Consider the following 288,358-nt stretch of genomic DNA (forward strand, 5'->3'; position numbering starts at 1 on the left):
CACCACTCTGCCCTGTTTGTTTCAATACCACATGGCAGTGGTGTTGTCCATGAACACCTGCACTACTCTTCCCCGGACAGAGGGAAGCAATGCTTTCAGTGCAAGACGAATCGCCCGGAGCTCCAGAAGGTTGATGTGAAGCCCAGACTCCTACAGAGACCAGAGGCCTCTGATCTCTGCCTCTCCCATGTGGCCGCCCCATCCCAGAAGGTATGTGTCCGTCACCACAGTGTGGTCTGGTTGGGGAAGGGAGAGGGATCTGCCATTCACCCAATCCTGGTTTGTGAGCCACCACGGCAGTTCTCGAGCAGTACCCTTCGAGATCTGGACGCAATCAGACAGATTTCCACTGCAGAGCCTACATATGCCACCTGGCATGATCGACCAGCAGGATGCAGAAGGCCATGAGACCCAGCAGCCTCAGTCATTCTGACTGACACCCGGGATAGAGGCTGAAAGATCGGAATCATAGCCTGAATATTCCGGACTCGATCTTCAGGAGGATAAACCCGAAACCTTGTTGTGTCCAGACCTGCTCCGATGAAGAGGAGCTTCTGAGAGGGAGTCAGGTGTGACTTTGGCACATTGATGGAGAACCCCAGTGTATGCAGGAGGTCATCCGTAGTCTGGAGGTGGGAGATGACTTCCTGGGGCGAGCCCGCCTTCAACAGCCAGTTGTCAAGATAGAGGAAGACTGAACCCCCTGATCTGCGCAGATGAGCTGCAACCACCGCCATCACTTTTGTGAACACTCGAGGGGCGCTGGTAAGGCCAAAGGGGAGCACAGTAAATTGAAATGGCTTGTGGCCTACCGTGAACCGTAGGTAACGCCGGTGGGCTGGCAGGACGGGGATGTGAAAATAAGCGTCCTGCAGTTCAACGCTACTATCCAGTCTTCCGGGTCGAGGGCAGACAAGACCTGACCAAGTGTCAACATCTTGAACTTCTCCTTCTGGATGAAGCGGTTGACGCCCCTGAGATCCAAGATAGGACGCAGGCCCTTGTCCTTCTTGGGAACCAGAAAGTAGTGGGAGTAACAACCCCGACCTACTTTTGGGACAGGAACACGCTCGATGGCTCTCTTGGGCAAGAGAGCCAAAACTTCCTGCTGAAGAAGGGTCAGATTATCCTCCGACATGTGATGGTATCTCGGTGGCAGGGCTGGAGGGGTAGTCTCAAAGGGGAATGACTATTTGCAAATCCCACCTGTCCGACGTGATGGTGAGCCAGTAGGGGCGTTGATGGCAAATCCTGCCACCCACTGGCATATGATGGGCCTGAAAGGTTGGACTAGGAGTGTTTGGAGGCTGCTGCAGAGGGGGGGGGTTGGTGGACTGGCCCGCCCGCTGGCCCCCGAAACCACGACGGTTGTCCCCACGTCCCCCTGCAGCACGAAGGTTGGGTAACTTGCTGCGGCCTGGGGCTCTGGGCGTAACGTAATGGGGCATCGCTTCGGTAGCCACGAAAGGGGCGAAAAGCAGACTGCGCAGGGCGGGTGGAGAGGCCCAAGGACTTGGCTGTAGCCCGTGAGTCCTTGAAAGGATATAGGCGTTGTCTACTTTGTCGCCAAAAGGTGACGGCCATCAAAGGGCATGTCCATCAAGGTTTTGTCGATATCCCCTGAAAAGCCAGTCGACCTCATCCAGGCGTAGCGATGAAGTGCTACTGACGTTGAAATGGTCCTGCCGGCGTCGGCGGTGTCCATCCCACAATGCATGGTAAACTTCGCTGCATCCCTCCCGGTGGCAACAGCCTGGGAGAGCACTGCCAGGACCTCTTCCGGACACTGAGGTAGCACCTGCGCAACTGTATCCCACACCGAGTGGGAATAACGGCCCAAGAGACATGCAGTGTTTACCGATCGCAGGCCTAAGCTGCCGGAAGAGAACATTTTCTTTCCAAGATGGTCCAGCTTCTTGGATTCCCTCTGAAGAGCTCACAGCCGGTTGAAGCACCTCTGTCAGGAGGTTAGTCCTGACTGCCACCGTAGGAAGCTAAGGGTTGAGAGCCTCGGCCACCCTAAGTAACACCACTGCGTATGACGCTCCCTCCTCCGTAGCCACGGTAGGAGGAGACAACATGCCAAGGTCAGGGGAGGTGTCCAAACCACAGGCATCCCCCAGTTCCTCTCTCCAGTCCTGTTCACTGTCCAACTGGTCAGTCAGAGGGTCACCTGACCCCCTCCCAGTCCTCCTCCTCCTCCTCATCCTCTGGGTGCCATTCTGGTCGAAAAGGGACCCCAGGAGTGAACAGCGGCACCAAAACTCCACTCGGCCTTGGATCCGGCGGTCCGGCTCTGGGTCCACATCGGGATGGAGGCCGGGGTTGATGCTAGCCGGGGGGCCAACCAGCGTCAGCCCCCGCGATAGTGGTGCCAGAGGAAGCAGCGTCGGTGGAGGCGTAATCAGGTCAACGAGCACCGATCTGGATCCAGGCCTGGATCCAAGGGGGGCCTGCGGCGTCGGGCCGGAGCCACTGCTGGTGAAGGCCTAGGCCCCCCAACCGAGTCCGCAGGGCCCAAAGGCCACGGGCCACTTAAAGATGGCATGCATCGCCTCGTAGAATGTACAAAGCTGGTCGGGAGTCGCTCCGGGTCCCGAAAAGGGAGGGAAACGCAGAGTTGACTCTTCGGGCTCCACGCACGGAGCCGTGGGTTGGGGTACCACCCGTGTTCCCCATCGAGTCAGCTGACCGACGAGGAGAAGTCTAAGAGCGACGATGCTTCTTCGACTTCTTCTTAAGCTTCGACTTACCCGATCCCGAGTGCAAAGACTCCGAAGACTTGGATGAATGGTGGTGGCTCCGCGACCGGTCCCTTGACCTCCCTCGTGACCCGAACCTCGAACGGCAGGGAACCGACTGCCGGTGCTCAAGCAGCTTTCGGGAGCGCTCCTGCAAAGCCTCCGGCGCCATCAACCGACAGTCGGAGCACGACTTGGGGTCGTGGTCGCTCTCCAGGCAAAAGAGACACACGCGGTGCGGATTCGTCACCGACATCATCCGATGACAGGAACCGCATGGCTTGAAACTGGGCATCCCTCGTGCACCAGGAGTCGAAGACTCAAAAAAGAAGTCGACAAAAGTCGTGAAAAAAGTCAGTCAAAAAGTGACTGGAGGTACCACTCTTCCCGGATCTGCGCCGGCTGGGGCGGAAAAAGAAAGAACTGATGTCAGTGCGTGAGGGCGGTAGCTGCAGTGACATCATCCCGGCGACCACGATGTCAACGACGAACGCGGAGCCGACCAATGCCACCTTCCGACGTGCAGAGGTACTGCTGATGAAAAAAACTTTCCGGATCCAGTCTGACGCCTGGGGTAATTCTAAGGTAAGGAATCTATAACTAACGTGTTTCTTTCAGATAAGAGAAGTGCAAAAGAAGCAAGAGAGGTGCAGAAAGAGGTTAAAATGTTCAGAAAGAGGCAAGAGAGGTGCAGAAAGAGGCAAGAGAAGTGCTGAAAGAGGCAAGAGAAGGGCTGAAAGAGGCAAGAGAAGTACAGAAAGAAGGAAGAGAGGTGATGGAAGAAGCAAGAAAGGTGCAGAAAGAAGCAAGAGAGGTGTAGAAACATGTTGAGACTTACAACAGTGACATGGTAAGGGTTGCTTTATTATATTGGGCTAGGCTTAACATTCTTAGCTGTCTGTGAATTGTGAAGCTGCCAGAGAAAAGTAAGTGCAAGGATAGTGTTTGAATGATTGGATGAGTGTATGGGTTGTGCCTCAGTGAATGCATGGATGCAAAGGTAGTGCCTAGGTCATTACATAAGTGCATGGGTAGTTCCTCATACAAAGTAACCTAATCCCTAATCCCTCTGCCAACATGTCTTAAACCTCACCTTTCTCTGGCAGCTTCACTATTCACCGACTGCTCAGAATGTTGGGCCTAGCTAGCCTGTTCCCATACAACCATTCACAAAGCCATTCAGAAAGCCAAACCAGTACTTACACACCCACTCACTGCTTCATTGATCTATACACACATCCACTCGCTTACCCATACTGCCACTCATAGACCCACTCACTCACTAATACAGCCATTGACACATCCGCTCATACAGGCGCTGACATACTGAGTGAATCACCCATAAAACTACTCACACACCTAGACACTCACCCACATAGTCAATCATACAGCCACTTACTCACCCAGTTACACACCCACCCACTTACTTACTCATAGAAATAGGAACACATACTCACTCAGCTATACAATCACTGACAGAAGCATGTACTCATTTATATAGCCACTCTCACATTTACTCACTCACTCACACATACAGTCACTCATATACCCCGTCACTCATGTATACTGTCTTTCACATACTCAGTTACTTACCCATACTGACACATGCACTCAATCACCGACACAGCCATATAGACACTCACTCACTCATACAACTTTTCACACACAAAACAGTACCCCATACAGCCACGGACTCACCACTCACTGATCCATACAGGCAGTCACACACCTACTCACTGACACACACAGGCACCCAGACAACCATAAACATAGTCAAACAACCAATCACCCATATACCCATTCACATACCCACTAACACACTCATTCATCCACTTAGACATTAACTGACAGACAGATACAAACATTCATACAACTAGTCACTCATCCATACATTCACTGAGACACCTAATCACTCACTTATACAGTCAGTCACACACACACTGAGTCATCCTTACAGTCACTCATAAACCCACTGATTTACCAATACACCTTGGTGTATATATATTTAACACTCATAAACTTTTAAAAAACGCTCACAGTCACTGAAACCAGTGCTCAGGAATTCAGCTGCGTAGGACTTACAGGGGATACCAGGAGGACTTTTTGGCCCCCAAGGTCCCTCAGGAGTAAAGTGGACTTCCTTCCCTAACCAGAAGTGTGCCATGAGGGGCATTTGCAGAGTAATGGAGAAAAGGGGGGTGACCTCCAAAAACCTTCTTGCAATCCCATTGTGTGGGACTTACTGGAGATAACAGGAGGGGTAGTTGGCCCCAAGGACATCCTTGGGGGCCAACTACCCATCCTATTACCTCAGGTAAGTCCACACAGCACGACTGGTGAGCTGTGATACCAGGCCAAACCCCCTTTGTCCACCCCTCCACAAACATACCTCCTGGCACACTCTTGGTTGGGGGATGAAGTCCCCTTCGCTGCTGGGGTCCATAGGGCCAACTAGCCTACCTGTTACCTCCAGTAAGCCCCACGCAGTGGGATTGCTGAGAGGTGGTCGCAGGCCACACCCCCTTTCCCCACCACTCTGCAAACATACTTCCTGGTGCACTCTTTGTTGAGGGAATGCAATGTCCTGGAGGTGGGCACCCCGGGACATTGCTGGAGCCAGCCCTGGGTGGATGGCGGTCTCTAGGGCCATGGAGGGCTCCAGGAGGGGGCCACACAGCCCCCCTCCCATCTTTTCTACAGCCCCGGGGAGGTGGTGGTCCCCAGGCCGGGGGTCCACAACAAACCCCTGCATTTAAATAATTTGTGCCCTGGGTTGGTGGTGGGCCCCAAGGCAGTTTGGGGGGGCTTGAGTCCCCCCAAACTTCATTTTTTTAAACATAGCCCCAGGGAGGTGATAGGCTCTGGGGCTGCGTGAGAGGGGCATGATCCCCCCATGCATTTTCTTTTTTTTAAATAAAGCCCGTGAATGTAGCACAAGGGATGTGGTGCTCACCGGGGCTGCAGGGGCGCCGCTGGCCATTGCATATATTTTCATCATTGCCCCGGGACCTGGCCTCCCGCCCTTCATTTAAAAAAAAATTCGGCCAGATTCGTGGATCAAATGCGAATCCAGCCAAAAGTGTTTTTTTAAAAAAATGCTTTTTTTGGCCCGGGGGTCCCTGTGCGACCCCCTGAGCAGGCCGTGTGGATCAGGGTGTGTCTACCCTGACCCCTTTTCTTGTTTTTCATTGTTTTTTCACCTTTTTTCCTGTGACTTTGTTCAAACGAGTCACAAGATGGCTACCAACACTTCCTGGTTAGAGCTGTTGGCAGCCAATCAGATTGCAGGCTCGAGATTGGGAGGGTTCTCTGATCCTTTGCAGTGAAATATGGATATCTGTAAATATTTACATTTCTCAGAAACTGTAGAACAGATTTACACCATTTAACAAAAAGAGTGCACTCTTGACCAAGAGCTACCTTTTTGCCTAATTTGATGTAATTTCATTCAGCAGTTCAGGCTGTAGCTGCGTCAACAGTTTCCTATAGAAATCAACTTGGAGAAAAAGTGTTTTGGTACCCCCCCTTATTCGCAGGCCCCACGAGACGAATAACCCCGAAACTTTCAACACAGCAGCTGAATTGAGCAGGCCATTAGTTTTGAAGGTTTGTCAAACGGCGCCAAAGATAGTGGCAAAAGAAAAAAACACTGGAATAGAAACAAGGTCCTGACTATACCTACCTACTGATGACCGTCAGTAGGTTGCATATATATATATATATATATATATTCACTGAAAAAACCATAGGTTTCAGGCACGTTATAGTTAGGAATTAGCGTTTAAAAAACCTTAGAAATTCACTGAAAAAACCATAGGTTTCAGGGGTGTTATAGTTAGCTGGACATTTCCCTCGTACAAAACACTAGAAATTACCCTGTTATAGTTAGTTCAGCTAACTATAACTCGCGCCCCCGCAATGCACTGCTGATGACGTCACATATTACATCACTCATGACATGGTCAGTAACATCACTGATGACATCACTGATAACATCTCAAATGACATCACTGATGACATCACTGATTACATCATCCATGTGATAAATTACTGCAACTTCTCACACCCTAATTTAACCATTGATACACCAACTCAAAATTTCAGACGGCCATTTTGACAACCATAGATACTCCAATACCAATAACTACTCACCCACTCATTGACTTTCAGGTCTACATACATATCCACTCACTCACCTCTACAGTCACTCATACTTACAGTCACTCTATGCATTTATACACCTATAAAGATACTCACACACCGCCAATCATCCATTGAGTTACTGACACATCTAGTCAGTCATGCAAATAATTAATCACAGTCTAATTTACTCACCTATACAGTTAAACACACTCAAGTTCACTTACTCATAAAAATACTAACAAATTCTGACGCTCTTATACAATTACTGATACAAGCACACACTCATCAATACAGCCACTCCCACAATCACACACTCTCACATATAGATAGTTATATACTCTTACACACATTTACACTGCGTTTCACATATGTAGTTACTGACACATGAACAACTGAGATATATATTCAATCACTAACACACCCATACATACACTAACCCAACCATATAGTCCATCACAGTTGCACTCTTATAACGTTGCATCCATAGAATCATACACTCACACATCTATGCACAGAGTCACACACACCCTACCCACACAAACACTCAGGCACCCATACAGATCCTCAGACAACCAATCAATAACCCATATAGACACTCGTATAGCTATTCACAAAACCATGCAGCCACTTATACACCAACACACAGACACATACAGACATTCACACAGTTTAGTCACTAGTCTGCAGTAAGATACATTTAATGACTCACTTATAGAGTCAGTTACGCACCTAGAAAATGATCCATTCACACACTTGTACACCCAATTATTCTTCAACAGGCCTTTCCCTATATATATATAACATAATAAAACTGTTCAGAAACACATACTCCACTGACCATGTCATGAGTGATGTAATATGTGACGTCATCAGCAGTGCATTGCGGGGGCGCGAGTTATAGTTAGCTGAACTAACTATAACAGGGGAATTTCTAGGGTTTTGTACGAGGGAAATGTCCAGCTAACTATAACACCCCTGAAACCTATGGTTTTTTCAGTGAATTTCTAAGGTTTTTTTAAATGCTAATTCCTAACTATAACGTGCCTGAAACCTATGGTTTTTCAGTGAATTTCAAAGGTTTTTTAAATGCCAATTCCTAACTATAACGTGCATGAAACCTATGGTTTTTTCAGTGAATTTCAAAGGTTTTTTAAATGCTAAATCCGATCTATAACTTATCTCTAAAGATATCATGAAAAGCATTCTTTTTTAAAAGTAGGGTGCACATTAGTTTTGTGGAAAAGCATCTTTGTGATTGGTTAAGAAAAAGCAGTTTCAACGTGGAGTACATATCATAGGATAAAATTTGCTCAGCTCAACCACACCTGCTACTTGCATTTGGAAGGCACTGTTCGAACTTAAAACAATCGTCAAATTTTAACCTGCATGTGTCATTAAATGTTCAAGAAAATGTTACAAAAAAATATCGTAAAGTTTAAAAAAATGTATGAACTTTTAACCTGCACGTATGTTTTAGAAAGTGTGTTGATAGAACACATTGCACTTCTGACTTCTATGTGTTGTTGAATATTAAAAAAACGGTTCATATGCAAAATTAAAAAGAAACCAATAGAGAAGTTTTGAAACCTAAAAGAATCAAGGAACTATTCTAATTTATTCTTTACATGTATTTATGTGTGCAGCAACAAAAGTTTAGACACAACAGCACTAGGAAGAGGAAGAAGCAGAGAGTGGGGGGAGGGGGAGAGATGGGCAGAATGGCACACATGCACAATTAAGTACAACACACATATAGACTAACAATGGCCAAAATGAAACACACCAACAAGGAGCACAAGTCACACAACCCGCGAACATCACACCACTGAACGAGCATAGAAGTGAAAACCATGCTGCATTCATACAGGATGTGTACAAAGGCCAGTCGTTGGTGTTGTGGGATGTCTGCGACCGTGGTCATGATGGATGAGATGCCCAGCACGTGGCATATGGGCGAGTTCACTGTCTGTTACGTTGCCAAACAGCTGCTCCTCCCTCACACGAGCCCCCACACTTATGTACGGTACGCTGTTGTATCTCGTGCACTCGTACGGCACACCATTGTAATGCCTATTCGCGCATGTCCTGCTGCATTCCAACTACACCATCACAGTGTCGTTTGGAGGTGGTGCATGCCACTTTACAACATCGACTGCTGCGGCCCTTGTGGCAGGCCACACCAGAACACAGAGACACACTTACCGCACTTTCTGCACATGGACATGTCCGAGACACCCCGTTCCCCTTGCCGAATAGGCACACCCCTGCGCTGACCTGTGTACCCCGGACCAACACACGCCGGTTGTACATGCAGGAGGATGCGTGCGTAGCTACATGTCCAGGCTCACTGCAAAAGCTGAGGTGACAGCACACTGTGATATTGCAGGGCTCGTGCCTATCATGCTAACACAATGACCACAGGGACACACTTGCTCAGATACGGGTTTGGGGGGCATTGGCGGTCCTGAAGTTGTTGCGATGAGTCTTGTGGCCCTCATGGGTATCCCTGTGTCATGCTCATTGACTCTATAGCACCTGTGGGTGTTCTGGTGTGGCTCTTGGCTGTGTTCCCTTTCATGGTGCAGGTAGTTGTCCTGCTTAACACCAGCAGAAAGCAGGTGTAAAATCCCTGGTGCTAACGTGTCTTATCGCCGGAATTTGTTTCGCATTGCAATTGGTGTGAAAGTTGTGATGTGATATTTTTCGTGTGCAGAACAATATACAAACTGAGCAGTGTATCTCGTCAAGATCCAGCACCTGACGCACTATTCCCAATCAATATAAATACAATTAAATTTCTTAATAGATTTTGTGTGTACACTGTAAGTGCAGCCAATACCTCAGTGCAATTCAATACAGGATTTTAGTATTTAGAATAAATCGGAAAGGTGCACCTCGTGTCTTTTTGCACGGGAACGGCTACTCTCCATTTCATTATCAGCACTTTAACGGAAGTAAAGTTGAGATAAATCTAACACACTATTCAGAAGTTGGTGCAAACTGCAGATATCACCAGTATTCCAGCGATAAGTGCCCCAAAATTTAACACCATGGTGGACTCCATCAAATAACAGTAATAACAACAAGAAAGAGTCACACAGCAGTTAAGAGAACAACCAAAAACGTTAATAATTTCTTTTTCAAAATTTATTTTTTATAATAATAAATATATAAACGATAAACTATTTTCAAACTACTAAGGCCTGGGTCACTGGATGAGTACTTGGGTACTGACTGAATGATTAGAGTACAGCAAGGAGAGTGCCTGGGTGAATTTGTTAGGGTTTGGCGAAGTGAATGGATTAGTACATGATGCTGAATGGGTCACTAGAAGAGTGCAACGGCAGTGACAGAGTGTTTGCTGGAAGTGAACTGATGCTGACTGGGGAATTGAAGGTGTGAAAGACAAGTGTGTAGATGGTTAGAGGACTGCATGCATAGTGGATAGGGGTTTGAAGAAGTCCATGTGCTAAGACCTGGCTCAGTGCATAAATACTTAGGCAGTGACTGAATCATTAGAGTACTGGAAAGAGAGTGTTTTGGTGAATTTATAAGTGTTTGGGCTTTATCAAAGTGAATGGATTAGTACATGCTGTTGAATGGGTCTCTAGAGGACTGCACAGGAAGTGACAGGATGTTTCTTGGAAGTGTATGGATACTGACTAGGGAATTGAAGGTGTAAAAGACAAGTGTATAGTATGTTAGAACACTACATGCATACTGCATAGACATTTGAAGCAATCTATTTGGTACTTAGAAACTGACTAAATAATCAGACTACTTTTAGGACAGTGCTTAGGTAAAACTTTTAAATTTTCAGTTCTGCCACAGTGAACAGAATAGTACATGGTACTGCCCCTTAGTGTCAAACCCTGACTCATTTTATCAATGCATAAGCAAAGACTAGCTTCTAATGCTACTAAAACTTGACAACATGAGAGGTTTTAGATTAGTTATCTGTCAGCAAATACACAATGTTACCAAACGCTTCTTTCACAGTGGTTCCCAAATGCACACAGACTCACAGTGTGATTCTAGACAAACAACACTATCCCTAGCAGCTTACCAAAACTCATTCACTACTGTGGAAGTGGTAAGGGAACTGCACACAATCTACATATTTCAGGACTGCACTTTTGTGTCAAACCCTGACTCATTTATTCAAAGCATAAGGTTTTAAAACAGTTATCTGTCAGCAAATACACAATGTTACCAAACGCTTCTTTCACAGTGGTTCCCAAATGCAGACAGACTCACAGTGTGATTCTAGACAAACAACACTATCCTTAGCAGCTTACCAAAACTCATTCACTACTGTGGAAGCGGTAAGGGAACTGCACACAATCTACATATTTCTGGACTGCACTTTTGTGTCAAACCCTGACTCATTTAATCAAAGCATAAGCAAAGACTGGCTTCTAATGCTACTAAAACTTGACAACATGACCGGTTTTAAAACAGTTATCTGTCAGTAAATACACAATGTTACCAAATGCTTCTCTCACAATGGTTCCCAAATGCACACAGACTCAGTGTGATTCTAGACAAACAACACTATCCTAGGAGTTTACCAAAACTCATTCACTAGTCTAGGAGAGTTAATGGTACTGAACACAATCTACATATTTAAGTACAGCACATCAGTGTCAAAGCATGACTCATTTAATCAACGCATAAGCAAAGACTGGATTCTAATGCTACTAAAACTTCACAACATGACAGGTTTTAAAACAGTTATCTGTCAGCAAATACATGATGTTACCAAATGCTTCTCTCACACTGATCCCAAATACACAATAACTCACAGTGTGATTCTAGACAAGCACCACTATCCCTAGGAGTTTACCAAAACTCATTCACTACAGTGCAAGTGGTAAGGGAACTCCACACAATCTACATATTTCACGACTGCAATTTACTGTCAATGCCTGACTCATTTAATGAAAGCATAAGCCATAACTGTCTTCTAATGCTACTAAAACTTGACAACATGACCGGTTTTAACCCCTTCAGTGCCCGCCCCTTTCCCCGCCCTGTGCCGGCCGTTGCATTAGCGGGCGGGGTCTATGACGAGCTGGACTCGTCATGGGCACAGCGCAACCGCGGCCCATGACGAGTCCAGCTCGTCATGGGCACTGAAGGGGTTAAAACAGTTATCTGTCAGCAAATACACGATGTTACCAAATGCTTCTCTCAGAATCCTTACCCAAATGCACACAGACTCACAGTGTGATTTTAGACAAGCAACACTATCCTAGGAGTTTACCAAAACTCATTCACTAGTCTGGAAGAGTTAATGGTACTGCACATAATCTACATATTTAAGTACAGCACATCAGTGTCAAAGCATGACTCATTTAATCAACGCATAAGCAAAGACTGGATTCTAATGCTACTAAAACTTCACAACATGACAGGTTTTAAAACAGTTATCTGTCAGCAAATACATGATGTCACCAAATGCGTCTCTCACACTGATCCCAAATACACACTAACTCACAGTGTGATTCTAGACAAACAACACTATCCCTTGCACTATACCAACACACATTTCTTCATCTAGAAGTAGTACTACATTTTAGTATAGAAACATAACATAACTCATTGCACAAATTCATAAACAATGACTGGTTTCTAATTCTACCAAAATATAAAAACAGCACAGTTATCTGTCTACAAACACATGAAAAACACAAATGCTTATCACAGAATGGTTTCTACATGCACACACATTGTAGAGAAAAAAAGTACTCCCTACACTTTAGCATGAGAAATACATTAGTCTGATTAAAATCAAAATAGTCTACATACATCCCCTCACAATTAAATAACTCATCTTTCAAGTTCTTTTGTAGATTAAGAAGTATATCAATCACTCACCATATTTTCTTTTACAGAATCTCTGCACTGTGCACCTCTCAGCAAAAACAAAGAATGGAAAAGTTTCCCTTTCATTTTCCACACATATACATGTAAACATCAATTCACAATCCCTCACACATAAACTCAAAAGCAAATACACAGTTCTATTGGTTTAACATTTCAACCCTTTCCAACTGAAATACATTTCAACCCTTCCCCCAATCTGCCTTCTGCCTGTTACCATAGAAACAGGTCATGGAACACTGCACTGAGCTCACAGGTCACAAGTTCAGCACACAATGTTCCTACACAAGACAGGAAGTGTGCTTGACTTTTCAACATATCAGCTTATCATATATAATGTTCCTTACAATCTGTTTTTGTTAACCAATAAGAATCATACCTTTAAAAAACAGAAATATACACCCTACCTTTCAGTGTAGAAAGTAGTCATACAACCAATGATTTCTTGTCTTTTTTCAAAAAACATTGCCGTGGATCCGCGCACCCAACGCGTGAGAATCCGTGCACCCAACGCGTTAGGATGCGCGCACCGTGCGCGTATTTCGCCGTTTTTTTTTTTAAAAAGGGGGCCCCAGGGGGTCCTTCTGGGACCTCCTAAGCACCTCTAGAGGGTCAGAGTATTTCCGCTCTGCCCCCTTTATATGTTTTACACACTTATTCCCCTTGCTTCTTCAGCCTCGCTTCTACCGAGGCAGAAAATGGCCACCAACAGTTCCTGGTTTCGAATGTAGAGAGACACTCGACAGCCAATTAGCATTCAGCGCGCGATCGGGAGGGTGCGCGCTCGGTTCGGGGAGGGTGCGCTTACGGTGCGGGTACGGTCCGTGGATCCTCCGCGGCCATAGATATCACTAACTTTTTTACCCTAATTTTCTCAGGAACTACTGAACGGATTCACACCATATATGCAAAAGGCACAAGTCCGAACTTAGGATTACCTCTTTGCCAAATTTGGTGTCATTCCGTTCAGCGGTTCGGGCTGTAGCTGCGACAACAGATCCTATGGAAAATTGCATGGGGTAAACGCGTTTTGGGACCCCCCTTTTTCCTCGGCCCCCGCTTGACGGATCACCACAAAACTTTCAGGGTAGGAGCGGAGCAGAGCTGGCCAAAAGTATGGAAAATTTCGCGAAGATTCGTCAATCGGCGCCAGACTTATTGGGAATAGAATGTTGCGGATTTCCTATGGAAAAAAGGTCCTAATTATAACTATCTACTGGCGACCGCCAGTAGATAATATATATATATATATTTGGCATTGACAGGATCGAAAGGAGTGTCAGAGGTGGCAACAGGGAGAGACAGCTAAGACAGAAAGAGTCTGAATATATTTATTTAGCTTGGCAGTAACTGCCCAGGAGGACTTAACGAGAGTGAGGAATTGCATATTCACATAGGCTGATGGGGAAGTACCTCATTTTCATTGATGTACATGAATAGGTCAAGAGTGGATTTAATGCACAAAACAACGTTGAATATGATCGATTTTTGCTGATTTTGCTATTGTGTAACAATCTTCCCCCTTTTCCTATTTCTTCTTCTCTCTTTCTTTCTCTTTTCTGTCTCAAAATGCTGCCTCCAGCGTCTGTCATGAACCTCAAAAAACTAAAAGGTATCAAAATCTGTATGGATTAGCATTTTAAGTCAAGTGGAACATGATAACACTTGAGTGTGGTTGGGGGATCACATAAGATCTCTGATACGTAATATTCCTTGACGGTTTGTAGCACCCGTGTGTTATGACTTTCTGGGCTCTGTATGCAGAGAAATGTGCGATTTTCTGTAATTTTAAACTTGTGTGTTCTTATTTTCACAAGGGATAGCACACACTCTGACGTTTATTAGAGCTCGGTGTTATTAATTTGTAGAAGTGGGATAATTCGCTCTGTCTAGGCTTTTAGACTTTTTCTTTTAGGGAAACTCCTGGGTTGACCAGTGAACGGGGCTACAAGAGGTGTTAGGTACCCTGTTTTGGATTTACCAACCTGAGCGAAAAAGCGTTCTTTTAGCCACTGGGCTCCTATTGTAGTACATGTGATTCAACATGGGCTAATCAGAGTTATATATGGATGCACTGTTTATTTTCAGCCACTTGGCTGGTATCGTTTGCACGCCATGTAGTCTGCTGACACCACATATTTGTTGCACTAGCAGGATTCATCATGAAATAACATGTTAAAAATGTATATGTCATCTAATTTGTGATTTATATTTTGCCTATGTTTCCAAATATATAAGCCAGCACTGACAGAGCTATTGTATATCATGCACTTCCTTCCACCATTCACGTTTATTATTTTTTCTATGTCTAGCACAGGATGTATTCTTTAAGGGAGATTGAGCACAATGTTGTTGTAATGAGGCCGTGACGAAGACCAGGCAGGCTTGAAACTAGTTGCCATTAAAACTTCATGTTGTGTGCAGACTTTTGAATCTTGCGTATTTTCCAAGATTTACTATATATATATATGTGGAACTCTTACCTGTGCAATCCTTGGATCCTGGCCGGGCTTGGCTATGCCGTCCCTTCTGTGGCTTTCTCCCCAGCCGGGCTTCCCTCCGCTGCGGTGTGTGACACCGCCTACAATCCCCAGCAGCCCCGCTCTCCCGGAGGTCGCCGCTGACGCTGCTTTTGCGCGCCAGGTGGCGCTAAAGCCTCGAGTGGGGCCAAGGCTCTCTGTGGAACTCTTGCCTGTGCAATCCTTGGATCCTGGCCGGGCTTGGCTACGCCATCCCTTCTGTGGCTTTCTCCCCAGCCGGGCTTCCCTCCGCTGCGGCGTGTGACACCGCCTACAATCCCCAGAAGCCCCGCTCTCCCGGAGGTCGCAGCTGACGCTGCTTTCGCGCGCCAGGAGGCGCTAAAACCTCGAGTGGACCTTCGTCCCGCGGGACGCGCCGGGCGAAGCCCGGGACAAGGGCGGGACCGTCTTAGGCCGTCGTAGGCCGAAGGAGGCCGGGTCGGGCACTCCCCCTTGATGGTTGCATCCTATATTTGGGACCTTGCCCCGGTATTGTCCTAACTATTTCACTGCACTGCTATTATATGCAATGTTTTTCTAGAGCAGGGTTTGGAGAACTGCACTAGTATTTCCCTGTTATTGAGTTCTAAGTCTGGGTCAGTTTTCTTGCTCATTGTTATCTCTGGGCTATCCAGACCTTGTCTATCTTATTTTAATCCACTAGCTCCCCCAATCTGGGTTTCTCATCTTTTTATTGATCTACAAACTCACATTGAACAGCTTGTCAACTCACAGTTTAAAACTTTATTTAGCAGAATCGACAAAGTTATCTCTTTGATTAATACCAAGTGTAAGGGGGGTGATAGTGTGCTACCACTAGGTTAAATGGCTCATCAACCATTGGTAGCTGGTAACCCTGATCATCAGGCTTTTAATCCTAGTTATGACCAAGGTCTAAGCATTGTTAATCATACTTTGAGTTTGATGCCAACGTCTTACCCGGGCTGCCCACCTAACACTTTACATTTTGGTCCTGATACCAGCACTAAGGGAACTGTGGAAAATGTTGCTCTACCTACTCTGGTCCCCCTCCCATCATGCAACCCCGACAGCAATCTGCTGAGGGAAGGGGGCCGGGTACCCTTAAGAACGCACACCATTCCTTTAGATGATGGTGTATCTCGACCAACATTATACCCACAGTTGCCCCCTGAGGCTTCCCCCTATGTGGTAGTATTAACTGGTGTCCCCCCGTTGATGGGAGACCGCAGTGAATCTCACACTGAGCTAAAAAATAAAACAATTCACTGGTTAAACCGCCATAGACCATTAAGGAGAACATGCCAAGGTGAACTTCTTACAGTTAGAAGAGTCACCTGGGTGGGAACTAGAGCGAAAGATATTGGAGGGGAATGCTTGATCGTCAACTTCAGGGATCCTGGAGTGGTTAAGCATATCCTTGATTGGGGTGACTTAGGCGACAAGGGTGTGATTATGCCACTACCCCTGGGCTATTTTTATATCAGGGATATTACATCTGGGGGCTCAAGATCAAACCGCCAACATAAGGATACCTCGGTGGGCGATTTTCATGTTCCTCTGGCCAATCGTTTTACTTGTCTAAGCTGTGTAGATTGACTTCCGCAATCCCCTAGGCGTAACTCACCTGTCTTTTCAGCCTTGGGGGGCACCGAGGAGGCCTTGGTGGACCCTGAACTAGGTATGGGACTTGTATCCTCCCCTACTACCAACGCATTTTCATCTTCTAGCTCAACCCTGGAGGGACCCTCTCCTACCCTTCTTAGTGAGCTCCCGCCAATCCCTATGCCCCTTTCCCTCCCCCCTAGTCCTCAAGCCGCGGCTTCTTTAGGCCCCTTAGTGGGTTCCTGGAATGTCGCAGGCCTGTTGCAAAAACTAGCTGATCCTGATTGGGGGGAACTGGTGGACCAATATGATCTATGTCTGTTTCAAGAAACCTGGTTGATCCACCCCCCCAATAGGGTTGGTCTTGCAACCTTTTCTTTACCAGCAGCTCAGGGCCCACGTGGTATACCGTCTGGGGGCTTGTGTATCTGGGTATCCTCGTCTCTGGGGTGTTTGGCGAAAATCGTCGATTCTCATTCTCTAGATCTCCTTTCTGTTAGCCTTAAATTTATGGACGGCTCTTCTATGCTGATCGCTAATCTATATTCATGCCGTCCCCCTATCGAGCTGGGGTTATCCATGCTAGAAACCCTTGATGAACTCCAAGCAGCCACTCTTCTAACTTCTCACAGAATCATAGGGGGCGATTTTAATTGCCATTTTGAACCTTTGGCAGGAATTCCCTCAGCCTCCCTGGACGAAGACTCCACCTGGCAGATTCAGGAGTGTCAGGCGTACCCAGTCAGGAGCTTACCCCCATTAACATTGCAGCTAAATAAGCTTTTGACAGCTCATTCTCTTAGGGCCTGCAATGGTAGAATTTCCCCTGACGTCCCTGGGCACTTTACATTTAACCGAATTGGGAAGAGCTCTATTATTAACTATATATTAGTCAATGTCGAACTCTGGTCCCAAATAAGGGCTTTCCGGGTCATACAGAGGGTTGATAGCGACCACAACCTCCTCTCTTGAACTAAAACACAAACTCGGCCATTCCTTCGGCAGGGAGAAGCTGGACACCCCTGCTGCTACGAATCTGGTCTCTGTGGCGGGTGGCAGACGTATTAGATGGGCGAGGTTTGTGGCAAATCCTAGTAAGGTGGCTGAGCTTTACTCTTGTGTAGTCCCCAAATTGGGGGAGGCCTTTGATCTTTTCACTGGGAATTATGACATATCCTTCTTCCAGGATCTGGAACATATCCACTCTAGCATAACCAGTAATCTGGCAGAATATTTCTACACCTCTGCAACCAACAGGCCACAAACAAAGAAAGAGAGCCATTGGTTTAATAAAGCTTGTAGACTGGCCAAAAGAGAGCTCGTCAGAGTGGTTAAAACCGGCTCTGTTTCGAGTGTAAGAGTGGCTAGAACTGCCTACAAAGCTTTGATAGTGTCAGCTAAGACTGAGTGGGAAGAGCTCAAATGGGCAAATATAAAAGATGCTCTAGATAGGCGTGATTATTCTGAGTTTTGGAACTTGGTCAGATCAGGTTCACTAGAGGGTCCACCCGCTTTTTCACCAAACTTGAGTGAAGAGGTTTGGCTAGCTCATTTTAAGCCTTTATATTCTCTTACGAAAGCCGACCTGGCGGTGAACTCAGCCTCTCTACTTGGGAGCCCGCCACCTCTAACATCCTCGGCTCCGGATGAGTGCCCACCTCTATCTATTCAAGAAATTAAAGCGGCCCTTAAAAATTTGGCTCCAGGGAAAGCTCCAGGGCTGGATAGAATACTGGTGATTTATTTTTGGGTGAGCAGGAAGTTTGGGTCCCCTATATCTGGCTATTCTTTAATGCAATTTTGAATGGCATGGAAATTCCTGGAACTTGGCTGGGGGCCGAGATTATTCCCATTCACAAAAAGGCCTCCCCCCTCGATCCGGCCAATTATCGACCCATTAGCCTGATTGATGTGTTGCAGAAATTGTTTTCTCGCATTCTCCTAACAAGGCTACAGAGTTGGATCGATGATCACCAAATTCTGACCTCCCTTCAAGCGGGGTTTCGCTGCAAGGTCTCCACCATTGATCAACTGTTTAGACTCCAGTTGATCTTTTGGAAAACGGTAACACTGGGGGCTGGTAGCCTGTATCTGATCTTTGTTGACCTTAGATCTGCTTTTGACTTGGCGCAGAGGGATAAGCGTTGGGCCATTTTGAGGGAGATGGGGGCTCCCACATATTTATACAACCTATTTAAACGGCTTCACCAAGGTACCTATGCGAGGGTAAGGTATGGGCGCTCAGGGGAGCTCTCGGCCCCCTTTCCGGTTGAACGGGGTGTGAGACAGGGGTGTGTGTTGGCTCCCACTCTCTTCTCCCCGTTCCTCAACGGATTAATTGACCATCTTTCGGAGGCCAGGGATCTGGATTCCCCCAGCCTGGCTGCCCGGAAGATCCCAGCCCTGATGTTCGCTGATGACACCCTATTATTATCAAAAACCTCTATGGGCTTGCAGCGAACACTGGAGGCTTTTTGTCTTTTTTGCAAGTCAAGGAACCTGGAGATTAATTTGGCTAAAACCAAATTCATGGTTTTCAATGCCAAAATCTCCAGTTGTTCACATCCACACCTGGACGGTATGGCGCTAGAAAGGGTTTCTAATTTTGATTACCTAGGTGTTACCTTGAGTGACAGGATGGGGTGGGGGCCCCAGGTAGCCAAAGCAAATTTGAGGCTGGCCCAATCTTCTGGTGGCATTCTTAAAGCTCATACTGGGTCCCCTTTTAAATCAGTGGGTCCGCCCTTAGAAATTTATAAGACCCAGGCGAGAGGAGGGGCGCTCTACGGGGCGGAGTTATGGGGACATGCGCCTGCTACTCCCCTGTCAATTACTGAGAATACCTTTATCAGACGTCTGTTGGGCTTACCTCAGAGTACACCATTGCTTCCCCTTCGCCTTGATCTGGGTTTGCCCCCCATACAGGCGGTCATCTCGTATCGGCCAGTGTTATATTGGAGGCGGCTCTGGTCTACACCAGAGCTGCTAAGCTATAGAGATGACCTAAGGGACCTCTTGTCTCTCAGGGGGGTTGGGAAAATCACTTGGCTACAGTTTGTCAAAAATACATGTAAAACCTTTGGCAGGGTTGACTTATGGGATGCCCCTGAGTTGACATGCCACTACCTCTCTAAGAGAGAGTTGGCCACCCTACTCAATAATCACCGTTTGGAACTTGCTCTTAGTAATCCATCGTTGGGCACGCTCTCTGAAAGGTTCTTGGAGGCCAAGGATCTTTATCATTTTGAGAAATGTCTGGACAACATCCAACCTGCATTGGCTAAGAAGCTGTATGTCCAACTGAGACACGGGACACTCCCCTTTCGGGCAGTGACTACCAATTGGTCTGTCATCCCTGTGGTCTCTAGTCTTTGTGTTGGTTGTGAAAGGTGTGACGAAACGGATCTACATGTATTGCTTTTTTGCCCGTATTATTCTAGGAGCAGGGCTAAGTGGATTATCCCTCTTTGTAAAGTGTTGGGTCTCAGAAACTATAGGGAGGCTTTTAGACTATTTAAATATGACACCACCCCCCTAATTGTCTTTGCGATCTCGAGATTTCTATGGGCTATGTGGAATGCTCGACGTGCTAAAATTAATCTGCACTTTTGTATCTGTGACTCCATAGGCCTATCCTTTCTGGATAGATCTTCCCGTGTAGCCTATGTTTTTTAGCCCATTGGGAGATTTGGTTTTTAACCATTTTTAATTATATTACGTGTGTTTTATTTATTTATGAATTTTTGTCTGGTGCGCTCAGGAAACTTTGTATTGTCTTGTTTGTATTGCTTTTATGGTTTTTAACCGATAATAAAGCTTATTGATTGTGATTGTTGATATATATATCCTACTGACAGTCACAAGTATGTAGTTATAGATAGTACTATGTTTCCCTAGGAAAAGCATTTTTTTGACATTCTTATATCTTTGGTGTCACTTGTTGAATCCTCATGAAAATTTCCTCCAAAAATACCCCAGTGGATCTTGTTATGCATGGATGGTTTCGGGGTGATCAGGCAAGCAGGGGCCAAGCAAAGTGTGTTTCCCATGGCAATTCCACAGAGTCTTTAGACATGCCTGCAGCCCGAACCACTGGACTGAATTTGCAGATCACGCTTTTACTTATTTGATGTAAATCCGTTCAGTAGTTGTTGAGAAATTAAAGGAAATCCAAATTTGTATATCTACAATCGTAGCTAATTTGTGAATAATAATGAGCTTGTGCAGAGATCTGCATTGGCTGCCAACACTTCATCCAGGAAGTTTTGGCAGCCATCTTGGGACTCTGCTTCATCCGAGTCCCCCATAAAAATGGAAAAAAAAGAAAAGGGGACATGGTAGGAATACCCTGACCCCTTAGCTCTGGTCTAGGCCACCAGGGCAAAGAAGCACTTGGAAAAAAAAATCATTAGCAGCAAAATCATGACTAGTTTGCAGCAAAAAAATGTGCAGTCTCTCATGCTTGTTTATACTAAAGCCCCCAGGTGGGCCAGGTCCTGGGAGCATGTAAATACATAAAAAAATATAAAAGAAGGGGGTGCACTGGCCCCCCACCTAGGGCTTTTTATGCCCCGGGGACCACCACCTCTGCTGGGCGTATGTAGTTATCATTGCCTGGGGAGCTTGGACCCACTGAGACCACCAACTCCCCGGGGCTTTAATGTAAACAATTGTGCAACATACCCCCCTTCCTCTCCCCAGTCCCTGGGGAACACCACCTCCCTGGGGCCAAATATTTATTAGTAATGAAGGAAGGGGCCATGCAGCCCCCCTCCTGGACTGAATACGGCCCCGGGGACCACCACCTCCCAGGTAAAAGCCTGTGCAAAAAGAATGAAGGGGGCTGTGCGGCCCACCTCCTGGAGCCATTATTGGCCCCTGGGGACCACCCCCACCCAAGGCTGGCTCTTACTGTGTCCCTGGGTACCCACCCTGGGACATAGCTGTTTGCTTTTGCTTGGCTGGAGCTGACACTTCCTGCCAAGCAAAAGCAAACACTCCGGTTCCAGCGGGTGGGTGCTGTCAAAGTACTCCCGCCGGCTGGAAGTGGAGGTTTCATCTCTTTTGGGCAGGGGAAGAAATTAAATTATTTCTCTTCCAGACAGGGTGCTGCATTTCCAGCAGATCTCTATGTGTAATAGCAGAGCCTGCACCCGCTGGAGGCAGGGAGCCAGCTGGGACCGTGCGGGCCCATAAAACACTGGGTGCCCTGGGTAGCCTCCAGGGCACCCAGGGTAGGCTTCAGGGCACCCAGGGACACCGGCCAGTCCCCGGGGATGGGGTCCCCAGGGCTGAAAATGACCTGGGAGGAGGGCTGCGCAGCTCCCCTCCCCCATTGAGTAAAGGCCAGGCTCTGGGGGATGGGGTCCCCAGGGCTGAACTTGACCCGGGAAGGAGGGTTGCATGGCCCCCCACCCCCATTCAAATGTGGCCAGGGATAGCATCCCAGGGGGCGAAATTGGCCCAGAAAAGGGGGCAGTGTGACCCTTCTTCCTCATTAAGTTAAGCCCGGGCCCTGGGGGATGGGGTAGCTGGGGGCCGCATTCGGCCCGGAAAGTAGGGCTGCGTGGCCCTCCTCCCCCATTCAATTGTGGCGGGGTTCCCGGGGTCGAAATTATAGAGGAAGAAAATAAACAAACAAAAATTGTAGGAAAATGATCGGAAAAGGCAAAACAGGGGGCAGAAAAATGAGCAGGAAAGGCAGAACAGAGGGCAGAAGAAGCAGAAAAGGCAAAACAAAGGAGAAGAGGGCAAAACAGAGAGCACACACCCACTCACTGACCTACTCATAGACTCACGCACCCACTCAAAGACCCAATGAGACATGAATGCACACACTGATAAACACACACAGACTCATGCACCCACTCACAGACCCACTCAAACCCTCACACACCCACTCCCTGACCCGTTTAGACACTCATACACCCACTCACAGACCTACTGAGACACGCATGCACTCACTCACTATCAAAGGTTAGTGGTTACAGTTGGGTAATGAAGTTAAAGAAACTTTAGAAATTCACTTAAAAACAGAGTTTACATGGACGTTATAGTTAGGAAACAACATTGAAATAACTTAGAAATTCACTGAAAAAACTAAAGATACAGAGACGTTATAGTTAGGAAATGAAATTTAAAAAACTCAGAAATTTCACTGAAAAAGCCAAAGATTACCAGGAGTTTATAGTTAGGCTCATATTTCACTCAGACAAATCCAGTGAAATTCAGCAGTTATAGTTAGCTGAGCTAACTATAGCTTACGCCCCCACAATACACTGCCTATGACCTCACATACATAACTCATGACATGGTCAGTGACATCATTGATGACATATCAAATTACATCACTGATGACTTCATCCAGTGAGTGAGTTTTTTCTAAAAGTGTATGAGTGTTAAGCACATATCATACAGTTTTTTTGGGATCGTGCACAGACCGAAGGTTGAGCAGTTTGCAATGTTGTCAGGTGCCACAGAGGTATCACTCTCAAAACCCAAAGAGTGTAAGAAATCAGAGAACACATGCGCTGACTGACAACAGTCAGCGTCCCTCTGGGCGCGCCGTAAATGCTTCGCTAGGAGCGAATAAGGAAGTTGTTCGGAAAGAGTAAAGCCAAAAGGTTTATCTTCAATTCCACATTTTAATTCATGGATGTTCAGATCAGTTCATGTGATCGAGTGATGAAAACATTGCATTCATGAAATAACATCACTGTGTTAAATCTTCACTCAGGTGTTAAACTCTATCCCAATGCATTTCGGGCCCCTCTGGCCCTTCATCAGGGGAATCTATATTACAAAGAAAACAAGTTCAAATCAGTCATTTGCGGAAAAAATGAGGAATTAACCAAAAATCACAAAAGAAGAAAGGACTACGCCTATCAACAGGTAAGTTTACGCTCAACGAAACAAATATCTCAATGTTGGCTGAATGAAACAATTCCGATCCTTAGGGGTATATTGACATTGTTTCATTCAGCCAACATTGAGATATTTGTTTCGTTGAGCGTAAACTTACCTGTTGATAGGCGTAGTCCTTTCTTCTTTTGTGATTTTTGGTTAATTCCTCATTTTTTCCGCAAATGACTGATTTGAACTTGTTTTCTTTGTAATATAGATTCCCCTGATGAAGGGCCAGAGGGGCCCGAAATGCATTGGGATAGAGTTTAACACCTGAGTGAAGATTTAACACAGTGATGTTATTTCATGAATGCAATGTTTTCATCACTCGATCACATGAACTGATCTGAACATCCATGAATTAAAATGTGGAATTGAAGATAAACCTTTTGGCTTTACTCTTTCCGAACAACTTCCTTATTCGCTCCTAGCGAAGCATTTACGGCGCGCCCAGAGGGACGCTGACTGTTGTCAGTCAGCGCATGTGTTTTCTGTTAAGCACATATACCAAGGTACTACAAAAGTTAAAATAGTATACTTTCTCTACTAATGAGTGATACTAGTTCTAACTTATATCATGTGATTGGCTTTGTGTATCTGTGTGTGAGTGGGTATCTGAGTGGCTGTATGGGTGTATAAGTAGGGGTGTGAGTAGCTGTGTGGGTGACTGAGTAGCTGTTTGAGTGACTGTATTGGTGAGTGAATGGGTGTGTCAGTGGCTGTATGGGTGAGTAAGTGGGTATGTACGTGACTATGGGTGAGTGAGAGCGTGTCTGAATGGCTGTATGAATGGGTGACTGGCTATGAAAGTGGCTGTATGGGTGGTAAGTCAGTGGTTGTTTGAATGGGTGTTTAGTTAAGTGAGTGGCTATATTGTAGAGTAAGTGTCTATGTGAATGAATGTATTGGTGAGTGAGTGCTTGTATGGATGTATGAATGAGTATGTAAGCGGGTGGGTGTGTGAGTGAGTGTTTGTATGGTTGAGTGAGTGGCTGTTTTGAGAGGCTATATGGGTGAGTAGGTGTGTGAAGGGCAGCACAGGTGAATAAGTGGTTATATGGGTGAGTGTGGCTGTGTGAGTGGCTATATGGGTAAGTAACTGGTTGCATGAGTAGATGAATGGGTGAGGGAGTGATTTTGTGAGTGGCTGTATGACGGTGTGTGCGTGACTATGGCTGAGTGAGTGGTTGTGTGAGTACTTTTATGGATCTGTGAGTTGCTGTATGGGGTTGTAGAGAAGTGTGAGTAGTCTTGTGAGTGCTTCTGTTGATGATGTCATCAGTGATGGCTCTGACCATGTCATAATATGTTAGGTCAGAAGCAGTGTATTGCGGGGGCATAAGTCATAGTTAGCTCACTATTGGTGCTGCATTTATATATCATTTATATAATATATATATATGTGTGTGTCTTAGATGTAGCTGAGATTGACACCTCATTCAATAGGAAATCTGTTTTTTATATCCTTAGTAACTATGGCCCCTTTGACCAATCTGCACCAAACTTGGAGAGCATAGGGCTTTGTGACTTCTAAACAGCGAATTTGTAGAAATCGCTAATCGGGAATCACAAAACGGTGTGTGTGTAACCACTGATTCCACAAATTCCTACGGATTCGCATTCACAATTAGGAAACTGTAAATTAGGAAACTGAGCTGTCTGGATGCAGAATGATGATGTCAGACCAGGACGTTTACAAATATAGGGTGTGGCCACAACCTAGAGGCCTAGGAAGGTGCTGGAAGAAAGTAGTGCTTCTGCATCACCACCACCAGTGCATCACACCATTCCTGGATAACACCAAGCCTACAGAAGATGGGACTAGGGATTGTGGGAGCAGAAAGAGGAAGCCACAATTCTCTAATAAGAAGCAGGAGCTCCTTATAGATGAATGTGTCTCCTATAGGGACCAACTGTTTGGGAAGGCCTCCTTCACAGTCTCAAAGAGCCAAAAAACAGGGATCTGGACCAGCATTAGGGGGAATGTTATCTCCCTAGGAGTCACCAAGAGGACCATCCCTGAGATCAGCGAAAGGTGGTGTGTCCTGAGGTCTTGCGTGAAGGAGAAGGTTGCCAGCAGGATGGCTGAGGGATGTGGTACAGGTAGAGGACTCTCAAAACACCCTTCTCTGACTCCCATGGAGACAGTCACAGAGGGGACCCTGCAACCGGAGAATTTGGTCGGAGTAGTTCACATAGACACCTCCAATCCAGCAGGCACCAGCCAGGGTAAGTCATCTTCACTTAACTTACCAATCAAAACATAATGTTAGCAAATCCATATATTATACATCACAGCACAAATAACTCCATTGAAATGCTCGCCCCACCCTGGCAATGCATCATGGTAGTTGTAGTAGACAAAAGTTGCTTGCTGTACTGTGTGCTGATGACTACACCAAACATATCTGCACTACTTAAACATGTCACAAACACATGAATCAGAGTCACAACATCATTGTGGGCAAACATTAGCCATTTACTTACACAAACTGTTTACATTCATTTTTACAGGTCACATCCGGGTGAGTCAGGAACCGTTGCAGCCGAAGGGGCTTCTTACACTTATGTGGTCACTGAGGGCCCAACACCACCAACCCCTCAACCTATTGCCACTTCTCCAACTGCCAGGAGAGCAGCCATCTCACAATCGGCAGAGTTTGTCGACAGTGATGAGGGACAGTCGCATGGCAGGGACCCCACAAAATTGGAGGGTAGGACACACATACAGCGCAGAGGATAAATGTCAGCAGTCCGTACTGATAACGTGTCAGACTACATGTCAGATAGTTCCTCTGTGTATGGTGGATTGGAGAGGTCCATCATCTCTGCCGGCGCCTGCAGACAAAACAGATATGGACTGTTAGTAGGCATCTGCTACGAATGTCTAGGTCACTGCAAAAATTGGAGAAAGGGTAGGACTGGTGGCTAACAGCAATGGAGAAGGACCACTGTGTGCAGGGACAGAGGCACAGGCAGTACCTGGCAAGGTTTGATTAATTCACCCTGTCCATCAAGTACTTGACAGTAGCCACAACAACGCTAGCAAGGCAGACTGTGAACATTCAGACTGACCTGGGGCACTGCTGTCGGGACGTTGCACGTGGGCTATTGCAAGTGACCACAGCCCTTGAGAATATCCAGACCCACACCTCTTGTATTCCCAACATTCTGCCCCACCAGAGAGCGAAAAGTGCTCTAGCCTCAGAGGTACGTCCATTCAGGAGGCATGCAGTTCTGGACGCTCACACCGACACACTTTTGAGACTGACATGGCACCCAATCCCAGAGATCGAAAGAAGTGATCCACTGTACACTCAGAAGATGAGACACTTTACTTTTGTTTGGCAGTCCTTACTTTATTGTTACTTTTTAACAATGTTACATCCACAAGGATACAGCTGATCATTGAGTGAAACACTGTTGTTTCTACCTGAATAAAAGGTGGTCTCTCAGTTATGAACTAAGAATTACCATCATGTGTGATGTCTCATTATTTGATGTTTTAATTACTCTTACCTCAGAAATAGTTGTTGGGGATCTCTTTACGACGTGCACAGCCCTCTGCTGCACGTGTACCCTCCCGCTGTACCTGTAATGGTGGTAACTCATCTTCAGAATCAGTCTCTAAGTGGATGTCTTGCAGACCCTTCTTCATTGCAATATTGTGCTGTATGGCGCATGAGACAGTGAGTCAGGTACGGTGTGAGTATCCAGGGACGTAAGGCATGTGAAATGTCACCTTAAAAGAATGAGAAGAAACACCATTAGGTCCCATTATACACACTGTCCTGGCCACTGTATTCATTGAGTATTTGATTCTCTTACCTAGTAGTAAACCATTGACAAATGCACCCTGTGATAGTTGGTTATGTATTCCACAGTGATGGAAAATGAATGAGTCGTGGGTGCTGCCTGATAATCTGGCCACAAGGTCTGTTATGATACAGGAGGCATCACACACTGCCTACACATTGAGTGACTGTGAGATTACCCTGTTCCTGTATATGTATTCAGTTGCTGAGGGGTGGCATATGGCAATATGTGTGCCATCAACTCAACCAATGACATGGGGGATCTGTGCTACCCTGCAGAACATTAATTTGGTTTGTTGCAATAATTGAGGGTTTTTGGGGAATGATATATATATACCTCATCCGATCGTCTCCTTGGCTATCCCGGCGGGGTATAAAATCTGCAGGTTGGACCGGTTGACAGGGAGAGGCGGGGGGTTGGCTGTCATTTTCAAAGAGAGGTGGGAGCTGGTTAAGTGTTCTCTCAGCACGTGGGGCGGCTGTGAAGTTTTGGATTTTAGTATCCGCTGCTCTGCCCACTTTTCTCTTGGCGGTTCTTTGATTTATCACTCGCCGGGAGTGGCTCATGCCTTCCTTCAGGCCTGTGTGGAGGCGATCTCCATGAGAGCTCTGCAGTTTTCCCACTATGTGATTTTAGGCGACCTCAATATCCATCTTGACCAAAAGAACTCAAGGGACACATGCGAGCTTCTCGATATCTGCCATTCTGCACAGCTCTCACAATGGGTCAACCAGGCTACACATCTGGGGGGCCATACTCTTGATCCTATTTTTTCTAAATTTCCTATTTCTATCAAGGCACCACTTCCGGTCTCCTGGTCCGATCATTATTTAATTGGTTTTTCATGGGTAGTGTCTTCTCCCAGTGCTAGACCTATGGTCTGTCACAAACCGGTGTTCAAGAAGGTCGACCCCATCCTCTACGCCAAGGTGCTGGAGGACAACAGGCCGTCCCTGCCTCACGACCTGGATCGGTGTCTTGTTGCCTTTTCCAATTGGCTCCAGGGCTCTCTGGAGGCAATTGCCACACCGACCTCGGCCAGACAGACAAGGGATTCGCCCTCCAAACCGTGGTTCTCGGAGGACCTGCGTCGTCTCAAGCAGGGCTGCAAGAAATTGGAGCGCTCTTGGCGCCTCAGCAATTACTGCTCGGCTGCTAAGGCTCAGCTCAGGCAGGGCCAGAAATCTTATTATAAAGCTGTCTACTCTGCAAAAAGGGCGTTCTTTGCTTCCCGGATCGATCAAGCCCAAAACAACTCCAAGGAGATTTTCTCAATTGTCCAGAGCTTTTTGTCCCCTGTAGCACAGAGTAGCATCCTACCGGTGACTGTTGATTGGTGCGAGACGCTCTCTACATTCTTCCGGGACAAGATTCTAAAGATTCAAGGCAGCTTCTCTTGCCCGGTTGTCCCTGATGGGCTCACAGCTCCTTTGGACTTAGCAGCTATCGCTCCTGTAGCGTTGCCCTCCAATTACTCCCTGTCTAATTTTTCCCCTGTGGATTTGGCCTGCACTCTGCGAATCCTTCAAGGTCTGAAGTCCGGCTCTCCGGACGACCCGTGCTCGGCAAGACTTTTAGCCTCTGTGGCATTGACGGTGAATGTGGAAGTCAACTACATCATTAACTTGTCCTTGCAGCAAGCCAGGGTCCCTAGTTGTTGGAAGCAGGCCAAAATCCTCCCTCTACTGAAGAAACCTACTCTCGACCCTTGACTCCGGGGAACTACAGGCCTATTTCTCTCCTCCCTAGCTTGGCTAAGGTTTGTGAGAAAATTGTGAATAGGCAGTTGTCGGAGTTCGTCGAGAGTGCGGGTCTTCTTCATCCAGCCCAATCTCGATTCCGCCCCTCCTTTAGCATGGAAGGTGCTCTTTTGGAAGTTTCAGAGGCAATTCGGGAGTGTCTTGATGCCGGCGGGAAGGCAGCCCGTGTGCTGCTCGACCTGTCGGCGGCCTTTGACACTGTCCCCCACTCACTGCTGCCTGAGAGACTGACGGAGATTGGGGTGTCGGGCGTGGTCTGGGCTTGGATTAAGTCCTTCTTGGATGGCCGGCTCCAGCAAGTCTGGATACCCCCGGTGGCTTTGTCTCCTCTTCGGGTGGGCACGGGGGTCCCTCAGGGGTCTTCCCTTAGCCCCCTCCTGTTTAATATCTATCTTACTCCACTGGTTGTTCTAGCGGAAGGGCTGGGGGCTAAGGTCATTGCCTATGCCGATGACACACAACTTCTGTTTACCTGGGATAAGCAGGGGTCCTCGGTGGCCCTTGTGCAGAGGTGCCTTTCCTCGGTTTTTAAGTGGCTGGCGACGGCCCAATTAAAATGTAACGAGGATAAATCCGAGGTCCTGATGTTCGGCGACTTCCCCCTTGAGTTTAGAGAGTCAATCTGGCCTCCCGAGTTCCCTTTGCCTGCTTCCAATAGTCAGACCGTGAAGAACTTGGGAGTTTACTTTGACTGTAATCTCTCTTTTTCCAGTCAGGTTAAGCGTCTGACAGGCTGCTGTTTTGGTCTCCTCAGAATTCTGAGAAGATTCCTTCCGCTTCTCCCTCAAGCGGCTAGGGAATCGGTGGTTCGGGCACTTATTCTGTCCCATCTGGACTATGCCAATGCTCTCTATGCTGGGATCCCAGCCTATGCTCTCAACAAGCTGCAAGTGACCCAGAATGTGGCTGCCCGCTTGCTGGGTGGGCTGGGTCCCAGGCAGAGCGTGCATGGCTACCGTCGCTTCTTTCATTGGCTCCCGGTCAAAGCACGTGTGGCATTCAAATCTCTTACCATAGCCCATCGCGCTCTACACGGGCAAGGCCCCAGCTATTTGCAGAAACGCTATGTGCCGGGCAGATTCCTGCGGTCCTCATCCCTTAGGCTGATGAAGATTCCTGACTTCCAGCGTCATCGGTTAGGGAGCGCTTCTCTGGCCGTTTTTGCGAGCCGCGCTTGGAATGCGCTCCCCCTTTCGCTCCGTACTGTGGAAGACATTGGTGTCTTTAAAAAAACTGCTTAAAACGCACCTCTTCTCTTAAGGCTTGGTTATAGTTTGTCTTCTCTTGGGCCGCGCCGGGACACTCCTCGGAGTATCTGTGCGCGTAATAAATGCACTTAACATAACATAACATAACATAACATATATATATATATATATATATTGGTTAACTTTGCTCACCATGATGCCCAGAAACCTACAGAACAACCTGGAAAAGCACTTTGTGAGCCCACTGCCTTTGCTATGACCCCCTAGTAACTGCCAGAAGCTAAGAGGTGTAGGCGACACAATACCTGCACATGTGCACCTCGTCTTTTTTAGAGGAGGTTCTCCGTTTACGAATTGGGAACAAAAAACCAAGAGACAAACCAGGAGAGGGGGGAGGAGAAAAAACCGTAGGAAAGGATAGCGTCTTGAAAAGGTATCAGAAAAGCCAAATGAACAAACGATAGATTTGAACAATCATGGCACTGTGATAGACATGATGGAAACTAGGGACAATAATGACCAGTTAGACTCTAATCACTATGACATGTTGCCAAACTTGGTGCAAACTTCTAACGTTGATAACTTGGTTATAAATGTATCTGACTACAACCTGAATGTACATGAAGTCAATGTATTGAATAAAGGTCTTGGATTCTGTCCAGTGTATGGGGGTTTGTTCACTGATTTACATGTTGACTTGTTTAAGTTTGTCAGACATGCGAAACTTAAATGTCACTTTTCTCTTAACAACTATGAGTGTTCTATACTTCCAATACCCGTATTATGTACTGATGTCACCGTCTCACATGTCAAGAATCTAGCTACGTTGCTTTCATTAGACACTGACAATGAATCCTCTTATAAACATGTGTTAGCAAGTATGAATATTGCCCAAGACTACACTTGTGACAGTGGCCTTCATAACAACAGTAAATATATGCTTCAGGGTGCACACCTAAATACCTTGGACTTATTTCACGAGCTAGTCACCAAGGAATTGTACAACCTAGAGGACAAGCACACTAGTAGATTTAAAAAACATACGCTAGATAATTTATCATCACTGGAGAGAGCAGTAATGCAGAATCCACGTTAGAATGGTATCCTAATATTACGAGAGGCTGACCAAGCAGGGAATGTTGTCATTATGAACAGGATTGACTATGAGAAGGAGGTAGAAAGACAACTTAATAACACCGTACATTAAACCAAGCTCGCTAAAAACCCCTGCACTGCCTCTACTATTAAAATCAATTTTCAATTAACACATTGGAAAGAGTTGGGTCTTTTATCTGATACGGAATACAGATTTTTGTCTATAAGTAACCCCAGGTATCCTTGTATCTACCTGCTCCCGAAGGTACATAAAAAAAAATGCCATTTCCACCGGGACGACCTATTATCTCGGGTATTGGTTCAATGACAGAGGCATTGGCTAAGTTTGTTGACACGTTCTTGCAGCCGCTTGTAACAAATTTGCTTTCGTATATTAGGGCTAGTACTGACCTACTCAACAAATTTTCAGATCTGGAATGGGATGACATGTGGTTTGCCACTTTGGATGTAGAATCCTTATATACATGTATCAAACGAGAATTTGGGGAAAGAGCTGTAGACTTCTATCTTTCTACAAGACATGCCAGTCTAGTTAATCACAATTTGATGCTACTAGGGATGATAGACCTGATCCTTGATAATAACTTTTTCATGTTCAACACCACATGGTTTAAACAAGAGCAGGGTACCGCCATGGGTTCTAAATTCACGCCTTCGTATGCCAACTTCTTTATGGGGTGGGTGGAGCGCACCCATGAGTGGTCAGCGTCGGCCTCAGATTGGACTAAACATATCCAATTCTGGGGCCGCTATATTGATGATATTATTATCATCTGGACTGGTACTGGCATTGAATTGAAGGAATACCACAATTTCCTCCACGACAATGCATTGAATGTCTCTTTTACTCTTGAAATGTCCCAAACGAAAATCAATTTTTAAGATCTGGAATTGTATGTTGAAGGGGGGACCATTCATAGTACATTACATAGGAAAGAAACAGCTGTCAATAGCATTATGCATTTTACCAGCTCACATCCTCCCTCCACAAAGAAAGCAATCCCCTATGGGGAACTTCTGCGCATTCGCAGAAACTGTAGTGAGGAGGTTAACTTTGCTGAACACTCTAGAAAGGCCACAGATATACTTAAGAGAAGAGGTTATCATGCACATTTACTTGACACAGCAGCCAATAAAGTTCTGACCATCAAAAGAGAGGACATGTTAAACTGCAACAAAAAGAAAAGTAATCATGAAACCCAGAGACTGTCTTACATCACTACCTACTCAACATTAAATAATGAGGTCTTCAAGTCCCTGGGTAAACATTGGGCGTTACTTAAAGGAGTACCAGGAATTGGTAATATGATCACAGAAAGACCTTCCATGACATTCAGAAGAAGCAAAACGATTAGGGTTGTTCTATGCCCCAGTTACATCTTACAGAATACACCTAAACATGATTCATGGCTGAGCAAACCGACTGGATTCTATACATGTAGTACCTGTAACATCTGCCATCTGAGAAGTAAGAAAACATTAACGTTCAGCTACAACACTAATGCTAAACACAAGATTGAACATGTTATCAATTGTCTTACCACCTTTGTTGTTTATGTCATTATCTGTGGTTGTGGTAAAATCTATGTAGGCAGTACTACTAGACAATTGAAGGTTCGAATACAAGAACATCGAAGAGCTGCCCTGAATGGGGACAACTCGTATGCCCTTGTCTCACATGAATGTAGAGTGGGCATTGACCGGGCTCGGTTTAAGTTTCATGGCATAGACACCATTACCAGTAATATTAGGGGTGGGGACAGAGCACTAATGTTGAGGCAATTGGAGGCTAGATGGATTTGTACGCTACGTTCCTCAACTCAGGGCCTTAATGTAGATAGGGAACTACACTACTTTCTTTAAATAGTGTGGCCATTATTTATCAGAACCTAATGTCTCCATCAGATGTGCAACACAAGGCAAAAGAATGTCATTATTCTTGCATAATCTATGTGTTCTTGCTTTCTGTTTTCCACTTACAGTAATGTCAACATAAAGGTTGTGGCTTTTAATACAATTTGTTTAAAATCTGTGTCACCATTTTAGAATAGGAAGAAAATAACAGATGTACCCTTTGATTTTCTCTCTGAATTTCTTCTATTGGTTGCACATCATGGCCTCTTTTCTACGGTGTCTCGCTCTAAGTGTACAATGCATTTCTTTGTGGACTGTATTATATGTGACTTGTGTCTCATTATAGTTACCTGTGCATCTTGTCAAATGTCAGATTACTGTTTTAGGGGCATTGTGTGTATATTTTCGTGTGTGTACCTTGGTGAATGTTATAAAATTGCTCAAGTGGCATTGTAACTAGACTGCCAACTATGTGGAACGCAATGTTCACTTTATCTGTGTTCTTGATTTAAAGTGTTTTCTCGTTTCCACCTTTGGAATTAACACATAAACAGTGGGTTTTAGTTGCAATCCTCTTTGAGCATTGGCTATAATTTTGATTAACCATGCTTCAAAGACGGAATTTATAGAGATCTCTCGGCTGTTTCACTCTGTCTCTCCTCTTAAACCATACCTCTGTATACCATCACTTTGGTTTTCATCTACAAATATGTTATTATTAGTTTTTTGTTCTGTTTCTGTTCTCTTATTATTTATGCATGTTGCTTTCTGCTTAATGGATTTCTTGTAGTGTGGCTTAAATTTGCTACCAGAATTGTTAACTAATTAAGGAGGTAGGTATTCACTGTACCGCTCCATGTAGTTTGTTTATTCTGCAGCCCCTTTTTTATCTTTAGGTCTAAGTTATCTAAACGCTTCGTGAGCTTTATTATTTACCATCTACTTGTTTCATTTTGAACTAGTTATTTGATTGGAAGATCGTGACCATTTAGGACGGAGGTTCTGAGACGAAAGTGAGTTTCTTTTAGACTTTCTGTTCACGGTCTAGTTGTTATCTTTCCATAGTATGACCCCTGAAGTGAGCCGCAATACTCACTTCCTGTGGGGCGGCCCAGTGCTTGGAGTCTGTTTTTGATTGGTTGACGCCTTTAAATTGGTTCAACATGCTCCGTTTACTTCCTTGTTTATCGTGCTGGCATAAGGACGCCGACTACGGATACGGCTCCTATATACTTTTTTCGGATGCGGCTAATACTGACATCAAGTAAGTTGACTACAAGCTTTCGTTGAAGCTTGTGATCTTTTTGATAGCCTTTTGATACAATTGACCTGGCTATCGTGACCATGCAGTGATAATCTATTTCTTTAACATTTAATATAGGTCGTACCGTCATATTGAGGTCGGGCTATAGATTCTAATATTAACACCAAATAATTATTCTTTTTACGATTAGCATTTTATATTTTTTGTCTACATATGAATTAGGATGATTAGACTGTCATATGTCACTGTTGCGATTGCTAATAAACAAAACTTACGATTATGGTACCTTTTCCTCGTCGGAAGTTATTCGCTACAGTGTTTCCCGACATTTACAGATACAGCGGGTTCTCTACATCGTTTGTCTTGGTTAGTACCATCTCGTTTTAGATGCAATGCAACATAGATTTTTTGTTCTGTAAACGGGGGGTTGCTATTTTCTCTTGTCAGATGGTATTGGTTACAGTGTTTCCCGAAATTTATAGATACAGCTCGTTTTTACATCGTGTGTCTTGGTTAGTACCATCTTGCTTCAGATGCAAGGTAATACAGAATCTTTGTTCTGTAAACGGGGGTTATTCTTACTCTGCATGTGGTTTAGACCTCTTGTACTCATGCCTCACATCAGGGGGTTGCAGTCTGTTCACATTTTTTGAAATATTCAATTATTATTGCTTTATTCACTTATTAAGTGTCATGATTTTTGTAGCCTTTTATCTTCTTCTTTATGTATATGATCTTCTTAGATACGTGTCTGTGCCATTGTAGCATCTTGAGTTTTATACTATTGGAGTTTTAATTGACTATGCATAAATACAGATAATTGATGGGAAATGATGACCATAGAAATTTTTGGTACTTTTGGAATCTTTTATGCTCTCTCGTAATGCTAAGGGCACATCTTTTTACTTGGAATTGTTTCTCCTTACAGATAACTCTACCAATATACATTTATTGATGATCTATGCTTTACTGTGAGCTACATCATTGTGCTTTAGGTATGTTTGAATCCTACTTAGTTTTAGTCTGTGCTCTTATTTCTACAACTGGTTACAGACACGCTTATATTAATATGGAGTTTTTCTGGCTAACACATTTTTGTAGACTTCGTGTCCAGTTGTCCTTTGACTCACTTGCCAGAAGACACGCTGTGTACTTACATGATCTTGGTAAGCTAGTTCTACTGGCTACTTTTGATTTTCTTACCCACTTTTGCTTTGGGTTTTAAGGCAGTTTTTCTCTCTTATTTTCTTTACCTTTTTTGCTTTTTTCTATTATGACGTTTGTAATTTTGGTTCATGTTCTTCAGGTATCTTTCTTTTCACGGGTGCAAAATTTTAGTTTATTAGATTTCTAGTCTCTTTGGATTTACTTTTAGTTTTTTGATGTGTTTTTTCACACAATCTTGGGCTTGACGCAATTTGGGTTTTCTTTATCTCTCTATCTTTTCTTACTTTTCCTTAGTGTAAGTTTATAGTTACTGTTATAAAATGGTATTTTCTTTGCCTTTTTCTAAAATAGTTTCATATTGTATGCCATTACAGCCCTGAAGATGCCCATGTTTGGGCGAAACGCGTTGGCTGGCGGTTTTTTATATGAAGTGCAACAAGAAAATAAAAGACTGGAAAAACACTCATATGCGAAATGCTTTATGTTGAAATATTACTGCTTATTTGATTACCTTCTCTATTATATTGCCTCTCATTCAAACAATTGTTATGTCGTGGGATTGCGTTGCATCTGAGTGTTGGGGCCTGTAGCTGAGTTTGTAACTCAGCAATTAAATTGAGTATTACCTGACTACTGAGGCTGTACCTCTCATAAATCAAACCGTCACCCTGAATATCCTCTCCTGCTTCTCCTCTTTCTCGGTCTCCCAGTCAAAATCCTCATCCTCCTTGCCAGAACATACAAAGCCCCCATTGTGAAAGAACCAGATGCATTTTCGGTTACTTTTTATAGTTTATCACCTGATACGAATCAATGGAAATAGCATTTCCTGAATGGCCATTTTGTGGCTAGTCGCATTTAGGAAATGTGTTGTACTTGCGGGTAGCAATTTACAATTTGGTAATTCCTATTTGCGATTTCCTATTTTGCAATTTCCAAAATATGATTTCGACAAGGTAGAAATCACATTTTGTACCATCGCAAATGCCTTTCGTACATTCTAAAATGTAAGTTAGCATTTCCTAACAGCCTGAAATTGTGATCCTCACCGTTAGGAAATGCAAAATGCCTTTGTACATATGGCCTCAATGTATTTGGGATCTCTTACACCTGATGCTCCATGTTTCGTAAGTGAGTGAGTAAGCAGAATATCTCTGTTTGACAGGCCAAGGAGAGAAATAAGAAAAGGAAAGGGCTTAACTCCAACACCCATGTCCTGCCCAAGACTAAAGGGGCTAATCACACACTCCACTGGCTTGCCTGAGGGCAGGAGGAAGTAATATACCTGCCCTGCAATCTTGCTTAAGGGACAGGTAAGAGGATAGCACCCATGCCCTGCAGCCATGCCCAGAGGTGAGAGTGCGCTCTACATTTGTATAGGAGAACCTTCATACTGCCCCGGTGTATCCCCCCCTCATTCTCTCGACACTGTCAAAGTGGGGGGGGGGGTGACCAAACCTTAACCCCTTAAGTGCTGGGCCTTCCCCCCCCCCCAGTGCTTAGCCCTTTTTTGGCTATTCGGGTATTTTGCACTTAGGGCTCCATAAGTTTTTTTCCACGTAAGGTATCCACTCCAAACTTTTTTTTTTTTTTTTTTTTTTTTTAAACTTTATTTATTGGATTTTGCATCAAAACAATACAATCACACAGTTATCATAATCAAACTTCGGTGGCATTTCAAGGTCTGAATCATTACATCAGTATATCCAGTGCATGTCCGGGGGGGGCGGGAACAGCAAAATAGACATTATCATGAGTCTTAGCACAGGGACCCTGGGCAGGAAAAACCGGCAACAGAGCCACACACAAGAAAAGCGAACAGTGTAGTCCTGAGGGGTTCTTCAGCGGACCTTCCCCATACAGTATACCTCTCCCAGGGCATGACCGCAATCCTTAAGACACGTGTAACAGATATGCAACCCGATCATCCCAGCCTGGCAATCGTGGAAGAACTCCCGCCCCCACAGCACCGCAACAGCTCAACCGATCCCTTGCGTAGTTTGTGAATCATGAGCAGCAGAAGCAACGCCATCAAGGGCCGGGGGAGGGGCATCCCCGGTCAGGGCCTCTGGGTATTGCAATAGGTAACATTGTAGTGGGCCCCATATATCGGCGGGGCGGGATCGAGCCGGGAGCAGGTCGGAGTATGCCAGGATCTGTTCTTGGCAGTAGACAAGATCTTTAAGCCATTCCTTAAATTTCGGAGCCCTCCCCCGCCCCCAACGGCACGCTATCCTCCGCTTCGCCAACAACAGCGCCGCCGTGACAAACCTGCGGCTCGCCCGCGGAATGTGTTTGGTGTACCCCAATAGGGCCTGCACCGGGTCGGGCTCAAGGAGTAAGTCCACCATCTGTGAGACAGCGGAGAACACTTGGGTCCAGTAGGTCTGAATTGCGGGGCAGCCCCAGGACAAGTGCAGGAAGTCCGCATGTGGGGCATGACATCTCTCGCAATTATCCGAGTTTTGCAGTTTGAATTTGTGTTTGGTGACCGGTGTGCAGTACAGACGATTTAGGAACTTAAAGTGTATGATACGATGTCTGCTGCTTGCAGAGATTTGCTCTGTCTGTATGCAACAGTATGACCACCTGTCATCTCCCAGCTCTAGCCCCAACTCCCGCTCCCACTCCCCACGAGCCCGCGAGGCGTCAAGTGCAGTGTCAGATCGGATTGTGTGGTATAGTATGGAGACCAGGTGGGAGGGCGAGGACGCCTGTAAGACTCTGTGCAATGGGTCAGTGATTTCGGGTTCCTCCGGGAATGTCTGTAATATGGACCGCATGCCGTGCCTCAGTCTCATGTAGGTGAATAGCTCCAAGGGGGTAGGCGCGTACCCATCAAAGAAGTGTTCCCGATCTCGAAAGCGCCCAGCCGAGAATAGATCACCCCACCTTTGAATCCCCAGTTTGTGGATCAAGTCTTGAAACAGTCTTTCCTGTAGAAGAGGCAGCTGCGGGTGGTAGGCAATGGGGAGAAGGGGCGAGTACAAGAACGAGCTTGCAACTCGCTTGGATATCTCCAGCCATGCCCGTATCGTTCCCTGCAACGCATTATAGTCCGAGGTATTATAAGGGAGAGTACTATGCAGCAGACCGTGCAGAGGCAGGGGAGCCGCCAGCCAGTCCTCCGCAGCGAGTTGGGGCATAAATGCAATGGGGTGGAACCAGTAATATGCATAGTGTGCTTGAGCGCAATAGTAGTACAACTCCAGGTCCGGTATGTCCAAACCCCCCCGGGAGTAGGGGGAGGTCATCACCTCCCACTTCAGCCGAGGTCTCTTCCCGCCCCAAACTAGCCGAATCAGTTCCGAGCGCAGTCGATTGAAAAAGTGCCGACCCGGTGGGAAGGGAATGTTCATGAACAGATACAAAAGTCGGGGGAGCACCACCATCTTAATCAAGGCAGCACGTCCTGCCATCGAGAGGGGGAGCGCTATCCAGCGGTCTACGCAGGAGGAGACCTGTGTCAGTGCCGTACCATAGTTAGAGCGCATCAGTTCGTCCCTGTCGCGAGATATCCTGACGCCTAGATATTTTACGTCAGACTCACACCATTCTATGGGATAGTCAAGTGAGAACCTCCGACATCCATCCGTCAAATGGAGGATCTGAGACTTGGCCCAATTGATTCGCACGCCTGACATTTCCCCATACGTGATGAATTCCCTGAGTAGCGGGTTCAGGTTGTTTTGGGGGTCTCGCACATACAAAGTTATGTCATCTGCATAGAGCGACAGCAGAAGCTGCCTCTGCTCGCAGATCAGCGCCCTATGTTGATGACGCTGTCGCAACCGCGAAGCAAGGGGCTCCACCGCCAGTGCGAACAAGAGAGGGGATAAGGGGCACCCCTGCCTGGTCCCCCGGGCGATTCCAAAGGGCTCCGACGTCCTACCGTTGATCAATACCCTGGCACGGGGGCCACCGTAAAGGATAGCTATCCAGCCCAGGAAAACTAGGGGGAAACCCATACTAGTCAGCACCGCCACAAGGTAATCCCACTCCAGGGAGTCGAACGCTTTCGTCGCGTCCAAAAAGACGGCCACCATCTGGAGGCTGGGGTCAACGTTCTGCAGAGTGGCGAATAGCGTGCGCAGGTTGTGCGACGTCGCCCTGCCCGGTATGAAACCCGACTGATCCGGGAGTACGAGCCCCTGCATAAGGAGCGACAGCCGGTTAGCCAGAGTTTTAGAGAGGATCTTTACGTCACAGTTAAGGAGGGACAGAGGCCGGTAGGAGTCAGGGGAGGCCGCCGGTTTACCCGGCTTCAAAAGGGAAGTAATCAATGCCTCTCTCATGGTAGGGGGGAGCTTTCCCAGCGTGTGGGCCTCCTCAAACACCTCTTTCAAGATCGGGGCAAGGATATCTATGTATGACTTATAAAACTCGATCGGGAGCCCGTCGAGGCCAGGGGCTTTCCCCGAGGCCATTTGCATGATGGCCTCACGAATTTCGTCAATCCCGAGCGGTGCCATGAGGAACTTCCTCTGCTTATCAGATAGCCATCCCAATGTGGTCTCCCCTAAATAGGGAGCCAGCTCCGGCGGTGCCGTGTGAGCGGAGGAGTACAGGTCAGTATAATGAGTGACGAATGTTTGCATAATAGACCGGGTGTCTCTGTGGAGCTCCCCCGACCCATCCTGAATCTCGAGGATTTGGTTGTTAAAGCGGGGCGGTCGGATTGCCCAAGCGAGGTATTTACCCGGGCGCTCCCCCTCCCCGTATCTACGAGCTTGAAAGTGTTTCCCCCTGAATCGGACCTCTCTGTCCGCTGTGTCTTTATATTCTGTCAGCAGTTCCCGAAAGCGGGCTTGAGCCCCAGCATCAGTATGAAACGTGGGGGCACTCTCCAAGTCTTTCAAGTCAGTTTCAAGTTTACAAAGGGTGCTACGTAAAACCTTGAGGACCCCCACCCCCTTAGAGATGCATAGTCCTCTAATCGTGACTTTAAAGGCCTCCCACACCACGGCAACACTATCCACCGTGCCACCGTTGCGTTGGAAGAAGCTCTCAATTTCCTGCGCTATTTCTGATCTGAAGACGTCATCCAGCAGGGCAGTGGGCTGCAATCTCCACGCCATTGGAGACCCGGCGAGGTCAGTCATGACAAAGTTCAGCAGGACCGGGGCGTGATCGGAGTACGTGCGAGCGAGGTGTTTTACCCAGCCTATCGCGGGGGCAAGCCCCGGTGAAACCAGGATATAGTCCAGTCTCGCCCATGTGGAGTGCGCGGCAGTCCAGTGCGTGCCCTCCCTTGTCACCGGGTGCCTAGAGCGCCACGTGTCTAATAGATGACGCTCAGTAAGAAGGTCATGCACATATGCTTGCGAGCGGGAGTAGTGGTGTGGGTTCGGTTTCGACCTATCACTCCCGGGGTCAACAGCTATGTTAAAATCACCCCCCCACACTAGGTGGGTGGAACCGATACGCAGAATCTCTCCCCACAGCGCCTGAAGACAAGACGGATCATCAGTGTTAGGACCATAATAGCACGCTAAAGTGAGCGTATCCGTGCCCATGCGCCCCCAAACAATACAATACCTGCCCTCCCGGTCTATACGCTCGCCCATGTGCACAAACGGGGTATGTTTCCTAATGAGGATGGCCACCCCACGTGAGTAGGTGGAGTAGGAGGAGAAGGTACGGTGCACCGCCCAGCGCGAGGCAAATAGCACCGGCCTGGAGGGATCTAAGTGCGTCTCCTGAAGAAAGGCCACACCCACGTGATGCCTGTCCAGGTATGCTAGGACGTGCCTGCGTTTCCTGTGGTCCCCCAAGCCCCTCACATTCCAGGATAAAAAGTTAAGCTGCCCAGTAGAGACCCTATGTGTTTGCGGATCACTCATGGAAGACCAAAAGACTCACACCCAGCAATATAGTACAAACGCCACCCCCGACCCGTATGTAGAAGACCATGCCAACAGCACCACATCCCATACAAACTTAACCAACAGTACAAATCCCCAACCCCCCCCCCTCCCCCCTCCCACAGCAGCATCCCAAACATGCTATCTGGACGGCCCCCCTCCCCCCCCCCCCCTAACGAACTCCGTCCATAGCAAAGGCCACAGTGGAGCAACATGAAAACTTAAAGTCAATTGGGTAATACCCTTGGGAGGACAGTCTAGGTGAATACACAATAAACCCCTCGATCCAGGAGAGAGTTTCCCGCCCTTGGGCCGGGCTCACCCCATGATCAAAGAGGGTGCCCAGCGAGGCGATAATTTCCTGAGAGTCTAGTGCAAGAAAAAGAGTTTCTACACCCCGCTATCAGCCCCTCACAGTGAATAAAGCCGGGCCCATGGGTCACTATATCAAGTCCCTTGATAGCAGATATTCGCACCGCCTTACCAGCCGACAGGCCTCAGTCTCAAAATCGACAGGTCAACACTCCAGGCCCATCAGTCTGATGCCAGCGGTGAGGAGCAGTCCTGGTCACGTTTCTTGAGTCGTTTCAAAAACTCCTCCGCCTGTTGGGGTTTAGTGCAAAAGATTTGTTTCCCTTGATGCGTGATGCGCAGGCGGGCAGGGTAAAGAAGCGCATAGTCAACTTGTGCAGCGCGTAGTTTATGCTTGACCTGGACAAATTTCTTTCGCTCCTCCTGAACCACCGGGGTGAAGTCCGGAAAAATGGTGAAGGCGTTGCCGCCATAGGATAGGCTCTTCTTCTCCCTCGCCGTCCGAAGCGCGACATCTCGGTCACGGAAGTTCAACAGGCGTGCTATAATAGGGCGAGGGGGAGCCCCCGGCGGTGGCCTCAGGGCCAGAGATCTGTGCGCCCTTTCCACTATGAACTGGGGGGATAGGGAGTCCGTGCCCACCACCTCGCGCAGGAGACCCTCCACATAGTCCTCCATCTTGCCCGTGTGGGTCGATTCTGGTATGCCAATTATACGGATATTGTTCCTCCGACTACGCGCTTCCAAGTCTTCGTTTTTGGCTGCTATTACATGGAGGATTTTGTCCATGCGCGCCATAGCGGCGGACAGTTCCGTTGTGCGATCCTCGGTGTCTGAGATACGTCTCTCCGTTTCCGTGATGCGTTCGCCATGGCTGTCAACCTTATGTACGATCGAGTCCATGCGGGATTGCATGGAATCCATTTTGTCGACTATGGTCGCAAGACTTTGCCGCATGTCCAGCAAGATGGACTTGACATCATCCCCCGGCGGGGCCTCCACCGGCTCCGACCCCGCCGCAGTAGCCTCCGTCTGCGGCCTGGTCTGCTTTTTGGACTCAAAAGTAAGGCGAGGCTGTCGGCTGTCCGGCTTCCCCATGGCGGCGCCACCAGGCCACCCGCGGCGGGATCAGGGGGGGACGCCCGGGTGGGCCCCGGGGGCAAGCGGCCAAGGAGGGGGGGAGTGGCAGCCCAGGGAAGAGGGAGATCGGCCAGATCGTGTAGCAGGTCACTGGCTCAACCACCAGCACCTCGTGCAGCCCCCTCCACCTGCCACGCAGGATCTCGCTGGGGACCAGCCGCCCCCCCGGGGCCAACCGCGACCCCACAAGCACACCGCTCACCTCCACGGCCAGTAGCGACTCTCCGTGAGTGAACGGGATGAGCTCCGCGCGGAGCGTCAGCAGAAGAGAGTCCGGTATATGGGGGCAAAAAGGATCCAAGTCGGGGCCCCACACGCCGGCCTCGCGATCGTGAGGCACGCTCCGCCGTCTGTTCGATGGCTACCTCCTCTGTGTCGTCTCTCCCCAGCGTAGGCACCACCTCGAAGGCCCCAGCGCAGGAGGGTCAGCGGTCAGCGCAGCAGGTAACTGTCTCTCCGGGCCTCGCACCTCTTCCGATCTGTCCCTCCGGCGTACGTGTAATCGCCCCCAGTGGGCTAGCAGTAGGGCAGCAGCCGGGGGGGGGGTCCGCGCAGGCCGGTACGAGCGGGACGGCACCGCGCCGCAGTAAGGATCCGGCGCGGGCAGGGAAGGCGGCGACCCCAGCCGGGGATTCAGCCGGGCGCGCCACTCACCAACGCCCGCGCCTGTTGTGCATCACGCCGTAGTCCAGTCCGTCCTCTTGCCCCCGGCCGGGGGGATCTAACGCGGGTCCCAGCGAGCCCCCAGCTGACACGTCGCAGGGCCGCCGCCCGCAGCCGTGGATCCGGAGGTGGGGCCTGTCACCCACGTGAGACGCACCGGACTCGCGTCGCAGCAGCCTCCCGGACACAGCTCCAGCAAGACGTCCTCCACAGCCGGCACAACTCGTGGCGGCTTCGCAGTCCGATATCTCCGGGTCGCCAGGGATGAGACAGCTCTCCAACTGCGGTGGGGATGTTGGTCCACCCACACAGGCCCGCGTGGGCTATCAAATGCGACTTTCAGGAAGGATTATTAAGGATTTCTTCGCTGGGCTGCGGGAGCTTCACCCGAAGGCAGCCATTCCGCTGTGCGCCACCTAGCGCCCCCCGTATCCACTCCAAACTTCCTGGGGATTCTAAAGGTAACCAGGGTTTGTGGATTCCCCTGGAGGGGACCGGCACAAATGCTGAGTACAGCAATAATGTGGGTTTTTTTAGAAAAATTGGGAGACACTGCTCTGGATAAAAGTGTCTGATTTTTTCCTCAAAATAACATCAACAAACAGTTGTACATTCATACACTGGTTAGTTTTAGCACCTTGTGATATGCTAGCTTTCAAAGCTCAAATACTTATCAAGTATCTGAATATTGAAACCAAGACTATTGAAGGTGAGCCATGAGGTCACGTCAGGGCACCAACCGCTTTATGGTCCATTCATACGCCATTCACGCACTACACACAAGGCTTTCATACTGCCGGCCACGGGTGCAATCCAACAGATCAGTACACTCACATCAACATACCGCCTCCATGCAAGGGCCCATCACATTCATATTCCACAGGACGGAATCCCCATTCAAGACAACCTCTCAACCAATCATCAACCAAATTGCACACAAACACACCACACAAACAACCTCTATAAACACATATGTCCGGACATGTTTAACTACGTTTTTACCATCTGCCAAGTGACCACCTCCATTCTGAACATTACTGAAAGCATGCTTAATGAACCTTTGCGAATGGCTCCCATGACAGCCACATGTGGCTCAGAAAGATGTCTTACATGTGTGTTTAGCGCACTCACTGTAGTAAATCCAACTCCTTCCAGTTTGTGGATGCAATTTGGGGGTGTCCAAAAATGGCTTCCTTATCCTATGTTGCTTGAACTGAATAAGCCTATTTACTTTTGAAACTAAGGCAAACATGCTAGGGAATACTGCCTAAGTTCCCTCATGAGAAAGTCATAAACTATGAAGAACGTTAGTGTGTGACACACAGGTTAGTTAGTGAGAATGTAGCATATGTCATGTCAACTGTTATAATCAGTGCTGTTACTGTAATACACTTGTAATACAGTAAACTGAACATACACTAAGTTCTGATGTAGGATGAACATGGCAAGCAGAACAAACATATTACCCATATGCATAGCGTTCGGTGCAGACTTTTCTGGAATGTTATGAGAGGGTATCCTGTCTCTAACGCAAGAGCAGCCCGGGCTGATCCATGGAGTAACCTAGATGAAGATCAAAGTTTTCAGCTTCTTGTGGAATGTACTAATTTTAGAGATGGTTCATATGTGTAGAGGCAAGCCATTCCGCCCTTTTGGAGACAAATAGGGGAAGTCTGTTCTCCTTGTTCTGGTGCTGCCTATGCTGAGAAAATGTGTCTGGAAGGTTTCTGAAATCTGAAGCAGTATTGAGGTATTCTGGACCAGTGCTGTGTAAGAATTTGTGTATTTCAGGAGGTAGAGAAGAGCTGTGGATGGGGAGTCAGTGAAGCTGTTTGAGGTGCATGTTGTGATGTTGAAAGAGGAGGCTGCCTGCTGCATTCTGCATGGTTTGGAGTCATCTGCTTAGTTGAGTGAGGGCGTAATTCAGTATCGGGGTGAGTGCAGCACCAATGGGTTAGAATCCGTGGGTGAAGATGAAGTGATGGCTTTTGTAAATGAAGTGGGTCCCTTGTAGGTTATCAGTCCAGTAGCCAGTAGTGTAGATTATGTAGGTTTATTCAGCTACATGTAAGATGGTACAGCCCCACAGGGAACAGCATACTGCTGCTCAGCCCCACTCATTCCAACTGACCACTCTTCCAAACCATGCACTTATGAATATTCTATTACATCACACTCACACAGGCTGAGCAGCAAGGAACTAGGAGATCACAGAATACAACACATCCCCATCCTTCAGAATACAAAATAAACAACAGAACGCTGAGTGGAAGGAAATGAATGTCCTGTAAAAATAACCAATCCTAAATTATAAGGAAGATCACACAAAATAAATTATGCCTCTCCTTAGATTGTAAAGAAAGATCACATAAAACAATTAAATCATGTCGATCACATTGCATGAATAAGTACAGTCCTTGAATTGTAAAATATGATCACATTACATGAATCATTGCATTCCTAGAGTTGTAAAGGAAGTTGACTAAGATTACGTCATATTGTATGAATCCTTACATTCCTTGAATTGAAAAAGGAAATGATGACATAAGATTACATTACATAGAGATCACTTACCATATGTTTTCTGCTCCCGCAAGAGAACAGCAGATATATATACATATATACAGGATAAAAGTAGTACACACATCACTTCACACCTCACAGGACAGTGGAACTCATGCTCCCCTACTACTACCACACTGCAGGACACAGGAGCAGTGCTCTCCTACTACTGCACACCTAGCTGGACAAAGAAACGTAAATGTCCCCACTACATCACTCATTTCACTGGACAAAGGAACACACATGTTCCCACTACAGCACACATCTTGCTGGACAAGGGAACACAAATGTCCCCACCACAGCACACATCTCGCTGGACAAAGGAACGCACATGTTCTCACTACAGCACGCATCTCGCTGGACAAAGGAACGCAAATGTCCCCACTACAGCACACATCTCGCTGGACAAAGGAACGCACATGTTCCCACTACAGCACACATCTCACTGGATAAAGGAATGCACATGTTCCCACTACAGCACACATCTCGCTGGACAAAGGAACGCACATGTTCCCACTACAGCACACATCTCTCTGGACAAAGGAACACAATTGTCCCCACTACAGCACACATCTCGCTGGACAAAGGAACGCAAATATCCCTACTACAGCATCCATCTTGCTGGAAAAAAGGAACGCAAATGTCCCCCCCACAGCACACATCTCACTGGACAAAGGAACGTAAATGTTCCCACTATTGCACACTAAGGTATCTTCCAACCAAAGACATTCCTACTAAAGGAAAATACATTGATCGGAGTATTATCCCGACGATCAGGGTATTATCTAACCCCAAACCATCTCCACACACAGGGAATCATGCAATGGGTATTTTCCAACACAGTAGTAGTCACACACAGTCACAACAAACTAGACCTAACTTCAACACACCCCTTTGCCTGAAGGTAATTCACTGTGCAACTCAAAGCTCAATACACACTCAAACTGCCAAAAAACAAACCACATACACTCATCCAAAAATGTAACTACATCCACATACTGTCATTAACAGTAGCTACTAAAACATTCAAATGACCGGTGAGAGACTTCTCACCCAAGGCCATCCTCGAAATAGCATCAGTATGAATCCACCCTTGACCACAGATCAGTTCTTCTGCGACAACTCCTCCTGACGACAGACCCTGAGCATCTGCGTGCAGCTGTATGATAGACACCAGGACACATACCTCTAACGCCGCCTGACACCAATGTGCTATAAATTGCAGAAAGTGCTGACGGGAAGCAACTGGTAAGTCAGTACAGGTATTACAACACATAAATGCCATCTCATAAAGTTCAGTGTGCACCAGTACTTGTATACTTGTAGCAATAATTCTCTTGTCGACGATCCCTCAAAACATCAGCGCCAAAACCAGTAGCTAATGAACTCTTCCTCATACTGATATCCCCAGCGTTGATAAGATATGACGCTGGAATCACTACATTGGGCGTGGCTTCCACAACCAATGAAGTGCTGTTAGAGGATGCCCTGATGTCTCAATTGGATTTCATTGACGAATCTACATCCAGCAGGGCCGCACACGTCACACGAGCTGCCTCATGTAAGAGCCGGATCATGCAGCTAGGTTACGCCAACAGTGCTGCTTCCAGGAGGGCATGACTAGGCCTGGGCGGTAAATTCCGTTCCTCTCGCGGAATTTGCGGACTTTGGGTAATTTTGCATTCCGCGGATAACGTGGAATTGTTCATGCGTTCCGTGGCTTCGTGAAATTTTTTGCTTGTTCGCGTTCTCAAAATGCGTGTTTCCGCATGTTCGCGAATTTCTGCGTGTTCGCTGAGATTTTTTTACCATTTCACAGAGCTTTGCATAGCGCAACTACGCAAATTCCGCCCACCCCTAGGTGTGACACGTCACAGCACGGTCTTGCAGCTGCGAAGTTGCAGCTATAAGACCCAACAGGTGCGTCCTTCAAATTTTCAAACGTCCACAATATGGTTTCCTCCAGCGCAGTGGATGGTGCACCCAGCCAAACACTCTCAGAGGCCTTATCAAGCCCCCGAATACCTTGTTATTGTTAACGCACAAAGCAGGCAATGTCCCAAACTACGGCGACTTGATCTTTCATGATATTTCCATTGTTTTTCGCAGATGGCTTCACTTCACATATTGCCGGTTCACTGTAGATGCACAGTCCAAGCACAAATAATGGTGTGCTGCACAAATTACACGCTGCCCAAGTTACTGGTTCCTCTCCTGAGTTGCACTGCCACATGCACTGCCAATTAGTCATAGCCAAACATGAAGCAAGTGGAAGTCAAAGAAGCCAGGTCACTTCAATGCTGTAGGCTGACTGTCTTCAAGCCCCACAGGTCAAATATCAAATCTTCAATTCTGTAGGCTGGCTGGTTTCAAGTCACACAATGTCAAATGCCCAAAACGTACAATTTGTAGGCTGCCTGTTGTGTAAGACACCCGTGGGGCATAAGGCGTTGCTCAGGCTTATTTTCAGGCTTCTTTTCAGACTCTGGCAATCTTTTTTAGTTTCTTGCGTAATTTCTTAGCCCTTCGCGCGTGGTTCTTTTCAAAATCGTTGCCACTTTTGTTAACGAAGTGGGTACTTTGTAGGTAATAAGTCCAGTAGACAGTAGTGTGGATTATGTAAGTTTATTCAGTTACAGTTAAGATGGTAAAGCCACACAGGGAACAGCATCCTGCTCCTCAGCCCCACTCATTCCAGCTGACCACTTATCCAAACCATGCACTCATGAACATTCTATTACATCACACTCACACAGGCTGAGCACCATGGAAATAAATCACAGAATACAATGGCATATGTATCTGTACTGCTTTGACTATCTGCCTTCTACATATGCAATATCCGTGTGAAAGCACACCTAGCCTAAGCTGCCCTTCTCAAAGTCCTGACTTCTCCTGTATACTTGCCAAGTTAACCTATACTAATGCCTTCCCTTGCTAGCTACTAGACATTCAAGAAAACGTGTCTTTCATGCTCCTTCAGTGCACTCACTGTACTTATTACAACTCCTTACAATTTGTGTATTGGGGGTGTCCAAGAATGCCTCTGAGGCCTACATTCCTCAAACTGAGTGAGCATATCTACCTTTAAAATTGAGGCAAATAGGCTGGAGAATACTGCTTAAGTTACCGCAAGTAATAAGCCAAACAGATGTCCTGTCATTGACACTTCTACATTTGCTTTGAAAGTGTGAAAACTCAATTTGTAACTTGTATCGTAACCAATGTTATTGAAGATTATGTGACACAATATCCTGCATGATGATTGTTTTCTTCACATTTTTAGTATAAGGGCAAACTATATTTCACTATGTCTCCAAATTAGTGCAGACGACACCGTGCTAAAACAGTGAACAAATATGCATACAACAACAAAGAACAAGACAGTGAACAAATTCCAAGGTTGTATATGATTTTATATCAAACAAACATAAGATGAGGTCCTGCCTGTTAATGTATGGTATCTCCTGCTGAATCATAACATGTTTTGAAAGAAACTTAGGGACAGGATGTCGACGATTTGACTTGAAGTTAGTCTTCAGGTCTCATCAATTCAAAAGTAGTCTGACTAAAGTACCCTAGAAACAATGGAATTGGGGGGGGGCGGAGCTTGCCTGGCTGGAAAATGGCCGCCTTGACCTAGAGCTCCGCCACACACCGCTGATATCCGGCAGGCATTCGTGCTTTTACCTACCTCTCCTGCCGTGGTTGTACCGGATTTGACTCCCTGAAGCCCTGCTCCGCCTGGGACTTCTTTTGCCTGCCGCTAACCCCTGTTGTGGGCCATCTTGCTCCGGATCGCCGATCGCGGCGTGGCGGGGCCTGCTGCTTGCGTTCCTGGTGGTGGTGCTGGCCGGGCCTCCTTGTTTCCAGGCCGGGGGTGCTGTGCCTGCGACAGCGGATCACCGGCTGCGCCCACCACTGACATTCTGCGCTGCTGGCGCATGGTGAGGTGCGGCTCGGTGTTGCGGAGCCCTCTACGCTGCTGTTGCTGTGGTATTGCCCTGCCCTGGCGGCTCTTGAGCCGGGGTCTGCGCGACAAGATTGGGAGCGTAGCTGTGGTGCCTGGGCCTCGCTGCGTTATCCTGTGGCAGCGGCCGCCCGGTGCTGCCATCTGCCGAGCTGTCTTCATGATGTGAGGCTGCCATCTGTGTGGACTGAGGGGGACCTCCTCATACAGTGGCCTCTTCCTGCCGGCCTTCCTGCCCTCTGTTGTGGGCCAGGCACGTGGGGATCCCGACGGAGGGGTCTCTGCCCCTCATAGTTGCTGTCTTGGGATGCCCTTGGGATCTCTTTGTGCCCCTGCATTGACTACTGTGGTGCACCCTTGCGGCCTCCTATTTTTTGTCTCCAGGGCTGGTGGTGCGTGCGGCCTGCTCTGGTCGATGCTTCTTGGCTGGGGCCTGCTGTTTGCCCCATATCGTGTGCCCCCTACGCCCGTTACGCTGCTATGAGCCCCGGGCAGCCCCCCCCCACTTTGGCTGGCTTTGTTGGGCAGGTGATTGGGTGCCATCTCCCTTTGGATCTCCGTTGTATCTGCTGTTTTGGCCCTATTGACTTGGCTCTCCTCCGCCCCTGTTGGCCACCTTGCAGCCACATCTGCCAAGTGTTGGTCCAGGCTGCCCACTGTGCGGAGGAATTGAAGATGGTGAAGCCTGATAAGTCCCAACCCAAGCTCTAATTCGAGCAGCGCAAGTCCCGGCGCAACGAGGAAGGGCGGATGGGGTGCCCCATGAGCTGGAGGCTCCTGCTGACTACCCAGTCGGTGACATTAAGCAGATCATTGCATCCATGCAGAAAGGCCTCACTGCCATTGATTCGAAGATAGACACGCTGGCCGACAGAATGTCCGAGAGAGTTGATAAACACTCAGAACACATAGATATGTCAGAGCACCGCATAACTGAAGTGGAGGAGGCCCAGACTGATGCTGGGGACACGCAGAAACGAGTAGAGCGCACTCTCTCCACTCTACAGGATAAGGCGGAGAATCTGGAGGCCCGGTCATGACGCTGCAACCTCCGTATTACTGGCCTAGCGGAGTCAACGGCAACGGGCAATATAGAGACATTTGTGGAGCACTTACTGACCTCTTTATTAGGTGCAGACACTTTTTCTCATTTATTTGTAGTAGAAAGGGCGCATCGTTACCTTGGCCCTCGCCCCCAGCCTGGTGCCCCTCCTCGACCTATTATAGCGAAACTCTTAAACTATCGAGACAGAGACGCTGCACTGCGCAAAGCGAGAGAACTGGGAACCTTGCGCTATGAAGGCTCTGACATCTCACTGTTCCCGGACTTCACTCTTAAGGTACAGGAGGCCAGGTGGCAGTTCAATCCCTTGAAACGTAAACTGCGTGACCACCATATAGAGTATGCGATGTTATATCCGGCACGCTTTAAGGTCCTCTTTGATGATAAGCCCAGAATATACCCAGACCCCGAGGCTCTACAAATGGCGCTCTGGGACTGGGAAAAGGTTGGCAAATGCACGAAAAATCAAAATGACTCTCCTGCGCAGAATGAAACCCCTGGAAGCCTGGACAAAAATGACTGAATTGCTATGGTCTATATGATGCATAACATGTTCTCTTGTTAATCTCTCTGTAATAGTGTTTTGCCTTTTTTACATTGTACGGTATATACTGTTGTCCCGGATTTCGGGTCGGGCTTCAGATTTCACTGGCAGTCATGTTTTGCTATTGCGCATGCTCTACTTCTTCCTCACAATGTTTTATTTACCCCTTCTAGGCTGCTCTCTGTTCAGAGGTGCCCGGTTGCTATATTGTCACTGCTGGTGGTACACCTTTAATGTATCATTGGGTTCCACGTGGCATGCCTTTCCTTGCTGTTTGCCATTCTTTTAGTGGTACATGTCATGGTTTCCGTGGGTCTGTAATTAGCAGGCAGTGTTGTGGTGATGGGTTGCATAAGTTTGTGCTGCTGGGTAACATCTGCCCCACTGCGTTAACCGGTGTTTCACTGTTTGTTGTTGGTTTCTATGGTATGGCACACGGTATGATTGTGCCATGGAAGGTTTTTTTCTTCAAGATGTATGGGTGGGTTGCTGTTCGCCTATGCAAAGTTGGGGTATGCAGGGTGTGGGTGGCGGGAGGTATGTTCATCCGGGTTTTCTTTTTCTTTTTTCCTTGGTTTGGATCACAGAAATTCCTTCTGCATGCGTGGCGGGGGAGAGGGTGGCGGGGCCCCGAGCGAAAGTCATTTATTACATATTTGTGTGCACCATGCCAGACACTCAGTCTAGGGCACACTTGCCTAGTCAAATAACTTTCATAACATGGAACATCTGGGGTTTAAATGACCACCGCAAGGTGCGGAAAATCGTTGCTTACCTGAAGCGTAAGGCGATTGACGTGTCGTTGCTTCAGGAGACGCATTTACAACCAGGTAGCACGCTCCTTATAGGTAACAGATTGGCTGAGATCTCTCATGCTGCTTGTTTCACTTCTCACTCCAGGGGCGTACTGACATTGATAAACCTCAAGACAGTTCTCAAATTAGAACCCCTGTCGACTGACCCGGCAGGTAGATATGTGGTATCTCGTTGCTACAGCCCGGAGTGTGATTTTCTGATAGTCAACTCCTACGGCCCGAACTATGACGATCCGGAGTTTTATCGTTCCCTGTTTCCGTTGCTCCAGGCTTGTTGCTCCCTTCCAATTTTTTTGGGGGGGTGATTTTAATTGTATATTGGACACGACCCTCGATCGCTCAAAAGGCCCAGCTTGTCCACATTCTGCCTCAGTGAAGTTGGTGTCGGTCATGGCAGTACAGCTGCAACTGGCTGATGTGTGGCGATCTCCTTTGCAGGTCAAGGGGAGTTATACGCATTATTCTGCACCGCATGATGTCCACACCCGCATTGACTACTGGTTTATCTCACAATCTATGCTGGCTAAGGTGCTGGATTGCGCTGTTCTGGCCCGTTCCTTTTTGGACCATTCACCGGTCACGCTCACTATTGCTGCTCCCTCACGTGTCCCTCCCCCTTTTTAGTGGCTTTTCCCTCCTTATTCATTATTAGACTCTGTTTTCCGCTCCGAGATGTGTGACACAATCTCTGAATTTTTTTACAATTAATGTGGGAGCGGTCGACTCCTTCACCACGGTGTGGGTGGCGTTTAAGGTCTTTATTCGGGGGGTGGCCATTAGTAAGCATGTGGGTGTCCTTCGGGCCATTCGCGGTCACCTTGCTCTTCTCGAAACACGCTTGTCGGATCTCGAGGCGCGTCAGTCTCACTCCAATGACCCTGAGCTGTGCAAACAGATCACGGCCACTCTAGCCGAATTCCATGAGGAGGCCGATCGTGAGGTCAAACATATGGGCAAATATGCGTCCGCCAGAGCCTATGGGGAGTCCGAACGGCCGGGTTCGGTGTTGGCGGCAATGGCTCGCCACAGAATGGGTTCGGGACTCATCGCGGAGCTAGTGGGAGAGGACGGCTCGATCCTGTCGGAGTGCTCGGCAATTAATGCTCAATTCCGCTCATATTATCAAGAGCTGTACAGCTCCAAACTTTCCCCTAGCGATGAGGATATTTCTGACTATTTGGAAAACATACAACTCCCCTGGTTACAGAACTGGCATCGTGAGTTTCGAATGCGTCCCATTGAGGTAGCGGAGGTCTGGCTCGCCCTGGGATCGATGCGTGAGGGCAGTGCCCCCGGGCTGGATGGCCTAACAGTTGCATTCTATAAGGGCTTTAGTGATCTCCTTGTCCCGCATCTCATAACTTCGTTTCATGAGGTAGCTGCAGATGGTATAATGCCCCCTTCCATGCAAGAGGTGTTGATTATCACTTTGCTGAAACCCAACAAGGACTCCCTTAGGTGCCCCTCTTATCATCCACTTTCACTCCTTAATGTGGACACTAAGTTGTACGCCAAAATGTTGGCAAACCGTTTGTTGACTTTGCTCCCTCAGCTGATAGGCCCTGAACAAGCTGGGTTTATCCCCGGTCGCACACTGTCACATAATCTTCGCACGGTTTTCGGTGCTATGCAGTATGTGCGGCCTGAGGTCAAGGCCGCTGCGGTTTTTTTAGATGCCGAAAAGGCTTTCGATTTGATTGAATGGAAGTTCATGCATTCTGTGCTGCGGCGAATGGGGGTTGGCGAGATTTATTTGCAGCTGATTTCTGTTTTGTATAATACACATGTGGCTCGCATGCGGACGGGTGATGTGGTCTCGGCCCCTTTTTTAATATCGTGGTGTACTCGCCAGGGGTGCCCACTGTCCCCGTTGTTTTATGCAGTGGCGGCTGAGCCCCTGCTGCGTGCACTGCGTGAATATCATGGGCACAGGGAGCTTCGTTTCCCCCAGTACAATCTCATTACGTCGGCTTATGCTGATGATACCCTTCTGTATGTTAGGGACCCAGAGGTTCATCTCTCTCCCGTCATCTGCGAGGTCCTGCGCTTTGGGCGTCTCTCTGGCCTAAAGAATAACTGGGATAAATCCATACTTTTCCCACTGACGCCTTCAACAGCGCAGTTCTCGCTCAATTTCCCGCTAAATGGACCAAGGAACCAGTACGCTATCTCGGCATTCAGGTCCATTCGGACGTGGATGTGGTGATAAAAGCTAACTATGGCAAAGCGTTTGATAAGCTTGCTGACGACATAGACAGGTGGCTACGACTCCCTTTGTCTCTGGCTGGCAGAGTTGCTTTGATGAAAATGGTTGTGTTCCCACGTCTGCTCTTTCTCATTGTTAATATTCCAATAGTTCTTCCGCAGCATCTGTTTCGTGAACTTCGATCTCTGATGACCAAATTAGCATAGGCTGATAAGTCCCCTAGAATAGCATTTGACACGCATATGCTGCCATATGCCGTTGGGGGGTTGAATGCCCCAAATTTCGAACTGTATTACAGAGTTGTGCAGGCCTCCCATGCATATAGTCGGGTTCATGGACCCCACGATTTACCTCATCTCCATATACAGAAGGTTGCTGCTGCCCCGTTCTCCCTGCCTCGCTTCCTTACGCAAGCCCCATCGAGACGCTGCGGCATACTGGATTCGATCAATCCTGTTGTTCACGCATGGAATGCTCTGCTCGGAATGTATGCTGGGGCACAGCTCTATTCGCCTTGCATGTGTGTGGAGTGGTGCCGTTGGTTCGTGCTCAGCTCGGAAAAGGGGGTCCTGGACTCCTTTCACAAACTGCGCATACAGACCATGGGAGACCTCTTCAGGAATGGGCGGGTGGGTTCCTGGGAGGAGGTGGCGGGTATAGACGCTGGGCAGTCGGCACTGATGAGATTCCATTTTGTTTAGGACCCGGCATGCTTTGCGGGCGACACTGGGTGAAGAGTTGCAGGAGCCTTTGGAAATTCCCCCTTTGACTTCCCTTTTAAGCACTCCTACCCAGTGCAAATAGATTTCCAAGCTATACACCTCCGCCCTGGCCACGAAAACTCCCTCCCTCAGTAGGGTTAGGCAGGCCTGGCAGCTAGATATAGGCATTCCTATCACAGATGAAATAAGGCACTACTGTTGTGAAGCCACTCGGAAGGTTTCTTTTAATGGTCGCCATAGGCTTGCCCATTTTACATTTTTGAACAGAGTTTATCATTCCCCTTTGCACCTCTTCAGATTTGGCCTACGAGACACTGACAACTGCGAGCGCTGTTATACATCCCAAGCCGGCTTTTTTCATCAGGCATGGCAGTGCCCTCAGGTCGAGCGTTATTGGGGAGCGATATTTCACAGGTTGAATGACATACTTGGGCTCTCCTTGGTTCTAGATTCTTTGATGGTGCTCTTGGGTTACACCAAACTGCTTAAGAAAAATGTGCGCAAATTGGTGGCTTTTGGTCTCCTACTGGCCAAGCGTAGACTGGCGATGAGGTGGATGAGGGGCCCGGTGCCTACTGTGGCAGAATGGGAACATGATATGGTATATTGCAATACTCACCCTGATGTTTACAATGAAATGTTTCCTCCCTGTAACCGTCCGAAGAGTTTTTGGGGCTTGTTTGCTCAATATCGGACTGCTAGACAGACTGATATGGATGTCCCTGATGGCTAACCAATGTTTCTGATTATACTCTGTAAATCCAGGCCTTAAAATGTTACCATAGCTGCATTTGTCTTCCCCTGTGCTGTTCAATTGTGTGTCAGCGCTCCTGAAGTCACGATTGTGCCCGCAATATCAAATGATAGAGCATGGTCCTTTTACTTTCTCAACTGCTATCTCACTCGTGCCTCGTCTTCCTTCCCCTGCACCCCATTGTGCTTTGTACTGATATTATTCAATGCCATATTTGTTTTCAATGTAAGTGATCCATATTTGTGTTACCTTTTTGCTCTTAATTTTCTTTTGCAGTATGATATGTATACGATTCTTTATCATTTTTGTCGCTGTATGCTTTGAAATACTTACATTTTTTTTTTTTTTTTAATTAAAAAAGAAACAGTGGAATCTTGGGACCTTCAATAAGTCATCCTGTAGGCAATATGTGCAAGTATACTTCAAGTCAGTGTCTATAATGTATATCAGGCCGCACAATTAGTAGGACAGTTCCGGTGAGGTAAACAAATTATTCAGAAGTACACCTTTTTATTGTATGAAAAGAAAGTCATCACCACTACACATACAGGAGTACTCCTAGACGAAGTCAACAATGCAAAATGGACCTCTTGGTTCCTTAGACGGTCCCGTAGAGGTAAATGCATTACTAACCAAGCAGCTTGATATACATTATAGACTCTGACTTGAAGTATTCTTGCATGTATTGCTAACAGGATGCCTTGTTGAAGCTCCCAAGATTCCACTGTTTGTGAGGAACTTTAGTCAGACGACTTTTGTACTGATGAGACCCTAATACTGACTACAAGTCGAATCATCAATATCCCCTCGCTAAGTTGCTTTCAAAACATGTTATGGTTTGCCAGGCGATGCCATAAATGAACATACAGGACCTCAACTTCTGTTTGTTTGATATAAAATCATATACAACCTTGGAATCTGTTCACTGTCTTGTACTATGTTGTATACATATTAGTTACCTGTCTGAGCACTGCGTCTTTTGCACTAATTTTGATACATACTGAAACGTATATTGTCCTGATAGTGAGCATGTGGAAAATCATCATGCAACAAATTGTGTCCTGTATCCTTTTTTAATAATGTTAATTATGATACAAGTTACTAATTGAGTTTGAACACTGTCAAAGCAAGTAGAACTGTTGGTGAATGAGTCCCACAGGACATTTGTTTCACTTAGTCTGGTTCTTGTGGGCAATCACGGTGGTCCTTGTCTTATATACTAAGTTTGCTAAAAAGCAACTCAAAATCTAGTTAAGACTTTACAATTTTGCCACACAGGGTACTCCGTGTCAATGTGGCTTATGTTCCGTCCATCATTGTGTGCAGTGTGAGGATTAAAATGCACTTGTCAATCAGCAAACAGAACACCTACCATGTTTTGACGGAGGATAAACGTGGTCAGCAGGCCATAAGCAAGTTCATGATTTCTTCAAGTAAAGGAACAACAATTCTATGCCCGCTTGCTTAGTGATGTAGAGGTCCATGGAAGGTAGGTGTCCATGCACAGCCATTGAAAGGTTTACCTCATGGCAGCTCCACCTCGGTCAATTTCCCAATACTTCGCTTTTGTGTGGTACAAAATAAAGCTGGTAGGAAAACACAGAACTGGCTGAGATGGGCGCTAGGGACAGTACACATGACTTCCCTGTCTCATTCCTTTGCTTAGAGCAGACTGCCAAGATGACATGATCAGGTCTTTTTAGCTGTTTCAGGAATGCGATCCTGCAGCCTTGCCACATCCTCCAGAGTATATGAAATGGAGGCTGCTGCTTCTGTAGCAGTAAGACTTTCAGTGACAGTCAACTGAAAGGTAAGGAAAGACATGAGTCTTCAAGTGGTGATTTGACAGTACACAACATATGCATTGTATGCTGCCATCTGGTGGGTAAACAGTTTACTATACCAAGTGCAAGTTTTACGACTTGCATTGTATGGCTGAAGAACCTTGTCATTCTTATCCTCTCTACCCATGTACTTGTTGTAATCAAGTATCCAGATGGGTTTGTGAAGTTCGACCATCAGACCCCAAACCGTGACAGAGGAAGTGCTCTTGTCATGAATTGTAGTGAGCATGTACACATCTCGCCTATCAGACAACATGAATGCAAGCAGATCGTTGGAATGCAACCCAGTGCATTGGAGCTTCATACAAACAAGCTCCTACAGGAATCCTTTGCGGCGACAATGAACTGTACCGCATGCCACAGTGCGATCTTTGTACAGCTCACCGAACAGCTCTACTCCCATATAGAAATTGTCCACATAAGGGTTATAACCTTTGTGAAGGAGTGGCTGGACAAATTACCATACAACTTTTCCTGTGACTCCTAGCTTGGGAGGGCAACCTACAGGAGTGGAGTCTTCCCTGTAAACCCTCTCAAGCTGTACACGTAGCCAGTAGAGCTCTCACACAGCATGTACAACTTGATGCCATAGTGAGCTCTTTTGCTCACAATGTACTGCCTGAACAGCAGCACTTTGTACAGAACCAATGACTCATCAATAGCTATATTCTTTACAGAAGTATAAAACTCTGGAAACCTGGCAGACAAATGTTCTAGCACAAGCTGAATTTTGAACAACCTGTCATGGTATGGATAGTCCCAGGGCAATGCAACAGAATTGTCATTGAAATTCAGCATGCGCTGCAATAGCAAAAAACCACGTCTGCACTAGAATGGTGCGGAGATTGTGGTAACTCAAACCATGCGAGTAGACGGTAGGACTGCAAGCTTTGTTTGTGCACAAACTCCATTTTGAGCATAAGCCCCAAAAATGTATTCAACTCCTCAAGTGAAGTGGAATTCCACTGGTGTTCCCTAGAATGACGCCTTCCAGTGCCTTTATGCGCCCTCAGAAAGTGTTTGGCACACAAATTTGTTTGCTGCACAATTTTCTCGAAGAAGTCAACATCCAAAAAGAGATGGATGTAGTCATGTTGGCAAAAAATTGGATATATGGAATTTACATCCAGTGTCGCCAGTGAAAGGCGGAATTTGGGACTGAACTCAATTGAGGGGCTGCCGAAGTAGCTCTTAGTCTGTGATTGCCGCCGCACATGCCAGTTCTCTAGGTTGGTCTAACCTGCTACGGTTTCCTGCTGCGCAGATTGTGCTTGCAAAGGGACAGTACGACTGCCATCATCATGTCCCTCAGAATCGCTGGAAGAGGAGTCATCAGATGCAACTCTGCCAACTGGAATATTACTTCAAGATTCTTTTCCATTTTCCTTTCCCTCAGATGCTGTCTCAGTTTCTGCTGTCTCAGTCTCTGATCCTGCCTCAGAGCTGTCCTCCATAACTCAAGTTAGGGTCTGGGCACCAGTCATCCATGGAGATGCCACCTCTGCTGACTGGCTAAAACTGTCCTTCTAAAACACTGTCTACGTAGAAGGCAGAAGTATTGTTCATAATCAGTCGGTGTGTGACTCTGTGTGTGAGATGTGCAACAGTAAATAAACACAAAGTTACTTATCTTTGTTTGCTGAATCTGCAGGTTCTCCAAAGACACAAAAAAGTACAAGAAAAGGCACAGTATTACTTCACCATTGCCAAATACCCAATATCATAGCATACTTTTTTGATGGCTTATGCAAAACTTTATTGTTAGGGGAACTGCTGGGCATTTGTCAGTATAAAATAGATTTCCAGAAGCCACAAATCAACATTTGATTTCAAGAAGCATACATTCACATAGTAGCCCCTGCAACCTTGTGATAGGCATGCTCCTTTGTGTGCAGGCGTGCTCCTCGTGAAAACACACAGTGCTTTTATCACGGTCACTGGAATTATGCGGCTGGACAGCACCTAATTATACGACGGGTTTAACTAAATTATGTGGCAAGAAAAGACAAATTATGCAGCACATTGTCTGGTAGTATTACCTCATTATTTTATTACTTGAAAACATATTACTGCCTGGACAAAGATTTCACCTCATTATCATCAATATAGCCACCAAATACAGAAATAAACCACTGAAAAATGACCAGTCCACCTCTGTGCAAGGCCCTCCACTTCATCCGAACATGTCACCACATCGTTATCTTTCTAATAAATATTGCCACATATGGTGTGGCCCTATTTATTATATGTGTGTTTTTCCCACGGAGAGCGCAATCGCCCAATCAGAGGAAACACATTTATAAAATAAAAACCTCAGGGGGTGGTCAAACCTTGCTTACAGGGCCAACCCCCTCCTACATTTCTCTTCTGTTTATTTTGGGAATGTGTGTTATGCCTGGGTGAAGGGGGGCACAATGCTCCCCCAAGGGGAAACCACACTTTCCCAGAAAAAAATGAGGGGCAACAGAGGATCATCATGTATGTCAGGAGGGCCGGCCCCTGACAATTTTGCTTTCTTTTTTTACATTTTGTTACCTCCCCCAGGGGCAAAATCACACCACCCCAGTAGGAAAAATCCCATAAAAAAAATAATGCTCCCCTTGGGTGTCAGCCCTTTCACCACTAGGGCGGACCCCCCCAAACACTGGTCCCTGGTGGCCTAGTGAGGTTTCCCGGCTGTGGATCCCAGCACAATCATGATCCACAGCCAGGAAATAGTGTCAGGCAGGCCGCATTGGAAAGTGGATAATATCCACTTTCCAATGAACCCTACTGAATCCCGGGGAGGCCTTTTTAGTCATTTTTACCCACCGGAGCCAGACAGAGCACGTACATTCTCTTGTTAACCACTCTAGTGGGAAATCTGTGATGTCAGCGTGCCAATGTCACAGAGAGGTGGGAGAGGGGGTTGTAGGTTGATGTAGAAGCGATTCCACATCACAGCAGCCCTTTCAAAAAAAAAAAAGAAAGGAATCCTCTGGTGCTTGTGGTACTTGAACATGAAATACCTTGAAAAACAAGAGGCTTTTGGCAAAACAGGAGCAGTTAATTTAATTAAACAGTGTGGCCAGTAGAACAGTTACATGCATAGGGTCTGGGGACTGTCTCAATTTACAATTGGTGTAACATAGACTTTTATGCAATAGAACGGTTCCGCTAATCCTTTTTTGGAATAGATTGCGCACCGCTGCCTTTGGAGCCATAAGTTAATGTTTTGGATGAGGAATCCAGGTGGGCATCGACATTGCATGGATGCAATGCGGCCAGTAGATAATGTGTCCAGATGTCATGCATGCAGAGCATGAGATCACTGCGTGTACTGTGTGTGCTGTGTCTTGATTGACTAAGTATTCCTAACTTTATGTGTTATCTGACTTTATGGTGTTTTGGAAGCGCGCACACCCGTCACGCCATGTGTGCTTTATTGGGGCCAATGCCCCTGGACCATTGTGTTGTCCCTGCCTATCTGTGGGATTGATCTGGGATTTCCTGTTTGTGCATTTGTCTGCTGGCTATGTGCTACCCCACCTGTGGCCTGTCAATCAGTGACCTCGAGTCTGGGTCATAGAGCCACCCTGACTACATATTTATGAGTCAAGTTTGACGTGGAGTTTTTAACGAATGAATGAGTCAATAAAGATGTGATTTCGCTTTCATACATGAATGTATTGTTATTCACATTGACATCAACTTTTTCAATATTAACATTCTCCCCTCTAGTTGAATTTTCAACAACACTATCTAACTCTTACTTCATGACAGTTACATTATTGGGGGACTGGTTAATTACTACTTTCCTAGTTACTTGCATTCTACCCAATTTGAGGACTGCGTTTTTACAGCAGGAAATTCCCAATTGCATGGATCAACACACAAACAAGAACACTAAGAAAACAGGTAGCAACAACGTTTACAATCTGGAAAGCCACCTGGGGAACCAGGAGAACCATTTCGAGAGCCACTCCTGTTCAGGGGCACCTCCCTCCTCACACATGCCTCTTTGTAAATGGTGCAGTGCTTGGATGGCACGAGTCTGAGTCCCATTATCCAAGTCATTCCATGGGATAAATGTGCAACACGACGCACCAGTCTTGGCACACACTGCTCTCTCCATCGCCGTCATTATGTCTAACACATACTGATGTTACATCACCATGAGACGGATTGCTCTCAGGTGTTCCTTGATTTGATTTTTAATTTATAAAGCGCTGCGTATTTCCAAAAGCGTCTTGGCGCTGCTTGCAAGTAGCAAGGAGAGATAGAAACAGGGATTAGAGGAGGAGAGTAAAAAGCCAGGTTTTGAGAAGCTTTCTAAAGGCCAAGAAGTTGGTAGAATTCCTCAGAGAGATGGACATTGTGTTCCAAATGCGTGATGTGGAGAGAGAAACTTCTCCCTCCCCAATTAACTATAAGAAAGTGGTCAACTGAAAAGGTATGGAATTCATAGACCACAATATTCTGTTCAGAATATACCATGTCAGTTTTTTCCTGAGGAGTTTAGGACCGTGTGTGTGCACAGCTTTATGAGCTATGCACAGGGCTTTGATAGCTATTCTTTTTTTAATTGGCAACCAGTGAAGCTCATTTCCGGCTTTAGTCACTGATTCCGATTTTTTGATATTTGTCAAAACCCTGACAGCTGCATTTTGTATTCTCTGAAGTCTACTTAGAATGCCTTGATGGGCACCTGCCAGAAGGGCATTACAATAGTCCAGTTTCGATAGGACTAAGGAGGAGAGCTCCACTAGTAGAAAGAGGATAATGTTTTGCAGAATTTTCATTGTATAAAAACAAGATCATATAAGTTGGTTGACATGATCCCTAAAAGACAACTGATTTAGCCACTGGGCTAGGAACAGAACCCAAATCCTCAGGCCACCAGGATTGGTTCAAATAAGAAATATCCGATCCGAAGAGAAGAACTTTGGTCTTTGCTGCTTTCAGTTTCAGACAATGGCTTCCCATCCATTGAACTACAGTGCTCATGCATTTTTTGAAGCGCATGGCTTGATGGAATTAAGGCAGAGCTCAGTGCTGTTAAATCATTATAAGCAGCTCCCACCTGGTGACCTGTAACCCACAGGCAGTATGTTTTGTCTATTTGATGAAGAAGAGTATGGACCCTCCTGCCGATACTTTTGTATCTGAGAACAGTCTAAATTCTTCTGGAATGTTCTTGTACTGATCCAAGCCAAAATACTCCACAGTTTTTTTTTCACGAGCCTGATGCAGCAAGGCTGTCTTCTTCCTTAGCGGGTGCTGGTACAAATCAGATAGTGCTTCTCTGGGAATGACCAGAGTCAAGGTGTGTATGGTTACGACGTACCAAAGTCTGCGCCATCCAGGGCAAGCCGAGTGTAGGCACACTCGCTTCACTGCCAGTACATATCCATCAGCCTGGAAGTGCCCCATTGCACATCTGGAATGTGCAGGATTGTGCCACAGGTTTCATTCTTGCCCAGCGGAAGCGTTCCTTTACTTTTGAAACACAATGATTACAGTGCAAGTTTCAGTACAATTAGGGGTTGTTCCTTCCCTTCTAGACAAGTATATCTACCCACCTCGGTGTCTCAGATTTCCTGACATGGGGTATCTATGCTTTTTTTCAAGCCTCCTGTGTGTGACTCATTCCCTTTCATACCATCGAGCTGGACAGCTCTACATAGGAGCTCCATGTCTGGGGTCCACTTGTTAAAGAAGGCTGCCCCAGATATGCTAAGAGCCACCCTTAGACCACAAATGGACTTAGGAGCGGAGGATACGATTGTGCATTCAATTGGGGGTTTTGCTACCTCCAAGAATCTCTTCTTTGGGAAGTATCAAGGCCAAACAGTATCCTCCCCCATGGTGCTCTTTCTGCACATCCTGTCTAGCTCAGTCTGAATATCGCTAGGCTTGGTGAAAAGGTATAGAGCCATTAAGTTGGTCTCAGAATGGGTCAGATTCACTATCACTCTTTGGGGTTCTACTTTGTTGGGCAGGATTTTGGCCCTGATTCTGCATAGGTAAAAGTAAAGAAGGCATTTTGCTTTTTCGGTAGCTACCTCTCGGGACAAGTAAAATCTTTCTGCGCCTACTGCATATGGCATCGCGAACAGATTTAAAGCGACCTGGCTGATGTTTTGGAGCCTACAGTGGTCATATCATGTGTTGTGTAAAAAGGCGCTCTGTAGTGCATGTGGAATACTAGTGTTTGAGTTGGTGTAATTAATTATAGGTGAGATGGGAGAGATCCCTAAGCAAGTGCTGTGATAGTTTGTGAACAGACTATCACCTAGAGATATGCAGTTCCTCTATTATAGTGCCAATGAGACCAAGGTCTTAGAGACGGAGGGGGAGGAATGGAATCCTTCCTGTCGGAACAGCCAGCTAGGTGTCATGCTTCATCATATGGACCTGCTCCTCGTTGTGTCGGCGCTGCAAGACCTGACGGGCACCCATAAAGGGGCACTTTAACGGAGATCTTTTGTTCCTTGCCATATGGTGCAGTGGTTGAGAGGTCTCTAGACTATATGAGGTGTAGATGTAATGAAAAAGTGACAAAAAAAGGTAGGATAGTCCAAATAAGACTTTTATTCAGGCTGGCTATCCACCTCATTGAAAACAAAAAGAGTGGCAGCTTCCTGACGTGATGGTTCAGTTAAGCTATGCTTGACTCTAAACGGTCAACATGTTTCATGCCTGCTGGTCAGTATGATCCCTGGCAATTCTTCAGGACCTAGTAAGTGAATCTATCTACACACAAGTGGTGGGTGTGGGTACTACCTACTACGTGTTCGAACTACAAGTATTTTTCCGCAGTGTCAAGAAGTGACCTAAGAAAAAGGGATACAGAATGGGATTTACACCTGTATCAAGAGTATCACGGTCACAGTACATTCATAACGCCCCCTAATTGTCCTACCTTGCTCGTAAGCATATGATAGGGTGTAGTGATATCATTGGCACGTAAATTTACAGTGAGTGCTAATGTTATCACCCACCAAGGAACTAAATAGGCAAATCAGTTAAAAACAGTTAGACAACAGTTAAAAACAGAAGACTTGTGATGAACGGGTTTCATGCCAGGGTATCGATGAATCACTCCCTAACGATCGTCCTAAACAGGATCATGCAAATATATCAAGAGATAACTCATTAAAACCACCCCTCTAGTGTGGGTGGAAACGACTGTCAAACCACTCACCTATCCTTGGTGAGAGTATCACTTCACCGGTGTCCGGTAAAGTATCAGGACACATTAGTCATGGTGTTCTAAATGCGTGGAAGGCAAACCAGTGAGAAAAACAAGAGAGCAAGGGCAATGAAGTCATTGTTACCCCCGCTAACATAGCCTGGTTCGGTGTCGGCTGACAGTGAACAAGCTTGTTATTCAGAAGCCCCCCATTTTCATCTCACAGTTGCACTTGGTAGGTAAATCTCAGTGGATAATGGTACCAAAAACAAGCAACCGAACCACGAAGGGCCCCCACTCTCAGGTGGTCCGCCTCCCCGTTGTCAGCGTGTGTCTTATCAACCAAGACCTCCAAGTTCGCCTATGCGCTCGCTGTTAGGTGGAACTGTATAGCGATTTGACAATGGCATAAGAAACCTGGAAAATTGCCATTATATCGCACTTGTGGATCAAACAAGACTCAGGAGAAAAGACTGTGTAAGCTAGTGATTACATGTAAAACAAAATGATTAATTGGTTGCTATATTAATTGAGGATTGAAGGACTGAACGCTGTGCCTTTGGCTTGGGGCGTATGTCGCCCCAAATTGTTGGTGAGTTATACATGCCTCCACCCCACTTAGTACAGACATGCTGTTGCACGATTCAGACTTAGCCCACCATCTGTTTATACTCACCCATCCGCTTAAGGAAGTCGGCCGAGTAACCTACCCCTCTACCGCCGGCACCGGAAAAATAGAAAGCTACCTAATACTGGCTCTAAAGTACTCTCCGGCGTCCGGTGTGGAAAGGGGGGCGTGTACTAGGTCGTGTTGAGAACACGTGACCGGATCAGGGTATCATTGTTCAATAATTAGTGTTGAACACAGCGGCCATCTTGCAGTGTAGTACAGGGCGTACACTAGCACCAAAAAGTTAATTCACTCTTAATACAAGTATTTATGTGAGCTATATTGTTACACATGACTGGCTATTTTCGTGTATATAAGAATGTGAGTGTCCTGGTTACTGGTGTTTGTGTGAATGCCATAGGGTTCGCGTTGTAATACAGCTCAGACCCCCACTATAATGTGGGAGCTGGTGTCATGTGAACAATAGTCTCCCTGTGTTTTGATCAACACCTTGGATTGCGTGTAATATTCTGTCACCCCCGTGTCAATCATACAAATTACATCATGTGGGGCAGGTATACTCCAAGGGGGGGCATTTGTCCAAAAGCCCATTGATTAATGCTGGTGAAAATGGCCTCGGAATTGCTTCATGAGTACCTGATCAGGGTAGCATTTATCTGTTTGCTAGGGATGCCCAGGGTATGTCATCATTGAGGCCATGCTGAGCAGTGGACAGATGGTTTACCCAGCGTTGTTCTAATCTAATTAGTGCCTGGTATGTGATTTTAGGATGCGCTTCAAGAACCAACCATTGCAAGGATTCTGGATTGTGCTTTAGTTCTTTATAGAGGGTGTACATCTTTGTGGTTATTCTCTGACATCTTATGTTACTCTTATGTTCAGTAATGCGTGTTTTTACTGCTCTCATGGTCACCCCTACATATGTTTTATTGCAGGGGTACACCACCATGTATATGCAATGGGATGTATTGCAGTTAGTATGTCGTTTCAAAATCCACGGGAATGTATCTGAGGGCGTAATCTTTCTCGTCACTCTTGTCTGTTCACAAATTGCACAGGTTCCACATGGATAGTGCCCAGTGACTGGAGGAAGTCCCAGAGAGTTCTCTGGACCCTGTTGTTCTCAGTATTGGGTCTTGTGTGTATTAGGATGTCTTTCAAGTTTCTAGTTTGTTTGAAGGCGAAGCTTGGTGTGGGTACGTCCAGGTCTCCAGTATTCAAGATACCCCAGTGCTTCTTGATAATACCTTTAATACGTGTGGAGTCTGGTGTGAACGATGTGACTCATGTCAAGGTGTTGGTATGTTCTTTAGGTGTTATCTGTAATAGTGACTCCTGGGGATTATTCATTGTCCTTTTGGAGGAGTTCCTGACATGACGTTCAGGGTACCCCCTTTGTCCCAGATTATGTTCCAATCCTTTGGCCTCAGTTTTGTAATCTGTGAGGGTACTGCAGTTTCTCCTAATGCGGAGGAACTGCCCAAAGGATAAGATATCTTTTAGAGCCCTGGGGTGGTGACTAATATACAGTAGCAGACTGTTCCTGTCCGTTGGTTTCTTGTATAAGGTTGTACTAAGACCTGGGTTCTCAAGTCTCACCATCAAGTCTAAAAAGGGTATGTTGGTATCTGAGTTTGTCGGTGTGAACTTCAGAAATTAATTTTGTGTGTTCACCCACCGGCAGAATTCCTCAAAAGTGGCAAGATTTATTAATGACAAAATGTCATTAATAAACCTTTTCCACAAGGTTAGGTTATTGATGGAGGGGTTGCTTGGGTGCAGGATAACTTCTTCTTCAAAAGTAGACATGTAGAGGCAGGCCACACTCGTGGCAAAGGTACTCCCCATGGAAGTAATTTGGGATTGATGGAACAGTTGTTTCCGGTATTCGAAGAAGTTTTCAGTTAGTGCCAGTGTGGCACATCCCGTGATGAAAGAAACTGGAGTTGGTGAGGTCCAGTTTTCTTTCATGAGTGATGATTCAATTGCAGTTAGGGTTGCCCGTTGAGGAATGTTCGTGTATAACTACGTCAAGCGTGACCGGAAGGTTGATCTCGTCAGGGCCCTGTATTTCATCAAGGATCCGTAGTATGTCAGTTGTGTCACGTACATAGGATGGAATTTTTTTCACTAAAGGTTGTAAGAAGTGATCACAAAATCTAGACAGGGGTTCGAGGAGTGAGCCTATCCCTGATACTATAGGCCTCCCTGGGACAGGTGTTGTGCCCTTATGAATCTTTGGGAGTGTGTAAAAGTACGGCACTCTTGGATCCTTCGTTGTAAGGAAATCAGCCTCTTTTTTAGAGTCCAACCATTAGTGTCAGCCTCAAACACCATACAAGCAATCTCTGATGTGAGTCTGGCAGTGGGATCTTCAGAAATGGGAGTATAGTATCTAGTGTTATAAAGCTGATGTTTGCACTCAGGGTCATAGTCAATGGTTGACTGAATCACCGTGGCACCTCCCTTTTAGGCTTGCTTTATAGTGATGCTAGTGTCTTCGGCTAAGGATCGTGCTGCTGTTCATTCGGTATTGGAAAGGTTATGGAAAGGATTGCCTCTTGGGATCATAGCCAATTCCTTCAGTACTGCCATTTCAAAAGTTAGTATGTCAGGGGGGACCATGCTGTTGTTTGGGGTGAAAGTGGAAAGGTTTCGTAGACCAGAGTCTCTTGTGTCGGTATGGGGTATATCTTGGAAGTATGCTTTCAGACAAATTTTTCTAAAAAATTGCTGAATTTCACAATTGTCTTTGAACCTGTCAGGTCTAGGATTTGGTACAAATCCTAGTCCTTGCTCAAGTACTGATTTTTCAGTGTCATTTAAGGTCCTATGTGACAGGTTAACCACTAGTTCTTTTTGCCCCTGGTCCTGCTGCTAGTCTCTACTGTATATGGCATTTGGTCTTGCCATTGCACTCCTTTCTGCATCCCTCTTTTTCGCCCTCTTCCTCTGCCCCAGCCTCTGCCTAAAAAAGGTGGGTTTCCCATGGGAAAGTACTGTGGCTGGCCTTGTGGGCACACGGGGAATTGCCAAAAAGAGGGCGGTGGTCCTTGATAAGTAGGTGCATTGTTGTAGTTGAGGTAGGGAGGGTAATTACCCCTTGTCTGGTTGTTGCTTCCCAAACTATTAGTACTGGAGTAGAGAATCCCCTGTTACTACGTCAGCTTGATAACACTAGATACTATACTCCCATTTCTGAAGATCCCACTGCCAGACTCACATCAGAGATTGCTTGTATGTTGTTTGAGGCTGAAACTAATGGTTGGATTTCTAAAAAAGAGGCTGATTTCCTTACAACTAAGGATCTGAGAGTGCCGTACTTTACACACTCCCAAAGATTCATAAGGGCACAACACCTGTCCCAGGGAGGCTTATAGTATCTGGGATAGGCTCACTCCTCGAACCCCTATCTAGATTTTGTGATCACTTCTTACAACCTTTAGTGAAAAGAATTCCATCCTATGTACATGACACAACCAACATACTATAGATCATTGATGAAATACAGGGCCCTGACGAGATCAACCTTCTGGTCACGCTTGACTTAGAAGCGTTATACACGAACATTCCTCAACGGGCAACCCTAACTGCATTTGAATCATTACTCATGAAAGAAAACTGGGCCTCACCAACTCCAGTTTCTTTCATCATGGGATGTGCCATACTGGCACTAACTGAAAACTTCTTCAAATACCGAAAACAACTGTTCTATCAATCCCAAGGTACTTCCATGGGGAGTACCTTCGCCCCGAGTGTGGCCTGCCTCTACATGGCTACTTTTGAAGAAGAAGTTATCCTGCACACAAGCAACCCCTACATCAATAACTTGCCTTGTGGAAAAGGTTTATTGATGACATTTTAATCATCTGGAAAGGGGATCTTGTCACTTGTGAAGAATTCTGCCGGTGGGTGAACACACAAAATGAATTTCTGAAGTTCACACATACAATCTCAGATACCAACATACCCTTCTTAGATCTGATGGTGAGACTTGAGAACACAGGTCTTAGTACAACCTTATACAAGAAACCAACAGACAGGAACAGTCTGCTACTGTATAGTAGTCACCACCTCAGGGCACTCAAAGATAACTTACCCTTTGGGCAGTTCCTCCGCATTAGGAGAAACTGCAGTACCCTCACAGATTACAAAACTGAGGCCAAAGGATTAGAACTTAATCTGGGACAAAGGGGCTACCCTGAACGCCATGTCAGGAACTCCTCCAAAAGAGCAATGAATAATTCCCAGGAGTCACTATTATAGATAACACCTAAAGAACATACTGACACCTTGAAATGCGTCACATCGTTCACACCAGACTCCACACGTATTAAAGGTATTATCAAGAAGCACTGGGGTATCTTGAATATGGGAGACCTCGATGTACCCACACCAAGGTTCGCTTTCAAACGAACTAGAAACTTGAAAGACATCCTAATGCACACAAGACCCAAGACTGAGAACAACAGGGTCCAGAGAACTCTCTGGGAACTTCCTCCAGTCATTGGGCAATATCCATGTGGAACCTGTGCGGATTGTGAACAGACAAGAGTGACAAGAGAGATTACGCTCTTAGATACATTCATGTGGATTTTGAAACGACATACTAACTGCAACACATCCCATTGCATATACATGGTGGTGTGCCCCTGCAATAACAATTATGTAGGGATGACCATGAGAGCAGTAAAAACATGCATTACTGAACATAAGAGTAGCATAAGATGTCAGAGAATAACCACAAAGATGTACACCCACTATAAAGAACTAAAGCACAATCCAGAATCCTTGCAATGGATGGTTCTTGAAGTGCATCCTAAAATCACACACCAGGCACTATTCAGATTAGAACAACGCTGGGTGCACCGTCTGTCCACTGCTCAACATGGCCTCAATGATGACATACCCTGGGCATCCCTAGCGAACAGATAAATGCTACCCTGATCAGGTATTCCTGAAGCAATTCCCAGGCCATTTTCACCAGCATGAATCAATGGGCTTTTGGACAAAGGCCCCCCTTGGAGTATACCTGCCCCACATGATGTAATTTGTATGATTGACACGGGGGTAACAGAATATTACAAGCAATCCAAGGTGCATGATCAAAACTTTGGGAGACTACGGTTCACATAACACCAGCTCCCACATTATTACGGGGTCTGAGCTGTATTATAACGCGGACCCTATGGCATTCACACAAACGCCAGTAACCAGGGCACTCACATTCTTATTTATGAGAAAATAGCCAGTCATGTGTAACGAGATAGCCCACATAAATACTTGTATTAAGAGTGAATGAACTTTTTGGTACTAATGGACGCCCCATACTACACTACAAGATGACCGCTGTGTTCAACACTAATTATTGGACAATGATACCCCGATCCAGTCACCTGGTCCCAACATGACCTATGACACGCCCCCTTTCCACACCGGACGCCGGAGAGTACTTTAGCGCCAGTACTAGGCAGCTTTCTACTTTTCCAGTCTCGGCGGTAGAAGGGTAGGTGACTCGGTCGACTTCCTTAAGCGGATGGGTGAGTATAAACAGATGGCGGGCTAAGACTGAATCCTGCGACAGCACGTCCGTACTAAGTGGTGTGGAGGCATGTGTAACTCGCCATAAGTCAAATCACTATACAGTTCCACCTAACAGTGAGCGCATAGGCAAACGTTGAGGTCTTGGTTGATAAGCGACACGCTGACAACGGGGAGGTGGACCACCTACCTGAGAGTGAGGGCCCTCCGTGGTGCGATTGCTTGTTTTTGGTACCATTATCCACTGAGATTTACCTACCAAATACAACTGTGAGATGAAAATGGGGGGCTTCTGACTAACGAGCTTGCTCACCGTCAGCCGACACTGAACCAGGCAATGTGAGCGGGGGTAACAATGACTACATTGCCCTTGCTCTCTTGTTTTTCTCACTGGTTTGCCTTCCACGCCTTTAGGACACCATGACTAATGTGTCCTGATACTCTTCCGGACACCGATGAAGTGATACTCTCACCAAGGATAGGTCAGTGGTTTGACAGTCGTTTCCACCCACACTAGAGGAGTGGTTTTAATGAGTGATCTCTTGATACATTTGCATGATCCTGTTTAGGACGATCGTTAGGGAGTGATTCATCGATACCCTGGCATGAAACCCGTTCATCACAAGTCTTCTGTTTTTAACTGTTGTCTAACTGTTTTTAACTGATTTGCCTTTAGCACTCACTGTAAATTTACGTGCCAATTATATCACTACACACTATCACACGCTTACGAGCAAGGTAGGACAAGTAGAGGGAGGTATGAATGTACTGTGACCGTGATACTATTGATACAGGTGTAAATCCCATTCTGTATCCCCTTTTCTTAGGTCACTTCTTGACACTGCGTAAAAATACTCGTAGTGCGAACACGTGGTAGGTAGTACCCACACCCACCACTTGTATGTAGATAGATTCATTTACTAGGTCCTGAAGAATTGCCAGGGATCATGCTGACCAGCAGGCATGAAACATGTTGATCGTTGACAGTCGAGCATATCTTAACTGAACCATCACGTCAGGAAGCTGCCACTCTTTTTGTTTTTAATGAGGTGGATAGCCAGCCTGAATACAAGTCTTATTTGGACTATCCTACCTTTTTAGTCATTTTCATTACATCTACACCTCATATAGTCTAGAGCCCTCTCACCCACTGCACCATACGGAAAGGAACAAAAGATCTCCATTAAAGTGCCCCTTTATGGGTGCCCGTCAGGTATTGCAGCGCCGACCCAACGAGGAGCAGGTCCATATGATGAAGCATGACACCTAGCTGGCTGGGTGTGTGAGGACCCTAGTTCTAGTTCCGACAGGAAGGATTTCCTTCCTCCCCCTCCCTCTCTAAGACCTTGGTCTCATTGGCACTATAATAGAGGAACTGCATATCTCTAGGTGATAGTGCTGTGATGGAGCTAGCACAAAAGTTTGCAAAATCCTTTTCAAATGTAATTACACCTGCCCGTTCACCGCTTTTTTCTGGGCAGATAAAGGAATGTCGAGGGAGTGCAGGCTTTCTGCCTTGATCTCCAAGCTACCAATTGTCTAACCAAGCCCGGTTTTCTTGGGGGAGCTCTCCTCCTCAAAAATCTTCCTCAGTTGGATTTTGAGTGAATCTTCTGGGGCTCACAAGACTCTGATGAAAACCTTTATTAGGTCCCCTTGGCTCGCCAAGTCTGGCCTCCAAAGGCCAGGCTCCAACCTCAGCCCCACTCTTCTGGCATGCCGCAGGGATAACAACACTGCCTGTATACCTTAGTCTGTGCAATATTTAAAAGCCTGTCCAGGGCACCTGGAAAGGCCAGATGTCCATAGTTGATGGACAGAATCAATTTTGCTTTCAGGACTGAGCATGGGCTCAGCAGTTGTACTTAACAAGCAGTTGCTTAGTCGCTTCAATGTGTGGATAACATGGTTAGACTTTATACTGAGATACCTTAAGGGAGCGGCCGGTGTGGCTCTCTCAGAAAGTCAAACCTCAAGGTAGTTGTAAGCTGACACTGTTCCTATTAGCAGATCTCCCAATTGCCAGCGAGTTTGCCTTTTATGTGGGTATTTTCCAAACACTACAACCTTGGTTTTGCGCTTATTAACCTATAGATTATTCTCATGGAGTGTGTTGAGGGCTCTCTATAGACCCGATCTGGTGCGGTCCACGATTGCTGTGTCGTCCGCATATTGCAGGATGGGAAGTCACAACCTGCTTAGCCTTAGAGTAACTAGACTAGCGCCTTTCAGGGCGGCTCCAGGTCAGCAGTATAGAGATTAAAGAGAAATGTGGCCCAAACACAGCCCTGTTTAAGCCTGTTGTTTGGGGCAACTCTTGAGGTTACTGTGGTGGGGCATGTTTTGACCTGGACCCATGTCCCCTAGTATAAAGATATAATCGCCTTGAGGTGCATGGGTTGAATCACGATGGAAGCAATTTCCCCCATATTCTTCCATCATCCACCCTGTCGAAAGCAGTGCTGTATTCTATGAAACAGCAAAACAAGGGTGTATGCTTCCTCTTAACCTCTTGTGTGGATAAATATTCCATCTCTATGATATTGTCCATGGTTGAACAGTCTGGCCTGAATTCTGACTGAAAAAATGGGAGGATTCCTTTTTCATTTACCCATGACTCCAACTCCTTCAAGAGAACTCGGGCGTAAGCCTTGGCTTCTAGGTCAATCAGGGCAACCAGCCTGTAGTTTGCCGGATTTGAACGATCACTTTTTTTTGTGGATGGGAAAGAGTGTTGAACTTCTCCTGGAACTTGGCATTGTTGTGGTGGGGAAGGCATTATTAAAAAGAGGGGTTAAATTGACACCCACGGAGAGGTACACCCCGACTCTCCCAGACTGACATTGTGAAGATGGGGTATTTGGGGATCCATTGGACGGATCCTATGTCTGCCTCCTGTTGGGGCCAGTGTGGGGTACCCTCTGTGACCGATACTTCAGTGGATTTTGAGGTAATGGGGTGAGGAGAGGGGGAAGGTGGATGGTTGCATAGTTGTTCAGTTCTCAAACTGGTTGCCCAGTCTGTGTACTCCTAGGGTGGTGACCCTGTGTCCCTACTATGTGCGTTGTGACACTCCCGCATAGCAATGACCGATCATGACACTGACGCCACCTCGGGTAGGATGTGTATAGTAAGCTGGAATGTCAGGAGAGTGCCAGATAAAGTGAAAGGTGGCGCAGTACTCCGCCGGGCAAAATTCGTTGGGGCAGGTATTCTACTCCTGCAAGAGACACATCTCATGGCTACCAAGACTCCCTGTCTGGCCCGCTTTGGACACACACATTCCATGCCGGTTTGGTAAGGGGCTCCAGGGAAGTGGCTGTCATGATGGACTGTAGGATTCCTTTCACCCTGGTGCAGTTGTGGACAGGTCCGAAGGGCAGGAATATCTTGGTACTTGGGATCATATATAGGGAACATGTACTTGGCTGTATTTATGCCCCCACCCCTTAGCCAGAGCTATGTGGACCGTTTGGTGGATTTATGGGGACTCATACCGGAGGGTCTAGCGATCATTGATGGGGCCTGGAATTATGTTCTTCATTCTAACAGGGACAGATGGGGGACCTCCAGGGCAGTGGGGGGGTGGGGTACAGAAATCCTGGTTGCTGCCTTTAGTGGACTTAGTGGAACAAATGAAAACATGGAGGGCTCATCACCCCAAAATTGCAGGCTACACTTTCTGTTTCCCAGTCCATGAGTCCTACTCCAGGCTCGAGTACACTTTCTTCTCACGGAGTATCGCACACAGAGTGTCAGAGACTGCAATTTTACCCCGCGGGCTCTCAGATCATTCTCCGGCAGCCATTTGGCTCTTCATTGGCCCATGCTGGCCCCCGTTCCAGTGGAGGCTTTCCTCATGGCATCTACAGAATCAGTCTTATAGGACCCATATCCACATGGCCTTGAATGAATACTCCACTCTCAATGTGGTGACGGCCTCCTCCGTAGACATGCTGTGGGAGGCTAGGAAGCCCACCATTTGAGGAGTCAATACTAGTGTCTGCGCAGCGGAGTGCAAGCGATGCAGGCACTATTTAATACAAATGGAAGCCCGCATCATGGAATTGGAGAGGAGGGTGATGAGGGAGTAGCACGCAATTGAGTCTTACACAAAAGCAATACCACGGGGGAATTGATAGAAGAGGCGCAGTGCGCATGGCTGGCCTCCCAGAGTAGAATTTACCACTGGGGTGACTAGTCGGGAAGGCTCCTACATAGGCTGTGTCAGCAGGTTGCAATACCGGCCCAACTTTCCATGGTTTGGGATACTAAGGGCGCAGTGCTCACTGACCCGGCTGCAATGGCGAGCAGCTTCGCTAATTGTGATCAGACTATACACTCAGAGGGAGGTGTTAAATGCCTCACAGATTGAGAAATTCTTTGAGGATATGCCCCCTGATGGCCCTGTCTGTTGAGGCTCAGGAGTCCCTGGAAACCACCCTTGCGATTGAGGAATTGATGGCTGTGTTGTTTGAGTTATTGCAGGGGATGGGGCCTAGCCCTAACGGGTTCCCTTTTGAATTCTTTAAGGTATACTTGTCTCAACTAGGCCCGCATTATCTCACAACTGTCCAGGCAGCGGTTAAGGCTTGGAGAAATGCTGATATAGTAGTATTTCTGAATCTGGGTCTCCCCCTTAGGAATACCATGCCTCATACCGACCGATATTCCTCTTAAACAGAGCGGTAAAACTGCTAGACTAATCCCTTGCCAATAGTTTGATGTCCCATATGTCCGACTTGGTTAATCCAGACCAGGCAGGCTTCATTCCCCGCCGGGCAACGTGCCACAATATCAGACAAGCACATAATGCAATTGCCGCTGTCAATCGCCTGGTCCGCCCACTGGCCATGCTATTGGCAGATATAGACAAGGCGTTTGATTTGGTCAGCTGGACCTACTTATTCATACTCCTACGATGCCTGAATTTGAGTCCGCGCTTCCTGGCATATATTCAACTGCTATATACAGATTTGACATCTTCTCTGCGGGTGGCTGGCTGTGTCCCCCCAATGTTCCCCATTGGATGCGGTACTAGATAGGGTTGCCCCCTGTCTCCTCTTCTATTTGCTCTGACGATTGGGCCATTGGCCTCTTGGGTTCGCATAGATGCTTTTTATACAGGGCTTAGAGTGGACAATGGAAATCTCTGACAGCAATGCCTTATATGCAGACAATGTCCTATTCTTCCTCACTGTCCCCCATAGATCACGTCCCAGGATCCTACAGATCATGCGGATCTTTGGAGAGACGTCGGGCCAATATATGAATGTCAGCAAATCTACCGTACGGCTATTGAGGGGGACGCTTGGTGATGGCCGGTGGGCGACGAACTTGTCACTGGCCATGTGGTATTTGGGTGTTTTCTTGTTGGATAACCGGACAGTCTCTTGGGAACGTAACTTGGGCCCTACGAATGGACAGGGTAAAGGTTGAGATTAGATCATGGGCGGGACTGCCGCTGTCCATTTATGGGTGCTCCGCCATATTCAGGATTGTGTCTCTTCCTTGCCTATTATACCATCTAACAAATCCCCCCTACCTCATCCCTATGTCGTGGTTCTGGCAGGTTAATGCCTTGCGGGGCCAGTTCTTGTTGGAGCGTCTCGGGTGGCGCTGCGGAAATGCTTTCAATCTACATATTGTGGGAGCATTGCAGCTGCTGATATTCAGTCCCATCACACGGCTCCACACCTCCACATGCTCAACAACTGGCGGTTCAGCAGATGAAGGGATTGGGAACTAAGCTTCAGGCGTTTTATAAGTTGAGGCTAGATGGCAGGTGAGGTAATGGATATTTCAGTAGCAGCAATTTTTCGGCCGTGTTTAAAAAACTGAGACCTCCATATGGTCGTCCAAATATATTCCGTTTGGAGGCAACTTGAAATTCATTATAGCTTGCTAGTGGTGTGGTATTCATTGCCCAGTACTCCTGGAGTCACACAATGTCACAGTTGGATAGATAGTCCTGAACAGACTTGTCCTTGTTGCTTTTCATAATGCCTGCTATATTCTAAGAGATAATTGACAGTTGTTGGCTGGTGTTCCCCTCTTTCCCTGTCCCTAAACGACTTACTATGCCTGTTGTTAGGAGTACTACCTCTGTGCTTGTTGAACCTCTGTGGTTATTGTGATAAGTAATCCTGATGTCAGTGGGAGCGCTAAAACAAGTTTGACTGATGCTGCCACCTTTGATGTTGTTGTCATTGTCCCTCAGAACTGAGGAAACCCCCTTCGCACCATTGATGGGGTTGAAGACGTGGATATTTCTCCGGCAGAGAGGATTAGACATCTATACCCTAATTGGCTGGCTGTGGCGTTTCCCCAAGTACTACGAGTTTAAGTTGTTGTTGGCAGAGTTCCATCAGATTTGAGTCGCCATGAGTGTCCCCAGGATGGTTAAGGAACTTACCCACTCCAGGTTATCTGAATGGATTTGTGCAAGAGATGTTACATGATTGAATAAGTGAAGGATGTTTCTCTGTTTAGGATATCATGGGTGCCTTTGATATGAATTCTGGTAGTTCACACAATGTTATAGATGTGGGAGGTTTTGTTGGCAGCTGGTCATTCTACTGTTCCTGGGCCCCCGTCCTTGATTGATAATTGGAGAGCCAGGGCAGATGGGTCCGTTAGGGCTTTTCCGGTTTGGCGGCTGGTTACGCTTTCTGAAGTAGGAGCCTGACTCTCTATTGTCATCGGTCTCTACTGTGAAAGTATGCGGGACCTAACCGGGCACAATAGCACTTCAACGCTTGATGGATTAGCTGCAAAGAACTGAGTGCTAGCATTCGACTTCGTAAGGTTTCGCACCAGTACTTCTTTAAGCACAGGTCTGATTTTGCCCTGTCAGGAGCCTGGGGGTCCTGTGTGTTACAGGGATGAAGTGAGGTATTCTACCCTGGAATCACTTTTGTCTTTTGTTGCGCCAAATTTTAACCCCTGTATAACAGTGAAAATTGGGCAAAGTGGCTTTTCTTTGATGTTGTTGTCTGGGGTGTGCCTGTTCAAGGTAGGTGGCAATATCGACCTTCTTTTAACTTTAGCCTTTTTTTTGCTCCTTACTTAGCCTTTTCTTAGCTCTCCTAGATAGAGGGGTGTCTGGCGGCACAGGGTGACTGGTACCACTGTGGTGTGGCTGTTCCTTTTGAGCTCAACCACTTCACTGAGACTGGCCCCCATTTGAGTGGTTGCCACTTCAAGCCGTGTCGCTGGGCTCAAAGGACCCTGAGTAGACTTGGGACTGGTACAAGCATTTATTTTTGGGCTTGAGAAGGGCCCATCTTCACCTGTTGGAACCTATGTAAAGTCATATGGTGCTGTTGATCTGATAGCTGCTCAAATGCCTTCTGCCCCTAGATATCACTAAGATTTCCCCGAGGATCTCCAGGAGAGTGGCACACTAATCAATAATTGCTGAACAGGAACAGGACTTTGTGGTCAGGTTACTAAAAATTGTTTCTTTCATTGACTCCATCCTGGAACTTAGGTTCATCAGGCACTGTGAAATCGATTGTGAAAGGTCTACTTGAACCTCCATTTTTGTGGACTGCCATATTAAGGCTCTTTCTATGGTGTTTTGATCTGCGCTTGTGGCTATTGAGTGCAGGTTGTCCTTGCCAAATGAAAATTGTGTCCCGAGGGTGATTCCCTTGCCCTCTCCAGCGTCCTGAACCTTGGGGTTAGCTCTAAGGTTCTTTCTATTTTTTGACATTACGTTTTGTAAAAAGGAGGCTGCGAGATCGCCCACTTCGATGGAATCAGCTGCCTGGCCAGTTATAGGTGGAAAGGGCCCTGGAGGGGCTAACAGAATTTCCTGCTTCAAATCTTCAGAACCAAATGCGCTGTGACAATAAATTTGCGCAGAAATAACTTGGAGTCCACCCTCTTTATTTAAGGCCTCGGTGGCACTCACTGAGTTGTGTTGGGGAACAACCTTTACAACGCACTACCATTACAACGAAACTGTTACAACGCAAGTGGATTTACAACGCATGCCATTACAACGCAAGTCTTTACATCGACTTGCGCTAGATGGCGTGCTAACATTACAAATAGTGTAGTTTACTATCCCAACACCTTCCCTACTGTTAAGTGGACTGGAGTTGGAATAGTAAATTACACTTTTCTAATGTTAGCACGCCATCTAGCGCAAGTCGATGTAAAGACTTGCGTTGTAATGGCATGCGTTGTAAATCCACTTGCGTTGTAACAGTTTCGTTGTAACAGCATGCGTTGTAACAGCACGCGTTGTAACGTCATACATCCAGTTGTGTATGTTAGTTGAAATTGGCGTCCCCATATGGGGAAGATATTAAGATCATTAGGGTCTTGGTGGGATTTTATTGTGGCCAGTTCCGGCATCCCCCTCTCCCCAGAGCATGAATGTGTTCTACACTTCAAGTTGGCCTTAATAATATAGGGAATATTGATCATACACAGGCTTGAACAGCCCTTTGAGATGATTGCATCTGGCCCTTCTGTTTCCATCATGCTGTGGCGAAAAATCCTTGGGAAAGCTGCAGGGGGATTGTAATGCAATTGGTAGTAGGGGCAAGCACTGACTTGCCAGATGTGACACTCTTAAAACTTATAAATGCCCCCTGTTGGACTAATAGGCCGCTCCTACAGGGTCAGGAAACCTACTCTTTTCAGGAGCCCACCCCGGCCACTGCACTGACTTGTGCACTTGCTGTGATGAGGAACCCCTGATTCCAATGGGGTAATTTCTGTACCACTGGGTTCCCCAGCTGTTCTTTGACTGCTGCTCCTGCTTTAACAGGGAGGGTGTAGGTGAAAGTGGGCTCTGCCCGAACCCACTATCTCCTCTCAGCTGCGGTAATTCCCTGGTGGAGGCACTGCTGCTGGGCAGAGCGGGGCTCTCCGAGAATCCACAAGCCACGCCTAGACCTAGCTGGGCCACTTCCATGAGTCCTCAGGGCACACTCGCTTCAGCAGTTTACTAAAGCCGCTGTGGTCACACCACATGCCATGGAGGCTGGAGAGGCCAGATCCGAGCCCAGTAGAGCCCCAAAACAAGCAGTGAGCTGCTACGCCCCCAGGTGCTTGCTCCCCAAATGTCTGGTCTGCTGTGTGTTGGACTTGGCCCTTTTTGGCAGGTTCACTCCTAAACCTTTTGCCTTTTCTCTGACATGGTATTGGTGGTTTTAGGCCTCTGGGCACTTTAGTACTGTGGTTCAGTATAAAGTGCGTGCACTCTCTGTGTTACATTTGTAAGGTTGGCCTGCCCTCCCATAGGAATGCATTGGGGATTCCCTGATCAGTGTGTGTAGTGGTAATTCCTGTTATGAGAAGAGCAGTGTGGTCAAGTCTGGTATGTATGAAATTGTGTGAATAAATGCTGCGCAATAGTGTGCGCAGATTTATTGTGGTTATTTTAGAAATGCCACTTTTAGAAGTTGGCATTTCTGTGTGCTATGTGTCTGCCTGCCTGATGTGAATTGCATGTCTGGCTTGTGAGTGACAGGGGCTGAGAGGTGTGTGTGGCTCCAGGAGGGGCAGGGTGAGTCAGCGCTGGGCTGAATAGGACATCTGGGCTGAGAGTAGTGGGAGGGGTAATCCCCCTGACTCTGAATAGGATGGTGCCTTCCCTAGTGAATGCTGGCTCTGAGGTAATTCAGTTTTCCGATCCCGTTCGTATTTAGCCACCATTTTGTGTCCCGCCGCCATTTTGTGTTGCCCTCACTCAGGCAGCACGGTGAACGAGGTGTTGTTTTCCCTCTTCCTACTGCAAAGTGTCAAATAACCTCCTGCCTCTGTTTAGAGCTGGTGTCAGGGCCTGGCCGACTCCACTAATCCTCGTCTGGTTTAACTGATCCCTGTCTCGACTATCTATTGGTTCGCACCATTCTTTCCTGGGGTGCCGCTCGTAGGCTTGCTGCTGCACTCACCCTACCTGGGCTGCTGTCGCTGATTTCTGCGGTCATTGTGGGCTTTGCCTGAGGACGCTGTGCTGCTTGGGGGGCGATATCAACTTGGACTATTCTTCACCGGGACTGCGAGGACCAGGCTGCTTGGCGGCGCTCGCAGCTGTCTCCTCTTCCCGGCCCCTCCCTCCACAGGCTCTTAACGCCTCGCGGCCCCCGCTTCGCGGGAGCCGCTCGTAGGCTTGCTGCTGCACTCACCCTACCTGGGCTGCTGTCACTGATTTCTGCGGTCATTGTGGGCTTTGCCTGAGGACGCTGTGCTGCTTGGGGGGCGATATCAACTTGGACTATTCTTCACCGGGACTGCGAGGACCAGGCTGCTTGGCGGCGCTCGCAGCTGTCTCCTCTTCCCGGCCCCTCCCTCCACAGGCTCTTAACGCCTCGCGGCCCCCACTTCGCGGGAGCCGCTCGTAGGCTTGCTGCTGCACTCACCCTACCTGGGCTGCTGTCGCTGATTTCTGCGGTCATTGTGGGCTTTGCCTGAGGACGCTGTGCTGCTTGGGGGGCGATATCAATTGGACCGTTCTTCACCGGGACTGCGAGGATCAGGCTGCTTGGCGGCGCTCGCAGCTGTCTCCTCTTCCCGGCCCCTCCCTCCACAGGCTCTTAACGCCTCGCGGCCCCCGCTTCGCGGGGGCCGCTCGTAGGCTTGCTGCTGCACTCACCCGACCTGGGCTGCTGTCGCTGATTTCTGCGGTCATTGTGGGCTTTGCCTAAGGACGCTGTGCTGCTTGGGGGGCGATATCAACTTGGACTATTCTTCACCGGGACTGCAAGGACCAGGCTGCTTGGCGGCGCTCGCAGCTGTCTCCTCTTCCCGGCCCCTCCCTCCACAGGCTCTTAACGCCTCGCGGCCCCCGCTTCGCGGGAGCCGCTCGTAGGCTTGCTGCTGCACTCACCCTACCTGGGCTGCTGTCGCTGATTTCTGCGGTCATTGTGGGCTTTGCCTGAGGACGCTGTGCTGCTTGGGGGGCGATATCAACTTGGACTATTCTTCACCGGGACTGCGAGGACCAGGCTGCTTGGCGGCGCTCGCAGCTGTCTCCTCTTCCCGGCTCCTCCCTTTCCGTCCCCCGGCCTTCATAGCGCAGCCCTGTTCCCGCGCGCAAGCGGGACGCGCGCGGGGCGTAGCCCGGGGCGAAGAACGGGCAAAGAGCGGGCCGTTTGATGCCGTTCGAGCACGGGCGAGCCAGGCCCAGGGCCCCACCACTGTTATTGATTGCACCAAGTTAGGGGCCCCTGGGAAGAGGTACCAGGCAGGGTTGTCCCCTCTCGCCGCTGTTGTTCGCTCTCGCCCTTGAGCCGCTAGCGGCATGGATACGGTGGCACCCAGACGTGAGGGGGATTCGCTGGTCCCCCGACCACGAGGACCGCATTTCCCTCTATGCCGACGACATTCTGCTCTATCTTACCTCACCCCGGAAGTCCCTTATAGTTGTCTGCGACATCTTGACTTCCTTCGGGAGGAACTCGGGGCTCACCATCAACTGGGGCAAGTCATATCTGTATGCCCTGTGTGGAGACGCTCCGATTCCCCCGCGGAATTGCCCGATCCAGATCGCCCGGGAGGGGTTTCTGTATCTTGGGATCTATATTTCAGCCGACCCCACGGTACGATATGAGCGAAACCTGCTCCCTCCGCTGGCGCGCCTGCGGCGGGACGTGGCGGGCTGGAGGCGGCTGCCGCTTTCCCTCCTCGGTCGTGCGGCGCTATTTAAAATGATGTCGCTTCCCCGCTTCCTCTATGCCCTGCAGAACACCCAGGAGCTGGTTCCGGCCAGTTACTTTCGGGAGGTCGAGAGTCTACAGCGTTCGCTGCTGTGGGACGGCCGCCCGCGTATAGCGATAGCAAAATTAACTCTCCCTTGGTACGACGGGGGTATCGCGCTCCCCGACATCCGGAGATACTATTGGGCCTCCCAACTGAGCGCGATCAATCACGGAGTCTATGGTCCTGCGCTTAGCCCCGGCTTTGCTATGGACCGGTGGCTGCTGCGGGGTGGTGGCTACCATAGAGCACTTTATTCAAGGGCCCCGGCTGGGTCCCTCACGGGGCCGACCGGGGTGGCGGTGCACGTGTGGAAGGCAGTCACGAACTCCCTGGGGTGGAAGGATAGACTCACACTGGCCACTCCGTTGTTTGACTCGGACATGCTGGGGAAACTCTGGCATTCTAAGGGTTTCGACAAATGGGACCTGATTGGTATCTCCAGGGTGGGGGACATGCTGGCCAAGGGGCGGATTAAGTCATTTACAGAACTGCAGACGGAATATGCGCTAGAGGGCACGGAATACTTCCGGTACGCGCAGATACGCCATGCTCTGCGGTCGGTCCTCGTTGAGGGGGAGAAGGTGCCCGAATCCTCTCCGTTGGAGGACCGGATCTTGGACGGCCATGTGCCGGAGAGCACAATCTCCCTCATATACAAAAAGCTGGTGAACGTCCGTACCGATCTCCTCCTGGGGTTGCGGGACCAGTGGACTAGAGACGGTCTTGAGCTGGACGATGAGGACTGGCAGTACGCTGTCTCCTCCCTGAAAGAGGTTGCCATCCCCGCCAGGTTGCGGCTGGTCCAGCTTAAGATACTTCACAGAGTCTACGTCACTGGCCCCCGGTTGGTCCACATGGGTTTCTCCGAGGATGGGCTGTGTAAGAGGGGCTGCGGGATGGTGGGCACCTTTCTGCACATTATATGGGAGTGTGGTGTGATTGCGGAATTGTGGAAGCAGATTCACGTTGTGATGCAGGAGGTCACGGGTATTGTGTTGCACTCAGAGGCGCGGCGCTGTCTCTTGAACGTGTGGGGCCCCGCTGACTACGATGCTGCGCAGACTCAATGGGTGACCCTTGGTAATATGGTGGCTAAGCGGGATATTGCACGATTGTGGGGATCCCCTAGCCCGCCCGCCCACCCTGGCTGCATGGAAGGATAACATGGACTGGTGCATGTTTCGGGAGAAAACTGTGTATTGTGCACGGGGGAGGCCCAAGAAATGGCATAAGGTGTGGGGGGGTTGGAACCAGTATAGGGGGTACATCTGCCTGCCTCCTGCCACTGACCCACCAGAGGAGCACCTTTCCCCCTAGCCCCACTTCCGACTTGAGATTTGCTGGTGACATCCGATAGAAAGTTAGTGCCTCTGCCTCTCCCTCCCCTCCGCACTTGAGGGTTGCTCTGATGTTGGATATGGGGCCGCTTCACCGGTGGGACCTGACGCGAACGCATGATGCATATTGCCTTGCCTGTTATGTTTTATTTAAAAAACTGAAACCTTCTTTCCTCTCCTGATTGAAAGCTATAGCAGACTGCACATGTTGACTGACGAGCTGCCGAACCTCCGGGTTGTCGGCTGAATAGCTGCGTATCTGAAATATCCGAATAAAGGTTTTAAAAAAAAAAAAAGTTAGGGGCCCCTGAGGTTCTGTACCTGATCATACCCATGTCTGCCAGGGAAACTAGAAGCAAATCTGCGCTCGCTGCCGGAGCTGTCTCTGGCACTTTAGATATGTACTTTGCCAAGGCTGGCTCTTTGCTGATTGATGAGATTACTGTCCTGGAAAGACGCATTTCCCAGGAGATTGACTGGGTAAGAAGATCCTCATTGGGTCCTCTCGCTCAGGCTATCTCTCCAGCTCACGCGCAGGATCCCAAGGCAGTTTCTGTTGTTTCTGACTCTGGCGTCCCTGAGCCAGTTATCCCGTATATTTCTGTCATTGATTCTGATATTTCAGCTTCAATTGAACTTAGCATTTCTTCCCTCCCACCACCAAGGCCCCATCCAATTCTTGACCAGACTAACACTCACTGTAGTAATTCCCCAATTAAATTATCTAGACAGGGAGAGCGGGAGGGCGCAATCCCGAAGAGGAAAAGAAAGGCACAAACCACCAAAGGGCAAACGTCTAAGATCTCTAAGCCCAATTCGAGGAGTATACTCAATCATCTAAGACTAACTGAAACAGGGTCAGACCCTATAGACATACCCGCCCACACACCTTTGGGTCACAATTCAATATTGTGTGGGGCTGGCCCTCTTCTTTCTGATCTTAGTTCTCTCCTGAAGAACTCACTCTTGCCATTAATGGACCGTTTGGCTTCAGTTGAAACTTCTCTAGTGAATCTCCAGAAGGGAATTCAATCACTTCTAGAAGCACCCAGACTAGTGAAGCAACATACAAACAATCCCCAAATTCCCCGCGAGAAGGAAGGCCGCTTACCGCTCATGCCCATACAGCTATGCACCCAAACTGCACCCATTCTGCACACATCTGAACCTTTGCCCACATCCTGTCCCACTGATTCCAACTCCTATGGGCTGATATCTGAACCCACTTCAGGGACACGAGGTACTGACACTGGATGTGGGCCAATTCACTTGCCCCCAGAGGCTGCTCCATATACTGTTGTTTTAACTGGTATTCCGGAACTCCGCCCTTTTGTAAAGGAGCCAGTTGATGCCCTAAAAAATAAGGTCATCCACTGGCTCTCTCAAAATAGGCCTCTACCCCAGGGCACTACAGTGAGGTTCTCATGGTGAGGAGGGTTTCGTGGTTGGGGTCTACTACCAAACTTACCAAGGGAGACTGTGTATTGATCAACTTTCGAGACCCCCGGACGGTGGCACACATATGTAGGTGGCCTCAAAACACTCAGGGATCCCTGATCCAACCCCAACCACTTACATTTTTCTATCCGAATATATTGTCGGCCCAGGAGCAAGAACGATGGTCATTGGTTGGTAGGGGAGGGAAGTGGGGTGGTCAAGGGTTCAGAAGGGACCCCCCTTCTCTGGCTCCTCCTTGTCACGACTACCTACGCACATACAACAGGTTTAGCCCTTTAGACATGGTGGATTGACCACTCACTTTGGGGGGTGGAGTAGCCTTGTATCAAACTTCTCCTTGCATCTCCCCTCTGCCTACCGATACTCTAATTGTACAGGAGCACCACTCCAATTATCCAAATGTAGACGGTCTCACGGCGACCACTTGTTCTTTGCCTATTCTGGCCATGGCCACCATTGCTCAAATTCCTAATTCTTCTTCTGATCTGTATTTGGAGCCATGTTCAGACCAGGCCTGTAGCCCAGATCCTCAACAAGTGATCGCTGCTGTGTCCCCTCTCAAGATTTTATCCTGGAATGTCGCGGGCCTAGCCAACAAATGGACCAACCCGGCCTGGAGCTCCTTTATAGGGGGCAAAGATATCTGCCTCCTTCAGGAGACCTGGGCAAGGGAAGATGTCCTACACACTGGCTTCGCTACATTCTCAGCACATGCGACCTGGGGGGGGAGAGGTCGGCCGTCCGGAGGTCTAGCCATATGGGTGGCTATTGATTTGGGCTGTAAGGCCTCTATTTTTCCAACCGATTCAGAAGACATTCTAGCTGTATTGCTGGAATGGCCCAACTCTTATAACCTCCTCCTGGTCAATATCTATGCACGGCCAGTGAATATTGCACAGGAATCGCTCACTATCGCAAAGCTAGTAACGGTCCTGAAAGCAATTCCCGAGGATACCCCTTTCATTATCGTTGGCGATCTAAATTGCCAGTTTGAGCCCCTCCCAGGTATATTAGAGGGGCTGACCTCGGAAGAAGATCTCCTGTGGTCTATTCCCCCTACACAGGCTCCGGCCGCAAGAGCTTGTTCCCCTCTAGCGTTACAAATTACCTCCCTGTCCCTGAAATTTGGCCTCAGAGCTTGCAACGGGAGGCTAAAGTCGGACATCCCCTCTAGATGCACATTCAATCGAAAGGGCAGTGAATCCCGCATAGATTATGTCATGGTCCCCCTGTCTTCTTGGATACGTATAAGGGATTTTAGCGTTTTATCCAGGGAGGACAGTGACCACAATGCCCTCGAACTAGTCTACGACCATCCCGGGCTGGACCCGAGAGGTATTTCAGGGACTTTTGAGGAGAACCTTTTGGCTTTCGCTAACAACAGGCGCAGAGTAAAATGGGAACATCTAGCCTCACACCAAGTGAAGGTCCCTCTACTATACGCACAGGTCATTCCTATTTTTGAAAAGCTTGAGGCACTCAGAACAGAAGAAGTTTCCCAGATTACCTTTATGCAACTGGGACAGATCCATGTTGATCTGGTTAAACACCTCTCAGAATGCCTAACTCAAAAAGTAAACAGGCTTGGTAGGAAAAGCCCCCTTCCCATATGGTATAACAACGTTTGCCGGAAGGCAAAAACCGATCTTTTACTCTCTATTAAAGTGGGCAAGGATAAAGAAGACATCAGGGCAAGAAGAGCAGCCTACAAAACCCTGACTACTAATGCCAAAGGGGAATGGGAGCATGACAAGTGGGAAAGACTGACTACGTTTTTAGCCAGAGGAGATTCACGCAAATTTTGGTGCTGTGTCAACTCCGGCTTAGAGGAGCTGGCTCCGGCCACACTTTCCAATATATCACCGAAGGTCTGGCAAGACCATTTCCAGTCCCTCTATCAGTCACCACAGGATGCCTCAAACAGCACCATCTCCACTTTACACCAAGGAGGGCTGGTGGCTCCTCTCAAAGTTGATGAGGTCCGTGTGGTTGTAGTAGGTCTGGCATCAGGAAAGGCACCTGGGTTGGACGGCATCCCAGGTGACCTATTTAAACAGGAGCCGGATGTTTGGGCGCCTTATCTCACGATCCTTTTTAACGCTATCCTTGAAGGCATGGCTATTCCTGGTACTTGGCTGGGTGCAGAGATTGTCCCAATTTTCAAAAAGGGCTCTCCTCTGCTCCCGGCCAACTACAGACCTATTAGCTTAATTGATGTCTCCCAAAAGATCTTCGGCAGACTCATGCTAAATCGCCTTCAGGACTGGATCGAAGCCAATGAGATTATGAGCCCATACCAGGCAGGGTTCCAAAGGGGGATCTCGACTACCGACCAAATTTTCCGTTTGCACCTCATCTACTGGAAAACGGTTCTTCTCGAGGGCGGCAGTTTATTCACGATTTTCGTGGATTTACGGGCCGCCTTTGATTTGGTTCCAAGGGACAAACTGTGGGCAGTCCTATTGGACCTAGGGGTCCCGGCCGACATATTATCTATTCTGAAGAGACTTCACCAGGGGAATTTTGCCAGGGTAAGGTGTGGCAGGGATGGTTCCCTGTCTGATGCCTTCCCCGTTGACAGGGGGGTTCGCCAGGGGTGCGTTCTCGCACCCACTCTCTTTTGCCTCTTTGTCAACGGGGTTATAAGTCTCCTCAACCAGCTGAGTAACACCGACGCCCCCAAGCTTGATGGCAGCAGGGTTCCCGCAATTATGTTTGCGGATGATACCCTGCTGCTCTCTAAATCTCCCATGGGTCTCCAGAGAGTCCTGGATGGGTTTGTGCGTTTTTGCTCAGACCGTGGATTGGAGATCAATGCCGCAAAAACGAAATACATGATCTTCAATCCACCCTCGAGGACTCGAGCACCGCCCTCTATTGGGTCAGTCAGGCTAGAACGGGTATTCACGTTTGAATACCTAGGGGTGGTACTAAACCAGTCCATGTCATGGAACCCCCATCTGACCAAGATGAATATGAAGCTTGCCCAGCTTGTGGGGGGCATTGCAAGGATGTCGAGGGGTCTAACGTATAGGCCGTTTGCGCCCCGCTTGCAGATTTATAAAACCCAAGCAAGCGCATCGGTGATATATGGAGCAGAACTGTGGGGTCACACTATGGGGCAGAAGCTCCAGACTACGGAGAATGATTTTCTCAGACGACTGACTGCTCTACCGACCAGTACTCCACTTACGCCGCTTAGACTGGACCTGGGCCTTAGACCAATTTCAGAGGTCCTCGGTCTTAAACCCTTGACCTTCTGGCGTAAAATGTGGTCGTCTCAGGATCTCTGGAAATATAGAGCCGAATTGGTGGAGATTTTGCGTTTGTGCAAAAGTACTCCAATTCCATGGCTCACCTACATCAAACGCACCTGCGAAGCACTCGGTAGACCGGAATTGTGGTTAGATCCGGCATTGGCGTGTCCAAAGATTTCACGAAGGTCTCTCTCTAAGGCCTACTACGAGCATCACCTGAGTCTTGTTATTTCAAGCACCCGTGAGGGCTCTCAAACAGCATACTTTTTGGGCTTCAAAGATTTTTACCAATTAGAGCTTACTTACGATGATATGGGCCCGCCCTTAACGAGGAAACTTTTTATGCAATGGCGCTATAACACACTGTCACTAAGGGCCAACACAGCACGTTGGGCACACTCAAACCACTCTGCTCAATGCCCTATATGTTTACTCTCTGTGGAAACGGATCTCCATATCATGTTTTTCTGCCCGATCTACCGAAGAGCAAGGAACTACTGGCTTCGGCCCCTCCATAGCAACATGGGTTTTAGACACTGTGCCCCCGCCTTTAGAATATTAAAAACGGACCTTTCCCCCCCAATAGTATTTGCGGTGGCAACATTTTTAACTTCCATGTAGTTTACCCGTATGCGTTACATCAAGTCTTTATAACTGATCTTAATGCTGGACGATTTTAAAAATTTATTTTTTATGCAATTCGCACTGTTCGTATTGTTTTGTAATGTTCTATTTTGTACTCTTTTATGGCCCTGGTGGCCGAAATAAAGATTTGATGATGATGATGATGATTAAGGCGTACCCTGCGCCGCCAGGCCCATAAGGTCCAGGTTCTTCAAATTGGCACCCGAACGTGGGCCGGCTTCAGAGGTAGCAGTTCTGCCCGAGGATCGTGAGGAGCCCCGCAAGAAAATTCTGGAGGAATCGCGAACCACGTCAAGCGACCCCTGTATGTCGAAGTGGTCCGAAGGTCTTTTGCAGCGCGGTTTCTCCTTTCTGACGGCTGCTGACGACTGCTGCCCTGACTACCGCCCTGCTTTGGTCCCTTTGATGATGTTTGGTATCACGAGACATTAGACGGGCCTCTGTTGGCGTAAGAAGACACTTAGTTAAGTATTGGTGGGTAGTTCCAACTATTTTGTTTTGATTTGGATCTTTGATTCGGCTATTGCAAAAGCCGAAGCAGAGGGGTGAGTACGTTTGTGCTGTATTATTTGATTTAACCCCTTGATGTTTGTGAACAGTCCAGTCGAATAACGATGCCTGGTCTGAGTAAGTTGAAGTTCTGTTGCCTTGGTTGTAATAGGGATTCCCGGCCGGAGGACTCTTGTCCGATTACTCCAGTTGGAACTCCCACCTATGAGCTTTATTCAAAACATGGTGTCGGCCCCATTGCCTTTAATAAGGCATGGATCCGATACACAAAGAACGATGGCGTTCTACAGTGGCCACAGAATGGTAGTTTTGAGCCTGACATATTAGACAATTTGGAAGCGATATTGTTCAAAAGACAAGCCCGGCCGGCAATGTTTGACTCTTTCCGCCTCTGGCGTAAGGAAGCCAAACAGAAAGAAATTAAGCAGGCAAAACGAGATAAGGAAGCACAAAATATGACGATTATACAGGCTGCCCAGCAGTTTAAAGATAATGAGATTGATAATGCAATGGAAATTTCAGAGAGACAGCATCGTATGGCAATAGATCGATGCTATCCGGTGTTGCCCAATTCCCCTTCTGATAAAAGTAAGGATCTGGAGGAAGACCCTTTGATGTCTCACCTATTGAGATTGCCTCCACCCTATATACAAGGTGCTAATGCACCCCCGTTGTTACAACCTGTTCAGTTGCCTGTTGTCCCCCCACCTGTTCCGGTTCTTCCACATTTGCCCCTTCTGGTATTGCCACTCCCACCTCCCGTGCCACCGATTCCTTTGTCTCCATCTCCTGAACATCAATCTCCTTTGCCTTCGGCTCCCCTTATAACTGCCAGTTCCTCTCCTGTATCGCCTAAAACCTTGTCCCCTGTCCTTATGTCTAATTCTCCTACTGTGCGCAAATGAATAACAGAGACTGTCTCTGGTTTTTTGTCCCCTTTCTTTGGGACTCTGAACATGGCTCCGGCTTTTTCTCGAAGACAGTCTCGTAGTCAACTTCCAGGTTCCAACGAACGGGTGGCGTTGGACTCTCTCGCTCGCAAATGGATCGAGAAGGGTCCCCAGTATAGTGTGAAAGATATCATGATCACCTTTCATCAGTGGAATGCGCCGACGCAGAGATATGTATTTAATGTTATGTGGGACACTCTTGCTAAAGGATGGGAGGATATGGATTTGGGTTTACTTCCCCAGGGTCTGTTGGATGTTCAGGCTAATTTTGATTAAGGACTCATTGTGGGTTCTAAGGTTGAGGACGCCGTAAGGACACTTGTTACTTTTAGGTCCTTATTTTCTTCACAAACTTTTCTTGATTCTGATCCTGCTGTTCGGCATTCATTGAAACATTACCCAATGAGAGAGGTTCCTCCGATATGGAGGGAAGAGGTTGCGCAAGCAGGTAATAATCCAGCTATTCCCGCTCACTTCCAGCGTATATGGGTACATGACCCCTGGAAGAGATCTGATGTTTTGGCCCTCAAACAATCTTTACCGGATCCTCGTAAAAACCCTGCTGGTTACTATAAAGAATTGTCCCAGACTGTTGATGCCTGTATTATGAATTTAGCCGATATTGACATGTTGATGGGAAATGTAGTCCCACAAGCGTTATGGGCTCGGATTCGTAGAGAGGATCACGTTCAAGAATTGGGTGGTACATGGGCTGCTATAACTGCCTCGGATAGAGCACAAGTGGGTGGTGCTAAGCCTGATGTTTTGATCACAGAACTCCCTGGTAGGATTATTACTTTAATGAAAACAATGATGCCCGCCTTACGAGTTAATTGGGATAAATTAGCTGCGGGTAGACAGAAGAAAGATGAGAGTGTCTACGATTTCTTCACTCGTTTTGAGGAGACGTTTATTGATCACAGTGATCAGGATATGACTACGGAGGGTGGACAGCGATTATTTGTAGATAAATTCGTATTTAATTTGCTCCCCGAGTTGTCATATAAATTAAAAGACTCTGAAAGTTCATGGGCTGTTTCTTCTTCTGCTCAGATATTGGCTACTGCTCAATATTACGAAAACAGGGACAAAGAGGAAAAAGATAAGCAAGAAAAAAAGACTAAAAAATTAAAAACAAATGGTTCTTCTGCAACAAGCTTATCCTCCTCGCTCTGCTCAGCGCCAGTTTCAACAGCCTCCCCAGTTTCAGAGGGTGTTTCAAAAGCCTGAGCCCTATATTTCGCGGCCTTTGTTAGGTCCTAACCAATGCGCCTATTGTAGGGAGGAAGGTCATTTTAAGAATGGCTGCCTGGTTTTATTACAGCGTAATGGAGGACTATCTACTCCACGAGGTCGTGGTGGTTCCCAGCTAGCGCCCAGGGGTAGAGGTCGAGGTATGTCGCCCCAGACACAGCGTTCCCTTCCACCTCCACATTCTATGAACTACTTTGATCAGCAAAATACTCAGTCTACACAGTACTACAATGATGATTACTATGTTGAAGGTGAGAATGACGGTCTTCACGCTAACTAGGACATAGTGAGGGAGTTGTATCAATTCCAGTAGATCAGAATGGGCCTTATGTTAATGTCACTACAATGGGTGTTTCAGAGCCATTTCGTTTAGATACTGGTGCGATGAGAAGTTCTATTATTCACTCCAAACTCCCTGGGGCACCTTTGTCTGGCTTAACAAACGTATCCGTAGGATTTTCTGGCGCCCCAGTTCATAGCCCGGTCTCTTGTCCTCTGCCTATTTCAATTGGTTCTTATGATTTGGAAGCTCCGCTTCTTTTAACGCCTGGTTGCGGCGAAAATCTGTTGGGTTTGGATTTATTGAAAAGATTGCATGCAACGATATATTGTTCTCCTTCTGGTGTACATCTGGCTTTGGGGAAGAAACTGACTTCTCCAATGTATTTGTCTAAAGATCAATTTCCACCTGAATTGCTCTCTCTCCCCGCAACACTTTGGGCTACGGGTCCAAATGATGTTGGTTGTCTTGAGATCCCACCCTATGTCGTTACCCTCAAGCCCAATGCTAAATTGCCACGCATCCCTCAATACAAAATTCCCAATGATGGTGAAAGAGCGCTTTTTGCTATTATTTATGATTTGGTTCAGAAGGGTGTGGTTGAGGAGACGAGGGGAAATGTATGCAATAGTCCTGTTCTCCCGGTTCTTAAACGCACTGATCCTTCTCAGCCTCCTGTTTATCGCTTTATTATTGATCTCCGGGAGGTTAATAAAATTGTTGTACCACAGTTTCCTGTTGTTCCAGATATCACTGCCCTGTTAACTATGATACCTGCCTCGGCAGCTTGGTTTTCTGTTATTGATCTGAAAAATGCTTTCTTCAGCATCCCCATTGCTGAAGAGAGTAGGGATATTTTTGGCTTCTCTTTAGGAGGCCGAAGTTTCCGGTTCAAGCGCGCACCCCAAGGCTATTGTGAAAGTCCCTAGATCTATAGCCAAGCTCTGAAGTGCCAGCTTGATGCTTTTCCTTTGCCGCCAGGTGCTACCCTTATTCAGTATGTGGATGATTTATTGATTGCTGCTGATTCAGAGGATATTTGCAAGAACATGACTATTGCACTATTGCGTCACTTGTCTGACCTTCACCATAAGGTTTCACCTTCTAAATTACAATATGCCCGCCAAGAGGTTACCTATTTAGGTCATCTCTTGTCGAAGGAGGGAAGGTGACTGACCCCAGAACGTATTCATGCAATTGCACAAATGTCTGTGCCATCCACAGAAAGAGAAGTGCGTGCCTTTCTGGGCATTACCTCTTATTGTAGACAGTGGATTCCAAATTTTTCTTTGTTGGCACTCACTTTGAAAGACACACCCCAACCCCTTCCTTGGACTGACAAATGTCAGAAGAGTTTTTCTGATTTACGTACTGCTCTGTACTCTGCTCCTGTGTTGGGTACTCCGGATTACAGTAAGCCCTTCACGCTCTATGTCCATGAAAGAGAGGGTTGTGCGTTGTCAGTCTTAACACAACGATTTGGAGACAAGCAGCGGCCATGTGCCTACTTTTCGGATACATTAGATCCAGTAGCCAAGGCATTGCCTAGTTGTCTTAAAGCTACAGCAGCAGCAACAATTTCTATTCGTCAGTCTGCTGGAGGGGTGCTGGATAACACTCTTATTGTTATGGTACCACATGCAGTGGATACAGAGGCGTGGCTAGAGCTTGTGGTGCCCGGGGCTATCCCTCAGATTGCCACCCCTGGAGAGCGGGATGAGGGGTGCTGGGAAAAAAGGACCGAGAGACACATAGTATCGCCGCTAATAGTTACCTCGATCATGCAAGTTACATGCACATACATGACACCGTCCAAGGCTACACAGTTAAATACACCGGTGACCGTCAGTACAAAGGAGAACACACAGACTGGCACCCCGCAGGATTTCAGGAAGGGCCTAAAAACATGGTTATTCAATTAACGTCCCTAATCAGCAGCACCGCCCCCACCCTCCAGCGCCTTGATACCCTCACAGGTGATAAGTAGCGCTATGTAAATCCTGTTTGTTTGATTGATTTACACCCGATTTCCACACATCATTTGTGCGCTACATTAGTTTTATCTGTAAAATTGTATGTCTTTGCAAGTTAAGCGATCACTTCAATGGAGATTGTGCTGTCTAAAAATGACACTGCGCGAACACACCATCCTTTAATGATATATGTTCAACATTGTGAGTTCAGTGATGAAGCACTGATGGCAGCGACGCCACTCTGAAAATTGTTCGAGCACCACTGGGTGTTCCCAATCCTGTTTCTCTTGGTTATTACCTTCTCTGACTCAACGAAATTCTAGTCCCCCTCCCATATGAATGTGTCACAAGCCCTCTGGACATTATTAAGGCAGGTATTGGCCTGATAATGTGGTAACCAGATATTTTACTCATTTGCATTTTTAAAGAAGGGCGCATGTTGTGTGTGTTTTTAGTGTCTCACCAGAGTGACCAAAAAAAGAAACCTGCCGTGGTAAGCCCTTTATAGTTTTCAGAGCTTGATACAGTCTGACAATTCTAGGTTTATTTGTAAATTGCTGGCCTCTGTGCTAAGGCTGGGTGTTAAACAGTCTGGATTCCTCCTTGCACAATTGTTGGCTCAATTACTTTAACTGTAACTCTAAACCTAGAACACAAATCCTAACCACAAACCTGCGGTAAGACCCAATCGAAACACTTGTGTTCATCCAAACCTTAAAACTAACCCGCAATCTAAGCATAATCATACATATATCTCAAAACCTATAGTTAATCCAAGCGATGCTAATAATTCCAGTCCTCGTTCCACCCCTAGCCCATTCATCTAACCATCACCCTCATCCTAGTTGTAACCTAATTCTTTCTAACACTAATATTGACTGTCACTCCAACTCAAACACTAATACCAGCTTTAAGGCAACCCCTATCTCGTGCCCTAACTCAAGAATAGCAGATCTTGTTTCAGTGCAAGATGTGTGCATGCTGTGGTGCCTTATGTTAAAAACAAGATCTGCAAACTTTAGTCCATTGTCTAGATGTCACCAGGTAGGTACGTGAAACTGCCTTACTCACTGGCCTATCGAGCCTGGCTTCCCCAACATTATTATTAATCTCAGCAGCACGGCTTACTGCAAACATGGAAAAGGGCAGACCACAGCTCATCAGTTAGAGAATGTCTGAGCTCGCTCCCAGTAGAGAAACACTGCATACTCAGGACAGTGTGCATAACCTTCAAAGCCCTTCACCAACCTACCTAGCATCAGCAATTACACGTCACTGGGCAAAACAGAAACCCCAGAAACAAAGAAGCACTGATGCTTGTAGCTCTGAAATACAACATAAAAAAATCGTATGGCCTTATTTAGAGATTGGTGAATGGAATATTCTGCCACACAGTGGCACATATCCTGTGCTCTGAATACAAAGGCTATAGGCTACAATGCACCTGTAATGCATTTGTGTCTGAGCATCCCATCGGCCAAACTCCAAAGTAGGCCCTTACTCCATCTCAATAACAGCACCCAGAATATGGATTTTTTATTTATCCAATAAAACTCCATATTCATGCCTCATAACACCCAACACTTACGTTTGTGACATTTAATTGCAGCTCTCTCCAGCACCTGCACCGCCACATATGCAGTGTCATTCTTAAATCAAATATTGTAGCGTGAAGAACAAACTGACTACTTAACGTTCACTATAAGACAACACGTCTTTGCTAACATGGATTTATAGGACTTGGATGCATTTCTCAAAATATGTATCTACAAATTGCAAAATGCTCTGACATCATCCTGAACATTTCTTTGTAAATATGTATGTTTATTATTTGGAATCATTTCTCACATTTTTTTGTAAAAATAAAAAACTGTTGAGTACTTTACCATCGTCTGCGTGTGGTATAAAATTTCAAATAAAGAAATAAAAACGTAGAAATTACCAGCATTCGCAGGGTTCTATACTTTATGGAATGCTCTCCGACACCCCACTATACAACCGGCGGCCATGTGTGTACGTTTCTACAGGGCAATGCCTGCACTGTTCAGCTCATGGTTTGTGCACGTGGAGGGGCGCAGCTGGCACCGGAAGTACAGCTAACAGCAGCAGGCCGGACATAAAGGAAGCATAGCTGCCAAGGTTTCAGATTGCTAAGTGTGACATTTTTATAATGTCAGCGTAATTATGAGTGACATTTCAACAACTATGAGTGACACTTTTTTCGCAAGGAAAATCAAGCAATAAAAACAAAGGCAACATAAATATCAGAAATTACACCCATTTGAGCAACGAGAAACTGTAAGAAGATTTTAAAACGGCTGCAAAGCACTGGAAATGGAAGGGTACACGCGTAGCTTAGAGGTCACAACCCCTCTGCAGACTGTAATTTATCTCAGATGGACACACTGAGCAATTTGATAAAAATCAATTTGTTGATAACAGCAGGGTGTGCGTCACCGCCCGTTATTTATTAACAATCTGAAGCTACTTTGCATTGCTAGTCTAAGCAATTAACATTGAGACACAATTAAGCATGGGGGTGCATGCAAGCCTCAGGAGAAAAGTTTGATTAAAGTACACATAGCCTAGGGGTCACAATTCAGCTGTAGGCAGTTTTATTTCAAATATATACTTATTGTGAGAGTGAGCATTAAAAAGCCCGCACTATCTAAGAGTACTTGCACCAGTGCGTGTTATGCAGCAGACTGTAAAAGTAGTCTAAAAAATACATATGGCACTGCACAGAAGTGTTTGCTTTAAAACATACCTGCACTCGTACTGACTCCTGAAGATGAATGACTTCTTGTGGCAGCTGTGCATCGGATCCCATGCGCAGGTGCCGACATGAGAAGCATAGACAGCTCCTATACTTCAGCACAGGTTCGCCGGCGACTCAGAAGGCCTGCCTCACTCGAGTAAGCCATAGGTAGGCCTGAGGTCATGGGTCGAGTCGCCAAGCGGGATCTCATCATGCTGCTTTGAGCCGCTCTCAGCGGCCTTGCCTAGCACTTAGTAGGCTGTTGACCAACTTAATTTAGCCGCGGCCGGTGTTGCCTGGGCCCGCCTGTCCTGGATGGCGTGTGTCGGTGGTGGGAATCAATCCATTTAGGGGAGGGGATGTGGTCCGTCGGCTGCGCTGCCGACTTTGGTGCAGGAAACAAGGGTTCGAGCCTCGAGGTCACGTCCACATCCTGTGATTCTGGGCAATCACTTAATCTCCCCGTGCCTGAATACAGACATGCCAACCCTCCCGATTCAGGCGGGAGACTACCGATTTCAAGGCTAGTCTCCCGCCTCCCGATTCCTGCAAGCAAAAAACCCGATTCCTCGGGGTTTCACCTGACAGGGCTTGGTATTGTGTAAAGGTGCTAATTCTTCCAGCAATAGTCAGAGTGGTAGGGGCTCTAGAAGGGGTGAAAAACCAACAAAGCCTCATTCACATGCAAATGGTCTTTTAAACACCTGAGAAGGACTCGGGGGCGGCTGTGTGCGTGCCCGGGAAGCTGTTTCAGCCCGGGCTGCCAGGGGGTGGAGGGGGGGTGTATGCACTGCCAGGCCAGGGCAGGGCACAAAGTTTGCATCACCCTCTCTTGTCCTGCCATTGCGCTCCATGCTTCTGCAAGGTAAGAAAAAAATGTTCGATCCTGCAGCAGCACACTTCCAAAGCCCATACATGACAGTAACCCGATTCAAGGCCCCATTCTCCCGATTCTTTTTATAAAATCTCCCACTTTGCGCTTCTGAAATGTTGGCATGTATGTGAATATGTAATGTAAATACGGTGCTCATGTACAGTGCTCCAATACCTTCGGGTCGAGTTCGCGCTATATAAAAGATGCAACAAAAAAAAAAAATCCCTACCAGGACAGGGTCGAGTAGGTCGAAGCTGGCTCCCACGCTATCGCGTTGTGCAGAATTATGGCGCCGCCTAAACGTGCAGCAAGAATAAATGCCGCCTGCTCGATGTGCACCGCGGGTGGCAGCTGAGCTCAGCACGACTGCGGGACCTGTGACTCGTCCCTGCCTTAGCCCGTGTCTGTGCGCTGGAGTTTGGCATTGCCCAGGAGAGACTGGTGACCCGGTCGCGACTCGCGCACGCACCACACCACCACCACTATGCGGTGCGTGCAGCGTGCGTGCGCTTGTGCAGGCGGTAGTTGCAAGCAGCTCACGTGAGCTTGCTTGCACTTCAAACAGGGCCGCGAGGCACTGGCGGCCCGTTGCGGCGGCCTTTATTATTTATTTGGGGACTGGGGACACTGACTGACAAAGTGTTAGACAGTGAGTGTGTCCCCAAATAAATTATAAAGGCCGCCACAACGGGCCGCCAGTGCCACGCGGCCGCCGCCTCCAAAACAGTGCCGCCTGGGGCGGTCCGCCCCCCTCGCCCCCCCTAGCTACGCCACTGATCTCAGACATAGAGAGGTCCCATGTACATGTACATTAATCAGGACACTTTCGTTCAGAACACTCCAGTCACACAATACCATGGGTACTACTCACACCCTCAACCAAGAAACCAGCACCGACCTCTCACCCTGAGGTATGTAAAATCCTGAGTGAACCCTTGTTGCAACCCTAACAGGCATGATGCCAAGGGGGGATCCTGAGGGCATCTTTTCAACCAGTCATGCGCGATGTAAACAACACAAAACTTGGAACATTGTATTGCTCAGAATGAAATGACCACCTCGAGAAGACTGAAGATAGAATTCTGAGATGTGTAAAAGGACATACACGTCATGGCGCATGCAGTACGAGATAAGAAACTTCAATGTGCACAATCGACTCTAGAATCAACCAATGTGCATAAAAGTGATAGCCAAAACCACTCATTTCTATTAAAAAAAACAAGACGTTTACTACTCAAAAAAAAAAATCTGTTTGAATTCTCTGACAGCAAACAAAGAACCACGAAAATAAACGAGGCACATAAACCAATGGGCACTTGTTCTATGCTACAACACTATGTGAAACCTTAAATGTCGAAATACGATTGCATAAAGCATATAATCTTCGGGTTAAACCACTCTAAGGTAAGAAAAAAATGTCCGATCCTGCAGCAGCACACTTCCAAAGCCCATACATGACAGTAACCCGATTCAAGGCCCCATTCTCCCGATTCTTTTTATAAAATCTCCCACTTTGCGCTTCTGAAATGTTGGCATGTATGTGAATATGTAATGTAAATACGGTGCTCATGTTCAGTGCTCCAATACCTTCGGGTCGAGTTCGCGCTATATAAAAGATGCAACAAAAAAAAAAAATCCCTACCAGGACAGGGTCGAGTAGGTCGAAGCTGGCTCCCACACTATCGCGTTGTGCAGAATTATGGCGCCGCCTAAACGTGCAGCACAAATAAATGTCGCCTGCTCGATGTGCACTGCGGGTGGCAGCTGAGCTCAGCACGACTGCGGGACCTGTGACTCGTCCCCGCCTTAGCCCGTGTCTGTGTGCTGGAGTTTGGCATTGCCCAGGAGAGACTGGTGACCCGGTCGCGACTCGCGCACGCACCACACCACCACCACTATGTGGTGCGTGCAGCGTGCGTGCGTGCGCTTGTGCAGGCAGTAGTTGCAAGCAGCTCACGCGAGGTTGCTTGCACTTCAAACAGGGCCACGAGGCACTGGCGGCCCGTTGCGGCGGCCTTTATTATTTATTTGGGGACTGGGGACACTGACTGACAAAGTGTTAGACAGTGAGTGTGTCCCCAAATAAATGATAAAGGTCGCCGTAACGGGCCGCCAGTGCCACGCAGCCGCCTCCAAAACAGTGCCGCCTGGGGCGGTCTGCCCCCCTGGCCCCCCCTAGCTACGCCAGTGAGTGGATACCTTGCTAAATAGAACGAAAACGCAGCATCTTACAAGTGCTCGCTTGTCTGGGTATGAGCTGACGCTCTTGGCTAGTCATGTGCACATCAAACGATGTAACACTTTAAATCCAGCCACATTGTTACCTCTTCCAGAGGAAAAAGGTATTCAGGAACAACATGATTGTTTTCTCCGTACTGAGGAGGAGACAAAAGGTAGGATTGATTTGAAAGATACACCACTAATGGACCCGGATGGGATCCTATGGGTGGATGGTTCTGGTTTTAAACTCCCTAATGGTGAAACAACTTCAGCTTATACTGTTACCACCTTGCATACAATCGTGGAGACAGCACACATCAGACATAATTCAGCTCAGGCAGCTGAACTGATAGCTTTGACCAGAGCGTGTGTGTTATCTAAGGGGAAGAGAGTGAATGTATATACCGACAGCCAGTATGCGTTTGGTGTGGCACATAGTTTTGGTCGTTTGTGGAAGGAAAGAGGATTCTTTACCTCCCACGGTACTAAAATACAGCATGGTCAGTTGGTAACTGATCTTCTTGAGTCACTTGCTTTGCCTACCCAGATAGCAATCATAAAGTGTAGTGCGCATAAGAGGATTACTGATGATGTTGGTCGCTGGAATGCTTTTGCGGATGAGGTAGCGAAAGAAACAGCCAGAGATGCTATAAGTCGCATGTATGTTGCGGGCCCTGCAAATTGGGTCAAGGAAAAAGGAATGTGTGAGGATACAATAGAAAGTGTGAGATCGATTCAAGGAGAGGCTACAGAGAAAGAGTTGAGTAAGTGGAAAGAGAGTACAGGAATGTTAGACGCGAAGGGATGTTGGATAGAATTGTCAGAACATCAGCGTTGGCTGTTACCAGATGCCTATGTACTGCCTGTAGTTGCTATGGCACATGGTCCAGCCCACATCAGTGCGAAAGGAATATGTAAGCTTCTGGCTCCAGTGTGGCTGAACGAAGGGATTCCAAAATGTGCAGATAATTTAGTGAAGCATTGTATCGTTTGCTTGATGCATAATCCAGGAAAGGGAACCCCAACTCCACCAGGTCACTTTACTCCCCCAACATGTCCTTTTCAGGTGTTGCAAATTGACTATATTCACATGGAACGATGCAACAATCTAAAATATGTTTTGGTGGTGGTGTGTGCCTTCTCCAGATGGATAGAGGCCACCCCCTAAAAGACAACACTGCTTTGTCCACTGCCAAAGTTCTTCTAAAAGAGTTCTTCCCTAGGTTTGGTTTGCCACACATTGTCTGGAGTGACAATGGAAGTGAATTTGTGAGCCAAATTATGAAAAAGGTGTGTGCCGGTCTTGGTATCAGGCAGAAATTCCATGCGGCGAACCACCCCCAATCAGCGGGTTTGGTAGAGTGCTATAACGGCACTCTCAAACTTAAGCTTGCAAAGGTACAGGCTAGCACGGGACTTGCCTGGCCCGATGCTTTACCTTTGGCTCTCCTATCCACTAGAACAGCTGTACATTCTCGTTTGGGACTCAGCCCATACGAGGTTGTTTTTGGGCGCCCGGCTAATGTTTGGGGAGTCGCTCGCCCTAAAAAGTATTCTGACATAGAGCATCCAATGCTGATTGACTACTTACATGACCTCACCACTAAATTACGTGTTCTCCACCAACAGGTTCAAAACGCTTTTCCAGAGGCCTCCACAGACCCAGGTCATTTTATCCAACCGGGAGACTGGGTCCGTGTGAAAAATTTTCAGAGGACAAGGAATTTGGAACCTCGTTGGAAGGCGCCTCAACAAGTTCTTCTGGTGACACGTACAGCAGTGAAAGTCGAAGGGAAAAAGAACTGGATCCATGGCGTGCACTGCAAAAAGGTGCCCTTGCCCTTGCCTTTTGACCAGTGGGTCCGTAAGGGTGTAGGTGATTTTGAAGGTGAAAGGTTCCCCCGGTTTGTACATTTCAGTAGTGCACACCTAGATGGAGCTCGGTCAGAGAAAGAAGATGAGGACGTTTTACAAGAAGCCGTACCGCCACATCTCCGATTGAACACTACAGATCCACAGACACTATTTCAGGACCAAACTGTACTGAACAGAACTCGATATAATTTAAGGCCTAGACTGGTCAAGGACACCTGAGATTTTCATCTCTTTCATCTCTTTCGTGACATGTATCATCTGTCCAGGTTGCAGGGTCACAGTAGGAGTCTTGGTTCGTGACCTGTATAGTGGCTAGGCCCCCAGGACTTGCAGTGTCATAGGATGGCTAATAATCACAGCCAAGTGAGTAAGGAAGATTGCCGTGAGCAACAATTTTAGAGGATGGGTGTCAAATCGGGAAAGAATAATAAGAAGGAAGAGATGAGAAAGAAATATTGTAAATTAGTGTACAGTCAATGTGGCATAACATTGTGTGTTCTTATGTTTTTAGTACCTTATTGGCTTGTGTAGGTTGGATTGTTCATGCTATGCAGCACAAATCTGTCCCAACTTCTATTTCCTTGCCTCTTCATTCTACTATCTCCCCACATCAATTACATATGCTTCCCCAACATGAACTAATCAGGAGAACAGAATATTTTAACAATTCATTTGTCCAGTTGTTGCATGAACACCAATTGGTAGTCAACACAACCGACTGCTGGGTGTGTGGACTTATGCCTCATACCACAGACAAAGGGATGCCATATTTAGCCCTTCCATTTTCTTATGAAGGTTCCGCTTGGGCCTATTTTGTGATGTTTTCAAATGCATATCAGAACCGATTTAGACGTCCAGTTGGTTCATATGGTAGTGGACAATATTTTAGTCATAGTTCTCTGATAAAAGGAATAGTGGCTATGGCTAGAATTGTGGAGAATAGTAGGGTTCCTGTTGATGAGAAACGGGCATACGATGGTTGGAACGTGACTCGTTACGTTACTAGCCTTACAGATAGAGTTAAACAGGGAAAATCTCCACCAATTTGGACTGTGCCTCATCGAGGTAACTTTTGTTTACAAATGAATGGCCAGACTAATGACACTGGACAAGTAAAAAGTTTTTGTTCCCATACATACATTTACACATCTCAGAATTCACCACCGTTAGTGCCATCCCAGGGCACGTATTTTGTCTGCCACGATAGAGCCTACACGTGGCTACCGACTGATTTTTCAGGAACGTGCTATATAGCCTTTCTTCTCCCTCCTACATACACTGCTCCTTCGGGACATCACAGAAACAGATATGGCAGAGGGATTATTGATTCTAAAGACACGGCAGGACAAGAGGGAGGTGATTTCCTTAAAGGATTTCTCCCTTTTTGGGGCCCAATGGCCAACAGTAGAAACATGAGACGATTGGTTCGTGTTGTTGAGACTACCATAGATGTCACTGTGGGAGCCTTGAGTAATTTCACAGCTGAACTTCAGGCGGATCGTCTCATGACATTGCAGAACCGGATTGCTCTGGATGTTATTCTTGCGGATCGCGGTGGAGTTTGTAAATTGATTGGATCTAGCTGTTGCATTTATATACCTGACGATGCCCCTACGGTATACCAAGCCATCTCCAAATTACATGTGATCTCCGAGTCGATTCATCAGGACGAAGGAGATTGGTCTTTATTAGAATGGTTTTGGGGATTACTGTCCAAATGGGGATGGAAGGTATTAACCTTCCTAGGAGTGGTTTTGGCCATAATTTTTTCCTGTTGTCTCTGTATGCAGTGTGGCCCCGCCATCTGTGGTCTTTGTGCCACTATGTGTGTCCCAAGGCCTGTGTCACGGAAGACGGAGAGCATTAAAATGATGTTGCAGCAACAGCTTGATGACCTCATGGCCACTGACGTCGACTCAGATTAAAATGAGTCCGTGCGTTTTGCCTGAGTAATGGCAAAAGGAGGGTCTGAGGTAATTCAGGTTTCCGATCCCGTTCGTATTTAGCCACCATTTTGTGTCCTGCCGCCATTTTGTGTTGCCCTCACTCAGGCACCACGGTGAACGAGGTGTTGTTTTCCCTCTTCCTACTGCAAAGTGTCAAATAACCTCCTGCCTCTGTTTAGAGCTGGTGTCAGGGTCTGGCCGACTCCACTAATCCTCGTCTGGTTTGACTGATCCCTGTCTCGACTATCTGTTGGTTCGCACCATTCTTTCCTGACTTTATCTTATCCTCAGGCCTTCGCTATTCTTTACTCGTATTCTCTCATTTCACAACTGTCCTCCGGGGCATACAAATGTGTCCTGCCACCTGCAAGTCGTTTTATAAACACTAACACTGATTAACTTGTGGGGAAGGGTGACAAACACAGTTGGGAGAGAGGCTTATTTGAGTTACTTAATATCTTGTTTTCACATGCTTCTCATTGGTTAACCCTGTATGCATTGGGAGTGTTCTTTGTGAATATGTGTGTTATAAAAGATTGTGCGCCACAAAGTAAAGTGGCAGTTTCCTAAGAACATACAGAGTGTACTTCTGGGACAACTGTACTTAGCTGCAGCTAATAAACCTTATCTTCTACGCCTAACGGAGTGTCCCGTGTCTCTGTTCGACAAAGCAAGTGAACTCAGGAGATTAAGGCATACCCTGCGCCGCCAGGCTCATAAGGTCCAGGTTCTTCAGCCCCACCCCCTGTGGTGTGTCTGATCACCTAGCCCCCACCTGACAAAAGGGAAGAGGAGCTTGCAAAACAAAGTGCTCCAAATCCCCCCTGAACCAGTTGCATCTGGTCCCCCCATGCCCTTCACTTTAGACAAAGGATTTGGTGATATAAATATAGGGGCTGTGACCCCATGATGTTGTTTCCTGAATTCGGCCATGGCATGCTGCTGCTGGGGCGCAGGGGGGGCTGCCATGAGGGCTTGCCTTTCTGGGCCCTGCATTGCCCCTTCATCTCTGAGAACTTTTTGGGACCCTTCTGCTTTTTTTGTGTGTCTTCAGGACTTTTTGCAGCATCCTGCACCCTGTGCGTGCTTTATTTCACATTTTCCCCAGAGGAGAGGGAGAGCGTGGGCTTCGCAGCGCGGAGCTGCTGTTCGAGGGAATCGTGGCATGGAGATTCCCCCGCCTCATGATTATTTAAAACAGCGGGAGCCTACTCCGCTTTATGGTGCTCTTGTTGGCGGGTGCCCACCCGCTTGTTTTTATATTTAAATCGTTGGTACCCACCCCACATGGCCGCTTTATATTTATTTTTACCTGCAGGTGTCTACCCCACGTTCTCTGCCTTCGCGGGAGCCCACCCCGCGTTCTACTTTGAGAAATCACCGCTGCGGCCTGAGCCACGGCAGGAAAGGAAGTCAGGCGGCGTGATGCCTGACGTGATGCCTGACTTCCAGCTTCCCGAGGGAAGCGCCGAAGAAGTCCGGAACCTCGCGGTCTCCATGTTGCAGTCCCAGGAGAGGGCCCGGGTGAAGAGGAGAGGCGTTCCCTGAGGACAGTGCCTGCCTGCGTGGGGCTCCCGTGAGTGAGGGAGAGCCTTGCGGGCGCCAGCAAGCTAAAGGAGTCCGGAGCAAGGAGTCCGGTGAGTGGAGCTGGGGGGAGGGGGTATGTCGAGGCACACTATCAGTGCCTGCCCCCATTGTGCTTCCCCAAGGCACCGTATCGGTGCCTGAGCGGCCCCAGTAGAGAGCCGGTCGCCCCCACGATGTTGGGCATGTTTAGGTTTTAGAGCCCATGTGGTTCCAACGGTTTGGCATAAGTATTGTTAAAGGGCCCAGAGGAGCCCGTGCTTCCCCCCCATGTGGCCTTTTTCACAGTTGCCCCGTGGCAGTGGGCAACTACAACGATGGGGACAAGTATTGGGAGAGCACCAGTGAGGCCCCGAGGGCACAGGGGTGCCAGGGCCTATTTGCCTATTCACAGTTGCGCCGCACCAGCGCAGGCAGCTGCAACGTTTCACGCAATTGTTCAGAGGGCACAGGGAGTGTCAGGCCCATGTTTGCATCACAGCTGCGTAGCAATTAGTGTGGTACTTTGAAATTTGGGACTGCGTAGGAGGCTGGGCCCTACCCCTGTCTATTCCGGAATTAGCGAACCGCGAATGGCCAATGCGGTATGTACAAGTGCTTTGCATAACATTTCATTGATAAATGCACTATGTATACGATGTTACACATTGACTTCGTGGGCTCCATCTTGGAGCGGTGACCATCTTATGGTTGCCCTCACATAGGCTACACATTACGAACAAATACGGGCCTTTAGAACACATGTGCCTTCCTTTGACTTCTCTGTGACCTGGGCAGCTTGGCTCCGCTGCCCCAGGTCAGTCCGGTCCCACGAGCTCCCCGTCCTACGGCCACCTGTGATTAGCATCAGGGTTTGACACACCATAAAGCCTTTTCATCCCACACAAGCCTCCCGCTAATCTCTTTCACACCTGACTCTTCCTGCTTTATGGCTTGTTTTACAAACAGGAGATGCCCGTGTTTATTGGGGCCTGTTGATATCTGATGTGGGATCTGAGCCTCGCTGGGTAAATAATTGTGGGCTGGCTAAACTGGAATGTGGGATGGTCATCATGACTCTGCCTTTTCGTTTGTAATGAATACATGTAAATGACCATATCGTAAAACAAGGAATGTGTGCCTGAAGCATGATATTTTGTATTTAAGGAGAAGCCCGTTTCTGTAGTTTTAAGCAGTCTCCTGAGAACATACATTGTGTTGTACTTCTCGGATACCTGTAATTGGTCTGCAGCCAATAAATCGATCTTTGACTTCACCTAGAAGACTCTGTGTTTCTGTAGGTCTGAAACATTAAGCACCCGAAGTCTTAGGGTGTGTTCCCCTGCACCGCTGGGCTTTAAATTCCCAGTACTTCAGTTGGCGCCCAACTCGGGGCGATTTCAGCGGTACCGGTCCAAGCCAGAGGTTCGTGACGAGCTTCGTGTGGAAATTCCGGAGGAAGGCCGCCACTTCATCGACCGCTGCATGTCGACGTGGTCCGAAAGTCTTTTCTGCGAGGTTCTCCGCGTCCCGACGGCTACGAAGGACTGCTGCCCTGATTAATCGCCCTGTTTTGGACCCTTGACGATTTGGTAGAGCGAAACAATCGAGAGAGTCTTCTGGTGACGCCATCTATCATCGATATTCAGTTAAGTATAAGTGGAGCATCTCCCAGTTTGTTTGGTATCCTTCGGGATTTTTGGTATCCTTCGGGATCGTTTTGATTTGGAGCTTGCAAGTGCCAAAGCCAGAGGACTCGTGTATTCACGAGACTATCGTAATCGATAATCCTTTGAAGTTTGAAACTAGACTAGTGAGCGAAGATGCCTGGTTCTAGTGTATTTGGAAGATTGTTTTGTTTGGGTTGTAGAAGGGATTCCCAGTTAGAGGATTCGTGTCCGGTTCCTCCAATTGGAACTCCAACTTATGAGCTTTATGTAAAACATGGCGTGGGCCCCATTGCATATAATGAAGTATGGATCCGATACACCAGAAAGGACGGTGTTTTAAAATGGCCCCAAAATGGTAGTTTCGATACAGATATTTTAGATAATTTGGAAGTTAAGTTGTTTAAAAAGAAAGCCCGGCCGGCGATGTTTGATTCTTTCCGCCTATGGCGAAAGGAAGCCAAACAGAAGGAAATTAAGCTAGCGAAAAGGAATAAGAGAGAAAGAGGTATGTCAATGATGCAAGCAGCTGTGCAATTAAAAGATAATGAGGAGGAACAAATGAATGAGCAGTTACATAGACAGCGCAAACTAGGGATCGATAAATGTTACCCTGTTTTGTCACCCCTTGTGCAAGATGAAACAAAAGAGAAAGAGAAAGATTCCCTAATGTCCCATTTGCTAAGTTCGCCACCCCCGTATGCGCAAAATGCCACAGCGCCTCCACAGCTCGTGAATGTGCAGCCTCCAGTTAATATGCCGCAAGCCTTCCCACAGCCGCCAGCTCCTCCTCAGCTGGCTCCTATCCCTACAGTACAGCCCTCTCAAGGGCCGCCAGTTGTGTTACCTGTTGCCCCCGCGCTTCCTGTGACTTTGCCTAGCACATCGGCTGCCTCCCCTGGCGCTTTTCCTTACACTACCCAGGTACCTGTATCTGCATCCGCTTTTCTTCCCTCTGTCTATCCCCCCGTTTTCGCCTCAACTTCTCATTCAGCACGACAACGTCTAGCTAATGTAGTTACTAGTTTAATGTCGCCTCTCTTTGGGTCATCTAGTGTGACCCCTGGTTTACAACGTAAGCAATTGCGTAGTCAGCTGCCTGGTCCTGAAGAGAAGGAGGTGTTAGATCATCTGGCGCGTAGGTGGATTGGTTTCCCTTCACTCTATAATGTGGAATCAGTTGTTAACGTTTTCCACCAATGGGATGCCCCAAAACAGAGGTATGTGTTTGACAAAATGTGTGAATGCCTCTGTGAGGAATTGGAGGATCATGGTTCAAACACAATCCCGCAGGAATTGTGGCGAGTGCGATTTGATTTTGAAACAGGTACAATTGTGGGTCCCGATGTAGATAGAGCAGTTGCGACTTTACTGTCCTTCAGGAATGGCGATTGTCAACAATCATTGTTCGAACAGGAATTCCCTGTGGGGAAGAAGGTAAAAGTGCGCCAATATCCGATGCGTGAGGTTCCCCCAGTTTGGAGACCTGCTGATCCAAATGCTGCTCCACCTGTCTTAGCACATTTTCAGCGTGTTTGGGTACATGTCCCATGGAAGCGTTCTGAGGTGTTAGCGCTTAGACATTGCCTGACCCCCGTAAAAACCCGCCATGATATTATAAGGAGTTATCACAAACTGCAGAATCGTGTGTCATGAATCTAGCTGACATAGATATGTTGTTCGGGAATGTTGTTCCGCAGCCTTTATGGGGATCCATTCGTAATATGGACCATGATGCAGAACTAGGGGACACATGGGCTAACATCGTTGCCGCAGACACTAGACAAGTTGGTGGTGCAAAACCTGAGCCCCTCGTAGCAGAACTCCCTGGTAGAATTATTACATACATGAAAACTTTAATGCCCGCGATGCGCGTGAATTGGGATAAACTATCCGCATGCAAGCAGAAGAAAGATGAGACAGTGTCTGATTTCTTTACAAGGTTTGAAGAAACGTTTATCGACCACAGTGGTCAAGACATGAGTACTGAAGGTGGCCAACGGTTATTTGTAGATAAATTTGTGCAGAATCTACTTCCCGAGTTGTGTAAGAAATTAAAAGATTCAGAGAGTTCTTGCGCTGTTTCCTCTTCAGCGCAAATACTGGCTACTGCACAGTATTATGAAAATAGAGGTAAAGACGAGAAGGATAGAACAGATAAGAAAACAAAGGAATTGAAAACGAAGGTCCTTTTACAGCAGGCCTATCAGCCACGTGGAGGACAGAATAATTATAGGCAAACCCAAGGTATCTATCAGCAGCCCCAACAATTTCAGAATAATCAGCAAATGAATGGGTATTATCAACCACGTATCCCTGTAGGTCCCAATCAATGTTCATATTGCAGAGAGGAAGGTCATTTTAAGTATAGTTGGCTGCTTGAGAGGACTCTGCACGCCGCACTTTACTCCCTGTCCCTGCCCTGTTGCTGGCGCACGAAGCACTTTGGCCACGGTCCCTGGAGGGACGATAAATCAACGGACGCGGTCCCGCTCCTGCGGGAGACCGCTTGAGAGGACTCTGCACGCCGCACTTTACTCCCTGTCCCTGCCCTGTTGCTGGCGCACGAAGCACTTTGGCCACGGTCCCTGGAGGGACGATAAATCAACGGACGCGGTCCCGCTCCTGCGGGAGACCGCTTGAGAGGACTCTGCACGCCGCACTTTATTCCCTGTCCCTGCCCTGTTGCTGGCGCACGAAGCACTTTGGCCACGGTCCCTGGAGGGACGATAAATCAACGGACGCGGTCCCGCTCCTGCGGGAGACCGCTTGAGAGGACTCTGCACGCCGCACTTTACTCCCTGTCCCTGCCCTGTTGCTGGCGCACGAAGCACTTTGGCCACGGTCCCTGGAGGGACGATAAATCAACGGACGCGGTCCCGCTCCTGCGGGAGACCGCTTGAGAGGACTCTGCACGCCGCACTTTACTCCCTGTCCCTGTCCTGTTGCTGGCGCACGAAGCACTTTGGCCACGGTCCCTGGAGGGACGATAAATCAACGGACGCGGTCCCGCTCCTGCGGGAGACCGCTTGAGAGGACTCTGCACGCCGCATTTTACTCCCTGTCCCTGCCCTGTTGCTGGCGCACGAAGCACTTTGGCCACGGTCCCTGGAGGGACGATAAATCAACGGACGCGGTCCCGCATCGCGGGACGCGCGCGGGCGAATAGCCAGGAGTAGGCTGGGCTGGGCCACACCTGTTGGTTTTCAATTTTCACACACCCTCTGCAACAGATAAGTCCCTGTTGTCCGTCAGATAACATATGACTATAACTTGTCGTTGACTGTGTGTTTCTCTGATTTGTCTTCCAAGCTGTACGTCCATTGGATTGACGATAGTACTCTAAGCCACTTGGCCTGGTATTGTTATCTATTATCACGTGACCTCCTTATTCCGCATAGTTTTTCTTTTTTGTTTGTTTTATTGGTTTTTTTTTTTTTTTTTTTTTTTTTTCTTAGTTCATCTCTATTTTTAACCACCCCCTCACAATGGTGAAAAGGAAGGCTGCAAGTTCACAACCTAGGAAGCAGCCAAAATCTGGGGAGGGTCCGCATGTTTCCATCTTAAACTACTTAACGGGCGCTATGGGAGCTCTGGAGGAACAGATCGTCTCCGTAGAGGAAGCAATCTCCCGTGACAGCACGGCTGCCACAACCTGTTCGGGAGACCTTCTAACAACCCATAGGAGCCAAGTGGTAGAGAAACCTGGTGTTACCCGTAACGGATGCATATTAGATACTTCAGATCACATCTCCCTTTCTGATCAAGATGCCGAGCTTCAGCCACCCACTAAACGCCCAAAAAACCCAAAAAACCCTGCCCCTAACGTTGAGATATCGACTGAATCAACATCCAGTGCTATGGCTAATCCACAGAAACCTAGCAGTAAGGGTATCTATAAATCCCTCCCTAAACTGAAAAAAGCGCCCCGTGGGGCTACGCCAACCCCTACTCATGTTCCCACACATTCTAACCTATTGGCTATGCAGACTAAGATTGAGGCAATGGATCTCTTTATTAGAGATTCTTTGACTAATATCATTACAAGACTTGGAGTGATAGAAGATACACTATTGAAACACTCGAAAGCCCCGACACCTATCGACGCACCAACATCCATTTCTAGCACCTCCCAACCTACGACAAACAACGATCAGGGTAACTCCTTATCAAAGCCGGGGAGTACTCAATCTAATTTGAGACACTTTGACGTCCATGTATCCTCTTCCAAAGGTAACGCCATAACACCCCCTAAACACAGGCCTATGCTGGCTGACTCTCATGTTGACGTTGGCAATCGGCATAATGATACATCGGTTCTAAATCCTCCTTATGCTTTGACAGCCCCTATATTGGATTTACCACCAGCCGCAACACCTTATACAGTTATATTAACCAACGTACCTAAGCTGAGAGATGACTCACCTGAATCATGGCAGGTATTAAGAAACAAGTCTCTGGCCTGGCTGGGATCTAGGGTGGGAGAAACTGATAGGTTGTTTATGGAATTCAAAATGGTAAGAAGGGTTAGTTGGTTGGGTAAAGATCCTAAACTTTATCCTGGCGACTGCGTGGTTTTGAATTTTAAGACCCCCCATTTTGTTCGCTGGATACTGCGTAATATGGATCATCAAGCTTTAGCTCCAGGTAACATTGGTGTGGTTCCCTTAGGGTTCTTTTATAAGCCTTGCGTCCCGCAGTTAAAACCCTTGACTATAGATCATGGTTATAAATATTCCATCCCAACACACAACCGCTTCCAGCATTTACCTTCTCTGGAAGAGGTTGACTGACTGAAGAGCCCGGTGAAATCTGGTGATAAGATGGACGCAGTCTCTGGTGTTGGTCCATTTAATCTTACTCATAATGGAGGTCTGATTTCACCTGCAGCTAACCCCACACATAACGGTGTGAATAACGTGACAAGGGTGAAGAGTACTTGCAAGGCTCGTGTTGGGCTTGGCCTCCCGATTGGTATTGATAGCTTTAGTCCTGATCCCATGACCCCTATAATTCCTCCTACAGATAATAACACGACCCAGGGCCAAGGGCCCATTACTGATATTCATACCCCCCCACATTTAATGACACAGTTAGTAAACCCGGGCCCTGGAAGTCGGGGGTACAACAATATATCCAGAGTGGGTCATGAGGGTCTTCATATTTTGTACTGGAATGTTGCAGGGCTAAATTCGAAGTCTAATAATGATTTGTGGTTGGAGTTTACAAGGAATTACGATATCCTCTGCTTACAAGAAACCTGGCTATTAGAGCCTGTTCATTTAGCTGGTTACCGAACTTTTTTTACCTCAGCTGTCCCATCTTCTAGCGGAAGAGCAAGGGGAGGTCTTTGTACTTATATTTCTAATCTTGTGAACTATGACAAATGTAGTTTTTTGGATGACCCTCACTACCAAATCATTGGCCTAACCTGTGTCCAACATGTGAAGATGATCATTGTTAATTTTTATAACAACTCTCCACAGCATCTCCTCGCAAGCATTCTGAAATCTTTGTTAGATGGTTTGGAGAGCTCCCAAGATCCAATGGACAAGGATGTAATTACGTTATGGGGGGGTGATTTTAATTGCTCCCTATGTAAACACACAGGTAAAGGGACTTGTGGCCTAATGTTTGATTATGATGACGAAGATTGCCTTTCACATTTCGCACATACGGTTCAAGGGGATTTATTTAATGATATACTGCTAACTACCGATCTGGGTTTTTGTAACATGTTAACTAACCCCATGATTGACTTTTCCCCAACCTTCAATGGCCGTGGTGTCCTATCCACAATAGATTTTATTCTGATGTCCAATCGGCATTCCTCTAGACTAAAGAATTTTAGTACTCACGACATGGCCTTAAGTGACCACTTTCCTATAAGCATTAATATTCTGACACAATGTCAAATTGTAAGACCAAGGGGTCCGAACATTAATAATATTGATAATATTAATCTTAGTAGGCAGAATGGCTATGCCTTAAGTTGGGATCGTGTGAACCACGAAGATCTTTCGAATAAAGTACTCACTGTGTGTCGTTCAAATTTCCTGCTTTGCCTAAACGAGGAGGCCGATAAAAGTGCTATAGTGGATAATTTCTCTATAATCACTGCAACCATTAAGACCGCTCTCTTTGTTGAAACCAACAAAAGTAAACCTGTGAAGCACGGTTGGTTTGACCAGTTATGCACTCAAGCCCATGCAAAGTTGAAGTCTGTCCTACATACTAAACCTAAAAACAATATTAATATCAGGAATGCCAGAAGGGAGTATAAAATAGCTCTGAATAACAGGAAACTAGAGCTAAAAAAGTTAATGTGGTCGGCACTACATGAGGCAGCTTTGTTGAAGGACTCGGCGGCCTTCTGGAAGGCTGTCAACGCTCCCTTTTTACTTAATTCAGATAGAGCCAATATCGAGATCGCAATCCCTGAAAGTGATTGGATTAGTCACTTTACCAAACTTTACGACTGTCCTGTTGTTGCTTTGGGTTCCTCAGGGCATCAACCACACGTGCCCTTGCCCCAGGGACCTCATATCGAGAAACACCGGGTTTTCGACGTACAGGAAGTAATTGAGGCCATAAGGTCGACTCAATGGGGCAAGGCACCAGGCCCAGACGGCGTACCTGCTGATCTTTTTAAAACAAGCATGGACCTATGGGGACCACTCTTAACTTTACTCTTCAATGCTTCCGTAGAAAATTCTCTACCTTCAACGTGGCTGGTTTCAATTTTAGTCCCAATTTTTAAAAAAGGAGATAGAGATAACCCGGCCTGTTATAGACCGATTTCTCTGCTAGACTCCTCAATGAAAATAGCTGGCAGAGTCATTTTAAACAAATTACAGGATTGGGCTGAGGACAGGGGAATTTTATGTGATATTCAATATGGCTTTCGTAAGGGCATGGGAACTGTGGACCAGAGTATTAATTTAAACCTTTTAATGGCTAAGTATTCGGAGGCGAAAAGGGCTAATTTTTACCTAACGTTTGTTGATTTATCATCAGCTTTCGATTGTGTTGTACATGCCAAGCTTTGGGAAATTTTAGATGGGCTTGGGGTGGATACTGTTTTAGTTAACTTCCTCAGACAGCTATACGCAGGGGCCAAGGCGAGGGTTCGATATGGGATGGCGGGTCAATGTACAACCGATTTTAACATAGGAAAAGGAGTGAGACAGGGATGCGTCCTTGCTCCCTTCCTTTTTAATCTATATATCAACGGCCTAGGGCCATACCTAGTACAAAATTGCCATGACCTCCCCCAAATTGACTCAAGAACTATTCCGGCTTTGTTATATGCCGATGACGCCGTCTTAATGGCCCGTACCCCACTCGCTTTGCAAAGAGTAATTTTCTCTTTTGAAAAATTTATGTCTAATTTGGGGCTTACTATTAACGTCTCTAAAACTTTTGCCATGATTGCTGGTAGTAACGTCAGGAAAGGCCCAAAGACCATGTTTGTGTATGATAAGCCGATAGAATACACCAAATCATTTGCTTATTTGGGTATTTTATTCGATAATAAACTTAGCTGGCAACGTGCAATAAAAACCAGAAGGGCCCTGTTTACTAGTACGGTAACTGCCCTGCATAATTTTAGTAAGAAGCTTGGCAGGAGGCCCCCGTCTGAGTTGTTGAAAATTTATAAGGCAAAGTGTGTTTCTGTTGCCACTTATGGTGCAGGCCTTTGGGGGATTGCTGACACTACGTCCCTGCAGATTGTAGAAAATAAATTCCTACGGTTCTTACTGGGAGTTCCTGCCTCTACTTCAACATATATATGCCACGACGAACTGGGAATTGGTTTTCTTGAAGACATCATTAAAATACAACCACTACTCCAGTGGCATAGGATTTGGACATCAGAAAATCTGGCCCTGAATCGTTCAATAATCACAGATGTCTCTAAGCTGGATGGGGTCCCAAGGATAAAATGGCTAGCTTACATTAAATCTTTTTTCTGCAACATGGACTGCTGTGAATTTTATGAAGACCCCACTTCTTTGTCCTCAATTGCGAAAAAGGACTTGAAAAAATTGTGTTTGGACTTTTTAAATGACCGTAGATTGATTACTGAAAGAGAAAAGATCTCGGTACAGGTACACCAGTTGGTCTCTACGTGTTCTTCTATTCAACCGTACTTATCAATTGTTACTGGTGACTTTGATAGATTTTTATTGGTCCGTTTCCGTCTGGGAATTGTCCATAGGTTATTAAGTTTTCCGACTTGCAATGATTGGTCCAAACATCTTTGTAATTGCCCATGTGATGACCTATCTACTCAATCCACATTACATGTTGTCTTTCTATGCAAGTTTTATACCATTCCCAGGAAAAGATGGATTGTACCGGTTTTGAAATCCTTTGGTATTAGGCAATGTCGCCCAGCACTTTTAGCCCTACAAATGTTAGATTCCCCATATGTTGTAGCCTCCGTCAGCACTTTTTTAAAATTCATTTTTAAATCAAGAAATCAATTGTTAATGTAGCTATTTATGTCTATTGTATTTACATAATGTGTTATTGCTTTTATGATTAATGTTTTTAATCGAATAAAGCTTCATTGATGATGATGATGATGAAGTATAGTTGTCCTAAATTAATGCAGCGTACTAATAATGCGTATGGCGCACGAGGTAGAGGTGGCCAGCAAGCTCCTAGAGGTAGAGGGCGTGGAAATGTTCCCCAGAACGCGCGTCCTCTTCCGCCTCAAAATACGATAAATAGCTTTGATCAGCAAGCCAATGCAACTGGTAATACAGCTCAGTACTATAATAATGATTATTATGCAGAAGACGACAATTTGGAAGGTAATGATTACTAGGACAGCCATAGACAGAGAGAGGGAGTTGTCTCAGTACCAGTGGATCAGAGTGGACCGTATGTTAAGGTGACTACAGCGGGTGTAACAGAGCCCTTTCTGCTGGATACTGGTGCTGCAAAGAGTTCAATTATGCATTCAAAACTCCCTGGCGCGCCTTTGTCTGGCGAAATGAATGTTTCAGTAGGTTTTTCTGGCGCCCCAGTTAGGAACCCGATTTCTAGTCCTATGCCACTTTCTGTTGGACCTTGTGAGCTAAAAGCACCCCTCATCCTAACGACAGGTTGTGGTGAAAATCTGTTAGGGTTGGATTTGTTAAAAAGATTGCATGCAACGCTATATTGTTCTCCCTCAGGAGTACAACTTACATTAGGTAAGGAAGTGATTTCCCCGGTGTATTTGTCAAAGAATGCAATGCCACCTGAATTGTCATCCCTTCCGGATGCCCTTTGGGCTACTGGTCCCAATGATGTGGGTCTCTTGGAAATACCGCCGTACGTGGTCACTTTGAAAGCCAATGTCAGATTGCCACGCATTCCCCAGTACAAGATCGCCAATGAAGGTCAGAAAGCGTTGTTAGCCATTGTCAGCGATTTGATTAAAAAGGGTGTAATTGAAGAAACAAGAGGCAACGTTTGCAATAGTCCTGTTTTACCTGTTTTAGAACGTACGGACCCTTCACAGCCACCTGTTTACAGATTTGTGATTGATCTTAGAGAGGTTAATAAGATTGTTGTGCCACAGTTTCCAGTTGTCCCTGATATAACTGCCTTGTTAACTATGATTCCAGCCTCCGCTGCATGGTTCTCAGTGATCGATTTAAAGAATGCTTTTTTTAGCATCCCAATTGCAGAGGAGAGCAGGGACATTTTTGGCTTCAGTTTAGGAGGTCGAAGCTTCCGCTTTAAACGCGCTCCCCAGGGCTACTGTGAAAGTCCATCAATATACAGTCAAACTTTAAAAGCGCAGCTTGATGCACTTGTTTTACCTAGTGGCGCGATCCTCATTCAGTACGTTGACGATTTGCTAATCGCTGCGGATACTGAAAGGATTTGCAAAGAAGCTACATTGTCATTGTTGCGTCATTTGTCTGCCTTCCATCACAAAGTGTCTCTCTCAAAACTGCAATATTGTCGACAAGAAGTGACCTACTTAGGTCATCTCTTATCGAAGGAGGGAAGGAAACTGACCCCAGAAAGAATTCAAGCCATTGCACAATTAAGTGTGCCAAGAACACAGAGAGAAGTGCGTGCTTTCTTGGGCATTACTTCATACTGTAGGCATTGGATACCGAATTTTTCTTTGCTGGCAAAACCTTTGTTAGCACTAACATGTAAAGACACACCGAATCCTATCCCATGGTCTGAAGAGTGTCAGAAAAGTTTTGGGGAATTGCGTAATGCATTATGTTCAGCTCCTGTGTTGGGTACCCCTGACTACAGTAAGCCTTTTACATTGTATGTTCATGAAAAAGATGGTTGCGCATTATCAGTGTTAACACAGCCTTTTGGCGACAGACCGCGTCCATGCGCATATTTTTCGTCAACCTTAGACCCGGTAGCGAGGGCATTGCCAAGTTGTCTAAGAGCTGCAGTAGCTATGTCTATTCGACAGTCTGCTGGACTAGTGATGGATAATACATTGATTGTTATGGTTCCACATGCTGTGGACACATTGCTAAACCGGACCAAGACACAGCACTTAACTAGTGCGCGATTGTCAGGGTATGAATTGACACTGTTGGCAAACCATATACACATAAAGAGATGCAACACGTTGAACCCAGCTACATTATTGCCGATTCCAGCAGACATAGATGAGATTGAACAGCATGATTGTCTGTTCAGAACAGAAGAAGAGACGAAAGGGAGAATAGATCTCCCCTGACTGAGTGTGATGGTACCTTATGGGTGGATGGTTCGTGCTTTAAGCTTCCGAATGGTGATACGACTGCTGCATATGCTATCACGACTTTGCACACGATTGTTGAAACTGCACGTGTGCCACATAATTTGGCTCAAGCGGCAGAATTAATTGCCCTTACAAGAGCATGCGTGTTGTCTGAAGGAATGAAAGTGAACATATATACTGACAGCCAGTACACCTTTGGTGTGGCCCATAGTTTTGGGCGATTGTGGAAGGAACGTGGGTTCCTGACTTCGCATGGAGCTAGAATTCAGAATGGCAAGTTGGTGAATGATCTCCTTGAGTCACTGACCCTACCGTTACAAGTTGCGATTATGAAATGCAGTGCGCACAAGAAAGTCACTGATGATGTCGGTCGTGGTAATGCGTTTGCTGATGAAATTGCGAAAGAAACAGCAAAAGATGTGAAAACTCGAATGTATGTTGCAGGCCCTGCAAGATGGGTTGGTGATGTTGGAATGTGTGAAGACACGATAGAGAGTGTGAAGTCCCTTCAAGCTGAAGCCACAGAGAAAGAGTTGAGCAAGTGGAGAGAAAGTACGGGTAAATTGGATGAGAATGGTTGTTGGGTTGATTTGTCAGAACATCGGCGATGGTTGTTACCTGATGCATATGTGCTTCCAGTGGTTACTATGGCACATGGAATGGCACATATCAGTATGAAAGGAATCTGTAAGTTGTTGACTCCAGTATGGCAGAATGCTGGAATTCCCAAGTGTGCAGAGAATGTGGTCAAGAATTGTATGGTATGTTTGAAATACAACCCTGGTAGGGGAACCCCAACTCCAGCTGGTCATTTTGCGCCTCCATCATATCCATTTGAAGTTTTGCAGCTAGATTTTATCCACATTTTAAGGTGCAACAACTTGAAATATGTACTGGTTGTTGTTTGCGCTTTTTCAAAATGGATAGAAGCATATACCCTAAAAGACAACACTGCTTTATCCACAGCGAAAGTCCTTGTGAAAGAAATTTTTCCTAGGTTTGGAATGCCAAGAATGGTGTGGAGTGATAATGGGAGTGAATTTGTGGGTCGAGTGATGAAGAATGTGTTTGAGGGGTTAGGGATAAAGCAACAATTTCACGCTGCAAATCACCCCAAATCAGCTGGATTAGTAGAGTGCTACAACGGCACTCTGAAGCTAAAACTAGCCAAAATCCAGGCGAGCTCCGGCCTTAAATGGCCTGACGCTCTGCCTTTAGCACTCCTATCCACCAGAATGACCGTGCATTCACGAGTGGGACTTAGCCCATATGAGGTCATTTTTGGCCGCCCGGCCAATATATGGGGTGTGCCAAGACCGACAAAATTCAGCGAAATCGAACATCCAGTACTGCTTGATTATTTGTATGAATTGACGGCTAAATTGCGTGTTTTACACCAACAGGTGCATGATACTCTGCCCCAGGCCTCTGAAGCTCCAGGACACCCTAGCGACCCTGGCACGTGGGTTCTCGTGAGGAACTTCCAGCGAAAGAGCAACGATGAGCCCCGTTGGATTGGCCCTCACCTCGTACTTCTGTCGACAAGGTCAGCGGTTCGAGTAAAAGGGAAGAAGAATTGGATTCACGGCGCCCACTGCAAGCGGATCCCTTTGCCTCTACCATATGACCAGTGGGTCCAGGAGGGTATCGCTGATTCTGAAACAGACACTGTACCCCGTTTTGTACCATTTAGTGATGCACGCATAAGAGGCGCAACTTCAGAACAAGAAAGTGACGATATTTTGCAAGAAGCTGTGCCACCGTCAATTCGATTGGACACCACAGAGCCTGAACTCTTGTTTCAAGACCAGACAGTAGCTGGTAGAAACCGCTACAACTTGAGACCAAGGCCTATGGACAAATACAAATTCCCTTCCCTTACTATTTTTTGATATTATAGCTCTCCCATCTGAAGGACTTTCTTGATTTTTGTTTTTCGAACCACCATCCGGGTTCAGCCGCAGGGTCACGGTGCCAAGACTTTGGGGTACAGGCCGAAGACGTTAGGTCAACGGTTCTGGTTGGTCTAGGGCGTTCCCTGGACCGACAGGCGTACTCCTTAGCAGAAGATACTCACCCGCCGCGAGCGGCACGATTAGAGGATGGAGTTTTTCAAGATGGAGAGACTCGCTGAGGAAATGAACTTTAAAGCGAAAATATGTAAAATAATGAAGAGCAAACGTTTTGTATTATTATGTTTGTTTATACTATGTAGTATGATGGTGTTTACTGTAGGATTTGTATTCTTCTCCTCTCAAGAGCCCATTGCACCCACTGTACAGCCTATACCTCCTCCTACTGCTTCCTTGCACTCTTTCCACCCTCTGCCTGAACACGAACAAGCTAGACGATCAGAGTTTGTAAACAACTCGTTTATTCAGCTCCTGCACCAGCACCAACTAGTCATGAATACAACCAATTGCTGGGTGTGTGGGTTAATGCCACATACCATTAACAAGGTTATTCCTTATCTAGTGCTGCCGTTTAGTTACAATGGATCATGATGGGCATTCCAGACCATGTTTCTTTTTGCATTAGATGCCTACTCCCCGCGACAACCGCGTTCCATCAGACCTAGCACAAATAATAAAGCCTTAATGAAAGGAGTTGCCGATATGAGCAGAGATATCGACACATACTCATCTATTCCCAAGGATGAATTGCGAGCTTATGTAGGGTGGAACGCGACGGGGTATAGTATTAGTCAGGGTGAAAGGCAGCGAAAGATCTCATCCCCAATTTGGATCGTACCCCACATAGGTCGGTTCTGTTTACAAGGTAATGGTCAGAATCCAAGACCTCAACTGGGGAAAAGTGACTGTACTGAAACGTAAACTTTTCCATCACAGCTTTCCCCCGCGTTTTTGGCTGCCAAGGGTACATATTTTGTCTGCAATGACCGAGCATATACATGGTTGTCCCCTGATTTCTCGGGCACATGTTATATTGCAAACTTGGTACCGCCAACATTTACTGCTGCCTCTGATTATCACAAGACCAGAGTTGTAAGAGGCGTGATTAGTAAGGAGGATACTGCCGGTCAGGAAGCGGGAGACTTCTTTTTGGGTTTCCTGCCATTTTGGGGACCGATGGTCAATAGTAGGAACCTGAGACAACTGACTCATGTGGTTGAATCCACTGAGCTCCAAGCGGATCGCCTCATGACTTTGCAGAACCGTATGGTTCTAGACGTCATACTTGCAGACCGCGGTGGGGTATGTAAGGTCATCCAATCTAGTTGTTGCATTTTCATACCAGATAACGCTCCAACAGTTTATCAAGCCATCTCCAAACTGCATAAAATATCTGAATCCATACATGTGGATAAAGGAGATTGGTCAATGGTGGGGTGGTTCTGGGAACTGATATCTGCCTGGGGTTGGAAGATTCTGATGTTCATTGGAATGATCTTAGCCATTCTTTTCCTGTTCTGTCTGTGTATACAGTACGCTCCTGCGATATGTGGCCTCTGTGCTACATTATATGTAAGGAAACCTGTATCGAGGGACGAGCTAAGTAATAGGATGATGCTACAGCAACATCTCCATGACTTCATGAATATAGACCTGGACTCGGATTGAAATGAGGATAGTTATTGCCTATGTAAGGGCAAAAGGAGGGTCTGTGGTACATTGAAATTTGGGACCGCGTAGGAGGCAGGGCCCTACCCCTGTCTATTCCGGAATTAGCTAACCGCGAATGGCCAATGCGGTATGTACAAGTGCTTTGCATAACATTTCATTGATAAATGCACTATGTATACGATGTTACACATTGACTTCGTGGGTTCCATCTTGGAGCGGTGGCCATCTTATGGTTGCCCTCACATAGGCTACACATTACGAACAAATACGGGCCTTTAGAACACATGTGCCTTCCTTTGACTTCTCTGTGACCTGGGCAGCTTGGCTCCGCTGCCCCAGGTCAGTCCGGTCCCACGAGCTCCCCGTCCTATGGCCACCTGTGATTAGCATCAGGGTTTGACACACCATAAAGCCTTTTCATCCCACACAAGCCTCCGGCTAATCTCTTTCACACCTGACTCTTCCTGCTTTATGGTTTGTTTTACAAACAGGAGATGCCCGTGTTTATTGGGGCCTGTTGATATCTGATGTGAGATCTGAGCCTCGCTGGGTAAATAATTGTGGGCTGGCTAAACTGGAATGTGGGATGGTCATCATGACTCTGCCTTTTCGTTTGTAATGAATACATGTAAATGACCATATCGTAAAACAAGGAATGTGTGCCTGAAGCATGATAGTTTGTATTTAAGGAGAAGCCCGTTTCTGTAATTTTAAGCAGTCTCCTGAGAACATACATTGTGTTGTACTTCTCGGATACCTGTAATTGGTCTGCAGCCAATAAATCGATCTTTGACTTCACCTAGAAGACTCTGTGTTTCTGTAGGTCTGAAACAGGAAGAACCCGAAGTCTTAGGGTGTGTTCCCCTGCACCGCTGGGCTTTAACTTCCCAGTACTTCAGTTGGCGCCCAACTCGGGGCGATTTCAGCGGTACCGGTCCAAGCCAGAGGTTCGTGAGGAGCTTTGTGTGGAAATTCCGGAGGAAGGCCGCCACTTCATCGACCCCTGCATGTCGACGTGGTCCGAAAGTCTTTTCTGCGAGGTTCTCCGCGTCCCGACGGCTACGAAGGACTGCTGCCCTGATTAATCGCCCTGTTTTGGACCCTTGACGATTTGGTAGAGCGAAACAATCGAGAGAGTCTTCTGGTGACGCCATCTATCATCGATATTCAGTTAATTATAAGTGGAGCGTCTCCCAGTTTGTTTGGTATCCTTCGGGATTTTTGGTATCCTTCGGGATCGTTTTGATTTGGAGCTTGCAAGTGCCAAAGCCAGAGGACTCGTGTATTCACGAGACTATCGTAATCGATAATCCTTTGAAGTTTGAAACTAGACTAGTGAGCGAAGATGCCTGGTTCTAGTGTATTTGGAAGATTGTTTTGTTTGGGTTGTAGAAGGGATTCCCAGTTAGAGGATTCGTGTCCGGTTCCTCCAATTGGAACTCCAACTTATGAGCTTTATGTAAAACATGGCGTGGGCCCCATTGCATATAATGAAGTATGGATCCGATACACCAGAAAGGACGGTGTTTTAAAATGGCCCCAAAATGGTAGTTTCGATACAGATATTTTAGATAATTTGGAAGTTAAGTTGTTTAAAAAGAAAGCCCGGCCGGCGATGTTTGATTCTTTCCGCCTATGGCGAAAGGAAGCCAAACAGAAGGAAATTAAGCTAGCGAAAAGGAATAAGAGAGAAAGAGGTATGTCAATGATGCAAGCAGCTGTGCAATTTAAAGATAATGAGGAGGAACAAATGAATGAGCAGTTACATAGACAGCGCAAACTAGGGATCAATAAATGTTACCCTGTTTTGTCACCCCTTGTGCAAGATGAAACAAAAGAGAAAGAGAAAGATTCCCTAATGTCCCATTTGCTAAGTTCGCCACCCCCGTATGCGCAAAATGCCACAGCGCCTCCACAGCTCGTGAATGTGCAGCCTCCAGTTAATATGCCGCAAGCCTTCCCACAGCCGCCAGCTCCTCCTCAGCTGGCTCCTATCCCTACAGTACAGCCCTCTCAAGGGCCGCCAGTTGTGTTACCTGTTGCCCCCGCGCTTCCTGTGACTTTGCCTAGCACATCGGCTGCCTCCCCTGGCGCTTTTCCTTACACTACCCAGGTACCTGTATCTGCATCCGCTTTTCTTCCCTCTGTCTATCCCCCCGTTTTCGCCTCAACTTCTCATTCAGCACGACAACGTCTAGCTAATGTAGTTACTAGTTTAATGTCGCCTCTCGTTGGGTCATCTAGTGTGACCCCTAGTTTACAACGTAAGCAATTGCGTAGTCAGCTGCCTGGTCCTGAAGAGAAGGAGGTGTTAGATCATCTGGCACGTAGGTGGATTGGTTTCCCTTCACTCTATAATGTGGAATCAGTTGTTAACGTTTTCCACCAATGGGATGCCCCAAAACAGAGGTATGTGTTTGACAAAATGTGTGAATGCCTCTGTGAGGATTTGGAGGATCATGGTTCAAACACAATCCCGCAGGAATTGTGGCGAGTGCGATTTGATTTTGAAACAGGTACAATTGTGGGTCCCGATGTAGATAGAGCAGTTGCGACTTTACTGTCCTTCAGGAATGGCGATTGTCAACAATCATTGTTCGAACAGGAATTCCCTGTGGGGAAGAAGGTAAAAGCGCGCCAATATCCGATACGTGAGGTTCCCCCAGTTTGGAGACCTGCTGATCCAAATGCTGCTCCACCTGTCTTAGCACATTTTCAGCGTGTTTGGGTACATGTCCCATGGAAGCGTTCTGAGGTGTTAGCGCTTAGACATTGCCTGACCCCCGTAAAAACCCTACAGGATATTATAAGGAGTTATCACAAACTGCAGAATCGTGTGTCATGAATCTAGCTGACATAGATATGTTGTTCGGGAATGTTGTTCCGCAGCCTTTATGGGGATCCATTCGTAATACGGACCATGCTGCAGAACTAGGGGACACATGGGCTAACATCGTTGCCGCAGACATTAGACAAGTTGGTGGTGCAAAACCTGAGCCCCTCGTAGCAGAACTCCCTGGTAGAATTATTACATACATGAAAACTTTAATGCCCGCGATGCGCGGGAATTGCGATAAACTATCCGCATGCAAGCAGAAGAAAGATGAGACAGTGTCTGATTTCTTTACAAGGTTTGAAGAAACGTTTATCGACCACAGTGGTCAAGACATGAGTACTGAAGGTGGCCAACGGTTATTTGTAGATAAATTTGTGCAGAATCTACTTCCCGAGTTGTGTAAGAAATTAAAAGATTCAGAGAGTTCTTGGGCTTTTTCCTCTTCAGCGCAAATACTGGCTACTGCACAGTATTATGAAAATAGAGATAAAGACGAGAAGGATAGAACAGATAAGAAAACAAAGGAATTGAAAACGAAGGTCCTTTTACAGCAGGCCTATCCGCCACGTGGAGGACAGAATAATTATAGGCAAACCCAAGGTATCTATCAGCAGCCCCAACAATTTCAGAATAATCAGCAAATGAATGGGTATTATCAACCACGTATCCCTGTAGGTCCCAATCAATGTTCATATTGCAGAGAGGAAGGTCATTTTAAGTATAGTTGTCCTAAATTAATGCAGCGTACTAATAATGCGTATGGCGCACTGTACTGCTCTATTTTCCCGGCCTTCTTGTGTTGAAAGGTGATTGAATGTGACTTCAGTCTCTTACCATCCAAGCCTAAGGGTTAGAGTAGTGAATGGAGCCTATTTACTAGGCACTTCGACATGATCCTGTGCTCTTCCCCATAGATCAGGGCTTGCACACATAGCCTAGGGGATAGATTCGTTAGTATTAAGGATAACCTGTCCTGTAGTGAGGGTATTTCATGGAGCCGTGCTGAATTCAGACCTGGTAGGCCTCAAACGGGAGAGACTCCATCTTTCTTTCTGCTCCGGCAGCTTGGGATGCTTCTAGGTCAAATGTAATGTTTTAGTTATGAGGTGTTATTCGCTTGGAGAGAACCGGTTCAGGCCGGCCCTTATCGAAGGATTGTATTTTTCTTCATGCCGAAGACACTACATCAGGCCGGCCGGCTGGGAACGTGTCCTTGGTACGGGGAGGTACAAGAATTTGGTGGGCGGCAGGTTACGGGCCGGAATTTTCCATGAGGAAACGCACCTCTATATTAGTGAAAGTCCGAGGCAGTTACTTGCTTCAGTCCGTAGGCGGCATCTAGCCGTTAGCAGTAAAGCTACTATTTATCCCAGGGAAGACAGACGCCATTTTGAAGGCGGAGGAAAACCGAGAGACAGATACTCTCCTAGCAGAATAGCCAGAGAGGAGAGAGTAGCCGATAAGGAAGAGGTTCCAGTGACTCGGAGAAGGGTGAAGGGAACAGCGCATAGTGGTGCAGACGCGTATCCATGACTGCGGAGGTGTGACTTCCAGGCGAGCCGAGGCACAGACGAGAAGGGAACCTAGATGACCACTGAGTACAGGCTACACACTACTAAGGTGATGTCGACCCTTTCTTATTAGAGTGTACAACTTAACCTTTCACTTTTCTTTGTAGGTTATGTGTTATATTGTAATGTTATGTGATTGCGTATGTAATGAGTAATAAAGTATCCAGTTTGTAGTGAACCAACATGTGCTGCGTGTTCTTGTATGAGAGGGTAGCCTATTCCTCTAGTCAGCTGCGGCTACATGAACAGATGTTAACCCTGATCAGGTAAGTGGTAACTGAATAAGGGAGAGAGGAGCCCCTCGAACCGGAGAACAGGCTGTGCTCGAACTGGCAGTCCTTGTGTGATCTGATGAATAGTGAGACCGATTCCCTTTTTGTATGTTATGGTGATCATAGGATGAACTGTTGTATGAACTGCCGTCTGGGTAGAGAGGTCTGGATTCGTATGGGATCGCGAGGCCGCCACTTGTGCTGAGACTGCCATCTGGGTAGAGAGTTCTGGATTCGTATGGGATCGCGAGGCCGCCACTTGTGCTGAGGCTGTCGTATGGGCAGAGAGGTCTGGATCCGTATGGGATCGCGAGGCCGCCACTTGTGTCTGAGACTGCCGTCTGGGTAGAGAGGTCTGGATTCGTATGGGATCGCGAGGCCGCCACTTGTGTCTGAGACTGCCGTCTGGGTAGAGAGGTCTGGATTCGTATGGGATCGCGAGGCCGCCACTTGTGTCTGAGACTGCCGTCTGGGTAGAGAGGTCTGGATTCGTATGGGATCGCGAGGCCGCCACTTGTGTCTGAGACTGCCGTCTGGGTAGAGAGGTCTGGATTCGTATGGGATCGCGAGGCCGCCACTTGTGTCTGAGACTGCCGTCTGGGTAGAGAGGTCTGGATTCGTATGGGATTGCGAGGCCGCCACTTGTGTCTGAGACTGCCGTCTGGGTAGAGAGGTCTGGATTCGTATGGGATCGCGAGGCCGCCACTTGTGTCTGAGACTGCCGTCTGGGTAGAGAGGTCTGGATTCGTATGGGATCGCGAGGCCGCCACTTGTGATACTGTCGTATGGGCAGAGAGGTCTGGATCCGTATGGGATCGCGAGGCCGCCGATTATAAGAGGTCCTGGTATATATAGTAGGAATTCCCTGTCCTTAGGTGGTATAAATAGGCCCTAGGGAGGGGGAGAGGGTAACGTTCTGGCTGGGTTAGTGAGGCCCTGATGAGCGGGTTCTATCTGATCCGAAAACCCAAGCAGAACATTTGGCGTCACGAACCGTTTACGAAACCTGTGTGCCTTGTGGTTGTATCGTGTTTGCTTTCGGCGCGTGCGTGGTTTCGTTTGTATATTTTTTGTATCTAATTGTGTGTATAGTTTTTTTTCTTTTTTCTTTTCTTCTTTTTCTTCTTTCTCTTCCGAGATGTTTTCTAGAAAGTCGAAATCTACTTTTAAGTTGCCCGTTGATATTCCCGGTTGGGATTCAACGCCTTATGAAGCCTTAGCCCGTGAGTGGGCGGATTCTACTGGTTTGAGTGAGAATTGGAATTCTTTTTTGGAGCTGGCGGAGCCGGCTAATGTGATTACTTGTTTACAGAAGGCGCCGGTATCTAAGGGTGATGAGCTTCCTGTTTTGGGGCGCAGAGGTTGGATTGTTCTGTCTGCGTACAGGATTCTGCATGAGAGATTGTTGAAGTTACAGAAAGTGCATGAGGATGTGGAAGTGAACTTTGTTGAGATTCAGAATGCTCATACTTTGTTGCGGTGTCAAAATAAGTTGCTTGCTGACAAACTTGAGACGTACCAAGCTATTGCCGAGAGGGCGGCTGTGCGAATTGCTCGTTATAAATACAAGAATCGGCGTGGTCGGGTTTCGTCGCGAAAGGTGCGTCTGGTCGTGGCGAAAGCCGGAATGGATTGGAATCCTGATGAATGGGATGGTAATATCTGGAACTCGAGTGATTCTCGTTCCTCGGGTGAGGAGTCTGCCAAGCGCGAGTCCTCTCGCTCCGGCCGTGATTGTAAGTCTGCTTCTTGCGCCTCTGATGGTGCACCCCGTGATTGCGCTCGTCCCTCGAGTGGGGTCGATGCTTCTTACACTGATTGTTCCTCTACGTGTACTGATCGAGCTCCTTGTGATGCTCGTCCCGCGGTCTCGGTGCATCCAGTTTTTCGGCGGAAGTTACAGCAGGCTCCCGGTGCTCCGAATGGTATTGCTTTAGACTCTTTGGAGGATTTTACTCAACAAGAAATTAGTGATATTTTGCAGCGATTTCGGCAGCGAGCTGGTGAGACCTTACTCACATGGATGGTGCGCCTTTATGAACTGGGCGCTGCTGGCATTATGTTGGATGCTGGCGATTGTTTGAAGTTTTGTTCCTTGAGTTCGGATTCTACTGTACAGGATCATTTTCGTAACTTTAATGCTGGTGGTCAAATTACTTTGCTTCAATTGGCGACTGAGGGTTATAATCAAAAATATCCTACTGAGTCTGACTGGCCTGTGAATGACAAACCGTGGTATACTTTGCGCGATGCTGCACAACGTCTCAAAGAGGAGGTGATGAAAACGGCAATTTTTCTGAATACTGCTGACAGGTTGCTTGATGGTTTGTTGACATCTTCTGTGCGGAATCGTATTATTCGTTCTTCCCCTGTTGCTTATAAGCAGGTCATGATGACTTTATTGATTAATCAGACTGGTAACATGTTATCTATGGTGCTGGAATCGGTACGCCAACTCGGTGAGTTGGGTGAGTGGTTTAAACCTGAACGTCAGTCCCGGCCTGACACTCGTACTCCTGGTGACAATAAACTTACTAGACGTGATATCTTTTCTGGTCTTATGGCCGATGGTGTGCGGAAAGAGGACATTGACGGTGAGACTACTACTCGTTTGTGGGAAATGTTTCGCAAACGTGGCTTGGATCGAAAGGAGGGTGCCCGGCGTGTTCGGACGACTGAGTGTGATCGTGGTTGTTCTGACGGTAGCGATGATGACGACCGCCGTGGGCGCTCTGATCGTCGTGATGATCGACGTTATGTACGTGATTTGTCCCCCCGTCGTGAGAGAGAAAGAGAGAGAGAGGGGGAAAGAGAAAGGGGGAGAGATGATTATGTTAACAGCAGACGTAGAGATGATAGGGATCAATCCCCTGAGTTGAGAAGGAGAGAGGATCGACACAGATTGGCCGATCGAAACCCGCAGTACAATGCAGAGGACAGGAATCCATTTCGTAATGGAGATGGATATGAACAGGAGGTATCGATACCTAAGAAACGTGAGAGTCATTATCCTGATTTATCCTGGTACACAGAATGCAGTAAAAATGACTAGGAAATAGGTCAAGCTCCAGTACACAGATGGGCCCACAGAGATAATAGACCCTATGTAGATATTGATATTTATTGGAGACATCGTAATATCCAAAGGGCCCGAGCATTGGTAGATACAGGAGTGGAGGCCACTCTTATTCATGGAAAATCAAAGAAGTTTAAAGGTCAGCCTTTTACAATTACCGGATTAGGTGGAAAGGAAACTCCCGCAGTTCAAACTTTACTTGAAATGAGAATAGGTAGAATCCCTAGAAAAGAATACTCTGTATTAGTGGTGCCACTCTTAGAATTCATAATTGGAATTGATATTTTGAAAGGAATGACTTTGCACTTAGATGATGGATGTTACCAATTTGGAACTAAACATTATATATCGTCCAGACCTGTACGGGTTGGTCGTCTAAGAATGCCCCCCATAAAAGTTCCCCAGGCGACAAAAGTGGTTTGTCAGAAGCAGTATCGTATTCCAGGTGGTCATGAAGAGATTAGTACCACTATTCAGGAGTTGGTGGATGCAGGAGTTATAACCCCAGTTACTTCTGCTTGGAATAATCCTGTTTGGCCTGTACGTAAGAGTGATAATTCTTGGCGCATGACTGTTGATTATCGAGAATTGAATAAACACACACCCTCTTTGACTGTTGCAGTACCGGATGTTATTACCCTAATTGAAAGAATCCAAAAACATCCAGGTACATGGTATGCGTCCATTGATATTGCTAATGCTTTCTTTTCGATTCCGATTGCCCCTGAGTGTCAGGAACAATTCAGTTTTACGTGGAACGGGCGTCAGATGACGTTTAGAAGTCTTCCCCAGGGCTATGTGCATAGTCCTACGATATGTCACCGGCTGGTGGCAGAGCATTTGGCTGAGGTACCGGTTCATCCGCAAATTCAGATATGTCACTATATTGATGATATTTTGATCCAAGGCGAAACACAAGAGGAAGTTCAGACCCAATTGGACAGAGTCATTGAGTGCCTGCGTGAGAAAGGTTGGGAAATCAACCCGGATAAATTACAAGGTCCGTCCCAGGCTGTGAAATTTTTGGGTATTAATTGGCATGAGGGGCACCGAGAAGTGATCCCTCAGGTTAAACAGAAAATTCTTGATTTTGCAGTTCCGAGGAATAGGAAAGAAGCCCAAAGCTTCATTGGTTTGTTTGGTTTTTGGCGCCAGCATATTCCTCATTTGAGTCAAATATTGGCCCCTTTGTACCGTGTCACTCGTAAAAAGAATGCATTTGAATGGGATAAACCACAGCAAGATGCGTTCAGTCTGGCAAAAGAAGCAATTCAGCATGCTCTGGATTTATGGCCTGTATGTGATGGTGATGTGGATTTGAATGTGTCTGTACAAGGCCTTTATGCGAATTGGAGTTTGTGGCAGAAACAAGGCAAGAGTAGAGTACCGTTAGGTTTCTGGACCAAAAAGTTACCTGATGCTGGTGAGCGTTATACACCTTTTGAGAAACAGTTACTTGCATGTTATTGGGCTCTGGTGGATACCGAGCAATTGACTTTGGGACATGATGTAGTTTTGCGACCTGAAATTCCTATCATGCAGTGGGTTATGAGTTCGCCGAAAACTCACCGAATTGGACACGCTCAAGAGGCGAGTGTGATTAAATGGAAATGGTATATACAAGACAGGGCACGTGTGGGACAAAAAGGAGTTGCATCTTTGCATGAGCAGGTGGCGCGGGCGCCATCGACTGAGACTGAGAGTGAATGTTCCGTACCTTTAGTACAGGAGTCTCCTGTTAAGTGGGGTAGACCTTTTGATGATTTGTCCGCAGAGGACAGAAACCATGTCTGGTTTACGGATGGTTCAGCAAGGTTCATAGGGACGAAACGGCATTGGAACGCGGTGTCCTATAATCCGATCACACAAAAATTGCTGAGCACAACTGGTGAGGGTAAGAGCAGTCAATTTGCTGAACTCTATGCTGTTTATCAAGTTCTGAAACAAGAGTTACCTGGTACATGTCATATTTTCACCGATTCCTGGTCTACTGCCAATGGACTGGCAGTTTGGTTACCGACTTGGCATTCCCTGCTCATACCCCGATAGACTCTCTTGACAAATTTTTTCATAACATTGCAGATGAGAAATCTAAAATTGCTGAGGCAGTGGTGGACAGGCAAGATTCTGATATTGCGGGATTGGCGAAATGGGCCCACCAGAAAGCAGGACACTTTGGAGAGAAAGCCACTAGCAGGTGGGCTGCTGATCGAGGAATTTATATTCCCCTAGATTTAATCAGAAATGTTCTTCTACATTGTCCCATTTGTCAGCATATCAGGCAGCGCAAAGTGCCCCAAATTGTGAAAGGTCATTTACATCGCGGGAAATTGCCCGCTCAAATTTGGCAGATTGATTACATCGGTCCACTTCCTATGAGTAGGAATTGTCAATATGTTTGCACTATTGTTGATACATACAGTGGCCTGCTGGTGGCCCTTCCCTGTAAGCAAGCTACCCAATTGATTACTATTAAAACATTGGAATTGATTATGATGTATTATGGTGTGCCATTCCAAATTCAATCTGAAAATGCATCCCATTTTCGCGGAAGATTGGTACAGGAATTCTGTGTGGAAAACAATATTGAATGGGTGTTTCATATACCATATTATCCACAGGCCTCGGGTCTTGTGGAGAGGTTGAATGGCTTGCTGAAAGATCAGTTGCGTAAATTAACAGATGACAAGTATAAGAATTGGCTAGACTTTTTGCCTCAAGCTCTATTGATTTTGAATAACCGTCCTTTTCTAAATGCTGAATCCCCACTTATGCGTTTGTTTCCTCCGAATGTTGATGCTAAGCCCAATGAAATCAGAAAGACTGTGATGTACTGGGAAATTACTCCCGGAGCTTTGGCTCCATGTAGAGCGACCCCAGGGTCGGCAGGTTTAGACTTGCATGCCATGGATGACACCGTTATAAAAAGCAAGGATCGAGTCATCATTGAAACTGGTGTTGGTGTTCATATACCAACTGGGAATTTCGGATTGATCGCCCCTAGATCGGGGCTGGCTGTAAAAGGCATTCAGGTGCTTGGAGGAATCATTGACAGTGATTATCAGGGAGAGATTAAGGTGCTCCTGCTGAATAGCAGTGAGGTTGACTTACTGATACATCAAACTGACCGAGTGGCTCAATTGCTAATAATGCCTGTCTTCAGTGGTGAGATCACAAAAGGCACTGCCCCAACGTTGCTAACTGTACGAGGCCAGAAAGGTTTTGGCTCCACAGATAATCCTGGGGCCAGAGTTTGGGTGCAGTCGCCTAAGAATCCCCCTGAACAAGCAGAGGTCATTGCAACCGGTCAAGACAACACCATTTTAGTTATGAGACCAGGGAAAGATAGCTGGGAAGCAGTCCCAGCTGACAAATGTTACTTACGAGAATGAATAATGCCTGTATTTGATTGTCTTTCAGATCATTCTTTGGACTGTTGCTGCAGGATGTGTCGGCGGTGGACTCCTTTTGGGCTGGTACGAGGAGAGAGGAGGGATCCCATCAACCCGGGCTGAGTTGAGAACCCGAGTGTCGCGTTCCTTCGCTGCGTGGGATTCGTCGTCGAACTTTTGGACTACGTTAGCCAAACGAGTAACTAAAGCCCCTCATTTCTGCTTGACACCGATGAGATCGGTGACTGACATTCTAGCAACTTGTTTAGTTGCTGTCCCTGCTTCATTGGAGACTTTGACTCATATTTTCAATATATCCAGTGCTCGCCCCAATGTTCTTCTGGGCGATTTTGCTACCCATGAGTATTGCCCCTTGTGTACTGTATTATCAGACCCGATACCCCCCATCCAGTCCCAAATAGTTACCTATAATATCACAAAGGGTGATTTGTGTTTTTTCCTTACTTGTGATCCTAGTGCGATTTCTGAATGTATGCGTTTAAGATTGAAAGGTGCCACTTCATTCACCGCTCATGAACGAACTTTGTGCCTTCAAAGGACACCGAAAACATGTACTTCTGTTCAGAATAACATGACTTGCAAGAGTTTGGTAGTTACCCCCAGTCATTATCGCACGATGTTACTACCTGCCGGATGGCTTTTCTCATGTGGTAATACTTCCTGGCCATATATCCCCGCAAATATTTCTGGAGGCCCTTGTGCCATTACTAGACTGAGCTTATTAATGTTTTCATCACATCCGAATGCCAACTCTCGTGTGATTCGAGATACAGTGAGGTTACAGGAGGATTGTGACTCATCTTTGCATTTATATTCCAAGTCTGAATATCTTAGCCTGGCTATTTCGATTGTTGGTGTTCCTGCTTTGGCAGTTTATAATGCCAAATCTATTGGGAAAATGGCCTGCTGGATGGTGAAATCCATTAATCATACTTCTACAGTCCTGTCTGACATGCTATTAGACGCCCAGGGTGAACGTAGAGCTATCTTGCAAAATCGAGCGGCCATTGATTATCTTTTGCTTAAACATGGACACGATTGTTCTGATTTTGAGGGTCTTTGTTGTTTTAACTTGTCTGATCATACAAAATCCATTCAAGCCCACATTGATAAACTACATGACTTGACAGAAGAAGTTAGAAAACACATTGACCAGGGCTGGTTTGACTGGCTCTTTAATTGGTTACCTGATTTGCATATGTTACGTCAGATATTAGGAGGTATTCTGGTTACTATCAGCATTTTGATTTCTATCTGTTGCTTTATTCAGTGTATTCCTTCACTACTTCAATTCTGCACACCTGGTACTAGACATAGATCAGTTAGTTTTGTTTCATATTATTCTTCCACAGATGTTAGTTCTGTTTAATGGATGTATAATAGACTGAAGTCAAGGGTGAAATGTACTGCTCTATTTTCCCGGCCTTCTTGTGTTGAAAGGTGATTGAATGTGACTTCAGTCTCTTACCATCCAAGCCTAAGGGTTAGAGTAGTGAATGGAGCCTATTTACTAGGCACTTCGACATGATCCTGTGCTCTTCCCCATAGATCAGGGCTTGCACACATAGCCTAGGGGATAGATTCGTTAGTATTAAGGATAACCTGTCCTGTAGTGAGGGTATTTCATGGAGCCGTGCTGAATTCAGGCCTGGTAGGCCTCAAACGGGAGAGACTCCATCTTTCTTTCTGCTCCGGCAGCTTGGGATGCTTCTAGGTCAAATGTAATGTTTTAGTTATGAGGTGTTATTCGCTTGGAGAGAACCGGTTCAGGCCGGCCCTTATCGAAGGATAGTATTTTTCTTCATGCCGAAGACACTACATCAGGCCGGCCGGCTGGGAACGTGTCCTTGGTACGGGGAGGTACAAGAATTTGGTGGGCGGCAGGTTACGGGCCGGAATTTTCCATGAGGAAACGCACCTCTATATTAGTGAAAGTCCGAGGCAGTTACTTGCTTCAGTCCGTAGGCGGCATCTAGCCGTTAGCAGTAAAGCTACTACTTATCCCAGGGAAGACAGACGCCATTTTGAAGGCGGAGGAAAACCGAGAGACAGATACTCTCCTAGCAGAATAGCCAGAGAGGAGAGAGTAGCCGATAAGGAAGAGGTTCCAGTGACTCGGAGAAGGGTGAAGGGAACAGCGCATAGTGGTGCAGACGCGTATCCATGACTGCGGAGGTGTGACTTCCAGGCGAGCCGAGGCACAGACGAGAAGGGAACCTAGATGACCACTGAGTACCGGCTACACACTACTAAGGTGATGTCGACCCTTTCTTATTAGAGTGTACAACTTAACCTTTCACTTTTCTTTGTAGGTTATGTGTTATATTGTAATGTTATGTGATTGCGTATGTAATGAGTAATAAAGTATCCAGTTTGTAGTGAACCAACATGTGCTGCGTGTTCTTGTATGAGAGGGTAGCCTATTCCTCTAGTCAGCTGCGGCTACATGAACAGATGTTAACCCTGATCAGGTAAGTGGTAACTGAATAAGGGAGAGAGGAGCCCCTCGAACCGGAGAACAGGCTGTGCTCGAACTGGCAGTCCTTGTGTGATCTGATGAATAGTGAGACCGATTCCCTTTTTGTATGTTATGGTGATCATAGGATGAACTGTTGTATGAACTGCCGTCTGGGTAGAGAGGTCTGGATTCGTATGGGATCGCGAGGCCGCCACTTGTGCTGAGACTGCCGTCTGGGTAGAGAGGTCTGGATTCGTATGGGATCGCGAGGCCGCCACTTGTGCTGAGGCTGTCGTATGGGCAGAGAGGTCTGGATCCGTATGGGATCGCGAGGCCGCCACTTGTGTCTGAGACTGCCGTCTGGGTAGAGAGGTCTGGATTCGTATGGGATCGCGAGGCCGCCACTTGTGCTGAGGCTGTCGTATGGGCAGAGAGGTCTGGATCCGTATGGGATCGCGAGGCCGCCACTTGTGTCTGAGACTGCCGTCTGGGTAGAGAGGTCTGGATTCGTATGGGATCGCGAGGCCGCCACTTGTGTCTGAGACTGCCGTCTGGGTAGAGAGGTCTGGATTCGTATGGGATCGCGAGGCCGCCACTTGTGATACTGTCGTATGGGCAGAGAGGTCTGGATCCGTATGGGATCGCGAGGCCGCTGATTATAAGAGGTCCTGGTATATATAGTAGGAATTCCCTGTCCTTAGGTGGTATAAATAGGCCCTAGGGAGGGGGAGAGGGTAACGTTCTGGCTGGGTTAGTGAGGCCCTGATAAGCGGGTTCTATCTGATCCGAAAACCCAAGCAGAACACGCACGAGGTAGAGGTGGCCAGCAAGCTCCTAGAGGTAGAGGGCGTGGAAATGTTCCCCAGAACGCGCGTCCTCTTCCGCCTCAAAATACGATAAATAGCTTTGATCAGCAAGCCAATGCAACTGGTAATACAGCTCAGTACTATAATAATGATTATTATGCAGAAGACGACAATGTGGAAGGTAATGATTACTAGGACAGCCATAGACAGAGAGAGGGAGTTGTCTCAGTACCAGTGGATCAGAGTGGACCGTATGTTAAGGTGACTACAGCGGGTGTAACAGAGCCCTTTCTGCTGGATACTGGTGCTGCAAAGAGTTCAATTATGCATTCAAAACTCCCTGGCGCGCCTTTGTCTGGCGAAATGAATGTTTCAGTAGGTTTTTCTGGCGCCCCAGTTAGATACCCGATTTCTAGTCCTATGCCACTTTCTGTTGGACCTTGTGAGCTAAAAGCACCCCTCATCCTAACGACAGGTTGTGGTGAAAATCTGTTAGGGTTGGATTTGTTAAAAAGATTGCATGCAACGCTATATTGTTCTCCCTCAGGAGTACAACTTACATTAGGTAAGGAAGTGATTTCCCCGGTGTATTTGTCAAAGAATGCAATGCCACCTGAATTGTCATCCCTTCCGGATGCCCTTTGGGCTACTGGTCCCAATGATGTGGGTCTCTTGGAAATACCGCCGTACGTGGTCACTTTGAAAGCCAATGTCAGATTGCCACGCATTCCCCAGTACAAGATCTCCAATGAAGGTCAGAAAGCGTTGTTAGCCATTGTCAGCGATTTGATTAAAAAGGGTGTAATTGAAGAAACAAGAGGCAACGTTTGCAATAGTCCTGTTTTACCTGTTTTAGAACGTACGGACCCTTCACAGCCATCTGTTTACAGATTTGTGATTGATCTTAGAGAGGTTAATAAGATTGTTGTGCCACAGTTTCCAGTTGTCCCTGATATAACTGCCTTGTTAACTATTATTCCAGCCTCCGCTGCATGGTTCTCAGTGATCGATTTAAAGAATGCTTTCTTTAGCATCCCAATTGCAGAGGAGAGCAGGGACATTTTTGGCTTCAGTTTAGGAGGTCGAAGCTTCCGCTTTAAACGCGCTCCCCAGGGCTACTGTGAAAGTCCATCAATATACAGTCAAACTTTAAAAGCGCAGCTTGATGCACTTGTTTTACCTAGTGGCGCGATCCTCATTCAGTACGTTGACGATTTGCTAATCGCCGCGGATACTGAAAGGATTTGCAAAGAAGCTACATTGTCATTGTTGCGTCATTTGTCTGCCTTCCATCACAAAGTGTCTCTCTCAAAACTGCAATATTGTCGACAAGAAGTGACCTACTTAGGTCATCTCTTATCGAAGGAGGGAAGGAAAGTGACCCCAGAAAGAATTCAAGCCATTGCACAATTAAGTGTGCCAAGAACACAGAGAGAAGTGCGTGCTTTCTTGGGCATTACTTCATACTGTAGGCATTGGATACCGAATTTTTCTTTGCTGGCAAAACCTTTGTTAGCACTAACATGTAAAGACACACCGAATCCTATCCCATGGTCTGAAGAGTGTCAGAAAAGTTTTTGGGAATTGCGTAATGCATTATGTTCAGCTCCTGTGTTGGGTACCCCTGACTACAGTAAGCCTTTTACATTGTATGTTCATGAAAAAGATGGTTGCGCATTATCAGTGTTAACACAGCCTTTTGGCGACAGACCGCGTCCATGCGCATATTTTTCGTCAACCTTGGACCCGGTAGCGAGGGCATTGCCAAGTTGTCTAAGAGCTACAGCTGCAGCAGCTATGTCTATTCGACAGTCTGCTGGACTAGTGATGGATAATACATTGATTGTTATGGTTCCACATGCTGTGGACACATTGCTAAACCGGACCAAGACACAGCACTTAACTAGTGCGCGATTGTCAGGGTATGAATTGACACTGTTGGCAAACCATATACACATAAAGAGATGCAACACGTTGAACCCAGCTACATTATTGCCGATTCTAGCAGACATAAATGAGATTGAACAGCATGATTGTCTGTTCAGAACAGAAGAAGAGACGAAAGGGAGAATAGATCTTAAAGATACTCCCCTGACTGAGTGTGATGGTACCTTATGGGTGGATGGTTCGTGCTTTAAGCTTCCGAATGGTGATACGACTGCTGCATATGCTATCACGACTTTGCACACGATTGTTGAAACTGCACGTGTGCCACATAATTCGGCTCAAGCGGCAGAATTAATTGCCCTTACAAGAGCATGCGTGTTGTCTGAAGGAATGAAAGTGAACATATATACTGACAGCCAGTACGCCTTTGGTGTGGCCCATAGTTTTGGGCGATTGTGGAAGGAACGTGGGTTCCTGACTTCGCATGGAGCTAGAATTCAGAATGGCAAGTTGGTGAATGATCTCCTTGAGTCACTGACCCTACCGTTACAAGTTGCGATTATGAAATGCAGTGCGCACAAGAAAGTCACTGATGATGTCGGTCGTGGTAATGCGTTTGCTGATGAAATCGCGAAAGAAACAGCAAAAGATGTGAAAACTCGAATGTATGTTGCAGGCCCTGCAAGATGGGTTGGTGATGTTGGAATGTGTGAAGACACGATAGAGAGTGTGAAGTCCCTTCAAGCTGAAGCCACAGAGAAAGAGTTGAGCAAGTGGAGAGAAAGTACGGGTAAATTGGATGAGAATGGTTGTTGGGTTGATTTGTCAGAACATCGGCGATGGTTGTTACCTGATGCATATGTGCTTCCAGTGGTTACTATGGCACATGGAATGGCACATATCAGTATGAAAGGAATCTGTAAGTTGTTGGCTCCAGTTTGGCAGAATGCTGGAATTCCCAAGTGTGCAGAGAATGTGGTCAAGAATTGTATGGTATGTTTGAAATACAACCCTGGTAGGGGAACCCCAACTCCAGCTGGTCATTTTGCGCCTCCATCATATCCATTTGAAGTTTTGCAGCTAGATTTTATCCACATTGTAAGGTGCAAGCAACAACTTGAAATATGTACTGGTTGTTGTTTGCGCTTTATCCACAGCGAAAGTCCTTGTGAAAGAAATTTTTCCTAGGTTTGGAATGCCAAGGATGGTGTGGAGTGATAATGGGAGTGAATTTGTGGGTCGAGTGATGAAGAATGTGTGTGAGGGGTTAAGGATAAAGCAAAAATTTCACGCTGCAAATCACCCCCAATCAGCTGGATTAGTAGAGTGCTACAACGGCACTCTGAAGCTAAAACTAGCCAAAATCCAGGCGAGCTCCGGCCTTAAATGGCCTGACCCTCAGGTCAGGGTAGGCTCCAGGCTAGGTGGTTTCGTGTAGGTTTACGAGCCAGGCAGTGGACTTGGAAGATTTGTCCTGTAGTCCCGCCGCCCACCTTTTGCCTAAGGAGCACAGCACCTTTTTTACACATGTATCCTTTCGGAATTGCGGAAGGCACATAACGAGAACCGTGAGTGTATCGGTTTCCAACACCTGAGGTCAGGGTAGGCTTTAGTAAGCTTATACCGCCCTGGTGTATTTTTTGTTCTGGTTAGGTCCTGATGAAAGCTTTGTAAATCATACATAAGAAGCTGAAACATGTCGACCAATATGACCGCCATTGGATGTATCTGACCCACTAATAGTCAGGATTATACATCCGTCACTGTTTTTAACGTCCAAGCTTCATCTTAATTAAATATATTGGTGGATGAATCTTGACATTTTAGAAAACCTTTTTTCACCTTTTCTCACTGATAATCACATTTTTTTAGTCTGATCTTGTTGCTCCGCCTTAACATAGCGTTGTAGCACACTGGCGGTACATAAGGTACCCCCAGGAGAACCCCATGATGAAGCATGTCATCAACTATGTTGGTGAGTGAGGGTTCATGAGTAACTTCAGATTGATTTGCAAGTGTCACAACAGTTTTGTTATTAGGAATCACTAGTCCTATTATTTTCACACTCTTCTGTTGTTTTCTTCCACATGGGTAATGGCCCGTAAAGGGCGGGAGGTTCCATAGTGGTTTCTGCAGGGCAATGTTTTTTTATTTTAGGCCTTGTGTGGATTAGCATGTCTTTCAGATTGCTGGTGCGTTTGAACACGAAACTTGGTGCTGGCAGTTGTAAGTCACCAGTAGTGAGGATAACCCAATGCTTCTTGATAATATTCCTGATCCTGCTGGAGTCAGGTGTGTAGGAGGTGATGCATGTTAAAGGCTCAGTAGGTTCTTTCTGGTTGGCTTCAAGCAGGGCCTCTCTATTATTATTCCTCGCCCTTTTCATGGCGTGTGCCATTTTTCGTCGTGGGTATTCACGTTTCATCAGATTCTTTGCTAGGTTTCCTCTGTTTTGTAGTCTTGAATTGACCTACAATTTCTCCTGATGCGGAGAAACTGGCCAAAGGGTAAGTTTTCTTTCAGGGCCCTGGGGTGATGACTGCTATACAGCAGTAAGCTGTTGCTGTCGGTTGGTTTCTTGTTCAGCGTTGTATTCAATTGGCCTTCTGAGATTCTTTTGTTCAGGTCAAGGAACGACACATTGGACTCAGATATGGTGTTGGTACATTTCAGATAAGGATTTAGGGTGTTAATCCATCTACAGAAATCGTTGCAGATGGGTCTGTCCCCTTCCAGAAAATCAGAATATCATCGATAAACCTTTTCCATAGTTTCAGGTTATCGATGTAGGGATTTGTGGGAGAAAAGATTAACCTCTCTTTAAAAGTAGCCATGTATATGCATGCTACACTTGGAGCAAATGTGGTACCTATGGAAGCCCCCTGGGTTTGATGGTAAAATTTGGTGTTATACTCAAAGAAATGTTCTGTGAGAGCCAGGGTGGCACATTCCATAATGAAGGAAACTGGTGTCTGTGAGTGCAAATCCGTGTTATTGAGGGCACCCTCTATGACCTCCAAGGTGGCCCATTGAGGAATACTTGCATAAAGTGCCTCAACGTCCAGGGTTACCAAAAGAGTGATCTCTTCTGGGCACTGGACCTCCTCAATCAGGCACAACTTGTCGGTCGTGTCAAGGAGAAAGGATGGTGTCTTTCTCAGTAAGGGCTGTAAGAAGTGGTCGCAGAACCTTGATAAAGGTTCAAGGAGTGAACCAATCCCTGAGACAATGGGTCTCCCCGGGACCGGGCTGATGCCCTTGTGAATTTTAGGCAGGGTATAGAAGTAGGGTGTCTTAGGATCTTTGGTTATGAGAAAGTCCTCTTCCTTCTTGCTGATTCAGCCTCCTGTTTCCGCTGAGAAAACCATCATTGATATTACGGTGGATAGCCGTTTGGTGGGGTTCTCAGTAATGGGTGTGTAGTATCTGTCATTACTTAGTTGGACATGATCACCGTGGCACCTCCCTTATCAGCTTGCTTAATGGTTATATCGGGATCGTCTGCCAGAGATCTCACTGCTGCCCATTCTGCTGATGATAAATTATGAAAGGGAGTCTGGGTCGTACCATTAGCTAGGTCCTTAAGTACGACTTGTTCGAAGGTTAGTACTTCATTTGGTACCATACTGCTGTTGTGTGTGAAGGTTGAGGGGTTATGTTATCCAGTGTCGTCCGCAGAAGGTAAAGGTCTGTCCTGGAAGAATGCTTAGAGACGTATCTTCCGGAAGAAGTTATGGATCTCGCATTGGTTACAGAATTTATCAATTTTAGGGGTAGGGACATATCCTAAGCCTTTCTGTAGGACTGTTTTCTCTGAGTCATTTAGAATCCTTGGACAGAGATTAACTATCAGTTTTTCTTCCCCCTGGTCGTGCTCCGCGTCTCTACTGAGTTCTGTGTTTGTTCCTGCCATTGCACCTGCTTTGCATTCCCTCTTCTTCCCCCACTTCCTCTGCCCCAGCCTAAAAAAGGTGGATTATTACCTGGGAAGTATTATGGTGGTCCTTGTGGATAGCCCGGGAATTGCCAAAGAGGTGGTCCCTGATAGGGTGGCATGTTGTATTTGGGGTACATAGGATGTGTCATGCTTCTGGAGTTATTGTTGCCCAAAATCCCAGTGCTCGAGTCACTGTTAGAGGAAGACCCTCTCCTAAGCCAGTCCCCAGTGCACTTCCATGCCACTAGGGACCATTCTTTTTTTTAAACGGTATCCTCCAAAAATAAGCGAGGGAAGTTGCTGACAATTAGTCCATTTGGGGCTATATTGGCCCACAAATAATCTGTCATCATTGCCCTTGTAAGGTGATTTTGAACCATTCCTGTTAAATTGAAGTCAGAGATGTCGTCCTCTGACTGGTGGCCTGAAGCCGAACTCCCATCGGCTCCTAATGTGGAGGGTGTTTTTAAAATTTCAGCTACCATTTCATCACAAAAGCTGAGTCCCTGATTTTCTTCCATCATGTTGTGATGGTGGTAGGAGTTGGTAAAGGACTCAATAGGTGGAGTAGTCAAAAGGCTGCTCGACAGTAAAAATTATGGGCCAGAGAAGGCAATTTGCGTTCCTGGTATCCTTATGATGTAGTCCCAAGGGGCTTGCCGATGTGTGAATTGTAATCAAGAAGGAGGGACTAAGGGCTTTTATGAGGTTCAGTATACATGCCCAATCAAGATCAAAGCAAACAAGGGTATGTAGTTCCTAAAAGAGGGGAATTCCTCGAAGATGGCCCATAGTTCTAGTAATGCCTCCCTTTTATATTTCTTTTGACCTGTGTATTTGATCTGTATGTTTGTTCTCATGTGTTCAAGTATGTTGGTCCTTTGGCCAGGGAAATTTATATGCCTTTGTGTATGCGTACCATTCTTGGCAAACCTTATTAAGTTTTTCAGCCTGTGTGGGGAACCTGGTTTGCACATGCTTTAATGGTGTCTCCATGATCAGTTTGTTAAATTTATTGGATAAGATACCTTAGGTTCTCTGTTTTTAGGGTCTTTCTGGTTTCGATCTGAAATCATTGGGAAAATATACATGGGGGCGTGGCTTGATGCCGATGTAGGAAGAAGTGGACCTCGGAGCTCCTCCGTGGCCTCCCTCCGTTACAATTGATCCTGATGTGCCAAGGGGGCCCCGGATCGCCCGTCCCGCATGGGAATGTCTGGTGCCCCTGTGGGAGATCCCTCGACGGCATAGGTGGCTGGAGTGCGGAGCAAGGAATGATTCTTTGCCCTGGGTGCGCTCCGGCTGCGGCGACCTAAGATGGCGGCCACAGCCTGACGGAGAGGCCGCTGTGGGCTACAGCGTCCCGAGAACTCCGGACTACACCCGAGGGGCAGTGGGGTGCCCCAGTTCTGACCTTAAAATGGAGGTTTGCGGCCGATCCGGCGTGGGGACAGAGCGTGGTGAGACCTGAGCACTGGCACTGCATCAAGACCCCAAGATGGTGGCCCCGAGACGGAGCGGAGGGGCATACTTAGGAAGAGCACGGTAGGAGACCGCTGAGTCCTCATGGGCGGTGGAGTGAGCCTGGTGTCAATGGTGACGCACAACGCCCGATTCCTGCTTGTAACCAGCCAGTGTGTGGAATTCCTGCGGGCGGTGCTTGAATGGCAGGCGGCCCCTGCAATATACCCGGGCCCCTGGAAGCTGTTTGTGGGCAGCTTGGCCTACAAAGCTCATCGCTGCTTTGGGGGCGAACTGTGGCAGTGTCGGTGAGCTGCAGGGCCTTGCTTGGGTGCATCCTGAACTGACTACGACCGGGACGTCGCTCTGTCTCCCTCCCGGGTTGGCCTGCTTGGACGGCGCTTTCTCCTTGCGGCGCGACTTATGGAGAGCGTGGGGATTGTGTGGGAGTGCTGACTGCTCTGGTTGCTGTGGCGGTGGGGGAGCTTGGACATGCCCCTGGAGCCCCTGGACAAATTGCCCTCATGGCTACACCCGGCCCATGCTGACTACTTCATGGTATGTGGAGCTCTTGTGGGGCGGCGTTCGCGTAGCAGAAGGGCCCTGAAACTCACCCGTGTCACTGGGTGCTGTCTGTGGGCACCTGGACTTCTAAGACTCGTTGCTGCATTGGGGGTGAGCCGCGGAGGGGTCGGTGGCCTGGAGGGCCTTGCTGAGGTGCACCCTGCGCCGCTTGGGACCGGGACATCGCCCTGCCTCCCCCCTAAGTTGCCATGCCTGAGTGGCGCTTTCTTCCTGTGGCGCATCCTGTGGTGAGCGTGATAATTAGGTGGAAGTACAGGCCGTCCTAATTGCTGATGCGGTGGCGGAGCACAGGCCCAATCCCAGAATCCCCTGGACTACTTGCCCTCAAGGCTGGGCGCCATTGCGGCACGCACGCTCTTGACTGGGGCTCGCTCTTCCTGTGCTGGTCTGTTTACTGAGCAGGACCGCGCCAACAACTCGGAGCTGTTGCTATTTGCAAAACCTTGATTTTGGTGGAATACTACGCGGCCTCAAGTGGGCAGCTGTGATGGGGCGCGTGTCCAGGAAAAAGGGTTTCGCAGCCCTCCAGGAGGAGGATGGGGGACACCAGTCTGGCGATGAGGGCAACGAGACGCGGAGCTCCAGTGCGGCAGTCCCAGGAGGCCCTACATTGGCGGACATAATGCAGGCCATCACTGCGTCAAGAGAGGCCCTCGAGACAAAAATCGGCACCAGGAGCGGGTAAAGGCGACCGAGAAGACATTGGAGGAGGTGCCGGACAAAATGACCACCTTGCAGCACTCCTTGAGGCAAATGGAGGAAAGAGTTTGAATCTTGGAGATGAGGGCGGAGGACAGCGAAGGGCGCTCTCGTAGGAATAACCTCCGCATAGTGGGGATTCGAGAACGAGCGGAAGGGGACGACACTGTCTGGTATTTGGAAGGATGGCTCAGGTCGGAGGTTGCCCCGGAGGAGCTGTCTCAGTTTTTTGCCTTGAGAGAGCCCACAGGGTCCCGGCTAGGCCTCCCAAGCCGGGTGCACCCCTGCGGCCGATGGTGGCAAGGCTATTGCACTACAGTGACAGGGACCATCTCCTGCAACAAGCCCGGGAGAACCAGCATCTATAAATTGAAAATTCCAAGATGATGCTCTTTCCGGACTATACTAGGGAGGTTCAGAGACAGCGCGTCTCCTTCGTTGCTCTCAAACGGAAATTGCGTCAACTCCACATTCCTTACGCCATGCTCTTTCCGGCGCGACTGCGGGTGACGGACAGCGCCGGCACGCTTTTCTTCACCACTCCGCAGGACGCGTGGCAGTGGCTAGAGACACGCCCGATGAGGTCCAGGCGGAGTTCGGCAGCGAGCAACGCGGAGAGAAGATCCCCTGAACCTACGAGTCCATCGAGGGCTCTCACACTGCCGGATCGTCGCCTTGAACGTGACAGACCAGTATAGGCAGTTGCAGCGATCAGTCAGAGTGGGACCCGTCCGACTTCTGCTTCCTCTAGCCGAGTGCTGGGTGGATATGAGTCCTCTCCGTCTGGCAGCATGAATGGAGACTCTGATCCTGAACTACCGGAGGTCACTCCGCAACGGTAGACCTGCTTGGCTGACCTGGACACTGACGGCGGGGTGAGATAGACTTGCAATGCAATTCGGGATTGACCGCGGAAGGGTTTACGCCTTGTGGGAAGAGGGGTGATGGCACCAATTGATCAATATTGATGGGGCCCCCATGTTGACGTTAATGTTAATGTTATGGTTAATGCTGGGTGGGGGAAAAGCCGGGAGGGGCTTTGGGTCCCACAGGGTCGACGCATGTCTCACTACCTCTTTGAGCACGGTTGATGGGTATCTTAGTTTGGATGGGGACTAGTTTAAGGGAACCTATCCTGGGGAGTGGGAGTTGGGGAGGTTGGGGTGCAAGGGGGGAGGGGTAGTTTGGGACCAAGTATGCCGCTTGGGGAGATAGGGAGGACAGCATTCATATAGCCACAACATGGGTACCGTCGTAGGTATTAACTGTCTATCTTGGAACATTAGGGGGATGCACACTATTGCTCGTCGTCACAAGATTAAAGCTTATCTTAGAAGGAGAGGGGTGCAGATAGCACTACTAAAGGAAACGCATTTAACTAAACAAGAGGGATTGGCTTTGCAGCGGAGGTGGCGGGGGCAGGTGTTCTGCACCACATACTCGGCTTTTGCGCGGGTGCCTTGATCTGGATTAGGGCGGGGGTACCATTCCAGAGTTCTGGGCAGATGATTGACCCTGAAGGTAGATACGTTTTAGTAATGGGGCGCTTAGATGGAAGGGACATCGTCCTAGGGAGTATATATGCCCCTAACATGGATCAGGCTTCCTTTTTCGCACATCTCTCTGGGAAATTGGCACCTCTGTTGACAGGATCCATGCTCTTAGGGGGTGACTTCAATTGCATCACTGACGTTTCCCTGGATCGCGCCCATCCTCCCTTTGTAGATTTCCCGGTTCACAGACTGGCTGAAGTGAGGCGGGCTTGGCAGCAACAGTGGGGGCTGACTGATACATGAAGGGCACATCACCCATCTGACAGGGACTATTCTTATTTCTCATCACTACATGACCTACATGTTCGGTTGGACTCGATCCTCAGCTTCCCAGACGTACAAGGGGGGATGGTACGTAGTGAATACTTGTCTAGGACATCGTCTGATCATAACTCACTGCTGGTGATACTACATTGGCTACAGGATCGCCCTGCCATTCCCACTTGGCAGCTCCGGCTGATACATTAGAGGATCCAGTGTTTCGAGCTACTATTGGGTCGGCCATTGAGGAATATTTTAGAGTTAACGCTAACACGGTGTCTTCTTTGGTGGTTGAGTGGGATGCTTTTAAGTCGGTAGTTAGGGGGCGCTGCAAAGGTGAGGCGGTAGGAGTGTGCAAAGTGTTGCTGTAAGACGTACTTAAGGCGGAACAGAAGGTACGCGACTCAGAGAAAGAGCGCCCGGAACGCCCAGACAGGCAGGATGTGTTACTTGAGGCTCGGGAAGAACTAGCGGTTCAACTTGAGAGATTACGCTGCTTCGATAATAAGGCCTACACAGAAAAGGCGCACGCGGAGCGCGATAAGGCTGGCGCACTGCTAGCATGGTTGGCCAATCCCGCGCGTAGAGAAGCGGTGATACTGGAATTGAGAGGCCAGGGAGACAAGGTGTTTTACACCCAACAAGGTATTAACCATCATTTCGTACAATATTACACCGGGTTATATCAGAGCAGGCTGTGCGCTGGCCTCCCTGGTGATGAGGAGTTTCTGCCAAAAGCGGAACTACCAAAAATTGAAGCAGAGGAAGCCGAAGCCCTTGGTAGGGACATTGAAGCGGGTGAGGTACGCAGCGCAATAAAACACATTGCCAGAAACAAAACGCCGGGTACCGATGGGCTTCCAGTGGAATTTTTACGCAGTCTACGCCGAAGCTCTGGTGACTTGCTTGGTGGCACTCTATAATAGAGTGCGACATGATGGTGCCCACCCTGCTTCCACGTGTGAAGCCCTTATAGTTCCCCTTCTTAAGCCGGGCAAACCTGCTTGTGATCGTTCCTCGTACAGACCCTTCGTGATGCTTAACCTGGACTAAACGATCTTGAGCCAAATCTTGGCCAGTCGTTTGATGCCCCATATGACGACGCTGATCCATAAGGATCAAGCTGGATTTATACCATCCCAAAATACTGCAATGAATGTTCGCAGACTCATGCGAATTTTAGGGTCTGACACCTATGACAAGGAAGAGTCCTGCATTTTCGCGGTCGATATTGAAAAGGCCTTCGATAGTCTGGAGTGGCCCTCCCTTTTTAATGTTTTGCGGGAATTTGGCTTAGGAGAACACTTTATACGGTGGACGGCGCTGCTGTACATTGCTTCTACTGCCAGGGCCAGGACAGGGGGCTTGATTTCTGCTGCCTGTACAGTAGCCCGGGGGACGAGGCAGGGGTGCCCGTTGTCTCCTCTATTGTTTGCTCTGGCGATGGAGCCCATGGCTGCACACGCCAGGACAAGGCAGTACTACTCTGGACTCTTGGTGGAGGGGCAAATGCAGCATATAACGTTGTATGCGGACGATCATGTTCCTACCAGACTCTGGGGACGCCCTCCGGGGAGCTAAGGACTTGTTGGAGACCTTGGGGAGGATAGCAGGACTCCGGGTGAACTGGACCAAGTTGTGTTTGTTCCCCACCAGACCGGACAGAATAGACCAACAGAGTGCAGGGGACTTCCCGTGGGAATATCGTTGTTTACCATACTTAGGGACCCAGATTTATCATGCTCATGACGACCTTTTGGAGGGCAATGTAGGGCGAGCGGTGCGCAGAGCAAAAACCTGTTTTGATTTTTGGGGGACTCTTACTCTATTCGTTGCAGGTAGGGTTGCCTTGGTGAAGATGGTTGTCCTGCCCAGATTCCTCTATTATTTTGGGATGCTCCCCATTTGGATCCTGGGTAAGCTCTTTGCCCAGCTTAATTCTTTGATTACAGGATTTCTATGGGGAGCTGGGAGACGGAGGGTTGCCCTAACTACCATGCAACAGCCCAGGGCAGAGGGAGGCCTTGCGTTGCCAGACCTGGAGGTCTATTATCATGCCGCGCAGCTCCAATCGTTTATAAAATGGGTGGCGGGCCATATCAGGTGCCCAGAGGACCTGGGGGGGTCAGATACGAGTTGGCGTCTTTTGTCCTGTGTGCTGCTGCGAGTACCCTTAAGGAATGAATTGCTGCCACCGGATTTACGTGCAGTGCGGCAGTGCTGGGCACGCATGGCCAGGAGGACACACGTCAAGACCTCTTAGGCGCCCGAGATCCCGCTGAAGATGTGTGAGGCGCTGCCTCACGGGGGTGATTGGAGCCAGTAGCTGACCTGGGAAGAGGCGGGAGTCACCGCAATAGGTGACTTATACGAGGATGGCAACCTCCTCCCTTTTAATGATCTCAGAGAACGGCATGACCTTCCGCAAGGGGACTTTCTCCTGCATGCGGCCCTGACAGCAGCTATCAGAAAGCACTGTCGAAGGGGATTGTTGGAGCCTGCCACTTCTCTCGCCTGTCAATATATAGTGATGGCAGCGGGAACTTTCAAAGCGGTAACTTGTCTTAATAGGCGGATTACTCAGGACGTGCGCCAACCCTTGGCGGCGTTGGGGCTCAAGTGGGAGGCGGAATTGGGGGAACCCATCGAAGCAAAAACCTCAAGAGGCGATTGTTGCGAGGGCGTGGAAAAGCTCTTGGAATGCACGCTTTTAGCTCATCCAATTCTATGTCTTACATAGGGCCTACCTCACACCCGGCAAAATATTCGAATATTTTGGGGTGTCAGACGCTTGTCCCCGTTGTAATCAGGAAGGGGCAAGCTTTTTCCACATGTTCTGGGACTGTCCACAGCTGGGAGACTACTGGCAAGGGGTGATAACTGCTTTGGCGACTGGGACAGAGAGGGAGATAGCCATGGCGCCAAGGGTTTGCTTGTTGCACTGGTTTCCGCACACTGCTAAGACTAAGATTACCAGCAAGTTCATTGATTTGGGGTTGGTCCTGGCTAAGAGAGAACTTACTACCCACTGGGAGGCGAGACAGGGACCTATTCTAGCGTGCTGGCGTAGGGAGCTGGTGAAGTGGGCAGATAGTGAAGGGAACTACAGATTATGCATGGCCAGGCATAGTGGGAGCGAGAAGTCATTGGAAATGGCTCAAGCATGGGTGGCACTCATGGAGCTGGCTAAGCACCCAATTGTGGAAGACGAGAGCGCACCTGATGGGGGGGGAGGATGCACAGGCCACTTGAGCATCCCCCCGCCTGAGGGTGGAAGAGCATGTTGAGACCAATGAGAACCTGACAGGGACCTTCCCGCCAGTGTTTCCAATCTGCCATATACTGCGACCTGTGTGGCAGGGATTCTGATGGGTGGTGCGGGAACTCTGATTGACTCCCTAAGTATTTTAGTAACCATCTGCATGCTTGGGTGGGTGGTTGGGGTGGGGGGCTTTGTTGGGGTGTTTAAGAATCGGGATGGAGGGTTGGGGTTCGGGAGTTCTTTATGTCTTTATGTCAATTTACAATATTGGACTGGACCATGCATAGGGACGAATTGAAATGTATATCAGGCTATCTATGGGGGGATGGATGAGAGTTAGAAGAGTGCCCCTGGGATCCTGGTAGAGCTCTTTTGATTGCAGTCAACCCTGGGAGGTCCCTCAGACTGCTAATGTATACAATTGTACTGCGTACTGCCTTCCCACCTAGTTTCATCATTATGCCCACGGGACTGTATGTATGCTTTTTGACAATCAATAAAAGTCTGTTTTTAAAAAAAATGGGGGAAATATACATGGGTTACTGCTTCTAAATTACATTACTATTAGATCAGTGCTATCTACAGATGCTGAGAACAATGACAGTAAGGGAACACAATGTGCGCAACTAACACATACAGTACCACCCAATTGAAAAATGTTAGATGCTCAACTTCCTGTGGTTCACTGTCATCAAAACCACAATCAATAAAAGAGTACAGTTAGGAAGGAACATCAAAAAATAGAGTCCATGAAATCTTTCCTTCAGGTTTCAGTAACCTTTTTTTTTTCTTTTTCAAATTTGCTGATTCTTCAACGAGTTGCTTCAATCGAAAATACAAAATCGATTTGTAGATCACAGTTGCATTTTCTATAGATCAGAAAGGCTGTTGAAAGAAGAAAAAAAGAAAAGGTTACTGAAACCTGAAGGAAAGATTTCATGGACTCTATTTTTTGATGTTCCTTCCTAACTGTACTCTATCTACAGATGCATTGACAAATCAACATGAATACATCTTAAACACAAACAACAATGCATATAGAAGGTTACAACTTAGAAGAAATGCAGTTGTGAATAAAAAAACAGCATCTGAGCGATATTGCTTTGATGTCAAATACAGTTTGTAAGAAATAGCAGCACCTTCATATGGAACATTCAATTATTGACAAAAACATAACACTTGAAACAAAACACAGTTTGCAAAATTAATAGCATTACAACATCACACATCAACAATTGTACATCAACAATCGTACATCAATAATCGGACATCAACAATCGCACATCAACAATTTGCACATCAACAATTGCATCTTGTATCACACCCAGGCCCAAGCGTATCCTCTGTATCATGCCCAGTAGTCCAAGCAGCTAGCACAATTAATAACTGGACCCTGAAGGGGAGGAGCCTAGCGCTTGACCAAGATGGCCGCGTGAGCTCAGAGCTCCCGAGACCTTCGCGCCCTCCGTCGACTATCCTGTCTCTAATCCTGTCGGTATGCATGGCATCGTGTGGATGACTCGTCAGGGAGGCGATTGATGCTACCCGCGGTCGGATCGCCCACCGGGAACCGGACTTATGCCTGGCGGAAGATTGCGGCCTATCTCCGGAGGATGCCAGGGGCTAGAGTTGGCAGGATGCCCGACTCCTAGTTGAACAACAACGGCCAGGCGAGGTGTGAACTGTCGGACGGAGGTCCCCGTTCTTTCACTTTCGCTTTCTCTCCCTTTGTCAGCACTGCCCCTGGAGGGCTCTGGGCGGCTTTATTACCCTATGGACGCCCTGAAGGCTACTCTGGCGGACCACGGCAGCACAGATCACTCCTGATTCCTTCGTAGAGAGGGACCCGTCTTCGCTGAACCGACCTGCTGGGTGACAACCATGTCGGGCAAGGCAGAGGGGGATCGGCTGAAGGCTAAGACTACCAGGAGGGGAGCTTATACCCAAGTTAATAGCATGGACCGATATGCTCTCCAGAAGGGGTCACCGAGTGGGTCGAGCCAGGCACCGGATGCCCAGAAGGAGGACTCGCCTTTGCCCCCGGAGCCCTCACTACAGGATGTCATGGGCGCGCTCGAAGGGATGCAGACTTCGATTGGAAAACAATTTGAGGCCCTGGCGCATAAGGTGGATGCTATCTTGGTGGATGTCAACCTGATCCGGGCGGACTTGGGCAAAACGAATGAACGGGTTAAGAACCTGGACCTCAAGACCACGGGCCTCACCGATGATGTAACGGAACTGTGGACCGAGGTTCGTAAGCTGAGGACCGAGAGTGATCTCCCCGCCCGCCGGCTGGAGGATTTTGAGAGCCGGGCCAGACGCAACAACGTTCGCGTCATCGGGGTCCCGGAGTCCTCAGATGAGGCTTCGGTTGACCTGCTTGTTGAGGACTTGGTGCTCAATCATCTGCAGCCTAAGGGGCTTGGAAAGTTCTTTGCGGTGGAAAGGGCCCATAGAGTGCCGGGCGGGAGGCCCAAGGCGGGTGCCCCGCCGAGACCGATCGTCGCCCGGCTCTTTCATTTTCGAGATCGGGACGCTATCCTGCAAGCATCGAGGGTGACGAGCCCGGTTCCCTTCCAGAACGCATCGGTGAATTTCTATCCGGACTTCACCCAGCAGGTGCAGAGGCAGAGACAGGGCTTCCTGGGGGTGAAGAGGCGGCTGCGGGAGAGGGATCTGAAGTATGCCATGCTCTTCCCTGCCAGATTGCGTGTGGTGCACGAAGATCGGACATTCTTTTTTGATTCTCCTGTTATGGCCGATGAATGGCTGGACGCTCTGCCCCGGCGACGGACGGGGGACGACATTGCTGAGGACGGAGACAGTGGCCGGAATGGGCAGGGCTGATATCTCGGACCCGATCTGACTTGATTTGGCTATATCTGGAGACCTGAATAGAGTGCAGTAACTGCGGAGGGTTGCGGGAGGGCGAGGGGTGCTCTTTTCCTCCCTCAGGGTACTTTTTTGTAGAATTTTTGGTTATGTAGGGCGACAGGCACACTGCAAGTTGGGGGGGCTTTGTAAGCTGCAGCAGGGGTGCAGGGTGGGGGGTGTTTTGGGGATTTTGGGTTTGTTGTTGGGGGGTTTATTACTGCAAGGCACGATGATTCTTTCCAGGACTGTTCCATGGTGGCTCTTCGGGTGTGGGGTGGGCCTCTTTCTGTTTGAGGATGGGGGGTAGGGGCTTAAGTGTTATAAGCTGGAATGTTAATGGTTTGGGGGACCGCATTAAGCGTGGGATTGTTTTGCAGTTCCTGAAACGGTCAATGCCGGATGTTGTCCTGTTGCAGGAGACGCATCTTATAGGTAATACGTGCTATGCTCTGAATAGGAAGGGTTATAAATTCATAGCACATTCGGGATTCTCTTCTGGGTCCAGGGGTGTGGGCATCCTAGTCAGAGCCTCGCTGCCATTTGAGGTGGACTCCACCATTGTTGATGATAGGGGGAGGTTTGTGGCGGTGGCGGGGCGGTGGGAAGGAAGAACTTTGGTTTTAGTTTCGGTTTATGTCCCGCCGGCCCTGCAGGCCTCCACGTTTACAGATCTGGGTAGGGCCCTGCTGGATCTCCCGGGGGGAATGCTTGTGGTGGGAGGGGATTTCAACGCTGTTGGCTCCGGCCTGCTGGATAGATACCCTCCCAGAGTCACAGGGGGGGCTCAGAAGTGGCTTCCAGACTTCCTAGACACGCTTGGCCTGATAGACTGCTGGAGGCTCCGGCACCCCACGCAGTGCCAATACACGTTCCACTCCGGGGCGCATGGTAGCCTTTCCAGGATTGATTACCTACTCACTTTGGCCGCGCATGCCTCGTTGGTCTCTGAGGCGAGGCACATGGCGCGTGGTATATCTGACCACTCGCCAGTGTGGATTCGGCTGGATCTAGGTCGGGAGGGAGGGGGAAGGGTGGCCCCTATTAACCCGTGGTATTTCCGAGCCCCAAGATGCGCAGCGCACTGGTAAGGACAGTTAAAAAAATTTTCAAGGACAATCAGGGAACCGTGGACTCGGCAGTGTCGCTGTGGGAAGCTTTTAAGACCGTGCTTCGAGGGGAAGCCCTCTCCCTAATAGTGGCTGCCAAGCGGCGGAGAGATGGCGAGGTTCTGCAGGTGGAGGAGGAGATCGCGGCTCTGGAGGGAGCGATGGAGGAGGAGGTTACGGAGTCCTCACTGCATGAGCTTTGCTTGAAGCAATCTGAGTATAAAGACCTGGTGACGAACGCCGCTAAGACTCTCAGTAGGGAACAGCAGGGCCGTCTCTATGATGTTGGTGACAAGGCGGGGAAACTCCTGGCTTGGCTGGACAAAAAAGAACGGGTCAATAGAGTTGTGCCAGAGTTGAAGGGAGAGAGGGGAGAGGCGATTGTGGAACCTGAGAGGATTGTCACGTGTTTTTCGGATTATTTCTCTAGGGTTTATGCCTCAGCGTCGGATAGGCCACTCGAGGACTCGTGTGATCTCCTCCGTGATATTGAGTTGCCCTGCCTCTCCGATATAGATAGGGATGATTTAGATGGTGACATAACGGTTGACGAGGTGGCGGGGGCTATCCGCGCGTTAAATTCGGGCAAGGCCTCGGGACCGAACGGCCTGCCGATAGACCTGTACAAACTGTTTCCGGATAGGGTCGCCCCTCACCTGCGCGCCATGTTCGTGGAGGCGCGGGGGAGTGGGACCCTCCCGTTGGACCAGCGGCTGGCGGCGATTGTGGTTATCCACAAAGAGGGCAAACCCCGAGATCAGTGCGCCTCATATAGGCCTATCTCACTCCTTAACGCAGAGCCGAAAATTCTGGCAAAAATCCTGGCGACCCGATTGATTAGGGTACTCGGTGACTTGGTCCACCCGGATCAATCCGGCTTCATCCCGCACCAAAACACAGCATTAAATCTTCGGCGCCTTCATGGCGTAATCGCCAGGGCGGGCACGCTGCGCGAACCAGCTATTGTGGCGTCTCTTGACGCCACGATGGCCTTTGACACGGTGGAATGGGCATACTTGTGGGCCGTGCTGGCCAAGTTCGGCTTTGGCCCCGGTTTTGTGAGCTGGGTGAGGTTGCTGTACGACGGGCCGCTTGCGAGTGTGGTGGTGAATGGTCGGGCGTCGACCCCGTTTCGGCTTGGGAGGGGTACTCGGCAGGGTTGTCCCCTGTCGCCTTTGTTGTTTGCCCTGGCCCTTGAGCCGCTGGCTGCGTGGATACGTTGGCACCCGGATATACGGGGCCTTCGGTGGTCGCCTGAACACGAGGACCGCATCTCGCTCTATGCCGATGATATCCTGCTGTATCTTGCCTCACCCAAGAAGTCACTCATAGTGGTCTGTGACGTACTCACATCTTTTGGTAGGAACTCGGGTCTCGTTATCAACTGGAGCAAATCGTACTTGTATGTTCTTAGTGGCGAGGTTCCACCGATCCCTAGCACATGTTCGATACAGGTCGCCCAGCAGGGTTTCGTGTATTTGGGGATCTTTATCTCCATGGACTCTGCTGTGCGCTATGATAAGAACCTGCTCCTTCCCCTGGCACGCCTGAGGCGCGACGTTGAAAGTTGGCGGAGGCTGCCGCTCTCCCTCGTCGGGCGTGCGGCCCTGTTCAAAATGATGTCTCTTCCCCGCTTCCTCTATGCACTCCAGAATACTTTGGACTGGGTACCGGCCAAGTACTTTCGGGAGGTCGAAGGCCTCCAACGGACGTTGCTGTGGGATGGGCGGCCGCGCATAGCTATTGCAAAGTTGACGCTGCCATGGTACGATGGGGGCATTGCGCTCCCAGATGTCCGACGGTAATATTGGGCCACACAGTTGAGCGCGATCAATCATGGGTTTTATGGCCCTGCCCTCAGCCCTGGGTATGCCATGGACAGATGGTTGTTGCGGGGTGGTAACTACTACAGGGCGTTGTACTTGCGGTCCCTAGACTCGTCCCTCACGGGGCCCACTGGTGTGGCTGTGCGCGTGTGGAAGATGGCAACTGATTCGCTGGGCTGGAAGGATAGGCTCACCCTCGCTACCCCGCTGTTTGAATCGGAGAGATTGGGAAGGCTTTGGCATACAAAAGGTTTTGATAAGTGGGACCTGATCGGCATCTCCAGGGTGGGAGATGTGCTGCATAAAGGGAAGGTGAAGTCCTTTGACGAGTTGCAGACTGAGTATGAGCTTGGGCCCTCCGAGTATTTCAGGTATATTCAGGTGCGTCATGCCCTCAGATCAGTCCTTGTAGAGGGTGAGAAGGTGCCTGAGTCCTCTCCGTTGGAAGACCGGGTCCTTGATGGCCATATGCCCGAGAGCACAATCTCGCTCATCTATAAGAAGCTGATTAACGTCCGGGCGGACATGCTTCTGGGGCTGAGGGAACAGTGGACCAGGGATGGCCTCGAGTTGGATGATGAGGATTGGCAGTCTGCTGTTTCTTCTCCTAAGGAGGTTGCGATCCCGTCGCGTCTGAGGCTGGTACAGCTTAAAATACTGCACCGAGTGTATGTTACGGGGCCGCGGCTGGTTCACATGGGATTCTCGGAGGACGGCCTATGCAGGAGGGGATGTGGTATGGTGGGTACTTTCCTGCATATCATTTGGGAATGTGGTGTCATTGAGGAATTCTGGAGGAGAGTCCATGCAGTTATGGGGGAGGTGACGGGTATTGCTGTGCAGCCGGAGGCGCGGTGTTGCCTCCTGAATGTTTGGGGACCCACTGACTTCGATGAGGCACAGACCCAATGGGTGACTCTGGGTAACATGGTTGCTAAGAGGGATATCGCGCGATTGTGGGGCTCTTCGGGGCCCCCCACATTGACTGCGTGGAAAGAGAATATGGACTGGAGTATGTTTAGGGAGAAGACGGTCTATTGCGCTAGAGGCCGCCCCCGGAAGTGGCACGCCATCTGGGGGCAGTGGAATCAATACAGGGGGGGAATATGTCTTGCCCCGGATCTGGAACCACCCGAGGAACAGCTTTCCCCTTGACCTTCTTTCCAGCTCAGTATGGTTTATGAACTATTTTGGCCTTTGCTGTCCCCCTTTTTCCTCCTTACACTGTATTGTAACTGGTAGATGAGTGGGGTCCGTCCTCCCCTGGGGGGTTCTTCACCATGGGCTTTCAGTGTTCTTGCCTTGCTGGGGTTTGCTGTGTGTTTTTTGTGTTTATTTAAAATTAAACCTTTGCACTTCTCCTGCACTGTACTGAGGACGTATTACTGTCTCCAACTATCGATGCTGCCGAACCTCCGGGTTGTCGGCTGAATAGCTGTGTCCTGAATTTAAAATAAAGGTTTTTAAAAAAAAAAAAAAAAAAAATAACTGGACCCTGTATCATACCCAAGAGACAAGTGTTCCATCTGTATCACACCCAGCTGTCCTAGTGACTAGAATCGCACCCTGTGTCGCACCCTGTGTCACACCCAGGGGCTAAATGTACCATCTGTATCCAGTGCTTAATTTGTAAAAAATTAAGTCCAGGTGCTCAAATTTTTATAGGAGGCTACGCCCACTACCCCAAACTCCACCCACATCCTCAACTGGCTCCACCCCCTCACCTTAGTGGTGAGATTTGAAAGGAGGGTGGGTGGAAGAAGAGGGAGCAGAATGGTAGTGGATGCTGTGATTGTTTGCTTGACGGAGTTCATAAATTAAGGGTGATTAAGGGTGGGAGCATAGGTTGTTGAGAGTATTAGTGAGGAGGAGATTGTTTTTATTGTATTTCTGAAAGCTAGCTGCATGCCTCTCCTAATAAATAGATACCAAAGGGGATGATGGACGGAGCGTTTGAGCAAATCAAACACTCACCCCCAGTCAACTGATCTGGGTTTAATCCATCATCATTCTTTAGCTCACTCCACCACCCCAGTTCAGACAAGGCCATATGCAAATCAGTCTGACCATTTGCCTCATGGGAACAGTCCAGCCCGAACTGCCAAGCCATGTCTTCCCTGGACCGGAAACAAGCCTCCTGAGACCGGTTTCTGACTAATCAGCCATCATCAGCCAGGCTAGCTTGAATCGAGTGGCAAAGTGAGCAAGGGACCCACGTCTGGGCATATTTTTCAAGAGCTCCCAACATATGCTAACATTCAAAGATATACAAAGTAATGAAACTTGCAATTTGAAATTAGCTTAGATTTATTTTCTAATTTATACTTTTACAAAAGCACACAGCTTCCCCTGCACTCAGAAAGGCACACCACTCACCCTTCACTAATAGAGGACACCTATAACACTACACTCAGACAGGGAAACTATTTACACTGTGATCAACAAAGACACACCACATACAGGGTGATATCTCTCAGCCTGTACTCACACAGGCCCAGCGCTCACCTTGCACTCACACAAGTACACCGCTCACCTTTCACTCACATCGGTAAAACTCTCACCTCGCACTCACACAAGTACACTGCTCACCTCTCAACTTGCACTCACACAAATTCACCTCTCACCTTGCACTCACACAGGTACACCGCTCTCCTTGCACTCACACAGGTACACCTCTCACCTTGTACTCACACGGGTACACCTCTCACCTTGCACTCACATGGGTACACCTCTCACCTTGCACTCACATGGGTACACCTCTCACCATGCACTCACACGGGTACACCTCATTTTGCTCTCACGTGCCCACTCCACCCTCTGAAGTCATACAGGCACAACTCTCCCCCTTCACTCACAGAGGAACATCCTTCATGCAGCTGTCACAGCAGCACACCACTCATAACATGCACAGGGGTCTAACCCTGCACTAACAGTTAGGGCGCTCGACCTCGGACCTGGGGGAACTGGGTTCGAGTCTCAGTAACGACGCTAAATCTCCTGTGATTCTGGGCAAATCACTTAATCTCCTCGTGCCTAACAAAAAAAAAAAAATTAATGTGTGTCCTCATGTAACGTAACTGGTGCTATGTAAAGCGCTCTGATACCTGATTGGATTCGGGTCAAGTTCGCGCTATATACAACTCTGCTTAAAAAAAAAAAAAAATACACTGGTCGCAGCTGTCACCTAGCACTCAACAAGAGCACATCCCTCACAGTGCCATACCTCCCTCATGGCATCTAAACCGGCCCACCCCTCAGCATGCACTCATATAGGTACACAGCTCACTTTACAATGACACAGTTAACCTTGCACTCACATGGACATACCTCTCAACCGTACACTCACAGGGACACACCCTTCACCTTCACCATATAGCACACCACTCACCACGCATACACACAGCTCATAAGGATACAACCCTAGCACTGCACTCACACGCACACATCGCTCACCCTACACACACAGAGACACACCCTTCATTCAGCAGTAGCATACACACCACTCACAAAGGCGCACTCAATACTTAAATAACTTACACAGTGGCGGACTGATCATCAGCCAGTCACATGGGCAGACAGGCTGCTCAACTTGCACTGACGAGGATACACCCCCCACTCTGAACCTACACATACACACTCACAATCAGTCACGAAGCTAATCAAGTTCCAGTGTTGGCAAATGTATCCTTTTAATGCGCAACAAAAGATTCACCAAGTGACCGACTGTCAAATTAGCACGGGCTGTCTGCACGCCCAGACTCAGAGCTGCCCCTTCAAGCCCTGGTGTGTATTGTGTCTGCTCACCAGCCGTTTAATGAGCATGTATTCTCTTTATGAATGCGGCGCTCCCTTCAACGCCATGGTGCGCTATCATGGTGTTTTTTCGTGTTGTAGGTTTCCTGGTTTTCATTGTTGATTTATAAATTAATCATGCTTGCTGTTTCCATGCTTTTGCGGGATTTTCTTATTTTGAGTCAAATAAATTGGTCATTTCATTTCCGCACCGCAGCTAGTTTCATGGGATCGGATGAGGTGAGTGTGCTACATACTCTTTAAAAGTAAAGCAGCAAAAATAATAACATTCAAGGTGCACGTGCAAAGCAAGCTCGGCAACCTGGAAAAAGCCATTCACGCAGGTAATGCGGATCCAGGTGTTGACAAGGAACATATGGGCAAGCAGGTTGTTGGGAATATATTAGACAACTTTATAGGGGTGTTGTAGTTTATTTATTTATTTAATCACGGGCCTTTGTGAAGTGCTGCGCACTTCATTTCTGCTGCTTTAGCGCACAGAGTTTACAACCAGTAGTTAACATCGGGCTTTAAGTGCAAACCCGAGGTACACTACATAAACTCGGCACGTGCTGTGCTCACCCTTAAAGTGAATTGTTCTATACATGCAGCGAAGAAAATGGGCTGTGTCACGGTGGACAAATAAAACAGGAAATGCAGCGTGAACATCCATTAAAATAAGTCGATTATGAAACAGTCAGTCCTGGAATATAGCACACTATTATACGTACATAGAAGGCTTGGACACGTTTTCCAGTGCACTAAGATAGGTCACTGGTGCCTACAGAAGGTCCTAATACAGGCCCATCAATCACTCCAAAGTCAGCTGGGAAGTAGTTGGGATCTATTAGGCATTCTTCCACTAGTTATTTATTTTGCAGTGTATAGCCGGCGCAAGCTTGATCAGAAGGTATGAGAGCGCTTCACACGACCACCAGTTGCATTACAGTCAGATGGCCTGGAAAAGCGGAGACTGCGGGCACGGCCTACTTTACAAACAGTTAACAGAGACACTGACTCAGCCAGCTGCAAGAACTCCCGGGACCGTCCGATCTGAGCAGCGCTGCGGCCGCAGTCCTGGACTCCGACTGCATTCTTGACTGCACCAGAAGTGAGGGGACTGCAGAGCAGGGCGCGAGGGCGGCCGGCCAGACTGCAAACACCACCACAGCGGCCGCGCACGTCCAAATCAAATACAATTCAAAGTGTGCCACGCCCGGGCCCTAATTCAGTGCGCATGTTTGCTGAATGTTGATTGAGCAAATTAAATCACGAGACCCAGTCTCGACATCACGTGACGTTAGTGACTGACTGCGCAGTGAGTGAAGAAATATTGTAGCTAGCCCTGCCTGAGCCAGCAGTGAGCACTCGTGAGGCGAACAATACTGTCTGCGCCAGGTGCGCCTGCACTGCAGTGAATGTGGTGATAATATTTAGTTTGCCATAGAAGTGCAGACGCTTGGTGTAGACCCGGCCCTGACAGATAAGTGCCGGTGCTAAGCACCGGAAAGCACCGGCACAAATTAAGCACTGTCTGTATCACGCCCGGTAGTCCATGCGATGCATTTGTGTCACGACCAGTGGAAAAAGTGTGCCATTTGTATTATGCCCAGCAGTCCATACGACCAACACCTCTCACTTCTTTCAGATACCGATGGTGCTGGTAAATCAGTGGCACTGAGATTCCCTTTTAGACTAAAAAATAAGAGTGAGGTGCCAACAATAAATAGAATAAATATTCACCTTTCCTAGCGTTCTATCAAAAAAAGGTGACTTCCGTGGGTTTGGCCCGGAGACTTCCCAGAGAAGAGAATCTTGGAGGTAGTAAAACGCCCCCAACTCAATTTGCAAACATGTCCATTCCTGCTTCCATTTGTGGTCCAAGGTTGGCTCTTTGCAAATCTGGTTGCCCTTCTTTAACATAAAGTGGAACCCCGACATGGAGTTTCTGTGTAGGGCCATCAAACTCGAGGCTACAAAAAGGAATGATTCAGAAAGGGGAGGGTTGAATAAAAACATGACCACCCAATGTCAGGAAATCTGGGATACCAAGGTGGGTGGATACACTTGGCTAGAAGGGAAGGGAAAACCCCTAACTGTATGGAAACCTACACTGTATTAATTGTGTTTCAGAGGTAAAGGAATGCTTCCACCGGGCACAAATGAAAACTGTGGCACGATTATGCACATTCTGGATATGCAATTGGGCACCTCCACACTGATGGATTTTTACAGAGAGTACAGCGAGGTTGCCTACACTCAGTTCATCCCCGGATAGCGTGGACTTTGTTCCTTAGGAACCATACACACCCCGACACTGCTCATTCTCAGAGAAGAACTGTTAGATTTGTAATACCACCCATTAAGGAAGAAGACAACCTTGCTGCATCAGATTCCTGAAAAAAGAACCAAAGATTATTTTGTCTGGGCTCAGTATAAGGACATTTATGAAGAATTCAGACTGTTCACAGACACATGTGTATCGGCAGGAGGGCTATACCCTTCTTCAAAGTACAGACAAAAGAGAATGACCTCTGGTTTAAAATAACCTGGTACAAGATGTTTAAAACTATGAATAGCACTGAGCTCAGCTTTAATTCAATCAAGAAAGAACTGAGAGTAATCCGCCTTATGGTGATGCAGCATCGATATGTGTTAGATTTAATGACCGCGGTGGAGGGAGAGGTTTGTGCAAAGAGACGTGTGAGGAGGTAGGTGCCCCTGAGCAGGAGTGGTTCTCAAATTGGTTCTCCTGGCTCTCCCGGTGGATCTCCGGTCTGTCCACATCGCTGTTGTTAGTTTTCATTGTGTTCTTGTTTTTGTGTGAATTTGTACAATTGGAGATTTCCTACTGTAAAAACACAGTCCTCAAACTAGGTAGAATGCAAGTAACATTGAAAATAGTAATTGTCAAAAGCGAGCTTAAAAAACAACAGGCCCCCAATAAAGTAACTGTCCCGGAGTATGGGTTAGATAGTATAGTTGAAAATTCAACTACAGGGGGGAATGTTAATATTGAGAAAGTTGATGTCAATATGAAGAATTATAGATTTATGTATAAAAATGTAATTGCATCTTTATTAACGAATTTGCCGGTTGTGAACTCAATGTCAACCCCCACTCAGAAATACGTAGTCAGACAGGCTCTGAGACCTAGGCCTGAGGTCCCTGATTGACAGGCTCCACAGGTGGGGCAGCAAGTAGCTGGCAGACCACTGCACAAACACAAAATCCCATCACAATCCCACAGATAGGCACCACAATGGACCAGGGAGATTTACCCCAATAAAGCACACATGTCTAGAGGGGTATGCGCACTCCCACAACACATAAAGTCAGATGCCACATAATTTAGGAACATATAGCCAATCAGGGCACAGCACACACAGTGCATGCAGTGATCGCGCGCTCCCCATGCCAGACATCTGGACATGTTGACCACTGCCCACATTGTGCCCACTCAAGGTCGAGGCCCACCTGTATTCCCCATTGAATCAAATTAATTTATGAAGGTAGCAACTTACATTCTTTACCGAACAAGGATCACCAGAACCGTTTATGGCATTCAGTGATTTTTATATAAACACGGCAGTCTAGGGGCAAGATGGCGGAGTGAGGATCTGAGCTGAGCGGCTCGTCCGGAGGCTTCTCCCCCATTCTACCCTCCCTGGCGAAAACGACATTAGGATGATATTAATGGACGGCGTCTTTTCATGGGCATAACGAACCTTAAAGGCTTTCGTCAACTACGATCAGATTACGAGGCTCCTCGACGAAAAGAATCTAACCAGACTCGCAGTGGGATACATTAACACAAGACACAGCGCTGGAGGCTGAGGCTGTGGCTGAGGCGGAAGAAGCCGGCGATAGCTCTCGCTAATGCAAAACTCCCCGAGGGTTACTCGGCTCTTCCGACAAACTTCAAAAGGACTGTCAAAGAGCCCGGGAGGTGTCCGGCTAAGTAATTGCACTTATACTGCCTCTATAATCATTTCTCTTACCTGGCAGCTGAGGATGTCCCCGAAGAACTCACAGAGAGCGACACGGCACAACAAACAGCCGACAAGACCCGCGGCAGCAAATGCACGAGCGAACGGAACGAACGGAACATCAACAGCTGAGCTCTCTAACGTCTCAATCAGCGCCGATGAACCTGCGTCAAAGAGCAACAGACGCCCTCCCATGGAGACAAGAAAGGCTGAAACGGAGCCCTTACAGGTGAAAGGGAGTGCGAAAGGGAGTGCAAGTAAACAAGTACTGAGACCGCCGACCCTGCTAGTTGAATCATTCCGAAAAGGGCCGGATGGAAGCTTAACTACCACAAAAATAATGAAATCTCCGGTAAGAGGGGTCGGGGTCGGGGGAGCACAGTCAGGAGGCAAGACAAGCAGCTCTCCACAAAATCTAGAGATTATAACTCAGAATGCCGCTACTACAATTACGAATAGCGGGAAGGGGGTAAAAACTGGCAACCCACAGGGGGCCAAACAACAAGAAGAGACAGAAACCTTAACATGTATTACCCCCTTAGGACTTCAAACGATCTCTACTGATTCTACAAGTGAGCATACAGAGGCTGCCATAACGGGTGGTCTAGAAATCTCCTCTCCCGACGCTGATCCAAACTTAGCCCCGATACCGTTCTCTCTGGGGGTATTCCCCGCCCACTCGGATGTACCACTCACTACAAAGCTCATTGATGGCCCGCAAGGCCTCCCGCAAGACACAGGGGCATTCGTGGCAGAAGCACTTGTCACTGAACCCATTAAACCCTGTAACGACACAGAGTTAGGTTCTCCTGCGAGCCTGGATACCGCGCTCAGAGTAGAAGATGAGACCAAATCAGAAGACGAGGTTGGTAAGAATCTAATGGACGGCCATTATACGGATACGGACACGGATCTTAAGATAAAACCTCGAGTAGTAAGAGGCCGAAAATTCAAAAGTAAGCTTCGGGCTAAAAAAGGATCTAAAACCACTATATCAAATCAATCACTTACAAACAATACTCAGAACTTAAAGAAGACACGCGGGGACAAAATTCCATTAAGAAAATGGATGGAAGCCAAAAGCATAGTTAAAAACATGACGCAAAGACTGTCAGGGGCAAGCACGATCGAACCTATCTTCACAACAGAAACTCTGTCCTCCCCAGATAACCCTGCTACATCAATAGCAGAAAATGACGTCTCGCTTAATTTTTCATTAGATGGCTCCATTTCACAAGAACCGCCATTGTCTCAAGTATATGTGGTCAATCCCTCAACGGGTACAGATACAATCCTGCAGCCTGCTGTTACTACAACCCCTACGCCAATAAGTCATATTCTTCCCCCTCCTATCAAGGATCCTATCTCAACTGCAAGTCCTCTTTATCTATCTCAAATGGACCCCTTATATACCCCCAAAAAGAGACAAGGCCAGGCGCTGTCTGATTCTTCCTCAGTAGATACTATCCTTCGGCTATTGAACGATCAACGAGCTGAAGCTAAAGAACATTATATCCAACTGAGGGAAGACAACAACAAAATGCGAAACTCGCTGGAAGAACTTGTAGCTAAATTGGGGGGGATATCTCAAGATATTGCTGGACTCCAAGAACGAGTTGTAGTGATCGAAGAATCAAATACAAATATAACCACTACTGTCGAGAAGCATGATACTCAACTGCAGATATTGTGCTCAAAGATAGAAGATTTGGAGAATCGGCAAAGACGCTCCAATTTGAGACTCTTTGGGATACCAGAGGGTCGCGAGGGTGCCGACCCGAGGGCCTATCTTGTTGGATTACTGCAGAAAGCTTTTCCGGACCTTGTAGATTGGGACTGGGACTCTCAAATTCAACGGGCGCACCGTCTCCCTCTGATTATGAGAAAGAGGGATAATCAGTACCCACGTCCTTTTATAATTTGTTTTGGAAATTTTTTACTTCGCCAAGCAGTATGGCAGAGAGCAAGACCCAATGCCCCAATAACCTTAGGCGAGCTTTCTTTCTTTGTTCGATCTGATCTTAGCAAAGAAACAATGAATAAACGATGGCAGTTTCGCAAAATGATTGATCCCATTAAATCTAGCGGTGGCCAGGCATATTTGCAGGAGCCGGCCTGCCTTAAGGTTATTAAGAACGGCCGCACTCATTACTTCAATGATATCAAGGAAGCGGAAGCATATATTTCTAGCTTCAGCACAGGCACAGATAAGACTTAGCTTTGGCATATAACATACAGATGCCGACTTATTACTTACGGGAGGGTGGAGCTGGGGGGCCCCTCTGGATGACCCGCTACATGCGCTGCCCTTTCCAGCGGCAGCCTTAACTCAAGGGTGGTTCTTCCCCGGTCCGGGGGCAGAACCTGGGTGGATGGGAGAGGGGAGGGTGGGGGGTTTTTGGGAGGGTTAAAATCATTTAAAAAATGTTTACAGGCTGATCAAATAAATTTCATTGTACACATATTAGTTTTAATTTTTCAATCCATATTTATAAGCAACTGGGAATGTGCAAAGCCATTCGGTAATACGGCTAAGCCCTCAATTACTTACAAATGCATGAGATAAAGCTCTTGGCCTGGAATGTAGCCGGGCTTAATAGCAGAAATAAAAGGTTATTGATCTCAGCAGAACTAAAACTGCATAATCCCCATATCGCCCTTCTTTCAGAAACACACATTGTCGGGAAGGACAAAAAAATACTTAACCAACTTGGCTATGACACTGTGGTGTGCTCCACATTTGATCATCCCATAAGAGGGGTTGCGATTCTAAAGGATAAACGATTTAAAATCGATATACTGCAGACCTTCTCCTGCAAAAATGGCAGATGGGCAGCCGCTCAGTTTAGTTATGAGAACTACAAATTTGTACTATGTGTTGTGTATGGTTCCAACACAGATGAACCGATAATTTTTGATCAGCTGAGCACTAAACTTTTGGATTGGGAGGGAGAACTCATTATTATGGGTGATTTCAACTGCATCATGAATTATAAAATAGACGCAACCAGCTTCGGCAGCTTTAAAAGGATGCATAAAACTAGGTCCTCTATTCTTGAAATATGCCGCATCCATAATATCAAAGATGCTTGGCGGTATTTAAATCCAAACCTACCAGGATACACATATTATTCCGCACCTCATAAATCTTGTTCAAGATTGGACATGGCATTGGCTAGCGATAATCTATTAAAACATAGCACTATGGAGATACGCCCCCGAATCTCATCAGACCATAATGCTATAATCCTGGCCATTGCCATATCACATAGGAGGCCCCCGCCCAGACCATTCTCCTTCCCTAGGTATTTAGTCACAGACGTACAATATCTGACTCAGCTTAAATTACATCTGACGGAATTCTTGGAAATCAATATCAACACAGCTACATGTATCACGGTTTGGGACACCTGCAAGGCTAGCATGAGGGGTTTCACCCAAGCATATCTGATTAGACAAAACTCCGAACGCAAAAAAAACAGCGTCCAGATAGTTTCCGAAATAATGACCCAAGAAGAATTGTTGGTTTCTGCACTACGATCAAAATCACCAACATTTACAGAAATAGGTCTCAAACTTACCTCACTCAAAAACAAAGCCAAAACTAAATTTATTCAAAAGAGCAGCGCAAATATCCATAAATTTAAAATAACACAATATGAAGGTGGGGATAAAATTGGCAAAATCCTGGCCTATAAAGCTGCGGAGGATAGAGCTCGAACACTGATTACCAACATCCGGGGCAATGGCAACAAAATGTATAGTCAACCGACGGATATAGTGGAACAATTCGCAGACTACTATAGAACTCTATATACTCCAGAAAGCACACCAAACTTAGAAATAATACGGGACTATCTGGACAAATATTCAACAAATTTGCCGATTGATTTAAGAATGGAATCACTCTCGGATGTTATTACCAGGGCAGAATTATGTCAAGCAATAGACCTCCTACCGATAGGGAAATCGGCAGGGGAAGATACAATACCTCTGGAACTGTACAAGGCATGTTTAGATGAACTGGCCCCCCTTCTTTTGAAGGTAATGCAATATGTCGGGCATAATGGTAAAGCTCCAAAATCATGGAATAAAGCAAAAATAATTTTCTTTTAAAAAAAAGATAAACCAAAGGAGGAGAGAGGGTCATACCGACCTATATCTCTAATTAATACTGACGCCAAAATATTCGCAAAAATTTTGGCTTTAAGAATATCACCTATTCTGCCCCAAATAATTAATCCCCAACAACACGGGTTTATAATCGGGAGGGACACAACCACACACGTGAACACGGCTATTACAGCTTTCGATGTAGCAGAAACAGAATCCACCCCACTCGGAATGATCTTACTGGATGCCGAGAAGGCTTTTGACCGTGTGGGATGGGATTATCTTTGGTGTGTCCTCTCCAAAATGGGGTTTGGGGGGCAATTCTTACGAGGTATACAGGCTCTGTATGATAACCCTACGGCTTGTACCTGTTACGGGGGTCTGACCTCTACAGACTTTCCAATCTCACGTGGAACCCGTCAGGGTTGCCCCCTCTCTCCCCTCCTTTTTGCTCTCACGCTTGAACCATTCTTGTCCGCCCTTCAACTTCAAACTCAAATCCTTCCCTTTAGATCAGGTACACAAGAGGTAAAAATAACAGCATATGCCGATGACATCGCGGTCTATTCACAAGACATAGTGGAGGCACTGCAAGGCATTGCTTTTGAGGCCGGGAAATTTGGGACAGTCTCCGGATACAAGCTCAATATTCAAAAGACTCAAATCATAGCTAACTACACCCCAGCTGTCGCGGTCCCTGAGATATGCAAAAATGTAACTTACTTAGGAGTCAAATTAACGGCCAAACTCCAAGAAATTAATAATATAAACTATAATGAATTAATTAAATCTACTACACTTACACTTAAAAAATGGCATAGGCTTCCTCTGAATATAATCGGAAGAATTAATTTAATTAAAATGAAGGTTCTGCCTAAATTTGTATACTTATTTCGTTCTATTCCACTAATCCTAAACAACGCCTTCTTTAAAAGACTTGATGGGGTACTCAGCAGTTTCATCTGGGGCTATAAAAAACCTAGAAGGTCGTTGAATCTTTTAAAAAATAACACGAACACCGGTGGACTTAACTTCCCTGATTTCAAGTTATATTTTTGGTCCACATTTGTTTTACGCATACGCTCTTTACTAAACAGAGGAGGCGCTCTTTTCTTTCATTCCTTTATGCTAAAACAAGATTCAAATATGTTTCTACTACGAGCTAACGACCCCAACTACTTTAAAAGACTCAAATTTAAGACCGCAAGAGACTTAAAAAAATTTTGGGACAATATATTAACCTACTGTAAAACTAGTTTTTTCCACTCAAAATTACCTCTATGGGGTAACCCTGGGCTTCCAGCAATTTTCTACGAACAAAGCGACAACGGCTGGGCAAGGCTGGGCATCAGAGTATTAGGGGACCTATATGGCACGCAAGGGTTTCTAGATTTTAATGCCTTAAAACGGCTTTATGATCTCCCTGAAACTATGCGATATAAACATCGACAGATACATGACTATTTGATCAATAAAAAACATCTTGTGGAGAACTCTGATAGCGATATATGGAACCATTTATATTCCACAGAAACTAAATCCGTAATAAGTAACACTTACAGCCTTTTAGCTAGTTTTAAATCAAACGACTGCTCCAAACTAGCTGACAAATGGAGCAGGTTACTAGGCTCTAATATTACACCAAAGGACATAGAACGATCTTTTTCAAATATTAATGAAAATGTACGATCCTCAAGTTTAAGGTTACAACAACTCAGAACGAGCTGTATGTTATATTACACTCCAAAAATTATTTCTAGGTGGTCCTCTAATAATTCTTTAAATGATCGTACAAAATACCCTAAATGCTCCGTTCATGCAGTAGACTTGGATCATATGTTGTTTTCTTGCCCCACTTTTATAGATTACTGGAGGGATATTCAGAAGGTTCTTGAAATTAAACATATTCAGTTGCCTTCATTTTCTGCTGCCTCGGTCCTATTAGATATATATCCTATTTCTCTCCCACAGCCTGCTCTGGCCTCAATTCTTATGTCCTGTGCTAAATTAACTCTGGCCAGAGCTTGGATTCGCCCTGACCCACCAACGGTGTGGGATTGGTGGGCGCTGGTAACCGAGATTCACTCGATGGAGTTAGCATTAGCTAATCTTAGGGGGACACGCTCTCTGATGAAATATAAAAAGAACTGGGGTACGTTTATGGAATAGTGTGATCTTTCTCCTCTGTTTTGGATTGTTTTTTTTTTTTCTCCTTTTCTTTTGTTTGTTTTTTCTTTTGTTTGTTTTTTCTTTTTTTTTTTTTTCTTCTCCCCACTTATCAAAATAACTTATTGATTGTAAAAATAAATACATGTATTAATGTATGCTATATCCTTCAGCCTGTACTCAAATAAAAAATTAAAAAAAAAAAAAAAAAAAAAAAAAGAGAAATGCTTATGAAATTTGCAAAATGCATATGAACAGAACAAATTTGTACACAAAAAAACCTGAAAATGTGTTCTACAAGCAAAAATTATTTTGTTGTCGGATTTTGCTTCTTTTGCAAATGTTTAGCCCACAACTATTGGTAATTGATGAATTTTAGTGGCCTACAAGCAATGAAGGGGTTCCTTTCAAAGGTCTGGCTTTGATATATGATTAGCTGTTTTACCAGCCTCAAGTTTTCCATAATAAATTCACATAATATATATAAAAAAATAAAAAAATAAATAAAAAATAAAAAAAGATTTTTATATAAACACATCTCAGATCGATTGTAAGTTGAGACAGTCCTCAGACCCTATGCCTGTAACTGTACTTTCGGCCGCATTGTTAAATTAAACAAACTGTTCCTCTTTTTCCAAATGCCTCTTGTCTCTTGTTTTCCAGGGTATTTCATGTTCAAGCAACAACGTGTATTGGCATACAGTGAAATTGCTTGGAGTGGCATACTCTGGAATGCTGGTAAGTGGAGTAGTTTACAGTTGAATAGCATAAAGTGGAGTGGTGTAGAATTGAGTTGCATAGAGTAGAATGGTGTAATGTGCAGTGCTACAGAGTGGAGTGCCATAGAGTGAAGTGGCATAGATTGGAGTGGTGTAGAGGGGAATAGAATGGAGTGGAATGCTATAGAGTGAAGTGGAATAGCATATGTGGAGTGGCGTAGCGTGGAGTGGAGTGGCACAGAGTTCAGTGAAGTAGAGAGGAGTAGCGTAGAGTTGAATGGCATGGAATAGCATAGAGTGGAGAGGAGTGGCATGGGGTAGAATAGAATAGAGTAGAGTGGCATCGAGTAGAGAGCTGTAGAGTGGACTGGCGTAGGTTGGAATAGTTTAGAGTGGAGTGGTGAAGAGTAGACTGGCATGGAGTGGAATATAGTTCTGTGATGTAGAGTGGCTTGGTATAGAGTGGAGTGGCGTTGAGGAAAATAGCATGGAGTGGCATAGAGTTTAGTGGTGTACAGTAGAATAGCGTAGAGTGGATGGCATAGAATTGAGTGGCATAGACTATAATAGAGTAGCGTGGAGTGATATAGAGTGGAGTGGCGTAAGTGGAGTAGTGTAGAGTGGAATAGCATAGGGTAGATTGGCATAGAGGGGAGTGGTGTAGAGTTTAATTGCATAGAGGGCAGTGGCTTAGAGTAGAATATCATAGATTGGAGAAGCATAGAGTGCCGTAAAGTTGATTAGCATACAGTGGAATTGCATAAAGTGGAGTGGTGTAGAGCGAAATATCCTAGAGTGGTGGTGTTAAAGGGTTCCTACTATGTAAGAAGGACCGTATATCTAGACATCATAAGCTTCAGGATATGGGAACTCAGTTCACACGTATCATCAGAAAATGTTGCCCCTATTTCTAGCTAGCTCACAGTGCCCCATCTGAACCCATAACCTTAGCAGGGTAGAAGATGGTATCACCAGCTTCGAACATGAGTCGTCGTTAAGTGACTGTATGTTTTCCTCCTACGTTAATATTGTCAAGAAGTGCTTCAATTACAATTTAAAGTATAAAAAGGCCGTTCTCTACAAACCTGCTATTTTAAAAAGTTCTTACCTGATTTTGATGATCTTGGTGGCTAAAGTTATATAAACGTGTTATTTTTATAAATCGGTGTGAATCTCCTTATTGAGTCAAATGCATCATTTATTGACTATTGTGTGTATTTGCAGATGTCTAATACTCCTCTCTGATAAGTCTAAGGCTGTTTGACCACACTACCCCCTCGAAGAGCACCTTGGGTTTGCTAGAGCACTTCACTTCTGATGTGCATTCTGTATTAGCAGTAGTGTTACAGCAAACAAATGATGGACAGAATGCTGACAATGCAAACATTCCCCCCCAGTCAAAAGATCTGGGTTAAATCCATCGTTCTTTTGCCCACTACGCCACCCCAGTTTGTACCCAGCCATATGCAAATCAGTCTTGACCCTGTGCCCCGTGGGAACAGTCCAGACCGTACTGCCAGGTCAGGTCCTCCCTGAACCGGAAACAAGCTTCCTGGGACCTGTTTCAGGGTATGTCACCCTTCTTCAGCCAGGCTAGCTTGAATCCAGTGGCGCAGTGAGCAAGGGACCCACGTCTGGGCATACCCATCCCACTTAGGGCGAAAAGTGTTACAGCAAACAAATGATGGATGGAATGCTGACAATGCAAACATTCTCCCCCAGTCAAAAGATCTGGGTTAAATCCATCGTTCTTTTGCCCACTACGCCACCCCAGTTTGGACCCAGTCATATGCAAATCAGATTTGACCCTGTGCCCCATGGGAACAGTCCAGACTGAACTGCCAGGCCAGGTCCTCCCTGGACCGGAAACAAACATCCTGGCACCGGTTTCAGGGTATGTCACCCTTCTTCAGCCGGGCTAGCTTGAATCCAGTGGCACAGTGAGCAAAGGACCCTTGTCTGGGCATACCCATCCCACTTAGGGCGAAAAGTCTGACAGCAAACAAATAATGGACGGAATGCTGACAATGCAAACATTCTCCCCCAGTCAAAAGATCTGGGTTAAATCCATTGTTCTTTTGCCCACTACGCCACCCCAGTTTGGACCCAGCCATATGCAAATCAGTCTTGACCCTGTGCCCCATGGGAACAGTCCAGACCGAACTGCCAGGCCAGGTCCTCCCTGGACCGGAAACAAGCATCCTGGGACCGGTTTCAGGGTATGTCACCCTTCTTTAGCCAGGCTAGCTTGTATCCAGTGGCACAGTGAGCAAGGGACCCACGTCTGGGCATACCCATCCCACTTAGGGTGAAAAGTGTTACAGCAAACAAATGATGGACAGAATGCTGACAATGCGAACATACTCCCCCAGTCAAAATATCTGAGTTAAATCCATTGTTTTTTGCCCACTACGCCACCCCAGTTTGGACCTAGCCATATGCAAATCAGTCTTGACCCTGTGCCCCATGGGAACAGTCCAAACCGAACTGCCAGGCCAGGTCCTCCCTGGACCGGAAACAAGCATCCTGGGACTGGTATCAGGGTATGTCACCCTTCTTCAGCCTGGCTATCTTGAATCCAGTGAGCAAGGGACCCACGTCTGGGCATACCCATCCCACTTAGGTCGAAAAGTGTTACAGCAAACAAATGATGGACGGAATGCTGACAATGCAAATATTCTCCCCCAGTCAAAAGATCTGGGTTAAATCCATCGTTCTTTTGCCCACTATGCCACTCCAGTTTGGACCCAGCCATATGCAAATCAGTCTTGACACTGTGCCCCATGGGAACAGTCCAGACCGAACTGCCAGGCCGGGTCCTCCATGGACCGGAAACAAGCATCCTGGGTCCGGTTTCAGGGTATGTCACCCTTCTTCAGCCAGGCTAGCTTGAATCCAGTGGCACAGTGAGCAAGGGATATTAGCAGTAGTAACAGGAAGCATTAAAGGGTCAGCATCTGAAGTCCCCAGCCAGGGAGAATCAATATTTGTATTATTTAATGCTTGTAGAGGGATATCCTGTATGGTAGTGTGAGGAGGCAGGTACCTACCCAGGAGCCCTCGTGGCCTACTGTGTAGGACTGGCCACATGGTGTAATTTGATCAAATCTACTGAAACAAACATTTGTTTCTGCAAAGAGCAGGCAGTGGCAAAATCGCAGTTCTGGTACCTTGAATGCCAAGGACTAGTACAGGTGGTTGGTATGATGGTCCAAATTCTTTCTTGTCAGCAATCTTCTCTAAAGCTAGATCCCCAGCTTTAGGAATCCAGCCATAAGCTGATGGTTGCTCCTTCACTTGGCTTGTGGCAGAACGTTTAGAAATTTCAGTGGACCGCTCATCTCAGAAGTCTTGGAGTTCCTGTAAAGCAGAGGAACGTTCATTGATGTCAAAAGGCATATCTGCTGCCACTGTGCCATGGCTATCGAGATCTGGAATGTACATCTGGACACCAAAAAGGAATTTATGTGTGTCCGGCTATACACAGATCATCTGGGCAGATTATTTAAGGCTCTCTGGACTCCATACAAGTGATGGATCCACTATTGAATTTCCCTCAGGATAAAAATGGAAGAAAAATGCATAGAAACACCCATGGTATCCGGGTAAGCCTCAGAGGCAAAGGCTGGGGGCTGGTCTGAGTGGAATGCTGCTACTGCATATGTCCCAATAAATACTTGCAAATCTTTAATAACAGTTCGAGTATCAGTAAATCGCTGTGGCCACACCCATAGAAATAGAGAACATGAATCAACGCTCAATAGAGGAAATGTAAATGCATCATCTGTGAACAGAGGCCCACAATGATCCAAACAGACACATGCTAAGGGTGTTTTGGAAACTAAGAGGGGTGTCTGTGGTGGGCGATCTGTGGGGGAACTTTCAATTTGCTGACAAATGTTACAGCTAAGTACATATTATTTAGTTTGCTTGTACCGACCATGCAACCCATAGAGTTTCTGTTGAAAGGAAACTGTAGCCACCACACCTACATGGGCAAATGATAATCCCTCATGAGCAGCTATGATTAATTCTAGCCTGTGGACCTAGTTTGGTATTACTCAATCATTCACCCTGGAAATGCGAGAAAAAGGTATGTTTTGGGCACTTAATAGATAGGAGTATTTTGCTAAATATGTTTTAGGTAATGGAGTGCAAAATCAACAATAGATGGACAGAATGCAGAACAATGTCATACATTCACCCCAGTACAGAGATCTGGGCCTAAATCCATCGTTTTTTTGCTCACCATGCCATTCCAGTTTGAACCCAGCCATATGCAAATCAGTCTTGACCCTGTGCCCCATGGGAACAGTCCAGCCCGAACTGCCAAGCCAGGTCCTCCCTGGACTGGAAACAAGCATCCTAGGACCGGTTTCGGGCTTTCAGCCCTCGTCAGCCAGGATAGCTTGGTTCCAGTGGCATGGAGAGCAAGGGACTCACGTCTGAGCATACCCTTCCCACTCGGGGTGACAAATGCAAAATCAACAATAGATGGACAGAATGCAGAACAATGTCATACATTCACCCCAGTACAGAGATCTGGGCCTAAATCCATCGTTTTTTTGCTCACCATGCCATTCCAGTTTGAACCCAGCCATATGCAAATCAGTCTTGACCCTGTGCCCCATGGGAACAGTCCAGCCCGAACTGCCAAGCCAGGTCCTCCCTGGACTGGAAACAAGCATCCTAGGACCGGTTTCGGGCTTTCAGCCCTCGTCAGCCAGGATAGCTTGATTCCAGTGGCATGGAGAGCAAGGGACTCACGTCTGAGCATACCCTTCCCACTCGGGGTGACAAATGCAAAATCAACAATAGATGGACAGAATGCAGAACAATGTCATACATTCACCCCAGTACAGAGATCTGGGCCTAAATCCATCGTTTTTTTGCTCACCATGCCATTCCAGTTTGAACCCAGCCATATGCAAATCAGTCTTGACCCTGTGCCCCATGGGAACAGTCCAGCCCGAACTGCCAAGCCAGGTCCTCCCTGGACTGGAAACAAGCATCCTAGGACCGGTTTCGGGCTTTCAGCCCTCGTCAGCCAGGATAGCTTGATTCCAGTGGCATGGAGAGCAAGGGACTCACGTCTGAGCATACCCTTCCCACTCGGGGTGACAAATGCAAAATCAACAATAGATGGACAGAATACAGAACAATGTCATACATTCACCCCAGTACAGAGATCTGGGCCTAAATCCATCGTTTTTTTGCTCACCATGCCATTCCAGTTTGAACCCAGCCATATGCAAATCAGTCTTGACCCTGTGCCCCATGGGAACAGTCCAGCCCGAACTGCCAAGCCAGGTCCTCCCTGGACTGGAAACAAGCATCCTAGGACCGGTTTCGGGGTTTCACCCCATTTCAGCCAGGATAGCTTGATTCCAGTGGCATCTTCAGCTGAATTCAAGCTAGCCTGGCTGAAGAAGGGTGACATACCCTGATATATATACACACACAGACACACACACATCCTCATGTAAGCAACCTCCATAAGCTTCTTGGCTGTTACTCACCAACTTGCTTGCTTTCTCATCTTTGGCTTCTTTCCTATAAACCTGAGGAACCAACACCTAGACTAAGGGCCTGATTTAGATGTTGACGGACTGGTTACTTCGTCACAACAGGGATGGCTATCCCTTCCACTGAAATATAAATGCCAGTATATCCTATGGGATTTATATTTCAGGGGACGGAATATCGGTCACCGTTGTGACGGAGTAACCCGTCTTCTAGGATCTAAATCAGGCCCTAAATCAAAATGTACTGCTTGTGTGTATCTCTATCAAAAGTGCCACACATATCTTAGCCTCCTTAGGTCCTCATAATCAAAGGAAAACTGTCTTCCTCTTAAACTCACTGAAATGTAGTTATATGTTGCATCTAGCATGTGTCTTCATATCATGTTTAGACCATTTTAATGTGAACAGCCGACCTGTTTCATTGCCACATGATAACTTTCTGGCAATTTCATCAGGGCATGAGGACCAGTGATCACCCAATTATGCACCAGACCATATGACCCCCAGGTGACCCCCTACCAGTAGGCCATATGAATTATGGTTGCCGCTGGTGTCGGCCACCTCTTCCTCTGCTTACATGTAGATTTTCCTTGCTAGCATTAAGTCCCATGTTACCTTTGCTGCACAGGGCCCAACATTAAGTCCCATCTTACCTTTTCTGCCCAGACGTGGGTCCCGTGCTCACTACGCCACTGGAGTCAAGCTATCCTGGCTGATGACGGCTGATAGCCAGAAACCGGTCCTAGGATGCTTGATTCTGGTCCAGGGAAGACATGGCTTGGCAGTTCGGGCTGGACTGTTCCCATGAGGCACAGGGTCAAGACTGATTTGCATATGGCCATGTCTGAACTGGGGTGGTGTGGTGAGCAAAATAACGATGGATTAAACCCAGATCTGTGACTGGGGGTGAGTGTTTTGCCATTGTGCAACATTCCGTCCATCATCTTGTGTGTTTTGCTGTTCACCCTATGTGGGAAGGGTATGCCCAGACGTGGGTCCCGTGCTCACTACGCCACTGGAGTCAAGCTATCCTGGCTGATGACGGCTGATAGCCAGAAACCGGTCCTAGGATGCTTGATTCTGGTCCAGGGAAGACATGGCTTGGCAGTTCGGGCTGGACTGTTCCCATGAGGCACAGGGTCAAGACTGATTTGCATATGGCCATGTCTGAACTGGGGTGGTGTGGTGAGCAAAATAACGATGGATTAAACCCAGATCTGTGACTGGGGGTGAGTGTTTTGCCATTGTGCAACATTCCGTCCATCATCTTGTGTGTTTTGCTGTTCACCCTATGTGGGAAGGGTATGCCCAGACGTGGGTCCCGTGCTCACTACGCCACTGGAGTCAAGCTATCCTGGCTGATGACGGCTGATAGCCAGAAACCGGTCCTAGGATGCTTGATTCTGGTCCAGGGAAGACATGGCTTGGCAGTTCGGGCTGGACTGTTCCCATGAGGCACAGGGTCAAGACTGATTTGCATATGGCCATGTCTGAACTGGGGTGGTGTGGTCAGCAAAATAACGATGGATTAAACCCAGATCTGTGACTGGGGGTGAGTGTTTTGCCATTGTGCAACATTCCGTCCATCATCTTGTGTGTTTTAGGTAATGGAGTGCCACCGAGTGAAGCAGTGACAGCAGCCATGATGCCACCATCCCCCCTCATGTGTGAATGAGTAATTGCAGATAGAACAGTGGTCTGAACTGCTGCTTTGGTGGCTTCATCAGCCAATGAATTCCCTCAAACGTGCATTCCAACACATTGATCACTGAATGTATGAATTAGATGATCCCGTGGCAAACAATCTTTAAGATGAGCCACCTTTCCCCAAAGCAATTTATGTTTCATAATGTTTCCTTTAGAGTCTCTGAATCCATTCAAGTACCATTAATGTAAGTTTAATTAAAAGACTGGACACAGTAATTCGAATCACACACTATGAGTGTGGGAAATTCAGGATCAGTATTCTCAAGTGCCAGAATTAAAGCTTTCATTCAGCCAGCTGAGCCGTACAATTCCCTAAGGATTATGTAAATGTTTTTGTTGATGGAATTCTACATTTTTCATGACATCGTGTACTGCTGCACATGCAGCTGAATATCGTAAGTTAGTGCTATTCACAGGCTGTGGTGAACCATCTGTATATATTAAATAATCATGTTGATCAAGATGCAAAATGTCACACGGTACAGTGTATTCTTGTTCATATTGGAAAAATTCTTGTGTTTGCAAGGTAGAGTCAAAGACATAGTCAACATCAGCTGTTAAGGTGGCCCATTGTATCCATTTTAGGTGTAAGGCTTTTGGGCTAGGAACGCTTGCCTTGGTGACACCCTCATTAAAGGTGACATATGTATCACCATTGGATACCGCAATTATGCGGATCACCAAGTTAGTTGTGTTGACACCAGTGTAAGTGTCTGGATAAAAGCAAGTCAGTTTGCAGTGCTTTGAGAATCTAAGATACACAGAGGGTTCAGCGCTATATAATGTACATTTGTTATTCCAAGTTCAGGATTCACATCAAAGAATAAATTATTCCAAAGTCTTCATTTCTTGATAAAATAAATTTCTTCTTTATTTTTCTTTAAAATGTTTTCTTTATTTTCAAGAAGCCAAAGATCATAGCCAACGCGTTTCGTCTCACATCGAGACTTCTTCAGGGCTATTCAGATTAAAATAAGAAAGATATACATTACAAATCCAAAATTTGACATCTTTCACATACAAAGACAAGTGCAACACATTCAGGATCACAAACAATCCATATTTCCAATATGAGGGTCATGATTTAATAATTACACCTTAAGGCATAAATTATTTTTAGATTCCATCTTAACAATTTATCAAAGACAAAGATCGAAAAAAGTATATGTGCAAATGGTTAAAGGCATACCTTGGCAGTGAAATATTGCGTGATCTCGTCAAATATATAATTGTTTCAAGTACTCTAGACTTCTTCAGAAATCCAGAACCTCTATGCGGTACACAGTATCTATAATGATTGATATATATAATCAAATTAAGAACTCCTGTCAAATATTTATGTACATATTATAAGCATGAAAAACCATCACACATTTCTAATATCTCTTTTGGTATATTGTTATGTTAATAAAACGTTATATATCGTCTTTGTATCAAAAAGCATTGATCTCAAATGGTCTATAACAGAGCAAAAATCAAGGAGAAAATCAACATTCACCAGTTGTCTCTATTCGGAAAAGCAGAAAACCCAAGAGACCTTAGTCAAAGAAAGAGTCAAGAATCATTTTCATACTAAAAATCCAATTCCATAGTAAAATAATTTGCCCACTCAATATATTAGCAGAGTGGTACATATATATCATGACAAACATCAGTGACGCGTCACTTATTAGTTAACATGTTAGACGCTATTATATGTCTAGATATCGGTCAGCATTATAGTATAACAAAGTAGTTTAATAAGAATAGTGCCGTTGCTCAAGTATGAATCTTAATCACAATAAAAATAGACTAGTACAACACCGCATTATATCGATTCGGTGGCGGACATCTTTGAGTAACATGAAAATATGACACTTCAATGTAAAACAATTTCATATACAAATATGGTTTAGTCCATGAATTAAATAAACAAATCATGGCATATTTTTTATATATATTTTTAAAAAAAAGAGGGAATAGTATCCACATAGCATGTCAAATATCTTTGACGCGTCACTACTTCACTTCCATACTAGACGCTATTGCATGTCTGTGTATCATTCAGCAATGAGGTATCTAAGTGTGAATAACATCGTAGCTCAAACATGAGATTTGTTCAAAACGGAAATAGACTGATGCAGTACCGCACTATATTAAATCCGCGGCAGACATCTTTGAGTTGCGCCAATATAGGACACAGCAATGTAAACCATAGCATATATTCACTACGGAAATGTACTGGTAAAACGCCACACTATGTCTAATCTGAGGCGGACATCTTTAAATTGCACCAACCTATGACATAACAGTGTAAACCATACGAGTATCAGTGACCTCATAGTATACGGACATTTAATATCGTCTGCATTTCGATACAATTTTTTTTAAAAACAGGAGCTGTCAATAAACCAGAATTTACAAAGTTGCTTCTATATACTAAAATTAGAAAGCAGAACAGAACATAAACTACATGGACATTATTGTCCATTGCGAGACACAATGGCAACCGCACATAGATTAAACTCACCCAGAATGGCATGGTAGCCCAAGATGTACGTCCTTCGTGTTGTCGATGCAAAGACGAGCATTTACAGCCACGTCTTTTTAAGCTCCCCGCCCGGAAATGTCAATTACCAGAGATTCGAAAACGGACAACACTTGGAATTGAAGTCAAGGAACACAGCAAACTGATCCCAGTATCGCGGCCATTTTTGACTTGATAACGCGCTCACATATGCGTATATCATGATTTATATATTCGCAAAATTATGTTTTTAGCAATGTATAGAGATTATTAATTTGAATTACTAGTCTCAATCTGCATGATTCTTTATATATATTGCTTGAATATCGCGGGTAGGACAGCATATTCTCCTCGTAGTCTTAATAGTTCTTTATTACTAACCAAGCATAATGAGACTTTCTAAAGATGCCTGATATAGATAAATCAATATGCTTTAAGTTTAAAGGCAGCATTGTTCATACGATATTTTCAATACAAGAGTAAGCGCATTTAAAAACGCGCCATGTATACCTTAATTTATTTTGGTTCAAAACGGCGGCCATCTTTGAGTATATATGTAGAAAATGTTTTTCCCTGAAAGAGCCCAAATATTTACAGGGCTTTAATTTGTCCTTACTGTGACGATTTGTTATAATTAGTAATATATTTTATAGGCAAGTATTTTATCATCATTTCTTTAAGATGATTTCATATCAAAGAGAAACATAGTCGTTAGACCAATTTAAGGTCTATATATGAAAAGTGCAAAATCGTACAGAGATCAGAAGAAACACAATCATTACATTAATTTGTGAATAAAAATTGAAGAGGAGGACGTATTATGTTTCACTTTAAAAATCATGGTATTAAACAATGCCCAACAGGACAAATGTATATAGGAACAAGAGCACAGGTCTCATCACTAGGTGTTCTCATGTATTGGCCATATAAGTCATAGATAGAATTTCAGACTTACAGCCCTTACAGAAATAAATGTGAATATAAATATAAACCGCTGCAGTGTTCAACAGAGAATGCAGCTAATTTATATTTACAAAAAATGATGTAGCTCAGTATTAACATTCAGACCAAATCTTACGGTCCTAAGACGGCATATCCATGATGCTTCACGTTGCCTCAAAATCATCTCCCTGTCTCCTCCCCGTTCTGGTACCTTAACATGGTCAATGCCAAAGAAGGTGAAGTTCTTATCCTCAGGATGTTCACAATGTATATGCATAGCTATTGGATACTTCACATCAATATTTCTTATTGCTCTGGCATGTTCTTGTATCCGCAATTTGAGGCTGCGGATACTGCTGCCGATATATTTCTTTTTACAGGCGCATATAACCATATATACTGTGAATGTCGTGTTGCAATTAATAAAATGATTAATTGAAAACTCCCTAGACTGGCTACCCATAAACATTTTGATCTTATTAACACCAAATCTACAGACACAACAATTCCCACATGTGTGAAAGCCCAAAGGTTTATTGGGTAACCAAGTAGTAGAAGGAGTCTGGATTTTTTTAACATAACTTGGACTTAGTATATCTTTCAGTGTCTTACTCCTCCGATATACTACTTTTGGCTTCTTAGGTATGGTGTTGCCTAAAGAGCCTTCTTTCTCTAAGAGATGCCAATTTTTCCTTAGAATGTTATAGATATGACTGCTGAATACATTGTATTCTGTGATAAACAAAACCACAGAATCCTGTATCTCACTGTTTGGCTTACTTCGTGATTTCGGTATCAATGTCTCCTGCCTCTTCAGGGACATAGCTCTCTTTTCGGCATTGTCAAGACAGGTTTGATTATAACCCCTTTTGGTGAAGTTCATTTTGATTTTTTTGATGTTAGTAACAAAATCTTCATCTAGGCTGCAATTTCGTCTTGCGCGGACCATTTCACCATATGGAATGGCAGCAATGGTTGGTGGAGGGTGCGCACTTGAAGCATGTAAATAACTATTACATGAGGTCTTTTTTTAAAGATGTCACTGTGTATACCGTTGTCTTTTACAAACAGTTTCAAATCCAGAAATTCAATACTTTTGTCAGAATGTTGAATGGTCAGTTTCACATTGAAATTGTTACTATTCAGATAGTGATGATAAGAATTAAGTTGATCCACAGTTCCATGCCAAATCATGATAATATCATCGATAAAATTACATTGTCACTCCAAGGATGTGCTCTTGGGCCCCAGACATGCTCCACCTCATACAGTCCCATAAAAAGGTTTGCATAAGACGGAGCAAATCTGGAGCCCATGGCAGTACCCTGTCTCTGCAGGAACCATGTGTCATTGTGCAAAAATGCATTCTGTGTTAAGATCATCTCAGCCATAGTCAGAAGCATGTCAGTATGTTCCAAATGTTGTGCTCCCCGTTTAAAAAGAAAGTATTTCTTCTTTTTGTGTTCATATTTATTGTAGGCTACCAGCACTCACTTTTGAGGTCGATACTTTACAATATGGATTTTGATGATAAACGTGAAGAGTTGTTAGATGATTTATTTAGTGACAAATCACATATTAATGCAACCCATAAGGATTCAACCTTGAATAACAATGAGGGTCTCAAAAGTAAATATCTATAACATTCTAAGGAAAAATTGGCATCTCTTAGAGAAAGAAGGCTCTTTAGGCAACACCATACCTAAGAAGCCAAAAGTAGTATATCGGAGGAGTAAGACACTGAAAGATATACTAAGTCCAAGTTATGTTAAAAAAATCCAGACTCCTTCTACTACTTGGTTACCCAATAAACCTTTGGGCTTTCACACATGTGGGAATTGTTGTGTCTGTAGATTTGGTGTTAATAAGATCAAAATGTTTATGGGTAGCCAGTCTAGGGAGTTTTCAATTAATCATTTTATTAATTGCAACACGACATTCACAGTATATATGGTTATATGCGCCTGTAAAAAGAAATATATCGGCAGCAGTATCCGCAGCCTCAAATTGCGGATACAAGAACATGCCAGAGCAATAAGAAATATTGATGTGAAGTATCCAATAGCTATGCATATACATTGTGAACATCCTGAGGATAAGAACTTCACCTTCTTTGGCATTGACCATGTTAAGGTACCAGAACGGGGAGGAGACAGGGAGATGATTTTGAGGCAACGTGAAGCATCATGGATATGCCGTCTTAGGACCGTAAGATTTGGTCTGAATGTTAATACTGAGCTACATCATTTTTTGTAAATATAAATTAGCTGCATTCTCTGTTGAACACTGCAGCGGTTTATATTTATATTCACATTTATTTCTGTAAGGGCTGTAAGTCTGAAATTCTATCTATGACTTATATGGCCAATACATGAGAACACCTAGTGATGAGACCTGTGCTCTTGTTCCTATATACATTTGTCCTGTTGGGCATTGTTTAATACCATGATTTTTAAAGTGAAACATAATACGTCCTCCTCTTCAATTTTTATTCACAAATTAATGTAATGATTGTGTTTCTTCTGATCTCTGTACGATTTTGCACTTTTCATATATAGACCTTAAATTGGTCTAACGACTATGTTTCTCTTTGATATGAAATCATCTTAAAGAAATGATGATAAAGTACTTGCCTATAAAATATATTACTAATTATAACAAATCGTCACAGTAAGGACAAATTAAAGCCCTGAAACTATTTGGGCTCTTTCAGGGAAAAACATTTTCTACATATATACTCAAAGATGGCCGCCGTTTTGAACCAAAATAAATTAAGGTATACATGGCGCGTTTTTAAATGCGCTTACTCTTGTATTGAAAATATCGTATGAACAATGCTGTCTTTAAACTTAAAGCATATTGATTTATCTATATCAGGCATCTTTAGAAAGTCTCATTATGCTTGGTTAGTAATAAAGAACTATTAAGACTACGAGGAGAATATGCTGTCCTACCCGCGATATTCAAGCAATATATATAAAGAATCATGCAGATTGAGACTAGTAATTCAAATTAATAATCTCTATACATTGCTAAAAACATAATTTTGCGAATATATAAATCATGATATACGCATATGTGAGCGCGTTATCAAGTCAAAAATGGCCGCGATACTGGGATCAGTTTGCGGTGTTCCTTGACTTCAATTCCAAGTGTTGTCCGTTTTCGAATCTCTGGTAATTGACATTTCCGGGCGGGGAGCTTAAAAAGACATGGCTGTAAATGCTCGTCTTTGCATCGACAACACGAAGGACGTACATCTTGGGCTACCATGCCATTCTGGGTGAGTTTAATCTATGTGCGGTTGCCATTGTGTCTCGCAATGGACAATAATGTCCATGTAGTTTATGTTCTGTTCTGCTTTCTAATTTTAGTATATAGAAGCAACTTTGTAAATTCTGGTTTATTGACAGCTCCTGTTTTTAAAAAAAATTGTATCGAAATGCAGACAATATTAAATGTCCGTATACTATGAGGTCACTGATACTCGTATGGTTTACACTGTTATGTCATAGGTTGGTGCAATTTAAAGATGTCCGCCTCAGATTAGACATAGTGTGGCGTTTTACCAGTACATTTCCGTAGTGAATATATGCTATGGTTTACATTGCTGTGTCCTATATTGGCGCAACTCAAAGATGTCTGCCGCGGATTTAATATAGTGCGGTACTGCATCAGTCTATTTCCGTTTTGAACAAATCTCATGTTTGAGCTACGATGTTATTCACACTTAGATACCTCATTGCTGAATGATACACAGACATGCAATAGCGTCTAGTATGGAAGTGAAGTAGTGACGCGTCAAAGATATTTGACATGCTATGTGGATACTATTCCCTCTTTTTTTTAAAAATATATATAAAAAATATGCCATGATTTGTTTATTTAATTCATGGACTAAACCATATTTGTATATGAAATTGTTTTACATTGAAGTGTCATATTTTCATGTTACTCAAAGATGTCCGCCGCCGAATCGATATAATGCGGTGTTGTACTAGTCTATTTTTATTGTGATTAAGATTCATACTTGAGCAACGGCACTATTCTTATTAAACTACTTTGTTATACTATAATGCTGACCGATATCTAGACATATAATAGCGTCTAACATGTTAACTAATAAGTGACGCGTCACTGATGTTTGTCATGATATATATGTACCACTCTGCTAATATATTGAGTGGGCAAATTATTTTACTATGGAATTGGATTTTTAGTATGAAAATGATTCTTGACTCTTTCTTTGACTAAGGTCTCTTGGGTTTTCTGCTTTTCCGAATAGAGACAACTGGTGAATGTTGATTTTCTCCTTGATTTTTGCTCTGTTATAGACCATTTGAGATCAATGCTTTTTGATACAAAGACGATATATAACGTTTTATTAACATAACAATATACCAAAAGAGATATTAGAAATGTGTGATGGTTTTTCATGCTTATAATATGTACATAAATATTTGACAGGAGTTCTTAATTTGATTATATATATCAATCATTATAGATACTGTGTACCGCATAGAGGTTCTGGATTTCTGAAGAAGTCTAGAGTACTTGAAACAATTATATATTTGACGAGATCACGCAATATTTCACTGCCAAGGTATGCCTTTAACCATTTGCACATATACTTTTTTCGATCTTTGTCTTTGATAAATTGTTAAGATGGAATCTAAAAATAATTTATGCCTTAAGGTGTAATTATTAAATCATGACCCTCATATTGGAAATATGGATTGTTTGTGATCCTGAATGTGTTGCACTTGTCTTTGTATGTGAAAGATGTCAAATTTTGGATTTGTAATGTATATCTTTCTTATTTTAATCTGAATAGCCCTGAAGAAGTCTCGATGTGAGACGAAACGCGTTGGCTATGATCTTTGGCTTCTTGAAAATAAAGAAAACATTTTAAAGAAAAATAAAGAAGAAATTTATTTTATCAAGAAATGAAGACTTTGGAATAATTTATTCTTTGATGTGTATCCTGAACTTGGAATAACAAATGTACATTATATAGCGCTGAACCCTCTGTGTATCTTGTGTTCTTAATAGGACTTGTTCCTAAATAAGGAGTATAGAGGGGAGTACTCCTTGGTTCTTTGCGCTATCGTGTGGACTTAAAGACACTTGTCATCTGCTGGGTGCGGATTTCTATAGCCTCTGCCCTCTTCTTTTTGTGTTCATGCTTTGAGAATCTGTTTGTTCCTTTGTCCAGTGTGTACTGGAGAAATCAGAATTAGTTCATTCATACAATGGTTTACCAAATTGTGTGTAGTCTGGTATGTATGCTGTACCAAAGTTGAGAAAGTCTAACAATGATTGTAGCTTTTATTTGATGTTTAGTGGTTGTAAGAGAGCAATTTTCTCCAAGAAATATGGTGCAAATCTTTTGCCTTCTGTGTATAACTTGTATCACAAGAATAGGACACTGAGAAAAGCAATCTTTTTTTTTGTAATTGAATTTTTTTGCCATGTTCAGCAAATCCCAATGTTAGAATAGCAATATTCATGTTTGTGCATTGCCCTATGTAAGTTAGCGTTTGCGGCACCATTTTCTATTTAGGCGCCATTTTGAATCATGATCAAAACTAATCCTTTGCTGTTTCTGAGAAAAAACCTCTGTTACGTTTCGTTTCTGCAATGTTAGGTTTTGCTTCACTAATGAATAGACTGTTCATATTAGTGCATACTTTTCTCACTAGATAGAGGCCCTTTCCCACTTGTCTGGTGGCAGGTGCAGGGTGAAACGACCTTGGGCTGTATTAGGTGGTGTGAGATATGGAACCGAAACGTATTTTTTTTTGTATTTCACCATCCAGCTGCATCTGCTTGGAAAATTCCACTGTGGGCGTGTTTTTGCCTGGCTATGAAACGTACATTAGGTATCTTTATGTTTGTCGATTTCAGTCCCCTCTGCAGCACTCTTAGAGACTGGGCAGACCGGGCTCCGCTCTGAGTATATATTAATAAACAGTTATTGGTTTGTATTCTCTAAAGTCTGACCGACTCTTCATTTAGTATAGAAGGCTGAGTGGTGGTCTTAGTGACCCGGCTGGCCCTAAGCGGGTCACTTCCTTCACCAAAACAATGCGATCTACTCTGGCCAAGTGTTTGTTTAAGACATCATCTGTGAGGTATATGTCATCAATGTAGGACAATGCTTCTAGGTCAATTTCATTTCGAATTGACGTAACTCGGACTGCAAACCGACTTGGACTGTTCTTGTACTCCTGCGGAAGTATGCAGAATTTTCTCTGGACGCCTAAAGTGCTAAACACCGTTAAGTTTCTGTTTTCAGGTGCTATACTTCTGCAGAAAAAGACATTGGAAATGTCCAAATGTTGTAAATTGAAACAGCAATGTGATTAAGCATTTACTAAAGACATTAATCCCTCCCCTTTAGATCATGCTTTCTCCGTTATGTTGACCGAAGTTTAGACTCCATTTTGTATTGTCATGCCGCCACGTGTTCACCACGAGAAGAGTCCAACCTCTGTGTTAGTTGCTCTTGTAATCTGCCCAGTAACAGTCTATAAATAGCTCTTTTGTCCATCTGGCGCATGCCCAGACTTGACCACATCTGTTATCAGTTAGCCTTGCTTGACCATGTTTTCGCGGGCTCAAGGAGTGTGTTAGCTCCGCCCATGTATTGATTCAGTATCGAAAATGACCATAAATGGTAATGTTCTTCGGCCTCATGTTGTATCCACCCACTTATGAGCCCCTCTATTGTGTATAAAAGGGGACCATGTACGCAAGTTCTTTGTGCTACTCTATGCAATACTGAAGAGTGTTGTGTGGATTGTAGGACCACCCTTAAGGGTTAATAAATGCTGTTTTTGTACTTTGCAGTTTCCGTGCCAACTTCCTTATAGATTCCATTACAGGAGAGCGAACCCTTGTGTCCTGCGGGCCTAGCTGGGGCCTGTATTCATCAATTGGCGCCCGTCACGTGGGGCTCATCGGCGACTCGGATGCTCGAAGGACTGGTCGCGACGAAGGTGAGGAGTTTGGCCGGGGACGTGATCACTGCCAGCGGCGTCTTAGCCCTGGCATCCCGAGGTTTTTCTTCCTTCCCTTCCGAGCTGACCGTCTGGGTGGCGCCGGTCATCGACTGAGACCTCTTCTGTCGGTCCTGCCGTGAGAGCCGTTTGGGCGATTTTGGAGCTTGGCAGTTGGAATCTGGACTCTTGATTGGTAAGAACCATTGTACGGTACTTGCTCCGAGTTTTTGAAGCCTGGCCTGGCTATTTGAGTTTGATTTGTGATGACTAGTCATATTTTGTATTTGTCTTTGTGAAAATATATGCGTTGCAACACATATAGGCAGGTAATGTGGAGAGATTTCTCCGGAGCTGTGTAACTTTGAACGGCGCAACGATTAAGTGCCATTTTCTCTATAATATTGCATATTTTGCATTATTCCTGAGCATGCCTGCTTTTAGCGCACTCCGTAAGTGGTGTTGCTGCTTTGGAAACCGGTTGAACCTCGAGGAATCTGCTCCGGCTCCCCCAGAGGGGACTCCTAATAGGGATATGTATGTGAAGCATGGTCTTTCTTCCATAATGTACAGCACAGTATGGAGGAAATATACGAAAAAAGATCCTGAGTTACGATGGCCTTTGTATGGATCGTTTGATATACGTAAGATTGAGTATGTAGAACAGTGTATGTGTAAGCGGCGTGCTCGCCAGGATATGTTTGAGTGTGTGCGGTTATGGGTGAAGGAAGTGCGTGAGCGAGAGAAGCGTGAGAAAGCGCTGTTTGACAAAGAACAGCGGAAGAATGATCATGTGCGAGCACAGGAAGCGAAGCGTCGGGAGGACAGAGAGCAGACGGACAGACAAGAGAAAGAGCATAGGCTACAAGTTTCGGGTCAATATGTTGTTCGGCAGCCACTTTATCCTGTCCTTAATAATCTTGATGATGATTTTTATTTACTAGACCGATCTCCGCCCCCTTATGTTGGCGCATCTGCTCCGCGGCCACAAGATTCCGACCCGGCTTCGGGTAAGGTGGATACCCGGTCCATGCTGTCGGCCGAGCAAATGGCTGAGCTTCGGCAATCTTCCTTCCGTGCACTTAAGGGCAAGATGTCCATAGAGGAATTATTCCATACTTGGGGGTCGTGGCAGGAGAGAGATAAATTGTATTTTCTGGGTCATTTCGCGGAGGAAGTGATTGATGCTTTTCGGAAACGTTCTGGTGTTTTTGAGCCTGACGAAGTGTCATCGGATGCTAAAGCATTGCGTAATGGTGTTTTCTCTTCTTCTAAGGCTCCTGATATGGCTCGGCGGCTGTTCGCCTTGCGGGACGAGGTGCTGGCCCTTAAAGAAAAAGCGCGCCACCGAGCAGGGGAAGAGAAGCAGTCGGATTCGTGTACCACGGAAGGCCACCCATCCACCTCCCAGTCAGATAAGGATGTCGTAGTGCATGTTAAACCAATGCGAGAGGCGGCGCCTTTGTATGTTCCTCCTAAAGGAGCGGGGACTAGCTCGGACATTAACTCCGCCGATGCTAAGGGATATTTTGTGTATAATTGGGTTTATACTCCTTGGCATAGAGCTGATGTTATGGCATTGAAGAATGCATTGCCTGACCCCCGCAAGAATCCAGCGGCCTTCTACGAAGAAGTCGAGGGGGCCTTGAATTCTTGCATTATGACCTTAGCAGATATAGACCTGTTCTTTGGCCTTATTCTACCACCGGATACGTGGCGATCTGTCCGAAAGGTAGATGATATAGTTGCCTTTAAGGCTCGATGGTCTGACCTTGAGGATGAGTATAGGGAACGGAAGCCCGCACAGAAGCCACCCCAGAGTATTTTAGATCTCCCTGCTGCTATTGTGGCTAAGTTGAAAACAATTATTCCCCCTAAAAAGATTGACTGGAATATGTTAACTGCATGTAAACAGACAGCTGACGAGTCAGTTGCAGACTTCTTCACGCGCTTTGAGGAAACGTTTCATGACTTTAGTGGCCAGTCGCTTACTGACGAAACGGGCCGCCACCTTTTCGCGGATAAATATGTGGCCAATTTGCTGCCGGCAGTTGCGGCCCGTTTAAAAGCGAGTGAGAGTTCTTGGTCCTCCGCGACCCCGACGGCTCTCCTGACCATCGCTCAGTATTATGAGCGTCAGGAGCAAGAAGCGAAGGGTCAGGAGGATAAGAAATCGAAAGATCTCAAGACGAAGGTGATGTTGGCACAAGTATATGGCCCGCCCCGACGGGGTGTTAACAGAGGTAGGGGAGGATCTTATGGTCCTCCCTCGGGCCGCTCTGATTTGAATAGGAACCAGTGTGCGTATTGTAAGCAATCGGGCCATTGGGCCAGGGATTGCCCAGTGTTGCGTGCTTCGCGTCAGGGGCATACTCCGGGTGGCCCGAGAGGTAGAGGGGGTTTCTCGAGCTTTAGAGGGAATTCTAATGATAATGTTCGTTTCGACACTGCTGGGCAGCACCGAGATAGATCAAATGTTTTCGATCGCCAGCATCAGTATCACGTGTCGGAGATTGACCGATCGGGATATCATGATTCTCAGCATGCATAGGAATGCGTTGGATGGGGGTTCGAATCAGTTGAGGTGCCGGTCGATCAGACGGGTCCTTATGTATCGGCTGAGGTTTTAGGCTCTACCGATCAGTTCCTAGTGGATACAGGAGCGACACGTAGTGCGTTGTCTAAGCAATTGGTTCCGGGGGCTCCCCCATCCGGCTTAATGGTTACATCGGTAGGGTTTGACGGTACACTCTCCCGAAGCCCTCTTTCACAGCCCCTCACATTTAAGGTTGATTCTTTTTCTGCGCCCTGTCCGTTTCTGCTTGCCCCGTACACACCGGACAACATTATGGGCCTTGATATGTTAAAGCATTTTAGGGCTACGATCCGCTGCTCCCCTGCTGGTGTGCGGGTGATATTAAATGACAACTACCCCCGGTCTGAGCGGATGTGTGCGATATCAGAGGATGCGTTGTTAGCTACCCTCCCTCGTGCTTTGTGGGCAACTTCGGACACAGATGTGGGACAAATGGTGATTCCTCCGGTCCACATTAGTGTCCAGGAGGGGGCGGTGTTACCACGCCTCCCACAGTACCGTATTTCCCAGGAGGGCGAGGAGGCTCTCATACAGATTGTGCAAGACTTGATTGCAGTGGGAGTAGTGGAGGAAGTTCCCTATAATATCTGTAACAGTCCGATTCTCCCCATTCTGAAAAAGGACACGGATGCTAAGGTCTATCGGTTTATAATTGATTTGAGAGAAGTAAACAAGATCGTGATACCTCAGTACCCAGTGGTTTCCGATATCACGACGTTGCTTACCTTGGTCCCGCCTACGGCGACCATGTTCTCAGTGATTGATTTGAAGAATGCCTTCTTTTCCATTCCCATTCACCCCGATAGTCGATATCTTTTTGGGTTCACTTTAAACAATAGATCTTATCGTTTTTGTAGGATCCCCCAGGGCTACACAGAGAGCCCTAGTATTTACAGTCAGGCTTTGAAAAGACAATTGGATTCCTTTGTTCTGCTCGAGGGGGTCGCCCTCATTCAATATGTCGATGACATCTTGTTGGCGGCTGACACCCTGGAGTTGTGTGAAAAAAGCACGTTATCCTTACTTTCCTTTTTAGCATCCCACAATCATAAGGTATCTAGGAAGAAATTGCAATTCTGTAGACCAAAGGTGACTTATTTGGGTCACCTTTTGTCTAAGGAGGGGCGTGCACTCACACCGGATCGTATTCAAGTAATTTTGGACACACCGAGACCATCCACGCAGAAGGATGTGCGTGCATTTTTGGGTCTTGTTTCTTTTTGTAGACAGTGGATATTGGGGTTTTCACACATAGCTAAGCCATTGCTAGCTCTCTTGACAAAGGACACGCCTATCCCAATCCCTTGGTCAGATGAGTGTGATGCTGCTTTTCAGCAACTACGACAGGCCCTTTGTTCAGCACCAGTGTTAGGGACCCCTGATTATGCAAAACCCTTTTCGTTGTATGTGCATGAGAAAGATGGATGTGCATTATCAGTTTTAGTGCAGATGCATGGCGATAAGCAGCGCCCTTGTGCATACTTTTCGGCTGTACTTGACCCTGTCGCCCGAGCATTACCAGGGTGTTTTCGCTCGGTTGCGGCGACAGCTGTGTCAATACGGCAGAGTGAAGGAATTGTGTTATCCCATAAGCTGTTGGTATTAGTCCCCCATGCTGTTGATGCCCTGCTTAACCAAACGAAGACACAGCATTTGACCAGTGCCCGTTTAACGGGATATGAGTTGACGCTTTTGGCCCCTCATATTACGTTGAAAAGGTGTGTAACGTTAAACCCGGCCACATTGTTGCCATACCCCGAGACCCAGCCTGAGGCGCGGAAAGCGCATGATTGTATTCTTGTGACTGAGGAACAAACAAAGGGTCGTATTGATCTCCAGGATACGCCCTTTCCAGATGTAGATGGAGAACTGTGGGTAGACGGATCATGCCTGAAGCTACCAGATGGTACGACTTCAGCAGCGTATGCAATTACCACGTTACAAACGATAGTGGAGACAGCACGCATACCACAGAAATCAGCTCAAGCAGCGGAACTGATAGCATTAACACGAGCATGTGAGCTCAGTATAGGATTGTGTGTGAATGTTTATACAGATAGTCGCTATGCCTTCGGAGTAGCGCACGACTTCGGCCTGCTCTGGAAGGAGAGAGGGTTTTTAACGTCACATGGAGTACAGATAATGCACGGAGAGTTAGTTCACAATCTTTTAACTGCATTGACATATCCAAAGAAAATAGCCATCGTTAAATGTAGCGCCCATAGGAAAGTAGTTGATAAAGTTGGAGAAGGGAATGCGTTAGCAGACCGAGTAGCACGGGAGACTGCGATGCAGCCCGGTGCTACTGCCATGTATGTAGTAAAGTCACAAGTGGAAAGATGGCATGATGCGAGGGAGGAAGTGCGAGAAATGCAAAGGACCGCTTCTGATAAGGAGCGGGAGCAATGGGCTAGCGAGGGAGAATTGGATGATGAAGGCTGCTGGAGAAATAAGCAGATGGATAGATGGAAATTACCTACGGCTTTTGTACAACCTATGGTTCAGATGGCACATGGGCTAGCACATGTTGGAGCTTCCGCAATTGTGAAATTGCTTACCCAAGTCTGGGAGCATCCAGAGATTGCTAGCACGGCAAAGAGGGTGGTGCAGACCTGTATGATCTGCTTGAGGTATAACCCAGAAAAGGGCACTCGAACTCCAGCAGGAGGATTTGTGACACCCACTGCACCCTTTGAGATTCTGCAGATGGATTACATCCAGCTTGAGCGCTGTAACAATTTGAAGTATGTTCTAGTAGTGGTTTGCGCCTTCAGTAAATGGGTTGAGGCGTACCCTACGAAAGACAATACTGCAATGACTACAGCGAAGCTGCTGTTGAAGGAGTTCTTCCCTCGATATGGCGTCTGCAGACTTCTGTGGAGTGATAATGGGCCTCACTTTGTAGCGGATGTTATAAAGTATGTCTTGAAGGGCCTAGGCATCACTCAGAAGTTCCACGCCGTGTTTCACCCTCAGTCTGCAGGACTAGTCGAGAAGTATAATGGTACACTGAAGCTTAAGATCGCCAAAATTCAAGCTTCGACATCTTTGACTTGGCCAGATGCTCTACCGCTGGCGTTATTGTCAATTAGATCAGTGCCACACTCTTGAACTGGCCTCACACCGTATGAAATCGTCTTCGGGCGCCCAATGAATATTTGGGGTCCACCAAAACCTAAGGCTGTGTATGATGTACCTTGTGTAATGATGAGCGATTATCTGGCACAGTTAACGGATAACTTGGTTTCTATTTATCAACAGGTCCGAGAGGCGCTCCCTGATCGGTCTACCGGTGAAGGACATGGTCTCCGGCCTGGTGACCATGTCATGGTGAAAGTCTTCGACAGAACAAACAGTTTGGAGCCGAGATGGGTGGGCCCTGAGCAGGTCCTCCTCGCGACGAGGACGGCTGTGCGAGTCTCCAACAGAAAGAATTGGATCCATTCCCTGCACTGTAGGAAGGTGCCGCCCGGATTGGTGGAGCCTGCTGTGCTGACCGATCAGCGAGAAATCCTGGCTGCAGAGACAGGCCGTGCTGCGGAGCCAAACGTCACTGAGGAGCTCTTTCCGGACCACGCGACTCCTGGAGGAAGGCGATATCATCTTCGACCAAGGAAGTGAGTTTTCTAGTACCGGGACATACTGTCAGAACGGCCCTTGGGTTAGTGAAACGGAGAGCCGATGAGGCAAGGGGGGGGGATCAGCCCTGCATTAGTGTAGCGACACCCGTCTTGGCCCGCTGGTGAAGAAATCGACCGCTGCCCAAGGGGAAGAGTTCTGACAGACCTTTAGTTTCAGGAAGATATCAGGGTATTGTTCTTTTTGACATGGAGAAGAAGAAAATCCTTTGTGCATCGGGGTTCATGCTGACAGTAGCTATTGTTGGGATAACCACATGGTTTGTGGAGGAGGTAACTCCTGCTCGGAAAACACTTGTGTTGACGACTCCGGTGCCTGCGGAGCACTACTTTTATACATTACCGTATCAAGAGTTGAAGCATCGACAGTCTTATTTGAATAACACTTTCATTCAGATGCTGCATCATACCCACGTTGCTACGAACGCTACGAACTGTTGGATATGTGGGATGATGCCAGCCCATCAGAAGAAAGGAGGTACGTCATTCATACCACTTCCTTTCTCTCATAATGGCTCTTGTAGAGCATGGTACACTTTGCTGTTTGCCACTCGGAAACCGACAGTGGGACGATTGCTTTTCAGACTCAATAAAGAATGTCATCAGGATAAAAATGGGTATCCGCAAGCGAATGGGACAATTTGGGAATGGGAAGAGTACCGACCAGACAATGAATCCATTCCCTATATCTTCACGAACACCAGAGACACTGTGGGGAAGGACACATTTGTGATCCAAGTGGCACAAGCTCAAGCGGACCTGTGTGTCCAGAGTGTGGGTTTTATTCCTGTTGGTGTCAGTGATTGCATCACTGTCCTGAACATTGATGGATTGAATAATAGTACCTTCCTAGCGTCCCATAATACCTACTTCGTGTGTGGAAATAAAGGTTATTACCGTTTGCCGGCTGGGTGGTCTGGGGTATGCTATGTATCATTTCTATTACCTCCTGTATTCCTAGCACCTGCATCTTATCATAAAGATTTGAAATTGTTGAATAATGTGACTGTAAATAGGTATAAGCGTACTCTATCAATTGATGATGTGGATCAGACTGATACCAGTTTGCAACAGTATATTGATTTTAATTTAGGACTGTTTTTCTTTGTTGGAGCCGCTTTGAACAGTAGGAAGATCCGAAGATTAACAAGAGTGGTAGAAGCTGTGACAAACCAAACTGCTGCTGCTCTTGGGAATCTTACGGAAGAATTGCAAATTACTAGAATTGTTGCATTGCAGAATCGTATGGTATTAGATGTCATGTTAGCCGATCGAGGTGGAGCCTGTAAAATTATTGGAAGTAGCTGCTGTGTGTTTATCCCTGATCATACGCCATCAGTTTATAACGCTATTAATAAGCTACACAAAATTGCAGCCGAAATCCATACAGAAAACGGCACTTGGTCCTTTTCTGGATGGTTTTGGGCATTGGTTACTGCCTGGGGATGGAAGGTCTTAACTGGTCTCTGTATCATTATAGCAATTCTGTTCCTTTTCTGTATCTGTGTTCAATGTGGTCCATTGCTCTGTTCCTTATGCGTATCATTCTGCATCCCAGATAAGAAAGCTATTGCCGATGTTGCTCACCAGAAGCGTTTAGCTAAAGAAGTCGAAGGAATGATGACAATTGACATATATGATGATTATCCTGTCAAGCCGGATGTCTTCAGTAAATGCTGAAAGGGTCGTCTGTTGTAAATTGAAACAGCAATGTGATTAAGCATTTACTAAAGACATTAATCCCTCCCCTTTAGATCATGCTTTCTCCGTTATGTTGACCGAAGTTTAGACTCCATTTTGTATTGTCATGCCGCCACGTGTTCACCACGAGAAGAGTCCAACCTCTGTGTTAGTTGCTCTTGTAATCTGCCCAGTAACAGTCTATAAATAGCTCTTTTGTCCATCTGGCGCATGCCCAGACTTGACCACATCTGTTATCAGTTAGCCTTGGAGAGCGAACCCTTGTGTTCTGCGGGCCTAGCTGGGGCCTGTATTCATCACAAATACTTTTGCGAACTATGTTGTTGATTAGTGTGAATACAAAGTTGCATGTATGGCTTTTTAAATGTCTGTAGTCTAAGACTAAGCGATAGGAATGATCCAGGTTTAGCTACCGGAAATAATGGATTGTTCATTGCTGAAATACAAGGCTCAATTACACCTTGATACTCTAATTGTAAGATAATTTCCCTAACCAGGTGTTTTGCTTCATGTTTGATTAGATAATGTTGTATGATAACATGATAAGGTGAGTCGTTACCACAACCTTCATGATTATGATATAATGCAGGGTTGTGGAAGAGCCCATTCTGCAACATATGAATTAAAGTTCTGAGGCCCTAGGATCCCAGGTCCTGGAGAGTATTGCTCAATTCAAAAGAAATTGATTCTCGAGGGAATAGACTCAAGGCACTGGACCTCTATGGCCTTGAAAATTCATTAGTCTTTATGGTAGTGAGTCAAATCCCCTCTCTCTTGTAATGAACCATATTCAAGCTTTTGGTAAAAACAGAAAGTTCTTTTTATTCGTGATTTGAATGAACATGAGAAATCAAATGAACATGGACAGCCAACACGTGTTTCGCCCCCTAGGCTCAGTTGAGGCCGGGGCTTTCTCAAGGCTGTACGAGGACAAGGGAAAGAAAGGACAAAAAGAAATTAAAGAAATTAATCGTAGAATAAGAAATTAAGTGAGCTGTGAGAAGTTAGTGTGACCACTCCCTGTGAGTAGAAGTTGTAATTAGAAAAAAGAAAATAGAGCGTGATTTCGAACAAACCCGTGTCTCTAGATAAGTCTAGATATGTCAAGTCGCTAAGAAATTATAGTGAACAAATTATTTTAGTTGATTATTATTCATTAATTGCATCAGTGTTAGGACTTAGTAGTGCTTAACATGTGTCAAAGATAGTTCAGTTCTTATCCGAGGTCACGTATAGAGACACTGAGCAACCTATGCTAGGAGAGAAATGCTGCGCTGAAAAGAATTAGTTGAAGTTGGTAAAGTATAGAGTCCAATAACCAAGAGCTGTGGTTGAGGCAAAAGAGTGCGAGCAGATTTTACCTGGGGATGTGCTTTCAAATTTCTTTCGATATTAAACATCTCAAACAAGTCTTATTATCTTCATTATCTCATCATTCTTTTCACAGGTTACTTGTAAAATACAGGTATACCAGCCTCTGCGTGAAACAATATGTATTGGTATAATAACAAGAATTGCAACAGGCTAATTATATTGAGAGGGAGTCTGGACAAGAGACAATTTGTACAGTGTGCATTAATTCGTATCGAGGACCATCCGGTAATGTGAATTTATAGATGTTGGCTATGCATTACCAGTATTTTCAATCATTACAGTCTTATTCTCCTTATGTGTCTTATCTATTCTGTTTCCTATGAAAATGAGAAGGTTCTGGGGGCCCAATAGTTGATTAACATGAAGGAAAGGGATGGTAAATTGGTTATATCGGTTCTAGGAAGTAAAGTAACCCATTACGTGATCATTGCATTGGCGCGTGATGGGGGAAACAGTTATTATTATTTAGGGACTCAAGCGTCAGCCTAGTTCTGTTAACAGAACATTACCTAGGAGAAGTCTACTTACTTTCAGGCATAAGATAAGGATCACGGCGGGGATACCGTCTCTGGTCGTCTTCCGCGCGGCGTATTCGCGTTCTGGTCCGCGGCCATTTTAAAGAGGTTAATGCGGCCTGTCACGTGTTAATCACGTAAGATGGGGATGTTTTATTGCGCCATCTTTGAGTGTTGTTATGTACCTTTAGCGAAAGCGGTTGATGTCTCTAAACTGCTTATTTATTGTTTGTTAATAAAAAGTGGAATTTCATCCTTTTCCAATATATTTTAATTCGCTCTATTCCCTATGTAATATATATTTTTAAGGAGGTATTTAATTTTATTTGTTTTTATTTATTTTGCGCGACCGGCTATACGGGGTTGCTTTGTTGGTCCGCGCCGCTTTGTGGTATAGTCATAGAAACTACGTGATCTCCGTTCAGTTCGATTTGGTTTGTGTCTGTGCGCTAGTGATTTAGTAAGACCACCGACGCCATCTTGAAATGGGCTTAGACCATTCTATAGTTAAGTTAGTTCACTCTTTCTAGTCTGTATTTATTAAAAACAGTGTTCACAGATATGTTGGGTTTACTTTATTCCTATATTTTATTTTGCTTATCTTTTCGTTTTAATTTTGATTGTATTGTTTATTTGTGTTGATTACCGCGTTGTATGGGTGAGAAGGATAACTCAAGAAAGGAATTATTATGTGATGTATTATCCATTTATGGCTCTAATCGCTCTGTTTATTCTATGGGTTATGGTGGGGCCAGTCATGGGAAACCCGAAAGATAATTCTGACTTACAGATCGGGGAACAGTTTGCTGGAACGAAAACAGGAAAAACAGCAGTGCATTGTAAAAACTGAATATGCATATATACATATAGGTGTCATTATCCGTGTGTCTGAGAATATTTCGACATCCATTTCAGTCTTGTTGGTGGCTGTTTGATGTTGTCAATTTGTTTTTACTTTTTACAGCCAATGATGCCACTCATGATCTTTATTGAGACCAAATTCTACAGTTCCACAACGGATTATGTAGGAGCTTTCCTTCTGTCTCAAACGTTGTTCCGAATTTCCTCCTCTATCGGATTGTCGGATCTTTTCTAAGCCACAGAAGACAAAGTTCCGATTATGTTCATGGTATTGATTGTAGTGCTCAACTAGGGGTTGTCTATCATCTGTTTTGTTGATGTTGCGATAATGTTCCTGTATCCGCTTTTTGAGTGGGCGGGTTGTGCTCCCAATGTAGTGTTGACCACAAGGGCATGTGATGAGATAGATCACGTTAGTGCTCTCACAGTTGATGAAATCATGGATAGTAATTGTATGTCCATTTATTGTTGTTTGTTGTAATTTTGATCGGCCTAGTTTGCATATTGAGCAGTTGGAGCATGTGTAGAATCCATGTGGTTTCTGTAGAAAGGTTGTCGGTTTTTGTTTGGCTTCAAAGAATGATGGACATAGTGAGTCTCTCAGATTTTTGCTTCTCTTAAAGCTGAGTTGTGGTTGGTCTTTTATTGCAGATCTGATGGTTGGGTTTAGTGTCAATAGGTTCCAATGTTTTTTGAGCACTTTCCGTATGTGGTGATGACCGTTGTGGAAAGGGGTAAGGAAGCGTATGGTAGGTTCCGTCTCCTTCTTTTTCCTGTTTTGTAGAAGATTATTTCTGTCCAGAGTAGAGACTTGTTGTTGAGTATTTCTAAGAGAACTGATATTATATCCTCGTTGGGCGAGTCGTGATGTAATGTCCCTTGAGTGTATTTCAAATCCTTGGTCTGAGCTGCAATTGACTCTGGTCCTGCGGAATTCTCCTGCTGGTATATTTTTGATGGTATGCTGTGGATGACTGCTGGTCGCATGTAGAATGGAGTTGGCGGCTGTGGTTTTGCGATGAAACTGTGTTATTAAGGCGTTGTCTTCAACAGATATTTTTACGTCCAGGAACTCTATTTCGTTTTTAGATATGGTATAGGTGATATTGATATCCCATTGATTTGGTGTCAGGGTTCTGAGGAAGTTTCGTAGATGTTCTTCAGATCCTTGCCATATTAGCAGCACGTCGTCTATGTATCTTCCCCACATTACTATGTTCTCGGAGTAGTTTGGTTCATGATCCTTCCAAATCCAGTGACGCTCTACTTCCCCCATGAAGATACAGGCGTATGGAGGAGCAAATTTTGCCCCCATCGCCGTACCTTGGGTCTGTAGGTAATAGGTACCATTGAATAGAAAAAAGTTGTTATATAGACAAAATTCCAGGAATTCCAAAATCATGTTGTTTCTCGCGGTGAAGTGTACTGATCTTCCTAGTAGGCATTTCCTTACTGCCGCTATACCATCAGGGTGTCGAATTGACGTATATAGACTGACGACATCAATGCTTGAAAGAAGGTAGTCCGGTTGCCATGTGATGTTATTCAGCTTCTGCAGAATGTCCTTAGTGTCCCGGATGAATGAGGGAAGGTCTCTCATGAACGGCTGGAGTTCCTCATCAATGTACGCCCCAATCCTGGAGCATATAGAGTCAATACCTGCAATGATGGGTCTTCCTTTCGGAGGTGTGCCTGGCTTGTGGACTTTGGGCAGAAGGTATAGGGTCGGAGTTACTGGCGTGTCTATAAAAAGAAGTTGTTTTTCTGCCAGTGTGAGAAGGCCTTTTTCGTACCATTTGTTCAGTAAGCACTGCAGTTTGTTTTGTATGTCTTTAGTCGGATTATTGGTAAGTTTGCTGTAGCAGACGGGGTCTTGCAGTTGGCGTTCGGCTTCTTGAAGATAATCCGATGTGTTAAGGATGACGATATTGCCCCCTTTGTCTGCTTCCTTGATTGTTACCAATGAATCATTTTTGAGTTCCAATAGTGCATGTTCTTCTTCTCGTGTTGTGTTATGTGTGAGATATTTTCGTTTGGACAGATATTTGTGATGTTCAGATATCAGGTCATTACTCACTGCCGAGAAGAAAGTATCTATTGGATTGCCCGCTGGTAAGATTGGCGTAAATTTTGATTTGCCCCTCAGTGTTGTGTTTTTACAATAAAAAATGTCAATATCCAATTCTTCTGCCGTGCTTGTAAGGGATTCCAAGTCATCTGTTGGAGCATCCGTAGACAAGTGTGTTAATAAGTTGATGTCTTCTAAGTCTTTGGCTGAGAGATGACTAGTGATGTTGGGGTGACCTGGTTGTCTCTGTTGTTGGATTCCGTCAGAGAAAAAGGAATGTAGTTTCAGTTTCCGAGTGAATTTGTATAGATCCACTTGGGTCTGTACCAAATTCCAACTAGATGTGGGGCAGAACGAAAGGCCCTTATTTAATATTTGATGGTGGATAGGAGACATTCTGCAACATATACTTGTTTGAAAACTTCAGGAACAAGAACAGAGAAGGAAAGGATTATGACATCTCCCCTTTGTTAGACTTTTCTAACAAACTCAGGTGGCCAATCCATGTCAGCCAGGAGAATGTTATAGGTGGTTGTTAAATTTTCCCAGAATATTACTTTAATAGAGCGCTGTATGTCATTCTCAATCTGGATGTCCAAATCATACAGTCTGTCGGGAGGGATAATCTGCTGATCTGGTGTTTCAACTTGAAGAAATTCATTAGTAGCTCGCGAAACCAGAAAATCTTGAATTTCCTCCCATGTGGCGGGAACTTTACCCATGATTGTATTAATAGTTACTGGACTAATTGCAGTCATAGCTAACTGTGGCTGCACAAGTTGAACAGCCCTAGCTGGGGTAGCTGTTATTGTACCCATAACAAATTGCTTTAAACATCTATGGGGGATATTCTCAAGAACGTGTGTTAACTACCGCAAAAGAAGCTTAACGCAACTCTTCACATCGCAGTCTATCGCGGGAAAATCACACCATGTTAACGTGGTATTCTCAAGCCAGCGGCACCATGCGATAGTCCCACGACAACGCTTCAAATGTCCGCGATAAAGTCAACACGATGCCGCAAAAATGCGAAACACGAATGCAAAAAAAGCTGCGATGAGGCAAATAGCGATCCAAAAACCAGTGACTGGCCTGCAATTCCCACGAGTCATGCGGGAAAATGCACTATAAAATCAGAACAAGAAAAAACAAGAAAAAACGCACCAAAAACAAAAGAAACTGAGTAGCAACATGGATGCACCCGGACCCAGTGCAGATGCCTACGTGAACCCCACAAGCCCAAGAGACCACCAGCAAGGAACCTCAGGGTCGGGAAGGGCATGGAGAAGAGGAAGACGGGGTGCAGTCCGCAGGAAAACCCAATCAGCGTCACGGAGGTGACAGAACACTACCACCCACTGAACAAACGTGAATGAAGTCGGAGTGTCGAGGAGTTCTGTGGAGGAGGACAAGAGGCGCTGGCATGAAGTGAAAAGCCAAACCAAGCACAAACCCGCTGCCAACAAGAAGGCAGCAATGGTGACAGGAGGTGGGAGTCCTGTGCCACAGGAGGAGCTGGGGGAAACGGAGGCCACAGTCATCAGGGTGGAGCCGACGCAAGGAGTCGGGAGTCCAGACACAGCTCGATAGGACCTGACACAACATCAACAGGGTGAGTAACGACCAGGGACTGGGGGACGGGGAGGGATTGGCACAATGTCACACATGCACAAAGATGTGCAGCACACTGCACACCCACAATGACCCTGGATCATGTCCCAGATCCCCGTGGCACACTGCAGCACATACACATAGCAAAAACAGCACATCCGACGACAATGTGGCACAAACGCCAACACTGACACTGTAGAACAGAGGACACACCTGGGTCTGCTCATGCGCAGAAACAGGCTAATCACATCCAACATAGCAGGAAACTGTGAGATGGAAATACACGTGTACAACCACACATCTGTCATGTAGTCCAAATGTCAACTGTCCCGCATCAAATATACAGCACCTCCCAAACAGGCACAATGTACACAGTCATACAGTCTGCATGCAAACCTGAACATTGCGCCAACATACATGTCAACACAATGTCAACATGCATCTCCCCTTCACATTGCAGAGGGACAAACAACACCTCCAGCAGAGCAGACTGGACTACTCATCAGTGATGCTGGAGAGGAACACCACACCTTCAACACCGATGCCCTACTACAGCCCATGGACATCTTAGGCAACCCACCCCCAGGTGCAGGGCAGCCAAACTACACAGAGGAGACCCCAGCCCCTGCACAGACCACACAGCAGGAAGTACCCACCATCACGGCTGGCTCCCAACACTTCACCTATGCACACATCGCATTCCAATGCCAGGTGTCAGAATGCCAAAAGGAGGTGGCCAAACAGGTGCGGGTGGGGCTAGAGCTCATGGAAGCCGAAGTAGTTCACATACGTCGGTGTTTAAGTCACATCAGGTACCACCTACACCCCACAAAGGAGACCCACACCTCGACTGAGACACATGCATATGCACATTTCCTGCAATGAACCACGCCCAGAGCCCCGGAATCATCATTCACACCCCCACGCTGGACCTCCGTACGACATCCCAGTCCAGTCCTCCTACGCATTGAGTGGGTGATGACAAAGCTACATGTCCAAGGTCTTACCCTCTGTCAGCGGTGACATGGTTGCGCCCGCTGTACACAGCACAATGTAATGTTGTAGGCCCCGGGGCCCTCATGCATACTGCATGACCACATGGACACATGCAGATAGTTTGTGGAACTGGCTACGGGCACGTGCGCCCGGCCCCTTTATTGGCAGGGTCACATGTACAATGACTCCTGTGCTGGATGGGTGTGGGGTAAGTGTAAGTCAGCCCGCACAGAGTGGTTGGTACTGGCAACAACTTGAACAGTGAACACAATTAAAACGGAAACAGAAAACACCAGCATTACAGAGACTGCGGAGCATCATGGTGGTATTTGGAGCAAGTACAGAGGTCACCCAATGAGCAACTCTGATAGTCTGGCAGTAAGACACTTTTGACTCTGGCTTTTGGCGTTTGGAGCTGGTCCAGGCGGTGGTGGCGTGTGCCTCCTGTGGTGATGTGACGTCTGGGCCGGTCAGGACTCGATTTGTTGTGTGGACCCTGTTGGACCGCAGTTGAGGCCGGAGGCAGTGGACAGCACAGGCCCACATACACATTGCGTTGATGACCCAAGGCCATCGTCTCACAGGCCAACCAATATCTCAACAGATAGGGTCCCTGACTTGAGCTGCACAGAGTCAGTGGCCCCGGATGCACTGCGGCTGGCACAGGCACACCGCCACGGGACAGTGACTTGCGGTGCAGTTAGATGGGGCCACGTGAGCTGAGCGGGTCCTCATCGATGTCCAAGGTGAATGTGGTGGTGGGTTGCGGGGGACAGTGGACGGTATCCTCCACGGCATGATGCAGAGGGCAGTAGCCGTCCAGAAGCGACAAATGGAGGAGTGGAATGCGACTGCCTCGTTTTTGCCACCAAGTCAGTATCACCATGTCACCCAATAGAGTGGACAAGAGGGGAAGGAGCCAACACAAGGGAGTGGGTTTACGTAATCGGTTTATTAAAGCGAAAGAAAACAGTGTTCAGTAGTCCAGTTAGTTCCTGTCTGGGTCGTTCCTTCTTTCAGGCTTCCCTCCTTCCTCCCCGTCTTTTTGGCGGTCTCCGGTGTTCCTGGGGTAGCCACACTTCTCCGGAAGTGTGGCTGGGCGATGCGCGGGGTACTCGGCCTCCTGGCCTCTCTCCTGACGGCTCACGGTGTCTGTTCCGTCGTCCCTGGCGTGCTCCCGTCTTCTCCGATCTTCCGACTCCGGGTTCGGCTCTCTTTCGTCCACGGCTTTCGCGCTGGCGTCTTCCGGCTCGTCCCTCTTCAAGGACGTTGAGGATAGGGATAGGTCAACAAAGGCCGACGTCACGGGGGCAAACTCCGCCTCCTCAGAGTCCGCGTCTTCATTAAAGGGCCAGTCCTGATTCTGTAACGAAGATAGAGGGTCACTTTCCTGACCTTTGTAGTGAGCACTGCCGATCTCGTTACAAATCTCCCCCCTAAGCTTTCTCCGATCGGGAGAAAGAGGATAACGAGACAAAAAGTCTGCATTGGTCTGTTCGGAACCCTTCCGATGTTGAACCGAAAAATTGTAAGGCTGGAGAGAGAGAAACCATCGTAAGATGCAATCGTTCCGGCCCTTGTTGTGGTGTAACCAAGTGAGGGGAGCATGATCTGTAAAAAGCGTGAAATGACGACCCTCCAAATAATATTTAAGCTTCTCAATGCCCCACTTTAAAGCTGTGAGAAGTTGGCCTGGTATATGATGTTCACTAGTTAAAGTGACCACCTTGTACCATGCCAAGCAACCCTTATGGTGTGGTTGTAAGTCAACCTTTTCGGACTAGCTGCCCTAGTGGTAGCGTAGGCTAAGCAGTCTTTGAGGCTAAACTCGTTAAAGCGTGTTAAGCAGGCTGTTTTACCATATGTAACCCCCCTTTATACCAATGAAAGGACACCACACAGATATATATTCAAAATATATATGTATTTATTACTCAAAGTATCCCCTAGACTCTTTATGAGCACAGGAGCCCAAATCGTCAAACAAGAAAGTATTACAATATACAGAAGTTGCACTTTATATGGATGGGCCCTGGTGGCCACTCAAACCATATACTAAAATAGTGGTATAAGTACCACGAACAGGAAAGGGAAAAGGCCTAGGGCCTCTAGAATTGCTGGGCCTACAAGGAGCTAACTTCAGTTAGTGACCAGGAGGTCCACGGGTCGCGTGTGCAGTGAGGAAAGTTACACGCGTGCTCCCATAGGTTTTCAATGGGTGCGTAAAAGTTCAAAAGTTACTGCAAGAAGGGTCTTCTGGGTGGACTACGAACTTAAGACTTAAAACACAGACACTAGAGATGTTTCTCTACACTTGGGCACCGGAGTGCCAGCGTTACCTCACCCACAGGAAGCGGGTGCATACGTCTCGAAGTGCGTCGGGTTTCTTCTATCGATTCAATGGAGCCTGATGACAAAGATGCTGCAGGCGGTCGGTCCAGAAGAGATGCGGTGGATCCAAGAGTGGATCGGAGTTGTAGAAGACCTGAAAGCAGAGGGGACAGTGTTCACAGTCACTAGCTAGTGACCGGCGTGGCACCAGGTAGGTACCAGGCGATGTCCGGTGCAAACAGGTTATGAGGGGTAGCTTGTCTCCGCAGTCACGTGGTCCCTGAAGGTCGACGACGTCCAGGAGTCGGTTCACGAGCTTTTCCACGCAGGCTCTAGCAGTCGGCGGTGTCGGCGACTCGAAGGAAGCAAACAAGCCTTGGCAAAAGCAGAAGTCGTGAAGAATGAAGAAAGCTGTTTACAAATCAAATTCAAAGCTTTATTCGACAGCATTGTCATAAAAGCATATTTACATCCTAACAATAAATATAAATACTATTTTTAAAACAATATACAATCTTAAAAATACATTAAACCATGATGCTGGCGAATAGTTCCGATGAATTAATAACATCAATTAAAAACAAGCTTTTGTTAAAAATAGAACAATGTCCTTGGTGTCAGATGTTCTTTATCCTTCTTCTAACATTTTTAGGGTGCGTAAACGTATAACCCAGGCCCACCCCAAGAATTTTGCTACGGCAATAACCAAGTATGGAGTGCAATCAGATTCAAGTATCCTCAAGGCATCCTTGTATCTACGTATTCCCAAATTTAAACATACTGGTTTTATCCATCTGCGACGTGGAATGACATACAATGGACAAATAAATAATAAATGACCAGCATCTTCAATCAAATCTCGACAGTGAGGACAACAATTATCATGGTTGGGTAGCCAATTCTGAGTAAATGCTTTAACAGGGAGAGTCCCAATTCGAAACTGAAAATACAGTTTTCTATCAAAAGGCCTCTCAATGTAATCCCAAAAAGCCTCACAAGATGGAATACTTTTGGTGTCGAGATATCGTCCTGTTAGATTGGTATTCTGGCCAGTGATAATAACAGATGTTGTAATCATATCCCAGTACATTTTTTTGAGTGCAGACTTAGGAGGAAATTTTAACCCATTTGAATCATCCCATAGATGCCCCAGATCTAGTTTTATTAATAAGTCTCTGATTTCTTTAAGCCATGCTATAGAATGAAATTGGTCGGCCCTAATAATGTCTTTTAGGGCGGTAGCATAGTGGGCCAATTCCGGTGTGACCATGATACGTCTCCAATAAAGGAGTGGGCGCAATCGTGCCAAATCCTCGATTCTTTTCCTGCCAAGATCATAGGCTAATGGAATCATTGGGGTACTTCGGGGAACTCCCGTTAGGCAACGTAAGAACTTGTTTTCAGCTAGACTTAGTTGTTTCAGGTTGCCAAAACCCCATAATTCTGAACCATATAATACGGCACTAATAGCCTTCATATTATAAATCTCTAAGGCTGGAGTGATAGGTTTGGTCAGGGATGTTTTATATTTTGAGACAATTGCCCCCGCTAACTGATGGAATTTTAGGGCAGCCATATCAATATGGTTTGTCCACTTCATATTGTTCTGGAGGGATATCCCTAAATATGTAAATGCCTCTACTTGTTCCAACGGAGTGTCATTGAATTTAATAACGCCTCTAAAATTTTTCCTCTTATTTAAGCACATGAACTTTGTTTTGGAGGTGTTTATTTCAAGACCACGTTCTCGACAAAACTCACCGAATGCATTTAGCGCCTTCTGCAGGCCACTAGGTGTCCGTGAAACTATCAGTGTGTCATCCGCGAACATGAGAACAGGTACGCGGGTTCCAGCCAATACGGGAGCGTCTGTGGGCGAACGGCTCAGATGTTCTACAATACCATTAATAAACAGGGAGAACAACGTGGGCGCCAGGACACATTCCTGCCGAACACCACGCTCTACAGGGAATGTGTCAGTAACCTCCCCCTGCGTTCCCCACCTAATTCGTGCATAATTGTTTTCATGCAAGCGGACGAGTAGTGTTAGTAATTCTGGAGCAATCCCTGCTTCGTCTAGAACCCTCCATAGTTTGGAGCGAGGCACCAGATCAAATGCGGATTTTAAATCTATAAAAACCGCATAAAGGGTCCCATTGGTTAGCTTTACATTCCTCCAATAGAGTGCTAAAAAATAGAATACCTGGTCAACCGAACTAGTACATGGTCTAAACCCAGCCTGAAAGGGAGACAGAATGTTATTTTCTTCAATCCAGGTATGTAATCTATTTTGTACTAATCGACCTATCAGTTTCTGGGCAGAATCTATGAGACTGATAGGTCTATAGTTACTGGGTAATGATTTGTCCCCTTTCTTAAAAACTGGGATTATTTCAGCCCCTTTCCATGAGGGGGGTACAGGCGCCCCCATAGCAATAGAATTTGCTAGATATTGGAAATACTGACACCAGGACAATCTATCAGTTAAAAATACATCCGCAGGTATTCCGTCCATCCCGGGGGCACGGCCCCTGGTTATACAATCTAATGCTAAATTTATATCTTTAATCGTGAACACCTGCGTTTGAAAATAAATGACCGGAGGGGGTGAGTACTCTCCTTCTTGTGAGACTGAAGCATATTGTGGTTTGAAAAAATCAACCCATTGGTTTATTGCCACATTATTTTGGGGAGATGGTGCAACCCCGCCTCTGTCCCATTTTACTATCGCCCAAAACTTCTTTTGGTCCTTCGACATGCAAGCTGCTTTCAGATCCTGCCAATGATCCTCGTCCCATTCCTTCTTAGCCTTTAGCTGTGTATACTTATATAGTTTTCTAGCAGATCTCACACTATCCATATTTTTTGATCTAAGGGCCAAACTTAAACTCTGGCGAGCTGTTCTACAAGATTTATTGAACCATCCCGCCATAGGTTGTTTGTCCTTATTGGATTTTTCACCCACTAGGGGCTTTTTAAAATTTTTTGGGAGATTTAGAAAAAAAGTGGTATGGACCTCATCCATTGATGATAAAGATGTGTTTCCAGATGCTTGTGTAAACAATTTATCCACTTCATCAGTTACCACTTTTTTAAGATCTTCTAGTTCTTCGGGCTTCTCTATAAATCTGTCCCATTTAACATGCCTCATGTTGTTTGATACAACAACATCCAGGCTAATTTTCCCATCTTTATTTCCTGGTTCTGTGGGCTCATTAAAGGTTTGTAATTCCAAGTGAAGGGCATTATGATCACTGTCATCTCGTTTGATTATGGTCATATCGTTCAGTTTAGGCCAAATCCTTATATCCACTAGGAAATAATCAATACGACTAGTGGATCTGCCATTGTCGAACGTATTTGCCCCCTGGCGATCTGACCGAGTACGTCCATTAGCAGCCCTAAGCCCTCTCTCTAGGCAAAGTGCTTTCAATTGAATGGCCATGGCGGTCCACCTCTTGACCGGGGGTAGTTCCAGCTGGGGAACCCCCCACTTACTATCTTCTTCTTCTGCTAGGAACTGATCCTCCGAACCAAGAGGTTCGAACGTCGTATTAAAATCCCCACCTACTAAAATAGGCTTCTCCGATGGTAATACAGAGAGATGTTGGTCTAAGACAGATATTACGTCTGATGAGGAGCCTCCAATCGTCCCTCTAGCATAAACATTTGCTATAGCCAATCCCTGGTCATTAGGCCAGGTGATATTTAATGACAAAATGCTGTTTACTCGGACCAGCAAGGTCAGAGGGGCTGCTCCTTTGGAGGGAAGCAGGGGCCAGTCTGGAGCAACCAGACCAGCGTTGTAGTTTTCAAATTAGGTCGCCAAAATGGCCACTAGCCAACGGGCCAGGGATCGGGCAGGCGCGTCAAGATGCAAAGTGCAGAGGGGCCCCACGCAGATCGTGGAGATGCTGGAGGGCTCACCTTTGGTGCAGATGCTGCTTGGATGTTGGGCTTCTCAGGACCCAAAGCACAACTTGGAGGGAGCCTCTGTTGTCGCGCTTGCAGCTTGTCGTCGGTCTTTCAAGATGGCTGGCTCCACGTGTCTCGGTGCCTCCACGGGTTCCTTCTTTGCAGGGACTGTGGATCGGGCTGTGAGAGGTCTGGAGGTCCAGGTCTTGTCAGGCTCTGGGCTCGGGCTCTGGTGGGAGGCGGCAGCAAAGCAGACGTCGAATAGCTGGTTGGTGCTTGCGTTAGCAAGATGGTCACTCCCTGAACATAGGGGAGATTTCCTTCTGTCCTCTGTGCAGCAGAGAGTCGAAGTTCCCGTCTTCTTCTTGTGGTTAAGTTGATTCCAGGATGTCTGAAGTCTTTGGACACAGCTCCTACCTTTAAGCGGATTCTAGGGGCCGGACTACCTGCTAGGTCCCTCCCTAAGGGTGGGACCAGGAAGGGGGGTGGTTACACCCCCAATCCTTTGTCCAGCTCGCCCCAGGTCCGGGGCTGGTGTGCCCCAGGACCGGTTTGAACTGGCATATGCACCGAGGCTCCTTGTGAGCCTCAGGCATGTCTGATTCCTTTCAAGCCCTACCTGACCAATACACAAAATCCTGTCTGGGGTGGTGCTCGCACCTCCCCTGGCAGGAAACCATTTGTCCACGTCTCCCAAGCTGGAAGGACTTCCAGCAGCAGGAGGGCAGACTTGTGTCTGTGGTGGCAGCATCCATTTTGTGGAGCTGAGGCTATGTCTGATTTTACCCGGGTTTCAGGTACTCTACATGTCGTGTCCCTCTAAAAGGGTGGAATGCTAACCCCGTCGCCAGAATTGGCGAGGGGTTAGTATTCCAATTCGTATGACACCTTACTCGACATGTTTTGATAAAGCCAAACCAAAGATAGCATTTAACCGCGAGGTTCATAATGGACTTAAGAGTATATGGTATGACGATATCTGGAAACGGTAGAAGGAAGTAGTTCCGACCACTGCAGACAGGCTCAGCTCATGCCAGAGCACCATCTCACATGGAACCAAGCACTCTGCCTTCAGGATTGTCAAGGCCTGCCATAGGAGTGACTTATAGGTTAACATGTGTCCCATTTAAGGTTAGGTATAGGTATACTACACCTAAGTAAGAGGTGGTTACACCAACTTACCCCAGATGAGTGATCAGCCAGTTGTGTCAAATTTGTTAGGCCGGGCCAGGGGTGGCATAATACATGCTTCAGCCCCTGGTAGGCCTTAGATACACCAATGCCCTGGGTACCTAGTGTACACTGGTACAGGGGCTCACAGGGTGATCCAATTCCAATTGGTTATGCACCTAGGGTGCACAGTGTCAATTTAGTTAGAGAGAACAGCAGGCTGGGTGTCTGATTAGCAGGCCCACAGCCTCAATGTGTCAAAAACCAGTGAAGCAAAAAGCAAAAATTTGGGGTGACCATACTCTCCTACACAACCCCCCCCCCCCAAACGCAGGGACATTAAACTAGCCTTGACCAGTCTCGTCTTCATGTCCTAAGTGGAAGTACCTGGAGAGACCATCTGCATTCCCATGGTCTGTACCTGGCCGGTGCTCCAGTGTAAAGTCCATCCCCTGTAGGGAAATGGACCACCTAAGCAGTTTGGGGTTTTCACCCTTCATCTGATTTAGCCACAAGAGGGGCTTATGGTCGGTCTGAATCTTGAAGTGAGTGCCAAACAAGTATGGACTCAGCTTCTTCAGGGCCCACACCACAGCAAAGGCCTCCCTCTCAATAGCTGACCAATTCTTCTCTCTGGGGGTCAACCTTCTGCTAATAAAAGCAATGGGTTGGTCTTGACCATCTACATTAAGTTGTGACAGCACAGCTCCCACACCCAACTCAGAAGCATCTGTTTGGACAATAAACTCTTTGGAGTAGTCAGGACTTTTCAGGATAGGTGCAGAGCACATGGCCTTCTTCAGGTCATCAAATGCCTTTTGACAGCTTACTGTCCACTGAACCTTTTTGGGCATCTTCTTGGATGTCAGATCATTAAGAGGAGTCACAATGGACCCATAGTTCTTAACAAACTTCCTGTAGTACCCAGTCAAGCCCAAGAAAGCTCTAACTTGAGTCTGGGTGGTTGGAGGAGACCAGTCCTTGATGGATTGTATCTTACTCTCCAGTGGTTGAACTTGGCCTCCACCTACAAGGTGGCCCAAATACACAACCTTACTCTGCCCTATCTGGCACTTAGTAGCCTTGATAGTGAGGCCTGCCTTTTGCAGAGCCTCAAGTACCTTCTTCAGGTGGATCAGGTGATCCTCCCAGGTGGAGCTAAAGACAGCAATGTCATCAAGATATGCTGCACAAAAGTCATCCAACCCAGTAAGGACTTGATTCACCAACCTTTGGAAGGTGGCAGGTGCATTCTTCAGACCAAAGGGCATCACCAAAAATTGATAGTGCCCACCTGGGGTTGAGAATGCTGTTTTGGCCTTGGACTCCTCAGCTAACCTGATTTGCCAATAGCCAGCTGTCAAATCAAATGTGCTCAAAAACTTAGAAGAGGCCAGTTTATCTATGAGCTCATCTGCCCTTGGAATAGGATGTGCATCTGTCCTAGTGACAGCATTGAGTCCTCTGTAATCCACACAGAACCTCATCTCTCTCTTGTCATCTTTGGTGTGAGGTTTGGGGACCAGAACCACTGGGCTAGCCCAGGGGCTCTCTGAGGGTTCAATGACACCCAGTTCCAGCATTTTGTGTACCTCAGCCTTTATACAGTCCCTGACGTGGTCAGGTTGTCTGTAAAGTTTGTTCTTCACAGGCAGACTGTCACCAGTGTCCACCACATGGGTACACCAGTCAGTTTGACTAGGTATCAATGAAAACATGTGTTGAAATGATTGTAGAACCTGTCTACATGCAATCTGCTGATGATCAGTGAGGTTGCCTCCAAGGGTCACTCCTTCAACTGAGCCACCTTCAGGGTTCTGAGACAACAAGTCTGCGAGAGGGTCACTCTCTTCCTCCTGTCCCTCATCTGTAGCCATGAGCAAGCCCATGTCTGCCCTGTCAACATATGCTTTTAACCTGTTAACATGGAGTACCCTGTGGGGACTCCTGGGAGTTCCTAGGTCCACCAAGTAGGTAACCTCTCCCTTCTTTTCCAGGATTGTATGGGGTCCAGACCATTTGTCTTGGAGTGCTGCTGGGGCCACTGGCTCCAACACCCATACCTTCTGTCCTGGCTGAAATTCAACCAAGACAGCCTTTTGGTCATGCCAAGCTTTCTGTAAGGCCTGGCTTTCCTCAAGGTTTTTGGATGCCTTCTCCATATACTCAGCCATCCTGGAGCGGAGACCAAGTACATAGTCCACTATGTCTTGTTTAGGCTTTTTGAGAGGTAACTCCCATCCTTCCTTCACTAAACACAGTGGGCCTCTTACAGGGTGCCCAAACAACAATTCAAAGGGGCTGTAGCCAACTCCTTTTTGTGGGACCTCTCTGTAAGCAAACAGAAGGCAGGGTAGAAGGATGTCCCATCTTCGCCTGAGCTTTTCAGGTAATCCTTTGATCATACCCTTTAGGGTCTTGTTGAATCTCTCAACAAGCCCATTGCATTGTGGGTGATAAGGAGTGGTGAACTTGTAGTTGACACCACATTCCTTCCACATAGCTGTCAAGTATCCTGACATGAAGTTGGTACCTCTGTCAGAAACCACCTCCTTAGGAAACCCCACTCTGGAGAATACTCCCAGCAGGGCCCTGGCCACAACAGGAGCTGTAGTGGTCCTAAGGGGAATTGCCTCTGGATACCTGGTGGCATGATCCACTACCACCAGTATAAATCTGTGCCCAGATGCAGTGGGAGGATCCATGGGACCCACTATATCTATTCCCACTCTTTCAAAGGGAACCCCCACCACAGGTAGTGGTATTAGGGGGGCCTTTGTTGTGCCACCTGATTTGCCACTGGCTTGGCAGGTCACACAGGAGCGACAAAACTCCTTTGTATCTTCATTCATGTGAGGCCAGTGAAAGTGAGGGACAAGCCTGTCCCAAGTCTTGTTCTGGCCTAAGTGCCCTGCTAGAGGAATATCATGGGCCAAGGTAAGAAGGAAGCCCCTAAATTGCAGAGGTATAACCAACCTCCTGGTTGCACCAGGTTTTGGGTCTCTAGCCTCTGAATAAAGGAGCTCATCATCCCAATACACTTTATGGATACCTTGAGCATTCCCAGCAGCCTCAGCAGCAGCCAGCTGTCTGAGGGGTTCAAGAGATGGACAGGTTAACTGAGCCTGCCCCAAGTCAGCCCTGGAAGGTCCCCCTGTCCCCAGAAACTCAACCTGATCAGGTTCAAGCTCTTCAGGGACAGTTCCTTCAGGGTTCTCTAGATCATCTTCCTGGGAAGGCTGATCATCACTTGGAGGCAGGGGGGAAGGCACAGCCTTAACCCTCCTGTTCTTCTTCTTGGTAGGTGCTTGGTCCATTGTTCCAGGATCCAAGACCTGTGGTTCAGTAAGGCACTTTTTGGCCTGTGACCTGGTCACAGCAAGGACATGTGGTGATATACCTAACATCTCTGCATGTGTCCTGTACTCCACTTCTGACCATAGAGAACTCTCTAGGTCATTGCCCAACAAACATTCTACTGGGAAGTCTGCACTAACCACAACCCTTTTGAGGCCAGTTACCCCTCCCCATGAGAAGTTAACAACTGCCACACTATGTGAAGTAGTGGCATTGCTGGCATTGGTCACCAGGTAGTTCTCACCTGGTATGTACTGTCCAGGGTCCACAAAGCCTGGTGTCACCATAGTGACACTGGCACATGTGTCCCTGTAGGCTTGAGACACTTTTTCATTTATTAAAGGAGTCTGTCTGTACTTGCCCAGGTTACTGGGGCTCACAGTCAGGGACAAATCCATGTCCCCATCACAGATCAAGACTGCCTGTGTCAGGGTTCTGTCTAAGTCAGAATCTCCTTCAGTTCCCATAGTGATTCCCACTACACCCTTTGTCTGGGGACCAACACTGCTAACAGTAGTACTGGGAGCAGGTGCCTTAGGGGCAACAGAGTTGGGGGCTCTACCCTTCTTACAATCACTAGTCCAGTGAGTTGTATTCTTGCAAGATTTGCACCAGGGTTTCTTTAGACCTTCTTTCTTCTTCCCTTTAGGCTGGGACCCACCCTTGTTAGTACTAGTTTGGGGCCCTGTTGAAGACTTCTGGTCTTTATATTTCTGATCTCCACCCTTTTGGTCTGTTTTCTTCTGATCACCCCCTTGGCCCTGGTTCTGGTTCTTTTGCTTAACCCTGGTTCTGACCCATTTGTCTGCCTTCTTTCCCAATTCTTGGGGAGAGGTCAGATCTGAGTCAACCAAGTGTTGATGCAGTTGCTGGTTCTGACAGATATTTAAAATCTGTTCTCTCATCATCAAATTGTACAATCCTGTATAATCAGATACCTTACTTCCCAGCAACCAACCCTCCAAAGCCTTAGTAGCACATTCAATGTATTCAGACCAGTCCTGAGTCTGTGTCTTCTGGGTGTCTCTGAACATTAACCTGTACTGTTCAGTGGTTAAGCCTAACCCATCAACTAGGACACTCTTCAGGGCTCTGTAGCTTCTGACATCCTCCTCCCTAACAGTGAGGAGTCTATCTCTGCCTCTTCCTTCAAAGGAGAGCCATAAGATTGCTGCCCACTGGTCTTCAGGAACCTGCTGCACTTTGCAGGCTCTCTCAAGAGCAGTCATCCACTTGTGGATATCATCCCCACTTTTGTAGGGGGGCACAACCTTCGACAGGTTCCTATTGTCAAAGAACCTATCTTTGTCCTTAGGGACAATGCTGCCACCAGTGGGTATAGACCCACTCTCTCTAGGTTGCCTAGCCTTACTCAGTTTCTCTTCCATCAGAGCTACTTCTAGCTCCTGTCTCCTGATTCTCAGCTGAGCTTCCTTCATTCTGGCCTCATGTTCCCTCCTCTGAGGGCTGGTCATCCCCCTTCTGGAGCGACCTTGAGAGCCTCTAGAGGCATGAGAAGCATTAGACTCACCTGAGTGATTCCTCTGCCTCCCAAGCCCCTGGTTAAGTCCACTAGGGAGATCCAATTGGATGATCCCATTGTCAGTCCCCAGTAGCCTTATGTTAGCTGGGCCACGTACAACACTTGGCACTGGGCTAGTTCTCCCTTCATCCCCACTAACATCTGTATCCCTATCACTTTCATCCTCTGTAGTATGATTCTCATCTAAGGGGTGACTATTGGAAAGGGGTACCTCAGTAGCATCTTCAGAAGGGGGGCCTCCTGTTCCAGTCCCTAAGGGGCCTAACTGGGAGGCTTGCTTGAGAGCTTTCTGATCTTCATCAGCTTGTAAAAGCTCTCTGAGTTCAGCAGAGGTAGGGTTCTTGGGCTGTTTAAGGCCCCTGATATTTGCCAACTGCCTGAGCTCATTTTGATTTAGGGTAGCAAAGATGGATGGTGCCCTCTGGGGGTCACTCTCAACAGAGATGGGTACATTGGACCCCTCTGCCCCAGCCATTGCTCTTAAGTGTGGGTGGATGTGTTGCAATCTACCTACACTTGGGTTTTTCCTACTAAACCTATCTAGTAGTTGTAGTCAGGGTGTGCTACTCCCTTTGCTCTACAACAACTAAGTTCAGTAGAACTTAAGTATATCTAATCTTGTTTTATATGTACCTACAGGTACCTATGTGATCTTTCAATTGGTAACCAAGAGATTACAATGGTAAAAACACAGCAAGCTCAAATCCAACCGCTGCTCACCAATGTGAGAAGTTGGCCTGGTATATGATGTTCACTAGTTAAAGTGACCACCTTGTACCATGCCAAGCAACCCTTATGCTGTGGTTGTAAGTCAACCTTTTCGGACTAGCTGCCCTAGTGGTAGCGTAGGCTAAGCAGTCTTTGAGGCTAAACTCGTTAAAGCGTGTTAAGCAGGCTGTTTTACCATATGTAACCCCCCTTTATACCAATGAAAGGACACCACACAGATATATATTCAAAATATATATGTATTTATTACTCAAAGTATCCCCTAGACTCTTTATGAGCACAGGAGCACAAATCGTCAAACAAGAAAGTATTACAATATACAGAAGTTGCACTTTATATGGATGGGCCCTGGTGGCCACTTAAACCATATACTAAAATAGTGGTATAAGTACCACGAACAGGAAAGGGAAAAGGCCTAGGGCCTCTAGAATCGCTGGGCCTACAAGGAGCTAACTTCAGTTAGTGACCAGGAGGTCCACGGGTCGCGTGTGCAGTGAGGAAAGTTACACGCGTGCTCCCATAGGTTTTCAATGGGTGCGTACAAATTCAAAAGTTACTGCAAGAAGGGTCATCTGGGTGGACTACGAACTTAAGACTTAAAACACAGACACTAGAGATGTTTCTCTACACTTGGGCACCGGAGTGCCAGCGTTACCTCACCCACAGGAAGCGGGTGCATGGGTCTCGAAGTGCGTCGGGTTTCTTCTATCGATTCAATGGAGCCTGATGACAAAGATCCTGCAGGCGGTCGGTCCAGAAGAGATGCGGTGGATCCAAGAGTGGATCGGAGTTGTAGAAGACCTGAAAGCAGAGGGGAAAGTGTTCACAGTCACTAGCCAGTGACCGGCGTGGCACCAGGTAGGTACCAGGCGGTGTCGGGTGCAAACAGGTGATGAGGGGTAACTTGTCGCAGCCACGTGGTCCCTGAAGGTCGACGACGTCCAGGAGTCGGTTCACGAGCTGTCCCACGCAGGCTCTCGCTGTCGGCGGTGTCGGCGACTCGAAGGAAGCAAACAAGCCTTGGCAAAAGCAGAAGTTGTGAAGAATGAAGAAAGCTGTTTACTAGGACCAGCAAGGTCAGAGGGGCTGCTCCTTTGGAGGGAAGCAGGGGCCAGTCTGGAGAAACCAGACCAGCGTCGTAGTTTTCAAATTAGGTCGCCAAAATGGCCACTAGCCAACAGGCCAGGGACCGGGCAGGCGCGTCGAGATGCAAAGTGCAGAGGGGCCCCACGCAGATCGTGGAGATGCTGGAGGGCTCATCTTTGGTGCAGATGCTACTTGGATGTTGGGCTTCTCAGGACCCAAAGCATAACTTGGAGGGAGCCTCTGTTGTCGCGCTTGCAGCTTGTCGTCGGTCTTTCAAGATGGCTGGCTCCACGTGTCTCGGTGCCTCCACGGGTTCCTTCTTTGCAGGGACTGTGGATCGGGCTGTGAGAGGTCTGGAGGTCCAGGTCTTGTCAGGCTCTGGGCTCGGGCTCCGGCAGGAGGTGGCGGCAAAACAGACGTCGAATAGCTGGTTGGTGCTTGCGTTAGCAAGATGGTCACTCCCTGACCATAGGGGAGATTTCCTTCTGTCCTCTGTGCAGCAGAGCGTCGAAGTTCCCGTCTTCTTCTTGTGGTTAAGTTGATTCCAGGATGTCTGAAGTCTTTGGACACAGCTCCTACCTTTAAGCGGATTCTAGGGGCCGGACTACCTGCTAGGTCCCTCCCTAAGGGTGGGACCAGGAAGGGGGGTGGTTACACCCCCAATCCTTTGTCCAGCTCGCCCCAGGTCCGGGGCTGGTGTGCCCCAGGACCGGTTTGAACTGGCATATGCACCGAGGTTCCTTGTGAGCCTCAGGCATGTCTGATTCCTTTCAAGCCCTACCTGACCAATACACAAAATCCTGTCTGGGGTGGTGCTCGCACCTCCCCTGGCAGGAAACCCTTTGTCCACGTCTCCCAAGCTGGAAGGACTCCCAGCAGCAGGAGGGCAGACTTGTGTCTGTGGTGGCAGCATCCAATTTGTGGAGCTGAGGCTATGTCTGATTTTACCCGGGTTTCAAGTACTGTACATGTCGTGTCCCTCTAGAAGGGTGGAATGCTAACCCCGTCGCCAGAATTGGCGAGGGGTTAGTATTCCAATTCGTATGACACCTTACTCGACATGTTTTGATAAAGCCAAACCAAAGATAGCATTTAACCGCGAGGTTCATAATGCACTTAAGAGTATATGGTATGACGATATCTGGAAACGGTAGAAGGAAGTAGTTCCGACCACTGCAGACAGGCTCAGCTCATGCCAGAGCACCATCTCACATGGAACCAAGCACTCTGCCTTCAGGATTGTCAAGGCCTGCCATAGGAGTGACTTATAGGTTAACATGTGTCCCATTTAAGGTTAGGTATAGGTATACTACACCTAAGTAAGAGGTGGTTACACCAACTTACCCCAGCTGAGTGATCAGCCAGTTGTGTCAAATTTGTTAGGCCAGGCCAGGGGTGGCATAATACATGCTTCAGCCCCTGGTAGGCCTTAGATACACCAATGCCCTTGTTGTAAATTGAAACAACGATGTGATTAAGCATTTACTAAAGACATGAATTCTCTACTTTAGAGTACGTTTCTTCTGTTATGTTGACTGAAGTTCGGACTCCATTTTGTATTATCATGTCTCCACGTGCTCACCACGCGAAGAGTCCGACCTCTGTGTTAGTTGCTCTTGTAATCTGCCTAGTAACAGTCTATAAATAGCTCCTTTGTCCATCTGGCGCATGCCCAGACTTGATCACATCTGTTATCAGTTAGCCTTGCTTGACCATGTTTTCGCGGGCTCAAGGAGTATGTCAGCTCCGCCCATATATTGATTCAGTATCGAAAATGACCATAAAAGGTAACGTTCTTCGGCCTCATGTTGTATCCACCCACTTATGAGCCCCTCTATTGTGTATAAAAGGGGACCATGTATGCAAGTTCTTTGTGCTACTCCATGCAATACTGAAGAGTGTTGTATGGATTGTAGGACCACCCTTAAGGGTTAATAAATCTTGTCTTTGTACTTTGCAGTTTCCGTGCCAATTTCCTTACAGATTCCATTGCAGGAGAGCGAACCCTTGTGTCCTGCGGGCCTAGCTGGGGCCTGTATTCATCAATTGGCGCCCGTCACGTGGGGCTCATCGGCGACTCGGATGCTCGAAGGACTGGTCGCGACGAAGGTGAGGAATTTGGCCGGGGATGTGATCACTGCCAGCGGCGTTTTAGCCCTGGCATCCCGAGGTTTTTTCTTCCTTCCCTTCCGAGCTGACCGTCTGGGTGGCGCCGGTCCTCGACTGAGACCTCTTCTGTCGGTCCTGCCGTGAAAGCCGTTTGGGCGATTTTGGAGCTTGGCAGTTGGAATCTGGAACAAATTTGGAAACCGAGCAAAAGGGTTTCTAAAAAGTCAACAAACATGTGAAAATGCTAGTGCACATCAAAAAGAAATATCTCAAATTAAATTCCAGGTTTTCGTATTTTGTCTATATTTCTTGAAAGAAACTTCTTCGCTGCAAGCCCACTGCCAGCCAACACGTGTTTCGTCCTGACTTTAATAGGTCACGGACTTCATCAGGGCTGGAGACAAAGAAATAACCGAGTTTCATAAGGAGTTTGCTTAATGTGACAACAGAAAGTGAATAAACATTATAACATCAAGCACTGAAGGCAAAATATGTAGCTAATTAAGCTGTACAAAACCTAATAGGTAAACATCGTGGTCGGAGCAAAAATTGTAAAGTATAAAGTCAACAAAGTTTGGAATTGCAAAATGTGTATAGAAGAAAGAAGGGAAACTACAGAAAGAAGGTGCTAATTGTAAAGGGAGAGAGAAGACCCAGTGAACATAGTACCAGTAGTTATGGAATTAAATAGAAGTCATCTGAGCATAAGTATAGTCTAGTAAAATAAAGATAAATGAGAAGAAATAATAGAAAGGAAACAAGTAAAGCTAGAGACCTGTGCTTAATCCAAGCACATAATATAAAAGCAAATTATCTAAAACCGAGGAAAGCCAGATGAAAGTAAACTGCCAGTAAAGTGAAGCTAACCACCAGTGAGAAGTACTCTCAAAAGGACCTGTACACGGAACAAATATTACAGAGGACTCACCAAATTGGTATTATCAGTCTACAAATATTATAAGTCCAGGAGCCAAGGACATAACGATCGCGACCTGCAGGTAAATTAATATTTCAATATTCAGTCCAAGTAACTTAAACAAATTATAAACCAAACTTGGTAAGTATTAAAAACATACCAATCAAACTTCAGACTGATGGCTCCAATCCAATAGTATTCAAAGATATTCAAAATCAGTCGATGCAAATTATTCAGTTCTAGGTATCATTCAAGTAACCTAAAACAAAAAGTAAACTGATTTTCCAGGCTGTCAGCCGGTATACGAACGTTAAATGACTGCCTTTCTCAACAGAAAAAGTCGAGAAGAAAACACTAATAAGTTAAATTAACCAGTAGTATTCCTAATCTAATAGCAAAGCACCACAAGACCACGTTACTAATGTGTCAACTCCATAACGCGCTATTTAAAACATTCTGATATCTAAGAGCTAATATTATACTGATAACCAAGTCTCACGCTCAGATTACGAATAGACCCAAAGACCGTATACAATTGTCATCATACGTATATACTCGTAAATACCTGAAAGTAAAGAGAAGGGTCCAATATCTTGACCACTCGTGTTGTGTTTCGGCGTCTGCAATGGGCGCCATGTTAGTGTGGGAATATATAGCCCTTCAGATGACGGACTATGTAATTATGTAAAACCACCAAGAATAGGCGCCATATTGAAGTAGAAATGAAGTTTAGTCAATAGAAATAGTTAATAGAAATCAATAACCGAAACACAGAGTATAAACTTCACGGGGTAGAGCCTGTGAGTAAAGGTAAATATTAGTAGGCGACTATCAAACCAATGCTAACACTCTAAGTCGTACGCTATTCATCTGGGCATCTGAATTTAAGCGCCATCTTGGAAAGGGATCAACCTACTGTGAAAAAGATTCAAAATACGCGCCATCTTACAAGGGCTAGGAAGCCCCTCGCGTAATTGGAAGAGTTGTTAATAGTAATATCTATTACTAAACCGACCTCAAAAAAAAAAAAAAAAGGGTTACCCTTCGCCTAATGGGTAAAGTTTCTAGCCAAAAGTTAATTCAATAAATGAAGGAAAATAACAGTAATAGAGTCCATAGGGGAAAGGAAATTAAAAGAATAAGTAACAGAAACCAAAACGACCCCACCATAGTAGGAATTCTGTGAGAAAAGGCATACATTTATTATCCAAAATTCAAATAGTATACAATACTTGTTCAATTTGACAATATTATCAAACAAAACCAGCCTATGTATATTGCTGTAAATTCATACGAAAGTATACAGTTATCTAGTAAAGCTAGGTTAGGCATAAGGAGAGGAATGCATCGTAAATCTCCAAGAAATTCCACAATATAAATACAGTAGTTTACAAAAACAGTTTGAATTCAACTTCATAACCTGTAACTGGCATTAATGGGAATGATTGGAATACTAACATAAAGTTATGTACCCAAGAAGTACTGTAATTCATTTTCAATATTAATTCCCATCTTTACCGCATGCAACCTCAAAATCCAACGAGCTTCAGTCTGCCGCAGCTTTAGTTCTCGGTTACCACCTCTAATATCACTTGATACCGATTCCAGTGCATGAAATTTAAAGCTCTGTTGTTGATTCTGCTCTGAGCATTCTAAAGCATGGTGGACTATTGGGTATCTATCATCCATATTTTTCAGCGCTCTAAAATGTTCTGCAATACGAGTTTTGAGATTTCTAACTGTACTACCCACATAAATCATAGAACATTTACAAATAATAACATAAATCACATACTTAGTATTGCAATTAATATACTCGGTTATGTGAAATTTTCTGGATCCATTATATGTAAATTCTTTTATTCCAGATAAGGCATGTTTGCACATGCTACAGTCTCCACACTTATGGAAACCCAGACTTCTACTTTGAAGCCAGGACATAGTAGCCACATTTTTCTTTGGATAACTTGGGCTAACCATATTCCGAATAGTTAAACCTTTCCGGTAAGCAAGACTAGGGTGGTTAGTCAATATTTTGCTAAGATCTGAATCTGATGTCAGAAGTTTCCAATGACGTTTGAGTATATTGAACACTTTATGGGACCAAGGGTGGAAATTCGTTATCATTCTCACTTGATGTTCTTGTTTATCATCAGGGTTATGATATGTTTTCAAAGTATCGTTTCTATTTAGTTGATTTGCTCGTCTTTTCGCTCTATTGATTGTATCTTTATCATATCCCCTATTCAAGAATCTTACTTCAATATCCTTAGCATTTTTGATGAAATCAATGTCCTTACTACAGTTGCGGCGTGCTCTATGAAATTCTCCATAGGGTATAGAATTTATTTGCGTCCTAGGATGAGCACTTGCTGCGTGCAGTACTGAGTTGCAAGCTGTCTCTTTTCTGTGCATACGGCTGTAAATGCACATATCTTCAACAAAAAGTTCCACATCTAAGAACACGATTCTTTGTTTACTGTGAGTCATCGTAAATTTCATATTGAATGGGTTGCTGTTTAGATGTTCAAAAAAACCATTCAGTTCATCAATGCTCCCTGTCCAGATTAAATGACAGTCATCTATGTAGCGACCAAGGAACACTATATATTCCTGCCAGCTGGTACCGGAAGGGCCCCAGATGTGCCCCGCCTCGAACCACCCCAGAATATTATGTACAGGAGGCCCTCAGCCAATTAAATAATACAGCTTGGTACAAGAAACTCTCTAACAACCCTATTTTATCTATCAAGACAGTGATTAATGAACGACTTAAAGAGTGGAACACTGAGGGCTTACTAAGTGATGATGAATTTCGTTATCTTTTGATTGATAAACCTAGATTCCCTTGTCTGTATACAGTGCCTAAAATACATAAAAATGCTACTTCACCCCCCCGGCAGACCAATTGTGTCGGGCATTGGTGGACCTACCGAACGTATCTCTGAATTTGTGGACACTTTCCTACAACCATATGTCCACAATTTACCATCAACCATTCGAGACACAAAACACATCCTTAACACACTAATGGACATTACATGGGATGAGTCTATGACTTTAGTTACATTAGATGTGGTGTCTCTTTACACCAACATTGCACATGAGCAAGGATTACAAGCATTACGCTACTATCTGGATAAAAGACCAGTTGAATTCTTGGAACACTCGCAAATGATAATTGACATGTCAAGACTGATCTTAGAACACAATGTATTTCTATTTGGGGGAGAGTGGTACCAACAAACGTGCGGTACTGCGATGGGTTCCAGATTTGCGCCGTCCTTTGCCTGCCTCTTCATGGGGTGGTTCGAGGCGGGGCACATCTGGGGCCCTTCCGGTACCAGCTGGCAGGAATATATAGTGTTCCTTGGTCGCTACATAGATGACTGTCTTTTAATCTGGACAGGGAGCATTGATGAACTGAATGGTTTTTTTGAACATCTAAACAGCAACCCATTCAATATGAAATTTACGATGACTCACAGTAAACAAAGAATCGTGTTCTTAGATGTGGAACTTTTTGTTGAAGATATGTGCATTTACAGCCGTATGCACAGAAAAGAGACAGCTTGCAACTCAGTACTGCACGCAGCAAGTGCTCATCCTAGGACGCAAATAAATTCTATACCCTATGGAGAATTTCATAGAGCACGCCGCAACTGTAGTAAGGACATTGATTTCATCAAAAATGCTAAGGATATTGAAGTAAGATTCTTGAATAGGGGATATGATAAAGATACAATCAATAGAGCGAAAAGACGAGCAAATCAACTAAATAGAAACGATACTTTGAAAACATATCATAACCCTGATGATAAACAAGAACATCAAGTGAGAATGATAACGAATTTCCACCCTTGGTCCCATAAAGTGTTCAATATACTCAAACGTCATTGGAAACTTCTGACATCAGATTCAGATCTTAGCAAAATATTGACTAACCACCCTAGTCTTGCTTACCGGAAAGGTTTAACTATTCGGAATATGGTTAGCCCAAGTTATCCAAAGAAAAATGTGGCTACTATGTCCTGGCTTCAAAGTAGAAGTCTGGGTTTCCATAAGTGTGGAGACTGTAGCATGTGCAAACATGCCTTATCTGGAATAAAAGAATTTACATATAATGGATCCAGAAAATTTCACATAACCGAGTATATTAATTGCAATACTAAGTATGTGATTTATGTTATTATTTGTAAATGTTCTATGATTTATGTGGGTAGTACAGTTAGAAATCTCAAAACTCGTATTGCAGAACATTTTAGAGCGTTGAAAAATATGGATGATAGATACCCAATAGTCCACCATGCTTTAGAATGCTCAGAGCAGAATCAACAACAGAGCTTTAAATTTTATGCACTGGAATCGGTATCAAGTGATATTAGAGGTGGTAACCGAGAACTAAAGCTGCGGCAGACTGAAGCTCGTTGGATTTTGAGGTTGCATGCGGTAAAGATGGGAATTAATATTGAAAATGAATTACAGTACTTCTTGGGTACATAACTTTATGTTAGTATTCCAATCATTCCCATTAATGCCAGTTACAGGTTATGAAGTTGAATTCAAACTGTTTTTGTAAACTACTGTATTTATATTGTGGAATTTCTTGGAGATTTACGATGCATTCCTCTCCTTATGCCTAACCTAGCTTTACTAGATAACTGTATACTTTCGTATGAATTTACAGCAATATACATAGGCTGGTTTTGTTTGATAATATTGTCAAATTGAACAAGTACTGTATACTATTTGAATTTTGGATATTAAATGTATGCCTTTTCTCACAGAATTCCTACTATGGTGGGGTCGTTTTGGTTTCTGTTACTTATTCTTTTAATTTCCTTTCCCCTATGGACTCTATTACTGTTATTTTCCTTCATTTATTGAATTAACTTTTGGCTAGAAACTTTACCCATTAGGCGAAGGGTAACCCTTTTTTTTTTTTTTTTTTTTGAGGTCGGTTTAGTAATAGATATTACTATTAACAACTCTTCCAATTACGCGAGGGGCTTCCTAGCCCTTGTAAGATGGCGCGTATTTTGAATCTTTTTCACAGTAGGTTGATCCCTTTCCAAGATGGCGCTTAAATTCAGACGCCCAGATGAATAGCGTACGACTTAGAGTGTTAGCATTGGTTTGATAGTCGCCTACTAATATTTACCTTTACTCACAGGCTCTACTCCGTGAAGTTTATACTCTGTGTTTCGGTAATTGATTTCTATTAACTATTTCTATTGACTAAACTTCATTTCTACTTCAATATGGCGCCTATTCTTGGTGGTTTTACATAATTACATAGTCCGTCATCTGAAGGGCTATATATTCCCACACTAACATGGCGCCCATTGCAGACGCCGAAACACAACACGAGTGGTCAAGATATTGGACCCTTCTCTTTACTTTCAGGTATTTACGAGTATATACGTATGATGACAATTGTATACGGTCTTTGGGTCTATTCGTAATCTGAGCGTGAGACTTGGTTATCAGTATAATATTAGCTCTTAGATATCAGAATGTTTTAAATAGCGCGTTATGGAGTTGACACATTAGTAACGTGGTCTTGTGGTGCTTTGCTATTAGATTAGGAATACTACTGGTTAATTTAACTTATTAGTGTTTTCTTCTCGACTTTTTCTGTTGAGAAAGGCAGTCATTTAACGTTCGTATACCGGCTGACAGCCTGGAAAATCAGTTTACTTTTTGTTTAAGGTTACTTGAATGATACCTAGAACTGAATAATTTGCATCGACTGATTTTGAATATCTTTGAATACTATTGGATTGGAGCCATCAGTCGGAAGTTTGATTGGTATGTTTTTAATACTTACCAAGTTTGGTTTATAATTTGTTTAAGTTACTTGGACTGAATATTGAAATATTAATTTACCTGCAGGTCGCGATCGTTATGTCCTTGGCTCCTGGACTTATAATATTTGTAGACTGATAATACCAATTTGGTGAGTCCTCTGTAATATTTGTTCCGTCTACAGGTCCTTTTGAGAGTACTTCTCACTGGTGGTTAGCTTCACTTTACTGGCAGTTTACTTTCATCTGGCTTTCCTCGGTTTTAGATAATTTGCTTTTATATTATGTGCTTGGATTAAGCACAGGTCTCTAGCTTTACTTGTTTCCTTTCTATTATTTCTTCTCATTTATCTTTATTTTACTAGACTATACTTATGCTCAGATGACTTCTATTTAATTCCATAACTACTGGTACTATGTTCACTGGGTCTTCTCTCTCCCTTTACAATTAGCACCTTCTTTCTGTAGTTTCCCTTCTTTCTTCTATACACATTTTGCAATTCCAAACTTTGTTGACTTTATACTTTACAATTTTTGCTCCGACCACGATGTTTACCTATTAGGTTTTGTACAGCTTAATTAGCTACATATTTTGCCTTCAGTGCTTGATGTTATAATGTTTATTCACTTTCTGTTGTCACATTAAGCAAACTCCTTATGAAACTCGGTTATTTCTTTGTCTCCAGCCCTGATGAAGTCCGTGACCTATTAAAGTCAGGACGAAACACGTGTTGGCTGGCAGTGGGCTTGCAGCGAAGAAGTTTCTTTCAAGAAATAAAGACAAAATACGAAAACCTGGAATTTAATTTGAGATATTTCTTTTTGATGTGCACTAGCATTTTCACATGTTTGTTGACTTTTTAGAAACCCTTTTGCTCGGTTTCCAAATTTGTTGATGCTTGAGGTTAACTTCGTTAGCCTATATTACGATGTTGGTGGTCGTCGTATTGTTAACCTGTAGCAAGGGTTTGTATAGATAGACTGAATTGACTTATCATTTCTCTGCGCAAATTGTCCCTACCACTGAGGGTTTAGTTGGAATCTGGACTCTTGATTGGTAAGAACCGTTGTACGGTACTTGCTCCGAGTTTTTGAAGCCTGGTTTGGCTATTTGAGTTTGATTTGTGATGACTGGTCATATTTTGTATTGGTTATTGTGAAAATATATGCGTTGCAACACATATAGGCAGGTAATGTGGAGAGATTTCTCCGGAGCTGTGTAACTTTGAACGGCGCAACGATTAAGTGCCATTTTCTTTATAATATTGCATATTTTGCATTATTTTTGAGCATGCCTGCTTTTAGCGCACTCCGTAAGTGGTGCTGCTGCTTTGGAAACCGGTTGAACCTCGAGGAATCTGCTCCGGCTCCCCCAGAGGGGACTCCTAATAGGGATATGTATGTGAAGCATGGTCTTTCCTCCATAATGTACAGCACAGTATGGAGGAAATATACTAAAAAGGATCCTGAGTTGCGATGGCCTTTGTATGGATCGTTTGATATACGTAAGATTGAGTATGTGGAACAGTGTATGTGTAAACGGCGTGCTCGTCAGGATATGTTTGAGTGTGTGCGGTTGTGGGTGAAGGAAGTGCGTGAGCGAGAGAAGCGTGAGAAAGCGCTGTTTGATAAAGAACAACGGAAGAATGATCATGCGCGAGCGCAGGAAGCGAGGCGTCGGGAGGACAGAGAACAGACGGAGAGACAAGAGAAAGAGCGTAGGCTGCAAGTCTCGGGTCAATACGCTGTTCGTCAGCCACTTTATCCTGTCCTTAATAATCTTGATGATGATTTTTATTTACTAGATCGCTCTCCGCCCCCTTATGCTGGCGCATCTGCCCCGAGGCCACAAGATTCTGACCCGGCTCCGGGTAAGGTAGATACGCGGTCCATGCTATCGACTGAGCGAATGGGTGAGCTTCGGCACGTTTCTTTCCGTGCATTGAAGGGCAAGGTGTCCCTGGATGAATTGTTCCATACTTGGGGGCTGTGGCAGGATAGAGAGAAATTGTATTTTTTGGGCCATTTCGCTGATGAAGTGATCACTGCTTTCCGGAAATATTCCAGTGTCTTTGAGCCTGACGATGTGGTGTCGGATGCTAAAGCATTGCGTAACGGTGTTTTTCCTTCCTCTAAGGCTCCTGATGCGGCTCGGCGGCTGTTCGCATTACGGGACGCGGCGCTGAGCCTTAAAGAAAAAGCGCGCCAACACACGGGGGAGGAGCAGCAGTCGGATTCGTGTACAGCAGAGGGCCACTCATCCACCTCCCAGTCAGATAAGAGTGTCATAGTGCATGCTAAACCAATGCGAGAGGCGGCGCCATTGTATGTTCCTCCTAAAGGAGCGGGGACTAGCTCGGACATCACCTCCGCTGATGCTAAGGGATATTTTGTGTATAATTGGGTTTATACTCCTTGGCATAGAGCTGACGTTATGGCATTGAAGAATGCATTGCCTGACCCCCGCAAGAATCCAGCGGCCTTTTACAAAGAAGTCGAGGGGGCCTTGAATTCTTGCGTTATGACCTTAGCGGATATAGACCTGTTCTTTGGTCTTATTTTACCACCGGATATGTGGCGATCTGTCCGAAAAGTGGATGATATAGCTGCTTTTAAGGCTCGGTGGTCTGACCTTGAGGATGAGGATAAGGAACGGAAGCCCGCGCAGAAACCACCCCAGAGCATCTTAGATCTCCCCGCCGCTATTCTGACTAAGCTGAAGACAATTATCCCCCCTAAAAAGATTGACTGGAATATGTTAGCTTCATGTAAGCAGAAAGTTGACGAGTCAGTTGCAGACTTCTTTACGCGCTTTGAGGAGACGTTTCATGACTTTAGTGGCCAGTCGCTTACGGATGATACGGGTCGACACCTTTTCGCTGATAAATATGTGGCTAATCTGCTGCCGGCAGTTGCGGCCCGTCTGAAAGCGAGTGAGAGCTCTTGGTCCTCCGCGACCCCGACGGCCCTCCTGACTATAGCTCAGTATTACGAGCGTCAGGAGCAAGAGGCAAAAGGCCAAGAGGAAAAGAAATCGAAAGATCTAAAAACAAAGGTGATGTTGGCACAGGTATATGGCCCGCCCCGACGGGGTGGTAATAGAGGTAGGGGAGGATTTTATGGACCTCCCTCAGGCCGATCTGATTTGAATAGGAATCAATGTGCGTATTGTAAGCAATCGGGACATTGGGCTAGAGATTGCCCGGCGTTGCATGCTTCGCGTCAGGGGCATAGTCAGGGTGGCCCGAGAGGTAGAGGGGGTTTCTCGAACTTTAGAGGGAATTCTAACGACCACGCTCGGTTTGACCCTACTGGGCAGCAACGAGATAGATCAAATGTTTTCGATCGCCAGCATCAGTATCAAGTATCGGGGATTGACCGTTCGGGGTACCATGATTCTCAGCATGCATAGGAATGCGTTGGATGGGGGTTAGAATCAGTTGAGGTGCCGGTTGATCAGAAGGGTCCTTATGTAGTGGCTGAAGTTTTGGGCTCTACTGATCAGTTCCTAGTGGATACAGGAGCGACACGTAGTGCGCTGTCTAAGCAATTGGTTCCGAGGGCTCCCCCATCTGGCTTAATGGTTACATCGGTAGGGTTTGACGGTACACTCTCCCGAAGCCCTCTTTCGCAGCCCCTCACCTTTCAGGTTGATTCCTTTTCTGCACCCTGCCCGTTTCTGCTTGCCCCGTACACACCGGACAACATTATGGGCCTTGATATGTTAAAGCATTTTAGGGCTACGATCCGCTGCTCCCCTGCTGGTGTGCGGGTAATATTGAATGACAATTACCCCCGGTCTGAACGGATGTGTGTGGTCTCAGAGGATGCTTTGTTAGCTTCCCTCCCACGTGCTTTGTGGGCCACTTCGGATACTGATGTGGGACAAATGGTGATCCCGCCGGTCCACATTAGTGTCCAGGAGGGGGCGGTGTTGCCGCGCCTCCCACAGTATCGCATTTCCCAGGAGGGGGAGGAGGCTCTCATACAGATTGTGCAGGATTTGATTAAAGTGGGGGTAGTGGAGGAAGTTCCCTATAACATTTGTAATAGCCCGATTCTCCCCATTTTGAAAAAGGATACGGATGCCAGAGTTTATCGGTTTATAATTGATTTGAGAGAAGTAAACAAGATCGTGATACCCCAGTACCCAGTGGTTTCTGATATCACGACGTTGCTTACTTTGGTCCCGCCTACGGCGACCATGTTCTCAGTTATCGATTTGAAAAATGCCTTCTTTTCCATTCCCATTCACCCCGATAGCCGATATCTTTTTGGGTTTACTTTAAATAATAGATCTTACCGTTTTTGTAGGATCCCTCAGGGCTACACAGAAAGCCCTAGCATTTACAGTCAGGCTTTGAAAAGACAATTGGATTCCTTTGTTCTGCTCGAGGGGGTCGCCCTCATTCAATATGTCGATGACATCTTGCTGGCGGCTGACACCCTGGAGTTGTGTGAGAAGAGTACGTTATCCTTACTTTCCTTCTTGGCCTCCCACAATCATAAGGTATCTCGAAAGAAATTGCAGTTCTGTAGACCAAAGGTGACTTATCTGGGTCACCTTTTGTCTAAGGAGGGACGTGCACTCACACCGGATCGTATCCAAGTAATTTTGGATACACCGACACTGTCCACGCAGAAGGATGTGCGTGCATTTCTGGGTCTTGTTTCTTTCTGTAGGCAGTGGATATTGGGGTTTTCACATATAGCTAAGCCATTGTTAGCCCTTTTGACAAAAGACACACCTATCCCGATCCCTTGGTCAGATGAGTGTGACGCTGCTTTTCAGCAATTACGACAGGCCCTCTGTTCAGCACCAGTGTTAGGGACCCCTGATTATGCAAAACCCTTTTCGTTGTATGTGCATGAGAAAGATGGATGTGCATTATCAGTTTTAGTACAGATGCACGGCGATAAGCAGCGCCCTTGTGCATATTTTTCGGCTGTACTTGATCCTGTCGCCCGAGCATTACCAGGGTGTTTTCGCTCGGTCGCGGCGACAGCTGTGTCAATACGCCAAAGCGAGGGAATTGTGTTATCTCATAAGTTGTTGGTATTAGTCCCCCACGCTGTTGATGCCTTGCTTAATCAAACAAAGACGCAGCATTTGACCAGTGCCCGTTTAACGGGATATGAGTTGACGCTTTTGGCTCCTCATATTACGTTGAAAAGGTGCGTAACGTTAAACCCGGCCACATTGTTGCCATACTCCGAGACTCAGTCTGAAGCACGGAAAGCACATGATTGTATTCTTGTGACCGAGGAACAAACAAAGGGTCGTATTGATCTCCAGGATACACCCTTTCCAGATGTAGATGGAGAACTGTGGGTGGACGGATCATGCCTGAAGCTACCAGATGGTACGACTTCAGCAGCGTATGCAATTACCACGTTACAAACGATAGTGGAGACAGCACGCATACCGCAGAAATCAGCTCAAGCAGCGGAACTGATAGCATTAACACGAGCATGTGAGCTCAGTACAGGATTGTGTGTGAATGTTTATACAGATAGCCGCTATGCCTTCGGAGTAGCGCATGACTTTGGCCTGCTCTGGAAGGAGAGAGGGTTTTTAACGTCACATGGAGTACAGATAATGCATGGAGAGTTAGTTCATAACCTTTTAACTGCATTGACATACCCGAAGAAAATTGCCATCGTTAAATGTAGCGCCCATAGGAAAGTAGTTGATAAAGTTGGGGAAGGGAATGCGTTAGCGGACCGAGTGGCACGGGAGACTGCGATGCAGCCCGGTGCTACTGCCATGTATGTAGTGAAGTCACAGGTAGAAAGATGGCATGATGCGAAAGAGGAAGTGCGAGAAATGCAAAGGACCGCTTCTGATAAAGAGCGGGAGCAATGGGCTAGTGAGGGAGAATTGGATGATGAAGGCTGCTGGAGGAATAAGCAGATGGATAGATGGAAATTACCTACGGCTTTTGTACAGCCTATGGTTCAGATGGCACATGGGCTAGCACATGTTGGGGCTTCCGCAATTGTGAAATTGCTTACTCAAGTTTGGGAGCATCCAGAGATTGCTAGTACGGCAAAGAGGGTGGTGCAGACTTGTATGATCTGCCTGAGGTACAACCCAGGAAAGGGTACTCGAACTCCAGCAGGAGGATTTGTGACACCTACTGCACCCTTTGAGGTCTTGCAGATGGATTACATCCAGCTTGAGCGCTGTAACAATTTGAAGTATGTTCTAGTAGTGGTTTGCGCCTTCAGTAAATGGGTTGAAGCGTACCCTACGAAAGATAATACTGCAATGACTACTGCGAAGCTGCTGTTGAAGGAGTTCTTCCCTCGATATGGCGTTTGTAGACTTCTGTGGAGTGATAATGGGCCCCACTTTGTAGCGGATGTTATAAAGTACGTTTTGAAGGGCCTGGGCATCACCCAGAAGTTCCACGCAGTATTCCACCCTCAGTCTGCAGGACTAGTTGAGAAGTATAACGGTACACTGAAGCTCAAGATCGCTAAAATTCAAGCTTCAACGTCTTTGACTTGGCCAGATGCTTTACCGCTGGCGTTATTGTCAATTAGGTCGGTACCACACTCTCGAACCGGTCTTACACCGTATGAGATTGTCTTTGGATGCCCAATGAATATCTGGGGTCCACCGAAACCTAAGGCTGTGTACGATGTACCTTGTGTAATGATGAGCGATTATCTGGCACAGTTAACGGATAATTTGGTTTCTATTCATCAACAGGTCCGAGAGGCGCTCCCTGATCGGTCTACCGGTGAAGGACATGGTCTCCAACCTGGTGACCATGTGATGGTAAAAATCTTCGACAGGACAAGCAGCTTGGAACCGAGATGGGTGGGTCCTGAGCAGGTCCTCCTTGCAACGAGGACGGCTGTGCGAGTTTCCAACAGAAAGAATTGGATCCATTTCTTGCATTGTCGGAAGGTGCCGCCTGGATTGGTGGAACCCGCTGTGCTGACCGATCAACGAGAAATCCTGGCTGCCGAGACAGGCCGTGCTGCGGAGCCAAGCGCCACTGAGGAGCTCTTTCCGGACCACGCGACTCCTGGAGGTAGGCGATATCATCTTAGGCCAAGGAAGTGAGTTCTTCAGTACCGGGACACATTGTCAGAACGGCCCTTGGGTTAGTGAAACGGAGAGCCAATGAGGCAAGGGGGGGGGGGGATCAGCCCTGCATTAGTGTAGCGACACCCGTCTTGGCCCGTTGGTGAAGAAATCGACCGCTGCCCAAGGAGAAGAGTTCTGACAAATCTTTAGTTTCAGGAAGATATTGGGTTTTCTTTCATTCTATCATGGAGAGGAAAAAGATTCTTTGTGCGTCAGGGTTCATGCTGACAGTAGCTATTGTTGGGATAACCACATGGTTTGTGGAGGATGTGACTCCCGCTCGGAAACTACTTGTGTTGACAACTCCGGTGCCTAAGGAGCACTACTTCTACACATTACCGTATCAAGAGTTGAAGCATCGACAGTCTTATTTGAATAAACACTTTCATCCAGATGCTGCATCATACCCACGTTGCTACGAACGCTACGAACTGTTGGATATGTGGGATGATGCCAGCCCATCAGAAGAAAGGAGGAACGCCATTCATACCACTTCCTTTCTCTCATAATGGCTCTTGTAGAGCATGGTACACTTTGCTTTTTGCTACTCGGAAACCGACAGTGGGACGATTACTCTTCAGACTCAATAAAGAATGTCACCAGGATAAAAATGGGTATCCGCAAGCGAATGGGACAATTTGGGAATGGGAAGAGTACCGACCAGACAATGAATCCATTCCCTATATCTTCACGAACACTAGAGACACTGTGGGAAAGGACAAATTTGTGATTCAAGTGGCACAAGCTCAAGCGGACCTGTGTGTCCAGAGTGTGGGTTTTATTCCTGTTGGCGTCAGTGATTGTATCACTGTTTTGAACATTGATGGGTTGAATAATAGTACCTTTTTAGCGTCCCATAATACATACTTTGTGTGTGGAAATAAAGGTTATTACCGTTTGCCGGCTGGGTGGTCTGGGGTATGCTATGTATCATTCCTATTACCTCCTGTATTCCTAGCACCAGCATCTTATCATAAAGATCTGAAATTGTTGAATAATGTGACTGTAAATAGGTATAAACGTACTCTATCAATTGATGATGTAGATCAGACTGATACCAGTCTGCAACAGTATATTGATTTTAATTTAGGATTGTTTTTCTTTGTTGGAGCTGCCCTGAACAGTAGGAAGGTCCGAAGATTAACAAGAGTGGTAGAGGCTGTGACAAATCAAACTGCTGCTGCTCTTGGGAATCTTACGGAAGAATTGCAAATTACTAGAATTGTTGCATTGCAGAATCGTATGGTATTAGATGTTATGTTAGCTGACAGAGGAGGAGCATGTAAAATTATCGGAAGTAGTTGCTGTGTGTTCATTCCTGATCATACGCCGTCAGTTTATAATGCCATCAATAAACTACATAAAATTGCAGCTGAAATCCATACAGAAAACGGCACTTGGTCCTTCTCTGGATGGTTTTGGGCATTGATCACTGCCTGGGGGTGGAAGGTCTTAACTGGTCTCTGCATTATTGTAGCAGTTCTGTTTTCTTGTTGTATCTGTGTTCAATGTGGTCCCTTGCTCTGTTCCTTATGTGTATCATTCTGTATTCCCGATAAGGAAGTTATTGCCGATGCCGCTCAACAGAAGCGTTTAGCTAAAGAAGTCGAAGAAATGATGACAATTGACATATATGATGATTACCCTAACAAACCGGATGTCTTCAGTAAATGCTGAAAGGGTTGTCTGTTGTAAATTGAAACAACGATGTGATTAAGCATTTACTAAAGACATGAATTCTCTACTTTAGAGTACGTTTCTTCTGTTATGTTGACTGAAGTTCGGACTCCATTTTGTATTATCATGTCTCCACGTGCTCACCACGCGAAGAGTCCGACCTCTGTGTTAGTTGCTCTTGTAATCTGCCTAGTAACAGTCTATAAATAGCTCCTTTGTCCATCTGGCGCATGCCCAGACTTGATCACATCTGTTATCAGTTAGCCTTGCTTGACCATGTTTTCGCGGGCTCAAGGAGTATGTCAGCTCCGCCCATATATTGATTCAGTATCGAAAATGACCATAAAAGGTAACGTTCTTCGGCCTCATGTTGTATCCACCCACTTATGAGCCCCTCTATTGTGTATAAAAGGGGACCATGTATGCAAGTTCTTTGTGCTACTCCATGCAATACTGAAGAGTGTTGTATGGATTGTAGGACCACCCTTAAGGGTTAATAAATCTTGTCTTTGTACTTTGCAGTTTCCGTGCCAATTTCCTTACAGATTCCATTGCAGGAGAGCGAACCCTTGTGTCCTGCGGGCCTAGCTGGGGCCTGTATTCATCACCCTGGGTACCTGGTGTACACTGGTACAGGGGCTCACAGGGTGATCCAATTCCAATTGGTTATGCACCTAGGGTGCACAGTGTCAATTTAGTTAGAGAGAACAGCAGGCTGGGGGTCTGATTAGCAGGCCCACAGCCTCAATGTGTCAAAAACCAGTGAAGCAAAAAGCAAAAATTTGGGGTGACCATAGGATAGCAGACCCTACTCTCCTACAACAGCTAAGCATTCTTTTTCAATTTTGGGGTAGGCCATTTCTCTGGGATACAACTTACGGCTCAAGAAGAGTATGGGCCGTTCTTTATGGTTCGCATCTAATTGGGAGAGGACAGCTCCTAGGCCAACCCCTGAGGCGTCTGTTTGTAAATAGAGAGGCTTAGTAAAATCAGGGGTCATCATTACGGGGGCTGAGGTTAGAGCGTTTTTAAGGGCTTGGAAAGCGGTGGAGGCACAGGGAGACGGATTCTTCAGTTGAGTGGACGTGCCTGTGTTTTTTTTTTAGGAGATCTGTCAGAGGGGCGGACAGAGTGGCAAAATGGGGTATGAAACGACAATAGTACCCCAACAACCCCAAAAAGGCTCTTAAATCCCTTCTAGTGGCGGGGAAGGGTTGGGACTGGATGGCTCTCACTTTTTCTTGTTGAGGTGTTATGTGACCGTCACCTAAAACGTATCCTAGGTATTTCACCTGTGTAAAGGCTATTCTTGATTTTTTTGCGTTGATATGCAAGTTTGCGTTTTGCAAAGCCGTGAGGACCTGTTCTAGATGGTGTAGGTGTTCAGACCAACTAGGGCTAAAAATCACTATATCGTCTAAATATGCTGACGCATATTTGTGGTGGGGGGCCAGGACAGTATTCATGAGACGTTGGAAGGTTGCTGGGGCTCCGTGTAACCCGAAAGGCAGGACGGTAAATTGAAAAAGACCGTCTGGTGTTATAAATGCGGTCTTTTCCTGGTCTTTCCGATTAAGGGGAACTTGCCAATATCCCTTGGTGAGGTCGATTGTTGTTATGTATCGGGCCTCACCAAGGCGTTCAATTAGCTCGTCTACTCTTGGTAGGGGGTACCCGTCTTGGTTTGCCACCCTATTGACTGCCCTGAAGTCTATGCAAAATCTGGTTGTGCCGTCCGGTTTCGGGACTAGAACAACCGGAGAGGACCAGTTACTCGTAGAAGGTACTATAATACCTGCCTTTAACATCTGTTCAACTTCCTTTTTCATAGTCAAACGGCGGGCTTCGGGTACTCGGTACGGTTTTTGTTTTATTACTACTCCTTCTACAGTGGGAATAGAATGGACAGCCAAGGTGGTTCGCCCTGGCTGATCTGAAAATATCACGCTGTGGTCCATAAGGACTGCTAACAGCTCTTCTCTCATTGTTTCTGTGAGGTCAGGACTAATAACAGTATTCCCTACTGTGTGAGGAACAGGTGTAGGGATAGGAATGGTTGTGGCTACAGGCTGGGCAGAGAAGGGAGGAGGACCTAACCACTTTTTAAGAATATTGATGTGGTATATTTGAGATCGGAAAGGTGTCAATTGTACCTCATAAGTGGTTTTCCCAATAGTTCGCTTTATTTGATATGGGCCTTGCCACTCCTTTCTCAGTTTGTGGGTTGAGGAGGGCAGGAGAACAAGGGCCCAATCACCCACATCTAGGTGCCTCCATTTTTTTCCCTTGTCATAAAAATGTTTTTGTTTTTGTTGGGCCTTTTCTAGGGTTTCCTGTGACAGAATTCGAAGTTTGTGTAGTCGGGCTTTCAATTGATTAGAATAGTCAAGCAATTCCTGTGCATCCTGAGCCCCTTCTTTTTCCCAGCTATCCCTCGTGATTTCCAGGAGGGTACGGGGTTTCCAACCGAACAGGAGCTCGAATGGGGAGGCCCCCAGACTGCTCTGTACCTGGCTCCGTAGCACAAACAGTGCTAAGGGAAGGAGTTGATCCCATTGTTTCCCATCCCCAGTTAGGAGTTTCCTTAGGGTTGTCTTTATAGTACCATTATAACGTTCTACCAGCCCGTCGGTTTGAGGGTGGTAAACCGAAGTACGAAGTTGTTTATGTGTAACAACCCACAGATTTGCTTCATCAATCGGGAGACAAAGGGTGTGCCTTGGTCAGTGACCAATTCCCTTGGAAACCCCATTCTGGAGAAAAGCTCCACTAGATGTTGGGCTATCGCTGCTGATGTGGCGGCTCTTAATGGAAACGCTTCCGGATAACGGGTAGCGTAGTCCACCACCACCATGACGTATTGGTAACCTCGCGTTGATTTAGGGAGGGGCCCCACTATGTCTACTCCTACCCTGTCAAATGGTCTACCAATAATGGGCATGGGTACCAAAGGAACTTTAGGGGGTAAATAGGGGTTCCGTTTCTGGCAGATGCTACATTCCTGACAATATTTCTTAACTTGGGCGTAGATCCCTGGCCAGAAGAAATTTTGAATATTAGACTCAGTAGTTTTTTCAGTACCCGAATGGCCGGCCAATAAGTGTGCATGAGCAAAAAACATCATTTGGTCCCTAAACTCAGTAGGTACTATCAATTGAGGGTGTGCTTTTTCACTCCCTAGTCTATACAGGAGTCCTTTTTCCTCAATAAAACAAGGGTAGCTCAGATTCCTTTTGTTCTTATTGTTCTGAGCGTCCTGCCAGGCTGGAACAAGATTGGCATCATTTAACTGGGTGGTTCTGAAGTGTGTGTCGGTGGCCCCTGGTTCTGTTATTAAGAATCCTGCTTTGGGAAGCCCTGCCTTTGTGAGAGCCTTGGCCATAAGATATGAAAAACAGGGATTATCGGTTCCTATAATAAGGGATTCTGGTAGCTCGGTCAGAACTCCCAACTCACATTGTACCTCTTCACCCTGTGTTGTAGTGATGGTTACTCTAGCTACAGGATAACTTTTGACGTCTCCGTGTGCACATCGTATCCCAACCTTGCGCCCTGGCAATAGATATGATGACTGGACCAGGTTTTCTCTTACTACAGAATGTCGACACCCTGAATCCAATAGTGCCCTAATGGGAGTGTCATTTAGAAGAAGACTTACATAAAATGCGGGTCCCGTTTCGTGGGCATAGAAGATGGTTCTGGGCACATATCCTACGTCCATTGGTTCTTCCTCTCCCTTTTCTTTTTTTTTCGACAGTATCGGGATATATGTCCCCACTCGCCGCACTCGTAACATTGCGGCCCTGTTGCTACCGGACTCTCGGGTTTAAGGGTTCTGACTCGCGTGGGTATGTCATGAAGAGCCTTCAAACTCTTTTTCTCGGGTTTCAGAAGGTTGGTGGTTTTGTTCGTTTTGTCTGGTTCTTTAGGTGTATATCTTGATTGGACCCGAGCATACGAATTAGCCATTTCGATGGCTTGTTCTAGTGTCAGTCCCGCATGTTGCCTGAGCCACCTTTGGGTTCCATAGGGCAAGGCTTCTAGAAACTGTTCTAGATACACCTTGTTCATAACGTCGTCCATTGTGGACTCTAGAGGCTTCAACCATCTGTCAGCAGCGTCTTTAAGTTTGAAGAAGAGAGTCCTTGGAGTATCTCCTGGGGTACCCCTTTCCTGGCGGAACCTCAGTCTATGACTTTCATCATCCACCCCCAACCTGTCTAAAACAAACTGCTTGATGTGTCCATAAGTACCTGTCCCATCCCTATTAGTGAGTTGGTATGCAGCTTGGGCTTCGCCCGTCAGCAGGGGAGCTAAATAGAATGGCCACCTCTCTCCAGGCCATGCGCTGGCCCTAGCGGCTCTCTCAAAATTCAAAAAGAATGCTAAGGGGTCGTCTCCAGGGATATACTTCTGAAGTGGAACCACAGCGCCTGGGGGAGCTGCAGATCTCGTTTGGCTTAGGGTGGCCAGCAACTGTGCTTGAGCTGCAGCCAATTTCGATAGGCTGTCGGCTTGCGTCTGGATGGCGGTGGAGAAGGTTGCACTGTCTTGTTCTGCTTGATTAGTGGACTGTTCGACAGCCCATTCAAGTTTGGCTTGCTCTTCCCTCATTTGATTTAGTAGGTTCTCCATTTTGGACGTAACGGAGGACTCCTATCTGGCTCGCCACTTGTCACCCAATAGAGTGGACAAGAGGGGAAGGAGCCAACACAAGGGAGTGGGTTTACGTAATCGGTTTATTAAAGCGAAAGAAAACAGTGTGCAGTAGTCCAGTTAGTTCCTGTCTGGGTCGTTCCTTCTTTCAGGCTTCCCTCCTCCCTCCCCGTCTTTTCGGCGGTCTCCGCTGTTCCTGGGGTAGCCACACTTCTACGGAAGTGTGGTTGGGCGATGCGCGGGGTACTCGGCCTCCTGGCCTCTCTCCTGACGGCTCTGCCCGGCTCACGGTGTCTGTTCCGTCGTCCCTGGCGTGCTCCTGTCTTCTCCGATCTTCCGACTCCGGGTTCGGCTCTCCTTCTTCGTCCACGGCTTTCGCGCTGGCGTTTTCCGGCTCATCCCTCTTCAAGGACGTTGAGGATAGGGATAGGTCAACAAAGGCCGACGTCACGGGGGCAAACTCCGCCTCCTCAGAGTCCGCGTCTTCATTAAAGGGCCAGTCCTGATTCTGTAACGAAGATAGAGGGTCACTTTCCTGACCTTTGTAGTGAGCACTGCCGATCTCGTTACACACCAACATGATGATGACGACAACCACCAGTCCATAGACTCAGTCGCCACCAAAGTTCAACCAGGAAGTGTCCATGGATGTCGGGGAACAGACTTAGTGGCGCCGGAGCTGAAAGGGTATACAGTCTGCGATGAGACCTGTACAATGATATCAAATATGCCATTAATGAATCAGGACTGAGTTCTGAAGGTGTGACCTACTCGACCGCAGTGTAGGCCCGAAACAGCGGTCAGCACGGGCCAACCGCTGTTCAGCGAGCTCCTTCTGGAACTCTAACACACGACGTTGAATTGGCATGTGGGGGTGACTTGTGGTTGACGGAGGTAGGAGCACCAGAGCTGAGTGGGTGTTCAGTCAGCGACGATGCCGTGTCCTGCCTGGTACGGACTGTATTGGATTGGTGTGAGGCCTGCTGGACCGCATTGTTGGCCGAAGGCATAGTCATCAAGGGCCCACAGACACGTGTGGTTGGGATGCTATGCACAGACTTGGCGGCACCACATCGAAGAGAGTACAGTGATATAAATGCTGCATTAATGTGTGTACTCGGACATTGTATAATCAAGACTCAGTTCCAAATGTGTGACCTACTCCAGCGCAGTGTGTGCCGAGGGCTGTAGTCCGCGAGGGCCCACAGGAACTTGTGGTTGGAATGCTATACACAGACTTGGTGGAACCACATCGAAGGGAGTATAGTGACATAAAATCAGCCAAGGATATGTACCCTGCCATAGTGTAATCAAGACTCAGTTCCAAATGTGTGACCCACTCGACCGCAGTGTAGGCCGAAGGCAGTAGTCAGAAACGGACCACAGACAGGTGTCGTGTGGATGCTATGCACAGAGTTGCTGGCACCACATCGAAAGGAGTACAGTGATATCATGTCAGCCATAAAGTGTGTACTCTGCCATTGCGTAATCAAGACTCAGTTCCAAATGTGTGACCGACCTGGCAGCTGTGTAGGCCGGTGGAGTATGTCAACGTGAAAGGATTACTGCGAGCCTGTGTCAAGGAGGCCGTGATGGTCTGAGGAGGCTGCTAAGCTCACGGGCCTCGGGCTTTCGGCTTGCGCCGGCATGTGGTGGGCCCTCCTTGACACACGTGGGTGTCGGCAGGTGGGCAGTGAGGCCTGGCTGTGCAGGGGCGGGCATGACGGGTCCGGGACCAGCGGCCCGGGGTGCAGCAGGCGCACAGGTCCGCAGGCAACACAGCTCACTGCCATAGCGTCGGCCTCGGGGCGGGCTGAGAGGCGCCGCCCTGGCAGACACGTTGGGCATTCCAGAAGAGGACCATGCCAAGAGCTACGTGCTTTTTATTCACACCCCTACGCTGGCCTGGCGTACACTGGGCTAGCCCACTCCGCACACGCTTCCAGGGGGGGACGTCACAAGCTACATTTCCGGGATCTTCCCCACTGGCTGGAGTGACATGGTTGCGTCCACTGTCCACTACACTCCATACATCAGCAGTGCATGTGGACATGGATATGTCTGTGGTCTGCATACTGCAGTCTGTCCAGCACATCTCCACCACACTTGGCATTGTGTACATTCTCATTCAGGGGTCACTTGCCTCTGTCACACATGCCTGGTTCCCACCTCTCCCCACATTCCGCCATTGTGTGGCTGCGGTGCCATGCCGTTGATGGCTCATGTACATGGCTAGCCCAGGTTGCCGCAGTAAGTTATTTATTTATTTTTTTTTTTAAATTTTTATTGCAGGAATCAGTAAATCGTTACATAATCGGCCAACATTATATATCAAGCCCGATCAATGAGATACAACCCTCCGTCCCCCCACCGTGAGTTACTTACACAGCCATTCAGCCCACAACCCTAGGGTCGGGCGGCGAAATTCAATGGGGGCTCAGGAGGATGTCGAGGCTGGCCCGGAGGACCCGCTGTCCGTCATCTGCTTTTCCAAACAAGCCTATAAACCCAAAAGAACACCCCACCCGTAAAACACCCCAAACCCAGGAAAACCCTCCCCCCCCCCCCCCGCCATCAGCGCGCGGCACCAACCGCAACAGGATCTGCGAAGGGACCCACGGGGAAAGCAATAGAGCTGAAAAGTGCAATCGTCTATCGGGACTCGGGGCGAGCCTCTTCCTCATGTTCAGAGTCGCTGGGGGCGCAATAATCCCTAAGGGCCTGCACTAACATCTCCCATTCCAGCGCTGCCTCCTGTGCCTTCTCATTACGCTGCCTCCAAGCTAGCTGGTATCTGAGCGTACTCTCCCCCGCCGCCCACTTCAAAAGTTCGCTGTGCCACCGGCTTCCCGTCGGACCAGCTCGTGCCTTCCAGTTCCTGGTCACCTCTCGTTTAGCAAGGAGCAGCCCCAGATCAATGAACTTGCTAGATATTTTATTCTTGGGGGTATGAGGGAACCAGTGCAGGAGACCCACCGCCGCGTCAAGCGATAAGGATCTCCCCGTCGTCTCCTCCAGGGTCTTCCCCACTTCCTCCCAATAGGATGACAATCCCGGGCAGGCCCACAGCATGTGGAGAAGGTCCGCCTCCTGGGCCGGGCACCTGGGGCATTCCGCCGAAGTCGTATCAAAATATCGCCTGATTTTCACCGGGGTCAAATAAGCTCTATGGAGCACGTAGTAGTGGACCAATTGAAAGCGGGCGTGGCGTGTGCCCTTCCAGGCCCTCCGCACTAGCTGGGCCCAGGTCGTCTCCGGGATCTCCTTGCCAATGTCCTCCTCCCAGCGGTTTCTCAAAGTGGTGAGGGGAGCCAGCCCCTCATTAATCAGTCTGCCGTAAAGGCAAGTGACCGCCTTTACCGTGCCCGCAGACATCATCACGTATTGGCATACCGGGGATAAAGGAGGTTCCTCCTGCCCGCGTCTCCAGTGCACCTGGATCGCTCGAACAAGGGCCGAGTGCAGCAAAAAATCGCCGCGGGGAATCCCGAAGCGCTCAATGAGCTCCCGGAAGGGCAAGAGCGACCTGTCCTCGTATAGATCACCGATTAGCTGTAGACCGGCGTCCTCCCAGGTCGCCAGCCGCGACCAATCACCCCCATGGGGCAGAGCCGTTAGCATCCCCAGCGGTATTTCGGGCGCGTACGGTGTTCGCAGGTGGCCCCGGGCGTGAGCTCGGTTCCAGCACAGGCGAACAGTCCGCTCCTCCATTGACAAGTCCTGCAAGGCCAACCGTTGTCTCATCGCTATGAAGGAGAGAACATGCCTGGCCATGCCCGTTCCCCTCTTTTCTTCGGGGCCCCGGAACTCCCGGGCGATCTCCTGGGTGAAGGCCTGGAGCTGCGCCGCTAAATAATACTTTTCGAAGTCCGGCACCGCAAGCCCACCCTCCTCCTTCGGCCTCAGTAGGGTCTTGAGGGCCACCCGCCGGCGGCCCGAACCCCAAAGAAATCCGACTATCATGGATCGTAATAGTCGAAACGTGGACGGTGGGACCCAGATCGGTAGTGTCCGGAAATAATATAGCAACCGGGGAAGCGCCACCATTTTAAGCAAAGCAATCCGCCCCGCCACCGAGAGCGGTAGCGTGGCCCAAAAGCCCATACTGCCTCGAAGTGCTCGAATGCCCCGGGCAATGTTCCCATCCAGGAGTCCAGAAGGTTCATGGTAGACATACACCCCTAGATACTTAAAGCAGTCGGGTTCCCATCTAATCTCCCTACTCAGAGTAGGGGTAGGGGTGCCCCTGCGGACCGGGAAAAGACAGGTCTTAGTCCAATTCACTCGGAGGCCCGAGACCTCCCCAAACTCCGTGAGCGCCGTCGCAGCCCCGTGTAGGGCAGCGAGCGGGTCTTCTAGGAAGAGCAACAGGTCGTCTGCATACAGTGAAATGTAATGCGGGCCCGAAGGAGTCCACAGGCCCGTGTAATGGGCTCCCGACCGGAGATGCAGCGCAAGAGGTTCCACCGCCAGCGCAAAAAGCAGTGGGGATAACGAGCATCCCTGCCTCGTGCCTCGCTCCACCGGATATTGTGAGGAAATCAGCGGTCCCGCCCGAACCCTGGCTGACGCCGAGGCGTACAGAACCATGGTCCACCTGATGAAGCCCTCCCCGAGGCCGAACCTCCGCAACACAGTACAAAGGTAGTCCCATTCCAGGCTATCAAAAGCCTTCTCTAAATCCACTGATAGGACAACCGGGCACGGGGCGTCCACAAGCGGTTCCCCTAGCAAGCGGAACAACCTGCGAATGTTCATGGTCGTGTTACGCCTGGGGATAAAGCCAGCCTGGTCCTCATGTACCAAGGAGCTCATGTGGCCGAGCAACCTCGAGGCCAAGATGCTGCTCAGTATTTTATTATCCACCGTCAGCATCGATAAGGGACGGTAAGACCCCGGATCGGAGGAATCCCTTCCGGGCTTGAGGAGCGGGACCACCAATGCCTCACACATCGAGCCTGGGAGACGCCCAAGCCTCTTCGCCTCCCTGTATACTACCAACAACCTAGGGGCTAGGAGATCGGCATAAGCCGCATAGAACTCCACAGGAAGACCGTCCAGGCCCGGGGTCTTATTTCTCGCCATCTTTTTGATGGCGCTACGGATCTCTCCCAAGTCTATGTCGGACCCCAAGGCTTTCGCCACGTCCCGCTCCATTGTTCGGATCTCTAGAGGCCGCAAATAGTTATCGAGCAGGTCAGGGTCTCGGACAGAGCGACTGCGGTACAAGCGCTCGTAATATTGCCGGTAGCAGCTCAGAATCGCAGGCTGGGTGTACACCTGGGTTCCGTCTGCCCTGCGCATGGACGTCGTCAGTGAGGACTGCCGCGTAGGGTTGGCCAGCCATGCCAACAGCGCGCTCGACCTATCCCCCTCTGCGATGGACCGAACCGTATAGGCCTTATAGTCAAAACAGCGGAGCCGTTCGACCTCCGCCGCCACCACCTCCTTCGCCTCCGCCGTGCGCGCCTGTAATTCGGGGCGCCCGGGGCGGCGTAACTCCAACTTGCGGAGTTTTCGATCCACTGCCTCTAGGTCGGCGAGGATAATTCGCCTCACGCCGACCTGTTTAGAAATGCAGTACCCCCTCACCACCACCTTAAAAGCGTCCCACTCTAACGCTCTCGAGCTCGCGGTGCCACCGTTGGACGCAAAGTACTCTGAGATCGTATCACCTACGTCCGCCTTGAAAACACTGTCCTCAAGGATCTCGGGCCGTAATTTCCAGGTGGGCACCGCAGGCACCCCGGGAAACCAGCGAAGGTCCAACAGGAGGGGGTTATGATCAAAAATGGTCCTGGTCAAATATTCAGACCGGACCGCTGCTGAAACCAGTTCGGGCAAGCCAAGAAATCCGTCCAGTCGAACGTGCAACTCATGGAGGCTCGAGAAGTAGGAGTAGTCCCTAGTTGTGGGGTGTTGCGCCCTCCAAATATCCGTTAGACCCCAGTGAGTCTGCCAGTCCCGACGATCCCTAGCCAAGCGACGAACCGGAGAATCGGGGAGGGGTGGATGCGAGCGGTCAATGTCTACATCCACTACTGAGTTGAAATCTCCACCGAGCAGGAGGGGCCCGGCGAGGCAATGGGCCAACGAGCCCGATAACCTGGAAAGGAAGGCAGTCTGGTCTACATTAGGAGCGTACACACAGCAAACGTTTAGGTCTCTCCCTCCCAAAGTCCCCGAAATAGCCACATAACGCCCCTCTGGATCTATCACTGTGTTCGTGACCTGGAAGGGAACCCCAGCCCTAACCCAGATCAGCGCCCCTCTGGCATACGCAGAGTACGAAGTGCAAAAGACCTGCCCCCTCCACCTACGCTGTAATGCCGCCCCTTCCGCCTTGTTCAGATGAGTCTCCTGCAGCAGCGCCATTTGTATTCCCCTACGCACTAAGTAAGCGTGGACCTTGTGGCGCCTGGACATAGTGTGAAGCCCCCGTACGTTCCAAGTAACACATTTCAGATTAGCAACCTCAGCCATTGTCCCATATTGTTCTCGCAAAGTCTCCCCATCTGGGTCCCAACAATAACAGGACATCGATCCTCACAGCACTGATGGCGGCCATTTTCCCCAACCAAAACTTAACAACCCAAATTTGAATCAACTCCCCAACCACCCTCCCCAGAACAGGACCCAAATAGCACCATCTAGTTCCCATCCAAACCACACTCTCCAACAACCCACTATACCCCGTTAATCCTGCAGTCGCCACCGCAGGAAGGCCTTAAGGGCAGGGTGCGGGCCGGGCGGAGGCAGTGGGCCCTCGACGCTCAGGCCACCAGGACTAAAACAAGCCCAAAATAGTGTCACCAATAAACCCCCTCGGGGCAAATCCAGGGCACCCCACCCTCCCTACCCCGGTAGTCAGCATCGCTTACCGACACCCGCCACCCCCCCGCCGGGCCCCCACCCAAAGTGAAGAAGCTCACCCCGTTACCCCTGTCCATCCAGAAGGTCCTCCACCGATTTCGGTGTGATCACCGGCGTATGGTCACTGTCAGGCACGGATTCCTCGGAGTCCGTTGGACCCCCCTCGTCATCAGGGACCGCTTCCTCCGCAATGGCCTCGTCCCGTGAACCAGACAGCGCTGATAGCACCTCTAGTACTCCCTTCCACTCCGTCGATGTCTCTACAGTTGAGGGACCCCCCGAGCGGCCACGGCGACCCCGAATCCTCCTGGATCTCCGTCTCTGCTCCGGCTCCGCCATCTGTCGAGGCGAACAGCCGGATCCACCTTTCCCCGCTCTATAGAGTTCGAGCCAGTGACAAACGTCCTCTGGGGTATCGAAGAACTGAGTTTTGTCATCGACAATTATGCGGAGCCTCGCAGGATAGAAGAGCGAGTACTGAATGCCCTCGCTCCGGAGCTCGCGCTTGACCGCCAGGAAGGAAAACCGTCTGCGTTGAGTTTCATAGGTGTAATCCGGGAAGATGTTCACCTGGCTGTTTGCCACTTTAAATGGCCCATTGTGTCTGGCGACATTGAGGATGAGGTCTCTCTCCCTAAAGTGCAATAATCGCGCCACCACTGGTCGTGGGGCACGTCCCTGCTGCGGTGGCCTCGCCGGGACCCTATGGGCACGCTCCAGGGTGTAGAAGGAGGACAGACCCTCCGGGCCACCGTGTCTCGGAGCCAGGCCTCCAGATATGCCACCATGTCGCCATCCTCAATCTTTTCCGGCAGGCCCACCACGCGGATGTTGTTCCTCCTGTTACGGCCTTCCGCATCCTCCGCTCTCTGCTCCAGGACCGTAATCCGGGATAAGGCATCCTTCATATCCGCAGCCAAGGTTCGCTGTGCCGGCTCCAAGGTTTTCACCGAGCCCTCCACTTCCTTGACCCGGTCCGAAAGTTTGCCGTGGTCCGCTCTAAGGAGACCCAGGCTCGTCGCTACCTGGGCAATGTCCTGCTGGAGGGCCGAGCGCGTGGTCGCTATTGCCTCTAAGACTCGGTCAAATTGCTGCTGCAGTGGTGCACCGCCGGCATCCTCCGGGTCCCCGCGTTCCTCCTTGTCCTGGGTCTCCGAGTCCGAGACAGCTGGGGCAGTCCCCTTGGCTCCTCTAGGTTTCCCCATGTCGCCGGCCGCTCTCCGTGCGGGTCCCGGAGCAGGCGCCTCCGAGTGCAGGCCCCGGCTATGACTCCCTCGGGTGCTAGGCCTCAGGTCGAGTGCCGGAGATCCCCGTCTCCAGGGCCCGTTGGATCGTCTCAACCTTGGCTCACGCCACCACCACGGCGTCCGGGGGCACCGAGGAGGAGGCGGAGACAACCGTCGCCAGGTCGGGCAGGCCCGCACGGCCGACAGGGTCCCGGAGTGGATGTCACCAGCTCCACCGGACGACTCGCGGCCCCAAAAGGTTGCGCCTCCCATGGAAGTGGGTCGGCCAGGAGAAAGTAGCCAAGTGCGGTGTAGGGAGTGGGGCCACCGTCGGGACCTCCCGACGTCCCCGCGTGGGATCCGCTAGGGTGTGGGCCTCCGTTCATCCGAGTGCAATCCCCGTTAAAAGAGACCGCTCTGATCAATGTCCAGCTCCAACCCCCACCGGGAGCCGGCAGAGCCGGGGATGCCCCGCCGTCAGCGATGTTCCTCCAGTCTAATGGATCCGGCCAGGGGGACAAAGAAGTCCGGGCGCCATGTTGGGTCGCATTGCGTAGTACCCCGAACTGCGATTTTCGCCGGGTCACCGCTCGTGCCGATCGCGCCAGGGGCCCCGGCAGGTTTCTGTCGGGCCGGTCAGCCAAATGCGGGGGCTGGGGTGCCCCGCGGCCACCGAATTACAGGATAATCACGGGCTCAGTCCCGGAGCCGAGCTCTCAGGCGACCATCACCATCGGCGCCCAAGCCACGCCCCTTGCCGCAGTAAGTTATGCTGTCGTGTCTGGTGAGTGGACATGTTGTTTGGCATGTTGATTGTGAGTCTGTGACTTGTTCATTCCCAGAGTTGTGATTTGCATGATTGTGGAGTTGGGGGTGCGGTGTGTTTATTTGGTACTTGCCAACGAGCAGTGCATTTCCATGGGTGCCATCCTGGTAGCGCCAGTTGCTGATGTACTGTTGGAAGAAGTAGGAATCATGCACCCTGCCTAGGTAGTTGGCGGCGATGTTGGTGGCGATTCCCAGGTGGTCCACTGTTGCCTGCACATTGATGGAATGCGTGTGCTTTCTGTTGAGGTAATTGTGTGCAGTGTCACCCGGGGACACGGGTAGGACATGTGTGCAGTCAATTGGCCAATGACATGTGCGGGAAGCCAGCTATGGCGTAGACGCCTTTCTTTGTCTCCAACTGTTCATGCGCAGTGTGGGGGGAGTATGGGTACTGGGGTACCAAGCTGATGATGGCATCCAAGTCGGTTTTGATGTACTTTGATAGGGCTGGCTGTGAGACTCTTCCGACTCTGGCGGTTGTTGGTTGGAAGGTCCCAGAGGCCAACATGTGCAGCACAGCCAGCAGCTTTGTCTGCGGAGGGATGTTGGTTGTCCGCTGTGTTGGTACCATCAGCCCGTGGGCAATGGTTGTCAGGATGCGTAGGATGGTTGTCCTTTTGAGCCTGTGGTGGGCAATGACATCCTCTGGTGTTAAGTCAGTGAGGCTGGTGCATTTTCTGAAGGTCTGCTGTCTTTGTCTGCGCTGCCTCTGTGGTGGTCCGGGGGATGGGGGGGGGCAGTCCTGGGGGTGGTGGTGGTGGGTGTTGTGGCCCTGTTGGGGCTCCGTGCTGCAAGATCAGAGGCTCCATGGCATCTGTTGGTCTTCAGGTGTGGCTATGGGTTGTGCTCCCTTGGCTGCTGCCAGCTGTCATCCGACTTTACACCAGGTCAGAGCAGGTGTTAGTTTCCTGCTGCTAACGCGCCTTATCGCAAGTTTTGTCTTCTTATCACCGATCTGGCTGGTCGTTGAGAATGTTGTGGAGTGGTGTTGTCGCGGCTTTTTGCTCGGGAACGCCTACTCTGCATCTCATTAGCGATAGTTGCCGGGGTCATCCGTGGCGATGTTTTTTGATGATGCTATCGCCGGAAAAGTGGTAATACGGGCTGTTAGCACCAGATTGTGAATGGGGCGTTGAATTTATCGCTACTTTGTGCCTATAACTCGCCGATAGTTCCTTTGAGAATATGCCCCTATATATCCTAACTAGACTTGTGTAGAGAGCATGGAGATCTGCAATATTTAAAGGTGCCAGCTTTGGGTATAGTGTATAGCTACCTGGGGCTGGCCAAGTCGCCACCTCATTGCTGAGGGGACCCAATCTTAAATTGTTTTGTGGATGTGGGAGGGCGCCTTGGAACCAATTCTGATGTTCCTGATATGTTCATGGTATTTCTAAATCTTCATAAGCCCTATATTGACCTGGTAAGGCAGCTGGTGTGTAAGTATGAAATGTCTGTGAAGTGGCATTGACGGCAGGAAAGTGAACCGAAGAGTAGAATACCTGTTTTATATGCTTCGTGGGCCTTAACCACAAAGAGTACATCTCTGTAAAGTCGGAGACCATGAAATGTAATTCTTAATTTATTCAAAGTTGGAACACTAGTTCGCAGCATCAATACACATCCTATCCAGGTCTCTTCACTCCAGCAACTTTTCTCTTCAAGTAATATCATGTGAACTTGGAACACAGAGAACAAGCATGAAATGGAAGAGACCATACAAGGGTAAACACAATTGAACACAATATGAAGCTTACAGAGTATATAATAAAAGATAATCACAAGTAATAACATTAATACCTCATGTAAAATACAATACATCTTCCATTTTTACTTGAATTAAAAAAAACACATTCCACAAGCATCTTACACACCCTCTTCACACACAAAATATTCCAACCACTTCGGCCTGACACTTGCCCTTTTGTTACACCTACCCTTCTGTACCTCAACAGGAACACATGGAACACTTCCTAACCCCCCAAGATTTATTTTCCTCAGTCCTTTTTCCAAAACCATCTCATCTTCACCTCTCACCACCACATCTGACTCATCCAACTCAGCACCTTCTTGCTCTCTTTGCACATGATTATCACTATGTGTACCTTCTGCCTCCCTCTACTAAATATAACCATTATTGGCATCATTGGGTTTCCTGCTTCCCTGTCTTGCATCCTCAACCATTCCTGCAGTATTAGGCAATAACTCCTCACCAAGATTCCTCAAGTCTCTATTGTACACATTACTGTTCCCCTTGAGAATCTCAACTTTTTGAGGTTCCAGACCTTCCCATCACTCAAAAGAGCAGCATTACGTAACACTTCGGTCACTTTCAAGGGATCTAAAAACTGACTCTCCCTTTTTTACCTTCCAAGGATTCTTTACCTTAACATACATACATATGCAGACTTTTTTTCTATCAAAATCTCCTTATGCCCATTGATTATCCTCTTCCTGACTTCATCAAAGGAAAACGTTGATATCAGTAGTCTACAATAACCCCTCTGGATTGCATTTAGTCCTTGGACCCCTTCCTCTCATCACTTCAAAAGGAGAGACAATCCTAGCGCTTCATAGGTGGTGGTTCTGTACGTCCAAACCGTTTTAAAAACCTGAACCTCCCAAACCTCACCATTTGTACAAGCAATTTGAATGGCATTCTTCAAAACTTTGTTAAATCTCTCCTTCATGCCATTTCTACTGGGATTATATAAGGATGTGGTTCTATGTCTTTTTTTTACAAACGCTCTTTCCAAAAACATCTGCACCTCTACAGAATCAATTACTTCAACAAGTTTTTATAACTGGCCATCTGGCAAACAAATCAATTAAAGCAATAATATACTTTGATGGTGTACCAATAGGACCCATAATATCTATGGCCGCTGTGTGCCATGGTTTCTCTGGAATGACTGGTTCACACTTTCTTGGTCTTAGAGTTCTAAAAGACGTGCCAGAATGCGCACACACCATACAATCCTTGACCATTCTCTCCGTGTACATGTCTATACCTGCCCATCAATACCACTTCTCAACTCTTTGTTTGGTTTTCACTCTACCACAATGATCTTTGTGGCACAATTTGATAATTCTGTCCCTGAGCTTGTAGGGGGAGAATGGCTCTACCACCTCTGAAAATGGTTCCATGCTCTACCGTCAGTTCATCTTAAATTTCCCAAAAATGCCTTATACTGATATCATGGGTTTATTTGGCCAATCTTCCATTACCCACTCAATAAGTTGTTTTAAGTCCTTATCCCTAGTATATTAATCTCTCCATGCCTCTTCTTTCACACCAGACATACCTTCATCATGTATTAGAGCAACTTGTAACTCATCCCACTCGTAGGATGTCCATAGGCATGCGGGATAAAAAGTCAGCCAAAACATTGCTTTTCCAGGTACATATATGATCTCATACATGAAATTTTGCAAATGTATTGACATTCTCACAATCCTAGCAGACACATTGTAAAGACCTTCTGTGGGTAACAGTTTAACCAAAGGCTGATGGTTGCTCAGAAGAATGCATTTCTTGCCTCAGACAAAAGATCAAAATTTTTCTAAAGTCCAGATACATGCAAAGGTTTCTTTTTGTCTCACAGAAAATGTGTCTTCAATAGATGACAAAGCACAGGAAGCAAATGTAATTATTGCCTCTTTACTGCCTTCATCAATTTGTGTCAAAACACCCCAAATCTCTGTTGCTTGCGTCCACAGTGACCACATTAGTAAGATTAGGATCAAAACAACTTAACACAGAAGCCTGCACAATAGCAATTTTGTCTGTGAATTCCTTTTTGCAAACTTTTGACCAAAACAAATCACTGTACTTTTGAGAAATTGTCTAATATTGTACACTGTGCTTGAAAATCCTTTAACAAATTTCACATAAAATTCCACCATTACTAAAAAGGATTAACCCTCATCTTTACATGAAGGTTGTGGGGCATTCTGGATGGCCTCCACCAACTTAGGCTTGATGGCTACACCTCCACCACACAGAATATTTCCAAGATAAGTTACAGATTGCACACCAAACTTACACTTGGAATGCTCAGCAGTTAACCCCTTCTCCTTCAAAATGCCTAGCACCTCCTCAAGAAGTTTGTCGTGCTCTGACCTATCTCTACCAAAAAGCATCCTCTTATATTGAAAGCACCCTGTAGGAGTATTGAATGCGGTATTCTGCATGCCTTCTTCACTGAACCGAATCTGATGATAAGCAGCAGACAAGTCAATGGTTGAAAAACATTTAGCATCCTTTATCATTGCAAGCATTTCAGATATCTTAGGCAGGGGAAATGTATCTATGAAAATATTACCATTTAATTGGCACAAATCAGTACACAAATGAATCTTCCCATTAGTCTATCATGCCACCACAACCGGAGGGATCCACTCCGAAGATTCAATTGGCTCTATTATATCTGCATTAACTAGTTTCTCAAGATCTCTTTTTTCCTCCTCCCTGAGGAGATTAGGGACCTTCCTGGCCCTATGGTTTTTAGGACAAGGATTAGTTTCTAAGACAATACGATGCTCAAAACCCTCTAACATGTCAATCTCTCCTCTGAACACTTTGGTACATTTTTTAGCATATAATTCCCAATGTTTTCCCCATTATCCGCCATCATCAGAGGCTCAGGACAATTAGGGTCCAGAATGATATGCAAATCACCCTGGTTTCTCCAGCCTAGCATGGAAGGACCCTTTTTGCTATGTACAATTTTCCAACAGTTTTCCTGTTCTTAAATCTAACTGTTTCTAACCAGAAAATCCTTCTGAAAAAATGTCAGGTTCCAGAAGGTTATTTCCTAACCTCTTATAAACTTAGCATTCTGTATTTCTTCATTAATAATGTTGAAAGGAGACCCTGAATCAGCATACATCTGTACCTTGACCATCCTCAGAAGGACCTTTCCTTCCTAGACCTAGTTTCCCCCCACATCCTGAAAGTTGCTAACTTCACAATTCTGGGTGACCTGAACCTCCATCTGGAAGACCCCAAATGCACCAGAGTAACTTGCTTATTGCAAATCTTGGGGCTCTTAATCTGAGATTGTATAACCACAACCCTACACATGTGGCTGGGCACTTGCTGGATCCAATTTTTTCCAACCTGCCTGACCTAGTTAGTGCTCCCCCTGTCCTTTATCGTGGTCCGACTATTCTGCAGTGCTGTTCACGTTGAAAATGGTGCCCCCCGGTCCTCTTTCCTATTTGGCCCCGGAGGGAAAAATCAGAAGTTGGACTAAGCTGAATGTCCCAACTCTTAACAAGTTACTTTACAACACTAGACCTGAGTTCAAACAAATTTCAATCACTGACCAGGAGCTTGTTCGTAATTGGCTTATAGGAGCTGTGGAAAAATGTCGCCTTAACTCAGTTAAATGCTCGGGACGTCACCTGACTACTGCTCCTTGGTTCTCCAAAATGCTAAAACTTGAGAAAAAACAATGCAAGGCCCTTGAAAGACACTGTAGGAAATCTTATACAGACGATGCTAAAACTAACTACAAAACTTCTCTAAAAAATACCACAGTCTCTGTAAATTTGCTCGCGCAGAGTTTTATTCTCAAAAGATTCTAAAGGCTCAAATCTGTCTTAAAACTCCTTTTAGGGTGGTGAAGAAACTATCTGACCCCGGGAAGTCAGTGACCTCCCCCTCTTTCTCCCACAGTCAATGTGAGGAACTCACCCTCATCTTTACCAACAAAGTTGTTAATATACATGCTCAGTTGTCGAGCAAATGCTCAAAGGCAGTGCAATTGGACAAGGCTGATCCGCCTACAACCAGGCAGAACCTCAGGTTTACTTATGCAGCTGACTCCCTACACAGCACAATTCCTCTACCTAAAATACCTGGCTCGCTCTAGATACCGCATCTTTTAACTGCATTCTTCACGACCCCAAATCAGGCTCCCCCCTTGACTCCCTCCCTCCTCACGTGCTGTGGCAGATGGATCCCTCCATACTATCTGTGTTAATGGATCTTCTTAACGTCTCTCTGAAGGAAGAGATAGTCCCCCAGAGATGGAAACACGCAATGGTCCTCCCCCTCCTAAAGAAAGCGAACCTCGACCCTTCTAACTCTTCCAACTTCTGTCCCATCTCTCTGCTCCCCAATCTCACAAAATTTCTGGAGAAACACATTAATGACCAATTGCCTTCCTTTGTGGAAACCCAGAATTTTCTTCATCTCTCTCAGTCTGGGTTAGAGCTGGTTTCTCTACTGAATGCACCCTTTTGGGGATTGCGGAGATGCTAAGGTACCCCATGGATATGGAGAAACTGTGGCACTCATCCTGTTAGATTTTAGCGCTGCCTTTGATACGGTGTCCCACCATATCCTTCTGGGGGAACTGCAGACGCTGGGTCTTGAGGGAATGGCCCTTGAATGGCTTCGCTCCTTTCTTAAGGACCAAATCTTCCTGGTTTCCTCCTTCTCTGCCAGGTCAAAACAAACTCTCATGGCTTTCCCTGTGGAGTCCCACAGGGTTTGCTGCTGAGCCCTCTGCTATTAAATATATTTATTCGTCCTCTAGCAGAGGTGGTCAAAAATGCTGGGCTGTCTCTTTTTTCCTAGTCCAACGACACCCAGATCATTTTCTTCCTTTTGCCGATGCAGGGACATGAGATCTCTGATTTTAGTTTGGGCTTGAGCAGGATCTCACTCTGGATGCAGAATAATTTGCTCAAGCTCAGCGGGGACGAAACTGAAGTTATGATTCTAGGCAAAAGGTCCGATCTCTGGGAACCGCAGCACTGGCCCTCCGAATTGGGAGCTCTTTCCACTCCTTCTAGTAGTGTTAAGAATCTGGGTTTCATTGTGGATGAGTCACTTTACATGTAACAACAAGTGGCAAAAGTGATGTCCACCTGTTTTGCAGTTCTTAAGTGGTTAAAAAAGATCCTTTCTCAGCACAGACAACGGTGATCCAGGCCCTCGTGGTTTATAGCCTGGATTATGGCAACGTCCTGTACTTGGGACCTGACAAATTCACTATCCATAGAATGCAACTTGTGCAGAATGCAGCCACCAGGCTTCTCTATCGCTTACCCAAGTTTACCTCGGGCTCCAGCCTTCTTCGTGATCTACACTGGCTGACTGTGTCGAACCGTATCAAGTTCAAAGCACTTTGCTATATGTTCAGGGTCAAATCTGAATCTGCTCCTAAATACCTCCTGGACTTAGTCCATGTATACCATCCCTCCCGTCCCTTGAGATCCTCTCTGAAGACTCGGTTCATTGTACCAAAAACCCGACAGGCTCGTATGAAAGGCGGATCTTTTTCCTACTTAGGGCCCCTATTATGGAATTCCCAACCAGCTTCCTTGAGAGATTCGACATCCCTTCATGCTTTCTGTAAGGGTCTAAAAACCTGGTTTTTCTAACTCTTTATGCAGATCACTTCTTCCTTCTCCCTACTCCCGCCCTGCGCCGGGAAACCCCTCAGGGTAGCTGTGTGCACATTAAGGATCATAATAATAATAAGGCACAATGGCTTTTTCTTGTCTCCACCAGAATTTTCTCAAGCATTCAACACAAACAAATCATTTGTTGTACTATTAATTTATTATTTTATTTATTTATTTATAGAGCGCAACATTCATCCGAAAAGGATATCACGGCACTGGAGGAGCGAGATCCAATGGTAGGGGTGAGGCGGGATGAAGAGTGCTGCCACTATCTTCAACATTAGGCCTTAGGGAACAGATGGGTTTTAAGCTTCTTTCTAAATGCCATGTAGTCATCAGTGAGATGTAGATCTAATGGTAGTTCATTCCATTGGGTTGCAGCCAGAAGGGAGATGGTGCGACCTCCTGCTCTTGCTTTCTTTGATACATTTTGTCTTGGCCGGCACCTGATAGGATGACCTCAGACAGCTTGCAACATTGTTTACATCACAATGTATTATTTTTTTAACATTACCCTGTCGCATACTCTACACACTTCACCTTATGGTACTTCTTCTTCTTACAGACTCTGGTGAAATGTCCCATCATCCCACAAGCTGCACACGTCTGTTTAAGTGGCGGACAAAATTTCCCTGATGCAAACTACTGTTGTAGCAAGAACAGTTTAACCCATCTCTTCTAACTGGCTCCTGCGCTCTCACACCCTCTTTCTTAGGTTTCCTAAATTCCTTGTGTTAAACCTTGCTTACTACTTCCTCAAACAACATTGTTTACATCACAATGCATTTTTTAACATTACTCTCTTCATCACTAGAACTTCAACTCACATCCTCTTTCATCTTTCATCTGCTTCTGTCTACTGATTATCGCAGCACATGTATTTTTTACAAGAATAACAATGGTTCAAAAAATATGTTGAAAACATCCCAGTGTTCATTCTGTAGATTTCTCTGAGACCAAATGAGCACGAGGGACTGAGCGAGAGTTTCTAATCTATTACCACGATCCCTGAGGGGTCAGGGTTGTCATGTTCAGTGGTTGCCAGACATCATTTGCTCCCTATTAGGGTTAGGAAGGCTTATGGTGGGACTGTGACCTAGCTGGTCTCTAGGCCAATATATCCTGCAAGGGTGCCCGGAATCAGTCTAGGCACCTCACCCAAAGTTTATGTTGTCCAGAAAATGCGTAGACCCGACAGATTAGTGGGAACTACACAACAGTGTCTAAGTCGATTCTTAGACATGATAAGTGCACAGTGAAGTCATACTGAGTACATGGGCTGGGAGCTTGTCATTACGAGCTCCACAGCTCCATGCTGGATTCAGTGAATTCCAAGGTGTTTGGTACAAAACATCTCAGCTTAATAAACCCACACTGATGCCAGAGTTGGATTAAGAAATGTACACAGAGGGCACCTAGCAGGTGCCCCCTGAAAACCTACCAACTTGCCAGTGTGTGCCTGACTGGTCCCCATCACCCTGATACCTCTAGACAGTTTTCTGGCCCCCTGAGATGGGATCCTTTGTGTCTTGTGGGTCAGAAACAAAGTCTGCTCTGGGTGGAGATGCTTCCCACCTATCCCAAGTCGGAACAGTATACAAAGGCGGTGAGCCTCGAAAGCCTCCCGTCTGTTGTTATGCTGACGAGGACCTCTCCAGCTAGTGGAGTTGTCTGTCCCCTGACCAATCCACACCTTTGGCGGCAGGTCAGGTGGGAAAATTAGTAAGTGGAGGAGGAATGACCAATCTCAGCCAGGACCACCCCTGAGGTGCCCTTAACTAAGGGAACCCCTCTTTCCGGAATCCTCCATATTGGTTTAGAGAAGACTAAACAATAGGGTTATGGATGTGCCCCCTTCCCAAAGGGAGTGGACATACAAAGGGTGTAGTCACCCTAAAAGTAAGTAGCCCATTGTCTACCTTTTAATCCCTGTAACACCCATAAATTGAGTATTTAGGGTCACCCCTCAGATTCCTGATGACCTGCGAAGAAAAGGGCAAAGAAGACTCGACCTCTGCACAACAAGGAGCTGTAGCGACAGCCCTGGCCCCAGCCCTGTCAGCCTGTCTGCAAACTCCGAAGTTTGCAAGCTCCTCTGACTTGTACCGCAGACCTGCGATCTCCAGAAACCTGGGAGGACTTCAAATCTCCCATGGACAGAGTACCTGTCCAGAAGAAACCATCTTTAACGTCCAAGAAACTCAGCCCTGAGGAACAGTGAAACCACCTACTGGACCCACCTCTGCACCCAATGCCCACAGCCCGAGTCCAAGTGGCCCACTGGTCCTACGGTTTCCCAGAGATTCTGAGCAAGAGCCCATCATGGGTTGACCCCTGCCGGACTCCATGTCAACACCTGCAGCCTCTGCACGACAAACCCCCACAATCGCGACCTATACCAGTAAGCTGTTCACGATGTAAAAGGACACCCCTACACCAGGAGCCTCTGGGCCTTGGGGAGATAGACTGATGGTGCCTCAATGCTCCAGAACATCCCAAATTACCTGTGCATCTGTAGGTTTTCTTCGGCCGGCCTCCAGGCCTGAGCCTGCAGCCTTTTTAAACAAGCATTGGCATAGCCAATAGGTCTCACCTTTGGGACCTTAACCTCTTCGCTGCGGCGCAAATTCCGCCGCAGCGCTCCCGCAGTGCTGGCATTCCGATCGCGGGCGTGGTCATGACGTCTCCCGGCCCTCGTCCGCACACGCCCATCGTGACTCATGACGGCCGGGAGACGTCATGAGCACGGAAGAGGTTAAAAGTGTTTAGCCATGCAACAATTGATGTTGTTGCACCAAGGATATTGTGCTGGATAACTAAACACTTAAAGGATCCCAAAGGCGAGACCTATTGGCTATGCCAATGCTTGTTTTATTTATTGTTTTGTCTTCTACAGACAAAGTGTATGTATGTTACAGTGTTGTACTGAAATTTCAATATATTGTTAACCACCAGGGAATATTATCCTATTAAAGTAAGCTACTATACTTTAGGGGACATAAGAAGACTGTGGAGGCTATTCCAGTTATAAAGTAGTAACAGCCGCACTGTGCCCATTCCCGGAACCGTACCATACCAGTGTATTACTACACACAGCCAACAGTCATTGTTTTTGTGGTGGTTGTTGGCCGCAGTTTTATTTTACATTACATACGTCATATGTGTACAATTCCCCTGGACACCTTCTCGGGCCGGGGTCAAAAATCATTATCATACATTATCACAATTGGTTATCACTCTGTGTCATTTGGACATCATAAATCATGGGTCATAAATCATAGGGTATCATAAATCATTCTGTCACAAATCTGTCATCATTTTGTTGCCATAAATCATGGTCATAACTCATCGGGATGTCATAAATCATTCTGTCATAAATCTGTCATCCTTTTGTTGCCATAAATCATTCTGTATGGGCATCATAAATAATCAGCCATAAATCATCGTCTGGCCATAACTCACTGGTTTGTCTTTTGCTCATTTGCATATCCTAGGGGTCGTAAATCACCCTGACCGCTTGTAGATTGTTCTTTGTTGTTTTCCATGCCCTTTGCGTGTGGGGGTAGCCTTTTCCCAGAGCCAGGCCCCAACTCGCTACCTTGCTAGTCTCTCCTGCGCCCTGCCGTCTGGTGGGGGCTGGGCTGCGAGTGCCGTCTCCGTTTGCTACCCCGATTTTTTGTCAGGCGTACTCACCCAGCCGTAAGGCATCCCAGAGTGAGTGGCCCTCCTTCTACACACCGCTCTGTCAGTGTGTTTCCATTATCAAACCAATACACCTTTGTTTCTGTCCCTTTTGGTTGGATTTGCTCTTCTTGCGCTCTCATCGCATGGGGGTAGTTTCTTCCCGGAGTTAGGCCTCAGCTCGCTACCATGTTGGACTCTTTTGTGCCCTGCCGTCTGGCAGGGGCTGGGCTGCGAGCGCCGTCTCCGTCTGCTACCCCCGTTTGTTAGATCACTTCACTCAGCCGTGAGGCATCCCAAAGTGCGTGGTGCCACTTCACTCAGCCGTGAGGCATCCCAAAGTGAGTTGCCTTACTCCCATACACCGCCCGGTGTGTCTCCTTCGCTATTCGTTGCACCCTTGGTTCCTTACGTCCCTGTCAGCACTGCGACGCTGCTGTTGTAGGTGTGGGTGAGTGGGACTCAAAAAACGTTGTTGCCGCTCCCCCAGCTCCCTGATGTAAAAGGTGAGCTGCCCAGGGGGAGTGTTGCCTTATATCTCCCTCCCCCTTTCCTTCTTCCCCTTTGTCTTTGGGGAGGGGGAGGAGAGGGCCTTGGGCGCTTTTGCAGCGCGGCGATTCCCGGCGGCGCTGACCAGCGCAAACCGGATCCGTTCCTTGTGGGCACGGGCGGCCATTACGGCGCCGGCCCTCGAGGCCCCCTTCAGGGGCGGCCTCTGCTAAAGTTGTGAGCTGAACTGACTCTAGCCCCGTGGGTTTCACTAAGGTCGCTGAAATGAAACGGTTCAGGTAACAACATCATTGAAATATTACAATCATGATGTTTACCCGAATCATTTGGCGGGAATGGATTCATGCAAATTGGACCAAGCAGACACTTTGTTGCGCAAACAAAAAGCATTAAATAACGACCACAACAGTTTATCATAAGGTTCTTTAGGTGCTGTTATCTTTTTGACCTCTAAATCACTCGCTCAACTGGGTTCCCATTTTAGATATGTGCTGATGATAGCCCATCCTACTGTGAAAAAGGCCAGATATTGCAAATGCTTGTATATTTTTGGGTAAATTGCTTTATCTTACTGAACATCTGGCTGCAAAAAACGTGTTTTATAAACATAGGTGAGCGACAGATGTGGGCAGGTTCACACAAAATGATGAAGTCAGGTAGTAGTTGCCAGGACGTCAGAGGTGCACCTTCACAGCCAGAAAGAGTGGCAGGTGGATGTAAGCAGGCACACACATAGTGACGCCGTCAGAGAGTTACAGGGATAAGCTGCAAGTCAAGCAGAATAGGGTGCAAGGAAGCAGTACCAGCAGACAGACAGCTTCAGGGAAAGGTGGGTAGAAAACATCAGAGGGTGAGAAGAACTGAGAGAATGCCGACATGCTGGCTCTCATCAAAAGGTGGATGCAGTATATAACCACTGACAATCAGAAGAAAGTGTAGGCAGAGGGGGAGGGTACAGACACGCTTACAGAGATACAGGCTGGCGAACAGTCAGGATGAAGTGCAAGCAAACAAGGAAGGTACAGGAAGACTGAACGTATATACATGCAGGTGGGCAGTCAGAAGGCAACAATCAGGGAAGGTACAAGGACCGTTAACTGAAGAGCAAGCAAGTAAGTACAGGCAGAAGAGTTACACACAGTCAGACTGTAAGCAGTAGACAGGAGGAGGCTGTAAGTCATAAGTAGTTGCGGGAAGTACAGCCATATCATGGGCAAGGTAGTGTTCCAGAGTGAAGGGGAGGCAGGCAGAAATGGCTTCAGACTTGGGAGAAACAACCTCCTCAGGTAGAAGTGACTATTTGACGACCTCCTTTCTTAACGATAAAATCATTGGTCAGACTGCTGCCATGTGGACCCCTTGTGCTTACTTTAACCCCTGGAGACTGGGCTACCAAACAGTGGTACTTACCTGTAAGCAGCATCTCTTTGATTACTCCCTTTCTCCATTGGACAACATTGGCGCCAGAGCCCCAAATCTCAACCCTCAACCATATTTTCAGAAAAGCAATAGTGTTTTTAAATTATAATGAAGGATAATTTAAACGGTGCAAAGTGGGTGATACTATTCCTTATCGATAAAACCCACAGAGCATATGTCTAAGAGACCTGGTGGTGGATGATAAGGGATAACAAGGATCTTTTTTGCTCCTATCCGTATATGGTATTCCACGGATATCATCATTCAATCCAATCTTGTGGCTCTTCAGCCTATACACCCATTTCTGTTCTCTTATTAGGAGTAATCTTTTTTTGTCTCCTATATTTGAGTTGAATCTTGGTTTGTCCAGCACGGTCCAAGCTAGGTCGTTAACTGTGTGGTGTGTTTCCAAATAATGCACCGTGAGTTTCGTGTTTGACTTCTGGCACCTAATGGTGCTCCTATGCTCCATAATCCATGTTTTCACTTTTCTTGTGGCCATGCCTATAGGCTGTTTTCTACAGGGGCATGTTATGAGGTAGATCAAGTTTTCCGAGTTACAATTGGTATTTGTCCTATGTTCCCACGGATTTTGTAGGCCTGCATCCATGCTTTTAGAATTCTTGGTCAAGTGGCACGCATTGCATAAGACACACCTCGTGTGACTTGTGACGGGAGGTAATGCCCTAGGTTCCTGTATATTGTTGGGTGTAATGGAACGGGGTCTAGTATGGTCTAGGATATCCCTCAGATTTGTGCTTCCCTTAAAGGAGAATAACGGTTTTTCTACGTCAAGCCTGTTAGATTTTGGTATGCGCCAGTTTTCAGAATAAGCCTTTGCATATGGTGTGAGGCTGTGTTGAAGGTCATAACACAGACTGGCTGAGTCATGGGTGGTTTTTCCACCTTCTCCAAAAGGTTTTCCCTGTTCGTGTTCGTAGCCCTTTTTTTAGCTTATTTCACCACCTTTTCTGGGTATCCCCTTTTGTGTAGTTTTTCTGTCAGGTGTTCCGCTTCTTTGTTGAAGGTGGTTCTGTCTCTGCAGTTACGTCAGAGTCGTAAAAATTGCCCCACTGGTAAATTTTCCCTAAGTGATTTAGGATGGAAACTCTCAAAAGAGAGTAGTACGTTCTTGTCCGTGGGTTTGTGGTAGACCCGAGTGGAGAGCTTTCCGTCTTTTGGTTCTATCATCATATCCAGGAATAGTAATTCTGTGTTGGTCACTGTTGATGTGAAATGCGAATGTTCAGCTACTCTAAGCATCTCTGGACAGACTGATTATCACCTCTCCAGATCACCAGGACGTCATCAATGGATCTCCACCATAGTCTGATGTTGTGAGTCCATGGGTTCCCCTCATTGTAGATGTTATTTGTATTTGTATTTGTAAGTTTATTTATATAGCGCGTGTATACCGACAGGTCTCTTAGCGCTTGACAGAAAAGAGGTTGCATTCAAGCCGGTGCGGACAGTCCTGGTGGTGAATGAGGTTAAAATGTGTCTTTAAATAGCAGAGTTTTTAGCAATTTCCAGAAAGGGAGCAGACCCGGTTCCTTTCGTAAGGTATCCGGTAGTTGGTTCCAAAGTCGTGGCAGAGTAACTGAGATAGCTCGTCCATCCTTGGTGACCAAGTTGCTCCGAGAGCAGACTAGCTGAGAGGCATCTGCGGAGCGAAGTACTCGCCCTGGAACATATTGAACTAGACGTTCCCTTATGTAGCTAGGGGCGTGACCATAAAGGATTTTGTGAGCAATACACAGGCCTTTGAATTTTGCGCGCTGTCTGACAGGCAACCAGTGTAGCTTGCGCAACAGGGGTGAAGCATGGGTCCTCCTAGGAAGGCTAAAAATCAGCCTAGCGGCATCATTCTGTACAACCTGGAGTCGATTTGTGAGTTTCAGAGGGAGTCCTAGATAGAGCGCATTCCCATAGTCAAGGCGCGATAAGATAGTAGCCGAGACTATGGATTTCATAGAAGAAACTGATAAAAGGGGGACCAGTTTCCTCAGTTGTCTCAGGACGCCGGTGCAGATGCCCACCACTGAGTAGACCTGATGACTCAAAGAGAGTTCTGAATCGATCTTGATTCCCAGCCTTTTCACGACTGGTGACGGACATGGAGGGCCCTGAGTTCTTTGGCCAGAACAGGCCACTCCAGGAGTTGTTGATTGGTGGAATGACGAGAACCTCCATTTTGTCAGGGTTCATTTTCAAGGAATTAACCGTCATCCAGTTAGTGGTAAATCTTAGAATGTTTTGAACTGTCTCTTGAGCATGGGCCGAGTTGTCGATCCTCAGGATAAGCTGAGTGTCATCAGCATAATTAAAAACTCGCCAATCCAGATTGGACAGTGCAGTCACTAAGGGCTGCAAGTATATATTGAAAAGCAGAGGGGATAATGCAGAGCCCTGGGGCACGCCACAGGGGATATCACCCCTATCACGCCTATTTGAAGTATAATCGCCGAGTTGAACCCTTTGCGAGCGTCCAGATAAAAAGGATTTTAACCAGTTGTAGACAGGACCCCTAAATCCCGAATCCGCCAGTCGAGTCAGTAGAATAGAATGACTGACCGTGTCGAATGCTGCGGAGAGATCTAAGAGTACCAGTGCGCTTGGCTCTCTGTTATCAGCCTTTAATCTGAGATCGTCAAGAACAGATAACATAACTAGCTCCGTGCTGTGGTGGTCTCTGAAGCCGGCCTGAAGTGGGTGGAGGAGCTCAGATTTTTCAAGAAAACCGGATAGTACTTTCAAGACATGCTGCTCCATGACCTTAGCTAAGAAAGGGAGTTGCGAGATAGGCCTATAGTTTTTCAACTCAGCCTTGTCAGCTCCTGGCTTTTTCAATAAGGGGATAACTCTAGCCTCCTTCAAATTGGATGGTACCTGGCCAGTGGCCAGGGAGTTATTGAGAAGTGTGAGGATCTGACAATCCAAGACTTGGAGGGCCATCTGGAAGATCCTAGGTGGACATGGATCGGCCGGTGAACCGGAATTGAGCTGGTGAAGTGAAAGGCAGCGCCAGTTCCTGGGTGCTCAGAGCGATAGGAGATCTGTCGATCTCATGAAGAATATCTATCACTTTCTGAAGAAAGAAAGTCTGCAAGGTATTGACGTCGAAAGGTATTAAGGTTGATTTGGCGTCGACCTTTTTGCTGAGTTCCTTTAAGATCTTGAAAGTTTCCTTCTGTTTATTAGGGGCATCTGTAATCCAAGCCTCATAGTATTCAGCTTTTTAGTTTTCTCAAAAGCTCCAACATACAAGCCCGCCAGGCCGGGGGCAAACGTGCTCTACATTGAAGTACCGTGGGTCTGTAGGTAAAGAGTGCCTTAGAATTTGAAGAAGTTTCTAGTAAGGGTGATTTTGGCCAGGTTGAGGATGAAGGCGCTCGGGTTTGGTACAGCCACTCCTCCCCAAAAAGTATGTCTTCCAGAACCCTCAAAGTTTCTCTTTGAGGGATGTTTGTGTACAGGTCCTTGATGTCAAGGTCCAGAAGGAACTCACTTTGTGGATCAAAATCAATATCTTTCATGAGGTTCAGAACGTCACGTGTGTCCTGTAAATAGGCCTGCATCTTTTGTACTAGTGGTTTGAAATAGAAATCACAGAATTGTGACAAGGGTTCTAAGATGGATCCAATCCCTGAAACAATTGGCCTGCCTGGGGGAGGACGTGTGGGTTTATGTATTTTGGGGAGTATGTAGAAATATGGGAGCATATTCTCAAGGACCTATCGCCGAGTTATTGGCACGTTATCGCAGCCAAAGTCGCGATAACTTTATCGCCCCATTCACAAGCTGGTGCAAACAGCCGATATCACCAGTTTTCCGGCGATAGCATCCTCAAAAAACATCGCCACAGATGACCCCGGCAACTATCGCTAATGAGATGTAGAGTAGGCGTTCCCGAGTAAAAAGCAGTGACAATACCACACCTCAACATTCTCAACGACTAGCCAGATCGGCGATAAGATCACAAAACATGCGAAAAGGTGCGTTAGCAGCAGGAAATTAACACCTGCTCTGACCTGGTGCAAAGTCGGACGACAACCGGCACCAGAAAAGGGAGCCCAGACCACAGCCACACCTGAAGACCAACAGATGCCATGGAGCCACTGATCATGCAGCTCGGAGCCCCAACAGGGCCACAACACCCACCGCCAACACCCCCTTGACCGCCACCCCCCCGGACCTCCCAGACCACCACAGAGGCAGCGCGAACAAAGACAGCGGACCCTCAGGAAACGCACCAGCCTCACAGACCTAACACCTGACAATGTCATTGCCCACTACAGGCTCAAAAGGACAACCATCCTATGTATCCTGACCATCATCGCCCAACAGGCTGACGGCACCAACGCAGCGGACAACCAACATCCCACCTCAGACCTAGCTGCTGGCTGTGCTGCACCTGTTGGCCTCTGGTACCTCCCAACCAACAACCGCCAGAGCCGGATGAGCCTCACAGCCAGCCCCACCCAAGTCCCTCACACCAGTCCTGGATGCCACCATCAGCCTGGTACCCCAGTACCTATTCGGCCCCCACAATGTGCAGGAACAGCTGGAGACCAAGCAAGGACTATAAGCTGGACTCACGCACGTGTTGGGGGCAATCAACAGCACACATGTCCTACTTGTGCTCCCTGGTGACACTGCACACAAGTACTGCAACGGAAAGCACACGCATTCCATCAATGTGCAGGCAACAGTTGACCACCGGGGAATTGCCACCAACGTCGTCCCCAACTACCCAGGCAGTGTGTATGATACCACTTCTACCGACAGTCCATCATCAACCAGCGCTAACAGGATAGCACCCATGGAAATGCACTACTCGTTGGTAAGTACCAAATGTACACACCACACTACTCAACTTCACAACCACGCAACTCACAACACTGGGAAAGCACACGTTACAAACTCACATACAACATGAATGAGAATGTACGCAATGCCAACGTATGTGATCTAGTTTGGCTTTCATGAGCTCTGACCCCACCCGCACCTGTTCGGCCACCTCCTTTTGGCATTCTGACACCTGGCATTGGAATGCGATGTGTGCCGAGGTGAAGTGTTGGGAGCCAGTCGTGGTGGCGGGTGCTTCCTGCTATGTGGTCTGTGCAGGGGCTGGGGTCACCTCTATGTAGCTTGGCTGCCCTGCTCCTGGGGGTGGGTTGCCTAAGATGTCCATGGGCTGTTGTAGGGCGTCAGTGTCGAAGGTGTGGTGGTCCTTTCCAGCATCACTGATGAGTAGTCTGGTCTGCTCTGCTGGAGGTGTTGTTTGTCCCTCTGCAATGTGAATGGAAGATGCATGTTGACATTGTGTTGACATGTATGTTGGTGCATTGTTCTAGTTTACATGCAGACTGTATGACAATGTACATTGTGACTGTTTGGGAGGTGCTGAATATTTGATGCGGGACAGTGGACATTTGGACTACATGACGGATGTGAGGTTGTACACGTACATTTCCATCTCACAGTTTCCTGCTATGTTAGATGAGATTGGCCTGTTTCTGCGCATGAGCAGACCCAGTTGTGTCCTCTGTTCTGCAGTGTTGGTGTTGCACTTTGTGCCACATTGTCGTCGGATGTGCTGTTATTGCTGTGTGTGTGTGCTGCAGTGTGTCACAGGGATCAGGGACATGATCCAGGGTCATTGTGGGTGTGCAGTGTGCTACACATCGTTGTGCATGTGTGCCATTGTGACCATCTTTCCCCGTCCCCCCAGTCCCTGGTCGTTACTCACTCTGTTGATGTTGTGTCAGGTCCTATCGAGCTGTGTCCGGACTCCCAACTCTTTGCGCCGTCTTCACCCTGATGACTGTGGACTCCATTTCCTCCAGCTCCTCCTGTGGCACACGACTCCCACCTCCTGTCGCCATTGCTGCCTTCCTGTTGGCAGTGGGTTTGTGCTTGGTTTGGCTTTTCACAACATGCCAGTGCCTCTTGTCCTCCTCCATAGACCTCCTCGACACTCTGACTGCATTCACGTTTGTCATATTGACCTTCAGTGGATGGTAGTGTTCTGTCACCTCCGTGACGCTGATCTGGTTTGCCTGCGGACTGCACCCCGTCTGCCTCTTCCTCTTCTCCTTGGCCTTCCCCGACCATGAGGTTCCTTGTGGGGTTCGCGTTGGCCTCTGCACTCGGTCCAGGAGCATCCATGGTGCTACGCAGTTTCTTTTTTTCTCCCTTTTTTTTGTTGCTTTTATGGTGCATTTTCCCACATGACGCGTGGGAATTGCAGGCCTGTCGCTGGTTTTCGCTGATTTTTGTATCGCGATTGGCCTCATCGCAGCTTTTTTTGTGTTCGTGTTTCGCATTTTTGCTGCGTCCCGTTGACTTTATCGCGGACATTTGACGTGTTATCGTGGACATATCGCATGGTACCGCCGGCTTGAGAATACCACGTTACCACGGTGTTATTTTCCCGCAATAGACTGCGATGTGCAAAGTTGCGTTAAGCTAATTTTGCGATGATTATCACACGTTCTTGAGAATACCCCCTATGGTGTGATGGGTTGATCTTTAACCAGATAGTCTGCTTCCTGTTTCAAGATCCAGTTGTTGGCTAAGCCCCCTTCAACTAAGGAGGGAATTTCCTTTGCGATTATCATAGTGGGGTCCTTTCTTAATATTTTGTAGTTTCTTTCATCTGATAAGAGACGTAGGCATTCTTCGGTATATGTTTTTTTTATCCAAGAAGACTATGGCGTCCCCTTTATCCGCTGGTTTGATGATGAGGGAATTATTTTCTTTAAGTTGTTACAATGCTTCTTTTTCAATGTTGTTGAGGTTTATAAATGGTTGCGTCTCCGGCCTCCGCAGGGCTTCAAAATTGTGGATAACTGCTTGTTCAAAGGTGGCTACTTCCAATGGTAGTGCTGCAATTGAAGGGGTGAAAGATGACTTGAGGCATAAAGATGTATCCCCGGACTGGTCTTCCCTCTCCTCCTTGTCTTTAAAGAATACTTTCAGTCTGATGTGCTTAAAGAAAGCAACTAATTCCTGCCGATCTTGGAAATGGTTTAGTCTGTTTGTGGGGACGGAGCCGAGCCCTTTGTTCAGAAGTTTTTCTTTTGAGGGAGACAGGGGGGTTTCAGAGAGATTGACTACGAGTGAGCCACCCTGCTCGTCCCTGGCATTAGGTTCTGTGCCATGCTCCTGGTAATGCGTTGGTCTAGGTCCTCTGTTGTCCTCTTTGTTTTCCTCTGCACTTTCCCCTGCATCTGCCTAAAAAAGGGGGTGGGGCTGTGTGAAATTATGGCTTTGGGAATTGGGGATTTTTAAAGCCTTGCTGATGTGGGTATACCATTCCTGGCCAACCAAAGCCCTGGTTTGGGTAACTTTGGAAGAGTGCAGGAAAGAAAGGGTGGGGTCCCCTCTGGGGTCCTTGTCCTCACCCTATCCTACGCTGGGCGAACTCGTAATCACTCCCGTCGCTGTTACTACTTTGAGTGTCCAGATCCCTCCTTCCTGGTTGAGAACCCTTCTTCATCTTGGCCTGCTTTTATTGGGAAACATTGTTTACAACGCATGCGATACATCGCATGCCATTACAACGCATGTCGTAACCACGACTTGCTGTAGAGGGCAGAAGGTGTTGGATTTTTGGGATTTTCAATCCAACACCTTACCTACTGTTGCACACACTGAAGTTGGAATAGTAAATTATACTATTCCAAACTCCAGCACCGCCCTACAGCAAGTCGTTGTAACGACTTGCGTTGTAATGACATGCGATTAACAACGCATCGTTGTACCGATTTGCATTGTAATGGTATGCATATAAAACGCATGCGTTGTATCGAGTGCTATTCTTTTTTGTTGATTGTACTCATCACCTTCTCTTTAGAGAAGCGCTTAAGGGCTTTTTGTAATTTGTTGATCTTAGATTGCATAAGGTTTTCCTTATATTCTCCTAACTCATTGTTCACATCATCTATTTTTTGTTTGTATGTGGCTAAAATCACATTAGTTATGAGAGCCCGTTCACTGGCCTGTATCTGTATCACCAAGGTGTTGGCCAATCTTTTTACTGTATTGATGTTGAGGATAAGCCAGTCCCTGGTGCACTTCCAGGCTATTAGGGCCCAGTCGCGTCGGAATACTGCATCCTCTAGGTAGATAAGGGGTTCATTCGTCACCAGGAGACCCCGTGGTGCCCCTGAGATATTTTGTGAGGATTGCCCCATGCAATATAGTTTTGACATGCGTTTTTTAAAGTTCTAATAGTGTGTCCCAGCACTCTCCCTGTGTGATGACTTGATTGATCGTGGTGTCACCCAGTAACGATGGTCCTGCCAGTATTTCTGCTACTGCATCTATCTTCTCCAAATGAGAAACACTGATCTTCTGCCATGGGTCTGTCTAAGAAGTGACCTACTAGGGTAGTGAATAGATGCTAAGCTATCAATAAAAATGTATGATCGTGACCTGAGATGTCGAGTGCTCAATGGCACATAACACCCCTGTGGCTAGGCTGCCGCTCAGACTACCAGGTATTTCACAGGGCAGCATTACATCATTAGGCAAAGGGCCAAAAGAAAGCTTAATCATCAAATGGTACTGAAGGTTTTGGAGCACTACCAAGAGGTTGATTTACAACATGGAGAGCCTCACTTACTCACCATGTACCGCTTATTCAGACTATCAATTTTAAATGACATCCGCCACTGGATTGTATCTATGTCTACGACATTGTATGCTACTCTTTAATCCATGTTTTTATTCTCCACTAGAGTTTGACTACAGGGGGTCTCTTCCATTTACTCACCTAAGCCTAGCCGGTGGGTCTAGGAATAAATTGTTGAGCAGAGACACCACCAAGCTAGTTTTAACATTCACTGCACTTTTCTTTCCGTGATCCCAACGTTTATTTGTATATATTTTTATGTTTATATTGGCTTGATCTCCCTTTTGCTCCACCACAGGCGTTGGTCTGCGCAGGGGTCTACTGAAGCAGTACTGAAGAGTGTGCATTTACTTATTTTTATTAGGACACCAAGGAGCCCACCTCAGAGCTTCAAAGTTGACTGCTCTGTTTTATTGCTTTCACCCTCCCAGTTTGCGTTAAGCCCACCCTCCTCCAAGCACAAACTCAGCCTTTCTCTCCCCCTACTCTTTCCATATTCATCGAATGAGGCACCATCCATGTCGTTATCTGGAAAATGGGCAACATTTAGGCCCTTTTCTATAGGCCACTGGCTTGCTGTTGAAGAAAGTCCTGGGCTCCCAGACGTAAGAGTGAAGAAGGCGAGAAGGAAACATGAATGGGAGAGGAGCACACTGACTAAAATTCGTAGCCCATAGGGGCAAGAGCGAGAATTGCAACACCCAGCCACGGATATGAGGCAATGTTGGAATCAGTGTGCTGTGTGCCCCAGCACAGTCCACGACCCTAATCATAAACCTCATAATTATTTTTACACCCTAGTGTCATGTTATTTTCCCCTCTGTATCCCATTCCCCAAGCATCATCTTACCATACAACCAGTGGTCCCTCTGAGTTTTGCCCCCAGTGCGCCCTTCCTGTGTACCACACTTGTTTATTCTGGAATTGACTCGTTTTTCTTAACCCACCGTTCCCTCTTTCTTTGTTGCCTTCTGTCCCGTCGCGTGTCACTTCGTACACAAGAGCCCTTTACCCCGATGCCACGAGAAAACTATCCCTCATGTTTTGTCTTCATTTTTACCTACAGTGACTGTGAGGAGCGTCATTTCTCATTGAATCGAAGGTCAAGTCTCAACTTTCAACAAAAAAAATTGTACAGGGTGATGAGAAACGTTTTACAGGAACATGACAATGAAATCAGGTTGGACACTTCATCGATGTTGACCTATACATTTGTGACCCCGTGTCCTCTTTCTGTTGACCTTTTCCGGGCATCCAGTATTAATTTGTTTCCTTTCTTTCACCCTCCATGTCAGTTGGTTTTCCCTTCCTCGTAACTCCCAGTGTTCCCTTGTCCTTGATCTTGCTGCACACGTTTTAATTTTTCAAAGGTATGTTGAGTGTCCTTTTTAAAGGCCAGGAGGTAACTTTCCACATTGAAAGTTATCGTTGAGGATGATCAAAGAAGAAAATATGTACATTTTCCAGAAGATGGTAGCAAAGTATGGTTATCTCCTTCAGTTGACAGTCCATTAAAATATACACAGGTGGCTCCTTATTTGTGCTCCTTCTTGGCCCACTCAATTATCCACTCTTCTCTCATGGCCTCTGCGCTCTGCCTGTGACTCATACATTCCTGATGTGGTCCCTTTCTGTTCTGTTACCCTCTGTGCTCCCTGCTTTCCCTCAGTTCCTTAAACTGCCTCACTTCTTTGTCTCTTTAATCTACACTCTGTGTGCCTTTAAGTCTCACTCTCGAGCTCCCTTTAATGTAGCACTCTGCCCTTTTATCTTCTCTATCTGTGTCCCTTTTTGTCTTCCACCCTCTGTGTCCCATATGCCTGCCTTCCCTGTGTCCATTTTTTCTGCACCTTTTCATCAACTACCCTTTGTGTTCTTTTTCTTCTACTCACTTATGTGTCCCTTTTTGTCTGACCCCTTCTGTGACCCATGAACAGAAAGGTTGGTAACATGTCCCTCTCAGATTGTTGTCAGAGGTGCAGCAGCATGCGCATCCTGTGGCAGTAGTTTGAGGATTTGCGGATTTTTAGGGCAGGTGACTTCTCTCATATCTTTGGGCAGCAGCTGCAAAATGGGGTCCACAATTGAGTGTGACTGTCCAAGGAGGGTATACTCTGGAGACCGGGGTAAGGCGGTATCGAACGCCTCGTCAGTGCTATTAAGGACCTCAGTCCAGCAGCGCTGAAGTTTGGGACAATGTCATAGCAATGTCATAGCAAGTGCGATAGGGCTCCAGACATCCCACACCCCCTCCAGCATAACTCAGATTTGCTTTTGTCCCAGCTGTGTATTCGCATTGGGGTATAGTACCAGTATGAGAAGATTTTAAAAGCAGATTCTGCCCCCGCAGTGTTGTGCGCAGTGCGGTGTGCTCTGTAAAGGATGTGCTCCCATTCTTTAGCAAAAAGTGGCCTGCCCAGCTCCGTCTCCCATCGTGTTTGGGCCGATAAGCATAGCGTACGGTTCAGAGATAAGGCGACGGTCATCATTTTTGCAAAGCAGCCATTTTTCAAATGAGGTAAGAGGTCGGGACATTCTATTGTAATTAGTGGGCATAGTCACCCAGTGATGTACTTGGCGGTATGTGTATTCATCCGTCGTTAGGAGATCGTAGTCTCAGCTAAGTTGAGCAAACGGGGCCAAACCTTCTGTGTCAAAGAGAGAGCCCACTCTTGCATCCTTCCTCCCTCCAACGTTGGAACACCACTGAGGCCTGCCCTGGGATAAAGTCCGGGTTATCTACAATTGGAGTCATAGGCGAGGAAAAAGGTTGTCCAGCCCTTTTTGATGGCCACCGAATCCCAAACCTTCAGTGTCGGGGAAGTGACTGATGAGGAGTATATCCCCCAGGCCCTGTGCTTGCGTGGCAACCAGAGCTCCCGCCATAAGTTGATTCCAGCTACCGCCTGGTCCATAAAGTTCCAGTGCTTACCGGACAAGGGCCTGTTCCATTCCACGAAATAGCGAAGGCAGGACGATTGATAGTAGCCGCTAATCAAAGGAAGACCCACCCCTCCCTCATTCTTTGGACGGACCATTTGAGTTAATGAGAGGCGCGGCTTGATTGATAAGGGTCTGCAATTGAACTAACGCCCTTGGCGGAGGCGTCATAGGGATCGTCTGAAATATATAAAGGATGCAAGGGAGAACAGTCATTTTGACCGCCGCGACCCTCCCAAACCATGCCAATCGCAGTCGTGCCCAAGCGTCCAGCGCTTTGGTTGTGTGTTCTAATAGAGTTGCATATTTAGAGCTACTGTCCGGGCAATGGTCAGCGCAAGGCGTATGCCAAGGTACAATATGTCTTGCTGGGTCCACTGGAATGGGAATTGTTGCTGCAGACCGGCCACCATTGCTGGTGGGATCGATAGGTTCAGAATGTGTGATTTGCCCAGATTGACTTTAAACCCAGATACCTCCCCAAATGCGAGCAGCTCCTCAAGGAGAGCAGGCAAGGTTTTTGAGGATTGGTGAGGGATAGAATCACATCGTCCGCATATAGACTGATCTTGTGAACGTCAGCCCCGAATTTTAGGCCTTCGATTCGCGGGTCAGCTCTTATACGCTGGGCCAGTGGCTCCATGTAAAGGGGAGACAGAGGGCATTCTTGCCGTGGGCCCCGCCATATTGGGAAAGTAGCCGATCTGGTGCCATTTACTCTCACAAAAGCCCTGGGTGCGTTGTGAATGCATTTGATTCACTTTATGTAGTTCGCCCCAAACCCAAAGCAGCGCAGGGTATAAAACAGGTAAGCCCAGCTTACTCTGTCGAATGCCTTTTTGCGTCAATAGTAGGCCTGGGCGAAGCACTACGCTACGCTCGCGTAGTTTGCGAAGTTCGCGCTACTTCGCACTACGCGAACTGCACGTAGCACAGTGCGAACACGCGTAGCGTAGTGTTGCGTAGTGCTGCGGTCATTTTTTGCTTGCTCGCGGTCCTCAACGTCAAGTTGGCGACCGCGAGCAAGCAAAATGACATCCCGGCGAGACTTTTTCTTTGTTCGCGATCGCGAGCATGGAAAATAAACCTACCGACGAAATTCCCAACGCGAGGAGGTCAGGTTTCTCATTGCGAGGGGTCGCGTATGCTCGTGACCGCTCGCGATGAGAAACTACCAGTTCGCGTTGAGAAAGCTGCCGCTCGAGTAAAAATCTACTCGAGCAGCAGAAAACTACAGCTCGCACTGTGCAAGATGCCATTTTCAATGATTGCACAGTGCCGGTTGCTTGTTCGCACTGTGCAATCATTGAAAACAACATCTTGCACAGTGCGAACATGTTACTACGCAGTTCGCGAAGTGCTACGCGTAGCTCGCGTAGTGCGAACTTCACTTTGCGTAGCTTCGCCAAGTGCTACTTCGCGAACTACGCCCACCCTTAGTCAATAGATAGGAAGAAAGCCTGTCTACCTGATCTCTGTACGCTGTCCATGAGGTGGACGAGGCGTTTCGTATTGTCCTCCCCTTGTCCCCTTGTCTTGTAGGGATAAAACCCGCTTGGTCGGGATCGATTAAGTCTGCCATTGTGGATTTAAACGCGCAGCAAGGATACCAGCGAAGATCTTTGCATCTAAATTGAGGCGAGATATGGGCCGGTAGGACCCACAATCTCTTGGATCTTTGGAGGGCTTTAGGATAACGGAAATAGCTGCCTTTGACATGGAAGGTGTTACCTCCCCCGCTTCCAGAAAGGAGTTAAACAGTTTTGTTACAAAGGGAGCCAGCTCACAATAGAAGGATTTGTAAAAGAGGGCTGAAAAGCAGTCAGGTCCCGGCGACTTGCCGAGTTTCAATCGGGATATAGCTGTAATCGATTTCTTCACGCGAATGGTGGAATCAAGCAGTTCTGCCATTGTTTTATGGAGAGGAGAAATCGCACAGGTGTCCAAATATAAGAGAGGGTCCTGTGGCGGTGGGTCCTGTCAAGTGTATTGGGTGCAATAGAAGGAGCGGAAGGCTTCCACTATGTGTGTATCTGCGCTCTGTTCCTCCCCAGTCTGGTCTCTAATCGCCTGGATCATAGCTGCCTGTGTTTTAGCCCGCAACCTCTTGGCCAGGAGTCTACCACACTTATCACTGCTAAGATAGAATTTATGGCGAAGTCGAAGAAGAGCATGCTCAGCCCTATCGAGGTCCAAATGCTTCAGAAGACGCCTGCGGTCCTCCAGCTCCCTCCACACCCTCGGCGCCCCAGTTCTTCTATGTATGGACTCTAGTTCCCCCACCCCTTCCTCTAGTTCGCTACGCTTCTCTCTCCGCAGTTTCTTTTCGGCTACAGAAATGACAATGAATTCTCCCCTGATTACCAACTTCAGTGCTTCCCAAACCGCCAACAGCGACGCTGAGCCCACGTCATTAAGCTTCAAATAGTCAACTAACTTTTGTTTAATGAGATTCACTGTTTCGGAGGAATGCAGGATGCTCTCCCGTAAACGCCAACCAGGGGGGAACTGCCTGGAAGGGCAGCTCAGGGACATGTACCGCGATGAGTGCATGATCCAATAAGGACCTGGGTTCGATAGTGGTGGTGTGTAATTGACGCGCTAAGGGAGTAGAAGCCAGAAAATGGTCAAGCCGGGCATACGTTTTGTGTGCTGTTGAGTAGTACGTGTAGTCCCTCAACCCAGGGCGTTGGCCACGCCAAACGTCCTGTAAGCCATTGTCTGACTGCCAATCCTGGCCCTGTGAGAAGAGTGCCCCAGCCTGAGTTGACCTTTGCCCTGATCTGTCTAAATCAGCATACATCACTAAATTAAAGTCCCCCCTACTAGTATCGCTGCGTCGTGTGTCGTAAGCACCTCAGTAAGGGCGGTAATGATAAAGGATTCTTGTTGTGTGTTGGGAGCAAAGAGTGAGGCCAGTGTAACATGTGAACCACCCCACTGCACTGTAACTGCCAGCAAGAGCCCCCTGATTTCCGCCACAGTTGCTATAACTTTTCCCGGAAAGTGTGCTCTGACTAAGATCGCTACCCCATTTTTCTTGAACGGGCCCGTGGACCAGAATCACTGCAGAAAACGTCAAGTGTGCATGCTAGGAGTGTCCTTAGAAAGAAGGTGCATTTCCTGTAGAAGACAAATCGCCTCCAGACTTTTCGAGCAAGGAGAGGACGGCTGATCTTTTCACAGGGTTGTTGAGACCCCGCACATTCAGGCTAACTATCTTGAGGGTTTTCCTCATCGGGAGTGAGTATACACGCAACGTTCTTTTTTGCCCGCCTCCCGCCATCTAGACCTGCCTTGATCTGAAGGCCCCTATGCCTCGGCGAAGAAACATGGAAGGAGGACTGACTGGTGCAGAAACCCCAAAAAGAAATAACAACAACCTGCAATGACATCAAAGAGAAAACATATTGCAAAACAGCTACTGGAAACACGGAAAGACAAAAGTTTGTTGCGGGATGAAAAACTAAGGAGGACATGGCTCTCTCATCAACAGGTGGGGAGGAATGCGTGGTCCTTCCCAGACCGCAAGCGAAAAGCATGCTAGCGAGTGTCAGAGACAACCACCCGTGTCCCCCAATAGCCTGCCACATCCCCCTATCCGGCGTAGTCCTGTTGCATAGTTCATGGGGTAGCCGGGCGCTCTGAAGGCTGTGACAGACAGGAGAGCACCGCCTCTCGCTACTTGGCCATCGATGCTGAGTCAGGTTTCAGCTAGGAGGCCGGTTTGTCAACCAGCTGCCATCGCGTTGATCGACGATGAGCGCACTCTCTGAGTCGTTCTGTCTGCTCCACTGTCGTCGTGCTATCAAGGCCAAGCACTTTAAGTGCCTCTGTAAGAGAACGAATCTGTCGCAATTTCCCTTGAAGTTTGAGTATGATGCGGAAGGGATGGCCCCAGGAATATGGGATGCCTTGCTCACGGAGATAGGAGGTGACCATCCTGAATTCTCGCCATTTGGTCAATGTAGATGCCGCTAAATCTTGAAAAATGGCTGGTGACTGACCCAGGAATTGGATCGGGTGGGCCTCCCGCGCCTTGCAAATTATCTTTTCGTTGAGTTGGAAGTTATGTAGGCACACAAGGATGTCCGGAGGCAGCGCTTTGTCACCTTGGGGGAGGCCCACCCCGTGGACAAGTTCCATTTGTATGTTCTTCGAGTCGTCTTCACCCAGTATCTGCTGGAACAGAGCCCTGACATAAGACCGAAGATCATCTCCCTCCTCTCGCCAGGGTACACCTCGAATCCGAACGTTGTTCCACGGTTCTCAAGATCTTCGGCATGTGCCTGTAGATCTAGATGTTGCTCCTGGAGGCGGAGCAGGTCCTGTTGCATCTGGTGGAGTTCCTCTTCCCGGCTGAGTTCATGCTGTTCTAGAGTGGCTACCTGATCTCCCACCTCATCAATGTCGTGCCTCACCTACCTGAGATCGGTAGAGAGCTGGCCCTTGAGGTCTTGGATATCTTCCTTTATGTCAGAGAATAGTTCCATCATGAAGGTCTTAGTGATTGGGCCATCACCCCCCTCTAGTGCCCCTTCGTATTTCTCTGCTGCTGGCGTGGTGGGCCCAGGTGGCTTCAGGTGCATCTCCTTCAGAGTTTTATCTTTCTTGGTGCGTGCCACTGCCATGCCGTGAGCGATGTTTGCCTGTTCCCCTATCCAAGCTGGGCAGCGGCGGGGACCCAGAGCCATCCGGGCACAACCTCGTGAACCTCCCAGTCGAGCACCGAGCTGTGCCTCACCACTGGCTCATTGTGTCTATGCGGGCCCGGCCAGGCCCACCCAGGCACCCTGCGGAGAAGGGCTCGACACCGGCAAGCAGCTACACCAGCCCACCACACCCACCGGAGTCAGGCTCGCCACATCCAGGCTTATTGATTGATCGCTGGGAAGGCCGCCGTCACCACCACATCTGCACGAGCCCCCAGAAGAACCCTCAGAACGACCAACTCTGTGCCCCAAGCTGAGCCCGTGCCCGGGTTTCAAGTCTATGGCGAATCCACCCTCGCTCACCACCCACACTTGGCGAGTGACACCCTCCTTACCAGTTTGCGGGCCTCCGCCATGGAGATCCTATCATGAGGGAGCTGGGGCAAGCGGGCCAGAGTCCACGCGCCACCCCACCCAGGCGTCTTATCGCCGATCACAGGCTCTCGTCGATGCAGTCTTAGCAGGCCCAGGGCAGACCGCCCTTCACGCTTACGGCGCACCTCCGGGCCTCACCTTCATATGGGCAGGGGGAAGATGGCTGCCCTGCGCACGAGTCTTGCTCTGCCATCTAAGCCCTTCCTCGCCTCTCTAGGGCCAGCCAATGCAGCCCTGGGCCTCAGCGCCCTGGATGCACTATGCGCAAATAACATCGGGCCCACCCTGTCCCCTGGGGCCCCGCTGGACCCAATGTGAGGCCCCAGGCTGAACAGCGCAGATGAAAGGCCGCTGCTGCTGGCTTTTGAATGGGGCCGTTCTCACGCGGGCCGGGGCCAGCCCCTCTGAAGCTCCCCTCAGGTCAGTGCAGTGCTGGGCCTCTACACCAAGGACGCCCAGCGCGCCGCTCCTTCTATGCTCTCAGGCGGACCCGCCCTGTCTCCTGGGGTTCCGCCTGGCCTGAATTGAGGCCCCCTTGCTGTCCGGCGTAGATGAAGGGCCACCGCCGCGGGCGGCTCCTTTGGGAGACCGCCTTCCCGTGGACCGGAATCAGCCCCCTCGAGTCACACCGCAGTCTGCAGCCAGCTCCCAGCGTCGCTGGTGCTGTATGCAATGTCGTCTCGCGCGCCACTATTCTCTCTGTCTCACACTCGTCGCAGGTCGGCAGCGCTACAGGTCCCGAGTACCTCTCCCTGTTCATCCACAGCCGGCGCCCTCAATCCCGCCACTCCGTGCTCCTCCACAGCTGGGGCACTCCACTCGGGCGCTTCGCCTGACCGCGGGTCTTCCTGCACGACCTGCCGCGACTCCGCTCCAGCCTTCGGGTCCAACTCCGGCAGGGATTGGAGGCGCCACTGGAAACTCAAAAACAACAGTTGATGGACAGAATGCAGAACAATCTCATACATTCACCCCAGTACAGAGATCTGTGCCTAAATCCATCGTTTTTTTGCTCACCATGCCATTCCAGTTTGAACCCAGCCATATGCAAATCAGTCTTGACCCTGTGCATCATGGGAACAGTCCAGCCCGAACTGCCAAGCTAGGTCCTCCCTGGACTGGAAACAAACATCCTAGGACCGGTTTCGGGGTTTCACACCTCTTCAGCCAGGATAGCTTGATTCCAGTGGCATATGCAAAAAGAACGATTGATGGACAGAATGCAGAACAATGTCATACATTCACCCCAGTACAGAGATCTGGGCCTAAATCCATCGTTTTTTTGCTCACCATGCCATTCCAGTTTGAACCCAGCCATATGCAAATCAGTCTTGACCCTGTGCCCCATGGGAACAGTCCAGCCCGAACTGCCAAGCCAGGTCCTCCCTGGACTGGAAACAAGCATCCTAGGACCGGTTTCGGGGTTTCACCCCATTTCAGCCAGGATAGCTTGATTCCAGTGGCATCTTCAGCTGAATTCAAGCTAGCCTGGCTGAAGAAGGGTGACATACCCTGATATATATACACACACAGACACACACACATCCTCATGTAAGCAACCTCCATAAGCTTCTTGGCTGTTACTCACCAACTTGCTTGCTTTCTCATCTTTGGCTTCTTTCCTATAAACCTGAGGAACCAACACCTAGACTAAGGGCCTGATTTAGATGTTGACGGACTGGTTACTTCGTCACAACAGGGATGGCTATCCCTTCCACTGAAATATAAATGCCAGTATATCCTATGGGATTTATATTTCAGGGGACGGAATATCGGTCACCGTTGTGACGGAGTAACACGTCTTCTAGGATCTAAATCAGGCCCTAAATCAAAATGTACTGCTTGTGTGTATCTCTATCAAAAGTGCCACACATATCTTAGCCTCCTTAGGTCCTCATAATCAAAGGAAAACTGTCTTCCTCTTAAACTCACTGAAATGTAGTTATATGTTGCATCTAGCATGTGTCTTCATATCATGTTTAGACCATTTTAATGTGAACAGCCGACCTGTTTCATTGCCACATGATAACTTTCTGGCAATTTCATCAGGGCATGAGGACCAGTGATCACCCAATTATGCACCAGACCATATGACCCCCAGGTGACCCCCTACCAGTAGGCCATATGAATTATGGTTGCCGCTGGTGTCGGCCACCTCTTCCTCTGCTTACATGTAGATTTTCCTTGCTAGCATTAAGTCCCATGTTACCTTTGCTGCACAGGGCCCAACATTAAGTCCCATCTTACCTTTTCTGCACAGGGCTGAAGCAAAAATGGGGCATGAAGTGTGGCTTTTTTCCCTTTTTTGTACAGCAGGGGGCAGACAGCCTGCTTTGAGTCTAAGGCGGGGGAGTGATGGCCTAATGTAATGGGCAGAGGAGGAAACCTTTAGGTATTATTGATTTTGCAAGTGTAGTGGCGCCCAGGTGAGTGAAGGGCCAACTAAACCCCAATGCCATCTTTGTTTTCATATCATTCTTTGCTGGCATTTAGGCCCAGTGCACCCTTGCAGTGCCACTATTGCTCTGGTTCTTGGAGCAAAGGCAAAGTAAGGGAATATTGAGACAGAGGACAAACCTTAAGTTTGGCCTTAAAGAAATAGCAGGGTGGGGAATAGGGCAAGATGGGGGACAATATTTCAAACACAGGGCAGAGGATACAGCTAACTTGCTGGAGAGTAGCCTGTGTATTTATTATTAGGGCAGCAGGTGCAGTTGCACTGGGGCCCAGGAGTGTCAGGCTCACTACATCACACATATAACGGTCTTACCTTACAAAAAGGGCATTTAGTTTCATATTCCTTGCTAGCCTTAGAGCCGAGGGCACTCTTACTGCAAAGAGGGGGAGCATGTGGGAGATATTTGTTTTCTGAAAGGAACAGAGAACCTGTTTCACAACTGGAGGGACGGCAGGCATGGTGGGGTAAGGGGTGAACGAGGCAGCGGAGACAGCCTGCTACTTAGGACTTCAGCTGTCATTAGTGCAGCAGGTGCTGCTGCATTGGAGCTCAGGATTGTGAGGTGCTCAAAATACCTTAATAATGGTTAGCAGTGTTTGTTGATCAATTTCTGTTTTTGTTTGATGCATTTACTCTTTGATATGTCACACATTTAGTGTGGATTGCAAGTTACAGAAAAAGTATGCTTGAAATGATCTCACATACCCTGCTCCCCACTCTTAACCCAGCCCCTACTTCTCCTCTAAATCCTGCCACAAAGTTTTGGGCGGGGGCCCGACTTCAAAACATTTAGTTTAGTGGGGCTTAGAGCAAAAAAGATAGAAAACGTCTCATCTAAAGTGTTAAAATCCGATTGAGGCGCTTGGTCTAGCTGTGGTTTGGAAAGCAGATTCCAATCCCATTTCTACCAATATCTCCACAATAGCGAATTTTCTGAGTTCCCTGCCAAATTCAGGTACATCCTATAGAACAGTCAAAATGCACAAATCTGTCATGTCCTTAAATCATAAATATATTAATGGTAAACCTGTTGGACAACATTCCATCATATATAGATTACTTATTGGAATTGGGATGAGTAATTCTCCTACTCATAAATATTCCTTTCTTTGGTATGTGAACATAATTTTGGAATAGTCTTTGTTAATGGCCTAACAATAATTCATTGTCTCTAAAAAGCTTTCTGCAAAACTTACTATGTTTCTATGCTTAATATCTTGCAGGGTTTGGACCTGAGGATGTTGGGCCTTTTAACTTGTTAGCCAGGCAGTACAGTCCTTCCCGAGACGTTTTCTCTTTTTCAAGGAGAGCTAAAACTCTCTCCGCTTTGTTGGAGCATCCTTCCTTTCCACTTCATCCTCAACTCTGTGTTGTATGCTGTCTCATATAGTACGAGGATTGGACAGCTGCTTTAAGATCTCATCGTCCTCTCAATTATTGATTAACTCTGGTAAATCCATTGCTCCAGTCTCCTCTGCTACTTTAGCAAGATTGGTGTAATGGATCATGTCTCAAGCTAGCATTGGTGTCTCTCATTTTGGTGCATAGTCTTTGAGAGGAGGAATGCTTTCAAAAGCTTTGGATCACTGACGAGTGATGGACTGTGTGTTTTCTGTTACTTTTGCAGATTGTTTTTTTTTTTTGTCTTTTTTTTTGGGGATGTTTGGGGAGGGACCTCGGTGCTCCGCATCCACTTTTCCTTCAGAGTTAGTAAGCTCTTCCGTGTCCATGAGTGCCCGGGCTGGCTGATCCCCGTGTTTACCGGCAACACATTGCGTGACACCTTCTTGCTATGTCGGACGCTAGTTGTTACTTACCATGCCCCCCACCACACTTAAGATCTTAACCCTTAATGTACGGGGCCTTAATAACCCAGTGAAGCGCAGGGCTGTTTTGTCCTGTTTAGAGAACTCGCAAGCAGACCTTTGCCTTCTGCAGGAAACCCACCTCTTGCCGCAAGACTGTCATCGTCTTAGAACCCGGACATTTTCCACTCAGTAATCTCCTCAGGCCCTACTAAAACAGCGGGGGTGGGGATCCTGGTGGCCCAGAAGTTTCAGGGGGAGGTTCTGCACAAGGTGGTCGAAATTAAGGGACGGCTCTTGACATACCGCTTTGCTATGGGGGGAATGACGTTCACCATTAGTTCCCTGTATGCTCCGAATGAAGGTCAAGAACAGTTTCTACATTCCGCTCTCACCGAAGCCACAGCTACATCAGATTGCAATATCATTTTAGGGGGCGACTTAAACCTGGTCTTCGATAACATCAAGGACAGATCCAGTCAGCGCACTCACCAGAAGGGGGCACTTTCAGCAGAGGGGCTCACGCGCTTACAGGACTTGGAGCTATGCGACCTCTGGCGCAGCTTTCATCCTCTAGATAGGGAATATTCCTTTTATTTTAACGCACACAAGACCTATGCTAGAGTGGACCACTTCTTAGTATCCGCCTCAGTGCGAGTGCTTACGACCGTGGTCGACATAGGGGTAGCCTCCCTATCAGACCATGCTCCGGTGCTTGCCACTTTCACCCTTCCCCCCACGTCACGACCGGCTAGAGTGTGGCGCCTTAGGGATACCCTTCTGCACCGAGAGGATGTGGTTAAGCGTATTCAGCACTCCATAGCCGACTATCTTAAGCATAACGCAAACCTGGACACCACACTTGCGACACAATGGGCGGCTCTGAAGGCGGATTAGGGGGGAGTTCATTTAAATCTCGGTGGCTGACAATAGGGATCGCGAGTGCAAGAGAGAGGAGCTCACACAGCGGACTCGCGAGTTGGAACAGATGCATCAGAGGACGGGGGCTCCGAGAGTGTGGTGGCAGCTTAAAGCCGCACGCCACCAGTTAGCGGCGCTCGATCAGGATAGTGCGGAATTTGCAGCGCTGCGACTGCGGCATGTATACTATGCAGGGGGGACAGGTGTGGGCGTCTCCTTGCTCATAAACTGAGAGAGGTCCGTCAGAGACACAGAGTCAAAGCGATCACCCGGGCGGACGGTACGAGCGTTTGGGATGATGGTGCTATAGCAGAGACATTCCGCCATTTCTATGCCACTCTTTATGCGGGAGCCTCCGTTAGAGCGTTCTGAAGGGGCGGCCTTTTTAGATTTTGTCACTCTGCCAGCCTTGACTGCGGCGCAGGCAGAATACCTGGATAGAGACATTCAGCTGGAGGAGGTCGTATCCGCTATAACTCGTCTCAAGCTGGGGAAAGCCCCCGGTCCGGATGGCTTCTCTGCCATTTTTTACAAGATTTCGAGCGATCTCTTAGAGGCCTCTATAGCGGTCATCCCCAAACCCGGGAAAGATAGTTCACGCTGCGGAGCTTATCGCCCAATATCCCTCCTTAATATAGATCTTAAATTATACACAGGGATTCTTGCCGCTCGTCTTGGCCCCCATATGCCTGGCTTCATTGACCCGGACCAAGCGGGGTTCATCCCGGAACGCCAAACATCGGATTATACCAAACGGATTTTACATCTTATAGAGAAGGCTACCCGGGTTCCGGGGGAATTCATGATGCTGGCCATCGATGCCGAAAAGGCGTTTGACCGGGTGCACTGGCCCTATCTGGAGCAGGTGTTAGAGAGGGTAGGGATAGGAGAGCGGTTCCGCACATATGTCCTTAACTGTTATAAGTTTCCCACAGCTACGGTTCGGGTGAATGGCTATACATCCTCCCGATTTCATATTGAACGGGGCACGAGACAGGGGTGCCCGTTGTCCCCCCTTCTCTTCGCCCACTACATGGAGCCCCTTGCTCAGAGGCTGCGGCAGAACCCGGAGATCACGGGGATAAAATTTGGGGGCTTTGTCCACACGATTAGCCTATATGCGGATGATGTGTTAATATCACTTGCTGACCCGACAAACACTCTCCCGACTTGTTTAGCAGAACTGGACCCTTTCGCTCGAGCGGCCGGTTTCAAGATGAATGCAGAAAAATCCATAGCTCTGGATCTATCCCTGTCGCGCCCCACCCGGGAATATTTGCTAACCCTACTCCCCATCCGTTGGGCGACAGACACGATTCCGTACCTGGGGATTCAATTGGCCCCCTCTCTTACAGAGGTGGTCCAAACTAATTATGCACTACTGCACGGGAGAATCCGCCGAGAGCTCGATCGGTGGAAACACTACCCCCTCTCCTGGTTAGGCAAGATTGCAGCGGTCAAAATGACCATTCTCCCACAGATTCTCTATCTTTTTCGCACTATACCTCTCCAGCCGCCTCCTGGTTGGATTCGAAAGATGCAATCCGACTTAGCCCAGTTTATCTGGAATGGTCGGAAACCACGTATGCGGCGGACACTAGTGTCGTTGATGCCGGACGATGGAGGGCTTGGAGTTCCTGATCTTAGACTCTACTATCAGGCAGCTCAATTGTGGTACCTAGTAGAGTGGAACAGATGGGAATCGGAGAAGCACTGGTTGTTTCAGATCAGGCGGTGGCAGCGCCACCCTTGCAGGAAATCCCCTTCCTGCGTAAGCCCCACAGGCCTCTTAATCTATATGCCTCATATATCACGCGAGTCCCCCTGGAAGTGTGGGATGGCACCAACCTCACACATGATCTCACCTCTTTCCCATCTCTGCTCACTCCGTTGATTGGCAATCCAGACTTCACCCCTGGAATGGCGGACGCAGCCTTCATAGGCTGGAAGACGGCTGGCTGTTGTTTTCTATATCATGTCTATGGTGCAGAGGGGGTCAACTCGTTCGCTTTGATGAGGCGGGAATTCGGTCTCCCGGAGACAGAGCGGCTAAGATATTTGCAGGTGCGGCATTGGGCGCTTCAGCCACAGGTTCGTTCTGGGGCAAACAGACGTTTTTCCCCTTATGAAAGATGGCTTATCACACGCACGTTGGACAAAAATCTAATCTCTGATCTCTATAAGATGCTGCAGATTAAATACAAACACGCACACAATCCTAGTAGGGAGCGATGGGAGCGGGAGTTGGGCAGAACACTCAGTCACAAAGAATGGGAGGGCATTTATTATAGGGCCCGGCACTCGGCATATCACATGGGACTTACGGAGACACTTACGAAGATTGTGACATATTGGTACTATACTCCAGAACGCTTACATGCAATGGACCTATCTAGGGAGGCGACGTGCTGGAGGGGCTGTGCCCAGGTGGGTACCTTACTCCATTTGCTGTGGGAGTGTACATACATTCAACCTTATTGGACCCAGGTGCTGGATGAAGTGGACAAACACTTTAAGACTGAGATACCGCACTTTCCAGCTTATGTACTACTAGGTCTTCCCAACCCCCTGACCTACCCATTACGATCTCACAGAGGCAGACAGATGGCCATTGCCTTAGGGTCGACTACACAAAACATTCTTACACATTGGCGCACCCCCCACGTACCGACTTTCACAGGCTGGTTGCACCGTCTGTGGTACGTCCTGGGCATGGAGAAATTAGCACTCACTATGGCGGGGGAGGGGGGTAAATATGGTGAGTTGTGGCAGCCCTTCCTGTCGCTATTGGCTGTTGAATTCAGAGAAGTCACATGCCCCCGATATCTACGACTGTTGCGCCTCACAGCGGCGCCGGGGGAGGAATGCTGAGGGGGTCGATGGGTGTTCAGGAAGGCCTTGGGAATGGACGTGGAGCACGAGGAGGGGAGGGGGCGGGGGCAGGGGAGGGGGCTTGTGGGAGTTCTTATTTCTCTTCTTTTTTACTTTATGGTTTTTCTTTGTCAAGGTTCTAATCCAGCTATGTGCACACTGTTACGATAAAGCTCTAAAGTTCTTTGGAACAGTGGTTATACCACAGCAGTGCCTAATGATCGCTATTGGTATGCGGTTTTCTTTGAAGTTTGCTAATCAATAAAAACATTTAAACCAAAAGCTTTGGGGCTAGTGGTAGATTGGAGGACATTTTGAGAGTGGCCGTTTGGCCTTCATCATTCAAATTTAATTTTCTTTTTATTATAAACCTCTTGATCATATTTCTTTGCCTGTGATTAACTTGCTTTAAATTAGCATAATATGAAGCCTCAAATCTTGAAATAAAATATGAATGTTCCAAATATTATTGATGGAAAGCCCTAATTTTATTAAAGACCTGGAGGTAAGTATTATCCCGCCATATAGTATTACTATTGCAAATTCAATACATTTTCATATATACATTTATCAATATATAAACTTGATGTAATGCTACTATATTTCCTTCCCTTCATTAATAATTCTTATTTTCATCATGACAGTTGCACAATCCACAGTACTACAATCGGGACAATAATATCTTGGAGCTCAATGATTGTATTATATTTCTCTTCATGGTTGGAGTTTTTATCTACTTTACAAATTTGATTGACTTTTTCTCAGACCAAGAAAGAGGAAGGACTAAAATTCTACCTTTGTTATATGACACACGCTGAGAGCCTGCTTAATTAATTCCGTAGTTTTTTTCCTATTGCCTGAATAGAAAATTAGTTTTTAACAGTTTTTTTTATTATTCACTTTACTGGCTGCTGAGAAAATAAAGCAGGAAAGTAGTGTATAACATAAACTTAGGACTTTTAATCATTAACACTTGAAAAATCCACATTGATGGTGTGCTGACCTAACTTGGGGTCTTTTCAGATGTTAAATAGAGACCACTGCACAGAAAGGGGAGGAGGAAGGCAGTAAAGACTCTGCAGTTAGATAGAGTATCCACCAGAAAGAGCATTACCTCAAGGTAAACAACTTGTTCGTCTGATGGATACTTCTAACTGCATTTTTCTCACTTTTAGAATAGATACTAAAGC

The 288,358-nt window shown here is 47.0% G+C and overlaps 1 long non-coding RNA gene across 1 annotated transcript; it reads right to left on the minus strand.

Moving 5' to 3' along the window:
• Nucleotides 1–26,333: 26,333 nt before the first annotated feature.
• Nucleotides 26,334–161,243, minus strand: LOC146798256 (uncharacterized). Its single transcript, XR_014969136.1, has 3 exons — nucleotides 161,079–161,243; nucleotides 27,296–27,518; nucleotides 26,334–26,614 (listed from the first exon to the last, which is right to left on the minus strand). It is a non-coding gene; the product is annotated as an uncharacterized LOC146798256 (long non-coding RNA).
• Nucleotides 161,244–288,358: the final 127,115 nt, after the last annotated feature.

The sequence above is a fragment of the Triturus cristatus genome, chromosome 9, assembly GCF_964204655.1.
Source record: "Triturus cristatus chromosome 9, aTriCri1.1, whole genome shotgun sequence".
NCBI classification, from domain to species: domain Eukaryota; kingdom Metazoa; phylum Chordata; class Amphibia; order Caudata; family Salamandridae; genus Triturus; species Triturus cristatus.